This window comes from Balaenoptera acutorostrata, chromosome 2, assembly GCF_949987535.1.
Source record: "Balaenoptera acutorostrata chromosome 2, mBalAcu1.1, whole genome shotgun sequence".
Classification (NCBI taxonomy): domain Eukaryota; kingdom Metazoa; phylum Chordata; class Mammalia; order Artiodactyla; family Balaenopteridae; genus Balaenoptera; species Balaenoptera acutorostrata.
Genome location: NC_080065.1, coordinates 165,795,698 through 166,011,693, shown reverse-complemented (window position 1 = coordinate 166,011,693; position 215,996 = coordinate 165,795,698). Strand labels below are relative to the sequence as shown.

Here is a 215,996-nt window from a genome sequence, read left to right as displayed (position 1 = left end):
GATCTTCTCTGTTGATGTATGAATGGATAAAGAAAATGTGATATAGATGGATAGATATCTGTATATAAAGGAATATATAAATATCTACAATATATATAGGAATATATATGAGGAATATACAAAAAGTATATATATATAAAATATAAATATAAAGGAATATTATTCAGCCTTAAAAAAGAAGGAAATCCTGCCATTTGCAACAACACAGATGAAACTAGAGGACATTTTAAGTGAAACAAGCTAGTCGCAAAAAGATAAATATTGCATGATCTCACTTATATGTGGAATATTAAAAAAAAAAAAAAAAAGGTAAACTCATAATAACAGAGAGTAGAATAGTGGCTACCAGAGGCTGAGGTGTAGGGAAAAGGGGAAGGTTTTTTTAAGTAGAATGGTGGTTGCAAAGGGCTGAAGGGACAGGAGAATGGGGAGTTATTATTTAATGAGTACAGAGTTTCAGTTTTACAAGAAGAAAAGTGTTCTGGAGATAGACGGTGGTGATGGTTGCACAACAATATGAATGTACTTAATACCAATGAACTGTACACTTAGAAATGGTTAAGACAATAAGTTTTATGTTACACAAATTTTACCACAATGAAAATAAATGAATGGGAAAAAAATACCATCTATCCTCTGTTCTGGCCAAACTGAAGAGGTAATGTTGATATAGTGGGAATCACCCTGAATCTTTCAAATCTTTGAAGGTGGCGCTAATCCCTGTAATGAGATGGAAGTATTACTTTTTCATCTGGCAGTTAGGGAGAGCTCCAGGGCCTTCCATTTAGCCCTTCCTCTCAAAATAGTCCTTGCTCCCTTGGGTTGGGCCAATGTCAGAATTCTGCCCTTGTTGATGGGTCAACAGCAACTCTACATATAACCACCATATGGTTTCAGGCCACCACTGGCCCTGGCATGAGACAAGTTGCACTCAAAACTATTTTTAAAAATTTGTACTATACGCATGTCATATATTCAAAAAAGAAAGGGAGGGAAAATATCCCAATTTTAACAATTAAATACATAATCATTACATTTTTTTAATGTTCCTTTGCGTACCACTCAAAATCCTCTCGCGCACATACCACTTTTTTGGAAACACTGACCTAGTACGTGCCCCAGTCATCTCATCTTTATCACACTTGTAATTGTGTATTTAAGTGTCCACTCTCCCCAACAGACTGAGAAGGTGTGTCTCGCTGTCCCAAGCACCAAACGCTGGACTCCCCGTGGACCATACACTGAAAATACGAATCTAGACAATCCCTTTGTCCCTTTCAGCTCAGGCTGTCCACGAGCCCATGAGTTCTGGCTGGCTGATGTTGAGCAACCATTTCGCCTTTTGCAGCCTCGGTTTTCTCCGCTGCAAAATGGGAACTACTGTAGCTGCCACTCAGTGTAGGTACGAGGACTCAGGTCATGGCTGTGAAAGTAGCGTAGCACTATAGAAATTACGAATTCACTCATCCATTTAACAGTTATTAAGCGCCCAGGGCCGTGCAGCACGATTACTACAGCGTACACCCTCCCCTCGCGCAGGTCTCATCCCTTGGATCCTGGGATGGGGAGGGCGTTTCCTCACCAGGTTCACTCTTCCGCGGAACTCCGGGTGGTGACCTTACTCAAAATGGCGCAGGCAGCCTCGGGGGCTAGTGCGGCGGCGCAGACTCCGCATGCCCTCTGACCTGCTGGCAGCGGCGGAGGGGGAGCCGGGCGCCGCCATATTGGCTGTTGTCCTGCAAGGGGAGCGGCGGTGGCGGCGGCGGCGGAGGCGGAGGCGGCGGCGGCGGAAGCGGAGGCAGAGGCGGAGGCGGCGGCGCGAGTGAAGCGAGGGAGCGGCGCGAGCAGCAGCATGACTCGGAGGCGGAGCAGGCCGAGTGGCGGCGCGGGCCGGCGCGAGCGGGCGCGGGCCGCGGGGCCGCAGAAGCCCCAGGCGCCGGAGCCCCCGCCGCCGCCGAGCCTCGAAGCAGGAGCGGGTGCAGGGCCCCCGGTGGCGCTGGCGGAGCCCTACCGCGACGGCCCCAGGGAGGAGGACGACCCCAATCTGGCTCCCGGTCCCCAGGTAGGAGCGAGCGAGGCGAGTCTGGCTGCTCGGGCTCTTTCACCTCCCCAGAGCGGGGCCGGGACGGGTTTGGGGATGGACCATCCTCCCCCGGCTGGGGCCAGAGTCTTACCCCCTGGGCCAGGGCTGAGGCTTTCTCCCCCAAGGCGGGAGTGGAGTCTGGATCCTTTGGTCCAAAGCCGAGGCACGGCACGTCCTGTTCTCCTGAGACCAGGCTTCCTGCCCTCTTCCTCCGCCTCCGGGAAACGTTCTGGTCGCACACCCACACTGGGACCGCGCACCAATCTTGAGGCCACAGCTTAGCTCTGTGCCCTTTACCTCCCCTGGGTCCACCTGCTTCCCCACCCACCCACAGGCCACCTCGGGGCGCTGGGGCCTGGAAGGCTGCAGCCTCTTCCCTCTCCCCCCGGGAGCGGCTCCACCCCTTCCCCTCGCTGCCCCCTCAGCAGCTGTGACCCCAGCATATGTCTCCCGGGGCCTCCCTCCTCTCCTTGCCCAGCAGAGCAGTTGCAGCAGACAGTCAGGCTGCCCAGAAGACTATTTGGTGGGGGCTCCTGCACCGAGGTGGAAACCCAGCAAAACCTGCTCTTTCTCCCCTGTATACCCCCGACCTACAAGGCGGCCCACCCAGACCCTCAGATCCCTGGGTTTGGCGAATCCTGCTGAGAGTGAGCAGTAGGAGGACTCTCCAAAGCTTCCAGTTTGCCACCTGGGAGAAGGTCACTTTGATTTGAGCAAAGGAGATAATAGGAGGTACCCTGCCGGTGTTCACTGCGAAGCTGGGGTGGCATGAGCCACAGTTGCTCTGGGAGGGTTATGGCACCTGGGGCTGGGTGGCTCGCCCTAAGCTTGCTCTGACAAAAGAGTTTTGAGTTGGTTTTTTGGATGAGCCTGCCAAGGAAGGCAGGCTCCTGCAGGAGTCTTGGAGGGTCGGATGCAGCGCCGGATGAGGATGAGGCGTGGCAGAAGATGCGTTTGGCTCTGCAGACACTGCATCGGGCAGCAGGGGACTCTGGGAGGCTGGTGCAGCCAGAAGGCATGGCTCTTGACAGCTTTCTAGTAGAATCTCTGGAATTGTGCATGTGAGTGGGGATGCTGTTTGGGGTACCATTCCCAGAAAGCCTTCCCTGACCTCCCCAGTTGCGTGAGGTGCCCCCTCTGTCCCACAGCCCCGTGTGCTCCCTTCCGGTAGCACTCCCCATTCTACAATGAGATAGTCTGTTGATGTGTCTGTGCCCCGCCCCCGCCCCCCCCCCCCCGAACTTTGAACTCCACTGGGGCACAGATCATGCCATCTAGCCCTGGGCCTTGCTGACACAGAGTAGGAATAATTAGGTGAATGAGAGAGAATGAAATCCGTTGAGAACCTGTACTTACTGTAACCCAGTTTTGATACTGGTCTCTTTTGTGTCTCAGATCACAATCAGATTTTTAATTAATGAAGATGTCACCACTTATTGAGTGTCAGAAGCCCCAACTTCATCCCCACCCCTACCCTGGGCTGAGACTGGTTCCAAAGGATTTGACTCCTCAGGTTGGACCCCACCCTTGCCTGGTCTGACATCCCACCCTGAAGCTGCTTTCCCCTCTAGCCTTCTCTTTCCCTTCTCTGGGCCCCCTGGGAGTGCTGTTCTCCAGATTGGGATAGTGGGGGAGGAGAGAACCAGGGAGTTGTCTTCTCTCTTTCCCATTCAGGGTCCCCTGCCACTTAACCAGCCTATAGTATTCATGGCCAGAAAGTTTGGTTGATGGCTTAACCATTTAGTTTTTATATAGGACACAACTTTAACATGTAGGTTCCTACCTACTCCACTGCTTGACCTGCCAATTTATTCATTTATTCATGCTAGGCACTTTACATACCTTGCCACTACCCCTGTGTTCTCAGCATTTAGCACAAAGTGATGAGTTAGCTATTGGTGTAATTATTGGTCTGCTTTTGCTGTGTAAACTCTGAGAGTGCAGGAACCAAGTCAGTCACCATTGTACCCCTATGCCTGGTGGTTAACAAATTTTAATGAATGAACTGAAGGATATAAATACTATTAACCCCATTTTTCAGATGAAGAAACAGAAACTCAGAGAAGCTAAACATTTGCCCAAATAACTCCTACTATAGGTGCCCCCACTACCACCAAAAACAGGACACTCTGTGTACTGTGGGGTATTTAACAGGGCATTTTTTTACTCTAGCCTCAATAGGTGAAACAAACTGACAAACTCTCCTCTGACTGTGCCCCATTTTTGTTGGGGAAGGGGGTTCTGGGTGCCAGAAGCAGGCCTTTGTGCCTTGGTGAAAAGCACCTGCTGAAAGAATTGGGATCAGTCATTGCTCTACCCACAGGCATACCTTTGGTGAGGATCTCTGGCTCCCACCACCACTTAGAACCCTATCTTAAATACTTAGAATGGGTAAGTAAGGTGAAATTCAGTGTCATATGCCAAACCGAAGCCAAAGATGGCAAATGAGATCACTTTCAGTCCACATACAGGTTTAAATGCCTCAAGTCACATGTAGTTTTGTTTCTGTTTTTGTTTTGATTTGAGCCAGTATTTTTAAAAATCAAAGGTTTCCCGCAAAACTAGATTTGTGCCATCTCTTAAAATAAAATCTGGTGCTCCTGGGCCCACATTTCCAGGAGGCAGTAATCTGCAGTCTCTGAGAAGTGTCTGCCCTCTTTATCATATGAAGGACACCTGATCTGTGCCAGGCCTTGGGCCAGCTGGAAATGCAGAAGTGAATCAGCCGTGGTCCCTCCTCACAAGGGGCTCATTTGGTCTAGAGAACAAGTATATAGTAGTTTGCGGTAAGGCTAGAAGATCATTACTTCCTCTGAGTTAAGGCTCATAGGCCACTCTGGTTGCATCCAGTTTCCTTTGCTCATTTTCATAACCTGTACACATTTAAATGCAGGACTTTGAGCTTAATTGGAATCCCAAAAGTCCTTACTTGTAATTGATTAGGCCACTAAACTACATTGATACATTCACTAAAAACCCAAATCCTCATTTGTTTCACAAGAAGACTAAAACAGTTACAGCCTTCTTAGCAAAGAAAAAAAAACAAACCCAACTTACAAAGCAGTTGGAGGAGGCAGTGAGACGTAGTATTTAATGTTACAGACTTGGGGTGAGCTTCCTGCTCAGTCTCCTAGCTTTGTTGCTGTGGGCATGTTTCTTCCCTTCTTTAAGCCTCTTCCACAGCTTCACCAGAGAATGTGGAGCAACCCACATAGCACCTAGTGCTCCTCACGCCAGAGCTAGAATTGGACGTGGCGTGTGGCAGGGAGCCATTTGGCCATCCAAAGCCTGAGTGTTCTCACCTGCCAGCTCTGCTGGCTGTCTCTAGTTCTCTTGGACCACTCAGCTTGTAGTCCAGGTGCACACTCAGTAAACCCCCAGGAGACTTGCTAGACTGTAAACTGGCATTTATTTGGTGGGGGTTGAGCTCATCCTGCCCTTCCCATTTCTCATCTCTACAGCATCACCTGGGACTTTGCCCAGCCTAGTTTAAAGGAACTGTAGAGACCTGGCTCCCCCACTGCTCAGAGTTAAACCTGCTCCCTCATGGGACTGGAGTAGATGATCAGCCAGTATCTTTATTAAAATCATCTCATTATGTTTAATCCACTCAGCAAGTATTAACGATCTCTGTGCCAAGGCCTTTATTTGGGGCACACAGATGAATGAGATAATCCCTATACCCTGAGACTTCCGCCTTAAAATCACTGCCCACCCAGCCATTTTCATTGCAGTTAGGAAGAAATGGTACTGAGGAGAGATCCTTGTCACCTCTGGTTCTTTGTAAGCCAGTAGAGATTCACTATGTAGAAATGCCAAAAGTCTTTTTAAGATGAAGACTTACCTACTAAGATTTTAAAATTTTAAGTTTCCGGACTTCCCTGGTGGTCCAGTGGTTAAGATTCCGAGCTTCCAATGCAGGGGGCATGGGTTCATTCCTGGTCAGGGAACTAAGATCCCACATACCATGTGGTACAGCGCAAAAAAAAAAAAAAAAGTATTTAAAATTTTAAATTTCCTTAAAATGTCCCAGAGCTATAAGCTAAATAAATGATATCAGATGTACTATTAAGATCCTAACACCTTTACTTACTAAACCTAGAATTTTTGAGAGCATGGGCTATGTTTTAATTTATTTTTGGTGTATTTATTACGCATGGTCCTATGTGTTCAATGAATGGCTGTTAAACTAAATTATAATGAAAGAGGTGTTAGGTTTCTAGCACTTTGTTCTTATCTGCCCGCACTGCTAGGCCAGGCTGGCAGTCACTCATTCATTCAGGCACATTGCACACACACCATGCCCAGCCTTCCTCTCACCTGACCTGGCGTTCATTTATTCTACAAACACTAATGGACACCTGATCTGTGCCAGGCCCTGGGCTAGCTGGGAATGCAGAAGTGAATCAGACATGGTCCCTGCCCACAGGGGCTTATGGTCTAAAAAACATGCATATAATAATTGCAGTTAGGCTAGAAGAGCATCACTTCCTCTGAGTTGAGTCAAATCCTAGATCCTAGTACACGCCTTTAGAAGTATTTCAGCCTTTTGGGTTTTTTTTTTATGTATAAAATGACAGTGATGCTGGGCTCACACTAGGGTTCAGCAAGTACTGCATGTCAAGCACTGAGCACAAGTGGTAGCTGTGATTATTATAGATGCTTTGTTCTGAGGATGCACAGACGTGATAGCCTAGAAAAAGCTTCTCAGAGCTGAGGCTTCAAGGTCAAGTAGAAGGTCCTCCAGAGAAGGTGAGAGAAAGTGTCTAACCAAAGCAAACAGCATAGACAAAGACCCAGAGGCCAGAACTGCCCAGCTCATGGAGAGTGGTGAGAGGTCTGGCTGGAGAGTTTCACAGGTTCTTGAAAACCAAGAGGTTTGGGCTTTATCCTGTAGGCAATGAGGAATCAATGAAAGGTTTTAAGTAGGAAAGTGAATGTGATGTGCTTCATTAAATTCTCTCTGATAGCATGGAAGTAATTCTCAGTGGGAGAGGCAGCTGTGATTGCTTGATTCTACCTCTCCCTCACCCCAGCCTAACTAATAATCAGATCCTTTGTGCTTTGCTGGACCCTATCCCAAACCTAGAGTTTTTAGGTCTGGAGCCCAGGATCTATTGTTATTAAATTGCCCCAGGTGATTCTGATGTGTGGCTGGGTCTGGGAATTGCTGAACTGAGGGTGCCGTGGGGATCTTTGCGGAGGCCTAGGCTATTCTTTAAAGAATGGGGCTTCCTGGGGGAGGAGAGAGCTTTTCCATAAGCAGGAGAAGAAACAGCCTTAGTTTTTTAAAAAACAAACTTTTCCCATTTCTCCAGTTGTTGCCCATATTCTCCAACTGCTAATCTTTCTTCGTGTATCGAAACACATGCTGCCACCCCTACTGAATGATTGGGATGCAGTGATTCATGAGACACAGGCCCTGCCCTTGAAAAGCTGTCTTCTGTGGAGAAGACAGATTTTAATAATCAGGATACACGTGATAAGCTCTCTACAAGAGACATGTAAAAAAGTGTTAGGGCATCCCAGAGCAAAGCACAGTTTATTTTGCCTGTGGACTTAGGAGAATGTAACACCCAAATTGAGCCTAAAAAGGAAGAGGCAGAGGGAACAGTATGAGTGAAGATGTGAGTGCTTATGTATTGGAGAAAGGGAATGGATATTGTGGAAAGGAGTGGTAAATGGTTCTTCGTGGCAGAATATGCAGAGCAGAGAAGGACTGAGGAGAGGCATGCTTGTGTCCCGGGAAAGGCCCAGTGTTTGCACCCTTCAGTTCTGTGCCCATGTTCCCACCCTCATCCTTCAGACTCTAGGTGGATGAACATGGTGCAGTCCTATAGGCCACCTGTCCTTTATTTCCTACCCAAGGCTCTTAGCTATCCAGATCCCTTTGTGGTTTCCCCCTCCATTGTGAAGTGAATAGATATAGGGAAACTAAGGCAGAAAGAAGGGCCCGGAAATATTGAAGGTTCTTACTAGGAAGTTGCAGCAAGAGAATGTGGGCTGAGGGGTGGGGGGGTGGGGGTCAAAGAGACCTTGAAGGTCACCTGTCTAGTCTTCTGTCCTGTGCTTCAAGTAATAACTTTGGATTGGGCAAGTCTCACTTAGTAAGTTTCCCTGTCATTTCTTCTAGGACAGAAGAGGAAAGAAACTAACGGGTATTGAGCACCTACTGTGTGCCAGGCCCAGGCCAGGTACTTTATATAATTTATTTCCTTCTGTCCTCACAACTCTGTGAAGTATGGTTTTATTCTCATTTCATAAATGAGGAAATTGAGGCTCAAAGAAATTCAGTAATAATCCAAGATCATACTGAAAATGGCAGAACTGGGATTTGAACTCACAACAGTCTGTCTCCAAAGTTCATACTCTTCCACCCATGAGAACTCTGTGTTGCCATTACAGAGTAGTCGGTAATAAGGTTTGCCCAAGGTTCCAGGTAAATAAGAAGCAGCTTAGGCCTTCCTGTTGCTGATTGCACCCAGGAGGCAGGTTTGACAGATGAACTAGCCTTGGTGGGTAGAGGGCCCCTGGGGTCAGAAAGACTCACTGCCCTATCCTTGACTCAGCTTGTACAACCAAAGAGAATTCTCCACAAAGTGGCTTTATGTTGTGAAACTACTGTCTTACCTCCTGGAAGGACCTGAGCCAACAGCCTGAGTGGGAGTTTGGGTGAAAGCTCTAGGGCACTGAGGTTGTATCAGCTCCCTAAGAATTAACTACACCTCTGATGGCCAGCAGTAGAATGGTCTGAGATTCTTAGCACTGATGCCCTCCCATTAGTGGCCTGGAGTGACGCAGCCATGTGTTTTCTACATGGTATGTCGGGAAAGGGGCTGTTTGGCTGTGTTTTAGTTTCTATCCTTTGTGTAGAGCAGCTGAGACATGAGCCAGATGGGCTTTAAGGATTCGTTCATTTATTCAATGAATGCCTACTATGTGCCGGGCCCAAGCCAAGCCTAGTTCCTGGACACACTTAAACGGCTGCCGTCTACCCCCTGCCCCCAAAGAGCTCCCATTCTACCAGGACTTGGAGTAGGCAGAGGATATGTCTATGGCACAATGTGGTAGGTGCTATACTGAAATAATTCTACGCAGCCTGGTCCAGCAAAAGCTTCAACGACCTTTGACCAGGATTTTAGGGGATAAGTAGGAATTTCCTGAGGAGTAAAGCTGAAGTGCTGGGGTTTGAAGGGGCAAGGTGTATCTGAGGAACAGTATGAGTAGAACCTATGGCTCGCAGGTGTTAAGCGTGGAAATGCAGTATGGAGAGGTCAGCTGGGGCCGAGTTATAAATGCCAGGGGCCAAAGGGTGCCATGGTAGCGAGCTCCACCGGAAAGGAGCCTAGAGATGAAAGAGAGACCAAGGTAGGAAAGAGGAGGTAAAGGAAAGAGATCCTCAAACTGGACAGGTATGTGAGAAGGCACATAATAAGCTTATGTTAAGTAGAGAAGCCCAGTGTCCTAATCAGGTTTTAATTTATGTATTATTTTGTTTATTAATTATAATTGTATGTTATTTTAATATGTGTTCCTGCCTGATTCTCCAAAATGAATATGAGGCATCCTGGGAGTCTGGGAGCATTGACAGCCCCGTGCATGAACCTGCCTGGTTTATGCATGTGTTCTTAAGGCAGGAGCTCTGGTTCCCAGCACCTAGCACAATGGTTGGCACCAGGTAGGGGCCCTGAGGATGTTTGTTGAATGAGGGAACGAATGGGTGGATGGAAGAGTGAGTGGTAATGACTGAGCTGATAAGTTTTTCTAGGCTGGGGATTAATCATTTTCTCTGCTTCTGGAAGGGAATTTTAACTGTTGTCCTCTGCCTGCCTCAGTGACAAGGAGGCTTTTGGAGTTGGGTGACTTGAGAGTAGAGTGCTCTACTGGGCCACTTCAGAATAGAATTTGGAAACTGTTGCAGGGCTGCTGGCTAGATACAGCATGTGTCTTGGGGGAATCCTCTCAAACATACACAAACTCTTGGGAGTAAAAAGAATCCATGAAAGGAATGAGAGCAGGTTTGGTTCTGGAAATTAGATCCAGCTTCAAGAGCAGTCCTTGACAGCCATCTGGCCTAGTGACACATAATTCCCAAGTTGTGGCCAGAAAGTCTGAAGTGCAAAATTTACTCATGCCCCCAAAAAGCTATCCAGATATGCCATGAACTGCTATATGGTTGTTAATAATTACTATTGCTTATAGTGCACCCACTGGGTGACAGACACTGTTAGATGCTTTACATCAGCAGTTCTCAAAGTGTTTGGTCTTGGGACCCTTTTACATTCCTAAAAAATTTTGAGGACCCGAAAGAGCTTTTGTTGGTTAAACTATTGATATTTACCAAATTAAGTATTAAAGCTGAGAAAGTTTAAAAATATTTAGTTACTAATTCATTGCAGAATAACAATATTAAACCTATCACATTAACATAAATAACAACTTTAAATTAAAAATAACAATTTTCCAAAAAAATTAGTGAGAAAAATGGTCTTGTTTTCACTTTTGCAAATTTATGTCTGCCTTAGCAGAAAGAAGTTAGATTCTCATATATGCTTCTGTATTCAATCTGTTGCAGTACATTATTTTGATTGAAGTATGTTAAAAAAAAAAAAATCCAACCTCACACAGATACGTAGTTGGAAAGAGAAAAGTATTTTGATAGCCTTTCCAGATGATTGTTTGTATTCTTCTTTGCAGTATGGAATCTGAGACCATATCAGTAAAGTCTTTATACTCATTTACATTAAAATCTGTTGGTTCACCTAACACTTTGAGCAGACTTTATACCAGTGCATGATTCTGTAACATTATGCTTTGATCATTTGGAAAGTAGGTTCACTGAGTTATGTATATCTTCCAAATGTTTTCCTGTTTCATTTTATAATATCAAAAGATAACATTTGTTATTATCACCATCAATTTCATCATAAAGTCTTTAAGTATTGGGAAGCTGTCAAGCTCATTGTTGTAGATACAACTTTTCCAAAATTCTAATTTTCTCCTAAAACTTGAATTTTATCATTGACCATAAATACAGAGTTGTTTTCCTTGAAGTGACAGGCTCGTTTTGGTCATTTTTTGAGAAAATGTCTGCCAATAACCCAAGTTTGAATAACCGTAGTTTGTCAGTCAGTCATTCTTTGAAGTAAAAATGGTGTTCCATGAAAAAATTGGCTTCCCCTTTCTTTGATTTTATCTCTTTTTTCACAGGAAAAACTAGAATGTCTTAGCATAATGCTTCTCAGACAAAGACAGAAAAGTCTTGGGCCTGGTCAGGTGAGGGAGCAGGTACTGGTTTTAATGGCTGCACATGTCAGCCTCCTGGGCTGGGAGTGGCCACAGTCTAGGGTTCCCCTGGCTCATTGACTGCTCTGGGGATGTGCGTGCTACAACACCGATCCCCTGTGTGAGTAACCCCACACTGTCCAGAGATTTGGGGTTTGCTCAGAGAATGAAGCAGAATTATCTTGGAGCTTTTCTGAGCAGATCCCAAATCTAGAGAACCACTAGAACCTTTCCTTTCTCTCCTCCATGTTTTACCTAAGGCTAGACTGGAATCTGGAGAGGCTCTGAATTTAAACTGAGGTAAGAAGGAATAATAAGTAGCTGTTGCCCAGGGTTGCTGGATTTAAGAATCAGTTCCATCAGCCTTTGTGATGAAGAAACATGGTTGGAATTTTCATTCATTCGATAAACATTTATTGATTATGTTATTCATGTGGGAATCCTGTGCCAGGTGCTAAAAAGTACAGCTTGAGAACAGCTAGTTGAAAGCCTGAATTGACTACAGGGGATAAGAAGTCATGATTGCCAGGAATTTGGAAAATGGCAGGAGATTGCAGTCAAAGGGAACTGTGAACCAAGAGCTTTTCTCTGCCAAGGCAAAAATTTGAAAAATCTGGTAGTATTAACTGTATATAATATCTCCAGGGATTGGAATTCCCACAACCCTCTGGCAATTAAAGTAGAGATGAAAATGTCAGAGGGAAAAGTCCCCAGGCTCCACTGGGAGTTTTACCCAGGGGCAGGCACCAAAGATTAGAGTTAAGACAGCTTTGAGGGTGGCCCCCAGAACTACCTGGGCCTAGAAAGAAAGAATCTAGTATACCAAACTCAAGACAGTGGATAAGCTAGTTTCCAGTGTAGACTTATTAAGAACAGACCAGCCAAGGGGCCTAGATAATAGATTGAATACCTCCTGCATGGATCCCTTGAGCTAAGTGCTTTGCATCTCTAATGTCACTTAATCCTCTGGGCAACCTTATGCAATGTAGGTGGTATATCCCTGCTTCAGATTGTACTTAATTAGCTTTCCAGGCCCTGTGTTTCTTCCTTTAACTAGAAAGACAGCCTGCCCTGTAAATTCACTTCCATTGATGGCTATTCTTATTTATCATGTGTACCATTTTGGCTCTAGGGAAAGTCATGTTATTTCCATGAATGTGGAATCTCATTGTAATCCCCAAGGAATGCAATCTTCCACTCTTCCACACTTGAGATTGGAACCATTTGGGTGGAGGTCCAGGGTGGGGAGATGGCCTTTTTCTGTGGGAAACAGTAATTTCAAGCAATGTCTCACCAAACTGCCTGCCAGCTGTATTGCCATGGGGACACTTAACAAATCTGATTTAGCCACTATGTGCCCAGCTGAGCCTGTGCCCTGTGCTGTACTGTGAGGGATACAGACAAGAATCAGATCTGGTACTTGCCTTCTAAGAGCACAATCTAGTAGAAGGGACAGATAAATAAGTTAAGTGGAAGGCACAGATGTTGTAACAAAGGCACAATGTGCTGTGGGGATATGGGAAGGAGAGGTGAATTATAAGAGGGAATCTCTAGGAAAGCTTGGGTGAGATTGGACCTAAGCTGGGCCTTATTTAAGCCTTGCCCTTCTACTTATTGGTAAATGTGGGGAGGAAGGGGGTTTTAGGCAGAGGATCCCCTTTAGCAAAGGCATGACATAGGAGAGTACAGGAAGTATTTGGGGGACTTAAGGAATGACTTCATGGAGTGAGGACAGATTAAGATGCCTAAAAATCACCTTCAGTTCATTGCATGTGAGAGACTCTTGCTTTCTCTTAAAATACAGTGATTGTATATTCTATATTTTCAATCGTAATCCTGATTTTAAATACTGTTTCCCATTGCCCCCATCATGTTCATAATTAGTGCCATATGTTGAGCAACATATATGCCTGGCACTAGGTGCTTTATCACAATGCTCACAGCCAACTCTGCAAGTCAGGACTTAATCCCGTTTTATAGTTGGAGAGACATAGAATAAGTAGAACTTGCCCAGCATTATACAGCTGGTAAGTGATGGAGGCCCAGGATTAATGCCAAAGCGAGTGTTGTTTCTACTGCACCCCAGCACCTCCCACAGGTACTCTGGCACTAAGTACAGTCACATTGATTACATATTTAACTTATAAGAATTCTGTTTTCACTTTTAAAAGAAAACAAAAAATCACTTATTACACATTGTCATTTACATTATACATTTGAATTCTTGGTTGTACCTACAAAACCATATATACTGTACTTTACAGGCTATATAAAAAATTTCGAGAATAATTTTACTCATACAAGATTTTCATCTTATGTAATAACTATAGAACCTAACACTGAAATGAAATGAAATTCCATTGTAGTAAAATTACACGTCCTGGTGTTTGCCTTAAAAATATGGTCACTTTTCTATTTCTCACAGGGAAAGGGACTTGGGCATTGACTTCACCTCCTCCTTCTGGAGTTACTGTGGCATTTTGTAGCTATGGAAAGTTTCCTGGGTACACATCTCAGAAAGGCTTCCCTTGCCGTAACTTATCTGAACACCATCCTTCTCCATCAGCCTTCCACCCTTTCCATGAGATACTCATCACCAATGGGTTCTAGAAACCTATATTCTTTTGCAGCTGCCATTAAGCAGCTGACTTGCTCACTGAAATGTCCCCTTGGCACAGACTGTTTAGGCAGCATCTCACATGAGTTCCATATGTAAGATTCCTTTCTTTCTGTCTCTCTCTGGTACTCTTTTCCAAGGTCCTTGTACTTCCGTAAATGTTTCAGTATGCTCCTGGTACTGCTGTTTGATTCCTTTCTTTTTCTAGAAACCAGGGACCCAGGTCAGTGTAATTGTAACATTACAGATTTAAGGATACCCTGATGCCAACTTATTGTGAGAAGGTGATTTTATTCGAAAAAGATGATGCCATTTATTTTATTGGTAGGATGAAAATGATACCCTTATTAATGCCTTTGCTTAGGCTTCTGCAAATATCTGTTACCTAGTGGTGGGTAAGTTTGGAAGGTATATCAGTTAACTACTGCGTGTAACAAACCACCCCAAAACTTAGTGGCTTAAAACAATACTACTTATTATTTGTCATGAGTCTTTGGGTTGACTGGATGTTTCTGCTGATCGGGGCCTTACTTGGCTGATCTCAGCTGTGCTCACTCGTGTATCTGATCTGCTGGCCAATCAGCTGGGAAGACTCAGTTTTCCCCACATGTCTCTCACATCCCTTCAGCAGCTAGCCTGGTCATGCTTACATGGCATGGCAGGGATGCGAGAGCGAGCAAGACCAGCCATGCAAGGAGGCAAGTAGAAATGCATACACACTTTTCAAGCTTATGCTGGCAGCATGTTTGCTAACATCCCGTTGGCTGAAGAAAGTGACATGACTGTCAGAGTGAGAAGGGACTATAGTACAAAGTTGCAGGATATAGGAAAGCCATTAATTGGGGTCATTAGACACAATCAGTCTCCCAGTCAGTACCCCTCAATGTGACAGAAAACCTATAGACTTATATTTCTAGGTGAAGTTTGTCCTAGAAGGGAAAAAAAAATCCAAATAATAATTACTGTGTACTGGGACCATGCTATCGGCACGCACAGGGCTAGGCACTTTCCCTATCTAGGTACCAACCCTCACAACAACTCTGCAAGGTAGGTAGGAAATCAGAGCTCAGGAAGTTCAATAACTTGCTCAAGGTCACCCAGCTAATTTGTGGTCAGGGAAGGATTAGAATGCGTGTCAGTCTGACCCCCAAAGCCCAGGGTTTTTTCACCATACCTCACTGCCTCTCAGAAGCACCAGGGTTTGCCTTACCCTCCAACTCAGTTTTCAGCTGAGTTGATACTCTTTGACTGGCTCCTCCAAAATGCTGCTGTGATCCTAATGGAAGTGTGCAGCTCTTCAGGAAACCTACATGTTCCCCCAAACTGCGTTAACAAACATTTTTTCTTTCAGGTGGGGATTGGTCTATAGACTTCACAGACACCCAAGGATTGTGGCGTCTCCCAGACATGCCAGAGAAGGAAGGGCCATCTTCTCATTAACGTTCAAGATTTGGGGACATCGGGGCATTAGGGCATTTGAGCATGAGCTTTGGAGTCACCCTCACTAGGGTTCAAATCCTAGTTCACTCACTAACTCTATAACCTTGGGCAACTTATTTAACTTCTTGAAATCTGTTTCTTCTTTTAAAAGAGAAGAATGGTAACACCTAGTTTGCAGAGCTGTTACAAGGACTAAAATTAGGTAAATAAAGTGCCTAACCCAGTGCCTGGCACGTAATAAGTGACGTCATTAGTATTGTTAATATTATTTCTAAGCAGAGCCCTTCCCCTTCTGGGAAACCCTGTTTCTGTCTGTTGGACAGGTTCCCCCCACCTCCAGCCAGTCTGTGCAGACTTGCTGCCTGCTGTGTCACCGGGAACGCAAAGGCTGGGAAGAAGGCCCTTCCCAAAATGGACTGGTGTTGCAGGGTGAGAAGCTGCCCCCTGACTTCATGCCAAAGCTCGTCAAGAATCTCCTAGGCGAGATGCCTCTATGGGTCTGCCAGAGTTGCCGAAAGAGCATGGAGGAAGATGAAAGGCAGACAGGTCGAGAACATGCAGTGGCGGTAGGTAACCGCTGAGAAGGGGTCCCTGAATGCAGGAGCGCTGCCTGCCCAAAGAAGTCAGGCTGCTGAGCCATTGCTGCCTTGTCCTCTCAGGTGGCTCTCCTCAGGCAGCACCTACGCCCAGGTGCCAAGAGGCTGCTGGGCTGCATCCACACAGCATTAGCAGCTTGGGTTCACATTTGGGGGAAGAAAAGAGAGGTTTCAGGCAGCCCACCAGCCCCTGAGGACAGTTCACAGTGTGAGGGCCGGCTCAGATGTACTGGTAGATTGAGATCCTGACCCTTCCCTGTGACTGTGCTGCCTTCAGCTCTCTGGCAGCTCAAAAGCCAACCAATATGATATGGAGGGCAAAGGTCAGTTTGAGGGTCTGCTATGTGCCTGCATTAGAAGGCTTCCAAGATGCCTAGGAGCTGTCTAAGTGCCGTCTCCTGAATCACAGAGGTTGGACTTCTCGTTTCTTATTCCCCCCAGCCCCTCTCTCTTACCCAGAATCAGTTCAGCTTCGGGACTCCTGATTTAAAGACTGTTCCTCTCCTTGCCAGCTCTCAGGACTCCCCAAAGGCCCACAGTTGACAGGCAGTCTCTGCCATTACCAGAATCTCTCTCATCATATCCACATACTTCACTGGGAGCACCACAGCCCCTCTTGGCAAAGGCCTGGCCCGCATTTGCCCTTGCACCTTTAGTTGTGGGAATTGTGCTTTGGCCATGGCATGGGGGCCTGGAGGAGGAGGTGTCCCTGGGGAAGCTGAGGCAGCAGAGGGTTAGCTCTGATGTTTCCTCTTTTACCATGAACCTTTTTCTTCCCCCTTCCCCAGATCTCCTTGTCACACACATCCTGCAAATCGCAGTCTTGTGGGGGTGACTCTCATTCCTCTTCGTCCTCCTCTTCATCGTCCTCATCCTCGTCCTCCTCCTGCCATGGGAACTCAGGGGACTGGGATCCCAGCTCGTTCCTGTCAGCACATAAGCTCTCGGGCCTCTGGAACTCCCCGCACTCCAGTGGGGCCGTGCCAGGCAGCTCGCTCGGGAGTCCTCCTTCCATCCCTGGTGAGTCTCCAAGCTCGGAAGACAGCCAGGCCCCATAAGTGGAGAGAGCTCTGTTTTCCTAACCGCTTTGTTCAAACAAATCAGAAGATCGGTTATTAAAATATTGAGCTGGCCGAAGAGTTCGTTTGGGTTTTTCCATAACATCTTGTGGAAAAACCTAAACAAACTCTTTTGGCCAACCCAATAAGTAAAAGTGGAGCTGTTCTGGTGGAAGCCAAGCAGGGAATCTAGCCCTTGACTGTCTTGGTGGGAATCCTTTCCCCAGGACTGGCTCTGATAGCTGTTCCCATTGGATCCAAGAGGGGACCTGGTAAGCACTGGCTGAACAGAAAGTGAAGTCTGGAAGGGCCTTTAGGGAATTAGGAATCAGATCACCTGACTCCTGCAGCAGCACAGAGGGCCTGGGTGCCTCCTTTTCTCCATCTAGGGGAGGGGTGCTTTTATAAAAGCACTGCACTTCCATCCACAAGAGATTGGCAGTGTGAGCTGCCTTGATTATTAGCCAGTTTTGCAGCTGTGTAAGCCTTTTTTAGACCCTGAGATAACGCTTAGTGACCCAAAGAAAAAATCTTGGGTTTTTGATGTACTGTGTAAATATGAATTACTGTCTGCTTCTAAATGGAGGACCTGAATTCTTCAAAGGGGTGCTGCCCCCAGAATTGTGAGTTGAGTAATGCATAATTCCAGTTATTTTGGTGCATAAGCCAGAGAGAGTCATCAAAGCCTTTTCCCACTTGTCCTCTGAAATCTGGGGCCAACCGGGAGTCTGGCATACCCTGGCTGCCTCAGTCCACGTGGCCCAGAGGCAGAGCCTCAACTTGCTGCTCCACTGGCTTCTGTAGATCCTGCCCTGGGCCTGAGGAATGCCTGTTGACAGGCAGGTCCTAAAGAGGCACTGAGAGACAGAACATGTATCCCCTGTTTATGCCAGCAGAGGTGTTGTGGCTTTGCATGGGGCTGGCATTCCTGGTGCCTTCTCTCTCAGGCCTGGGCTTCAGCCTGTCCAGCTGCTGCCTGAAGAGAAATCTCTCCAGCCCAAGGTACTGCTGGGCTTTTCCGAAAGCTCACAAGTCCACCATGCTGAAAGGCTGTGCCCAGGCATGTTCCCTCTGGTCGCAGTAAGCAGGATGCTGCAGCAATGAGCCGTTGGGCTTCCTTCCCAAGATCTGGGCTCCCACTGACACCTCTCTCCCCCATCCGCCCACAGGTGAGGTTTTCCCCATCTCGGAGCACCACCGGCACTCAGACCTCACTGCTCCACCTAACAGCCCCACCGGCCACCACCCCCAACCAGCGCTGCTGATCCCATCTCACCCTGGATCCTTTGGCTCACCACCCCACCCGCACCTGCTGCCCACCACCCCGGCAGCACCTTTCCCTGCCCAGGTTTCAGAATGCCCTATTGCCGTGGCTGCTGCCCCCCACACCCCAGGGCCATGTCAGAGCCCCCACCTTCCCTCCACTAGCATGCCGCTCCTGAAGATGCCTCCACCATTCTCGGGTTGCAGCCACCCCTGTAGTGGGCATTGCAGCGGGCACTGCAGCGGGCCCCTCCTCCCGCCACCCAGCTCTCAGCAGCTCACTAGCACTCACAGGTAAGTGAGTGGCGCAAAGAGCAAACTCCCTGACAGCTTGAACTTAAGAGTTTTGGGAAACTTTGCAAAGGGTACCTTTGAGATAGAAATTAAAGGGTAGACTGTGTTTATGTTTTTTCCATAGTTCAATTATAAAAGAAATATGTGTTTATTATTTAAAAACTTTGAAAAATTTAGAAATGTATAAAAATTTAAAATATATAAAAGAAGAAAATAATTCCTGGCAACCTAAACTTTAACACTGCAGTACATTTTCTTCTTGATGTTCTTTTTTTTTTTTTTTTTTAATATTTATTTATTTATTTGGCTTCGCTGGGTCTTAATTGCAGCATGCGAGATCTTTAGCTGGGGCATGCAGGGTCTTTAGTTGCGACATGCAAACTCTTAGTTGTGGCATGTGGGATCTAGTTCCCTGACCAGGGATCGAACCCAGGCCCCCTGCGTTGGGAGTGCTGAGTCTTAGCTACTGGACCACTAAGGAAGTTCTGTGATGTTTCTATATATAAATAATATATATAAATAACAAAACGAGGTCCACATTCTATATATTTCTGTGTGGTTATTTTTTAACATTATACCATGATCATTTCCCCAGTTAAAATTCTTCAGAAAACTTTTCAGTGGCCACATAATGTCTTATTGTACAGCTCTAGCATAGTTTATCATTCCCCTATTCCTGGATATTTAGGCATTTCTAGTTTTTAACTCTTATAGACTAGGCTGTAATAAGCATCCTTGCACGCAAATCTGTTTGAGTCAGGAGTTCTGTCCTTAAGGTAGATTCCTAGAAGTAACTCTTAAGTACTGAGAAAGTTTATATTAATATAATGAAAGATACAATTTTTTGGAGAAGATAGATTTATCTTTTTATATTGTAAATCACATGTGTGTGATTTTTGGCCACGCCTGGCGGCATGTGGGATCTTAGTTCCCTGACCAGGGATCGAACCCATGCCGCCTGTAGTGGAAGCTCGGGGTCTTAAGCACAGGACTGCCAGGGAAGTCCTCTAAGCACCTTGATAATGATTCCTTCCCCATGGAACCTCCCTCACCTTCTCCCATCTCAGAAGGTAAGAAAGGCACCAGGGTATGGGGGTTGTCAGTTTTTATAGGGGTGGGTAATTTCATAGGCTAATGAGTGGGAGGAGTGTTCCAGCTCTTTTGGGAAGGGGCGGGATTTCCAGGAATTGGGCCACAGCCCACTTTTTGACCCTTTTGGTCCATCTTGGAACTGTTATGGTGCCTGTGGGTGTGTCATTTAGCTTGCTGATGTGTTACAGTGAGCATATACAGAGGCTCAAGGTCTAGTGGAAGTTGACTTGTGTGCCATCTTGGACCCATTTGGTTCTAATCAGTTTATGTCGTGTCCTTGGGCTATGTCATTCTTTCAAAGGCTGCGCCCTGCCCCCTTCCCTCCTGTTTCATTCCCTGCTCAGAGATTTTACTCCCATATTCTTACGGGAAGCAGAAGGGCGGTGGTCTGTCTTCTGTAACTGCTTCAAGGCTGAGTAGGAGTGTTGACCCACCCCTGCTCCTTGCCCCACCCTTCCTCCTGCCTCCCTTGGCCCTAGCCCTGGGGCACTCCTACTGCTGATAGCCAACCCAGGGCTCTGACTCTTCTGGCTCCAATTCTGGGACCTTGCAGGCCTGTCTCTTCCTTACCCGGGGAAAATAGTCTATATTACAGGATGCTTCCGGAAATCCAGAGGCAGAGCAGTGCAGTGAGAGAGCGTGAGCTGTGTACACAGACTGAGTCCTAGCTGATCCTTGGGCAAAGCAGTGAAGCACTCTGAGCCTTGGCCTCCTCCACTGCAATGTGGGGATGGCAGCACCTATTTTGCAGGATTTGGGGAAATATTAGAAATATTATTAGAAATAATATGCTGTATACACTATCTGGCACAAGTAGTAGCTCTTAGAGTCTGTGGCCCACAAGGCACATTTGCTTTCTTAACTTCAAGGCCCCATGGCTAAAGCAGCTCTGTCCAGTGATTCAGACTCAATCATAAGGACCTTAGAGGGAATTCCCTGGTGGTCCAGTGGTTAGGACTCGGCACTTCCACTGCCAGAGTCCCAGGTTCAGTCCCTGGTCAGGGAACTAAGATCCCACAAGCTGCGTGGCATGGCCAAAAACAAACAAAATAGGGAAAAAAGGACCTTAGTAAAAGGACATTGACCTCCTTTGGATGTTCCAGGGAGCCATCAGTCCACTTATCTGTTCAGACACATATTTACTGAGCACCTACTGTGTACAAGGTTGTTATGCTACACACTGGGACCCAAAAAAAGAAGTGGCATAGTCCCTATTCTTGAGGAATACACACTCTGGTCTGAAAGACAGATGGGTAAACAGACCATCGCTATAAAGCATGATAGTAGGATAGAAGTATACCTGGCATCCTCAGAGTCCAGGAGGCTCACATGGTAGGCGTGGGCAGGAGAGGCACAGGGAACCTTTCCAGAATAACGCCATTGAGCTGGGCCCTGAGGGACAGTGAGAGTGTTTGCCCTGTTCTTGTGAGGCTCTGATTTAGTCTGACTGCCTTAGCCTTTGTGGGATGAGGCAGATGAAGGTGATGGTGGGGATGCTTCCTGGGCTCCTCGTGGCCTGCTCCTTCCCTGCCCTTCCTCACCTTTGGGCCTGTCTTTCTCCCCCATCAGCAGGGACCCTGGGTGCAAGGGGCACAAGTTTACCCATAGTGGCCTGACCTGCCAGCTGCCCCAGCCCTGCGAGGCAGACGAGGGGCTGGGCGAGGAAGAGGACAGCAGCTCAGAGCGTAGCTCCTGCACCTCATCCTCCACCCACCAGAGAGATGGGAAGTTCTGTGACTGCTGCTACTGTGAGTTCTTCGGCCACAATGCGGTGAGTGAGCCCTGCCCAGGCCCGAGCGGGCTTGTGGCCAGCCAGGGGGAGCCAGAGGAGCACCCTGCTCTCCCCGAGGCCCCCCTTGCTCACGGGGCTAATAATTGTGCTTGGACCCTGTGAGTCCTCACACCAGCGTCCACTCGCTTGATCCTCACAGCACGTTGGTGAGGTAGAGATTTCTTAACATTTTGCTGCCTTTGCTCTTCTCATGGTTTCTCTTAAGATTCACTTTTTTTCCTTAGGCAAAAAGAAAGGAGGTGGCAGAGGAAAGCTATGATTCTGATGAGTATGTATACGTGTGTAATCACAGAGAAGTGAAGGCTCGTGCATGATGAAGGCAGAGTGGAAGCAAAGGCTCTCAGTCCCCAGTGTGAGAGCCAGCCGAGGGACAGGTAGTGAACACAGATGGTGCCAGGGAGGAGGCCCAGAGCAGAGTACATGGTGTCTCTGGACGGGGAGAGAGCAGCCCAGACGTCTCATAAGGTGAAGAGGAAAGGGCTGCTGGCTAAGGGAGAGCAGTTGAGGACAGAAGAAATGAAAGTAATGACATCGCTGGTCACCTTTGAGCTAGCGGTTGTTATCCTCATTTTAGAGGTGACAAACTTGAGGCGCACAAAGACTCAGTGAACCTGCCCAAGGTCATACAGCTTCTGAGTGACAAAGCCTGGGCTCAAACCTGCTTTCCTGGCTCCCAAGCCAGTGTGCTCCCAACACTGCTGCGTACCTCTCACTCCCTCCACCCACCACTGCCTTGGCTCCGGGCCTGGCTGAGGGTGAAGCCATTTGGTCTTAGTGGCTGTGGTAGAAGGAACAGTTGTCTCGCTTCTCACCACGTGTTTGGTGCCAGCGGGTGGGAGTGCTACAGGCTTCCCAGGCCCAGAGTGTAACGTCAGCACCTCCCCCTCCCCCAGCCACCCGCTGCCCCGACGAGTCGGAATTATACCGAGATCCGAGAGAAGCTCCGCTCAAGGCTGACCAGGCGGAAAGAGGAGCTGCCCATGAAGGGGGGCGCCCTGGGCGGGATCCCTGGGGAGCCCGCCGTGGACCACCGAGATGTGGATGAGCTGCTGGAATTCATCAACAGCACGGAGCCCAAAGTCCCCAACAGCGCCAGGGCCGCCAAGCGGGCCCGGCATAAACTGAAAAAGAAGGTGGGTGTGGTGGGAGCCCAGCTCTACCACCTCTTCTCCCCGAGGAATCCCTCGCCCCCAGGACTTTTGGGGCATGAATGGTGCTGGCGGTTCTCTGCTCTGGGAAGGTCTGAATAAGTTTGGGAGGCATCAGGGTGAGGGAGCCTGGGGGCCAGTGATTGGAGAAAAAACAAGTCATAGCGTCAGAAGCCGCTTGCTGGATTCCTCAAAGTCCAGGATTTGCCTCAGTCAGGTATTCATTCAGCAAACACTTCTGCAAATACTGGGAGCTAAAATATGATGCAGTTAAGTTCTCACCCTGGAGAAACTCAGTCCAGTGGAGAGACTGACACAAAACTGGACAAGCACGTTAGTGTGTGACAAGTGCTGGGATGAGGGAAGCCCCCCGTCCTGCCTGGGCATGCTGGAAATGGCTGTACCACGAGGCTGCCTTGGGAGCTGAGTCGTGGGGAGTGAGTACAGATTCATCAGGAGGGCCCTCCTGGCAGTGGGAATAGCACATCCACAGCACCTTTGTGAAGCCAGAGCTCAAACCTAAGAGAGGCAGGAGAGAGAGTGGAGGTGAGGGAAGGGCCTCTTGGGCCCTGCTTAAGGGCTTTGACTTGATCCTACAGCTGCGGGGGCGGGGGGGGGGGGGTGCGTCGCTGGAAGGCTTTAAACACAGAATGCACTTGCCAGATCTGCATCCCAAGATGACCGTGTGGCAGTATGGAAGGTAGCCTGGAGGGGTGATACTCCAGGCTTGAGAAACAAGAACCAGGGGAGAGATGATTGATAGTGGGCCTGGAGCAAGAGAGATGGGTTTTTCAGAGGAGGCAGGTGATCTGATTGCAGGACAAGGAGATGATGGAGTCAGGGATTATCTCCCAGGTGTTTGCTAGGGTGACTGTCAGGATGGCGTACCTTTAATGAGCAAGGGTGGAATTGGCAGAAGACTGGAAATTCAGTTGGGACACGGTGACTCGGAGATTCTCATGAGACGTCCAAGTGGAGATGGAGGTGTGGGGCTGGGAGTTGCTGGCATGGGGATGTAATTGAAGCCATGGGAATGACCCAGCCTGAGGGCTGAGTGAGCTCCTCCCAGAAGGCTGAGGATAGAACCAGGGGAGCTATTCCTGGGCAGCCCTGCTGCCAGGCGAGCACCAGAGTTTGATGGCTCATCCCCTGCCACCTCATTACCTCTTGGCCTGCCTGCCCTCAGCTTTGTCTGCACAGTGCCACACTCAGGAGCTCAGCCGAAGAGAATGGGTTTGACAGCTAGCTAGCTCCAGGTCCTGGGTGGTCAAACAGCCCGGGTGCTCTGGAAAGCAGCAGTGACTCTCCATCTTTTTCCAAACCAAAGGACAAACCAGGACCCCTTCCCTGCAGCCTGAAGTGGTAAACCAAAGGGTCCCACCACTGCCTTCAGAAAATGGTCAGCATTTTCTGTCTCCTAGCCAGCGTTGCCTGGCCAGAAGTGTGCAGTGGGCAGCAGTGGTCTCTTTGGCCTTTCCTGGCCTCCCAAGGCAGTGGTTCCCAGTTAGGTCCCAGCAAGCACACTTCACATTTCCCAGGCCTGGTGTGCTTTTCATAAATCGCTATGCCTGGATATCCTTTCTCCTTCATGTCTGCCCCCTCCTTTTCCTTCTGAAAACCTCCTCCCAAGCCCAATTCATATGTTTGCTTCTTTGCAGTCTTCCTCAGGTAACATCTTACGCTGTGCTACGGCTGCACCTCGCACATCTCTCTAGTCTGCCTTTTATCATTCTCTACTCACTCGTTCAGAAACTTCCTGCACAGCTACTGTCTGCCCTGCCCAGTCTAGAGACCAAGATACAACACAGAAGCGGGCAGTTCTGATGTCCTGTAACTAGCGATCATGGTCATTATCTGTTTATACATCAACCTCCTCCCCGGTACCCCTCCTCCACCTCCCAGACTTAACTGCAGTCCACCAAAAACACAGCTTCCACAAGAACCATCCACCCACTACCCACCTGGGGAGACAGGTAAAGCTGGGTATTTTTCTGCTCCCTCATCAATTTCCAGACCATGACTCTCTCTCATGTCCTAACCCTTGCTGCTTTGAAACCAACCCCTGGCTGTGTCATCTACAACCTCCCACCACCACTCTTCATCCACTGAAGACTGTCACCTGTCCTTCTTCTCTTACCTTGACCATCATTCATTCACTCTCCTACCAGTCCTTAGTTCCTTGCCCCGTTGCCCTTCCTTTACACCCGCTCAGAAGAACCACCGTCATGGGTTCGACCCAAGCCTGCCTCTCCCCTTCTACACCTTGAGGAAGGCACTGGATCGAATCTATCTGTGGCACCCAGGCCGAGTGGTCTCCCGCGTGCCTGAGCCCCCACTTTGCTGCTCTCTAGTCTTCTGGCTCCTCGTCACTTCCATTCTCCCCGGTCCCTTTATCAGACCTCCATTCTGCTCCAACTGCCAGGCTCTCCCCACCCCCACCTTATTTTTTGGCAGGATAGCCTTACTGTTTCAACAAGGCTTAAAAGCCACGTGGACAGGCACTCTTTCAGTGTCTTACCACCCCACCTGCAGACTTCCTTCTTGTCATGAGGGAAGAGTTAGCCCTTGTCCTGCCGCCTCGGTCTAGCACCAGCTTCCCGCCGTGTGGCTCCAGCCTCTCTGGGCTGCTTCCCGTCAGCAGTTCACCGTGCCCAGTACTTGCTCTCCTTTTTTGAAAGCAGACTGTCCTTTGAGCATACAGCCTCACACCACCCCAGCCTCTTTCCTCATCACAGAAAGACGTCATCTGCATTTACTCTGCAATTGTCAGCTCACCGCTCCACAGAGCCACCAATGAGTTCTTTGTTGCCAAATCATTCTCTCCTGTTCCATCTTCTTTTCCACTAGGCAACATCTCACACTTCGTTTGTTCTCCTTTTCAAACACTGTTTTCTGTGGCTCCTCCAACTCAGCCAAGTGGGGGTGGGGAAAGGGCAATGGGGAGGCCACATTCTCCACATTTCTCACTTTTTCTCTGCCTTCTGTCCTGTCTCCTTTGTGAGTGCCTCTTCCTCTGCCTGGCCCTCCCCCTTGAGGACAGGTCCTTGGGAAACAGCCATCTAGATAGTGTTGCCTCCCAGGTCATTATGTCCACCTATTTCCTCCCTGCGCTTCATGGTGACATCTCCTACTGCTGCTGGGCACCTCCTCACAGATGTCCCGCAGGTACCCAAACTCAGCATATCCCAAACTGAGCTTGTCATCTTTGTCCAAAGAGCCCGCTCTTCCTTCTCCGTCGTCTGTCTAGTTAACGGCACTACCATCCACCCAGTTGCCTGAACCAGAACCCCAGGTGCCATCCTGGGAGGACTACATCATGGTGATGGAGAGCAGCGGGCCTTGGAATTGGACCCCAGTTTGAAACCTGGCTCTGCCATACTTGCTGTATGACCTTGGGCAAATCACTTAACTTCTAAGCCTCAGTTTCTTCCTCCATAAAATGAGAATAACCGTAGAACCTAATTCAAGGCTTTTGCGAGAATAAAATGGAGTGATGCACAGAAAGGTTGGGCAGAGTGAACGCTTCGTCCGTGTAGCTGCTGCAACAGCAGTAGTGGTTGTCGATGTTGATTTCATGACTCATCTCATTCTCTCTCCCCACCCGTAACCAAAAGTCCTGGCTGTGCTACCTCCTAAGGAGCTCACACCCTATTGCCACTGCTTAAAAAGCCTTCAGTGGCTGACCATTGCCCTTAGGGTCAAATCCAGGCTCAAGCATGTCCTGCAGGGCTCTTGAGGATCCAGCCCCTGCTTAGCTTTCCAGCTTCATCTCTCAGTCTGCCCCTCTGGCCTTCCTGCCCACTCCCCCCCACCAGAAGAAATCTGTGCTCCAGCTGTCCCTCTGAATGTTTGCATTCCCTAAATATTTCGCCTGTTCCCATTTCCCAGCCTTTCTATTTCCTTTTGTCTAGAAAGTGCTTGTCTCACACTTCCCAGGATAATCCTGTTCACCCTTCAGTGCTCAGGAGATACTACCTTCTCTGGCAACCACCTCCTGATGGCCCAGTCTGGGTTCCCAGAGCACTCTGTGCTTTTTTGCCTGTACCTCTTGTCACTGGCACTCAGAATTAAACAGCCTGTTTTCATGTCCGTCTCCCCTGGCAGATTCAAGTCAGTGAGCAGAGACTGTCTCACGCATGGCTGAATTCCCAGTGCCTCATAGAGTCACAAGTCAAAAAATGAATGTCAAAGGATATTGAAAAACAACTTCTGAAGATCACCCCTGGGTGTGCTTTCCTGACTCTGCCTCTTAATTAGCATGTAATCTTGGGCCAGTTCCTTATTCTTTCCAAAGTCGAGTTTCCTCATCTGTAAATTGAGGATAACGACACAGCAAGGGCAGTTGTGAGGATTAAGTGAGACAACATGGGGAAGTACCAGGCTCATGGTACATAGCAGAAAATGCGTGGATCTGTGCTTTCTCCTTCTCTCACTACCAAATTATACATGATTCCACGTCACTCCCTCTACACCAGTAGTTTTCAGTCTTTTGTAGAGAGCAAAACTCTTTTCTGCAATTGAAATCTTCCATGGAACCTCAATTCCTAACAAATAAAAGCAAAGCTGTTCTAGTGCAGAGGAGGAGCAGAGTGAAGGGCCTTCCAGTTCTTTGTCCATCCCCATGGCCTCAGAGCTCTGTAGCATTGAACTCCACAGCACACAGCTGCTCTAGACTGTTTCTCTTCCTTACCTGAGTACCACATTGCCAAGGCAAAGCCTTATTAGTGCCCAGGGAAAGGGGCACACACCCACTCAGGTGTCCTCATAGTGACCCTCTGACGTATATGGGTTGGCAGTTTTTCTCCCAAATTTACAAATGGAGATTTTAAGCTTCAGGGAGAGTAAGTGATTTGTCCAAGGTCCCACAGTTGTGGTCATAGTCAGCTGTGGAGCTAGTATTTTAAAAAGATGAGAGAATAAATAAATGTATGCCCACTGGGGCACAGGGTCACCCTCTTTAAGTTGACATTGAGGTGGTCGCAAGACCTCTTTTCTCGCTTTACTCATCCTGTTTCTCCCTCTCCATTCCCAAATCAGCTGGAAATAGGTGAAATGGTGAAATCATCTGGCCCCCTAGCACACCACTACCACCTTGTTCCTGTTGGCTTTTGACAACTGTCTCCCATCTCCCTCTAAAGGCCTCCTTAACCTGCTGGTGCCTTGAGGTTAGGCAGAGGGGTGGGCTGACTCAGAGCCCACAGACTTGTTTTCATTCTCCAGATCTGACTCTGTCAATGCTGAGTGGCAGGGTCCAGCCTTCCTCAGCCTCCTGGTCCTCACCTGGGCAAAGGGGCTGCTTTTACATCTTGCTGTGGGGGCCCCATGTGGCTGTGTCTTGTATGCCACTGGGCATGCTTTAGGCATGGCCTTGATTGCCTGAGGCCAACTAAGCACCGAGTGGCCTTCCTATGGGAACTTGGCCCTCTCCAATAGCCTCCCTTATGGGGCATCAGGAGGGCGCACACATTCCCAGCCACCCAGAGCAGTCTCATCTACCATGGCAGTCTCACAGCCCCACATCTTCCTTCTTGAAAGACCTACCTGATGTCATGGCTTTTTTTTCCCCTACCACCTGCAGAATTGGAGAGAATGCCTCTGTAGCAGCCATCTTCCTTAATGCACCCCCACGTTGGTCTTCACTCCAGAATTATTGTCCCCATTTTGCAGATGAGTCCACTGAGACTCAGCAAGTGAATGAATTGCTTAAGCTTATGCCTGGGAGGCAGATCCTATCCCTTTTGAGTCCTAGTTGCCTTAGCCTTTTTTAGGCCCTAGAACTGATACTGGGGCCCTGGATGAACAAGATGTAAAAACCCTACCCTCTGTGGGTATAACTGCCTCCATCCCCAGGACATGTACCTATCTGATTGCATTTCATCCTCATTACTGCAGGGTGAGCAGGCCAGGATTGCCAGGCCCTGCCTCTAGCCAGTTAGTGGCAAAACTGGGCCAGAGGCAGACGTGTCAGGTGTCGCATTGTGCCTGGCAGCTGCCAAGGCCCTGCGGAAACTGCCTCTTGTATTGGCAGGAAAAGGAGAAGGCCCAGTTGGCAGCAGAAGCTCTAAAGCAGGCAAATCGTAGTGTTTCTGGAAGCCGGGAGCTGAGGCCTGCCAGGGAGAGGCTCTTGGAGTGGCCCGATCGGGAGCTGGATCGGGTCAACAGCTTTCTGAGCAGCCGTCTACAGGAGATCAAGAACACTGTCAAGGACTCCATCCGTGCCAGCTTCAGTGTGTGTGAGCTCAGCATGAACAGCAATGGCTTCACTAAAGAGGGGGCTGCTGAGCCAGAGCCTCAGAGTCTAGCCCCCTCGAACCTCAATGGCTCCTCAGAGCAACGGCCTGACATTAACCTTGACCTGTCCCCTTTGACTTTGGGCTCCCCTCAGAACCATATGTTACACGCTCCAGGCGAGCCAGCCCCACCATGGGCAGAAATGAGAAGTCTCCACCCACCATGGACAGAGGTGAGGGGCCCCCCTCCTGGTATCATCCCTGAGAACGGGCTAGTGAGGAGACTCAACACCGTGCCCAACCTGTCCCGGGTGATCTGGGTCAAGACACCCAAGCCAGGTAACCCTAGCTCTGAGGAGCTAAGTGTAAAGGAGGTCCCTGGTTGCAAGCAGGAGCTGCCTGAGCCTGTGGCCTCAGGTGGCAAGCCACGGAAGGGCAAGAGACAGGGTAGTCAGGCCAAGAAGAGCAAGGTGAGCCCAGCTCCCCAGTCCCCAGCCTGCCTTGAGACTCCCAGTGCCAAGGGCCAGACCCCCAGCCCCAAGCAGCCAAGCAAGGCCCCAGAGCCTCCCAGAGTGGACAGCTGTGCCGAGGCTGGAGAAGGGAGCCAGGGAACCCAACCAGGACCAGGCTGGGCTAGCAGCCCCAAAGCTGACAAGGAGAAGGGCAGCTCCTGGCAAAACTGGCCAGGTGAAGCCAAGGCACGGCCTCTGGAGCAGGAGTCTATGCAGCCCCCAGGCCCAGCAAGGCCACAGAGCTTGCCACAGGGCAAGGCCCGCAGCCGCCGGAGCCGCAACAAGCAGGAGAAGTCAGCCTCCTCCTTGGGTGAGTGCACCAGGAACTGAGTGGCTGACCCCCCCACCCAGCCAGACCATGGGGTGGAGGGCAGTCCTCACATGTGAGCAGCATTGCCCCAAAAGCATGACCCAGACGCCTGGCGGTGAGCACTGAGCCCTCCTGGCTGTGTCTTCCTAGACGATGTGTTCCTGCCCAAGGACATGGATGGGGTGGAGATGGATGAGACTGACCGGGAGGTGGAGTATTTCAAGAGGTAGGTGTGAGGCTGCCTGCTCTCCCGTTCACGGTGGACTCCAGGCCCCCCCCTCCACACACACACTCAAGCCTCTCAGAAAGGCCTCACCCTTAGCCATGTGCCCTTGGAGGGAGAGCTTGTCCAGCCCCTCCAGGCCCTCTCCCACCAGCCTATCTGCTGGGACACAGGTAGCCAGGATGATTTGGCAGGACAGGTCATCTGGGAAGGTGCAAGGGACAGGGAGCAGGAGGCATGTCAGGCCCCAAGAACAAGGGCTTTCTCCAGTTTTATTCACCTGCACTTCCTCTGCTCTGCCTGGGATGAGTTTTGGGGGCAAAGGCAAATCAAACACAGTCCATCTAGGTGGGGAGAGAGAGCCATAAACATACAATCCAGTGATAAGTGCTGTCCGAGGAGTAAGGGCATGGGGCTAGGGCCTAGGAATGGCCAAGCTGAAGGGTGGGGTGGCCAGGGCAGCCCTCCCAAAAAAGGCGGTAACCAGGCTGAAACCTGAGGAATAGGAATGAGTGGGCCAAGTAAAATGAAAAGAGTTTGAGGGCAGAAGAAACACATCATCCTTGAAGGAACAGAAGGCATCTCAGTATAGCTAGAGTAAAATACAGGGTGAGGAGGGAGGCTGTATCCTAAGGCAGTGTTACTCTCTTTACACATTGTCCCCTGGGCCTGTGGGCATCTCATCCAGGAAGCCCCATACTGCTAGACCCCAACACCTGGGAGCCAGAGGGGTTGTGCAGAGCTGACCTGGTTTCTTTAGTGACCATGATACACAGGTCTAGAAGAGGGTCCAGTGGGGAGAGGAGGGAACCTCTGATTGTGCTTCTCTGGCGTCTCCCGAACCTAACAGGTTCTGTTTGGATTCTGCAAAGCAAACGCGTCAGAAAGTTGCCGTGAACTGGACCAACTTCAGCCTCAAGAAAACCACTCCCAGCACAGCTCAGTGAGGTATAGAGACCCCCCTCAAGGGTTGCATGCACCCCCTCATCCCATGCTGTGCCACCTTTTGTGCCCCTGCTAGGCCATTTCATGCTCTGGGGCACAGAGAGTTGGACTAGGTGCTTGGCCGGCCACGTCTCTTCTCCTGAAAGCCCTCCTGCTTGTGTTCCTGAACGGCCCTTCCAGCCCTGCCATCTCCTGGGGTGTCACTGCCAGGCCTCTACTTCCCTCACCAGCTGCCTCCCAAAGTGTCCAGGAGGCCATGGGCCTCAGAGAGCTGCTCCCATGCCTGACATTATCAGCCTGAGGGTTGAATCTCATCTGCCTGGCCTGGCTTCTCCATGCGGGCTACCAAGGTGCTTCCCAGGTGAAGCCATGTGAAAAGGACCCACAGCCCCAAGGGAACAGGGATAGGGCAGCCACGCTAGACCAAGGCCATGGAGATCGTTTAGGCATAGAGGAATAGGTGGGCCCTCTTTCCCAAACAGGACAGATTCCGTGAGGAAATGGGTAGTGAAACTGCCTCCTGGAAGAAGAGCCTGGCCCACAGCTGGGCTCTGGCCTCCTCTCCCAGTCACCTGCAAGGGTCCTTTTGTCTGAAATATTGACATATCAGATGATGTTCCAGGCTGAAAACTGAGAAGGCAGTGGTGGGCTGGGAGCCAAGGGCAAAAGAGATGGCTGGCTGGCAGGCCTTGGTCCTGGACTTGGGGCTTAATGGCTGTGCAGTGCCATAGTTCACCCTAAGATGCGTCCCTGGGGTCAGGCCTTTTCTGGCTGGCAACCACACAGCTGCCTTCAAGGCAACAGGAAGCTGGGGCAAGTGGGCCGAGCTCAGGGACCCCCCAGGAGGATGTCCTCACCTGTCCTCTTCCTCCTCTTTCCAGTGCCAGGGAAACAGACTTCCTGGACCCTGGGCTGAGTCCCCGAGTCCCCTTTTGGGTCAGGATCCCCCCACCCTTGACACTGACCTCAGCTTCCCAGGGGCAGCCTTCAGGGCTGGGCTCCCTGTGGCACCTTTGTACTACCCCAGAGTCAGGACTGTCCTCAGACTCACCTCATCCCCTCTGCTCTGTGGGCCTGGGCATCCTGATCCTTTGCCAGATTGATACATCCATGCCCGCAGGAGCTTCTGCTAGGGCTGGGTTGCCCTCCTGCCTTTCTTCACCACCTGCACAAGAACCAGGAGCTACAAGGACTCCAGGCACCTTCATCTGTTGCCCTTCATGAGAGAAAACGGGTCACACCTCCTCCCACAGCCCAATGCCCCTGTTATCTAGGAAACCTCATCCAGCCATAATCTTCCCCGACTCCCTCTTGGCTGATCTCTTTCTCAAGACAGGGGATGCTCCCCTCCAGTGAATGCTCTCCTCTGACCTTCTCCACCCTCCTCATAGCGTGATTGTGAGCCCCAGGTGCGTAAGAAAGCAGTGCTGGCACAGACCTGGGACCCAGCCCAGGCCATGTACCTGGAGCCTGAGGCAGGAGTTTGAGTGCATAGGTGGCCTCTTCACTGTCAACAGGAGCGCAATGCCAGAGGCTGGGCTCTTATTCCACTCTAGCCTACAGCAGAGCGTTGTGGGCTCCTCGAGTATTGTCCACATTCCTTGAGATTTAGGATGATGTTCACTGGGGCCGGAGCTCTGTCCCCCCGATTGTGACTTAACCTTCATCCCCTGCTGGAGGTGATCGAGAAAGTCTGTTCAATGTTTTCAGCCCAGGGGACAAAAATAGTAGGCAGCTGTTCCTGCCTCCATGGGCACCTGTGGAGACTCAGAGCCAGCATGGGGAGGCTAGGGTGGGGGCCATTGCTCACCATGTGGCCATGCTCTTCTGTTTTCTCAGCCCCTGCCAGATCAAGCTTCTTCAGGGTGTCCTGAGACCCTGACCGCCAGCTGAAGGTCTACACCTTTTTCCTTCACATCGCCACCCACCTGCCCAAGACCCTCCCTGCCATCCCGGACCAACCAAAAGCTGAATAGATGCCGTGTGTGCTGGGGCCCCTCAGGACCTCCGCAGAACCGCTTCCTGGTGCTACGCAGCCTCCACACTCAGAGCCCAGGGGCTGGGCTGGCCTTTGGGCTTGGGGGCTGATGGTACTGCTGGCCCAACACTGCTTTCTTTGTGTTTGGTTTTTTGTTTTTGTTTTACTTGTTTTTTCAATTCTTTTTGATACTGTGAAGATCTTTCCTGCCGAAAGATAAAGCAACATTTGGACACAGAGTTGGTATGTTGGTGGTTCCCTTGTCTGGGTGGGGAGTGAGGGTGAAGGATGTACTCAGAAGCATTGGAGTCCTTCTTAGTCATCAAGCTTCTTGAGCATGTGCTACCTGTCAACAGGTTGGCATCATTTCTGCATAATTCTCGAAGCAATGCTAAGTGGGACTGTTATTCCATTTTACAGATGCGGAAATTAAAGCTCAGACAAGAAGGTGACTCTACTGAGTTCAGTTTGGCCAACTAGGATTAGAGCATAGGCCTGTATGCCAGCAGCATCTGTGCCATTTCCTCCTGTTGGGAGGACTCTGGTATGGAAACCCTGAGCAACCCCTTCCCCACACTGTCTCAGTTTCCCTCCCTCCAAGATGGGTGAGTTGGAGGGGTGTGACTTGATCTCTGTGCAGCTGATGTGAGAAGGTATCAGGGGAAGGCTTGAGGCCTTTGAACTGTGCATCTATAGCCTGGACGATTGGAGTTGTCAGGGGAAGTTGATGGTAAATGGAGTTTTTATAAATTGGACTTGACTTTACAGTGGGAATGGACGTGTAGCCTAAGTACTTGAGAGTTAGGAGAGTAATGAACTATCTCATCCCCCTCCTCCCCACCATGGATCTGGTTTGTGAATTCAGATTTTAATATAATAGTTTGCTAGAAATGCCTCACACACACTTTTGTCCCGAATCCTCACCTCCAATGTCATTTTCCTACCATAACCAGCTCTTAGCTTGAGCTCAATGTGTGGAGCGACAGTGGTAGTGGCCACACAGTCACTAAGAGCCCTTTGTGGAGTGTTGGGAGCAGGATCGGAAACCACTCCCTCCTTCCTCCCAGGTTGAACACCCCCACACACACACACACTGGGTTGGCAGTACAAGCTTCCTCTTCCAAAGAGGTGAAACAGCATTGACCATAGGCTCACAATTCCTGGTCCCTTGGCCAATCCCCAAGGAAGTGTGGACACTTCTGTGAAACTTTTCTCTGTATATTTATTACCTGTGCTCCTCTCTCCCTTCAGCTCTTACACTAGGCTCCTGCCCTACAATTGAATTGTCACAACTATCTAAAATTCTGCTTCATCATTTCAAAGTTGCAGGTCTGATCAAGCAGCCGCTTTACCTACAGAGAAAGACTTTTGAGAATGGCATTGAGGGTCCTTTAAGCCCGGCCCCTGCCTCTGGTACACTCTCTCCACACCTGATGACCTCAGTCTCCAGCTAGGCCTGGCACCCTCGGGGCGTCTGACTTTTGCTCACTTGTTTCCCTCTTCCCAGTTAACACTTTGTTCATGAATTCCACCTTAACTTTCACATCCCTTTCTTTCAACTGAGAAGCCACTTTTACTGTGAAAATCAAGTTTGCCCTGGATTTATGCTAATTCCAAAAGTGGTACCTTTTGTGTCTTAGAGGAGATTTCTTAATCTCAAGACCAGTTATCTATGTTTGTCTCCTCACCTAATCTGAAAGGTCCTCACAAGCCAGGTTTGTGTCTTGTTCATCTTTTACCTGCTTCGACACTACGCACAATGCCCAGCACATACTCATATTTAATATATGAAGGAAGAAAACAGCACTGACCCGTCACTCCTCTTTAAAAGTTCCCAGTGAAGTTGAAATCACCCTGACAGTCTCGGCCCCGCATGCTCTGGGTCTACCTTAAAGCCTTAGCTCTGACTACCCAACCCCACACGGGCCACGTGATCACTTTGTTCCCTGGGAACTCGTACATGGCCAGAACTTCACTCCTGCTAGACCCTCTATCAGGAAGCCTCTCCCTTGCACTCCCAGCTCTGAGATTCCACACTTCCCTGTTACTTCAGATCCAGGTCTCCTCGAAGCCTTCTCTGGTTCCCCAGTCACTCTCTGAGCTCTATTACAGCATTTACATTAATAATCGTTTACACACATATACAGGCCCTCAGTTAAAACCCACCGTCATCATTATTTTATCCCTCACCACTCTGAACATAGGTGTCTCACACAGATGAGAACACCAGTCAGCGGCAGCGTGTGTTGAGTCACTTTTTCTGCAAGCCCCGCCCTGCCCTCCTTGGCCCGCGCCGGTTAATGGGGGCGGGATAGAGAGCGGGGCGGGATCCCAGCTGGCTGGGTCCCACAGCTCCCCGGCCACGAGAGGGCGCAGTGTCCGCCGGCGGGGGCGTGCCGGGTGACGTCACGCCCTGGGCGAGGCTGGGGCCCCAGCACACCGCCGTCTTCGGGATCAGCGGTCCCCACGACTCAACCCGACTCGGTTTGCGCCTTCAGCGCGTGCTCCAAATCCTCCAGCGTCCCACAATGCCTTGCCTGACGCTTTCGCCCTCAGCCCTGGCAACAGCTGCGTAGCCGCCCACAGGGGGCGGAGACACCACGCCGCAAGACAGGGGCACAGGAGAAAGTTTGTCCCTCTGCGCGATCCGGCACTTAGAGGTCGTTGCTAGGCGCCGACGTCCGCTCCTTCACATCTGATTGGATCTCATCATAGGTGAGGCGGGGTTTTATCGTGGTGCGCATGCGTGCAGCAAAGGATGGAGGAATCGGAACCCGAGCGGAAGGTGGGAACCCGGCGGGGATCCGCGCGGGTGGCGAGAGATCGTGAAGGGGGGGGGCGGGGGTCCGGGTCTGACTCGTGTGTATATGCAGCGGGCTCGCACCGACGAGGCGACTGCCACAGGAAGCCGCTCCGAGGCAGAGGATGAGGACGACGAGGACTACGTGCCGTACGTGCCGTTGCGACAGCGCCGGCAACTGCTGGTGAGGGCCCCGGGTCGAGGGAGGAATGAGGGCAGGAGATGGGGGTTTGGCGGTGGGATGGGGGGTGGCCCCCGGTCTAAGGAGTGAGGTGTCAGTACACGGGAGCGTGGTCCCCAGGCAAACGAGGAACTGGCGACCTGATCTGAGGGGTGGGGCAGCTGTGCGCCTCGGGGCACAAGGACCCTCTCCCAAAAGCCAGGATCCTGACGCAGGCGCCTGGGCCCGATGCCCCACTGTGCGTTGGGCTCGGCTCTGAGGGGCGCTGGTGGAACCTCAGCTCCAGAAGCTGCTGCAGCGAAGGCGCAAGGGAGCTGCGGAAGAGGAGCAGCAGGACAGCGGCAGCGAGCCCCGGGGAGATGAGGACGACATCCCGTTGGGCCCTCAGTCCAACGTCAGCCTCTTGGATCAGCACCAGCACCTCAAAGAGAAGGCTGAAGGTGGGCTGGGCAGCAGGCGGGAGGCTCAGCTTGGTGCACTGCTTCGGTTTCTCTCTGACACCTTCTGCTTGTTTGGTCAGCCCGCAAGGAGTCTGCCAAAGAGAAGCAGCTGAAGGAAGAGGAGAAGATCCTGGAGAGTGTGGCTGAGGGTCGAGGTATGGCTGTAGCTAGGGCAGAGAGGAGGTGGACTGAGCCTCCTCCCCCAGTCCTAGGCATCTTATATTTCAAAGGGCCTGGCCTCTGGGAAGCAGGAGCCAGCCCTGAGCCACATCTGTTTCCTCAGCCTTGATGTCAGTGAAGGAGATGGCTAAGGGAATCACGTATGACGATCCAATCAAAACTAGGTATGTCTTTCCGGTCTGGAAAGTCAGTCACTGTTACTTCAGATGGTATGTGGTGGAGACTGGCGGGAACACCCCAAAGCCAGCTGTGCCCAGGAGCTCTCTTGATTCTTGCCACCCACCCACAGTTGGACACCACCCCGTTACGTCCTGAGCATGTCTGAAGAGCGGCATGAGCGTGTACGGAAGAAGTACCACATCTTGGTGGAAGGAGATGGTATCCCGCCGCCCATCAAGAGCTTCAAGGAAATGAAATTTCCTGCAGGTGCCTGGGAGCTGGGAGCAACACCACATTTTGATAGGGAAACATCTGTGAGGTTGCAGCCTAGCCCCCACCAAGCCCAGCAGCTGAAGCATTGGGTCTAGTCAGTGGGGGTGAGGGATTTGAGAAGGAGGGATGTGTCTTTATGCTCCTTTTTCAGTTGTTGCAACTGTTCATATTTACCAACTTCTGCCATTAGGGAGCTTTGGTGGGCAAGTGATGACAGCCTTAAACAGACCTGGGTGTGATTCCTGCCTCTGCTTAACCTAGAGGCCTTGGACAAGTCTGTGTGTTTGTTTTTCTTTCTTTTTTTTTTTACTGGGTTTTAGTTTCATCATTTGTAACCTGAAGGACATAGTGCCAATTTTATAGGCTTTGGGGGCCTGTTGAAATACCTATGAGACACAAGGATGATGCCAGTGTTGTTTTCTGTAGCCATCCTGAGAGGCCTGAAGAAGAAGGGCATCCACCACCCAACACCCATTCAGATCCAGGGAATTCCCACCATGTGAGTGTGAACATGGCGGCGCTGGGGAGGAGTGGTTGCTAGATGAGAAGCAGTCCCTGTATTCCGCTGAACCTGACCCTCAGGCCTCTCTTCTCTCACCAGTCTATCTGGCCGTGACATGATAGGCATAGCCTTCACGGGTTCAGGCAAGACACTGGTGTTCACTTTGCCTGTCATCATGTTCTGCCTGGAGCAAGAGAAGAGGTTACCTTTCTCTAAGCGTGAAGGGCCCTATGGACTCATTATCTGCCCCTCGGTAAGATAGGTTGGCCTGGAGGGCAGGGCACAGATGGGGCCACCTTCTGGTGCCAGCCACTGCCCCTGTACCTGCAGCGGGAGCTGGCCCGGCAGACCCACGGCATCCTGGAGTATTACTGCCGCCTGCTGCAGGAGGACAGCTCGCCACTCCTGCGCTGTGCTCTCTGCATCGGGGGCATGTCCGTCAAAGAGCAGATGGAGACCATCCGACAGTGAGTATAGGCACCCCCGCCCAAACTTCCCCAAAGCCCCTAGACAAGCTAAAGGACGCTTTGCTTTAGACACTCGGCAGATCCTTGCGGAGGCCTCCCGTGGGCCCAGCCCTCAATGAGCCCCCAGTCTAATGGGGAGGTTGGTTGGGGTGGGACAGAGGGATGTGGTGAGGTACTGTGGGAACACAGCAGATGGAATGGGGGCATCTGGGAGGTCAAGGAATCGGGGCATTCCAGGCAGAAGGCACAGAGGTGGGGGCCCCGGGGTGTCCAGGAAGGTCAGGGTTGTTCAGTGTGACCCATCGAGGAGGCTGAGGCTCTGGGGCATGGCTGGCCCTGTGCCCTTTCCACACAGTGCAGTTCCCAACAGACTTCACTAGATGTCCAGGGTTACAGACAGGCCAAACCCAGTTCCTGTTTCATAGGCATTGCTAGTCAGGGAGGATGCAGACATGGAAAAGATGAGTTCATTGTACCACGAAAGTGAGCCTTTGAGGCCTACAAAGGGAGCTGTGGGAGCACAGGCTGAGGCCTATCTGAAGATTCAGGACTGTCCTCCTGGGGGCAAGAGGAGTGACCTGGGGGAAGGGTGTGTGGGGCCGAGGTGACCACATGGCTGGGGTAGAGCAGTGGAACAGAGTCGTGATCGAGAAGGTTGCAGCACTCTCCAGGAGAGCCTTGTGCTGTCCATAGAGCAAGGTGGTGGCAGTGACAAGGAGGGTCAGGTGAGGAGAGATAGGAAAGAGGCCGGAGGGCAGAACAAGGTGGAGTGCCGGTCTCTAGGTAGGGCTTAGCAGGTGGCCCTGCCGTCAGTGTCCCTCCTTGGTCCCCAGTGGTGTGCACATGATGGTGGCCACCCCTGGGCGCCTCATGGATCTGCTGCAGAAGAAGATGGTCAGCCTGGATATCTGTCGTTACCTGGCCCTTGACGAGGCTGACCGCATGATCGACATGGGTTTCGAGGGTGACATCCGTACCATCTTCTCCTACTTCAAGGTGCCCTTCCCCACTTGGCCGGGACACTCCTGCCACCTTCCCCCTACACACCACATTCAACTCTGGAGGGCCCTAAGGCCCTGTGCTGCCCACCCCCTGTCCCAGCCCCTCAGGCTCCCCAGCCCCCACGTGCCCTCAGCCCCAGCCCTCTTCTTCCTCAGGGCCAGCGACAGACCCTACTCTTTAGTGCCACCATGCCTAAGAAGATTCAGAACTTTGCCAAGAGTGCCCTGGTAAAGCCTGTCACGATCAATGTGGGGCGTGCCGGGGCTGCCAGCCTGGATGTCATCCAGGTGGGCAAGCACTCCTGATGGGCGGTCTCACCTGTGAGGGCTGGATCTGGCGAGGCTCCCTTAGCTGATCGGAGCCGGGTGGGGGGCCACCTTATGGGCACTAGGGGTTTCATTCACAGCCACGGCCCTTAGCAGGAAGCCTTCTCATGGTACCCAGCCCTTGGCAAGAGGCTCTCTGGTCACCTCCTAGCCGGGACTGGGGGCCCATCCTCTGTGGCAGGGCCATGGCTGGTGAGCCTGTTCTCAGGACCACCTAACCTGATCCTGTGGTCGCAGGAAGTGGAATATGTGAAGGAGGAAGCCAAGATGGTGTACCTGCTTGAGTGCCTGCAGAAGACACCGCCGCCCGTGAGTGCTGCCAGCCAGGCTAGCCCAGGGGCTGCATGCTGGCGGAAGGTTGCGGGGGCGCCCAGGAGTCAGCCCCTGTGACTGGAGTTGGCTTTCCTGGACAGGTGCTCATCTTTGCGGAGAAGAAAGCAGATGTGGACGCCATCCATGAGTACCTGCTCCTCAAGGGGGTCGAGGCTGTGGCCATCCATGGGGGCAAAGGTTAGGGTGGCACGTGCATAGGCATGGACCCCGCTGCCATAGCAGCCCCTCATCTTATCCCTTCCCCTACCTGGCCGGCCTGCCACTACTCCCCAGACTCCTGCTGTCGCTCTAATAGCTCCTGCCTGACCCTTCCCAGACCAAGAGGAACGGACCAAGGCCATCGAGGCATTCCGGGAGGGCAAGAAGGATGTCCTAGTGGCCACAGACGTAGCCTCCAAGGGCTTGGACTTCCCTGCTATCCAGCACGTCATCAATTATGACATGCCTGAGGAGATCGAGAACTATGGTGGGCTGTTTGGGGGGCTGGGGTTGCGGCCTACGCCCCAGCGCCTGGGCAGTGGGCCAGATGCTCTGTTCCCTCTCTCTGCAGTGCACCGTATCGGCCGCACTGGGCGCTCAGGAAACACAGGCATTGCCACCACCTTCATCAACAAGGCCTGTGGTGAGTCTTCCACCAGGGCCACCTTTGGCTGTCCCCTGGGTCCTCCACCTATGACCAGCCAGGTCCTGGCTACAGGGCCCAGGGCTGGACCTGATGGTTCCCTGCTTCCCCCACAGACGAGTCAGTGCTGATGGATCTCAAAGCCCTGCTGCTGGAGGCCAAGCAGAAGGTTCCACCCGTGCTGCAAGTACTGCATTGTGGGGACGAGTCCATGCTGGACATTGGAGGTGACACGGGGTGGGAGACACTAGTCCAGTGGGGGTGTGACGGGAACACCACGGAACAAGTCCGTTCTGCCCCTCAGCGGTCTGGGGGTCTGATGGGGGCCCAGAGTCTGGGGCACAGAGCCTGGCCCCATCACCATGCTGACCCTCCTCCCCCATCCACCGCTACCCCCATTCCCCCAGGAGAGCGTGGCTGTGCCTTCTGTGGGGGCCTGGGCCATCGGATCACCGACTGCCCCAAACTCGAGGCTATGCAGACGAAGCAGGTTAGCAACATCGGCCGCAAGGACTACCTGGCCCACAGCTCCATGGACTTCTGAGCTGGCTGTCATCCCTCTTTCTCTCCAAGGGGCCTCCGTCCCTGGAGCTCCAGCCACCTCCCACACACCTCTGCCCCGTGGGCAAGAAGCCAGCATCCTCGGCCCAGCTGGCCTGGGTTGGGCCAGGCTGGACCTGGCTGCCTGCTCCCTGTGCCCCCCAGAATTACTATTTTTGCTCCTCTTTACCCCAGCTGCCATTAAAACACCAGCCTTTTTGGTCTCAGTTTCTGTGTTTTGCCTCGTCTGCCCCGTGCTTCCTGGGCAGGCCTCACCCTCTGACCTCCAGAGCCCCTCTCAGGTAGGGCCTTGGCATCTCCCACCACTACTGCCACACCTGCTGGTACTCAGTTGTGGAAGGAGCTGCCCACCCGGGTTCCCCTCTGGGGGCTTTGGGTATTTCCTCTAGTCTACCTGGATTTATGACTCAGAGAAGGACCACACTGATGGACCAAGGGGAAATGGTTGGTTGGGTCTGCTGGTCTTTCTGGTTGGCTGTTAACAATCTCCAGCCCTGCCCCAGCCTCCCTCTTCCTGTCACTGTGTAAAGGTCCTGGGGCTTCTCCTAAGGCCCTTTAGGAGGAGACTTCCTGCCTCAGGCCCCTTGCCCACACAGGCTCCCAGTAGGGAACCCTGTGCTCTGTTTGCCAAGGGGGCAGCAGATGCCACAGGACTACCACTCATGCCACAAGCACCCACTGACCCAGCTCTGTGCCCAGGTATCTGCTGGGCTCAGGACACAAATGAGCCAGGCAGATGCCCTCTGAGAAGTTCACAGGTGAGTGGGACAGACAGATCAGCCATAAATAAATGTGGGCGGCGGTCACGGGACTGCTGGCAAATGGGCCAGGATTTCAACATCTTGCAAGGGGTAGACAGAAAAAGCACTGGTGATAGCTCCTCTGTCCAGGCACTTCACGTGCAAGGCCACATGCTTATCCCAGCAGGACAGCAGTTGCTCAAGCCATGTTTGTCGCTTGGTGTGTGGCCTAGGGCAAGTTACTTAATGTTTCTGAGCCTTGATTTCCTCATCGCTGAAATGGCAGTGAGAATGCAAAGGACATGGTGTCTGAGGCTGCCAGAGCTCAGGGCTGCTGGGGCCACAGTGGGCACAAAGCCAGGTGAATGAGGCCCTTGGAAAAGTTTCCTGCCCGAGAAGCTACACACCCCACATGTGACCCCCAAACAGTATTCAGCCTGTTTACACATTCCTTCCCAGAGGTGGCACTGAATAACTGAAATGAGGCTGTCCCCAGGATTCAGATTCATATGCAGAGCTCCCATACTGGCCTCCAGGAAGACAAGACCGAAACAGGACTCCAGCAAGAAGCAAAGCTTAAAAAGCCTGTGAGCTCTCCAGGGAACCCGCTGGGGGCGTGCCACCCACACTCACGTGGCTGGGGCCTTTGTGCTCTCAGACAGTGTGGGGTGGTCTGGGGAGGCCTCCCAGAGGAAGAAGGCCCAGAGCCCTGAGCAGCACGGTGAGAGGTGCCCTGAAGGGGCCAGGCTGGGGGAGGTGGAGGCCAGAATACCCAGCACCTTGAGTGCTGGGCCAAGGAGTCCAAGCTAGACCTCAGGGCACTGGGAGCCAGGAAGCGTTTAGGGAGGGGAGAGACAGGTTGGTTTGGGGTTAGCAGAGAGGGCCCGGTGGGCCCAGGTGGGGACGTGGTTCAAAGGGGAGATGCCAAAGCTGGCAATGGATAGGGGCTGTGAAGATGGAGAGGAGCAAGTGAATATTAGAACTATTTCCAGAATAAAGACAAGCAGACCAACCAGGACTCCAAGCGGGAAAGCAAGGAATTTGCCAGTCTGGCTAGAGAAAGGTCCTGGGGCAGGGACCAGGCTGTGGGAATGGCAGGCCCCAGGGTACACAACTGCCCCAGGATGGGGGAGGGGTCGGAGCTCCTGATTCGGGAGCCAGCCTGTGGTCAGAGGCTCACACCCAGCCCAGCTGACCCGGGCAGGCACGGGTCATCTGCCCTCAGGCGGTCCAAGGCCGCTGCTTGGCACTAGTGGGTACCTTGGGCCAGCTGGAACCCCAAGGAAGAAATATGTGATGCCCTTCACCCCCATCCTACCCCCTTTTCCGAAGACAGGGCTCCCCTCCCCCAACCCTGCAGCTGCCTCTCTGGACAGAGGGAGGGGGAAGTGGCCAGAAGGGGAAGTGTGAGGAGTTCCCCTCTGGCCCGTCACCAGTCTCCTCAGGCCCTCGGAGCGGCGGCCATGGCCATGGAGCCTCTGGAGACACCCATCAAGGACGGCATCCTCTACCAGCAGCACATCAAGTTTGGCAAGGTGGGGACCCTGGCTGCCAGGCAGCTGCCTAGGACAGGTGGTGGGCCTCTGCCGCAGCCTTGGACAGCCCACCAGAACCTGGGAGAATGGGGGTAGGAGTGCAGGTGGGGAATCCAACCCAGGTGTGGGGAGGTGGAACAGAGCCCCATTCTCAGCCTGAGCGGGTTGGGCTGAGTGGGCCTTTTCGAGACCCTGCCTCATTTACAGATGGGAAGCCAAGAGTGGGGAGCCAAGAACCCTTGGGGCAGGGCAGAGCTGAGAGGCTGGTTAATCCAACAGTTTTCCATCCCATCTACTAGTGGCACTGTGGCCCCTCGAGAGGGCTGGAGGCTGAGCTGGAGGAGCCCCCAGAAGTGGAGCTCCATCCTGCAGAAGAGGGCTCAGCTCCTCCCAGCCCTGTCCTGGGGTAGCAGGCCCGGCACACCCACAGCTCAGCTGCAGCTGCTGCCCAGGCAGATAAACCGTCTGTTTCCTTTGCTCGACGCTATTTGCATGTTTCCTTCCTTGCCATCATGAGACTGAGGCCTCCCTCCCGCCCCAGCCCTTGTCCCGTGGCCCAGTTGACCTTTTCTTTACAGGGGGTGGGTGCACCAACAAAGCAGTAGTGTCAGGTGGTCTGCTCCGGCCACTAGATACTTTACAGACATTGCCCAGTAGAAGCGCCAACCCCGTGTTCTCATAACCTTTTGAGAGACGAGGATCCTAGTGCTTATTGGGGGGGGGTCACAGTTAGGAAAGCGTGGGGTGGATTTGAAGCTAGGGCTGACTGACTCCAAGCACAGACGCTTCCTGCTGCCGGGCTGGCTCTGGCAAGGCATCCTCTGTGGTCTGAAGAGCTGCGAGGCAGAGGCCAGCCTGGGTGGCCAGGAGTGTTTGCTAAGTGGCTTGTGCTAGGCTGAGCTGCAGGGAGAACTGCCACCCGAGGGTCATCTCCCCCATCTTCATCTCCTGCAGAAGTCCTGGCGGAAGGTATGGGGTCTACTGTATGCAGGAGGCCCATCAGGCGTGGCACGGCTAGAGAGCTGGGAGGTCCGGGATGGTGGCCTGGGGCCAGCAGTTGACAGGTCTGTGGGGCCTGGCCGGCGAGGAGAGCGGCGGGTCATCCGCCTGGCTGACTGCGTGTCCGTGCTGCCGGCTGACGGCGAGAGCTGCCCGCGGGACACTGGTGCCTTCCTGCTCACCACCACGGAGCGAAGCCACCTGCTGGCCGCACAACACCGCCAGTCTTGGATGGGCCCCATTTGCCAGCTGGCCTTCCCGGTGAGCACAGGGTGGGTGGGTAAGGCATCCAGGGGCCAGCCAGGGAGACCAGTTCACTCACACCTTGTTCATCTCCATGCTCATTCACATCTCATCACTCAGCAAGCACCTGCCAAGCACCTAGAAGCCTGGGAAACAGCCCAGAAGCCCACAGAACAAATCTCAGATGGCCATGCATGCTATGGAGAAAATGAGAGGCTGGGTGGGACCAGGAGTGAGTAGGGGGATGTTAGACAGGATGGTCCAGGAAGGCTTCTCAGGAGAGGAGAGTGCGCCTGAATCCTCGAGGACAAATAACCCACCAGGCAAAGATCTGAGGAAAGAGTGTCCTAAACACAGGTCTGAGGAGTCCCCTGAACTAATGGAACAGCATGGGCAAGGGCCCTGAGGCAGGGAAAAGCTTGATGTTCAAGCAGCAGAAAGGTCAGTGTGGCTGGAAGGTAAGGAGTGAGAGGGGGCCCAGGAGGAGGCAACAGTGGAGAGTTAAGTGGGAGCCAGCTGAAACTGCGTTGGGCCACGTGTGGAGTCTGGGATTTTATTCTGAGTGGGAGGAGAAGCCTTTGGGGAGTTGGACACAGAAGCTGAGAGTTTTAAAGCTTTACAGGGTCTGTGATGGACCAAAAGGAAATGAGTGGCGGTTCCTCAAAAACTAAACATAGAGTTAACATATGACCCAGCAATTCTCCTCCTAGGCGTATACCCAAGAGAACTGAAACAGGTGTTAAAACAAAACTTGTACGAGAGTCTTTAGAGCAGCATTGTTCACAATAGCCCAAAGATGCAAACAACGCAAATGTCCATCAACTGATGAATGGATAAACCAAATGCACTCTATCCATACAACAGAACATTACTTGGCCATAAAAAGGAATGAAGCACTGATACATGCTACAACATGGATGGACCTTGAAAACATGCTAAGTCAGAGAAGCTGGACACTAAAGGCCACACGTTGTATGATTCCATTAATGTGAAATACAGAATAGACAAATCCATAGTGACAGAAAGCAGCTTAGGGGTTGCCAGGGAATGGGGAGAGGGGGGGAATGGGAAGTGGCAGTTAATGGGTATGGGGCTTCCATTTGGAGTGACGAAAAAGTTCTGAATCGTATACTTTAAAATGGTTAAAATGGTAAATTTTATGTTGTGTATTTTACCACAATTCTTATAACTAAAAAAAGGAAATAAACAGGAGCAAGGAGACCAGTGGAAAGCCATTGCATTTGACCCTGGCCATGGTATCATGGGCCAAGGTGGTCATGATGGAGATGCTCAGGGTCAGAGCCCAAAGGACATGGTGGGAGATGGGGAAAGAGGCCAGAGATGGGAGGAACAAGTGGCCATTCACTCGTGGGTCCCACCTTTGAAGCTCCCACCCCTTTACTGCTCCAAGCTGTCAGGGACACACACAGGCCAGCCCAGTCGCTGGCCAACCTCAAGGGCAATGGAGGACAGCCTCGTTTGTGCCCTCTGCTTTACAGCACTCAACACCCTCAAGGGGGAGCCAGTGGGGAAGTAGGCTCAGAGGGGTGTCCAGGGTCTTGCAGTGTGTCAGGGGCAGAACTGGGACTGGCACTCAGGTATCTGGGTACCCTCGCTTGTCACAAACCCCAGAGAAAGGATGTGGGAAGAGGAGTGGATGGGACACTAACCTCTGACCTTGTCCCATTCCCCAGGGCACAGGGGAGAGCTCCCAAGGATCAGGGGAGGCAGAGGCTCCCAAGAGAGGCCTGGTCCAGATGGAGGAGAACTCCATCTACTCCTCCTGGCAGGAAGGTGAGTCGGGGAGGTACAGGGGCAGCCGCAGCCCTAGCACAAACAGGGCTGGGATCTTTCCGGGACCCCCGGGGGCTGTGCTTGTGGCCCTCACGGCGCCGTGCCTGCAGTGGGCGAGTTTCCAGTGGTGGTACAGAGGACGGAGGCAGCCGCCCGCTGCCAGCTGAAGGGGCCCTACCTCCTGCTGCTGGGCCAGGACTCCATCCAGCTGAACGAGCCCGCCAGCCCCCAGGCGCTCTACACCTGGCCCTACCGCTTCCTGCGCAAGTTCGGCTCCGACAAGGTGAGGTGCTGGGCGGCCGCCCCACTGGTCCCGCAGGGAAGGGTAGGGGTTGGCGGGCGGCCCCTCAGCCGCTGACTCCCCGTGCCGCCCGTGCCCAGGGCGTGTTCTCCTTTGAAGCCGGCCGCCGCTGTGACTCGGGCGAGGGCCTCTTCGCCTTCATCAGCCCCCGCTCCCGCGACCTATGCGGGGCCGTAGCCGCCGCCATCGCCCGCCAGCGGGAGCGGCTCCCGGAGCCGGCGGGGCCCCAGCCCTGCCCCCTGCCGCGGGCCACCTCCCTGCCCTCGCTGGAGCCTCCGGGGGAGCTGCGGGAGGTGCCCCTGGGGCCGGAGGCGCCCGGCTCCCAGAGGGCGCGCACGGCCGAGCCCGGGCCCCAGAGCCTGCCCGCTCTGCTGGGCCCCGTAGCCCCGGACGAGCCGGCGCCCGCGCTCTACGCGTCGGTGTGCAAGCGGGCCAGCCGGCCTCCGGACGCCGCCGAGCACCTGTACGAGAACCTGTGCGTGCTGGACGCCGGCCCCGCGCCCGACGCCGGCTGTCCGGAGCAGGAGGGCCCGGGCGGCCGCAGCCCCCTGGCCAGCCCCATCTACCACAACAGCCAGGACCTGGGCTGGCCCGGCGCGGCCCACGACAGCAGCCTGGAGGCCCAGTACCGGCGACTGCTGGAGCTGGAACTGGCCGACAACGGCGATGAGGCCGGGGGCTCCGCCCGCGCCGGCGCCCACTTGGGCTTCAAGGCCAAGCTGGTGACGCTGCTGAGCCGCGAGCGCAGGAAGGGCCCGGCTCCCTGCGACAGGCCCTGACCGAATATCGTGGTGGCCGGAGGAGAGGAAGGCGCTCTCCCTGGGACAAGAGGGCGGGGGAACAATGGACATCTGCAGACACACCCCCACACTCACTCTAGCCTGGAGGGACAAGGCAGACAGCCTGGGGAGGACCCCTCAGGTACCCTGCCGGCCCCCAGTGTATAGTGTACAGATTTGCTGGTAATAAAGCCTTTTAGTTCTCCTCTCCGTCCCACCTTGTGGCCCACAGTCCATACCTCCTCCCTACGGCTCCTTGCAGTGGCTTGCCCGGGTCCACACAGACCCTCAAACACAGGCATTGCAGCAAACACCAATGCCCTGTGCTGCGTTCCAGGGACACACGTGACCTGGACCTGACCTCTGCCACCAGTAGGCTCAAGTCTCCTGGAGCAGGAGGGTGAGATGCAGATAATTACGGCTCCACGTGGTCCTGTTCAGCAGAAATAACTCCGACAGTAGGGCAGAGGGAGAAATAAGGCTTGCTGATGGGAGAGGTGCCCCCTGAATTGAGTGTGAAGGGCAGGCAGGGCTTCACCAGGCTGGCAGTGAGCCCTGGAGCTTTCCAGGATGAAGGTGGGCACGGTGGGTGCAGAGAGCAAGGGAAGACCATGGACCTGGAGGGCTCCAAGGGGCTGAGGGAGAGTTGGCCGCACATGAGAGGCCTCACCATCCTACAATGAGCTTGGTCTCATCCTCAGTAGAGGGACATAGTCAGCCCGGGAAGCAGTGTGGAGGCTGATTTTGAGGGACCAGAAAGCCTGGGCTGGGGAGGAGTGTGTGTGTGGGGGGGAGACGGGAGGGTGGAAGGGAGTTCAAAGGTGCGCACACCCAAAACACTCCCCACTGAGACTCAAAAATGCGCAGACACTTCTGTGGAACCCCTGGCCTCAGTCTTCCTCAACTGTCAAGGATAAAGATCAAATTACATACCAAGCATACATTCAGTCGAGTTTGATCAGGTGCCTACTCTGTGCCAGGCACTGAGGTCACAGCCATGTTCATTACAGCCACAGTCCTGTTCTCAAGGAGTCCTCATTCCAGAGGAAATAAGGAGTCTCTTGAAGACTTTAGTGCCTGCCTTACTGTCCCCCCCTTATTGCTGTTCCTGTCACCAACGCTGGGCCACCACGCACACAAGGATCGTGCCCCCGAAGATCCGGCCTCCTGGCCCCTTGACCTCAACTCCGCCTCAGCTGCTCACACCCTTGGTACATCCCATTTATGAGAGTGACACTCCACTGTCACTTCACAATGATGCAGTCTTTTTCTTCTTTTTAATAAATTTATTTATTTATTTTATTTTTGGCTGCGTTGGGTCTTCGTTGCTGCACATGCAGGCTTTCTCTAGTTGCGGCGAGCGGGGGCTACTCTTCGTTGCGGTATGCGGGCTTCTCATTGCGGTGACTTCTCTTGTAGCGGAGCACGGGCTCTAGGCACATAGGCTTCAGTAGTTGTGGCACACGGCTCAGTAGTTGTGGCTCTAGGGCTCTAGAGCGCAGGCTCAGTAGTTGTGGTGCACGGGCTTAGCTGCTCCGCGGCATGTGGGATCTTCGCGGACCAGGGCTCGAACCTGTGTCCCCTGCATTGGCAGGCGGATTCTTAACCACTGCGCCACCAGGGAAGCCCATTTATATTCATTTTTAAATTGAAGTATAGCTGATTTACAATGTTTCAGATGTACAGCAAAGTGATTCAGTTACATGTGTACATGTATACATTCTTTTTCAAATTATTTTCCATTATAGGTTATTACAAGATATTGAATGTAGTTTCCTGTTTTATACAGTAGATTCTTGTTGTTTTGGCATACTTTTTTTTATTACAAATCTAAACCTTTTTGTTTCATGGCTATTTTTGTGAAGTTCCAACCAGACTGTGGAAGAGAAAGTCTTTGGAAACATCTAGGGAACTGGCCCTGGAGCTGCAGGTGTCCTGACCACCAGGGGGCACTGTGTCCTAGCCCAAGGCCTGTTTCTACCCAGGGGCTGCCTGTGCAGGGAGCTCTTAGTGGCACCATCTAGGTCTGAGCCGTGCAGGGGCCCAAGGAATGGGATCCCAGGGCCCTCTCTGTTGGAGCACTGCCCGGAGCCCCAGGCTGCCACTTCTTCCTTTGCTCATTTGCTGTTTCACTCTCTCAGTCCTTCCTTCATCTGTTCATTCATATCCACTGTGTGCAGGCACTGGAGAGATGGTGAACAAGACAGACAAGCCCCTGCTCTCATAGGACTGACTTTCTAATGGGGACAGAGGGCAATGAAGAAACAAACACTTAATATAATGTCAAATGGTGGTAAGCGCTATAGGGAAAAATAAAGCAGGATAAGGGACTAGTGCATTATGCAGGTGAGGTGTCAGGGGGCTGCTGTTTTAGATAGGACAATCAAGGAAGGAGGAGGCAACATCTGAGCAGAGACCTGAACACAATGAGACAGGCTGTTGTTTAGATATCTGGGAGAAGGTGTTTCAAGCAGAAGGAGTCACAAGTGCAAAGGCCCTGAGGCAGGAATACATTTGCTGTGTTGGAGGATTAGTGGAGGCCAGAGTGGCTAGAGTGGAGTGAGCGAGGAGAAGAGTGATGGGGGGGTGGACCCAGTTTATCAGTGTCATGTATGTCTGAAAGACTTTAGTTTTAAGCACAACGCCAGCCCACTGGAATGCTAAAAGCTGAGGGTGATGTGGTGTGATTTCTGCTTTAAAAATACCACTTTGGGGACTTCCCTGGTGGTCCAGTGGTAAAGAATCCACCTTACAATGTAGGGGACACGGGTTTGATCCCTGGTCAGGGAACTGGGATCCCACATGCCGCGGAGCAACTAGGCCCGTGTGCCACAACTACTGAGCTCACACGCCTCAACTAGAGAGCCTGTGTGCCACAAACTACAGAGTCCACATGCCCTGGAGCCTGCGCACCACAACTAGAGAGAAGCCCGTGCACTGCAACTAAAGACCCTGCATGCCTCAATGAAGATCCTGTGTGCCGCAACTAAGACCCGATGCAGCCAAAAATAAATAAAATAAATGAATAAAATAATAAATACATCTTTTAAGAAAAATAAAAATAAAAATACCACTTTGGCTGCTTCATGGAGAAGACTCTGGACTGGGTAAGGGTAGAAGCAGGGAGCTCTATCAGGAGACTGTTAAGATGTCCAGGCATGAGACAAGTGTCAGGGACAACCATGGAAGCCAGGTGTGGAACAGATTCTGAAGGTGGAATTTGCAGAATCTGATGTATGACACAGAAGATAAAGGAAGGAAAACCATAATTTTTACTGGACCAGGCAGATGAATAGCACTGCAGGTTTTTTTGTTTTTTTTTTTTGCTTAACTGAGGTGAGGAAGGAGTTAGGGAGCTGGCGAAATTGCAAGTTTAAATTGGGACATGATGATTTGAGATATCTAGTAGACATCCAAGGTTTGACAGGCTGTTGGATACTAGAGTCTGGGGCTCTTGGGGGAAGGCCAGAGCTGGACATATAAGTTGGGAGTCTTTGGCATATAGGTGTTATTGATAGCCACAGAACAGGATGGGGTCCCAGAGAGTGAATGTAGAGAGGAAACATCTGATGGCCACTTTGGGAAGTAAATGAGAAGCTGCCAAAGGAGGTGGAGAAGGAGCAGTCAGTGGGGCAGGAGGAAGGCATGAAGCCATGGGGAAGAGGGAGTGCACCTGGACCAGAGCTGCTCCTAGACAGGGTAAGAGGAAAGCTGAGAAACCACCATTGATTTGATAACCTGGAAGTCATTAGAGACCTTTTGAAGAGGGAATTAATTCAGAGGACTGGTGGGGACAAGAGCCTGACCGGAGTGGGTTCAAGAGAGAACGGGAGGAAAGCAAGGGTGGCAGGGCGATAAACAACTCAGAGGAATTTTACTCTCAAGGGGATAAAAGAATAAAAGAGAGATAGCTGGAGAGGGATGTGGGATCAAGAGAGAACTTATTTAAAGATGAGAACGCTTACACCGATTTCTGGAGTGAGGGGGGTGACGCAGAAGATGATGGTGGAGGGGGGAGAATAGCATGGGCCATGCCCTAGAAGGAGGTGAGAGGTGGACGCCTATTTGTCCACCCACACACTTCGGTCCCTGCTCAATTTCCCCCGCCTCCTGCGCTTAGCCGCCGGGGCTGAGCACTGGGGCAAAGTGGGGACGCTGACACCACCATTGGAGGCGCTCCCCGCTCTGGAGCGGGACACCAGGACACAGCCCATCGCGACAGTCAGCGCTGAGCCGTGGTTGCAGGGCCACAGGCTGCTGACTGCCGGGGGTCAGCGGGTAGGAGTAAGGGCAGGGCCCACAGGTCAGGATCGGGGCGAGCCAAGGGCCCTTCCACCTCCGTCCGCTGCCATTATTTTCTGCCTTCGGTGGAGTGTTCTGCAAACTTAACTTCAAGCTCCCCTGTGTCCTGTCCTCCTCTACTAACCCCACCTCGAGGTACCCCCACCCCGCAACTCTCTACCAAATTCGTCCGATTTAGAAATTCTGGAACCGCCAATGGCTGTGCCTTACGCCAAACTGTGCCTATCTACACGGCGGCCCTGAGAGGCGAGTATCATTGTCCCATTTTTCCGAGTTGGAAACTAAGGTTCAGAGATGACTGAGGTCCAGATCTGTCTGGTTTCTAAGGCGGCTTTCTTTTCATTCCTCCAACGGGAGGCGCAAGGGGCCAGGAGAGCGGCGACTCGGGCTCCGGTTCAAGGAAGGTGTCCAGCAGCCCAGTCTCCGCCCAGGCCCCGTCCAGGCCCCGCCCCACCAAGGGGACCCAGGAGGGCCGTGTCTTACAGCTCAAAGTGAGATGGGACTTCGTGATTGGGCGGAGCGGAAGGATTGGGTGGGGCTTCCCACCGCCCGAGAGGCCGTGACTCTGACAGGGGCGTGGTATCTGGCTCCGCCCCCTTACGCGGGCTCAAAGCGGACGGCGGCCACGGGGGCGGGGTCAGAACTCGGGCGGCGGATCCCAACGCGGCTTTTTGGAGGCCGCTGCTGAGCAGCGCCCCGGCGGGGCAGAGCAGGTACATGCGACAGCGTGGGGCGTCTCGGGCAGGACCAGGCGGGGGGCAGAGGCCTACTGGGGACCACAGGGGGTACTGGGGGTCTTAGCCAGCTCTGCGCTTCCTCCGGTGGGCCGGAGCCCCTACCCCCGCCCCCGCCTTCCTGCGGCAAAGCCGGCTGCGGCGGGGCTGATTGGCGCCTGCGCCGCTCCCTACTCCCCGGATTCGGCCAGTGCATGGGGCCCGGGCGGGAGAAACTGAGTCACGTCGGGATGGTAGCAGGCCTGTGTGGGAGGCACCACCCCCACTGAGCTCCAGGATGAATCTCCTTCCTGGCCACGCTTTGGAGTCCCAGCCCCCACCAGCCTCCGCAGGGGCCGCGCCCCCGCGCAGTCTCCCCCAGCGCCCAGGGGTCCCGCCCTGGCTCCCAGCAGCTTCGACTGGTCCTGGAATGGCTAGGACCCGCTCCAGCTGCCTCCCTCCCCACCCCTCCCCCTCGCATCCCGAGCCCCCGTGTGCTCCCTCCGCTGGCTCTCCGCATAGTGTCAGCTTACACGCCTTATATAGTCCGAGCAGGCTCCAGTCGAGGCCTGCCTGCCGGGACCTGGGGGCGGGGGAGAGGAGCGCCGGCCCCGGACTGGCCTTGCCGTCCAGTCCGAGGCTCAAGGTTGGCTTGGGAGGAGGCCGTGCCAAATTAGCCCTGCGGTCCACTCCTGGATGAGAGGAACCTCAAGACTGGATGCGGGCTCCCCTCACCCTCCCAGTTCCTTAGGGAAGGGGGGTTGCCCCTGTCTTTCCAAAGTGAGGTCTGCCAGCTAGTAGCCCAGCCAGACCTAACAAGGTGCCCGCCTACCCTCCCCCTGGGTGTGCTCAGCGTCTGCCAGTGCCTGCCTGGCACTAGTCCGAGGCTGGTGTCCCGTGATGGGCCTGCTTGTGCACCCACTATGCATCACTCACCTTTTCTCTCCTCTCAGGAGCGGCACCATGGATTCCTTCAAGGTGGTACTAGAGGGGCCAGCACCTTGGGGCTTCCGGCTGCAGGGGGGCAAGGACTTCAATGTGCCCCTCTCCATCTCCCGGGTGAGCCTAGGTTGGGGCAGGGGCTCCCTCAGGAATCTTTGGGTGCTCAGATCTCCAGTGAGTGATGGGAGGAGTCTGAGCAGGAGTGAGCTGAGGCCAGTAGGCCAGGAGGTGTCCAGGTCCAGAGATGTGGGCACCTGCCACAAGGACTCCCAACTAGGCAGATACTAGGAAAGGAGCTCCCACACTTCCACAGCACTGCACTGTACCTGATGCCAGTCCACGAAGCTCCTGGGGCCACCTTCGAGGCTCAGGGAGATGCCATTTCTGGAGGAGGGGAGCCTGAGGTCTCCAGGAAGGGTCTAAGCTGCTTGAGGGAGCAATGCTTGGAGCTGGACCCCGGGCAGGGCACTCTGACTGCAGGATCTCACTTCATCCTCATTGCCACCCAAGGAATAGCAACTCTCAACCTGTTTATCCAGTTGAGATAACTTGGAGAGGTGAAGGGGCTCCTTCAGCGATTCCATGGCAAAGCAGGGATTGGAATTCAGGCACAGGGGTGGCCTGCAGTTTTCGTGGGTGGGTGGGGCGCCTCTCCCCAGGCCTATGTGAGGACCTATATCCCAGCCACTGGTCCCATTCAGGATGCAGTGGCCTTTGACCCCAAGCAGGGGTTGGGACTGGGCTCTAGGGCTGTGACTTCAGCTCCCAAGAGCCTGTTCTGGTGGGGGCGGAGCTGGGGGCTGGCTCCTCCCTATGGCAGGGGGATTGCCTTATAAGCCCAAGAATGCAGCCCCATGCTGGGATGGCCAACTGGTGGCTGGAGTGTGCAGAGCTGGAAAAAAGCTGGCCTAGGCCTGGACCCCTGAACCCCATGAGTGGGCCCCTCAGCTGATCACCACCAGGCTGGCTCCAGCTGTGGGGTCAGTTGTGGGACACAGAACAAACTGCCTGCCCTGAGAGCACGAGGCCAGCCCTTGGGTTGGTGTCTCTGACTGTGGCCTGGGGGTCAGGAGGGGGTGGGGACTTCCTGTCACCATATCCGCTTGTCCAGAGAGGCCCACCCAGGCTCCTGGTGGGCAGGCAGCTATTGGCAGGAAGCCCAGGGCAAGCACAGCCTGGAGGGGGCCAGAGGGCCCAGCTAGAGGGGGCCCCAAGGCAGAGTCTGTCAGAGTTGGGCTTGGTGGCCAGGGCAGGCAGGCAGTCACTGTTCCCAGGGACCCTTCCACAGGGTTCCCTGGAAGCTCCCCTACCAGCAAGGTAGCTAAGGGCAGTGGTGTCCCTACCACATACACCCACCCCATACTCAAGCCTTGCCAGCCCTGGAAACCTACCCTATACTCCCCTCCCTGGGAAAGTGCTGGCCAATGTGGCTGGGGCCTTGGCTGACCTCTGCGCCTCAGTTTCTTCATTGGTGGGGATGGGCAACAAAATAGCCTAAGGGATGGACTTTCAAATGTGGCCTGTTGGGGGCACTCTGAGCCCAGGCTCCCTTGTCAGCAGCCCCAGCATGTGGGTGGGGCCACTAGCTGAGCCCATCCCTGGAGTTGGACCTAGGCCCTGGTGGGTGGGTGTGTGAGGTGGTCTTTTCTGAGCTGGGCTGGCACCCTTTCTCTCCCCTGACCCCAGCATGGAGGGGGGCAGGGAGGGGCTAGGGCTGGCTGTAGGCCCGGGCCTGGGAGATGAGGTAATGTCTGGGACTTGGGGGTTGGGCTGCTCAGTGGAGCCCTCAGGCTGACTCACCCCCTACTCCATGCAGTGTCCAGCCCCCTGGCTTTTCCCTTCCTTGGTCCCTTGGGCCCTCTTGCTTCTCTCTCCAGACACACCCTGCCCCCCCTGCCCCCCCCTTCTGCTTCTGTCTCCCCCTCTCTGATCATTCCCCTATCCCTCCTGTGCTTCCTATCCTCCTCACTCCAGAGAAGGAAGTAGTCCCCAGCTCCCCATCCCCTCTCTGGGAGCCAACTGCTCCTGCTCAACCTGAGACCCCCACCTCAAGCTTAGCCCACACCTCCCAGGAGCCAGCCAGTGTGGGTAGGGAGTGGCCAGACCAGGTTTCCCGTCTACTGACTCACCACGACCTTGAGTAAGTCACTTCCTTGCAAGGGCGTCACTTCCCCATGCCCATTATAAGGGGTTGGATTGGACTAGAGGTAAGATAGGGGATCCAAGCCCTAAACCCAGCTAGGAGGTCAGGGGGTCTTTCCAGCCAGAGGGCTGACCTCTGAGTTGGGCCCCAGCTCTCAGCAGAGATGGCCTGGTAGGGTGGGGCCTTAGGGTCAGGGTCCTGGCCTTGTCTCTTGAGTTGCTAGCTGGGCGACTTGAAGCAAGTTACTTAACCTCTCTGTTTTTCCATGTGTAAAATAGGTATATTCCCAGACTCTACTCCACAGGGTTGTTGAAGGATTCAGTGTGTGGCAGTACTAGGTACTCAATAAATGTAAGCTGCTATTATCCTTTAGCAGGTGAAGAAAGGGCCACCCAGCTGTCTTACCCTTCTAACTTCCCAAGCATGAAATAGAGCCATCAAACTCAGGTCTCCCTTCTTGCCCTAGTGCCATTAGTCTCTGCATATGGTCCCTCTGCCATCTCTCTGGAACCCCTTACCTCCTCTCTCCCTACCTCAACTGAGTCTGAGCATCAGCCTACCTGATGAGCCTCATGGGGCCACAGGCAGCCTGTACCCCTCAAATCTCACCATGTGAATCTGCCTCCCAGCACTTCCCCCCAAGCCTGCTCAATGCCAGGCCCCTTGCCAGATGGCCAGGCAGCCCTGTGGGCTTAGACTTATGAACAGCAGTGCTACTCCTGCCTGTGTTGCTGCCACTAGGCTAGAGGGCTGGGAGGGCCCAGTTGGGTTCTTCAGGGTCACCTCTATCTGGACCCTGGCAAATACCCCACCCCAGGCCTTAAAACTGCTGTTGGTTCCTCCTAATCTCAAGGCCAAATCCTGGTTCCTTCCAGCATTTGAGGCCTTCATAAATAGCTGGACTCTCTCACACCAGAGGCAGCCCATCCCACTCTCCTTTCGCCAAAGCCCACCACTTCCCAGAGGTCATCCTGATAGTTTCAGCTCATACTGGTGGTGACCATTCCTTCCAGCCTACTATTGCTCCTCATTTGCCGTGGGAACCAGGGATTCACAGCTCAGAGCCTGAAGGATTGGGGGGAGAGGGTGATGTGGCAGTTGAGGGCTTGGGGGTGACATCCATATTTATTTACAACCTATGAAGCCCCAGCTGACATTTTGGACCCCATTCAGTCACACTGATCACTGGGAACCTAGAGGTGATGGGGCCTATTCCTGGCGCTCAAAGTGTTCCGGTAGATCCCTGCAGTTGGCCCCAGGACAGGGTGCTAGGAGTGTAAGAGGTCAATGAGAGCACCCAACAGTGCTCAGGGAGGTACTTGCCACACGCACAAGCCAGAGGGCATGTCTGGTGGGTGGAATGGCCTGGGCGAGAGGCCAGCAGGGGCCTCAAAAGGCTGCGGCTGGAGCTGAGAAGCTTGGGTTTTAGCCTGAAGGTGGCTGCTTGTTGATGTCAGCAGTTTCTGGACTGTGGGGAGGGTCCCTGGAGGTGAACGAATAACTAAGCAGGGTGATTGGGGCGATGGTGAAGCTCAGGTGAGCCCCACCCCCTTCCAGATGGCTTCAGTATGCAGCAGCTGCCCAGAAATATGTTGAATGAAGAGGCCTCTGGGTTCTGCAAGTGGAGCAGCTAAGGAAAGGCAGGGTTGGCTGCTGTTGGCCTGAGTTTGGCCTGCAGAGCTTTGGGCCTCCATGATCCTCTGTCTCTCCATAGCTCACTCCTGGAGGTAAAGCTGCGCAGGCCGGCGTGGCCGTGGGCGACTGGGTGCTGAGTATCGATGGCGAGAATGCGGGGGGCCTCACACACATCGAAGCCCAGAACAAGATACGTGCCTGCGGGGAGCACCTCAGCCTGGGTCTCAGCAGGTATGCGGGCGCTGAGCAGGCCTGGCAGGTGGGCACGCCATTGGGGCTGCCCATCAACACCCCTTTCCCTTCTCTTCTAGGGCCCAGCCGCCTCAGAGCAAACCGCAGAAGGTATGTGAGGGGCTAGGGACATCTGGGCGGCAGGCGGGGTGGGATTGGACGTCCGGGCTGACCTGCCCTCCCTGGTGCAGCCTTGGTACCCCCATCCCTGGCCGGGAGTAGAGGGTGGAGGCCAGATGGGGAGTCTGGGGACTGGGAGTTGGGCCGGGGGCTGCCGCACGGTCAGGGTACCACGCGTATCTGCCTGTCTGTCCGTCTGCCTGTCTGCCTCCCGCCGGCCTGTGCTGCAAGCTGCACTAGTCCGCCCTCGCCCTCGGGCCGCGTGGGCGGAGATCATCGCTCCCAAATGGGCCCCTTGAAACCCGAGTCGCCCCTTCCCCGTAGCCTCAGGCCAGATGTGTGGGGGTGGGGCTGGAGCGCCGCAGTCCTCTCCAGTCCTCTCCGCGCCAGGGGGGCACCCCACTCTAGCCAGGTCCCCGCCCCTGCCCTCCCTGCCCGCTCTGTCTCCGCCCAGGCCCTGGCCTCCGCCGCGGACCCCCCGCGGTACACCTTTGCACCCAGCGCCTCCCTCAACAAGACGGCCCGGCCCTTCGGGGCCCCCCAGCCCGCTGACAGCGCCCCGCAGCAGAATGGGTACGTGCACCCTGCCCGCCCACACCCCTCCTGCCCACCCACCGCCCACGCCATCTGTCCACAGCCCCACGCCCGCCCGCTGCCCGCTGCCCGCTGCCCGCTGCCCGCTGCTGCTCAGTCTGCGCTGCGCCCCAGCCCGGGCCGGAACCGTGCGGCAGCGACCCCTGGCGGCCAGGGCGGGGACTGCAGGCACAGGGCCCCTCCGAGGGTGTGGCTCCTGCCTGGGCACTGTCCTTCTGGAGGCTCTGAACGAGGCAGCGCCCCCTCGCTGGTGGCCTGGGGTTGGGGTTTAGTGTCGGGTCGTCTGAGCCCTAGACAGTGCAGCCTTGCCTCAGGCTATTCTGATCCCTTGCCATCTTTCTTCCTCCCCTTGTCTATTTCTGTCCCTTTATCTGTCCATGTGTCTATTTCCTTCACAGGTGCAGACCCCTGACAAGTCAGTGAGCCCCCTCTGCCTGTCCCTCTCTTTCTTCCTTTTGGCACTCTGGGTGGTAGCCCCTCCCCACCCTGGCTGCCCTCCTCTCACCTTGATTGCCCTCCTCCCCTCTCACTTACCTATCCAGCCTCCCACCCAGCAGGGCCCTGGCCTTGCCCTTCCCCACTCTGCCATCACCATAGCCCACATGTACCAAATCTGGGAAGGGGCTGCCCCCGCTGCCCACCCCAGCATGAGGTTCTGAGCCACACCCTCCCCACAGACAGCCGCTCCGACCGCTGGTCCCAGACGCCAGCAAGCAGCGGCTGATGGAGGACACGGAGGACTGGCGGCCGAGGCCTGGGACAGGCCAGTCCCGTTCCTTCCGCATTCTCGCCCACCTCACGGGCACCGAGTTCAGTAAGTGCCATCCCAGGGCAGGGCAGACTCTCTTCCTGGCCCCCAACCCGGGCCTGGGCTTAGCTGGAGCCTGCTCCGGCACCCCGTGACCCTCTGCCAGGGCTCAGGGCTGGGGTGGCCTTCTGTCTGCTCTTGGTCAATTCCTGCCTCTGCCCTCTCAGTGCAAGACCCGGATGAGGAGCATCTGAAGAAATCAAGGTAACAGGACGAGCTCCAGCCCCTCTTTCTCACTTCCTGCCTCTCCCATCCCACCCACCACCCTGTGTCTGCTCCTGGCCGTCCCTAGCCAGGCTTCTCCATTCTTCTTCCTTTCTTCAGTCCTCCCTCCCTTCCTCCCTTCCTCCCTTCCTCCCTTTCATCTCTCCTTCCTTCCACTTTCTCCTCCTTCTCTCTCTGCTCCTCAGGGAAAAGTATGTCCTGGAGCTGCAGAGCCCACGCTACACCCGCCTCCGGGACTGGCACCACCAGCGCTCTGCCCACGTGCTCAACGTGCAGTCGTAGCCTGGCCCTCGCCGGCCGGCTGCCCTCTCTGCCTCTCTCTTTCTGTTCCTCCTCCCAGGGCACCCCCCCTTGGTGCCTCCAGCTTCTGCCTACCTCACCCCTCCCTTTCCTGCCCCTGGACTGAGCCTCCTACTGGCCTGGCCTCGGCTGCCCTCCTGGCACAGGGCCTGACTCCATCTGACACTGTCTTCACTCTTTGCCCTATGGTACTGCTGTCTGCCAGGTCTGTGCTGGCTTAGGCATGAAAATAAACATGCTCGGCCCTGCTTTTTCTGCCTCTGTCTTCTATCTTTGTGGGCTTGGTTTGCATTTGGGGTAAAGGGGTGTTAGATGGATAAGATCCAGTATGGGCCCTGCCAGTCTGGGTCTCAGTGGGTGGGGGTACCCAGCAAAGGGGGCCCTGCCATCAGAAGGAGACCCAAGAGTTGCCCCAGAAGTGAGAGCCCTGCTCCACCTCCCAGCCCTGTGCCACAGACCAGCCAGCTGGAACCTGGCTAGGAGAAGCTGCCCTACCCATCCCTACCCCAGTGGGACCTGGAGTCCAATCCAGCAGCTCTCATGCACCCACGCATCTCCCATGGGGCCAGCAGGACCAAGGTTGGGGGGTGGAGCCATGCCAGGAGCCTCAGCCGTGCAGGGCCTTGAATGGCAGATCTTACAGCCAGGTGCCCAGGACAGAAGCCCCAGCCCCAGCTTCAGCTACACCCCAGGAACCCTGGCCTGGTGAGAGAGAGTGGGCTCGGGCCTGGGGAAGGGTGGGTAGCCTCCAGAGGCATGGGGGTGGGCCCCTCCAAGCTGCCCCGGGGTCTCCCCACTGTCCTGTGGCGTCCCTGGACACCCCCCTGGAGTCACTTTCCTGGCCTTGGCAGGCCCTACCACCCCCAGCCCCACCAGCCGCCCGCCCTGGGCTGTGGACCCTGCGTTCGCTGAGCGCTACGCCCCGGACAAGACCAGCACGGTGCTGACCCGGCACACCCAGCCAGCCACACCCACGCCCATGCAGAACCGCACCTCCATTGTGCAGGCTGCCGCTGGAGGGGGCCCTGGAGGCAGCGGTGGCAGCAATGGCAAGACTCCCGTGTGCCACCAGTGCCACAAGGTCATCCGGTGGGTGGCCCTGTTCCTTTCCTACCATGGTCTTTCCTGATCTCAAGTTCAACCCTGATGTCTTTCTGATCTCTGCTCCCCCATCTATCTCCCCACTCATCTCAACCGCGCCTGGGGGAGGATGAGGATTCGGTTCCCTATTGGAGTGAGGGTAGGGACCTGGGCTGGTTCCTCAGATTCTGAATCCCGCATTCCTTACCCGCAGCCCACCCGTCATTAGCCTCTGTTCAGCATTTGCCCTGGTGAAATGGAGGAAGTGCCAATGACACAGCCAAGCGGCAGCCCTAGATTCGCTGCTCTCTGGGCAAGGAAGGGCCTCCCCTTCCCAGCCCCTCTGCCTCTCTCCTTCCTGCTTGCTTGGTCTCTCTCTGCTAAGCCTCTGAAGTCCCTCCCTCTCTGCGCTGCTCCCCGGCGCCTGGCAGAGTCACACAGCCCCCCAGAATCAGTGTGACAGTGTGCCTTCCTAGTTCTCATCCCAGGCCCTTCACTGCTCTAGATTCCTGTCAGCTCTTAGGCTCTGTGAAGCACCCCTTCCTTCAGACATCCCCATTTATCTGGGACCTGCAGGGCCCTCCCCAGGCCAGATGGAACAGGCAAGCAGGACAGGGTGGGCGCCAGGCTCAGCTCAAGTGCCCACTGGTCTTCAGGGCTCACGGGCACTCCAGGCCTCCTGCCCCCCCAGGGCACCAATTCCTTGGGTTCAACTTATTAGGCCTAAATCAGCAGCTCTCACCCAGTGTAACCTTCCTCCCTTTTCCAACACTGCCCCTCTCCCTCATCTCCTGTCATCAAAACAGTGCAGCTTTGTCTCTCTTGCTGTGTGACTTTGGTCAAGTCACCTCCCAAGCCTGTTTCAACCCTATTTGGAGATGGAGAGAATGAACTTTCCCTGCAAGGCTTTGTAGTAGGTGTTGGGTAAACCCCGTGGGGTTCTGGCCAGGAGCCCCAACTTCGTTTGCATCCATTCCCGCTCACTGCCCTTGCCTCCTGCCAGGGGCCGCTACCTGGTGGCACTGGGCCACGCGTACCACCCCGAGGAGTTTGTGTGCAGTCAGTGTGGGAAGGTCCTGGAAGAGGGTGGCTTCTTCGAGGAAAAGGGCGCCGTCTTCTGCCCGCCCTGCTATGACGTGCGCTATGCACCCAGCTGTGCCAAATGCAAGAAGAAGATCACTGGCGTGAGTGGGGCTGGCGGGTGGCTGGGAAGGCAAGTCTGACCCTTGAGTGTTGAGTGTTGTTGAGCAACTCCTGAGCCTGGGAGCTCTCCCTGCAGGAGCCTATTGGAACCTCACCAGCCTAACAGTCGGGCTGCTATATTGACCTTACTTTTCATTAATCAGGATCCTCTTAACAAATGACCTAAATCCTACTCAAAAGGGCTCAAGCAAGAGAGCGTTGGCGCAAATAATCAGAAAGGCTGAGGGGTGCTAACTTCGGGCCCAGCTGAATGTGTATCCCGAGGTCATCAGGAGTCTTTCTCCTGCTTGCCTCTGGTTTCATCTTTGTTGGCTTCGTTCCCAGCATGCTTTTCCCTAGAAAGCGGCAAAGATGGTGCCACGGTGGCTCCAGGCTTACATCTCCCCAGGTTAGCACCACAGAGTGATGGAGAGCATCTCTGTGCCAGTTGATGTATCAAGAGTCCCCGTGCTGATGCCCATTGGCCTGGCTTGCTTCACATGCCCATCTCCGAACCAAGCGGCGTGACTCTTAATTGGCCAGGCCTGGGTGACACCCCCTCCTGGAGTGGGGTCTGGTGGCCTTGCCTGAACCACAGGACTGGTTCCTTGAAAATAAAACCAGGATGACATTACCCAAAGAAGGGAGGTAAGTGCTAGTCAGGCCAAAACAAGAGATGGCTGCTGTGTGGGGATTGCATTCAGCTTCGGTGATAGAAGACCCCACCACAGAGGCTGAAACAGAAGGAGTAATATTTACTTCAATCACAAGAATTCCAGGGGTGGAATAGCAGCTCAAGGATGCCTTCAGGCTTTTCCTCAAAATTTTTAAGTTCTGAAATCCTTAGCATGTAGATCTTTGTCCTCAAGTGTATTGTATCATGGTTGCCAGATAAATGGTTGGGTCAGATGCTTTCTTTTAATGAGGTTTTGCCTTTTGACTCTGGAAGAAAAACCAGGAACTTGCATCTTTATCTCAGTTGTTGGAATTGTTATCCTGTGAGCACCTGGGCCATGGGGGAAGCTGGCAAATCCAGTATTTTAGCTTCTGTCCTCTGTAAGAGAGAAAGGCAAAAGAGAAGGGGGTTGTGACTGGCTTTGGGGAGGCTAATGCACAGTGTCTGCCGCCCCTAGTACATATGAAAACGGAAACTCTGAAAGATGACATGATGGGCTTGAAGGACACAGGACTATTGATTTGCAAAACCAGAAATTTAGGCTCAAAAACTTGTGATTCAAAATCCTATTCTTCCCGCTGAGGCTAAATATGCAGCATAGCCTGGCCTGGTCTCCTGCAGGGCAACCTAGCTGCCACCCAGAGCTGGGCTTGGGACTTGGGTCAGCACATGTCATGGGTTAAGAGTGATGCACTATCTACCTTCTCCCACTCGTTCTCTTTACTGAGTGTGGGCAGTATGCCCCCACGCTAGGGGCACCTCGTGAAGAGACAGGTGTGGCCCTGCCCCCAGGAGCTCACACAGAGGAAGGGGACTCTGAGGGTGTCAGGGGCTGAGCAGCCTGAGGAAAGGGGAGCATAAGAGGCAGGGTGACAAGTTGAGGGGGTTTCAGTTGTACCTGTATGGAAACTGAAGTCCAGAGAGAGGCAGAAATTGCCCAAGGCTGCAGAGCATGAGGGCCGAACCAGAGCAGCCCCAGGCACTGCTGACTTTCAGCTTGGGCTCTTCTTGCCACTTATGCTTCTCCCCATTTCTGGATTCATAGGCAGAGCTTCCAGATGTGGCTAGAGAGCTCTGTAGTGATGGTCGTGTTAGTGACGATTACCTTGACCGCAAGTGATAGAAAAAATAATGGCGGCTATCACTCACCTAAGAAAGTCCAGAGGTGGGCAATCTGGGACTTGTAGGCAGATCCAGGCTCCTGTATCTTGTTTCTCGGACATTCTCAACATTGGCTTACTTACCACTCATAGTCCAAGATGCCACTTGAGCTTCAGGCAAAATTTTCACGTTCCAACCAGCAGGATGTTGGAATGAGAAGAAGGGGTGGAAGGCTCTTGGGAGCCATCTTTAGAAGATGCTGCCACCCAACCCTTCCACTTCCATCTCATTGCCCAGAACTCAATCACATGACCACACTGAGCTGCAAGGGAGGCCGGGAAATATAGTCTGGTATAGCTATGTGCCCAGCAAAAAATGGGGGTTCTTCCATCAGTAGACTGGAAGGGAAGCAAGGATATTATCACAGTCTTGTGTTGTGGGTCATTTACTACGTGTAGGCGTCCAGCTAATCATACTACGAAGTCAGTTTGATGATTCTCATCTTACAGATGAGGAAATTTTGCCCAAGATCACAGTGATTTCTCCACCAGCCTAGGCCATACCCTGTTGGACTGTTCTAGCAGAACGGGCTGGATCCCAGGACCTTTCCTAAGCTGGCATCTGGGTTTGTTTCCCACAGATCAAGGCCCTTCTGTTCGCTGATGGCCCTGCCTGTGTTGCACGGCACTCTTGTCCCTCCCTGCCACAGTTTTGGGTGGGCAGGGTTATCACCCAGGCCGCAGATGAGGGGGCAAGGCTCACAGAGCCTGGCTGGCTCCTGGGTCCTAGAGTAAGCCCAGAGTAAAGTGGCAAGCCCTGCTCCTGCCCCAGCCCAGGCCAGTGGTTCCACAGTGTGGCCCAGGGGCCCTCAGCTTCCCCTCTTGCAGGGACTCCAGGGCCTGACAGACCCCAGGAAGCTTCTACCTCACCCTCCCATGGGGCAGGAAGCTAACCTTCCCAATTTACCACACGCTTTGGGCTCTGCTTGTGCCTGGTGTTTGGGACTATGCCTGCTCTCGGAGCTCAGAGTGGAGCATGGGGAGAGAAACACAGGACAGTCAGGTTGTTTCAGCAGAGTTGGAGGGGACACATTAGAGGGGACCTGTCCCCTGGTCTGGGGACCCTCTGGAACACTATGCTCTCAAGGCTCACCACTCACCACCAGCCCCCCTCACTCTGTGCTCCAGCCACATGGGCTTCTCCATTTTGCCAGTGTGCTGTTCCCTTCACCACAGGGCCTTTGCACAGGCTGTCCTCTGCTAGGAATACTCTTTAGCACTCTCTTTACCTCATTTCTTCTGATCCGGGACTCAAAAAGCACTTCCTCAGGGGCACTTTCTCTGATACCCACCCTCCCCACCAGCCCAGGCTCCCCACTGTTTGCTCACTACCTTCCAGTCCTGTTGTCCCATCTCTTCCCCAGGGTGAACTTCATGGGTTGGAGCCAGGGCTGTTTTGCTCACGCATTATGCTGTGCCCCATATATAGGAAGTGGTCAATTAAGACTTGAAGGAGTGGATGGAAGTGGCCTCTAAGCTGAACTTAAAACATGAGTAGGAATTAGCATGGAGAAGGATCAGGGGAAAGTGTTCCAAGAGGAGGGAAGAGCTGTGTCACAAGGCAACACCCAGGGCGGAAGAGGGGGGCAGGGGCCGTGTTAGAAGTTCAGAGCTGGGGACTGCTGAGGTCAGGTGTGCCTGGCAAGCTTCCCCAGGGCAGGGGGAGACAGCTAGAGGAGGAGAACTGAGCTGCTGGCCCTGGGTCAGCATGGTGGGATGGGAGAGGCAGATAGATTTAGGAAGCTTTGGGCATAAGATAGGGAAAACTGGCTCACGGGTTCTTCTGGAGACTGGCAGAGACCTGCCTCCCTGCCCACGCTCCCACTGGGCCCAGCTCTGGGCTCCCTATGCTCCTGCCAAGACCCTGTTCTGTGGGCTCACAGCCAAGTTCCTTCCCCCAACCCTTTGTCTTACCCTTGCAAAGAGGCAACACCAGGCAGTGGGAAGAGCCAGCTTTGTAGCGAGCCAGACTTGGGCTCAAAACACATTTCCACCATCTATTGGCTGTATGACCTGGGGCAAGTCACTTTCTCTGGACCTCACTAAAATGGGGGTGGCAGTAACTTCCTGCCCAGGGTGGTTGAGAGGTATATGTGAGATGTGACAATTTTTTTTTTTTTTTTGGTCACTCCACACGGCTTGTGGGATTTTAGTTCCCTGACCAGGGATCGAACCTGGGCCCTCAGCAGTGAGAGCATGGAGTCCTAACCACTGGACAGCCAGGAATTCCCATGACAGATTTTATAGAGGTCACACGGGCCAGCTGAGAGCTAGGTGCTTCCCACACTTATGTCTTACTTGGTCCACACTGTTTCATTTTTAAATTAATGGCCAACATTGAAAAACTGGATTTGACTTTAACACCTAGATTTCCACCTGAGCCTTCCAGGCATTCCTAAATGAAGTGGTCAGCACCACCCCTGCAGGGAGAACAGGTGCTCTCCCACAGCACAGTCCCCACCTGGTCCTGGCAGGCACTGGGTCTGGGACCCCTGGCTTCAGATGTGGGACCATCTTTATAACACCCCTGCAAAGCTGGGATTAGGCTCTCAGTTCAAAAGGGAAGGAGCCAAATGTCAAGAGAAGGTAAAGCTGTTGGGCAAGCCATGCAGCTAAGGTCTGGCTGAACCCAAAGATCTGATCCCCCCTCCGAGCTCCACACTGCCTTCTGCCTGCTCCAGATAGGAATGCTGCTGCCCTGGTTGGCCCGAGGGTCCCAGCCCCAGGGAGAGCTCAGCCCACCAGCAGCCTCTGCTTTGGCAGGCCTCCAGCGGAGCAGGTTAACTCAACTCACGAGCACTTGTGATGCATACCCACGGACCAGGCACTGTTGGGATATACCTGCTAACAGAACAGTTGGTATTTCATGCCCTCCTGGACCTTACACTGGATCAGGAAGAAGGGGGTGGGGAGCAGACAATAAGCATTAGACAAAATAGGTAAATTACCTGGTAGTATGTTAGTGTGGAAAAAAGAAAAGCGCTATTGGTGGTGTCAGAGTGGGCCTCATGGAGAAGGTGACCTTTGAGCAGAAACTTGAAGGAGGTGAGGGGTAAGCCTTGCAGGTATCTGGTGCAGAGCAGTCCAGGTAGAGGGGACAGCTGGTGTGAAGCCCTAAGACGGTGTGTCTGGTGTGTCAGCCATGGATGAGAGGCCGTGTGGGGAGAGCAGAGGGACAGAGGCCAGACTTGCTGGCCTCTGGGCCCTTCCCAGGGCTTTGGCTTTTGCTCAGAGAAATGTGGACTAGGTAGGAATTGGAGCAGAGAAGGATGTGACCTGGCACAGGTTGATATCAGTCTGTAGGGGCAGAGGAAGGAGCACAGAAGCCAGTTTCATGCAGTCATCCAGGTCAGAGGTGCCCAAGGCTCACATCTCACATCACGGAGGCTGTGAGAAGTGGTCAGAATCTGGACGCATCTTGAAGGTGGACCCAGCAGGATTTCCTGGTGGACCTGAAGTGAGGTGTGGGAGAAAGCAGGGAATTTGGCCCATGCGGATGGAGTTGCCATCAACTGACATGGAGACAGCTGTGGGAATGCGAGAGGTTTGGGGTACAGAGATTGGGAGCTGAGCTTTAGACATGGCGTGGTGGACAGCCACGGGGAGACCTCAGGGTTGGAGAGAGAAAGTAGCAGCAATGCGTGTGCAGACGTATCATTTACCCTGAAAGAAAGAGGACCCAAGCCTGCTTTCCTGTGTCCCCGGCTCTGGAGAGGAGGGTGCTGAGCTGCCAAGTGACTGTCGCTTCCTCCCAGGAGATCATGCATGCCCTGAAGATGACCTGGCACGTGCATTGCTTCACCTGTGCGGCCTGCAAGACACCCATTCGGAACAGGGCCTTCTATATGGAGGAAGGGGCCCCCTACTGCGAGCGAGGTATGGGGTGGAACAGGCAAGGAGGCGGGGCTGGGTGAGGGGGCGGGGTGCGGGCAGGGGAGAACCCAGGGTCCCCTTCCTCTCTGTGTGTCTCCAGACTATGAGAAGATGTTTGGCACAAAATGCCGAGGCTGTGACTTCAAGATCGATGCCGGGGACCGCTTCCTGGAGGCGCTGGGCTTCAGCTGGCACGATACGTGCTTCGTGTGCGCGGTGAGTGCCCCTCCTCCGACTCAGGCTCCGCCCCCAGAGCCCTGTGTTCTTCACCACCGTCCCTCCCACCCATGCCTCTGGGATTCCTAAGTGGTTGGGAAGGGGCCTCTCTTGCCACCTCCAACCCCATGTAACTGGACCTTGGCTGTTCCCAGATATGTCAGATCAACCTGGAAGGAAAGACTTTCTACTCCAAGAAGGACAAGCCCCTTTGCAAGAGCCACGCCTTCTCCCACGTGTGAGCCCCTCCCACCCACTGCTGCCCACCCCACCCTGTCCAGCTGGAGGGGTTGCTGGTTCTGGAGTCATCACCCCAGATTTCTGGGTAGGGGCAGCAAAAGTTGCCCAACCCCGACTCTTGGCCTGAGCCTGCGGTTCCCTGAGCCCCTGCCCACCCGCTTCACCTCCCCCCACTCCCTCCACCACCTCTGCACACTGGTGCTGGCCACACCGGCCCCTCTTCACGTACAGTGCCACAATAAACCTGTATCCAGCTGTGTCCGGTGTGCACTTCCCCCTACGCATCAAGAAAGGTGGGATCTGAGGCACGTAGCAGGGTGGAGATTAAGTTTTCCAGGGCTTACCATCCTGGTGGTCCTGTGATGGGGACATGGAGGACTCTCAGTCAGCAGGAGGAGGCAAAGGGGAATCGCATGTGCTGGGCCCAGGACCCGCAGAAGTGGGGGGCGCCTGGGCTGGCCTGGCGTGGAGGTCAGAGAAGAGGAGTTGAGGGGCATCCTCAGGGATGGGACATGGAAAACAGTACGCCAGAGTGAGGGCCTAGAGGGACCGCTGCCATCTGTGTGCTGCAGGCAAAGAAGGTGGGGCTGGAGAGGGCAGCCCTCCAGTCCTGGGAAGCCACAAGTGCCAGGACAAGGAGCCAGGACTGCTTCCTGAGGACAAGGTGGCGGTGGGGAGGTCAGGGCACAGAAGTGTTCAGATCTGTGTTGTAGAAAAAGCCCCGAGAGCCGTGAGTGGGGTGAACAGAAGGAGAGAGACTGGGAGGAGGGGCAGGACTCAGGGGAAGAGAAGAGCAACAAACCAAAAGGCAGAGATGGGATCCAGTGACAGGTCCCAGGGAGCCCAGAGTGGAGACCTGGGATGAGAGGTGAGGAGAGGAAGGAAGGCAGGTCTGCTAGACATCTGGAGTATACCAGTCATTCCTCACATCGTCTTACATGATCCTCCCAGCAACACTGTGAGGTGCCTGCAGTTATTCTCATTTTATAGATGAAAGCTTAGGAGACCTGACCAAAGTCGCACAGCTGCTGAGCCATGAGCCAGACTAGAAGGCAGGCACGAAGCTGGCTGCACTGTCCTGGGACTGGCCGTCACTGAGTGCCACGCTCCAGGGATGCTCCTTCAGAAGCTTACTTCTGCCTGCTACCTCAAAACCTGGAGGCTATGGTGGTGGCCCCATCTTTCCCTGGGGTCTCTTGCTTCCCACTGGTGCCCTCCACTACCCCAGGGGGACTGTCATTTCTCCTGTTCCAAGTTTGGACTGGAGAGGGACTGAGGAAAGGCCCCAAACTAGGCCAAGACAATTCAGTGTGCCCATGGCCACCTGTCCTCCAGGGCTCCCTTGGCATGAGGAACCTCAGCACATCTAAAGTTGTTGGCATTCTCAACAGGTGCTTGGGCCTGTCCTCTTTAAGAGAAGAGACGGGCCTCTCTGTTGTGTTCTCTCGAGGACCCCTGGAGCGTGAGTGCAGGGCTTCCTGTGTTATTGGGTTGGCCAAAAAGTTCGTTCGGGTTTTTCCAATTTCATGTCGTCTTTCCAGAGCCTAGAACAACAGTACCTAGCACATGGTGGATGCCCAGTGAATGTTTGTTGAATGACTGAATGAGGTGCCTATGGGACATTTAGGAGACCAATTCAGGGAGCAGCAGAAGATTCAAGTCTAGATTCACCTTGGATTCAATTTGGGAGTGAGTTTGGGGCAGTTATCATAGATACTTGTCTTTGATGCCCAGAGAGGGGCCCAGGCAGGTCACATCAGGAGCAAGGCAGGTAGGATGTGGTTTTCTTTCAACATAGTTATCCCTGGCTTATTTTTTTTTAAAGAATTTCTTGTTGCCTTTTTAAAAATATTTATTTTATTTATTTATTTAATTTATTTTTTTGGCTGTGTCGGGTCTTTAGTTGAGGCATGCGGGGTCTTCATTGAGGCGTGCGGGATCTTTCATTGCGGCGTGGGCTCTTCGTTGTGGCACGCGGGCTTCTCTCTAGTTGTGGCGTGCAGGTTTTCTCTCTCTAGTTGTGGCACACGGGCTCCAGGGCGCATGGGCGGCACACGGGCTCTCTCGTTGAGGCACGTGAGCTCAGTAGTTGTGGCACTCAGGCTTAGTTGCCCCGTGGCATGTGGGATTTTAGTTCCCTGACCAGGGATTGAACCCACGTCCCCTGCATTGGAAGGCGGATTCTTTACCACTGGACCACCAGGGAAGTCCCTAGACATCCTTGGCATATTAAATGCAGAGTATCTTTCACTTCCACAAAGAAATATACTCTCTCCCACTTCTCTTGAACCATGAAGCTCTCTCAGTCCATCCTTGGTTTCCATGGAGAGGGGTGGATGGTGAGTGCTGCTGGAAGCCGTCTGGGGGGGGCCTTCTGGGGGCAGCCGTGTGGGAATGCTGAGCTGTAGCCAGATCTGCCAGTTTACCAACAGCGTCCAGAGATTCAGACTTCTATGTGAAATTTGGTTTTTCAATGTTGGCAACTAAGTTAAATTTTTAAAAATCCTATTAAAAAAAAATAAACGTGGACCAAATCCAGTGTGAGGATGGCCAGGGCCGCAGCATAGAGAAGACATGAGAGATGGGGGAGTAGCGACATCACAGCACAGGGCAGAGAAAGCAGAAGGAGCCACCAGAAGTGGAGGATCACAGCCTCCGGGTGGGGCAGGAGTGTTTCCAGAAAGAGTGTCAACCAGGCAGGAAGGCTGAGGAGTCCCCATGGCCTTTTGCAACTGGGTGACTTCCGATGCCAGGGTTGGAAGATCAAGGGGGAGGGTGTAGAGAGTGTGTAGATGAGAGTGTAGACGGCTGTCTTAAGAGGCTTGGCTGTGGTGGGCCCAGAGGACCACTAGCCATCGTGGTCAGCTGAGTAGCCAAGAGGGGTGGAGGAGGCAGCTTAGAGGCTCCTGCCAGGGGAAGGTGGTTGAAGAAATTGGAGGGCCGATGTAAAGGGAGAGTAGAGCAAAGAGCAGAGAGCTGGGGACTGAATCTCAGGATAGCAGAGCTGGTCTGGATGGAAGTATAAACAAGCATGGGCACCTGCTCTGAACAGCCACCTCTCTCTCTGCCGGAACCACAGAGCAATCTCTTAGATGTCATTTAATCATCAAAACATGCTTAAGAGAGATGTCATGAAAGGCATGTTTCAGATGAGGGACCTGAGGCTCAGAGAGGGAAAGTGACCTGTCCAGAGCCACCCAGCCTGAATGGCCCGGGTCTGCTGCTCCATGGATCAAAGGCCAAGGTGCTCCCCACTGCACGTCCAAGCACCCGCCCTCCCCAACACAGAACTGCAGGGATCACGGTGTTCTCAAGCTTGGGTGTGAGGCTATGCAGGTGGAGGCCAAGGGTACTGGGAAATGTCTTTGTACTGGGCATGGGAGGCCATTAGCTCCCTTGGAGAGTGCAGTCCCCCCACCCGAGGGGGCAGAGCCGTTGGAGGGGGGCTGAGTGGGCAACTGGAGAGACAGCAGGCCAGGGAGGGGCATTTCCCAGCTCTGAGCAGCTTGAGCTCGTTTGAAGTCAGCAGGGAGACAGGCGGTGGAGTACAGGGTACACAGGCAGGAACTGATGATTCTGGTGCTGCCTTCTTGGTGCTGGGCCCCAGCTGGGCCTTGGAACACTCACAGGGTACACAGGGTCCTGCTATAGGAAGGGAGCTGAGGCTAGGGGCTAAAGGGCCCTGCCCCATGGCACACAGGGGGCAGCAGCCAGGGCTGGGATTCGAACCTGAGTTGGCCTGAGTCCAAAGCCAAACCCGAGAGTGGAGGAAGGGCTCCTCCCCAACTGGGACCTAAAGTGGGGCAGGGTAGGGCGTGCGGGGGTGACCCTAGGGTTCCAGGAGCTATGGTGGGGCAAGAAGAAGCTTGCTGGGAGCCTGCGGAGAACTCAGGAGGCTGGGGTCAGCCCTGGGAGATTGTGCAGTGGGGTCACTACAGAGTGGCCAGGGAGAGTCCCAAGACCAGCCTAGGTTCTCCCGCTCAGGGCCCGGGGGCAGTAGAAGGTTAACTCAGCTTTCACCCATGTCCCTTGCCACTGACAAAAATGACTACTACTTGGAGACTAGGTCAACTAGGAAGGACTCTCAGCCGCATTTCAAACTAGTTTAAGCAAAAACAGGGATAGCCCAATGATTATAAAGACACACGTTATTAAGAGGACTTAATGCTGGAATTATTTACCTTCTTTTTCTCTTTTCTGTACTTCTATGTTTGCCTGTCAAAGAAAAAAAAAAAAAACAGGGATAATCTGTCTCGTTTAACTTAAAAGGTTAATGGCTTCAGACATGGCAGGATCCAGTACCCATGGATGTATATCAGGAGTCTCTGAGCCCCCGGGTGTGCTCTCTGCACCCCCCACCCCCAGATCTCCCCCTATCTCCATTTCTCAGTTCTGCTTTTCTCAGTGCTGGCTTTATCCTCAGGCAACTCTCCCCATTATCAGCAAAGACGCCCCTCAGCCAGCTCCAGGCCCACATCCAGTGGGGCCAGCTCAGGGCTGGCTCCCATTGGACTGACTTGGGTCATGTGTCCATTCCTGAAGCAGTCACTGGTTCTGACCCACTGGCCTGAATCACATGCTCCCCTCTGGAGCCTGCAGTGGAAAATCAACTGGAAGACAGGCAGGGATGCCTGACCATGGACGTCCACTGCACTGGGCAGACATCCTGCCCTCCACGCCTAGGATCCCTGCCCCCTGACTCCTTCCCTAGACCCCACAGCTGTAGCCTCAGGAGCTACTACCAAATTCCAGGCCAGCCCCTGGATGCAAAAATGGGGGTGCTAGAAGGGGAAGCAGGGAGGGTGTGTGCTATGCTGATGTGATACAGGACAGACTGGGGTTCCCATACAGATTTTGCTACTCACCAGCTGTGTGTTACAGGGCGAGTAACTGCCCCTCTATGAACCTCGGTTTTCCCAGCTGTGAAATAGTAATAATGGCCAACGCGTCAATAGCATCTACTATGTGCAGTTGCCATTTTAAGCATTTTCTAGATACTTTTTAAAAATCCTCAAACAGGGTCTTCCCTGGTGGTGCAGTGGTTGAGAATCCGCCTGCCAATGCAGGGGACATGGGTTCGAGCCCTGGTCTGGGAAGATCCCACATGCCGCAGAGCAACTAAGCCCATGCGCCACAACTACTGAGCCTGCGCTCTGGAGCCCGCGAGCCACAGCTACTGAGCCTGTGTGCCGCAACTACTGAAGCTCGCACGCCTAGAGCCCGTGTTCCACAAGGAGAGAAGCCACCGCAATGAGAAGCCCGTGCACTGCAACGAAGAGTAGCCGCCGCCCCCCCCCCTCACCGCAACTAGGGAAAGCCCACGTGCAGCCAAAAATAAATAAATAAAATAAACAAATTTATTTAAAAAAAAAACTCCTCAAACAGACCCTATGAGGTGGGTACCATCATTATCATCCCCATTTTATAGTGAGACAAGAAAGGCCAAGCAGAGTCTAAAGTCACACGGTAGTCTGTGCAGCTCAGGAGCAGAGCTAAGTGATGAAAGTGGCTGGCCCCATGCCAGGGGCAAGACCTGGAAAGTGCTGGGAGCATTGTAATGATGAGGGGGCAAATTTTGAAGGTGTGCTTGGTAGGAACTTGCAGAGGGAGGGTGAGGGCAGAGAAGGCTCCACCAGCTGGTGCTGAAAAAGCCCTGAAACCTACATGTCAGCCTTGAAGCCTTCTCTGAGAGGTGTGGGGGAGCGCAGAGCAGGAAGGTGGGCGTGGAAGGGCGGGGCTGCAAGGAGGAAGGGGAAGGGGTTCTCGCTTCCTAAGCCTTCATCCAGTCACATCTTATCCTCACAACATGTTATCAAAGAGGAAACTCAGAGAGGGAAAGCATTTTACTCAAGGTCACACAGCGAGTGACCAACTTCTGGATCTGAATCCTCCCTCTTTCTTGGCTTTTCCACTCTGGGGACCCAGAAGCCATTGGACTAGGCTCCCAGTGCTGAGGGGGGGAGGGGCAGGAAGGAGCTCGAGATCTAGGAGTGGGAGAGACTTGAAGGGTGATCAGTGCTGGGAGTGGTAGACATGAAAGCCTGGTGGGAGGGCCTCCAAGGAGGCACCCAGCACCCACCCACCAAGGCTGAGCGTGTGGGTTTCAGGGGCAGCAGGTAGCTGATGGGAGGCAGATTTGCAGAAGAGGTAGTGATCATTGGTCACCCTGCTCCCACCGGTTGAGGAAACTGAGGACTACAACAGGGCCACTGAATTTGGCAATTTAGTGGTCTCTGGTGACCCTGGCCAGAGCAGTGCCAGGGAAATGCGGGAAGGAGACAGACTACCGGATGTACAAATTATAGGAAGATAATGATGTGGAGGGGTGAAGGGTAGGCTCCAGGGTGTGTGAGCAGGGAAACTTCTTGCTCCCCTGGAAATAGAGAAAACTGGGCATGGGGCATATGGGGACTCTCTGTACTATCTTTGTAATTTTTCTGTGAATTTCAAACTGTTCTAAAATTAAGTTTGTTTAAAAATATAGATGGCAAAGAGGTAAGAGTGGGTGTGGCTGGAGTTTGTAGGTGTCTGGGGGGAAGCAGGAATTTGAGGAAGGGAGAGCATGCAGGTAGGGATTCTGTTTTTTGGATGTGAAATTGAGTGAGCAGGAGGCTGGGGAGGGGGCTTCGGGATGGGGAGATGAAGGTGTTCTGGGCTGGGAAAAGTCGAAGCAGGAAGGGACTGAGGCCGGCAATCCCCCTACCTACCGCTTCCAGGCACCCCTCAGCCCTGCTGTGGGGTCTTCCTCCCTCCCCAGAATCCTACTGACTCTGCCTGGGACTTGCTCCAAGTGGGGGCCATGGAGAAACTGCCAGGGCCAGGGGTCCATGGGCATAGTGGACGCAGAGAGTTCCCCAGGCGGGGACCCATGAAATGTATTGAGTTTTAAGAGGTTCTTTCTACCCCAAAGCGCTGGGACCCACTGCTGGAGATCAGTGCACACACTGCTCTCCTCCTCTTGGCCCAGCTGGTTACCCAACTCAGAACTCAGAGGCCCAGCCCCACCACCTCCCAGATTGGACCAGGTAAAGTTTGCTCAGGTTCTGTCACCTCCTCTGGGAAGACAGGGGTGGGAGGCTTTGTAGGTGGAGGTAAAAGCTTCTGAGAGCTGCAGAGGGTTTCAGGATTCCAGCTCAGACAGGAGCAGGGATGCTCCAGGGGGCCCTGGCAGTGGTGTCCACTTCCCCTCGAGGGACTCCTCTTAGGCCCCATTGTTTTCTGTGTTCAGAGCTTTGGGAAATTAAGGTGCCAGGAGGCTGGCCGTGGAGTGTCCTTGGAGGAGCCCTGCCCTGAGAGTCTGGGGCTAGATTCCTCTGGGAGGCCTGAGGCTTGGGAGAGAAGGCAAAGGATTTCCTAGTCTGGCCCCACCTGAGAGGACTCAGGGGGCAGCTGGTAAGGGAGGGGTGCTCAGCATAGGGTAGGGCAGGGATGGGGTAGAGGTTGGCAATGTTGGGGTAAGGAGCTGAGAATGGTCTAGGAGGCAGGGATGGAGGGGTGTGGTTGGGAACAGGGATCAGAATGGGAACAGGATAGGTTGGAAAGAGGAAGGTGCAGCTAGGGGTGGGGTCTGATGAATGGGTAGGGGGTGTGTGCTAAGCATGGGGTTGGGAGTGGGGCTGGAGCTGGGAGGGGACAGAAATGGGGGGGGGATTTGGGGATGAAGACAGCAGTGGACAGTGATGGGGATGGACTAGGAATGGGCCTTTCAGAGGTGGGGATGGGCTGCAGATGGGCCAGGGGTGGCTGGCACGGGAATTGGGTTGGGGCTGGAGGTTGGGATGGACCAGGGATAGGGGTGAGGCTGGGTGGAGATAAATTAAGGACGGAGTGGGGCTGGGCCGGATTGGAATGGAGTGGATTTGGGATTGGGACCGGGAGCTGGAAAGGAGAGGGATGAAGCTGGGCCTGGATAGGGATTGGAGAGGCGGGGACGGGGCTAGGTTTGTGGCTGGGGACACCACAGGTGAGAATTTGGGACACGGGAAGAATGGCCCCGCGCAGAAGAGTACACCCGCCCGGGCGCGGGGCGCAGATACTGACGGCGAGGGGCGTGGGGGCGTCCCGGGGCAGGCCGGGAAGGGGGGGCGGGCCTCCCCTGGGCCGGGTCGGGGCGGCGCTAGGACCGAGCGCGCGGAGGGAGCGAGCCGGGCGGAGCCAGCGCCCCCCGCCCCCCGCCGGCCGGCTCCCCTCCCCCGGCCGCTGGCTCGCTCGGCTCGCAACGCTGCAGAGGCTCCGAGGCGGCGGCGGCGGCGCGGCGACTCCCTCTTTCCCTCCCTCCTTCTCCGTCCGTCCGTGCGTCTGTCCGTTCGGCCTCGGTCCGGCCCGCAGCATGGCCGGCGTCAGCTTCAGCGGCCACCGCCTGGAGCTGCTGGCGGCGTACGAGGAGGTGATTCGGGAGGAGAGCGCGGCCGACTGGTGAGCCCCCGCCCCCGCCCCCCAGCCCCTTTGTCCCCGCGCCGCCGCGCCTTTGTTTCCACCCGGCCCCGTCGCCCCGCAGCCGGGAGGGAGGGGGAGACCCCGAAATGGTGCAGCGGCCCGGGAGAGCCAGGGAGGGGCTGCCTTTGTGCGCGCCGGGGGAGGGGCCGGGCCAGGCGGGGCACCGGCGGGCCCCAGGCGCCCGGAGGCGGCCCCAGCCGCGCGGTGGGAACGGTGGCCGGACGCGGGCTGGAGAGACGCAGGGTCCAGATGTGTGGCCCGGGGCCTCCCGGCCTTGTGGAAGCCCATCCCCCGCCCCCTCCCCTTTGCCTCGGGCCGGGCGGACAGGTGTGCACGGGCGGCCAAGGGCACCTTTGCCACCTTTGAGCGGGCGAGGACCGGGCAGGGACCGAGCTAGCAGAGCCAGCGCAGCCTACCCGGCCCAACCCGGCCCCGGCCACAGCACAAAGGAAAGCTAGGGCGGGGGAGGAGCAGAGCGGGCTGGGGGCCGGGGCGCCCCGCCCACCGGGGGGCCTCTCGGAGTTGGGGTGTGATGGAAAGACGTTCATTGCCACAGGGCCACCGCCAAGTGACTCCTGTTCCCCTCAGGGGTCGAGGAGGAGGCAAGGATAAGTGCTCTCCTCGATGCCAAGGGGATTGCAGGGAGTAGGCAGCTGGGCTGGGACATGCCAAAGGAACTGAACTGCCTGCCTAGGGGGCCAGGTGGGGTCCCTGGGAGGAAGCCCCCAGGCGCACCACTCTGCAGGAGTTCCCAGAGAAGGATGAGGGAGTGAGTGGATCCACTGAGCCCCTAGCCCTTTGGCCCAGGGGCAAGGGGCTCTCAGCTCCTCTGTGGGGGAGGAGCTGGGCTGCCCTCTCCTCCCTCCCCAGCTGTTGTCTCCCCCTAGGCTGTGGGAGGGGTTGGACCACCTGCTCTGGGGCTGGAGTCTCCAGGGTGGCAGGAAAGCCAGGGGGTTTCACACTGCCCCATTCAGGAATCATCATCCCCCCAAGATACTCTTCTCCGGGGGCAGATGCCCATTCTGTTCCCTAGGGCTCTTCTCCCCTTGGCAGGCAGGAAACACAAAGTGAAGGCGGGTCTGAGGGACCTCACTTGGGCTGGCCTCACCCGCATGCTGGGAGGACACTGACCTGGGGGCTGGAGGAGGGGACAAGATGGCCAGGCATCCATGCCACAGTACTGCAGCACTGGCGGGCGGCCAGGCCTGGAGGGATGGACGCGGGAGACAAGCAAGCTCTCCTGTCCTGCGGGTCAGTCACAGGAGAGGCCAGCACAGGCTAAGCAGGCAAGCGGCCCATCCGTTGTCCCAGCCCTGCCCCAGGGGGACTGACATCATGGGAGGAGTTCAGGGCAAGTGGCTGGCTTGGCCTGGTGGAGGAGCTGGCCTTGGGATATGGGCCATGCCTGGAGAGAGGCACAGCCCACCTCGGGACCCTTGCCCTCCAGTCTGGGGGTGCTGCCTGCCACCACCCCATTTACCCCTACCTTCCCAAAGGCAAAGCTCCCACAGCCACTGCTGGCCCACATCCTGCTCAGCAGAGGCCTGGGCTCCCAGACCCAGCAGCATCCATGTGGCCAAAGTGAGTTATTCATCACTGGCGTGCCTCACCCCTCCCCCACCCCAATCTGCGTTGTGTGTGGGACACACACAGATGTACACGTGCACCGTCATACATACATACATTTGCTCACTCCCAAGGGCCCAGATAAACATTTGTTAGAAAGGATGTGAGGATCACCCTGCAGAAGGGGACATGAGGTTCCCCAGCACCTAGCACAGAACCAGGGGTACAGTGGGGTCTCAAGATTCAGGGGCAGACCCTGCACTCAGGCTGGAGGAGGGCGTCTTGGATAAAATTGATGTCTGGGCAAACGGGGCTTGGCACTGCCCTCCCTTACCTTACCTCTGAGTGGGGAGTAGGGGTGGGGGAGTTCACGCCTAGGTGGCTCACTCTGAAATGGACTGCTGCCCTGATGCTGGCAGCAAGGGACCCAGGAAGTCAGATTGTGTAGTGAAAAGAACTAGTGTTGTCCTGGATGTGACCCGACTCGCTATGTAACCGCACTAGTCTCTGCTCCTCTCTGGTCCTCTTGAAAAGAGGAAAAGGGGATTGGGCTCAACCATACCTGGGATACCCAAGGCCCTTCCAGTTCTAATATCCTGAGAGTGTGATTGTCCTGAAGAATCCACCTGCCCTGAGCCCCCCATCCTCAGCTGACCCCAGGATCTCCCTGGAGCTGCTACATTCCAGCTTCCACCTCACCCCAGTCCACTTTCTCTGGCCGAGATGGTTTCTCAGAGTTTTGTCTCAATATCGCAAACACCTTCTGGAGCTGCTCTGTGCTCTGTGTTGAAGGACTGAGTTAGATGTCCCACCTTCACGAGGCTTATAGTTCAGGACAGTGTCTGTCTCCAGGGGTTGGAGGTGGTGAGACATGTAGATTCCTGCCCCCCTCCATCCTGATTCCTTGCAGTTTCACCAGCTCCATCCACCCAAGGCTCAGGCCACCTCGAATGTGTTTGAGAGCACTGGTGGTCTAGTGAGATCTGGGGCAGGCTCAGGTGCCTCTTCCCGTCCCTGCTGGAGTGTGGTAAGCGCTTTGGGGAGGTGCAGTGCAGGGCAGGGCTTCATGGGAGCTGGCATTGGGTCCCTGAGAGATTTCAGTCAGGGATGGGCATGGGGTGGAGAAACAGGTCTGGCCTCCCTGTGAAGGGAACCACATATGCAGAGGCTCCAGGGTGGGAAATATCCAGAACTGTGCTGGGAATCAGGGAGCCATCCAATGTGACCGGAGTGTACGGTATGGATACGGAGGTCTGACTGGAAAGGCAGGTGGGCGGAGCTCAGGGTTGAAGGCCTGCTGAAACCTTTGAACTCAGCTATGGTTTCCACCAGGTAAGGGCCAGGGCTGCAGCAGGAAAGGTGGCTGGAGGTGGGTAGGCAAGGAGTAAAGAATGGAAGGGGCAGGGTCCTGGGAGGAGCCAGGGTCCCTCAGAGAGCCTAGGAGAGGCTGACAAGTCACCCCAGGGAGGTGTGATGGCCAGAGCAGTGTCTGGGAGCCAGGGTCTTGGAGTTCTGCCTCAGTTTCTCATCTGTGGAATGGAGAAGGGAAGACCCTGCTTCTCTAAGGGCCTTTTGTTCCCAGTGGTGGGTTAGGGCAGCCAGACAGGTGGTGGGACAGCTGTGTTGAGAAGCAGCTGCCAGGACTGTAGCCTGGGCAACAGTTGGACCAGGAGCTCCTGGCCCCACAGCCCACCTGTGTCCCTTTCAGGAGGGAGGGATCCCGAGAAGCAGGGGGCTGGGGGCCCATTTGGCTCTGGCAGTGACTTGTGCTGACCTCATGGGGCTGGGCCTGGACCAGGCCCTCCCTGCTCCCTCCTTGCTCCGCCCTCCTCCCTCCTCCCTCTCCCCCTTCCTTCCTCTTCCTTCTCTCCCTTCCTCCCTCTTCTCTCCTCCCTCTTTCCTTCCCTCCCATTTCCCTTCCTCTCTCCCCGCTCCTTCATTTTCTCTTCATCCCTTCACTTCCCTCCCTTCTCTTGTCTTCTCTTTCTGCCTCCTGCTCGCTTTCTCTTCTGCATCTCCCTGGTGCTCCTGCCTCCTCTCCTCCTAGCCCCCTACCTTGGCAGTAAGGAAAGGGGAGCTTGGGGGAGGGGCTGAGCCTCCTGCATCTCCGGAACATGACCTTTATTCCTGGCCCCAAGCCTGTCCTCCAGGTGGGTCCTGGGGAGGAGACATCTCTCCCTTCCCTTCTGTGAAATGGATGCTGTGCCACTGCTACCTGTGAAGAAAAAGCTAGGGAGGAGGAGGAAGGAGGAAGGCTGCTAGGTCAGCTTTCTGCCAAAGCTGAGAGGGAAGGAAAGGCCAGCAGTCCCAAGAGGCCAGAGCCTCAGCTAGGGCGGAGGAGGCCTAGGGCTGGAAGGCCAGGAGAGCACATTCACCCAGGGGCCAGAGTCCAGGCAGGAGTGACCACGGTGACCTCATCCCCATTTCAGAGAGACTGAGATTGAGACTGAGGGCGTGTCCCCTTGGGGTCCTTTGTGTTCAGGAGGATGCAGCTGGGGTGGGCCAGTCGCGTGCCAATTGCTGGGTTGCCATAGTTACCAGGGGATGCCCAGAGCTGAACAGCATCAGGTTCTCTCTCCCCATCCCCCTCGATGTGGGGGGAGGGGCAGTGGGTACTGAGGCACGCGCCAGGTAGGTTCCTGGCAACGGCCAATGGGGATGAGGAGCGGTAGCCAGGGAACGGTAACCAAGGAACCGTCGCCTTGGAATCTCCATCTCACACCGTTGGCTGGGTTGCAGGCTGCTAGGGCCAGGGCTCCGAGGACGCAACACACTGGCTCACTGGAAGCAAGCGACTGGGCAGCGATTTCTTCCCCACTGCCTGCTCCCCACCTGACTCAGGCCTCCCTCCATCAGATCCCGGACTGTCCCCCACTGGATTCCAGCCTGAAATGGTGCTTAGCCCTGTTGTCATGGCGACAAGGCTTAAGTGCTGGGCTGGAACCCCCCTCCTGTCCTGCCCCCTCTGTGTCCCTCCTACCCCGGAGAGCCGTCTCCACCCAAAATTGGCTGCCTGGGCCCTGACAGTTCTCCCAGCCACCCCTCCCTCTCCCCAGGGCTCTGTACACATATGAGGATGGCTCAGATGACCTCAAGCTTGCAGCGTCAGGAGGTAAGAATTCCAGCCATTCCTTTGCCTTCCTCTCCGCTCCCTCCTCCGGTTGTTTTCTTCCCCATCCGCCTGGCTCCAGGCCACCTCGCTGCCTGCATCCAGCAGACCCACACTTGTCTGGCCAAGTGTCCTTCCTGTGGTTATCCCTAAGATCCCCAGGGTGGGGAGGGAGGGAGACTTGTTTCCTGTTTGATTATGAGAAGACTGAGCCTCAGAGAGGGAGAGTGACTTGCCCAAAGTCACACAGCTAGGCGGGAACGGGCCTGGCAGGGATGGCGCAGATCACCCCACTTTCTTGAGAGCCCTAAAAGGTTTTATTTTACCTCAGTGGGTGCCAGCCCCGCGTGAGACTTGATGTGTGAAGAACACTTCCTCAGTTCTTCCCCAGGGTCCTGGGGGATTCAGAGGCAAAGCTCACACCTGCCTGCTGCCTCTTTCACACCAACACAGAACTCTGGGACTTCCAGATCTCTGGCGGTGCCTGCAGAGCCCACAAGAGGAGTCTTTGCTTTGGGTTCCAGGCCCTTTGTGGGGGAGGGATTCAGGAGATGGGGCCTGACACCCTCCTGATTCCCCCAGATGGGGGCTTGCAGGAGCTCTCTGGCCACTTTGAGAACCAGAAGGTGATGTATGGCTTCTGCAGCGTCAAGGACTCCCAGGCTGCTCTGCCGAAATACGTGCTCATCAACTGGGTATGCAGCTATGGGCTGGGGAAGGGAGCCGAAGGCCCAAGAACGGTTATCCTCCATCCCACTCCACTCACTGACACTGCTGGAGAGAACCCCACTAGTCCTGGGAAGAGAGCCCTGGGCCTCAGCCTGCCGCCAACTCTTGTCCTTTCCCGACGCCCCCTTTTGCTGGGTACTTTGCAGGTTGGCGAAGATGTGCCTGATGCCCGCAAATGTGCTTGTGCCAGCCACGTGGCTAAGGTGGCCGAGTTCTTCCAGGTGCGAGTGGGGTCAGGGCTCAAGGGGGCGGTGGTGGGAGGGAGCCCTGCTGCCTGAACACGCCTTCCTCCTGCTGCAGGGCGTCGATGTGATCGTGAACGCCAGCAGTGTGGAAGACATAGATGCGGGCGCCATCGGGCAGCGGCTCTCCAACGGGCTGGCACGGCTTTCCAGCCCCGTGCTGCACCGACTGCGGCTACGTGAGGATGAGAACGCCGAGCCGGTGGTCAGTGTGCGCCCCAGGCAGGCTGGCCCTGCCCAGGGCTCCGCCGTCCGGTTCCTCTCAGTCCTCACCCTTTGCGTGTGGGGGCTCCTGAGCACTCGGCCCGTGGGCTTCGCTCACGCCGGGCCGCTTGACTCTGCAGGGCACTACCTATCAGAAGACTGATGCAGCTGTGGAGATGAAGCGGATTAACCGCGAGCAGTTCTGGGAGCAGGCCAAGGTGTGGACCCTGACCCCGGCCTGCAGGCTGAGCTGCCCCTCCCTGTCCTGATCCCATGGGGCAGCTCTGCCTTCTCTCCCTAAGCACCTCCCTTCAGCAGCCTGGCCCGTCCTACGTGCTTCCCCTACTGAGGGAGCAAGCCCCTGAATTCTCAGAACCCTGGGTTGGGGGTGGGCTGGAGGGCTGGGGCGGGCCCCGGGCTCAGGGCCTGCACTGCCTTGGCACGGGGTGCTGCAGAAGGAGGAGGAGCTGCGGAAGGAGGAGGAGCGGAAGAAGGCTCTGGATGAGAGGCTCAGGTTTGAGCAGGAGCGGATGGAGCAGGAGCGGCAGGAGCAGGAGGAGCGGGAGCGGCGCTACCGGGAGCGGGAGCAGCAGATCGAGGAGCACAGGTGCGCCCCGCCCCACCCCCCGGGCCCTGGGCCGCCGGCCCCGCGTGGCCCGTCCTGAAGGGCTCCCTGCGCCTTTCATTCCAGGAGGAAACAACAGACTTTGGAAGCAGAGGAGGCCAAGAGGCGGTTGAAGGAGCAGTCCATCTTTGTAAGTTCTTAGTCGGGGTTCCTGTCTCCTGGTGAGGGAAGTGAGGATGGTCCCTGTGTTCCTGGGCCTCTTGCGGGGGGAGTAAGTGTCTTGGGGACAGTGCTGGGTATTCTGGGTACTGCTGCATGGGCACGGGGTATCATGCAGTGTCAGGCCTGGTACCTGATCGTGTGGGGTTCTGTTCCCTGGCTGTGGAAAGAGACCTCCTTGGAGAAGCTAATACTCTAGACTGAAAGAGAAAATCTACCTTGACCCAGACCCTCACTGGCCAGGCTCCTCCTGCCCCCTCCCAGCAGGGCCTGAGGGGCTCGAGGTGAATTAGACATGCTTCCTGCCCTTATGGGGCTCGAGGCCTGGTGCCCACAGCAAGAGTGCTGCAGAGCCATTGAATGAATCTGGGCTGGTGTTCTGAACATCTATATACAAGTGTGTGTAGTGTCTCTTTGAGAACAGGCGCTTGTTCCAGGGGTGCTGGCTGAACCTCCAAACATTGGCATGGCCCATAGGGTCATCATGAGTGACCCTTTCAAAATCACAGTGGAGTCAAATCTTCATGCTTTGAATTGAATTTTATACTTGAGCAATAGCTAAGGTCATTCAAAGCTGAGCATGGTAGAGTTTAGGACAGGAGGTGGGCAGTAGTCGTCTGGACTGGGACTGTGACGGGTAGCCGTTGGGCCCTGGGGACTCAAACAGGCTCCAAGGTCGCACCCACAGGGGGCTGGCCGGACAGCCCTGCCGGCACTGGCATTAACGGCTGTCATAGGTCATTCCACTCACATTAGCCCCTGGGGGTGGAGAGGACATGCGGTTAGTAAGCTGCAGCCTCATTCATTCAGCAAACCCTTGCCACCTGCCACGTGCTGGTGTGAGAAACATGGTGGAGAACAAGATGAACAAGGCTCTTTTACAATTAATTGATGAATTAGTTTATTTTTAATTGCGGCAAAGTGTACATAACATAAAACGTACCATATTGACCATTTTTCAGTGTACGGTTCCGTGGTGTTAAGTGTATTTATATTGTACAACCATCACCACTGTTTATCTCCGGAATTTTCTTCATCTTCCCATACTGAATCTCTGTACCCATTAAACACTAACTCCCCATTGCCCCCTCCCCCAGCCCCTGGCAACTGCTTTCTGCTCTCTGTGTTTAAGAATGTGACTACTCAAAGTACCTTGTATGGGTGGAATCATGCAGTTATTTTACCTTTTGTGACTGGCTTATTTCATTTAGCATAACATCTTCAAGGTTTATCCATGCGTCAGAATGTCTTTTCTTTTGAAAGCTGTTAATATTCCATTGTATATGTATACCAGATTTTGTTCATCCGTTCAGAGCAAGTTCTTTTTGAAAAAGCTTATTTTTATGGAAAATTTCACATACATACACAGAAGTAGAAAGAATAGTATAGTGAACCCACTGAACTGATTGCTCATCTTCACCAATTACCAGTGTTTCAGGCAAAGGCTTACAGTGTCACACCATTATTTTATAGTCTCATCTGACCCTTCAAGTGTGGCTCATGTGACAGTGACAGTAGGTGTTTTAGCAGGTCACTGTGGTTACCCTGCAACTTCAGGTCCTCTGAGGGAGTTCCCACATGAGAAACTTTGGAATTTAGAACCATGAAGTGCTTTATATTGGCTTAAGGAGCTATTCTGCTTTCTCTCTTCTGATAAGAATTGCATTCCTTATGTGAGTTCCCTTTTTGCCTGGGATGCCAGGGAGCTTCCATTTATCTGAAGATGCTCAGGGATAGCAATGCTATTGACCTTTATGGTTAGTATATTGATGTCTTTCTCCAACCCCAAGCTCTAATTTGTTTCAGTGGTTTTCATAGTGTTATGTAGTTAAGGTTTTTGTGGTAAGCTGCCTCTGGTCCTTTTTTTGAACAAGGCAGAGGAACCTAGCAAGGTTATACTAGGCAGGGGCAGCGTAACAGCAAAGGCTGGTGGGATGTACATTTTTTGGGGAAGGCAAGGAGACTTCCCCAATGACTGGAGCCCGCTGGGAAATTTGGGAGGAGAGAGCAAGGTCAGAGGAGGAGTTTAGACTTCATTCTGGAAGACACAAAGTGGCAGTTGGGATGACAACCCTCTTGAGGCTTTTGGTGTGATGAGTTCAACTGAGGAAACAGGTACGAACTGAACCTTGGGCTGGCCACTCACACACGTACGTGAGTTCTTATCCTGTATCACCCACAAAGGGTGGGGAGATGATCCAGAAACAGGAAATTATGACACAGCGTAATCTGTGGTGTATGCCTGGAACACCTCATGGGGACCCAGGGAAGGAAATGACCTGAATGGGCCAGGGACCCCTTCCCGAGGAGGCAGTGCCCAAGCTGAGGCCGGAAGCAGGAAGAGCTGGACCTGGGGTGGGGGTCGGGCACTTGGGGAGAGAGATTCATCTCCCATGCCAAGGCACGGAGGTGGGAAGTTGTATGCATGTTCCAGGAACTGCAACTACATCATGCTGAGGAATTTATGCCTGCATCTCACAGGGTGTGGGTGAGTCAGGGTGGGAGGGGAGCATTGTGAGAGGTGATGGACTAGATCAGGCAGGGAGAAGGGAACGTGGGCCAAGCAAAGGGGCCCCACCTACCTTTACTCCTGGGGTTGCAATCTCAAAACAGCGAGTGAAGTGGACATGTGAAGGGCAGTAGGGAGTGGTGGGGACTGTGGTGAACTGGACAACACACACCCTATAGGCCGCTACAGTGCAGCTCTAGTCAATGGCTGCTTTGGGACACGCTGGCCTGTGTTGGCAGGGCTTCTGGCGTTTCAAGAGAAACTGGAGACCCTGATCTCAGTAAGAAAACCTGATTTTTAAGTGATGGCGACTAACATTTTGAAAAGATCCTTTCAGGTCTGTAGAGAAGAAATGGGGGGAAAGAGAACAAGGAGGCAGGGGACTAATGAAGAAGCCTCAGTCGTGTTACCAAGATCCAGGCAGCAGTGATGGAGGTGTGGTTGGCTAGGTGCGGTAGGTGTGGTAGGAGGTTGGAGAAAAGTAAGCTGCAAAGCAGGGAGTGCTCCTGGATGGCCCTGGGTGCCCAGGGGCCTGTCTGGACTGGAGATGAGGTGGCTGAGGACCTTGCAGATAGAAGGTGCTGTGTGACTGGGTCGTGAAAATGGTTCCAGATAGTGGAGGAAACATGGGGGCTGTAAGAAAGCCAAGAGCTCCTGTGGGAGTGGGGTGCTCAGAACACCTTCCCTTTTGGTTTCCAGGGTGACCAGCGGGATGAGGAGGAAGAGACCCAGATGAAGAAGTCAGAATCGGAGGTAGAGGTGAGACCCGGGGGGACCAGACATCTGAGTTTGGTAGGGCTGCCTCAGTTGGGCCCCGTCTGGCCTGACCCTTTCCATGTGCCCCCAGGAGGCAGCAGCCATTATTGCCCAGCGACCTGATAACCCACGGGAGTTCTTTAAGCAGCAGGAAAGAGTCGCATCGGCCTCCGCAGGCAGCTGTGATGTGCCCTCACCCTTCAACCACCGACCAGGTAGTCCCAGCTCCCACCCCCACCCAATCCCCACTCCTCAGGTTTTGGCCTTGAGCCTCTTTGGGACCTTTCTTGGAAGGGAAACCTTGCCCAAGGACCCCTTGGAGAAGGCAAGGCCAATCATCAGGTGTGCTTCCACCCACCACCTCCAGGTGGCAGGGCTGAGAAGGGCTCCGGCAGGGTCAGTGTTGGGCCTGGGCTGAGCAATTGGCTGTGCTAGAGCCATCTGGGTATTTCTCACAAGGGCTAAGGCATGCGCCTGGCTGCAAGGAGTAGCCCTGCTGGGGTTGAACTAGGTCTTATCTGAAGGGCTGTGGGTGCATGAGGAGTGGGCTCTTTCCCTGGTCCTGAGTTTGAGCAGCCTGGAGCCTGTACCCAGGGTTCCCTGTTTGGATTCTCCCTGTGCGGCTTCCACCTCTCCTTGAAGCCCCCTTCCGCTCCCTGTCTGCTGGTCTGTTTGCCCCTTCTGTGTGCTTGGCTCTGTGCTAGGGTTCCAGGGGTGGGGCAGGCTGTTCCGAGGCGTGGGCTGCCCTGAGGCTGGTTGCATTGTGGCGTATCAGGCTCTTTGCTGTGTGTGGCTGGTGTGGTGGAGTCATCTGTTGGCTTGAGGCTCTGGCCCAGCTTGGCTGAATGTGTGCCCTGGCTGAAGGCAGCTTAGACATCCAGGGCCAGGCTGGGGGTGGATGAGGCCTCGGGGTGGGGGTGGGGGAGACTGACCCTCTCTTGTCCTCTGTCTCTCTCTCTCTGTCTGTCTCTCTTGGCAGGTCGTCCGTACTGCCCTTTCATAAAGGCATCGGACAGTGGGCCTTCCTCCTCCTCCTCTTCCTCCTCCTCCCCTCCACGGACTCCCTTTCCCTATATCACCTGTCACCGCACCCCAAACCTCTCTTCCTCCCTCCCATGTAGGTAGCAGCCCCAGGCCTCCGTGGGGGGGTAAGGAGGGCCCCCCGCTTCCCAGCAGCCCCCCTGCCCTCACTCCCCCAGCCTGACTGCTGATCTCTGGTGTTTGTCCCCAGAGCAGGTACCGCCCGCCTCTTTCCCTTGGCCCTGAAGGGACACTGGCCCTTAGGGGCCTGGCTTACAGGGTCTGGAGCTGTGGTCTGGCCCCTGGGGGGCCTGGGGAGCTCCCAGCCCGGACCCAGACTCCAGAGAGGAGGGGCTGGTCAGGCCCCAAGGTGGACAATCCTGGTTCCACCTGGCTCCCTGGCCCTTACTGACCAGCCTAGGGGTTTTTGTTCCACAGGCAGCCACCTGGACAGCCACCGGAGGATGGTGCCTACCCCGATCCCTGCCCGGAGCCCATCTGACTCCAGCATGGCCTCTACCCCTGTCACTGAGCAGACCGAGCGGGCCCTGGATGAGGTTATGTCCTCGCAGCCTCCACCACTGCCACCACCCCCCCCAGCAGCCCAAGGTGTGTGAATGGCCCTAGCCCCTGGGCTGGGAACTCCAAATGGCCATGGTAACAACCCCCCAGGGATCTGGGCCAGACTGTACTGCCCTGGAAATGGCTGGGGCAGGGAAGAGCCCTGGTCAGACCTGCCCTCTCTGCACCTCAGTGTCTCCCTGGAGTGGGGATTGTGCCTTCCTCCCAGGGCTGCTGAGCGGTTGAAAGACACTAGGTAAAGGGGCAGTGGGGCCCAGTGGGTGCTAGAAGGCACTCTGCATGGAAGTCTTAGGGGAGGCCTTCTTTCCTGGACTCCTCAGTGGGTGGGCAGGGTACTGTAGGGTGCCTGCCCAGGGCCCACATCCTTTCCTGGGAGCTGATCACATGTCTCCTCCATCTGTGCTTTGACAGAGACCCAGGAGCCCAGCCCCGGCCTGGATAGTGAAGAGACCTGCAAGGAAGCCAGAGCAGCAGACCCTCAGGCCTGGGCCAGCCCCCTGGAGGAGTCCCCTCAGGCACCAGAGCCTCCCCAGGGCCAAGGCAGCCCCACGGAGGACTTGATGTTCATGGCGTCTACAGAGCAGGCAGTCCTGGCTGCCTCTCTAGAGCCTGCCATGGCTGGAGCCTCTGCAGCTGACACCCCAGCAGCTGATGCCGTTGAAACCGACACTGCCGCTGCTGACACCAGTGTTGCCAACACCGTCACCCCTGCCACTGCCAGCCTCATTGACCTATGGCCTGGCAATGGGGAAGGGGCCTCCGTACCCCAGGCTGAGCCTAGGGCCCCCACACCACCCTCAGGTGCCGAAGTCACTCTGGCAGAAGTGCCCCTGCTGGACGAGGTGGCTCAGGAGCCACTGCCGCCGGCAGGTGAAAGCAGTGCCAACCTTCTCAATTTTGATGAGCTGCCTGAGCCACCAGCCACCTTCTGTGACCCAGGGGAGGAAGTAGAAGGGGAGCCCCTGGCTGCTCCCCAGGCTCCAACTCTGCCCTCAGCTCTAGAGGAGCTGGACCAGGAGCCGGAGCCGGAGCCGGAGCTGGAGCCAGAGCCCCACCTGCTGACCAATGGCGAGACCACCCAGAAGGAGGGGACCCAGGTGGGGCTGGGGCTGCCTGATGGGAGGGGAAGTGGTCAGGGCTGGAGCAGGGGGCTGACCCTGCCTTCCTTAGGCTTGCAGCAGTACCCTGCCCCCCTTCTCTGTGATCCACATCGTTGGGGGGGAAGCTGTATTTCATTCCCCCTCCCTGGGCCAGCTCTGCTTTTATTCCCAAGGCAGGCATCTGTGTTTGCCTGGCAACCACTGATACCATCGCTGGTTGCTGGGGAAACGTGCTCAGGCCTGGTAGGTCAGCCCTAGTCCTGCTGGGTGGGACCCAGTGACATGGAGCTTTTCTCGTACAGGCCAGTGAGGGGTATTTCAGCCAATCACAGGAGGAGGAGTTTGCCCAATCGGAAGAGCTGTGTGCAAAGGCTCCGCCTCCTATGTTCTACAACAAGCCTCCAGGTAGTACTGGGATGGGTGATGGAGAAGAATTTGGGTGGCGGTGCTGTGTTCAAGTGTGGACAGGCAGCCCTCCCCCCGCCTGCCGCACAGCTGGCACAGCTCCCCAGGGTTGGGAGGGACACAGGCATGGATCTGCTGGGCCATCTCCTTAACTCCCCTCCCTTCTGCACACCATAGAAATCGACATCACCTGCTGGGATGCAGACCCGGTACCTGAAGAGGAGGAGGGCTTCGAGGGTGGCGACTAGCGGTGATGCTTGCCCTCAGGCTGCCCTCGCCAAGGCCGCCCACCTGCGCCGGCCTCTGGCCAGACGGCCCACAGTGCCTGCACTTGCAGCAGCTCCGCCTGGCACCCACTCTGGATTCCGGCCCTGGCCGGGGACTTGGCCGCTTCCCTACCCACAGGGCCCTACTTTTACAGCTTTTCTCTCTTTTTTAAAGTTGATAGGAGACTTGTACAGTTGACTGGTTTTCCTCCCGTTGGTAGTTGAGATGCTGTTGCAAATTCCACCCCCTTCCCACCTGGTCCAGATTGTAGCTCTTAGTCCTCCCTGCTCACTCAGCTGGCCGGGGTGGAGGCCTCACCCTGCTTGGGGCCTGGCGTGGGGGGAAGTTCTGGTGGGAAAATGTTCCCCCCACCTCTTTTCCTAGTTTTCTGTTTCTTGGAAAAATATCACTTTGTATTCTCTGTCCAGGGCTTCAGATATTTTGCACGAATTTTAAAACATGGCAATAAATGGCTCGTGGGCTCTGGCTCCCTGGGACCCGCCCCCTCCCCCCTTCTCTTGACCCCTCCCCACCTGGCCCGAAGGAAGTAGCAGGCCCAGCTGGGGCCTCTCAGCTTCCTGGCCCTTTCCTGCCCCCTCCCGCTGGGCAGGTCCCAGGCTGGAGGCCCTAGGCGTGATTCAGGTCAGGGCTATGGGTGGCCCCTTTCCACCTCCTCCCTCTTTGCTTGGGTTCCTTTTTCACGTTCAGTAACTGTTTTTTGGAAAGCACAAACTTCTGTAACAGGTCGTGCTCATGTCTGTTAATAAAGAAATCCAGATCCCTTTGGGCCTGCTGCTCCGGGCCTCCAGGGGCTGATCTGGGGTGGACCGCCTGCCACGACCCCGTTCCCAACTCTTCCCACTTCCAAGGCTGCAGGAGGCACCCTCACCAAGACCTCAAGGGCAAGGAAGGTGGGGTATGAGGCTCCCTGGGGAACCGGCCAGTGGTTTGAAGCAGGCAGACCTCAGGTTTAGTTCTACACCCTCAGGCCGGTTTGTAGCTGAAAGGCGCAACAAGGTTCGGTCCCGATAAGGCCAGGCACACCTGGCCGCCAGAACCTTGGGTGCAAGCAGTGGGTGCCCCCTCCGCTTGTACCAAACCAGATCACACACCTTTATTATCCTCAAAATGTAACAAACGGGGTAAGAAATCCCTCCCTCCCGCCCCACCCCCCTCCCACCCACCTCCGCAATCCAAGGGAAGCGTTTAAAAAGCCCCGCAATCAGGCCAGGAGTCCGCGGGTGGGGCCCGGGACGCCGGGCGCCCTCTATACGGCTGTAGTCCTCCCGAACAAGGGGATGGAGACCGGCAGTCGCCAGGCTCCGTGCTCCAGTGGCTCTCGGCTGCTGAGCTCCGAGTCGGTCCAGCTGGGGAAGACCCGACGGCTGCGGTCCGCCTGCAGGCAGAGCGCAGGGCAGGGCGGCGCGGGCCGCGGGGCACTGGGCAGGTGCAGCGCCGACGTGTAGCCCCGGTCCAGGAAGAGCGGCTTGTAGCTGGGCGGCGGCTGCTCCTGTTTCTCCGCGCTGTCGCGGCGGCTCAGAAAGGGCGTGACAATCTTGCGATAGAGGCCGCGTGTGTCCGTGAGCACCTCGCTGTAGGGCGGCGGCGGCTCGGCCATCAGCACCGCCTCTTCGTAGCACGGTGGCTTGGACGTGTCCGATTCCGCTGCGGAGTGGGAAGCGGTCCGAGGCCGTGAGGCTCTCCGTCCTCAGCCACCCGCAGAAGCCTTGGCCAGCCGCCAACCCCAGACCCAACCCGCTCCCTCCTCCTAGGTTCTCAAGGAGGCTCTCCTGTGGAAGCCCCGCGGGTCAGCAGCGAGCCCGCCCCCTGCCAAGGCCTCGCCCACCCTAGTGGCCCAGGCTACCCTCTGGCGGAGGTCGGTACTTACCTTGGCGCGGGTAGCTCCACGGCCGCGGCGGTACTGATAGGTGCGGCGGCGGTGGGTGCGGAAGCGCGTGGTGGTGTGCGTGCGGGTGCGCGTGCGGCTGCGCGGGCCCGTGGTGCAGCAGCGGGTGCACGTGCACGTGCTGGTGGGCGTGCGCCGGCGCCTCGAGACGGCCGCGGTGAGGTGGTGGCGGGGGCGCCAGGCCGGGGGGGCTCCCGGCCAGGCTGCCCTCGAGCTCAAGGGGCTCCAGCTCAAGGGCGCGCAGATTCTGCTCACGCAGCCGCTCCTCCTGGCGCCGTTTGAGGCGGCGGCGCAGGAAGCTGCAGAAGCAGCAGAGTAGGACGATGAGACCCCAGATGAGCCAGAAACCGGCAAAGCACGTGAGGAACGTGTAGGTGCCCTGGGACATAACCATGGCGGCGGCGCGGGCGGCGGGTCCTCGGCTGTTTCACTGGACAATGGGCTCCTCGACGTGGCCCCGGGCCCGCGCCAAGCTCCCAGATGCCGCCAGCGTCACTCGGGGACCCGCGGCCGGGGGCTGCCCGCAGCTGGGTTCAAGTCGTGCGCGCGCAGGCAGGAGGCAGCAGCAGCAGCGGCGCCCGCTCCTTCCCATGGCGCCGGCAGGCACGCTGGCGGGCCTCACCCGGGGCCGCGCGGGACCTGTGGGGCAGACACAGGGCGCAGTGAAGGCGCGCTGTAGCGCCGGACGACTTCCCTGCCCGCGCCGGTGCCCTGCGCAATCCCGGGGAAGCCTCCTCTGCGGAACCTCCGCACTCCGCGGGGCCCCGGTGACGTCACCGGGATGACGTCACGCTCCGAGGTTTCCCCCGTAGGGCTTTCCCGTATCTGAGACCCGGCCGCCGCCGCCTCCCAGCCGAGGTGACTCCAGGCAGGCCAGCAGGGGGCGCGTGAAGGCCAGGTTCGGCCTCAGTGAGAACGGGAGATTTACCATCCGCATCCCCGGGGTGCAGGGTACCCCAGCTCTGAAAGGGCTTGAGAGGCCCATAGGCAGACTCCCAGGGCACTGAAGGGGAGCCATGGCGCGGTTGTTTTGCGGCGGAGAAAAGTGGTCCACATCCTAGGCCCCACAAGCAGCCCGCCGGTGCCCAGGTTCAGCCCTATGCATACACACCTGGCAGCCCCTGGCGCCCTAGGCCTTGTATCCGCTCCCAACCCTGGATGTACAAAGCGTGGAACATTCCGGACCGCACCGCGGCTTCCTGGTTGTCTCAGCTCTTGTAGGGGGGGATCGGGCGGGTGGTTCCCGCGGCTACTGCGTGCTACCAGCCTGTCTTTGTCTGAGCCCAACGCGCCGCCGAGCGTGGGCCGTTCCCTCTTTTCCTTTACTCTAGGCGCCTCCGCTCGCTGAATCCCAGCTCCGTCTCCGCGTCCTCAGCCTCCTACCCATGCGCAGCCCCACTTGGCCCTGCCCTTCTAGCTCCAGGCCGCCATGTCTCTTCCCCCAATTCCTTTCCCTCTCTGCAGAGGGTAGGAAAACTAGCTCAAGTAATCGGTACCACCTGGTTCCACATCACTCCAGATGGGCACCTCTAGTTCCATCTCCTCTCCACAGCCAGGGTTGAGAGGGGAACCTTGCATCCTAAGAGGTATGTAGGAGGGAGCCCTGACTGAGGAGGGACAGGCGACTGTTCACTACCCCCTCAGAACAGGAATGACCCCTTCCTGACTGCCTTATACCCAGGGTCTTTCACATACAACCCTTTGGGGTAACAAATTATTCCTGTTTTACAGATTTTACACAATTAGCTGTGTGGATGGCAGTTGACAGTTCCATAATTTGAACCCAAGCCTGGCCACAAAACCCTAGCCTGGGGTGGGAGAGTGCTGCTGCTTGAGCTACTTTGTGGGTCTCTTCCAGGAGCCCCATGGACCCCCCATCCTCAGCATGCCCAACCAAGGCACACATGCATTCAGCTCTGGGGGCCACAGTGGGCCTGAGCCCCAAGCTGGGGACCCCACGTTAAGTTGACTTAGACTGGTCTGAGAGCAAGCTGGGGGGAAGCCAGGCCACACGGGCCACCCCACACTTCTCCCCCAGATGGCTCCTTTCTGACTCCGTGACTGCTTTGTGCCATGTGCCATTGGTGCCCGTGCCAGTCCCTTTCTCCTGGGCCTGTGTTCCAGAACAGACAATGGCAGGAACAATAGCTCCACCCGCCCCCTCGACAACCCCACCATGAGGCTGCCATGGCGACGCAGCCCAGATAAAAACACGAGGCTGCCAGTCACTGGGAGTTAATTAAATCTGTTATTCTCCTTTTCCTGAGCCCACAGGAATTTTCAGGAGTGCTCTGAGGAAGCTGGCCCTAACTAGGGGGCTCCTTGGCCTGCAAAGTAGGAACAGCTCTGGGTCAGGAAAGCACTTCTGGGGCTGGAGGTGATGGAGTTTAGCTGAATTAGAAATAAAAATACCTGCCAAGGATTGTCTACTGTGTGAAGCCGCATTCTAGGCCCCTTTCATGCAGAGTAATCTAATGCAATCTTCAACACCACCTTCTCACTGGGGGTCGTGTCCATTTGATGGATGAGACAGGCTTAGAGAAGGAAGTGACTTGCCCTGGGTCACACAGCTAATAAGGGGAAGAGCTAGGATTTAGCCTGAGTGTGAATCCAAAGTCTGTGTTGAAACACTTTCCCCTAAGTGATGAGTGAGATGTAAATAAATGCACGTGAGCACTCAGTACAGGAGGTTTGGCAGTCGTGGGGACACTGGCTAGGCTGGCCAGCCTGTAGCCAGAACGCGCCTTCCTACTCCTTCCCACCAAAACTTGATGCTTCTGGCAACCAGCCCTCAGCTCAAGAGTGGGAAAGGCTACAGGGTGAAGGAGAGATGGAATGGCAGCTCTAGGGTTAACAAGGAACAAAGGACAGGGACTGTGCCCTGAGGGGTCCAGCTCAGCTCACTGGGCATTAGGAGGACTGGGACAGGCCACACCCAAGACCCACGGGGTGCCACTGTCGCCTCTCAGCCTGTCTCATCTATCAAATGGGCATGACCCCCAGTGAGAAGGCGGTGTTGAAGATCACATAAGATTCTGTGTGGAAGGCGCCTAGAACAAGGCCTGATACACAGTAGACAGGCCTTGGTGGATATTTTTATTTCTAATTTAGCTAAACTCCAGCTGAGAGGCAGGAACTATTGCTGAATTTTGCAGACTTGGCCACTGTGGGTCTGAGAGAGGAAGTCGGCCTAAGGTCTCACAGCTGAGCTGGCCCTCTGACCCCACACTGGCTCCAATGCCCAGTTTGGCGGTGGGGGGGTGGGGTGGGACAATGCCTCCTGGGCTGCTGCTTCACCCTGGTGCTCCAACAGGCCCAGAGGGCAGGAATCCTGCCTGAACCTCCCTCCTGCCCTGTGTCTGGTCCACAGGAGTTGCTCAGTAACATCTCATCTAATCCACAGTAGTTGCCCAATATATAAATGTCAAGGAATTAATTCAGGCTTTTCCAAGTGCTCTTCCTGACCAAGCTAAGCTTCTCAAAGCCTTTCCAAAGGGCTGTTCCTTTATCCCTTCACACCTGTGCATGCTCCTGTCCGGGTCTGGGGCGCCCTTCAAACTCAGACCCTGCCTCTTGCTCACAGCCACTCACCTTCCCCATCCCCTTCAGACACATGCCTGGTCCCTAGTAAATACCAACTCCAACTGTGTGCTGGGAGCGGAGCCTTTGGCCAGACTCATCCTTAAGTCTGCCGTTTTATGATTTGTTTTCTGTTTGTTTCCTTATTCTCTTTTCTTACCTTTTTGCGGGTTATTTGGACATTTTTCAGGATTCCATCTTGGTTTATTTGTGGAGTTTGTGAGGATATCACTTTGTAGGGTTTTCTTAGGCCACACACTCACTGGGAGCACAGCAGGGGATGGGAGTGAGAGCTGAGGGGTGACATGTTGTCTCAGTTTCCTCATCAGTGGCTGTGGAGAAGAGTGAGCTAATCCATACAAAGGGCTTGGAGATGCCCAACAAACATGAGCACTGCTGTCCACAGTTTCGGAGCTGGGGGTGCAGAGGTGTGTGCCCCCGGGCTGGATGCCACAGAGAGTTCTCTCAGTCACCCTATAAACTAGGTGAGCATTCTGCCCATTTGACAGATGAGAACACTTGGCTCAGAGAGATTAAATGACCCCCAAGGTCACACAGATCTCTTACTCTAGGGCCTGGTGCACTGCTGTGGGCACCTCCCACATTACTCCTCTGTATGGAGAACCCCAGCACCCTAACCTTAGACCCCAAAGATCTGCTGCTGGGTCTTTTATCTCAGCAAAGGGCCCACCGTTTACACCATCTGCCAAATCCTGTTGTTTTTAACCCTCAGTGTAGTGTGTCTTCATCTGTCCACTTCCTTTTGTCCCCCCACTGCAGCTGGCTGGGTCAGGTCACTGTCATCTCTCACCTGGGCCCCCATTACCGTGCTTGCCACCACTCTCTCTACTTCCACGCTGTGCTTCTGCTTGGCCTGCCACTCTCCACACTGTCCATTTCCCCCTGGCCCGCCCCTGAACCCAGCTGCTACACAGCCTCGCTGCTCTCGCCCCAGCGCGTGCTCCTCAGCCTCACCTGTTGGCCTCACCTGTTACCTCCCTGGACATGTCAGCCTCCAGCTACCTCACCCTGCAGGGCTGGATGAGAAGACCAACGATATCAATCACAGTGTTCTGTAGTGGCCTGTGTCCAACACGAGGGCTGCATCTGCCTTGATCATCTGGGATACGGTAGCTCAAAAACCACTTGTTGAAGGAGTAACTGGAGGTGTCCAGTTACCTGTTTGGTCTTTTAGCTGTCTGACAAGGAATACCTCAAGAGCTAGGTCTGCATCTAGTTCATTCCTGGGAAATGTTGGCCATTCACCAAAATGTCACTGAGAAAGTAGCTCTCAGCCTTCACAGGGAGGTTTATAAGCAAGCTGAGGATGCATACGTCTATGTGAATAAAAGGAAAAGTCTACGTGGAGATGTGTACCAGGGGCTCTGGAGTGGAAAGAAGGAATCCCAGGCAACAGGGGCTCTGGGTCACAAGGGGAAGCCCTGGATGTGACACCAGAGTTGCTGGTCAAGTGAAGGAACAGGCATTCAGGCCAGGGGACAGAGGAGAGAAGGAGGAGAGTATGGTGTGTGGAATGAGGGTGGGGTAGGAAAGGTGACCAGTCACCTGTCCTGCGTGCCCTGCACGTGCCAAGCCCCCTGCTAACCTCTCTAGATTCATTACCTCAGCGAGGAGGGAGCTGCTGCCATCCCCACTCTACAGGCAGGGAGCTGGGGCCAGTTCAGGCCCACATCGCCTGCGGGCTTATGAAATCCAGGGGACTGTAAAGCCCACTGTCCTGGCAGGAAGGCCATTTTAGGGAGGCACTGGTGACATTTTTACACTCCTCCCACACCAAGACAAATGAACTGAAGCCAGAGAGAGGTGATGGCAACTGTCCCAGCTGCCACAGTCGGCCAGGTGTGGAGCTGGCCATAACCTCATTTCCAGCGAGGCCAAGGTACTGGCTTGACACCCTCACCAGCAGGCAGCATCTCTGTGATCCAACCTCGGCACAATGCCAGGAACCCAGGGCTTGCAAAACTGCAAACAGGACAACAGAGATTGGGGCCCTAGTGGGTTGGTGTCTATTGTACTCAGATCTGCCCCTCCAAGGGAGTTGGCCACACCTCGGGGGTGTGGGGGTGGAGCGGAGGTGATTGTACCCTCTTTTGAGGGGCAGCCTGGTGAACACGCAGAGCACTGAGCAGGGATCCCTGGGTTCAAATCCTGCTTATGCCCTGCCCGGACTGTGTAATCCCATCCCGGCTATTCCCATGCCTGAGCTGAAGTTTCTTCACCTGTATGATAGAGACGATGAGGCCTGCCTGGCAGTGCCAAGGTAGGAGCAGAACTGATGGGGGATGTGAAAATACACCAGCATATACAGCTGCGCTTGACAAACCAAACGCCAGCACCTTGCAGCCTCAAGAGGCTCAAATGTGGAAACTGGCCCATGGCACTACATCTACACAAGCCTGGAGATGGTCTAGCAAAAACTGCCATCACTTTCCCATGGACTAGAGATCTCAGCCTTGTGACTGTCAGGCTGGACACAGTTCATGGACATGTTTTGTTGGCCCATAATCATTTTTTAAAAATATGATTAGTTGCCAACATTTAAAAACCAGGAGATTTTACATAAATTTCTGGGTCAACTTGAAAACTGGACAACCTCGTCATACCAAGTCCACATTCTCAGATGGTGACATAGACTGCAGCTGATTAGTGCCCTAATCCACCTGGGCCTTGGAGGCATTTGGGTTTCTAACCCCTGAGCTAGACTGAGCACCCATAGGGGCCAGCAGTGCATGGGCCCATCATTGCTAAATTCCTTCTGCTACAGCCAGGGCTGCAAGCTGACCAGGCCACAGAGCCCACAAACCAAGGAATAGGGCCTTGGGGGTTCCCAGGGGACTGAGGTAGCCCTCACTGCTCAGCTTCCCTCAGAGAGAGAAAATGGAAGGAGGGAGGAAAGGAGGCAACCCAGCCATAGCACGGTCCTATAGAGCATCTGGGGGCAAGAATCTGGCTGATTTTGCTGGAAGAAGGAAAGGTGTACCAAGGCCTAAAAGACATAGGGAATTTCCTCACCGGAGGAATGCAGAAGAAGATTAAGAATGCTCCTCTAGAAGGGTCTACAGTTCTTTTCTGCCTGGCTCACAAGAGATAGTATGTAGCAATACCATAGCAGAGAGGGGCCATGCCAGCAGAGAAACCTGCACTGGAAACCTAGCTCCACCACTTATTAGTTGTGCAACCTTGGGCAAGTCACTTTACCTCCCTGAGCCTTGGAGTCATCATCTCTAAAATGGGGATAATAAACTTACCTTGCACAATGTTGTAAGGACTAGGAGATCATGGATGCAGAGTGCTCAACACAGGTCTCACACAGAGCAGGAACAGAATGAAAGGAGCCTGTGAGTAATTCCAAAGGCACTCCTGCCTGTGGGAGACTCAGGCCTGATTTAGGATACCACCCATCTAAGGGCATCTATGTCAAGGCCTCAAATGACCAGGTAATGGTCACCTCTGGTACCCAGGAGACCTCTCTGGATGGGAAAGGAAACCCAAGGGTGGTTGTGGTCACTGGGATGTTGGGTCCAAGGCCTGCGGTTGGGGCTGGCATCTGCTGAGTCAGGCCCGGGAGAGCTGGCAGGAGGGCCATTTCTCTCCCCCAGCACGCTATCCACTGAGGGGAGGTTGGGAGGGGAGCCAGAGGTCATTTCCTCTGACTCAGCGGTCATTCTCCTCTCAGAGGAGCTCCCCTGGAAGACAGGACATCTCCATGTGGCGCTGGCCTGCCTGCCGGCCAACCTGCATACCACCCAGCACAGTCTGGGCTTTGTGCTCAGACAAGAAAGGGACACTTGTGATCCAGACAGGGGGCCGGGTGCTCCTATTTGGCCTGGGCTTCAGCTTCCCTGGGTCAGCAGTGTCCTTTCCTCTGCTACTGCCCACGCTCCTTCCACCCCTTCCCGGAGAATGATGGCTTGAGAAGAGGAGCAGAGACCCACTGCGGGCCCAAGCCACGGTCTGGCACATGCTCTGGCCGTGAGGAGGAGGGATGCGAGAGTCTTTCCTCTCCCCTGGTAGGGACCATCGCCTTTGGGGCACCCAACTCGGGTCAGGCCATTTTGCTGGCGGGGGGTGGTGGTGGGGGGGTTTGGGTTTGGGGTGACGGGCACAGACCCCGGACCCATGCCTCCTCCTCCTGTGGCTGGCCCAGGGGCTGGCCCGCCCCCACGTTTGCTGCCACCCCAGGAGCCCTGCTGCGACGACTGCAGCCACGTGGGAGCCAGCTCCTGCCCACGGGGCCGCTCGCCCCCCACCCCCACCCTCGACGGCTGTGGAGGCAGGCACACCCAGACGGGCCAGAGGGTCGGAGTTCCCCCCACCGCGAGAGGGAGAGTCCCCCGGGGCGTCGGCCCCTCGTGGGGGCGGGGATGGGGGGTCGCCGCCCTGCAGCCGCGTTGCCGGGGAGCGCAACCCGGTTGCTGTGGCAACCGTTTCCAAGCGAACCGGCGGCGGCTTGCGCCCTGCTCCCGCTTCTTGGCTCACTGGCGCCTTCCCTCTCTCTCCCTCCCTCCCTCCCTTCCTCCGGTGTGGGCTGGGGGGAGGGGCTGGCCGGGGCGGGGGTCCGGGGCGGCGACCCGGGGCCAGGGCGCGGAGCCGCCCGCGGGGAGGGGCTCAGCCCCGGGACCATCTTCCGCCCGCGCTCCGGACCCGACCGGCCCGCCGCCGCGGTACTCACGGGCCCAGGCATCCTCCTCGAGCTCGTCCTCCTGGCTCGGGGCGAGCGGCACGGGCCCCGCGGACAGAGCCCGCGACCCAGGGGAGGCGGCGGCGGCCCCAGGGAGCGGACTGTGGCAGCGAAGGCGGCTCCGAGAGCTGGGCTGGAGCCGCGGGGCGCGCGCACGGGCGCGTACACGGCGCGTACCGAGGCCGGCGTGCGCGCGCGCGGCCGCCGGCAGAGGGCCCCCACCCCCAGTCACTCGCCGCCGAGGATGCTGTCCCGGGAGCGAAAGGCTGAGGACCCGGCAGCCACCTGCCGCACCGAGACTCGGCAGGCAGGGCGCCGGGTTCACCCTGCACAGGGAATGCCCACGCCACGCCGCACAGCTCCTGGCAACAGGCTGTCCGGACCCGGCAGACGCTAGCAGACCCGGTGCACACCGTCGTCGGCCGAGCACACAGGATGCTCAGCCAAGGAGCTGAGATGGAGAACGAACACACACACACACACCTACCTACCTACCTACCTCAACCCGGAGAATGCACACATGTCCAGGCCCTGGCCACATCCTGACAGGCACCGCACACACGCAGTAGGCAGGGGCTGGAGCAGGCAGGCACCCCAATGTGGCTCCAACTCACAAATACATAGCCCACTCCCAACTCACGGCCCTTCCCACTGTGTTCCCAGCACACACTACCACATGTCCAGTAAGAAGTAGCACAGGGAAAACCTAGTGCTGGATCCATAGCCCTGGCTTTCGTGGACCCTGCTCATCCCCAGGGAACAGAGGTGAGCTCTAGTGAGGGCCCCGCTACCTAGGCTGAGTCTGAACCTGACTGTCCATCAGCCTCTTAATTGGGTTCTTTGTTTCCAGTCCAAATTCTCCACCATGCTTAGGGTGGTCTTCCAAAAACATCCTCCACCATCATGTTGGCTGGGACATTTTGGGTTCCAAGTGACAGAACCTCAAAACAAATAGGCTTGAGCTCAAAGGCATTTGGCTCATGTAACTGGGAAGTCCAGGGGTAGATTTTAGCTGTGATCACAATTGTGTTCCAGCAATGGAATGAGGCATTTATCTGTTCTCTCCACTCAGTTCTCTTCTGTTTGCATTATTTTCAGGCAAATTTGCCCCCAAATGGTGGTGAGGATGACCCCACAGCTCTAGGCACAAGCCACCCATCCCCAGAGGAACTGAGAACCCCAATTCTTCCCCAAGAGTTCTAGCAACCCCCTAGGCTCTTTTTGGATTCATTTTGGCCAAGTGCCCATAGGTGATCCAATCCAGGTATGGGGGAAGGGATATGTGTTCAGACACCCAGTATCCGTTACCTTTTCTTTGAGCACCCTGATTTCACTGGGGGACTCATTTCACCCCATTAGTTGCCCCCAATGTACAGTGGGCAGGTTCCCAGCCTGGTCATTTGGATTCCTTGGATCTGGAGCTCAGTGGTGCAGAGACATAAACATGGCTGTAGCATTTTTGCTTCTGGAGGTTGTGCCTTGATGAGCTGCCTCAGTTCTGGTTCTTCCTATCTCAGCTCCTCCATATCCTTTTTTTTAAAAAGTTAATTAATTAATTAATTTTTGGCTGCATTGGGTCTTCGTTGCTGCGCGCGGGCTTTTCTCTAGTTGCGGTGAGTGGGGGCTACTCTTCATTGTGGTGCATGAGCTTCTCATTGCGGTGGCTTCTCTTGCTGCAGAGCATGGGCTCTAGGCTCACGGGCTTCAGTAATTGTGGCACGCGGGCTCAGTAGTTGTAGCTTGCAGGCTCTAGAGCACAGGCTCAGTTGCTCCGCGGCATGTGGGATCTTCCCAGACCAGGGCTCGAATCTGTGTCTCCTGTATTGGCAGGCGGATTCTCAACCACTGCGCAACCAGGGAAGCCCCTCCATATCCCTTTAACACTTTCTAAGTTAGCTATAGGACAGCTCTGTCACTTGCAACCAAAGATTCCTAACAGCCCAACCTGGGTCACATGCTCTAGGTATATGTGTATGCAGGGGGTGCAAGCCCAGTCTCATATAAACCAAAAGGACTGAGGGGAGTCTACCCAAAGGAAACATGGGGTGCTTTTGTACATGCTAGGCAGACAGCCTGACACAACCACCTAAAAAACCCTTCAGGACTGCCCCACCTTCCAGATGAGACCCCGCATCCTAACACAGCTTTCAAAGCCCAGGATGGCAGAGTCTCACTGACCTCCGCTCCAGCCACTACCCCAGGTTCAGCCATCCTAAACCACTAGAGGCTCTAGACCATCCGTCTCCTCCCCTGGGAACATCTGATTCTGTATCCTGGAAGGTACCAACTTGACACCTTTGTGGCAAGGGGCCTCCCCTGTTTGGTGTTGGCCCCCAGTCCCAGCATCATCTCTGCTACAGTGCTGATCACACTGGGTCCCACTGTCCCCACATCTGCTTGCCTACCAGACAGAGCTTGAAGTTGGCAGGGGCCTCATCTCCATCTGGGTCCCCCAGCTCTTACCATAGGGCTGGATGGGGAGGAGGTGAACTTGGGCAAGGCTTGTTAAGAAGTGAATTCTGGGAGTGTTCTCTGCCAAGCATCCTCTGTGGTAAGAACTTTAAGGTGGGTTGAACCCTAGCCAAGAAGTTCCTACCTAGCCTAAGGGGAGTCTGGTGGGAGGTCTGGACCCACCCGGCTACCTGGCACTCATTTACCCTCGCACACCTGCCCAGAGCTGGGCTGTGGCCTCTGCACACTAATACCTATCTCTCCCCACCGCCCACAACAGAGCCCGGAGCACCTCAGGCCCCAACCTCTCACCTCCAGGGTCTTCATCTTCAGCTGGCTTCCTCTCCACCCTGCAATGGCCGCTCACCAGCTGGAAGACCTAGGCAAGGCCCTCTCCCTACCCCGTTTCCCTCAAGTCAATAGAAGCAGCGGTGCGCTCTCCACATACCAAGAGCTAGGCCGCCACCAGAGGCCCCTTCGAAGTTGGTACTTGGAACCTTGACTTGTCCTTAAGATAGCCATCAGCCTGACCCCCAGCACCCACATACCCCCAACAGGCAAGAGTCCTGCCAGTGACCCAGGGGCTCAAGGGGGTGACTGGCTACTTAATTGGATTCTCATAGATGCCCGGTGAGGCGATGGGTATCACACCCAGGGTTCCAGACAAGGGAAGGGCCTATGCAAAGGCAGCTTGGCAAGTGGCCAGGCTGGCACTTGAACCCAGAGCTATCCAACTGCAAAGCTCATGTGGCCTCTGTGGCACTGGGTACCCAGCCCAGAGGCAAGGAACAAACACTTATGGTGGTTACAGAGCATCCCTGGGGGGCTGGGGCCACTGGGATGCTACAGACCAGGAACAGATTTGTGAAGTCTGGGACAGACTTGTGGTCAACAGGCTGCCACTCCCAAGTCCCTGCACAGGTGGAATGCTCCCCAACTTCCTCTGTCCCCCAGGTGAATGTCTCCTTCAAGACCTGGCTCAACTGCTACCTTCGGAGAATCCTCCCTGATGGCCACATGGCTGGTCTCCACCCACCTCTGCCACAGCCTAACTTCCAGCATCACCAGTGTCTGTCTCTGCCCAGCCACATTTCCTGCTTCAAAGGCAAAGCAGAGGAATGGCTCTAACACATGTGTACTGGCCCTGGGCAAATCACACAGCAGGTGTCCAGGTTAAGACAGACTGGGCAGGTGTCCAGGTAAGACAGACTGGGCAGGTGTTCCTAACAGCAGCTCCCACCTTACTCCCCAGGCCGCTCCAAACCCACAAACGGCGGCCAGGCCACCTTGGCCTCGGAGGGGATACTGCCAGCTGAGCCCATCTCTCCAGCACAGGCCCACACCCTAGTGGTTCCAGAGCCAGACCCATACCTAGTGGGGACCCAAGGCTTCTTCTCTCAGGCCTCAACCTGTTGAGGAAGCTGCTGGGCCCAAAGGCCACCAAAGCCTGGCTGCCTGGAGAGGCTACCCCAAGATCGGCCCTGGGGGCCCTTGGGCCTTGCTGGAAGGGCAGCCCCCACTATCCTCACTTCCAATCCCTTTCCACTTCCAGCACGGCCAGGGAAGCAGGAAGACCCCTGGACCACCAGGGGCAAGAAAGAGGCAGGCAGGGGCAGCTGGCCAGGTTTGTGCTCGGACTGTATTCACACAGAGACATGTGGCAGCTTATATTGGACAAAATGGGTAATAAAAATTGGCTTTAAATATGGAAAAACTGGGAGCCTGTAATCCCACGCTACCCTGACACTGGGACCAGGGTGGTCATCACAGTCCGGGAAGGGCCAGGGCTGGGGCCTGGGGCGCAGGCCCACAGCCTCGCCTGCCCCCTTCACACACACACACACACACACACACCCCACAGGCACACACAGGGAGGGGTGGATTATTGCTGGGCACATGTGTCTGTTATGAGGGCAGTCTGGAATGTTTGACGGTTGGCCAGGGACACCCCCACCCCTACCCTTCCCCTGGCCTGGGCTGGGGTGTTTCTGCACGAGGTGTCTTCAGGACAGGGCCCAGCACAAGGGACGAGGTGACCTGGGAGCTGGAAGGCAGAGGCAGACCCATCTGGGACAGCCTGGGCAGTGGACTGAGGGGTCCCAGGGTCAGCCCAATCTCTGGTCACACTTTGGCACAGGCCTAGGGGACACAGAGGTCCCAGATCCAGCTCTGACAAGTGCTGAGAAGGGACAGTATTGGGCCCCAGAGGTGGCGGCCTAAGCCCAGGGCGGCAGAGGCAGGCACGAGTCTCACTCGGAGGTCGGCGGTGGCAAGCACAGTGCTGGGGGCCCAGGGGCCTGGCCTGGCCCAACCTCGCCCATCTGAGCTGGGCCTGAGGTGCCTGGAGTGTGGCAGCAGCCCCTGTGCCGGCTCCAGGGTGGGTCTTAAGAACGCTCTGGTTGCTATATACATTCGTACAAAGACATAAATACAGAAAGCCCCGAGCTCCACAGACAAGAGCTGAAGGGATGCACCTTTGTCCCAGGGACAGTCCAGGCCTTGCCAAACTCAGCCAGACCAGGGGCTGAGGGGCAGAGGGCACTGGGGACAGCTCCGGCTGTGTTCCCCAGGCCACAACTTGAGTGGACAATGGGGAAGACCACTGTGCAAAACTGTAAACAGCGCTCGGAGTAGCTGCTACCGCCAACCGCCCAGCGGGGCCTCAGGCTGGGGGCTAGAGGCGGGTGGGGAGCTCGAGGCGGGCGGGAAGCTCTTCCTCACTGTCGCTGCAGTTCCCACAGCAGTCCTGGAGGGCGGGGAAGACACGGAGGGAGAGAGGCAGAGCGGGCGCAGTTAGCCACCAGGGCTGTCACCTGGGCCGGCCCTGCCAGGGCAGACCAGGAGCTCCGTGCTCCAAGGAGGGGGCTCCCCATGAGGGGCCCAGAGCAGCAGCTCAGGCCAGACATGTGTGGACATCAGTGCAGAGGCTGCTGGCAACAGGCTGAAGTAAGGAGGACCAGGTGGATCCCAGGCTCTGCCAGGGCCCTCTCCCCTGGGGCCGGTGGAGGCAGGGCATGGGGAGACAGATGGCTAAGCAAGGCTAGCAGCTTGCAGGTGCTGGGCACGGAAGCAGTGGGGAGGGGGAGGTAGGGAGCGGGCACCAGACTTCTTTCGCCCACATCTCGCCTCTGCCATGGAAGGGCTGTCTGTGGCTCCCCAAGGCCGGGCAGCAAGGCCAACCCATGGGGAGCCCACACTGCTCACCTCTGGAAAGAGAAAAGAGGCCGTGAGCCCAGCCGGGGGTGGGGGACAGGCGGGAATGAGGCCAGAGACCCTGGGCACCGCTGACACGGCTGGAGGATGCCTACTCCCCGTGCACGCAGGCACCGGCTCTGCCTCCCACCCACCGTCCCCTGGAGCCAGGCAGGGGACCCAGGCAGGACACTGCTGGGGGTTACCTGGCGACTGAAGAGCCTCTGCAGCAGTCCCTTCTTTGGGGGTGCAGGCGGCTGGCCCTTCCAGTCCAGGTCTGGGGGAACCGAGCCATCCAGCCCGAAGACATTCAGCTCCTGGAAGCACTCGGTCTCCACCATCTGCCGCAGAACAGGCAGCTGTGAGTACTGCCCCCAAGGGTGCCCCTTTGGAGCCCACCCCATCAGCTGGGCAGGCCCCCACCTCGTTCTGCCAGGGGATGGACACACTGCCCGTGGCAAATTTCTGGTAGAAGTCCTGGTCAGTGGCCTCCAGCTCTACACCCTTAACTGTGGAGAACTGTTCGATGTCCAGAACGTCCTTGCAGTAAATGGCCTGGGGCTGGGGGGACAGAGGCAGTGGTTAGACAGGAACACCACACACACCCCTCCTCGACAGGAGGGCAGCTCAACCCTGAGCTGGGGCTGGGTTTGCCCTGACCCTTGCAGCTTCCTGGTTTGCAGGTGCCCCCAGTGTTCACAGCAGCACTATTTACAATGGCCATGACATGGAAGCAACCTAAGTGTCCATCCACAGATGAATGGGTAAAGAAGATGTGACATATGTATATAAATAATGTACAGTGGAATATTACTCAGCCATAAAAAAGAATGAAATAATGCCATTTGCAGCAACATGGATGGACCCAGAGATTATCATACCAAGTGAAGTAAGTCGTTAAAAGACAAATATATTTAACATGACATCACTTATATGTGGAATCTAAAAAAATGATACAAATGAACTTATTTACAAAACAGAAACAGACTCACAGACATAGAAAACAAACTCATGGTTATCAAAGAGGAAGGGGGGAGGATAAATAAGGAGTTTGGGATTAGCAGATATATTTTACAATATATAAAATAGATAAACATCACGGTCCTACTGTATAGCGCAGGGAACCATATTCAATTCCTTGTAATAAACTACAATGGAAAAGAATCTGAAAAAGAATACACACATATACACACATATATATATACACATATACACACATATATATACACATATATACACCCGTACATATATATATCTGAATCACTTTGCTGTACACCAGAAACTAATACACAACATTGTAAATCTACTGTACTTCCAAAACAAAACAAAACACAAATGCCCCATGCACTTCCTGAGCATGGCAGTCCCTTCTCTCTGAGGCCCAAGTTCCCCTTTAAACTGAGGCTCATTATCCCTCACTGCTCACTGCCTGACAAGGCTGCAGAGCCGACCCACGGTGGCCAACCAGCCCCCACAGTGCCATACGGAATCAGTAACAGGCACCCCCCTCCACCTGTATACAGCTGTCTACGTGCAACTGGTGAGGGCAGCTCAGACTGAATCTCAGCTGGGTACCCCATGCGGGGGCCTGGAGCTGATAGGTCCTCTGTCCTGGGACGTCCAATGGCATATTCCATCCCCTTCTGTTTCACAGCCAACCAAAGGATTAGAACATTCCTCCCACCTCCCTGCACCCCCAGCCCTCTGCCAGGAGCCCACCTCACTCCAGAAGGCCACTTCTTTTTTCATCGTTACATTTTTTTCTAAGTCCTACTGTTAAGGATGTCAAAATATCATCATGTAAAATCATACACCTGCTTTTTGGAAAAGTCTGGCAGTTCCCCAAAAGGTTAAACATAGCGTTACCATATGAGCCAGCATTCAACTTCTAGGTGTATGTCCCAGAGAAATGAAAACATATGTCCCCACAAAAACTTGTATGTGAATGCTCAAAACAGCATTATTCATCATAGCCCCAAAGTGGAAACAACCCTAATGTCAATCAACTGATGAACAAACAAAATGTGGCATATTCATACAATGGAATATTATTCAGTCATAAAAAAGGAATGCAGGACCGATAAATGCTACAACATCGGTGAACCTTGAAAACATTATGCAAAGTGCAAAAAGCCAGTCACAAAGGACCACATATTATATAATCCCATTAATATGAAACGTCCAGAATAGGCAAATATAGAGAGACATAAAACAGATTAGTAGGGGCTTCCCTGGTGGTGCAGCGGTTAAGAATCTGCCTGCCAATGCAGGGGACACGGGTTCGATCCCTGTTCCGGGAAGATCCCACACACTGTGGAGCAACTAAGCCCATGCACCACAACTACTGAGCCTGCACTCTAGAGCCCGCGAGCCACAACTACTGAAGCCCGCATGCCTAGAGCCTGTGCTCCGCAACAAGAGAAGCCACCGCAATGAGAAGCCCGTGCCCCGCATGAAGAGTAGCTCCCGCTCGCCGCAACTAGAGAAAGCCCGCGCACAGCAACGAAGACACAACGCAGACACACACACACACAAAAAGTAGATTAGTGGATGCCAAGGGCCAGGGGAGGGGAGAATGGGGAATGACTGCTAATGAGTATGGGGTACTTTGGGGGGAGGGGTGATGAAAATGTTCTAAAATTGATTGCGGTGATGGTCGCACAACCTGACTATGCTAAAAGCCATTTAATTATATCCTTTAAAGGAGTGAGTTGTATGGTATGTGAACTCAATAAAGCCGTTAAAAACTATATCATCATCAAGCACATTTTTCATCTGCTGCTTCTAAAAAAGTTAAATTCCAGGGCACTGATTTTCAAGGTTGATGTGCAGGGAAGGAGGAGTAAACTTGAGTGGCAGGGCCAGCCCTGAGGCAGGCTGCCGGAAGTCAGGCTCTCAGCTCAACTGCCCACAGCAAGGCTAAAACCGTGGGTCGCTGGTGAGACCCACCTACAAGATGCAGTCCTGCAGAGGCAGCAGCCCGCTAGCTGGCCTCCCACTCCCGCTCCTGCTCCCCTGCTCTATGGCCCACACCCCCACCTCATATTCCTGCTCCACATTCCCTGCACATGCTCACGCCAGCCACACTGGCCTCCACTGCTGTTCCACCTCTCAAGGCTGGTCCCTGCACCAGGATCTCAATGCCTGGCTGCTCCTTCTCCCCGGAATGCTCACGCCCCAAATCCTCGTACAGCTCTGTCCTTCACATATTTTAGGCTTCTACTTAACCATCAGCTCCTCAGAGACCATCCTGTCTAGAAATACTCCCACCCCTCCACCACTCCTTTCTCACTTACTGGTTTGTTTTTCTGTCTTCTCACTAGAACATGAAGGGAGGACTGGGTCCTGTTGACTCTGTTAATTCTGAGGTCTGGCACATATGGGCACTCAGATATTCGTTGAGTGTGTCAACAATTACGTGCATGGTTGACAGCCACCAACCTGGCCTGCCCATCACCTACCTTCCTCCCCCGTGTTCCTGGTGAACTGTCAATCACAGGTCCCAGTTCTCTTACACATGAGAGGGGGGCAAGCACATGACCTAATATTGGCCAATCAGAACCTTCCCTATGACTTTATACAGAGAAGCCTGAATTCAGTGGGAGAACAGTCAACAGGCTGCAGCAGAGCCGAGGGATGGAGTCCTGACAACACGGTATGAAACCCTGACATTGGCCCTACTCTGGGACTTTCTGGCCAAATGAACCAATAAGCTCCATGTTGGGCGTAAGTTTGAGTTGGGCTTCTGCCACTTAGAATTTGATGACTCGAGGATGCTTCTGCCAGGAGGATGCCTGACCCACTGAGATGCTCAGTAAATGAGTGAGACTCTGCAGAGGGGAGTGTCCTGCTCCCAGACGGGAGGTCAGCCTTGCCAGGTGTAGTGGGCAGCAGATGTTTTGCCAGCCCAATGGCCCTTTCCCCTGCTGGCAAGGCATCTTAGTTTTCCTTTGGGAAACCGATCTCCCACCACTGGCAGTGGCTCAAGTGGGTATAGGATCCAGGTGTGGCTGCTGAGGGGCCTCTGGGCAATCAGGCAATGAGCGTCAGCCTCAGGCGTTTTTTTTTCCTTTTAGGACTTCTTTTGAAATTATTGGGCAAGAGGCACTCTGTCTTCCAGGGTGGCTGAGCTGTTAAGATGTAGGCCTGCCACACCCTGGGGACAGCTGCCTGAAAGAGAAGCCTGCACACTGACCAGTAGTGGGGAGAGAGAGGAAGACGGAATTCCTGCAACATTGTTGGAGCCCTGGATCGGGTAGGCCAAAAGCAAGGCCTCTCCCACAGCTTTTCATTTTTCTGAGCCCAGTGAATTCTGTTTTGTTGGTTAACCCACTTGAGTTTTCTAACACTTGCAATGAGGGTGTCCCAACCGATCCTCCAAGAGCTCCCAACCCTTCCCGCCCACCCCTGCCCCCCAGCCAGGGCTTGGCGCTGTCCTCAGCAGGAGTGGGCGGCACTCACATCAGGCTTGAAGGGTGGTTCTAGCATGCCGGCTCCCAACCGCTTGAAGTTCAGCTTCTTGAAGAGGGGGTGCTCCTTCACCTCGCGGGCACCGGCCCCCCCACACCCCAGGCGCTCGGCAGGGTCCTTGCAGAGGAGCTACGGCAAGGCAGGGTGGTCAGGGTAGCCCCGGGAGAGGCGGCCCCAGCCCCAGCCCTGGCCGGCTGGGCCTCCTGCTGCCTGCTGTACCTGGGAACAGAGTGAGCGGGCCTGCGGGGAAAAGTGCTCGGGGTACTCCTCGGGCACCTCCTTTACCAGCCGCTCCACCTCCTCCCGCTTGATCTTCTTTTTTCTCTGCTGGAAGGGTGACTGGCCTGCGATCATCTCGTACAGGAGGCAGCCTAGCGCCCACCAGTCCGGGCTGAATGTGTACCGTTCGTTCTTCACCACCTCTGGGGCTGGGAAGAACAGCACAGGAGTTAAGACGGGGCAGGAGGCGGAATTGAGCCCCGGGGCCCCAGGAATGCCTAGCATGCATGTCAAGGTGGGGTAACCAGCTCAAACACCCACTGGTACCAGCCAGGCAGGCACCATCAGCAGCCCGGTGGGGACTGAGGTGAGTAGGAGAGCACACATCCCATCAAACGGAGGTGCTACGGCCCTGCAGGGGGCCACGTCTTCTGATTTTTCAAGAGAAGTCAGAAATCCGTATTTTTAACATGAAGCTGTCTGGGTTATCAAATGTTGGCCATCAATTCAAATTGTTTGAAAAACAATTTGATTTAAACACAGATGGAGGCCAAATTAGGCCTAGTGTGGCTGCCAGTTTGCAACCTCTAGATTTAATATCAAAGAGAGGAAAGAAGACAGCAACTCATTTGCTGGATACCTACTGCCTGCCAGGACAGGCAGGTAGGGATTTTTGCCTCTACTGCCTCTTTTCATCTTCAAGGCAACCCTGGGGGTAGGTGATGATCACTTTACAGTCAGGGAAAGTGAGGCTGGGAGAAGCAGAATGTCTGGCCCGAGGACACATAACAAGGAAGAGGTGGAGCCCATAGCTGGAGCTCTGTCTACTGTGTCACGTGGTCCCAAGGGGAATTTGGGGCCACATCTTGGCCTCCGCCACAGATGGGCACTCCCACTTCTAGCATGGGCAGGTCTCGGGAGTGGAGGACCGGGGCCGTGGAAACAGGTATGAGGCTCTTGTCTTTCTCTGGTAGCCACCTGTAGGCGCAGCCAGTAGGAGGAGCTCAATGAATATGTAGTGAGTGAACGCTGTGGATTCACAGTGTGTGAGGCCCTGGCTGAGTCCTGGTCTCCTCATCTATAAAAGAAGAACATCAACTCTTTCTATTCCCTGAGGTACAGGAGACTTCCCAACAGAGGTGGTGGGGACTGGGCCCAAGACAGAGAGAGGACCCAGGAGGCTGGTGGGCCAGGGGGAAGGGAGACTCACCCATGTAGCCCACAGTGCCCACACGGCCTTTGATCGTCTGGCCCTCAGGTACATGCACAGCCAGCCCCAGGTCGGAGATGCGTATGTGACCTGAATGTGGGTGGAGAAGCAGGGAGGCCCGTTAGGCAGGTGGGCCAGACCTCCCCCATGCCTCTCCCACCCTTTGTGGCCCCTCACCCACCGTGGTCATCTAGTAGGATGTTCTCTGGCTTTAGGTCCCTGTGGGGAGAGAAGGGCAGGATCAGAGGCTGCTCAGTTTGCCCAGCAGCCAGACAGGGCCACCCCCTCCTAGCTCGCTCACCCCCTGGGATGGGATGTGCAGCAAGGTGTGGGAGCCTTTTGTTGCCAGAGGACTGACAGCCCTGCCTTCCCTGGCAGCAGCCCCAACCTGAGGGAGCAGATGAAGGATCTATGCAGCCAGGACTCCTGGGACTCGCTACGCAAGTGGAAGGCAGTTCCCACTCAGAGGGAAGCCTCCCAGACGTCACCAGCAGATTTGTTCACCCCTAGTGTCAAGGGGCTTCCGCTCTCCCTCCACTCTGGTGGCTGACTCTACCTTTTCCATCTGTCAAACGAGGCTACTCATCCATCTCCTCATGGGGCTGTTGTGAGGCTCAAATGAAATCATCACCAGTAACAGTAGTAAGAGGAGCTCTCCACTACCGAGTTCTATGTACTTTACAGCATTATCTCATTCATTCCCTACAACAACCTGAGAGGCAGGAATTATAGTCTTTGCTTCCCAGGAAAGAAAATGGTGTTGTGAGCAGGGAGCTGAGTGGCCAAGGTCACAGAGTGAGAGAGGGGTGACAATGCCGGGATTCACACATGGTCAACCAGACCCCAGAGCCTGGGTTCTGAGCCTCTCAAGTCTGCCTAGTGTGGGTGAGTGTGGAGCCCCCAGCCAGAGCCCAGACAGACTTGTGCCTGCAGTGACAGCCCCAGCACACCAACATCTCTCTGCAGCCTCCACCCAAGCCCAGTTGCGGTCCCTGGCAAGGAGGGCCACACCCCTGCACCTGTACACGATGCGTTCCCGGTGCAGGTCCTCCAGACCACAGCAGATCTCCGCCGCGTAGAAGACGGCCCGAGCCTCGGGGAAGCCAGCCTGGCCCATGTGGTAGATGTGGAACTTGAGGTCGCCTCCGTTCATCAGCGTCAGCACCAGGCACAGCGCGTCCTTGGTCTCATAGGCGTAGGCCAAGCTCACCTGTGACCAAGAGGGCCCGAGCCCTGAAGCAGGGGCCGTGGGCCACCTGGTGGCGGGGCTGGTGCCAGCCGCCCGAAAAGTCCTTCTTAGTACCACTCCCTGGGGCCCAGCCTGCTCCCTAGGCCAGGTGTCAATTCCCCAAACCCACCCTTCCCAGGCATCTCTGAGGGCAGGGGAGGCAGTCGTGCCTGGAGGGGGCCTGTGGGAGGGAAGAGATCTTAGTCCAGCGAGTGGGGAGAGCAGGCGTGGCCAGGGAAAAGGGAAGGGTCTCCTGTCTGTACTTACTACAAACCTACTGTTCACTTTCTCCAGGATCTGCTTCTCATTGAGGGCCATGGCCTCCCCTTTCCGCTTCTTGATCCGCTTCTTCTCCAGCTTCTTGCAGGCGTACATCTTGCCTGTTGCCCGCACCTGGCAGGCACACACCTGTAGCCAGGGTAGATGGGGCAAATCGGGACCAGCTGTGCCCTTCCTGGGGGTACAGGGGCTCAAAGGGGGAAGGGGCTTGTCAGGGTCCACCCTACCCCACCTCTGCTGGGGCTCTGGCCTGGCCACTCACCTCCCCAAAGCCACCTTTGCCCAGGACTCGGTACTGCCTGAAGGTGTTTTTGGTCACTGGCTGCCTGTGGACAAGGGGTTGGGGAGCAAACACTAGCTGATCAGGGGCCTGACGCCCGTGAGAGCCCCCACAACCTGGCCCAGCCTGGCCCAGCCTTCAAGGAGCTCACCTTTCTAGCCACTTCCACTGCAGGAAACGGTTGAAGTAGATGCTGTCGAGGTAGTCGGCAAAAGGGGCCACACTCAGGTACTCGTGGGTCAGCCTATCGAGAAGACCCAGCCCACTGGTCAGCCCCTGACACCCCAAGTTCTTGGCTTGATGGGCCAGGCCCCCTGTTATGTGTATGCTCAGCCTGAAAGGCAGCATCCTCGGCCAACCCTCTTGCTAACCCACCTAGGTGGGAGACACGCATCCCGGCTGAAGCCCAGGATGCTACAGAGACGGGAGGCAACCTGCCCAAGGTCACAGAGCTGGCGCAAGGCTGGGGTGAGAGGCTGAGCTCCCTCACCACCTGCTGAACTGTTCACAGCCTTCTGGGTCCACAGAAGCCCCCTCGTCAGGACACGATTCTCAGCCTATGGGCAGGGAGAGGCTTACCGGGTGAGCTCCTGGAAGAGGTCTTTGCAGGGCCCCTGCTCCAGCCGCTGGGCACAGTTAGTCACCAGTTGCCGGGGGACCTCAGGGATGAGGTCGGGACCCTAGGGACAAGCCACAGACAGGTCAGTGCAGGGGCTCCCTTGGCCAGCCACCCACTCCCAGGGCAGAGATGGCAGAGACCTCGGGCCTGTGCTGGGGTGGCTATGGGCCGGTGGTGCGCCAGCCTGCCCAGTGGCTGAACTTGGTTTCTCCTGCTCCCCTTGAGGCAGGGTGAAGCAGAGCTGCTGGCAGGCTGCAGGGCCCAGAGCCCCAGCCCACCCTCCTGGGCTCCATGCCCACAGTGCTGCCTGGTGAGCCTGGAGCAGCTCCAGGGCACTCTCTGCCTGAGCTGTGGTCAATCCTCTCCCCATCACTGAGCTCTACCCGCTGCCATCATCCCTCCATCAGTGCTCACTCACCGTGTGGCTCAGAAAATTCTGCATTAGCCGCCGCCCACACTCCTTCCGCTTCTCATCAGGGGTCACTTCATACTCAGCCTGCGGGGTGGGAGGCAGAGAAGCTTGGGGTTTGGGTACAGCAACAGGCGTGGGGAGGTGGGGCACATGTGGCCCGGGACGTCTGCCCACCCTTGGTGTTGGGCTGGGCTGCACTCACCACCCCGTCCAGGAAGGCAATGCAGCGGGTCAGCTCGGGCCTCGTGGTGCAGAACTCTCGGAACAGCAGGCGCCCGATGGGCTGCCGCTCGCACAGGCTGTGGTAGTCACGCTCTGCAGGCAGGGGTGGGAGCTGTTGGATTTCTGGACCTGGAGCCCGCCGGCAGGGCACTCCTGTCCACACCACCAGGCCCGGGGCCCTAACAACAGCTTCCAGCCCTGCAGTATGGCGGCCACTGTCTCCTTTAGAACCCTCACCACAGCACTGAGGTGGCACTACTGTTACTGCCATCATAGCTTGGGACTCCGAGGCCCAGAGAGGATAAGTAAGTAGCCCAAGGTCACACAGCCAGGAGCGTGGCTCCAGAGCCGGGGTCCTCACTTCCGGCCACGGGCTCCTGGTTCACACCACTTGCACACGTCACAGTTGGGGTTGGGTGCGGTCTGTGAGGTTCCGGCCCGGCTTGGGCCCGGCCCACACCTGCTGCCTGCCTGGCGAAAGTGTGGGAGGAAGCTGTGGCTTCCGGCGAGCTCAAGGCTAGGCCTCCTTCCCGGCGGTACAAGCAGCCATGGTGTACGCCTAGCCCACGTGCAGGCCTTCAGAGGGGGCCCGGCCCTTCTTGTCAAGGTTTTGCTGGGCACCCACAGGGCCAGCTGGGTGGGGCTGAGCACAGGCCTGGGGCTCCCCGGGCAGTCAGTGTGAGGGCTGACTCCAGCCCCCGAAGCACCCTCCGCTCCATCCTGCGAGCCCTGCTTGCCCGAGGCTTGGCCCTCCCTTCCGCTGCTTCCCTCAGATCGCCCCCAATCTGACCCCGTCCTCCTCCCCACGCCTACCCCAACCACCCGCTGCTGTCCTGTGTGCTCTCTGTCCTCCACCCAGCCCAAGCCCAGGAACTGAAACTGGGTTGGTGGCGCGGCCTCAATTTCTCTGCTCCCCAAAACCCCCAACCCTGCCGCTCCACCCTGAGGCAAAGTCTCAGGGGAGGCCCCCCTGGCACCAGCGGGACCCTCTCACCTCTCCACCCAACACCCCGTCTCTACCCAGGCCTCACCAAGGCTGAGCCGCAGCTCTTCGCACTGGCTGATATGAGGGAACTGCAGCATCTGACGCCATTTCTTGCTTTTGCCTTTGCGATTCCCGCCACCACCTGTGGAAGCAAACAGGTGCTGGGTCTCGACTCCCGCCACTGCCGTGCCTCCCCTCCACCCTCAGTGCAGTCCAGAGGCCTTCAGGGCCCAGCCTAGGCCCAGTCCACTCTGGGAGGCACCTCGGTCCTTCCTTCCGCATGCTGCAACATGCCCTCACTGGGTTCCAGGACACACATGGGCCCCTAGGCCCTCCTGCTAGGGGTTTCTGGGCTGGAAGAGCCAAGAGGGGCATGAGGCCAGGCCACTGGGGGAGAGTGGGGTTTCCAGGTAGCTTTGGCAGGCCTCAGCTTCTTCCTACTAGGTAGGAGTTTCCCAGGTGAAGAAAGAGAAGGACACGATAGTGGTGGGAACTGTGTAAGTCAAGGCCCAGAAGGAAGATGTTCCAGGACATGTGGGACATGCCTGAGAGATGCCAGAGGCAGAGGGCAGCCTGGGTCACCAGGTAGGCTCCAGGCCCCTATTACGGGGCCCTGCATCAGAGCTGTCAGAGATGCAAACAAAGTGGTGGCAGGAGGGTTGGCACTCAGGATCCCTACTCCTGCTTTCCTGGTCCTGCTACCTGCCTCATTTTACCTAGTTGACCCCTCATCTGTAGCTGCTGCGACCAGGGTAGCAGCTCAAATGCCTACAGAGCCAGACCGGTACAGTAAATGTGGGCCAGATGGTAGACAACAGGGAGTGGTGAGGAGTGTGGGAACTGGACCCGGGGTGCTGCTTCGAACAGGGGCAGCTGCAGCACAACCACGGCTGACTGCTTGATTGTTACTAGGCAGGAATGCTGGCCCAGTGTGGCCAGCTCTTCTGACTTTTCAAAATCAGCTGAGACTCTGGACTGTTACATGAAATACTGGTTCCTATATCTTAAAAAACCCACTGCAGCCCAATAAATAAAACATGTTAGAGATCTAGCTAGATGTGGCCTGTGGGCCATGAGGTTGAAAATGGTGGAAGGAGCCTGAGTCTTGGAATCTTACAGACCTGTGTTTGAATCTCCACTTTACACTTCAGGCCCATCACTTGCTCTCTAGGAACCTCAATTTCTCCATGTGTACTTCAGGTCCAGAGCCATCTCCAGAGGTATTGTGATGGTGACCAGGAGAGTCTGTGTCCAGTACCCAGTAGAGCTGTGGCAAGAGGTGGGTCCCAGCTCCAACAACTCAATGGCAACCTCAGGCCACCACTATCCCTTGCCTAGCCTCAGTTTCCGCTATGGTTTACCCAGCCTTGTTTCCATCTGGCCTGACTGAAGGCAGGTGGTGCAGGAGGAGCCACCGTCTAGGGAGAGGGCAAGGCTGGGTCCTCCAATAGGCTCCCTGACCTAAGCTGCCTGGAAGAGGAAGTGTTGTAGGGTACCCATTGGGAAACCTGCTAGCAGCCCTCCTGCAGCCTGCACCCAGCATACCCCACAGTCATTGCTCCACTGTGAGTGAGCAACAGACCCCCACCCCCCAACCCAGGGCAAGGCCTCCCCAGAAGGGGAACTCCTCCCCCACACCTCCATCCGCCTGCTACCCCCATCACTTACTTCCTCCTCTCCCTCCTCCCAGCCACATCAAGGCAGCAGCAGAGTCACATGCAAATATCCTGTCCTGGAACTGCCACCAGAGTCAGTGGGGCTCCTCCCCACCCCAGCCTGGTCCCCTCCCCGTGCCTCTGGGGGCCTGGGAAAGGAAGCAAGACTAAGTGAGGGTTCACACCCCCAGTGTTGTCCCACTTCATCCTCATAGCAATTCTGCCAGACCTGGCCCAATTTTATGAGAAAACCGAGGCCCTGAAATGAGGAGTCAATTGGTCCAAGATTACGAAGCCTGGAGGTCCCAGAGGCAGGATTCGAACCCAGCTCCCTAGGACCACAACCCAAGCTCTTCTCCCACTCCAAACACGCCTGGCATCAGGTGTCAATTGAATACATGCAATCCCAAATCACTCAGGGCCTCAGATCACTTGGGAAGCTGGCAAAGGCCCAGGGTCCAAGCTGTCAGCCAGCTCATGAAGGGATTCCAATGCACTCAATCTACAGACCAGGGTTCAGAACTCAGTGACAACTGGGATTTCCTTTAGTTTTCAGGTCCCACCCTCAACCATCCCACAAAAAGAGTTACTTAAGTTCAGAGAGAAGAGACTTGTCTAGAGCCACCCAGGTGAGAGGGACAGAGCCAGGCTGGAGTAAGGATTCTCCAGTGAAGGCATTGGTCTCAGTCTGGCCATAACCCCCTATGCCTCACCCATGGCCTGAGGAAGCCTCCCAGAAGGTGCCCACACTCTCTGGTCAGGCAAGGCAGTGTTCTCAGCAGGCCTGAGGCCTGAACTGGCTACAGCCCTAGGGAGGGAGGCCTGGCCAGGCTCTCCCCACCCCTCCTCCCTGGATGGCTGGATGACGAGGCAGAACAGAATCGGCAGATGCCCCCAGAGGCTGGGAGGAAGGCCTCTAGCCCCAGGACTCGATAACGGACAGGAGATAAGGAAGGCTCTGGGCACTGAGGACCCAGACTGCCATGCCCCTTTCCAGGCAGCACTTCCCCAGGGTCAACATGCACTGGGCAGGCAGGGGGCACCAGATGCTGTGCCAGCTGGGGGTTCCTCTGGGTTTCCTACAGACTGCATTGGGGACATCCTGTGTCCTAGGCGTGAGTCAGCCAGTCTCACTGTGTGTCCTGAGGGCTAGTCACTGATCTAAGCCTCAGTTTCCCACCTGTAAAATAGGTCAGAAAGGCAAAGCAGATGTCTTTTTCAGCCTGAAAGCCCAGCAAAGAGCCCTGACCTCCCTGCCCTAGAGTTCCAAAAAGAAGTGCCTTCTTCTCTGCTGGTCCCTGGCACCCTGGACACGACAGGGCACAGAGTAGGTGTTCGGTGATTACGTTACTGAGGTGAACGGTGGCAGGTGAGGGGCAGACTGACCACAAGGCAATGAGGACCAAGTCTGGTCCCTATGCATCCCCAGGACCCTCATAGAGGAGGTGCTTGGTAATGTCTGAGGAGCTCAGCAACACTAGGTTCACAAGACAGGCTCCCTCTGCCAGGCCTTGCACTTAACAGTCCTACCAGCCTGGCATGCCTCCCTTCCTTCAAAACTCAGCTTCCAGTTTTTTCTGTGCCCATATGCCCCACTAGTCCCGAGGGCAAAAACTGTGACCCATTCACCTCTGTCCCCAGTGTCCTGAGGCACCGAGCAAGTGGCAGTCATGCTGGTAGCATATATGACCAGCAGTTTCCCCACCTCGCATAGGCTGTGCTACGGCAGAGCCTCGGTTAATTTATTTTCCAAACCTTTTACCCTGCACCAACTTTGTGCCGGTCCAGGCTGGGCGCCGGAGTCTGGGCCCGGGCACGTGGGGTGTGGGCTGCCCCTTCCCCTTCCTGGGGCATCTTCTTACCTCTCACCTGGGAGAGGGCTCAGAGAGGCTCTCCCAGGGCTGGGGTCCCACCCTTCCCTCTTCCTTCCTCTCTCCTTCTCTCACCCCCTCACCACGACCCCACCCCCCCTCCGCGCGGGCGGCAGCCTGACCCCCACCCCTTGCTGGGCTCCAGCTCCCGGGGGGCAGGTGCGGAGGAAGAGGACCACAGGCCGGAAGGGCTCGTGTCTGCGCGAGGTGCGGGGCACGGAGCGAGCTGCCCTAGGGGATGGGGCGGCTGAAGCGCCCGGTCGAGCTCTGAGGCCGCGCGCCCGCGTTCTCTGCACCCAACAGCCTCACCTTCCCGGGCCTTGAGTAGCACCGTGTTCGCTACGATGTTCTCGAGCTCCATGGGCTGCGGCGCCGCCGGGCCCGCCGGGCCGCGCCACCGGCCGGGATTGCTCGAGGGAGCCGGGGCCGGATGGCGATCGGCGCGGCTCGGCTCGGCTCGCAGTGACCGCGCCGCGGCCTCCCGGGCCTCACCGGCCGCCGCCGCCCGCCGAGCACTCTGCGCCCCCTCCCGGGGGCCACCCCGGCGCCGGCACGCCCCGCCCCGGCCCGCCCTCTGTTTACTTTACTCGGCCAATAACCGGGCGAGCGCTCGCCGCGCCGTCTTCCCATTAGATAGCCTCTTCATCATCCCCCGCCCCCAGAGCCAGGAATTCGTTCAAAGGAACAGGGGGGCGGGACTTAAAACGTCACCTCTTCCTGGTTGGTCTGCGGTGGGGTTCAGCCCCTACGTTCGAATTTCTGGGCCTTCGTAGGATACCAAACTGCCAATTAGGGCCGAGCCCTCCGCTGGGACAAAGGAGGTGGGTCCTCTGGGTCACGCCCCGGATCCCGGGTATTTTATTGGATGAAGGAAGCGTCAGTCATTCTCAGCTTTGCACTCTGATTGGGCCATTAGATGTGGGTGTGGGCCAGGTCCTTTTGGCTCGCCTTGGCTTGTCCAGGGTTTGTAGGGGATGCGTTTGGTATCCTGGGCCTCCTGCAGGCCGGCCTCAAGCAAGTTCGGGCCGTGTATCCGGCCGTATTCCTTTGGGCCGGCCCATCCTGGAGAGCGCACATCGTTAGCAGGGAGAGGCCCACAGGAGGGTGCCGGCTTCCCGAGCTGCTCCCAGGCCTCCAGGCCGGCCACCGCGGACGCCCCAGCCCCGCCCCGCCCCGCCCCCACAGCCGGATGTTGTGATTTCTCTCCACCCACACGGCCTTGTCCGCCCTCGGCCTCTGCTGCCTTATAAGGCAGCGATACCACCCCAAGACGTAGGGAATGAGCTCACACCCATTATACAGGTGGGGAGCTGAGGTCCAGTGGAGGGCTGCAGGCCTAAGACTAGGGAGAAAACAAGGCCGAAATTTTACAGCTAATCAACACCTTCTAGCTCAACATCCTACTCCCTCCACCCTCACTTCACACACCAGGAAACGGAGGCTTGCCCAAACTTGCGGATAAGGCAGAGCCCGATTCAACTAGGCTTCTCTGATTCCTATCCATTCATTCATCCAAAAATACAGAGCGTGCACTTTGTGCCAGGCACTGGGCCAGGTGCTAGGGAATACAGTGGTGCCAGCAAGATTGTCAATCTCTCTGCCTACCTGCTAGAAGGGGGATAAATATGGTAATCCTATGAGTAAACAAATAAATGGGATGGTCTAAGGGAGTGACAAGTGCTATTGAGACATTAAGACAAAATAGGGGAAATGGTCTCAGGGTGTGACATTTGAGCAGATCCAACCACACAAAGATCTAGGGGAACAGAGTTTCAAGCAGAGGCAACAGCAAGTGCAAAGCTTTGAGCCTAGAGGAAGTTTGGTATGTTCAAGGAACAGGAAGAAGGCCTGTGTAGCTTCAGGGCCCAAAAGTCTGAGATGAGTTGAAGGCGCAGGGATTCTAGGTAGATCCTGAAAGGCTTTGTAAACCACGGAGAGGAGTTTGTTTTTCTTAAATGAAATGTGGAGCCTTTGGAAGGATGATTTATACTTTTATTTTATTTTTAGGCCACGTGGCATGTGGGATCTTAGTTCCCTGACCAGGGATTGAACCCGCACCCCCTGCATTGGGAGCACGGAGTCTTAACCACTGGACCACCAGGGAAGTTCCTGACTTACTTTTAAAAGATCACTCTAGCTAGTAGACTTTCAGGGGGCCAAGAGTGGAAGCAGAGTGAGCAGTTGGGAGCCTACTTAATTGCAGGAGAGAGAGGATGGTTGCTTGGACTGAGAAAGTGGCAGTGGAGATGGAGAAAAGTGCATGGATCTAGGATACTTTGGGGAATAAAGAAAAGTACTTTGAAGGAAGGAAACCCAGTGGCCAGTAGGACAAAGGGCAGGTACCTCACCCAGTGAAGGGTGTTGTGTCTAAGTGAGACCTGAGAGTTAAGTGAGAATGTGCAGGTTTCAGAGGTAACTGGAGTGGGAGGGAAAGAGCCTCTGGATAGAGGGCCAACACATGTTCAGAGTTCTGTAGAGGAAGGTGGTTAAGGGCTCATGCATTTGGCACCTGAGGGCAGAGCATTGAACTAGAGTTTCAGGTACACATTGGGGTGTGCATGGGGAGGACTTGAAGAGGCCTGGATCAGGGAGGTCCTTGGAAGCTAGGTAAGGAGTCTGGACTTCATTTTGAGAGTAGTGGGGAGCTGTCCAGGGTGTGCTAAACCAGGGAGTAGTTTGATCATATTTGCTGACTCAGCCACACTGTGCTATGGGTGGGGTGAAGGGTGGGGAGAGAGGGGCTTAGGCTGACTTGTAAACACTGATTGTTTTGACGCCCAGCATCTGAACACCCCTCCCCTTTGGGAGGAAACCTATAAAATGCAGAGGCAGGCCCTGCTTTCCACTAGGGAAATCAGGAGGCAGAATTTCCTCTCTAAGGTCCCTGGTACCTGGAGCGTTTCCAATGTTTGCAAGCAGGTCTTTGAAATCCAAAGCAAATGATTAACATAAGACATCAGAGGACCATTTAGGATTCATTATGGTGGCAGTGGAAGAAGAGGGGGAGGTGGTCGAGCCAGGCCCTTCCTGGGGTAGGGGAATTCAGCAAGCACCCAAGAGCATCCAATCAGTTCCTTGTCTGCCTAAGTTACCCAGAATCGGCTTCATTGTTTAGAGCCAAGTATCCTGAGTAAGACAGGTGGGAGACCCTTTTAAGTGGAATCATTGGAGAGAGGAATGATGCACTGTGCTGGGGCGGTGGCCAGTGGGTGCAGACAAGTGGTCAGGTTGAGAGCTATCATAGAGCTCAAATGAATAAGACTTGATGATTGATATGGGGTGAGGAGGGGATGGTATCACACACATCTCTTGGGTTCTGACTCTTCAACCTGTTCTCTAGCTATGACCAAAGTGATCCTTTTTAAAAGGGAAGTCTGCCACCATTCGTCTGACATATGCACTTCTAGGGTTTATCCTACAAATATAATTGCACTCAAGCAAAATAAGAAATGAATATTCAAGGTTGCTCACTGCAGCATTGTCCAAAAACACCAAATGTACTAATTGTCCTTAATAGGGATTAGTTAAGTAAAATTTGGTCCTTTCCTGTACAGGAATACTATGTAGCTTTAAAAAAAAAAACTGTGGGGGTGCTCTTCATGTACTGATATAAACAATCTCCAAGATATATTGTTAAATAAAAAAAGTGGGACTTCTCTGGTGGTCCAGTGGCTAAGACTCCGTGCTCCCAATGCAGGGGGCCTGGGTTCAATCCCTGGTCAGGGAACTAGATCCCGCATGCCTCAACTAAAAGATCTTGCATGCCACAACTAAGACCTGGCGCAGCCAAATAAATAAATTAAATAAATATTTTAAAAATCTTAAAAAAATTGAAAAAAGCAAAGTGCAGAACAGTGGGTAAGGTTTGCTAGTAGTTGTATACAAGAGGTCAGGATAGGCTAGGTTATGCTGCAGTAACAAACAATCCCCAAATTTCAGTGACTTAAAGCAACAAAAGTTTATTTCTCAGGTACACCCTGTGTCCAGTGCAGGTTGTTGGGAAGTGAGGAGGCTCCACTAGGAGTAGTCACTCAGGGACCCAGGACACTAGGGCCTCCCTGTCAATCTGCACTTCTGCAATGTCAGGCAGTAAAAGGAAATGTGGGGAATCATATGATGGCCCTTAAAGCTTGCATCTGAAAGTGACACAAGTCACTTCTGCTCACATTTCATTGGTTAAGGCAACCACATGGCCACAACTAAGTTAAGAGGGGTGTGGAAGTCCAACACTACTGTGGGAGATTGTATTTTCTGAAGATGAGTGTAGCAATACACTCCCATCCCACAGGCATTTCTGCGGTGTGACCTTGCCACCCACACAGCAAGAGGTGGGCTCTCATTTCCCTGTCCTTACCTCTGGCCTGGCCTTAGTGACTCTTGTCATCAGTAGAATATGGTGGAAGTGATACACATGAGATCTGAGGCCAGGTCACAAAAGGCCATGGAGCCTGGGTTTCTTGCAATGCTTGTTCTCTAGAAGCTTCTCTCAGGATGTTCCTTCAGGCTCATCAGCTGTGCTGTGATGTGATAAGCCCACACTGAATAGATTGGTCACGTGTAGGTAGGTGCTCTGCTATGGTTGACAGTTCCAGCTGAGCCCAGCCTTCCAGTTGTCCCACCTAGAGCACAAGAAGCCCCTGGGTGATTCCAGCTCCCGGGCATTCCCATCAGCCCCAGCTGAGGCCCCTGGCATTGTGGTGCAGACAGCCATCCCTGCTGTGTCCTGCCTGAATTCCCAACCCGCAAAATCCATCAGCCTAATAAGTTGGTGTTTTATGCCACTAAGTTGTGAGTGGTTTGCTACACAGACTGGAATAACGACTATACGCCTGGAAGGAGAATAGAATTGGAAATATTTAGTGAACAACACTAACTCCCACAGATGAATCTGCTTCTGTACGCGTGGACCCCCCTCTGGAAGGCCACACGAGGTACAGGAACATTGGTTGCCTATAAGAAGGGGGAGTTAAGTGGCTGGGGACAGGGCTGGAGGGGGGCTTTTCATCTTATACCCTTTGTTTTTGTTTTTTGTTTTGTTTTTTAAATGATTTGTATTTATTTATTTATTTTTATTTTTATTTTTGGCTGTGTCAGGTCCTTGTTGTAGCATGCGGGATCTTTTTTCTGTTGCGGTGCATGGGCCTCTCTCTAGTTGTGGCGTGCGGGCTCCAGGGCAGGTGGGCTCTGTAGTTGTGGTGCGCGTGCTCTCTAGTTGAGGTGCAAGGGCTCAGTAGCCCCGCGGCATGTAGGATCTTAGTTCCCTGACCAGGGATCGAACCCGCGTCCCCTGCGTTGGCAGACAGATTCTTTACCATTGGACCACCAGGGAAGTCCCCTTATACGCTTTTGGACTTTAATCTTGTATCATGTGACTCTATTGCTTATTTTAGAAACAATCAACCTGGTCCTGTCACTCTCCTGCTCAGGATCCCCTGGTGGCTTCCTGGGGTGGGCAGCCTCTAAGATGACCCCAGTGATCCCCCCTCCTGATATTCACCCCCTGATGTGATCCCCTATCCTCAAGCATGGACTGGACCTAATGACTCACTCCTAGTGAAAAGAATGCAGCCAAAGTGTTGAAATGTCACTTCCAAGATCAGGTTACTAAAAGGCTGTGGCTTCTGTTTTAGGTGCCTTCTCACCCCCTTGCTGGCTCACCCTCAAGGAAGCTGCTCTATGGAGAGGCCTACATGGCCAGAACTGAGGTCTCTGGCCAACAGTCAAGAAGGACCTGAGGCCAACAGCCTTGTGAATGAACTTGGAAGTGGACCCTACCCCAGTCGCACTCTCTTCAAAGTGCAATAAAGTGAGGTATGCCTGTAAATGTTTGTAGTTTAAGCCGCTAAATTTGGGAGCAATTTGTCATCTCTTATTAGCTGCAGTAGATAACTAAGACACCTCCCATTACACTTAAAAATAAAACCCAAACTCTTCCCCTTGGCCTACCAGGGCCCAACTTGATCTGGGCCTGTGTAGCTCTCCAACAGTATTTCATACACCTCTCCCTCTTGTCACACTGTGGAGCTGCACTGTCCAGTACGGTAGCCACTGGCCACGTGTGGCTATTTAAATTAAAATTAAAATTAAATAAAATGAAAATTCAGTTCCTCCATCATACTAGCCACTTTTCAAGTGCTCAATAGCCACATGTGACTAATGGCTACTGTGTTGGAGAACACAGGTAGAGAATATTTCCATCATTGCAGAAGTTCTGACAGGCAGTGCTGGTCTGGAGGAAGGAGTGGCTTCCATTTGTACAAATGTTCCATTATGGTGGCCTGAAAGACTGGGATAAAAATGGTCCCACCGAGTGAGGAGGAATGAAGGATGATGGGCTGGGTACCTTCTGACCCCCTAAACTTGTCTTTGAATAGGCAGTTCTGCCACCTCTTGAAATGTACGCCCCCAAGTCTCTGCTACAGAGGAGTGGGGTCTGTGTGTGTCTGTGGATCCAGGCACCTGTGAGCAGGAACTTGATGGTTTCTCCCTTCTCATCCCATAGACTGACACCCCAGGTATGGAAAGACAGAAACCAGGGTGAGGAGATGGTACCTTTCTGCTCTGATACAAAGCAGTTGATGGAAGGGACCCAGATGTTCAGGGGGAACTGGACACGCGTGTAGAAATTGCTGAGGCGGGGGGTGTCCACATGGGAAAGTTTCTTTGTAAACTCCTATAGACTGAAGGTTTCCTGATTGAAGTTCGTTGCTATTTTTTTCCCTCCAGTCCCTGCTTCTAAGGTCATTGTTTTCCTATTCTTTTTTTTTTTTTTCTCATTAAACTTTTTTAATGGGTCTCAAATTCTGTGACAGATTTTTGGTCAAGTTGTTTCCATTAAAAAGTACTGATTTTAAAAACTAATAACTTAAAACTGCCACACGCAAAACAAATGGTCCACAACACATTCTCCTTTCCTTCTGAAGGTTTTACGATGCATTGTTATCATTAACCAGTCTTTTGCTATTAAACTTAAATGGCCAATTGAGACAAACAGTTCTGAGACCGTTCTTCCACCACTGATTAAGACTGGGGTGGCAGGTACTGGGGATAATATTCATTTAGCCCTCTGAGCTTTCTGGGCAGAATTGGTGACCTTGCCAGCGCCAGCTGCCTTCTTGTCCACTGCTTTGATGACACCCACAGCAACCGTCTGTCTCATGTCACGAACAGCAAAGCGGCCCAGAGGAGGATAGTCAGAGAAGCTCTCAACACACATGGGTTTGCCAGGAACCATATCAACGATGGCAGCATCACCAGATTTCAAGAATTTGGGGCCATCTTCCAGCTTTTTCCCAGAACGATGATCTATCTTCTCCTTCAGCTCAGCAAACTTGCAGGCAATGTGAGCTGTGTGACAATCCAGCACAGGTGTATAGCCGGCACTGATTTGGCCTGGATGGTTCAAGATAATCACCTGAGCTGTGAAGCCAGCTGCTTCCATCGGTGGGTCATTCTTGCTGTCACCAGCCACATTGCCACGATGAACATCTTTGACAGACACGTTCTTGACATTGAAGCCCACGTTGTCCCCAGGAAGGGCTTCACTCAAAGCTTCATGGTGCATTTCAACAGATTTCACTTCAGTTGTCACGTTGACTGGAGCAAAGGTGACCACCATGCCAGGTTTGAGAACACCAGTCTCCACTCGACCCACAGGGACAGTGCCAGTACCACCAATTTTGTAGACGTCCTGAAGGGGCAAACGCAAGGGCTTGTCAGTTGGGCGAGTTGGTGGCAGGATGCAATCCAGAGCTTCAAGCAGTGTGGTCCCACTGGCATTGCCATCTTTACGGGTGACTTTCCATCCCTTGAACCATGGCATGTTAGCACTTGGCTCCAGCATGTTGTCACCATTCCAGCCAGAAATTGGCACAAATGCTACTGTGTCGGGGTTGTAGCCAATTTTCTTAATGTAGGTGCTGACTTCCTTTACAATTTCCTCGTATCTCTTCTGGCTGTAGGGTGGCTCGGTGGAATCCATTTTGTTAACTCCAACAATTAGCTGTTTCACACCCAGAGTGTAGGCCAGAAGGGCATGCTCACGGGTCTGCCCATTCTTGGAAATACCTGCTTCAAATTCACCAACGCCAGCAGCAACAGTCAGGACAGCACAGTCAGCCTGGGATGTGCCTGTAATCATGTTTTTGATGAAGTCTCTGTGTCCTGGGGCATCAATGATGGTCACATAGTACTTGCTGGTCTCGAATTTCCATAGGGAGATATCAATGGTGATACCACGCTCGCGTTCAGCTTTCAGTTTGTCCAAGACCCAGGCATACTTGAAGGAGCCCTTCCCCATCTCGGCAGCCTCCTTCTCGAACTTTTTAATGGTTCTCTTGTCGATCCCACCACATTTGTAGATCAGATGGCCAGTAGTGGTGGACTTCCCCGAATCTACGTGTCCGATGACAACGATGTTGATGTGAGTCTTCTCCTTTCCCATTTTTGCTTAGGTTTAGCGGTGGTTTTCACGACACCTGTGTCCTGGCGACAAACCCGTTGCGAAAAAGCTGTTTTCCTATTCTTTAAGCTACTGACTTACAGTGCTGATCACTAGCGGTTTTGTTTTGTCTTAGGAACTTCCTGGTAACAATGTATGAATTCTTGCTTGCATCAGTTAGGACTTTTGGTTGCAACTAAAACCGGCTTAAGTAAAAAACCGGAATTTATTGGTTTAAGTAACTGAAAAGTGTAGGTGGTGGTTCTGATTTCAAGTGTCATTGCATCCCAGGTCTCAAATGGTGTCACTCAAAATTTGTCTTTCCCATATTCTGACTCGGCTTTTAAAGACGGCTGCCAGCAGCTTCAACCTCACTTCCTACCAACATGGCAACTTTTATAGAAAGAGAAAGCCTCTATCTTGATTCCAGCAAAAATCCCGGGGTTGCCTCTCATTGGTTTGATTTGGGTCAGGTGTTCATTTTGAACCAATCACTGAGAACAGAAAGAGGCAGGGTTTTTTTTCTTCATTGTGAAAAAGTCTCTTTATTTTAAGAAAAAATTTAGTTAACAAAAAATTTAACAAGTTTCATTTAGCAAAATACACCCAAAAGGAAATCACAGTACAAAGAAAGTTTTAAGTCAAGGCCTCACCAATTCCTACAGTATTAGTAATGTGTTTCAATTTCCAAAACTAACTCTTAAAAAGCTTAAACTTAACCTAAAAGATTTTAAATGAAAATAAACTAGAATGAACAAATATGAGAAATGTTCCCCTTTGAATAAGGGATCTAGCACCCTGAGTTTTCCTAAAGAGGCAGTGTTCTAATTGACCAGGTCTGGATCACATGCCCACTCCACCGTCAGCTGAGGGATGGGGTAAGCTTTCTTATATCCACTTGATGGAAGGGGGAATGGGCCCCTCCCCAAAGGAACATTGAGGACTCTTACTAGATAAAGGGAGAATGAATGCTAAAGAAGGGAAAAGACAGATGTCCACCAGAGGTTCTCAAATTATGTTCCGCCACTGTATATACCTTTAATTTTACAGAAGTCAAAGAAAGGAAGTAGGAATGGAGAGAAGTGGAGGGATTTGAGAAATATGTGGGCGGTGTAATGAACAGAACTTGGAGGCTGGTTAGACTTGAGGGATAAGGGAGAGTGAAAGGCCTTGGCTGCAAGCAACAGAACGTGGCTCTAGCTACTTAAACAAAAGGGAATTTACTTTATGGGAATGCCCTCAGCGGTTCATAGCATCAACTAGAAGGAATAGGCTTGGAAATAAGAAGGCATTAAGGGCCACTAGAGGATCTGGAAGCAGGAATTACAGCAGACACTATGGTTGTCTAACTAATATCCAATACCACTCCCCTTCCTCTTTTGCAGAGTCCCAATTCTGTTCCTGTGGCCACTTTACCTCACAGCCTGACTTGGCTCCAGGGTTGATTGGCCTAAGACAGGAGATCCCCTTACCCTTGCCAGAGATTGGTTTAGGAGTGTCAGGTAACCCAGTTGTGGCCATTGAGCCATGAGGGGAGGTCTGCTTGGGATTTTTTTGGGAGGAAGGTTTCCTCATTTCTAAGAAAGATCTACTGGAAGGGAAGGTTCCTCTTCATTGGAGTTTAGACGTGATTCTTGGAGCTGTGGCAGCCATCTTGTGACCATGAGGGAATCAGCCTGAAGGTATACACACTGAGGACCATAGTAAACAAAAAGAAGAAAGAACATGGGTTCTTGATGACATTGTTAAACCACTGAAAACACTGTTCCTGGAGCCCCTCCACTCTAGGTCTCTTATGATACAAAATGATGCATTTGAATTTCCTTGCTACTTAAGCTTAGCTTTTGGAAGGCATCCTGACTTATGCCATGTAGCAGGGACAATCTGGTCGGGGCACAGTTGGTGCAATGGCAGACTTCCAGCCCCAGCTCTTTTCACCATCCTTGGGTGGCCTGTTCAGGATTCAGAGTCCTGGGAGAGAGTGCCCATTGGCCACGTTTAGGCCCCTCTGACTATGTTAATGTAGGGAGAGGATGATCTAGTCCATTAGGCTTCCAGAGTGGGAGGTGATCACTAGAAATTACCCTTCCCCCACACAATGGGAGAGGGGTGACCCCAAATAGAAACTGGGAGACTAGAGGAAGAGGAAGGGGGAATAGATGTTGAACATCCAAATACCCATGAATGTCCATCTCCAGTCCCAACAGACTGGATGCCTCATCTCACATTCCCTACAAAGCACCCTGTGCTCATCACATTCTTCATTTGACATGCTACATTCAGGTTTTTGTGAAGTTGTAGTACTCACACTGCCTGGAAGCTGTTCTCTCCCTTTCCCACCTGCAAAGCCCTATTCGTTGTGAAGACCTGTTTTAAAGGCCCCTTCCAGGCTTCCCTGGTGGCGCAGTGGTTAAGAATCCGCCTGCCAGTGCAGGGGGACATGGGTTCAAGCCCTCGTCCAGGAAGATCCCACATGCCGTGGAGCAAATAAGCCCATGTGCCGCAACTACTGAACCTGTGCTCTAGAGCCCGCGAGCCACAACTACTGAAGCCCATGCGCCTAGAGCCCGTGCTCCACAACAAGTGAAGCCACCACAATGAGAAGCCCGGGCACCGCAACAAAGAGTAGCCCCCGTTCACCACAACTAGAGAAGGCCCACGCGCAGCAATGAAGACCCAACGCGGCCCAAAATAAATATAAATAAAATAAGTTAAAAGGCCCCTTCCATTTGGAGGGAGAGCTGGCTTCTCATCAGGAAGAAGGAGGCAACATGGGACCAGCTCTAGGCCATGGACTGTATTCAAGAACTGCAATCAAGAACTGATGAAACGGGCTTCCCTGGTGGTGCAGTGGTTGAGACTCTGCCTACCAATGCAGGGGACGCGGGTTCAAGCCCTGGTCTGGGAAGATCCCACATGCCGCGGAGAAGTCCCAATAACTGTCACATCAACTTTTGAAAACAATTGTTGAAGTGGTGCCTCTACTCCTGCCGTCCTGTTGTTGTGTTTCTGTTCCAGGAAGTCTTCCATGGCCTGCCTCTCTTCCAGCAGAATTAAGGAATTGCTGCATTCTGTCTTCCCTTCATTTCCCACAAATTACTTTGTATCAGTCAGGACTTCTTTGAAAGCGATGGAAGTCCATTCAAATTGGTTTTAATTGGTGCATGTAACTGAGAATTCTTGAGAGTATCTCTAGTTTTAGGATCCAGGTTCTCAAATAAAATAATCAGTAATCAATTTATCTGTATTAGTTGTCAAATGCTGGGTAACAAATCATCCTAAAATTTATGGCTTAAAACAACAAAAATCAATTAGGATTTTCTCAAATTCAGAGTTTCAAGAATTCAGGAGCAGCTTAGCAGGATGGTCTGGCTTGAGGTCTCTAATGAGGTTGCAGGCCAGATGGTCGGGGCTGCAGTATCCATATCAAAAGTGGTTCATTCACATGGCTGTCCAGTTGGTGCTGGCTGTTGGCAGGAGGCTTTACTTTCTTCCCTCATGGGCCTCTCTGCAGGGCTGCTTAAGTGTCCTCACAGCATGGCAGCTGGCCTCCCCCGGAGTGAGTGATCCATGAGACCAAGGCAAAAATTGCAGTGCCTTTTTTGATCTGGGCTTGGAAGTCAAACACAATCATTTCTTCCATATTCTATTGGACACACAGAACAGCTCTGAATCAGTTTTAGAAGAGACTATTCAAGGTCATGAATCCCAGGAGGTGAGGATCAATGGGGACCATCTAGGAGGTTGCCTCCTACAGCATTCCTCCATCCTTCCTTCCCTGTTTGCTCTGCTATTCCTGTGTGTATGCTTCATTCTCAGGCAGGCCTTCCCCAGGCAGTGACAGAGATGGTCATCAACATCTCCAGGCTTGCATTCTTAGGGACCCCAGGGGGAAGAAATCACCTTTATCATAAAAGTTCTGGTGAAAGTCCCAAGGCTGACTCTGATTGGCCAAACTTGTGTATAGCTTATCCCTGAACCAATCGCTGTGGTCTAGAGATACCATGCTCTGATTGGCCAGACCTAGGCCACACCCCCAGCCCTAGAACTGAGGATAGAGTGGGCAGCACTAGAGACTCATGGAGCGGATGAAGGAGGAGTGGTTCCCAAAGGAAAAAGCAGGGTGTCCTTACTGAACCAAGGTGGATGGTTGTTGGGCAGGAAAAATAATACATGCCCAACCTATCTCCCTCCTTTGTGCTCCAGTTGCATATTTTAGCACCCCTTGGTTTAGTATTTTTAGTATTTTTTCCATGGGATAATTTACTTTCTTTGTAGGTAGAACTCTAAGATGGCCCCCAAGTTCCCTGGTGTAAACATACCTTCTCCCAGTCATTTAATCAAACACTAATCTAGATGCTTCTGTAGAAGAATGCTGCAAATGTAAGTAAGGTCCCAAATCAGCTGACCTTAAGACAGGGAGATTCTCCTTAGTGGGCCTCACCTAATCAGATGAGCCCTTAAAAGTGACAGGGTTCTTCCTGGAAAAAGAAATTCAAAGGGTAAGAGAGTCAACGTGGGGGAGATTCTCTGTTGTTGGCTTGGAAGATCGAAGGGGCTCTTTGGCAAGAAATGCAGGTAGCTTCTAGCAGCTGGGGCAACCCCTGGCTTGCAAAGAAAAAGGGACCTCAGTCCTACAAACACAAGAAACTGAATTCTGCCAATGACCTGAATGAACTTGGAAGGGAATTTTTCCCCAGAGCCTCCAGAAAACTTAGCCTTGATCTCAGTTTTGTGAGACCTTGAGCAGAAAACTGAGTCACGCAGTGCTGGACTTTTGACCCACAGATTTACGAACTAATTAATGGGTATTATTTTAAGCTGCAAAGTTTGTGGTTAATTTTAGGCAGCAATAGAAAATGAATATACTTCTCCATGGACTCTAAGATTCCTAAAGTAGGGAGCTTCTCTTGGATCTCCTTAAACCCCTCATCCCCAATAGGACCCGAAACAAAGATGGTCCCTCTTCCTGCTTCCAGTTCCATTATCTGGGAAAGAGAGGAGGAACCCCACTCCTTATTATGCTACTCCCACCCACCAGCTCCCAACTTTCCCATCCTTGGGGGCCCATCAAGGAAACTCTCTGCTTGGCTTTCCATAAACAGCCCAGGAGGGCAGCTCGACCAATCTCTGCTTCCCAGGCCTTAGGGACCTTTGACCAGTTCTATTGATCTGGACTCCTGGGCAAGTGGTTGGACCAACAGACAGACGCCATGAGGGCTCTGCTGCTCCTGGGGGTCCTGCTGGTGAGCATGGAGTCAGCGGTTTTGGTGAGGGCTGTGGGAACCAGGAGGGTTGTACTGGGATGGCCCTGGGATGGCCCTATCACAGCCTTGGCCTCTGCCCATGACCTTTTTTTTTAAATTTTTTATTTATTATTTATTTATTATGTTTATTTTTGGCTGTGTTGGGTCTTCGTTTCTGTGTGAGGGCTTTCTCCAGTTGCGGCGAGTGGGGGCCACTCTTCATCGCGGTGCGCGGGCCTCTCACTATCGCGGCCTCTCTTGTTGCAGAGCAGAGGCTCCAGACGCTCAGGCTCAGTAGTTGTGGCTCACGGGCCCAGTTGCTCCGCGGCATGTGGGATCTTCCCAGACCAGGGCTCGAACCCGTGTCCCCTGCATTGGCAGGCAGATTCTCAACCACTGCGCCACCAGGGAAGCCCTGCCCATGACCTTTTAGTCTAGGTGATTGGAAGGACTGTTTGGAAAGACTAGGCAAGCCTATAAGGCCAAAGTAGAGGAGAGAGAGACAGACAGTGCTGGTGGATATGAGGACATGGCCTGCATTACTGGGGGAGGGGGACCTTGAGGAGACAATGGGAGGAGGAAGGAGGGGTCCAGGCCTTCTGAGGAAATCTCTGCATTTCTGGACTGTGAAAGGAAGCTGGGGACTAGCATGGGATCGGGGCAGGCAACGACTTTCTGGGAAAATTCCCGGCTTTCTTCTCTCTGCCATAGACTCCACCTTGGAAAGCCCCCAAGCAGCATAAGTTCATAGAGAGTGAGCACACAGTGGGTAAGTAGCCTGGGTCCGCCTCCTGAGAGACCCTTGAACAGGGACGAGTATGGCAGGGAGTGGGCAGATTGTTAGTCTCTGGCCCTTGGGGTGAGGGGAAGGATCCTGGGCGCTCTTCACTCTCATCCCTAGAGTTGTCTGGCTGGCATTCAGACCTGAGTGCCTACTATATGCCAGGTCTTGTGCACATGGGTGCTGGGGATCCAGAGTGATAGTGAACTGAGTGCTCCTTGAGGGCAAGGCTGGGGCTGTATCTGAGTGTCTGGTCCAGTACCTGCCAGTCTTCCTCGGTTTCCCCAGCCTCCCCCTTCCTTTCCTCTCCTCGATACATCTCGCAGGCATCAGTCATGCCACACAGAGGCCAGGGCCCTTGACAGACAAGGAAGTATCAAGAGAAGGGCTCTGGAGCCCAAATGCCTCTGAATCCCAGCTTCATCCCTTATGTGCTGGATGGCTCTGGACCAATGACTTGACTTCTCCAAGCTTAAATCCCCACCTGTAAAATGAGGCTGGTAATGGTAAAACTCTTAGGGCTGTGGAGAAGGAGAAATGAGTCATTAATCCCAGTGAGGCACTCAGCCCACAGTTTGGTGCATGGTAAATGCTTAAAATATATTCGCTTTTATTATCAAGTTCCCTTTTAGATGGTGGATATCTGCCATCTCTCCCCTGCCATAGTTCCCCATTGCCTTTATTCTTCCAGGCACTAAATATTTACCTAGAATTGTAAACTAGATTGAGCCTGCCCTGGCAAGCCTGCCCTGATGGGATCAGGCCCAGCCCCTTAGCATGGCACTGAGGCAATCCTGAGTACCTCACCTCCTCTCCTCAGCACTCCACACCTAGCCAAACTGCTCTCCTCCTTCTAGCCTGACCCAACCTAGCTGCCCTGCCTTTGCCTAATCACCTACTTAGGGTCCTACTCTTCTGTGTCCACTCCATTTGCATCTTAAAGGTCCGTCTCAGACCCCTCTCTCTTCCTTTAATGTCCTGTCCCTGATTTGGCCCTCAGCACAAGTGTCACTGGGCCTCTAATACAAAATAGCAGCTAATGTACTATGTGCCAGACTCTGTGTAAGTGTTTTTTTTTTTTTTTTTTTTTTTTTTAAAGAGCTAGCAGCCCTCAGGTTTTTTTTTTTTTTAATTTTATAGCTACTTTATTTATTTATTTATTTATTTTTGGCTGTGTTGGGTCTTCGGTTCGTGCGAGGGCTTTCTCCAGTTGCGGCAAGTGGGGGCCACTCTTCATCGCGGTGTGGGGACCGCTCTTCATCGCGGTGCGCGGGCCTTTCACTATTGCGGCCCCTCCCGTTGTGGGGCACAGGCTCCAGACGCGCAGGCTCAGTAGTTGTGGCTCACGGGCCCAGCTGCTCCGTGGCATGTGGGATCTTCCCAGACCAGGGCTCGAACCCGTGTCCCCCGCATTAGCAGGCAGATTCTCAACCACTGCGCCACCAGGGAAGCCCTGTGTAAGTGTTTTATAGACACGATCTCATTTAAGTTTCACAACACTCCTCTGAAATAGATAGAGTCAATTCTCATTATTCGTGGTAGTCATGTTCTATAAAGTCACCATGAACACTGAATTAGCAAAAACTGAACCATTGCTCCTAGAGGAAATATAGGGTTAGGTTCCTGTGAGCTCTGGTCACAACATTTTCATCAACATATAACCTTATTTTATGTGTGATTCTGTTTAAAGACACCTTACTTAATATATATTATTGATTCATTGATATTAAATTCATGGCCAGAGGCATTATAGCTCATGCCTGGACGAAGCTTATCTAACCCACAAGTGTTCTCCATAATGTACATCACAGCCCTCTTGCACTTTGGAACACTGGACAGCACTTCAGCACTCTATTTGGGGGCCATTTTCAACAGCAAAATCATGTATCAAAAGCACAAAATTTGAAAAACATGGCACTAAATACAGCATGAAAAGGACACTTGTTGAGAAGCAAGAAGAACTACAATCCTGCAGCCTGTGGAACAAAAAACACATTCACAGAAAGATAAGATGAAAAAGCAGAGGGCTATGTACCAGATGAAGGAACAAGATAAAACCCCAGAAAAACAACTAAGTGAAGTGGAGATAGGCAACCTTCCAGAAAAAGAATTCAGGATAATGATAGTGAAGATGATCCAGGACCTCGGAAAAAGAATGGAGGCAAAGATCAAGAAGATGCAAGAAATGTTTAACAAAGATCTAGAAGAATTAAAGAACAAACAAACAGAGATTAACAATACAATAACTGAAATGAAAAATACACTAGAAAGAATCAATACCAGAATAACTGAGGCAGAAGAACGAATAAGTGACCTGGAAGACAGAATGGTGGAATTCACTGCTGTGGAACAGAATAAAGAAAAAAGAATGAAAAGAAATGAAGACAGCCTGAGAGACCTCTGGGACAACATTACACGCAACAACATTCTCATTATAGGGGTCCCAGAAGGAGAAGAGAGAGAGAAAGGACCCAAGAAAATATTTGAAGAGATTATAGTCAAAAACTTCCCTAACATGGGAAAGGAAATAGCCACCCAAGTGCAGGAAGTGCAGAGAGTCCCATACAGGATAAACCCAAGGAGTAACACACCAAGACACATAGTAATCAACTTGGCAAAAATTAAAGACAAAGAAAAATTATTGAAAGCAGCAAGGGAAAAACGACAAATAACATACAAGGGAACTCCCATAAGCTTAACAGCTGATTTCTCAGCAGAAACTCTACAAGCCAGAAGGGAGTGGCATGACATATTTAAAGTGATGAAAGGGAAGAACCTACAACCATGATTACTCTACCTGGCAAGGATCTCATTCAGATTCGATGGAAAAATCAAAAGCTTTACAGACAAGCAAAAGCTAAGAGAATTCAGCACCACCAAACTAGCTCTACAACAAATGCTAAAGGAGCTTCTCTAAGTGGAAAACAAGAGAAGAAAAGGACCTACGAAAACAAACCCCAAACAATTAAGAAAGAGGTAATAGGAACATACATATCAATAACTACCTTAAACGTGAATGGATTAAATGCTCCAACCAAAAGACACAGGCTCACTGAATGGATACAAAAACAAGACCCATATATATATATGCTGTCTACAAGAGACCCACTTCAGACCTAGGGACACATACAGACTGAAAGTGAGGGGATGGAAAAAGATATTCCATGCAAATGGAAATCAAAAGAAAGCTGGAGTAGCAATTCTCATATCAGATAAAATAGACTTTAAAATAAAGAATGTTACAAGAGACAAGGAAGGACACTACATAATGATCAAGGGATCAATCCAAGAAGAAGATACAACAATTATAAATATATATGCACCCAACATAGGAGCACCTCAATACACAAGGCAACTGCTAACAGCTATAAAAGAGGAAATCGACAGTAACACAACAATAGTGGGGGACTTTAACACCTCACTTACACCAATGGACAGATCATCCAAACAGAAAATTAATAAGGAAACACAAGCTTTAAATGACACTGTAGACCAGATAGATTTAATTGATATTTATAGGACATTCCATCCAAAAACAGCAGATTACACTTTTTTCTCAAGGGCACATGGAACATTCTCCAGGATAGATCACATCTTGGGTCACAAATCAAGCCTCAGTAAATTTAAGAAAATTGAAATCATATCAAGCACCTTTTCTGACCACAACGCTATGAGATTAGAAATCAATTACAAGGAAAAAAATATAAAAAACACAAACACATGGAGGCTAAACAATACGTTACTAAATAACCAAGAGATCACTGAAGAAATCAAAGAGGAAATTAAAAAGTACCTAGAGACAAATGACAATGAAAACACGATGATCCAAAACCTACGGGATGCAGCAAAAGCAGTTCTAAGAGGGAAGTCTATAGCGATACAATCCTACCTCAAGAAACAACAGACATCTCAAATAAACAATCTAACCTTACACCTAAAGGAACTAGAGAAAGAAGAACAAACAAAACCCAAAGTTAGTAGAAGGAAAGAAATCATAAAGATCAGAGCAGAAATAAATGAAATAGAAACAAAGAAAACAATAGCAAAGATCAATAAAACTAAAAGCTGGTTCTTTGTGAAGATAAACAAAATTGATAAACCATTAGCCAGACTCATCAAGAAAAAGAGGCAGAGGACTAAAATCAATAAAATTAGAAATGAAAAGGAGAAGTTACTACAGACACTGCAGAAATACAAAGCATCCTAAGAGACTACTACAAGCAACTCTATGCCAATAAAATGGACAACCTGGAAGAAATGGACAAATTCTTAGAAAGGTATAGCCTTCCAAGACTGAACCAGGAAGAAATAGAAAATATGGACAGACCAATCACAAATAATGAAATTGAAACTGTGATTAAAAATCTTCCAGCAAACAAAAGTCCAGGACCAGATGGCTTCACAGGTGAATTCTATCAAACACTTAGAGAAGAGCTAACACCCATCCTTCTCAAACTCTTCCAAAAAATTGCAGAGGAAGGAACACTCCCAAACTCATTCTATGAGGCCACCATCACCCTGATACCAAAACCAGACAAAGACACTACAAAAAAAGAAAATTACAGACCAATATCACCGATGAATATAGATGCAAAAAACCTCAACAAAATAGTAGCAAACATAACCCAACAACACATTAAAAGGATCATACACCATGATCAAGTGGGATTTATCCCAGGGATGCAAGGATTCTTCAATATACGCAAATCAATCAATGTGATACACCATATTAACAAATTGAAGAAGAAAAACCATATGATCATCTCAATAGATGCAGAAAAAGCTTTTGACAAAATTCACACCCATTTATGATAAAAACTCTCCAGAAAGTGGGCATAGAGGGAACCTACCTTAACATAATAAAGGTCATATATGACAAACCCACAGCAAACATCATTCTCAATGGTGAAAAACTGAAAGCATTTCCTCTAAGATCAGGAACAAGCAAGGGCAAGGATGTCCACTCTCACCACTATTATTCAACATAGCTTTGGAAGTCCTAGCCACGGCAGTCAGAGAAGAAAAAGAAATAAAAGGAATGCAAATTGGAAAAGAAGAAGTAAAACTGTCACTGTTTGCAGATGACATGATACTATACATAGAGAGTCCTAAAGATGCCACCAGAAAACGACTAGAGCTAATCAATGAATTTGGTAAAGTTGCAGGATACAAAATTAATGCACAGAAATCTCTTGCATTCCTATACACTAATGATGAAAAATCTGAAAGAGAAATTAAGGAAACACTCCCATTTACCATTGCAACAAAAAGAATAAAATACCTAGGAATAAACCTACCTAGGGAGACAAAAGACCTGTATGCAGAAAACTATAAGACACTGATGAAAGAAATTAAAGATGATACCAACAGATGGAGAGATATACCGTGTTCTTGGATTGGAAGAATCAGTATTGTGAAAATGACTATACTACCCAAAGTAATGTACAGATTCGATGCAATCCTTATCAAATTACCACTGGCATTTTTTACAGAACTAGAACAAAAAATCTTAAAATTTGTATGGAGACACAAAAGACCCCAAATAGCCAAAGCAATCTTGAGGGAAAAAAACGAAGCTGGAGGAATCAGCCTCCCTGACTTCAGACTATACTACAAAGCTACAGTAATCAAGACAATATGGTACTGGCACAAAAACAGAAATATAGATCAATGGAACAGGATAGAAAGCCCAGAGATAAACCCACGTGCATGTGGTCACTGTATATTTGACAGAGGAGGCAAGGACATACAATGGAGAAAAGACAGTCTCTTCAATAAGTAGTGCTGGGAAAACTGGACAGCTACATGTAAAAGAATGAAATTAGAACACTCCCTAACACCATCACAAAAATAAACTCAGAATGGATTAGCTACCTAAATGTGAGACCGGACACTATAAAACTCTTAGAGGAAAACATAGGAAGAACACTCTTTGACATAAATCACAGCAAGATCTTTTTTGATCCACCTCCTAGAGTAATGGAAATAAAAACAAAAATAAACAAATGGGACCTAATGAAACTTCAAAGCTTTTGCACAGCAAAGGAAACTACAAACAAGATGAAAAGACAATCCTCAGAATGAGAGAAAATATTTGCAAACGAATCAATGGACAAAGGATTAATCTCCAAAATATATAAACAGCTCATGGAGCTCAATATTAAAAAAACAAACAACCAAATCGAAAAATGGGCAGAAGACTTAAATAGACATCTCTCCAAAGAAGACATACAGATGGCCAAGAAGCACATGAAAAGCTGCTCAACATCACTAATTATTAGAGAAATGCAAATCAAAACTACAATGAGGTATCACCTCACACCAGTTAGAATGGGCATCATCAGAAAATCTACAAACAACAAATGCTGGAGAGGGTGTGGCGAAAAGGGAACCCTCTTGCACTGTTGGTGGAATGTAAATTGATACAACCACTACGGAGAACAGTATGTTGGTTCCTTAACAAACTAAAAATAGAATTACCATATGACCCAGAAATCCCACTACTGGGCACATACCCAGAGAAAACCATAATTCAAAAAGACATATGCACCCCAATGTTCATTGCAGCACTATTTACAATAGCCAGGACATGGAAGCAACGTAAATGCCCATCGACAGACAAATGGATAAAGAAGATGTGGTACATATAAACAATGGAATATTACTCAGCCATAAAAGGGAACGAAATTGGGTCATTTGTAGAGACGTGGATGGATCTAGAGACTGTCATACAGAGTGAAGTAAGTCAGAAAGAGAAAAACAAATGTCGTATATTAACGCATATATGTGGAACCTAGAAAAATGGTACAAATCAACCAGTTTGCAGCGCAGAAATTGAGACACAGATGTAGAGAACAAACATATGGAAAACAAGGGGGGAAAGTGGCAGGGGTGGGGTGGTGTGATGAATTGGGAGATTGGGATTGACATATATACACTAATATGTATAAAATGGATAACTTATGAGAACTTGCTGTATAAAAAAAAATAAAATTTAAAAATTAAAAAAAAAAAGACACTTGTTTACAGTAGGAGTTGAAACAAGAAGCAGAGCATCACCTTGTTTGACCTCAGCTGGGAATGTGCACTTGGGGTGACTCAAATTTTTCACCACTCTGTGCATGTCCACAAATGACAGTGAAAGCACCTTGAGTATTGGTTTGGGGTTACAGATAAATTTTAGCAAGAAGTGCAGATAAGCAAATACAGAATCTGAATGAGGCTCAATTGTACTATTTTTAAAAATTACAATAGCAATATTTTTTTTGTAAAAACTTTATAAATTACAGAAATAGAAAAGAAGGAAAAGTCATCCATAATCCACTATCTTCCAAAAACCACTGTTACAAATTTTGGAGATTTCATTCTAGATTTATTTTTTATGCATATGTAAATATGTTTGTACAAAAATAGGACCATACTGACATGCTGGGTTTTTAAAAAATAAATGTATTTATTTATTTACTTTTGTCTGAGTTGGGTCTTTGTTGCTGCGCGCAGGGTTTATCTCTAGTTGCCACGAGTGGGGGCTACTCTTCGTTGCGGTGCACAGGCTTCCCATTGCGGTGGCTTCTCTTATTGCGGAGCACGGGCTCTAGGTGTGTAGACATGCAGGCTTCAGTAGCTGCAGCACGCAGGCTCAGTAGTTGTGGCGCACGGGCTTAGCTGCTCTGCGGCGTGTGGGATCTTTCCGGACCAGGGCTTGAACCCGTGTCCCCTGCATTGGCAGGCGGATTCTTATCCACTGCGCCACCAGGGAATCCCTGTCTCAACCATTTTTAAGTGTACAGTTCAGTGATATTAAGTACACTCATATTGTTGTGCAATCATTACGACCATCTGTCTCCAGAATTCTTTGCATCTTGCAAAACTGAAACCCTTCATCTGTACTATGTATGATTTTTGCCATTTTTAACAGATGAGAAAACTAAGGCTCAGAGTGGTCAAGTGACTTCAACATTCAACAAGTATTTATTAAGTGCCTACTTTGCGGCAAGCACTCTTCTAGGCCTGGAGGCTGCAGACTTGTCTAAAGTCACGCAGTTAGTAGTTGGTGGAGTCAGGAGTCCACCAACTGACTCCAGAAACCCAACTCTTAAGCAGGATGTGGTCTTGAAGGCACAATGATCTTTTCAAAGGTCTATCCTTTTTCCAACCAGACTCTGAGGGGTGGTACCTGGGCAATGGGGCACGGGGAAAGTCATTAAGGAGTGTGTTACCCCTGCAGTTCTCACTGTCACCAGGGAGCCCTGCCACTTCCCCTTCCAGTACCACCGGCAGCTGTATCACAAATGTATCCACAGAGGCTGGCCCGGCCCCGACCCTGGTAAGACTACCCCGGAAGGGTTGGAGCAGGGGTCTGGGGGAGGTGGACTCTGCCCATCCTTCTGTCCAAGGAACCCTGCTTGGAGAGAAGGGGCTGTGATAGGGAAGGGCAGCCCAGCCCCTTGGGCAGAGCTAGGAAGCTTTATCTCTTTCTTTCTTTCTTTTTTTATTTATTGAAGTATAGTTGATTTACAATATTGTGTTGGTTTCAGGTGTACAGCAAAATGATTCAGTTATATATATATATTTTTTCAGATTATTTTCCATTATAAGTTATTACAAGATATTGAATATAGTTCCCTGTATTATACAGTAAATCCTTGTTGCTTATCTATTTTATGTATAGTAGTGTGTATCTGTTAATCTCATATTCCTAATTTATCCCCCCCACCCCCGCTTTCCCCTTTGGTAACTGTAAGTTTGTTTTCTATGTCTGTAAGTCTGTTTCTGTTTTGTATATAGATTCATTTCTGTTACTGTTTAGATTCCACATATAAATGCTATCACATATTATTTGTCTTTCTCCATCTGACTTACTTCACTTAGTATGGTATTCCCTAGGTCCACCCATGTTACTGCAAATGGCAATATTTCATTCTTTTTTAATGGCTGAGTAATATTCCATTGTGTATATACCACGTCTTCTTAAACCAATCATCCGTTGATGGGCACTTGGGTCACTTCCATGTCTTAAGCCTTATCTCTGTCTACAGGTGTGCTACCACCCCCAACTTTGAGAAGGATCAGCGATGTGGGCATACTGCCTGGAGCCAAAGAAAGTGAAAGGTGCCACACAACCTTTGGGGTGGCCCAGGGCCCTCTCCCCGACCCTAGCTACTCTCCTGGGTATCATCAGATCTAAAACATATGGGACTCTGGGCCCACCTATCTCCTTCCCTCCCAGAGGGAGAAGTTCTAAGAGGGGGTAGCCCCATTTTTCCGGTGGGTAAACTAAGGCTTGGAAATTTGGAGGGCCAAGGTCAAAAGACAAGCAGGTTTGGGTAGGGACTTGGCCCCATCTGTTTGATTCAGGCTCCCCACTCTTTCTCCCCCTGTGTTCATCTCTCAGATCACTGCAGCAAACACAACCCCTGCCAGAAAGGAGGGACCTGTGTGAACATGCCAAACGGCCCACACTGCATCTGTTCAGATCACTTCACTGGGAAGCACTGCCAGAGAGGTAAGGAGATGCTGAGGCCAGGGGAGGGGCTGCTGGGGAACAGGGGCAGCCACAGGCCTACTGAAGAGGTCCTGTGGATTCCCAGAGACTTGGCATGGTCCCACACTCTCCTGAGGCTACCCTACCCCTTTGTCCCCAGAGAAGTGCTTTGAGCCCCAGCTTCTTTGGTTCTTCCAGAAGAATGAAGTATGGCATAGGCTTGAGCTGGCAGGTGTAGCCAAGTGCCAGTGCAAGGGTCCGAATGCCCAGTGCAAGCCACTGGCCAGCCAGGGTGAGTAGGTGGGTGGGGAGCTGGCCAGGGAGGAGGGCAGAAGGTGGGAAAGAAAGGCGGGCAGGAGGCCAGGTGGTGTGCCAGCGTAAGAGGGAGCTCTCTGGGTGGGGGGTGGGGGCGGGGGTCTTTGAGCCTAGGGGTGGCTCAGCATGCTCCTTCTCCCAGTCTGCCGTACCAACCCATGTCTCAGTGGGGGCAGCTGCCTACAGGCAGAGGGCCACCGCCTGTGCCGTTGCCCCACGGGCTACGCTGGACGCTTGTGCGAAGTGGGTGAGTTAGGGTGTCTGGGAAGAAGAAGCCCCGCCCCCACGTGGGAAGGGCTTGCCGAGAGGGAGGAGGGAGAGTGGAGAAGTGGGTGAGAGGGCGACAGGAGACCATTCCATACCCTAGCTGTAGGGAGCCTTCTCTCTCCCCAGACTTCAAGGCGAACTGCTACGACGACCGCGACCGCGGGCTCAGCTACCGCGGCGTGGCCCGGACTCAGCTCTCGGGTGCACCCTGTCAGCCGTGGGCCTCCGAGGCCACCTACTGGAATGTGACCGCAGAGCAAGCGCTGAATCGGAGACTGGGCGACCACGCCTTCTGCCGGTGCGCGGGTGGGGCAGGGCTGGGCGTCTCTTTCCGCCCCAGGGCCCTCTAGGGCTTCTCAACCAACCCCACCCCGTGGTTACAGGAACCAGGACAATGACACCCGCCCGTGGTGCTTTGTTTGGAGAGGCGACCGACTGAGCTGGAATTATTGCCGCCTGGCACGATGCCAGGCCCCAGCCCCGGGGGCGCCCCAAATCCCTCCTCCGATCCGGATCTCATCGGGGCACCAGTACTTCCCTTTGCCCTCGCTTTCGGCTTTGCAGAAACCTCAGCCCACGACCCAGACCCCGCTTCGACCCCTGACCTCAGGTAGTTGGGAAAGGTTAAGAATCCGAGCAGAGAAATCACGGGACGAGCTAGCTACATTCCAACTGATCGTGGGTCTCCCGGCCCTCAGCCTGGGCTTCTCCCACAGGCTAGTGCTCGCTGCCCGAGCAGCGGACTCCCCTGCCCAGCGCGGGCCCGGCGGGCTGTGGACAGCGGCTCCACAAACGGCTGTCCTCGCTGAGCCGCGTCGTCAGGGAACTGGTGGCGCTCCCCGGGGCGCATCCCTACATCGCCGCGCTGTAGCAGGGCCAGAATTTCTGCAGCGGCAGCCTCATCGCCCCCTGTTGGGTGCTGACCGCGGCTCACTGCCTGCAGAACCGGCGAGTGCCTGAGCGCTCAGCTCCCGGCCCGGGATCCCTAGCTCCTCTCTCCTCTGTGCCCAGCTTCCGCGCGACACCCGAACACGTGCCCTACCTCTCCGCGTCTCCGCCCACCTTTCCCCCTTCTCCCTTTCAGAGCTCCCCAGGAGGAAGCTGAAACCCAAGAAGGGGCTCGGAAAGAGGGGGCTCCCGCAGGATGCCTGTGGCCGGCTCTGAGCGCGCTTCCTTTTCCCGACCCTGCCTCCAGACCTGCGCCGGAGGAGCTGACAGTGGTGCTCGGCCAGGACCGCCGCTGGTCGTGCGCGCCTACCCCCTGCACGAGGCCTTCTCGCGTATCACCTACCAGCACGACCTGGGTGCGTGGGGGCGCCCCCGCGGGGATCAGGGGAAAGGGTGGGCAGGGCTCGAAGTCCTAGCGTCCCGGTCTCATGCTCCTCCCCGCTTGGGTTAGCTCTGGTGCGCCTGCAGGAGAGCGCTGAAGGCTGCTGCGCGCACCCGTTGTCTTTCGTTCAGCCAGTGTGCCTGCCGAATAGCGCCGCCCGCCCGGCCGAATCCGAACCTGCGCTCTGCGAAGTGGCCGGCTGGGGTCACCAGTTAGAAGATAGGCAGAACGGCTGGGGGCGGGAGGGAGACCTCTGGCCACCGGGGTAGGCAAGAGAGGCCCGCAGGTTTGGTACCGCCAGGGACAGGTGGGGCCGACCTGGTGGGTTGTGAGGACGTGCAGGGCCCTTGTCTCTTCAGTCTGCTTCTCCAAGAGCTTGGTATTCACTGTTGGGGGGCGTCCCCAAATCTGAGGCGTACCGGGAGAATCGCACTTTCTCTTGATTCCCTCTGGGCACAGGGCTGCAAGGGCTACTAGGACGCTGGTCCGCGCTGGAGCAGCAGGTGGGCTGGATGGGGACCAAGGTTTTGAGACACTGGATGGGAAGTGGGGGTGGGGTTCCGAAGCAGTCCTGCTTCCTCCTGGTTCATTCACATCACCGCTCCTCTCTGGCCTCAGTTTTCTCGTCTATGAAATAGTGTTAAAGGCAACTCACTCCCTCTCGGGCTTGCTGCGAGGGAGGCAGGAGATGAGCGGGTTTGAAAGAGCCTGGCGCAGCCAGGTCCATGGCCTGGGCGGAGAGGAGTCGGGAGGGGTGTGAGAAAGGCGCTCTCGATTCGCAGGGTCAGGGGAATATTCCAGCTTCCTGCAGTAGAAGGAAGAAGCGGCACTCAGGTGCCACTCATCCGTCCGGAGCGCTGCTCCGCCCCCGACGTGCACGGAGCCGCCTCCACCCCCCGGCATGCTCCGCGCTGGCTTCCTCCTGACGCGTGCCAGGTGAGCCCTTGGACCCGCTTGGTGCCCTCTTCCAACCCGGTCAAGTGCAGACCCCAAGCCAAGGGCGCTGAGCCGCGTGTCCCCGACCCAGGGTGACTCCAGGGGCCCTCTGGTGTGTGAGGATGAGACCGCAGAGCTCCAGTTCACCCTGCGGGGCATCTTCAGCTGGGGTTCAGGTTGTGGCGACCGCCACAAGCCGGGTGTATACACCGACGTGGCCAACTACCTAGCCTGGATCCGGGAGCACACCGCTTCCTGACCGTCCCGGGACTCGTCTTTCCCTCCTGGGCAATTCTGGAATGGAAGCATGGCTGAGGCATGATCATGGATAGCAAGGAATGTGTTCCATTCCCACCAGCGCTGCCAGCCCGGCGCCAGGCATGGCATAGAACTCAGTAAAGTGCTTTTGAAGATGCTTGAAAGGCCCAGCTCTTCAGGGGTCCCGTCGGGAAATGCCAAGATAGTATACCGGTGCTCAACTTCTCCACACCCCTTCAGAGAACAGAATCTATTGAGATCTGATGCAAGGTTTAGATTCATGTCCAGCTGACATTTACTAAGCCACACTGTGTACCAAACCTGTGCAAGGTGACTCCACAAGTATGAAACTAATATTTTAAGTTTATAGAACAGGAGTTCTCAACCTTGACTGTACATCAGAATCACCACGGGGAGCTTTTTGAACCTATGCCCAACATCCACCTCAGGTCAATTAAATCAATATTTCTAGGGAAGGGGGGTGGGTGGGTAGCCGTTTGTTTTGTTTTGTTACAAACAGAAAAAAGTGAAATGTTTATTTGGCAGAAAACTTTTGAAGTTAATAAAGAAATGACAATAACTGGTACACACATTAATTCAAAATATTTTTACTAAGCACCAAATAGAATAGTTCCTGAACTTTTCGCTAAGAACCTCCCCATTACTGAAAGAATGCCTAAAATGTAATCAATTTAGTTAGGTTTTTAATCAAGAAATCTAAAGCTGCCAATCAGACCCTCTAATTGGCATGAGATGACCAGGTTAACAACCTTGAAATCAGATAATGTGATTAAAAACAACTTTTAAAAGCTTTGTTTAACTATATATTCCGAATGAGGGAATTCGTTGGCCTCCGGCTGTGTACCATACACACACATACACAAACAAAAATAAGTACTAAGTTATTATGTATAAAAGATAATAAATGGTCCCTGTATATTCAGAGGGGAATAATGCCTACTTCTCATGAGGAACAAGGAGACAGATCACTAACTCCAGAGGGAGAACCAAGCAAGGCTGGCAGAAGAGACAAGAAGTCCTGTGTACTGTGGATATGACGAGAGGGCTTTTGGAGGCTGCAGAGACCAGGTGGCGTCCAGGCCAGAGGGGAACTTGAGTGGATGTCAAGGTGGGTGGGGCAGGGCCTTCAAGGCTGGAGAAAAAGCAAGGCAAGACACCGAGTCACAGAATTACTGCCTGTTCAAGAGACAGTGCAGCACTGGGTGAGGGAGAAGGGGTGTAATCTAATGAGGGAATGTGAACAACAGAGAAAGGAAAGCCTCATCCAAGGATACCAGGCACAATGCCGGTCTGTATTTCTCAACAGCAGACCAGACACAGTGCTGGTTTGTATTTCTCAACAACGGTTCAACAGAGAATCTGAGGTGGCCTGTGTGACTGACAGAGGGTAAAATATCTTCCCAAACACCGAGTCTCCCATGCACCCTGCAGCCAACCTCCCACCTCAAGGCCCCAGTCCCTTGGAATCAACACTACCCATTAGCAAGAAATTCATTAATGGAAAAATCTGCTCCAAACAGCAGAACAAACAAAACTCAAAACTCAGAGATGATCACAGCAAACTTTAACCCTCATACTTCACTTATGCCCCTATTGAGAGCAGGGTCCGCTCTGTTACTTAAACTGATTATTGCATAAATGAATATCACTAGCATATCACTGCTCCTACCCCCCCCAAAAGTAAATAAACACTACACAAAATATAAACTTACCCCAAATAAAAGTCAACATTAACTTAAGGATACTACTGGATTCCTATAGCACTAGGTTACTGCAGTACAATAACAGTTACTACACTAACCTACGATATTATAATCCTCTTCCAACCTATTTACAAAATATCCTCTTTCTGAGGTTCTGGAAGTGTTACATTGTTGCATTAGACTCTTCTTCTTGAGGTAGTTCAAAGTCTTGAAAAACAGCAAATTTACATATTTTATATACATATTTTTATATATTTTACATATTTTTATATATAAAATTTACATATTTTTATATATTTTTATTTTTATATACTCTTCTTCTTGAGGTAGTTCAAAGTCTTGAAAAAAACAGCACATTTACATATTTTTATATACTGCCACTGATGGGTAAATTATCATAAAAGGCCTACAACCGAAATCCTCATCCTTTGATATGCAGATCAGATCATACAAGCTTTTCCCCTCAGATCATACAAAATAATCTAAAACTGGAAACAGAGAGATTAACACTCATTCAAAAATAAAAATAATAACAAGCAGCAAAAACCAAAAACATAAAAAGGAATCTGTAAATGGCATCACACTAACAGTCTTAAACTTTGCTAAAGACAATATACTTGGTTTACCAAAGCAATAAGCATTTTATAAAGTACTCCAGAAATAACACTTATAAAAATAGGGGGAAAATTTTAGATGAGAGCACAAAACTAAAATCATATTCTCTGGCAAAGAGTTCTCCCAAAATGTCATGTCTACAAGAAGTGATGTTTGACAAAACTGTGTCTGGGCTGACTCAGCCACCAGCTCATGTTCAGGTGGCTTTTCCTCAGGTTTGCTCCATCGGTGAAGGGATATTTGCAGATGCCTGCTTGAGGTAGGCCAGGGAACCCTGAGGGATGTCGGCTGGCTTTTTGTGCTGCATGTTGATGTCCTCCAGCACCTGCTGCCAATGTCTCAGTTTTGTTAAGTGCTTCTGGACCAGAGCATCCTTCCGCTGTAATTCGTTCCTCAGTTCCGAGACATCCTCTTTGATAACTTGCTCTGGTTTTCTGGACAGATAACTGCAATCTTTTTTGTAGGAAAAAACATTCTGTCTGTCTCACAATATCTAGAAATTTCTGGATACACTGATCAACACCAGTTCGAATTTCTTCCTGATCTGTACCATTGACATAATCCTGACTCACCAGAGAAGCAAAACAAGCCTCGAACAATGACTCCAACTCGTCCACCAAGGTACTGTTAGAAGTTCTCGGAACGCCTGGTATGGCCTGAAGAAGCGAAGCCTAGCCCGAGAGCCCCGGCGGGGGTGGCGGGGGGTCCGGGTGGCTGCCCGGAGAACACGCCTCCCAGCAGAGCCGCCATTTCTTTTTTTTTTTTTTTTAATAAATTTATTTATTTATTTATTTCTTCATCGCGGTGCGCGGGCCTCTCACCATCGCGGCCTCTCCCGTTGCGGAGCACAGGCTCCAGACGCGCAGGCTCAGTAGTTGTGGCACACGGGCTTAGTCGCTCCGTGGCATGTGGGATCTTCCCAGACCAGGGCTCGAACCCGTGTCCCCTGCATTGGCAGGCAGATTCTTAACCACTGCGCCACCAGGGAAGCCCCCCGCCATTTCTAAAACGGCCTAGCCGTTTGTTTTAAAACCTCCCCAGGTGATTCTATCTGCAGCGGAGGTTGAGAACCATGGTTAGAAGTACTTAACATTAAATCAGTGGTGTGGACCCTTAAGGCTGATGGCGTGGAAGACCCTCACCCTTGCCCCAACTGTCACTAGGGCAGTGGGTCTCAAAGTGTGGTTCCTGGACCAGCAGCAGCACCGCCAGGGAACTTGTTAGAAATGCGTGTTCTCTGCCTGCATCCCATACTGCAGAATGAGAAAACTCTGACTTGGGGCCCAGCAATCTGTTTATCAGCTCTCCAGGAGATTCTGATACTCCTAATGTTTGAGAACCACATTCTGGGAGTTGCATGGTTATCAGGCTGAGAGGTCAGGCAGTTTAGACATGGCACCTTTCTTTTCTTTTTTTTTTTTTTTAATGTTTTGTTTTTTTTTTTAATTTTATTTATTTATTTATTTATTTATGGCTGTGTTGGGTCTTCGTTTCTGTGTGAGGGCTTTCTCTAGTTGCGGCAAGTGGGGGCCACTCTTCATCGCGGTGCGCGGGCCTCTCACTATCGTGGCCTCTCCCGTTGCGGAGCACAGGCTCCAGACGCGCAGGCTCAGTAGTTGTGGCTCACGGGCTTAGTCGCTCCACGGCATGTGGGATCTTCCCAGACCAGGGCTCGAACTCGTGTCCCCTGCATTGGCAGGCAGATTCTCAACCACTGCGCCACCAGGGAAGCCCGGCACCTTTCTTTTTGTTCTTAAACTCATGTGTGCTGAGCTTGATGGGCCATTTAAGTGTTCGCTTGTCTGTTTATTTTGAGAGTTATTTTGACTCGTGCGATTCCCTCCTTCAGGCTAACTTTAGAACTTCATCAGGCCTTAGATACGAACGCCGCCCCACCCGCACCCCATTCTCCAGCATGGATAGCCGCTCTGTGACCTAGCGCCACCTCAACGTCACAACCCCGCCCCCCGAATACGTCATAGTGCCCCGGGCGTTCCAGGTGCGCGGCGCAGCAGGACAACCCTCGAAAGTGAGAGGCGAGGGGCTCACTCTGAGCCGGAATGGGCGAGTGGAAAGGCTACATCAGTGCGGTGCTGCGGGACCAGCGCATCGACGACGTGGCCATCGTGGGCCACTCGGACAATCGCTGCGTGTGGGCATCGCGGCCCGGTGGCCTGCTGGCGGCCATCTCACCGCAGGAGGTGGGTGTACTCACGGGGCCGGACCGGCGCACCTTCCTGCAGGCGGGCCTGAGCGTGGCGGGCCGCCGCTGCTGCGTCATCCGAGACCACCTGCTGGCCAAGGGAGACGGAGTGCTGGACGCACGCACTAAGGGGCTGGACGGGCGCGCCATCTGCGTGGGCCACACGCCGCGTGTGCTCCTCGTGCTCATGGGCCGGCGGGGCGTGCATGGGGGCATTCTCAACAAGAAGATGCACGAGCTGATCCACGGGCTGCGCTCGCAGGGCACCTAGCAGGACAGCCAGACAGCGGCAAAATAAAGTCTGACCTGGGCGTGGCAGACTCACCCTCCGGTCGTGAGGGGGATGGGGAGGGTTGCAGATGCGGAAAGTACTTTACTGGAAGATCCTTGCAGAAAATGTATCTGGTGAGGTTGGTATTATGAGTCCAGAGGCTTCCCAGCCTCCTGAGCCCTACACCAGGCCCTCCCATGGGTGCCCTGCCTGTGGCCTAACTCCCTAGGCCAGAGTCCAAGGGCCTTGGTGCCTTCCCAGGGTCCTAAGGACGGCCAACCCTAGGAGGGAGTTCTCAAACCCTCTAACTCAGGCCTGAGCATCCTTTCCCACAAAACTTTCTACAGATCTGTGTGGGACATACGGTAAAGGAAGTCCCCTCCCCACCCTCCCACAACACTCCCTAAGCTGGAGGCCAGGGTACTTCTCACCCCCTCCACATGACAAGAGGAAGCACTAGTGAGGGTTGTGAGTGGGTGATGGTGGGGCTGGTAGCCTGGAGAGCAGCTCTAGGGCTTGCAGGCCCTTGCATCTCCCTGCACATACTTCAAAGGGGACGGAGGTGGGGGTGGGGAGGCACATGTTGCAGACCGTCACAACTAGGTCTGGGGCCCTACAGCGTTCCTGCCTCCTTGGGGTCCAAAGGCCCTGGATATGTCCCTGGACTAGAGGGAGGAACTTTGGCACCCCCCACCCCTTGACCCTCCCTCTGCAAGCCTCAGCTCAGGGGGACCTATGGAGGAGGAGGAATTGAAAAATTTGGGTGGGTTTAAATGAAGGCTGGTTTATTGCCCAAGAGTAGAGGATAAAGGTGAGAGGGAGAGTGGCTAGTTTCTGCGCCCTGTGCACTGGGGTCCAGGGCATGACCTCTCTTGCCCATCTCCACCCTGATTCTCCTTCCCCCAGTGGCCCTGACAGGCCCCCACCTATCACTTGTTTTCTGGAGAACTGATTTTATCCCAGAGAGAGGGAGGGAGGGAGGCAATGAGGTGGGTGAGCAGAGGCAGATAGAGACCAGAGGAGGTCAGCCTGGTGGGGTTAGCAAAGAGTCCTCCTTACACTTGCCTTAAGGTGGCCCTAGCCGGGGCTCCAGGAAGTTTGAATTGTGGATTGGACTCATTAGGCAGGGCCAGGAGGATTGTTGGGGAGAGCTTGTAGGCTGGCTCCTCCAGGGCACAACAGGCTCTCTTTGGGAGGGGAGATAGTGCTGCTGAACCCCAAACCATGGTCTCTCCTCCCCCCTAGACAGAGAGCAAGCAGACTTCCAAGTGCACAATGAGAGTTTCATTTCTTTTTCTTTTTTTTTTAATCAAGCAGTGTTGGGGAAGAGGGTTGTAACAATGATACAGAAAACCTGGGTGAGGATGAGGAGAATGGTATCATGGAGGAAGGAAGGTGGCAGGGAGGGGGCGAGAATTCAGCCAGCGACTCAGGCTCCCACATCTATGCGCGAGCAAACAGCTGTAGGTCATGAACTCAGACTCACCCTTACTCCCACCCAGCCCAGTCAGAGTTGTGTGTGCACAAGGACACAGTGCAGGTCTCCAAACACATGTGCAAAGGACTCAAAATCATACCCAAGTAACCTGCAGTTGGCACGCACCCCCCCACCCCACCCCCAGGTGCCTCAGTACGCATATGCAGGCTGTCACACAGGCTCACCCCAACGTGCCCACGTGTGCGCATAACACTGTCTCTCAATGAGTGACAGGGACAGAGCAGGTCTCTCACAAGCCCAGACCTCTGAGGACCTGCGCAAGGACAGGCGCATGCCCAGAGCACACAGACACACCCCTCTGCCCTTCTACCCCGGGCACCAGGCACAGGCATTTCCTGACTCCAGGCAGCAGTCTGGGCTGGAGCCTAGAGATGGGTGGCATTGTGGTGACTGGGCATCGCAAGGCGGGGGGAGGGTGTGGCAGGGGGCAACTCCTCCAGGAAGACCCTGGCGGGCAGCGGGGGTGAGCGGGGCTCGGGCCTGGCACAGCACAAGGTAGCGCGGGTGATGAGGTGGTCCAGGGGCTGCAGGGAATGCATCCAGCGGGGCAGGAAGTCCCATGTCTGCAGCCACTTGGGCAGGCGCCCGGGGCTGCGACTCTGCAGCATGCTGACAAGTACCACGAAGGCCAGCAGGGCCCCAAAGGGTGTGCCCACACCTACCATGGCCTGCCAGCCTGCCATGGAGATGCCAAACACCAGCGACGGCAGCAGTAGGAAGCACAGTAGGAGGTAGAGGACGGCGAACCAGCGGTACTTGGCGGTGCGTTTGCCCAGCGCCTTGGCCATGCAGATGGGCAGGCGCGTGCAGGGCACTGGGTACCACAGCAGGATGCCTGAGATGTTGAAGAAGAAGTGGCAGAGGGCAATCTGCAGGGGAGAGGGCGGAGGGGTGGAGGTGGGCAGGGGCGCCAGCTCCTGAGTCAAGATAGATAACAGTGGCCCTACAGGGTCTGGGCAGCAGGAAAGTCAGCACTTAGGGCTGACATTCCCCCAGTAAAATACTGAAACACTTCTGGACCAGCAGGTAAATAACTGCTGCCCTGAACTCTCCACATTTCCCCCACTGATCTCCCTCTCAGGAATTCCCCAGCAGATCCTGCCCAGATCCAGTAACTAAAAGATTCACACCAGTTTCTGGCTCAGAAGCTCTGGCCTTCTGAGCGGGCAACATCCTGGCTTATCAGTTACTCCTTTGCTCCTAGAACAGCAACCCCTTTGCTGTCTGCCCCCCCAGTCCTTGATCCCCCAAACTGAGCCAGCACCCCTTCCTCAGAGTACAAATCCCTCTTACTCTTGTTCGATTGGCATGGCTCTCAGTAATGTCTCTCCCCTGTTAGACACTAAGGTCTTGAGGGCAGCACCAGGTATACTTTGCCCGTATGGTTTCCATAGAGTCTGGCATAGTGGGTGGCCCCTAGTAGGCAGTCAAAAACTAATTTGTACGTGTTGTCCTACGTTGGGTCAGGCTCCAGGCACCAGTCCTAGCCCTGTCCTGCCTCTGACAGGGTTACTCTCCCAAGCGCACCTGGAAAGCACTGGACAGCTTCTCCCGGGGGCTGGCCAGTGCAGCCAGGATGGCCGTGGTGGTGGTGCCGATGTTGGCGCCCAGTGTGAGTGGGTAGGCGCGCTCAAGGCTGATCACACCCAGGCCTGGGGATAGAGGAGAGGACATGGTCTCCCCAGCTCCTTCCTTCAGCCCTTTTCCTGTCAACCCTGCCCCACCTGACCCTGACTCGGTGTGGGGACTCACCGATGAGTGGGGTGATGGCCGAGGTGAACACAGAACTGCTCTGGACAACGAAGGTCATGCCAGCGCCCACCACCATGGCAAAGTAGCCTGTGGCCCAGGTGAAGGGGGTGGGAAAGTCTGCGAGCAAACAGTCCCAGTAGGGTCAGTGGGAGGGCATTGGGAGGGGGCGGGGACTTTCCTTGGGGAGGAGGAATCGATGTCAGCTTCCAAGTGGGACCTTGTCAGTCCCCTGCTCAACGGTGGTGGCTTTTCCTGGTCCTCTTTGATCTTGGATTAAAGGCCCTTCTCAGCCTGCTTCTATCATCCTTTTGCTCCCTTGTTCCCTCTGTCTGGGACATCCTCCTCACTCCTAAATATTCATCCTCGGGACGGCGTGGATATCACTGCCACTGGAAAGCCCTCCCTGACCCCAGGCCCTGGGCAGACTTTGCATCTCCCTCCTCTGAGCTCCCATAGATCCATGGATGCCCCTTATTCCAGCGTTTGTCATGCTGCCTTTGCCAGTGCCAGGCAGTGTCCCGAAAGCTCAAAATGAGGCTTAAATGAAAGTCAGATGGTATCACTGCCCTGCCCAAACCCCCAAGTGCCCCCATTACCCTGGATAAAGTCTAGGCTCTGAGCGCAGCCTGGGACCTGCTCTGTCCCTGTTACCTCGCTGACCTCTCCCTATCTCTCTCCACCTCACTCACTGAGCTCCCACCACACTGCTGGCCACCTTTTTGTGCCACAGTCCTGCCCAGCTGAGTCCTGCCTCGGAGCCTTTGCACTTTCAGGTAGGTTCCCTCTACCCGAAAAGCTCTTCAGCCACATCTGACTGCTCCACATTTAGGTCCCTGCTCAAATGTCACCTCTGCACAGAAGCCACTGACCACCCATCAAAAGCAGCCTCTTCCATATCCTATTTGCTGTTTTTTGCTTTCTCCTTGGCAGTTACCGCTCTATCTGAATTTATCCCCCCTCGATCACTTTTTTATTGCTTGTCTCCCCCTGTGGGCCGTGAGCCCCCTGAGGGCAGGAGCCATCTCTGTGTGGCTCACCTCTGTATCCCTGTCACCACGCCGTGCTTGGCACACAGTAGGGGCTCAATGACTATTAATTGAATCAAACAATGGCCTCTGAGAATCTCTTTGGGGCCACCTGCTAGAATGGAAGCACAGCTGGAAGCAGCCACAGATCCCCAGCTGTCAGCACCTCAGGGGCCTCAAAAATCACCTCGTCCAGTCTCTTCTTTGTTCACATGGGGAAACTGAGGCTCAGAGATGGTAGGGCTTTACCCAGACCACACACCAAGGCAGTGGCAGGACTCAGCAAGATCCAGAAGGGCCCATCCTGGGGCCTGCCCACCCACTGCTCGAGGCTCACCAGTGTTGATAACCTTCTGAATGACCTTGGCCACCTGGCCCTTGAGCAGAGAGTGGAGCATCTTGACGAGGAGGATGAGGCAGGTGCACAGGAGCGCCAGGGAGCCAGCCAGCAGGATGAGCCCCACAGCCAGGTCAGGCAGTCCTGTGTCCACGAAAATGTGACCGCCTGCGGGAGGGTGGTGGTAGTGGTATCAAGCTTCCGAGAGCTGACCCACTCAATCCAGCTCCTAGCCCCGACCTTTGCCACCCTCGTGGGCTCAGAGCCAAAGGCCCTGCCTCATGTCTCTTCAACCTCTAGAGCAGGGCCAGACCCAAGCCCAGGAGCTGGGCTGGCTGACAGCTGTCCTCCTGGGGCTGGAAGCAGCAGTGGCCAGGTGGGAGATGGCCCTGCCTCTGCCAGACTCTGCCCTGCCGTGCCAGACATCTCCCGCGCTGCAGGTACTCACATTTCTCCATAGTGGCATTTCCGAGCATCCGGCTGGTGTTGGCCTCTGCCCTGGGCCTGCGGGAGGGAACCTAGATTAAGAGGAGAGTGACTTAGAGAATTCAGGAAAATGCAGCCTGGGATGGGGGCTAAGGTGGGGGTTACGGAGGGATGGAGGGGATACAGATGGTCCTCTTGACTACATGCCCTTGGATGCTTTGCTTGCCCTCTCTGAGTCTGTTTCCTCCAATGATGAAATGGAGTTGAAAATATCTGCCACAGGAGAATCTGGCTGTAGTCGGCCCTCAGAATATTCAGCCCCATCAACCCACTGATCTGGCTCTCACTGGGGCCTGCAGGGGCCTCCTGATCTGATGGTGTCTTGTCCATGTTTTCTTCTACCTCTCCTTGGCATTGGAGGCTGCTGACCATGGCCCACTTCTTCTGAAAACTCTCCCTTCCCCATCTTTTATTATCAATCCCTGTCTCAGGGCCTCCTCTTCTGCAGCATCCTTGCCCTGTCCTCTCCCCTCAGGTACCTAGCCCATGTTCTGTTTTCCTCTTGCTCAATTCCTTATCTGGAGGGGGTGGGGCAGAGGGCCCAGGACCAACATCTCTTCCCTCCCCCACCTACTATCGGTGAAGAGGAGGGGGTTCCTGGAGAGGCCCCTTAACTCAGAGGGCCCAGGGCCAGGCAGGTAGCCTAAGTGAGGGGCTCGGGCTCTGCGTGGAGGTGGTGGGGAGTGTCCTGGGCCTAAAGGGGCAGCAGCTACTCAGCTCCAGGCCACTGTCACTGTCCAGAGATGCAGCCCAGCTTAGTCAAAGGGCCTGATTCTACAAGAGAAACCACAACTCTGAAGGTTTAGATAAAATCTCCCAATCTGTAAATGCTGGCAACCACTTAAAGACATACTTTACAATTCTGTGAAGGCCAGTCTGACCAGTCTGGAACCACTCATCTGTAGCCTTCTTGGGTTAAGGAGTTTTTTTTTTTTTTCCTTGGCACAGCTTGTGGGATCTCAGTTCCCCGACCAGGGATCGAACCCAGGCCCTCAGCAGTGAAAGCGTGGAGTCCTAACCACTGGACTGCCAGGGAATTCCCTAAGGAGTTCTTTTTAAAAATGCAACCTGGGCTCCTTACCTTTCCCCCAGGGTCCCATCAGTGAAAGTAGAAAGTGGGCCAGGCTTGGCTAGGAAGAAGCCATGTTACAAAGGAGGACTTGAGCTGCAGAAAGGGGCCCTTACTCCTTGGGCCCCAGGCAAAATGAAAGAGCCACAGCTTCTCCCTGTCACCACCATCTTCCTCCTCTGGGAGCTGATATGGACCCTGGTCCCATTCCCTGTGGGATCCCCTGGGGAGTCCACAGCCCACACCCCTCTGACCTTCCTGGGTGCTGAGGGTAAGGGCTCAGGTGTGGTACTGGCACTTGGATTTACAGCTCCTTTATGTTTTATTCTAATTTGTGTCATTTAAAAAATGTGTGTTAGAGATAAGAACTATTTATGGCACCTGACTTTAAATCGGGGTTTATTTTAGTGGCATGTACTCCCTTGAGGGGGGCAGCGTGCTCATCTGCGTACGCAGTTGGCCATACCAGGGCCCTGGGGCACCCTCAAGCCTGGGCCAGAATTGCAGGCTGAGAAACCAGGAGAAAATAGTCTCTGATGGGCTTGATTGGAAAAGCCGGCTGGGAAAGTGGTGGTAACTGGGAGATAGCCGGGTGTTTGCTGTCTGGCAGATCTGAGTTCAAATCCTGCTTTTATCTCAGCTACCTTGTGCAAGTCATGCCGCCTCACTGAGCCAGTTTTCTCTAAAGCAGGATAAGAAAAGAGCTGTTGCAAAGGTTACAGGAGGAAATATGTGTGAAGCACTCACAACAGGGCTTAGATCATGACAAGCCTTCGATAAATTGTGCCTCCAAATAAGGATTAGACCCCCTCCCTCCCTGGGCCTATCTAGTATCCCATGGTGTGTGGGTATGGGTTGACTTCCTAGGTCAGGATCAATGGCTCCTGCAGACATGCCTGAAGATCCTGGCCCTGCTGGGAAGGAAATTGGTGGACCATCCTGCACTGCGCTGGGCCTAGGGGTCTCTTGGGGGAGGGGTCTCTGGGACCTGGGGAGGCTGGAGGAGGAGGAGAGGAGCTCCACTGGGGTCCCACTCAGTGCTGACAATGTCGGGGCAGGGCAAGGCTGGGGGCTAGGACTTCTGAGTTTTGGAAACTTGACCTTCCTGCCTGGGGTTATGTGGCCCTGGCTGAGTTCAAAGGGCCGGTCCAGAGACCCTAAAGTGCAAGAGAGGAGTGTGGAGGCAGCAAGAGTGGCAGAGAGAGGGTCAACTGCATTGCCAGGCTGGGTGGGCGGAGACGGGAGGGGAAGGAGCAGGCCCTGGGGCTTCCCTGTCCAGCAGAGGGGAAGGTGGGAGCTCCAGCCTAGGTAAAGAGCTGCCAGGCCCAGGGTCTGGGGCATAGCCTCAGGATATGCCCATCCCTCCTGGGCCTTGGGTAGGTGGGGGTGGAGGAGTGGGAGGGGCATGTGGAGGGGTTGCCTTAGCCCTGGGCTCAACCCCAGCTGAGCACTCCCTGCTGTGTGACACTGGACAAAACACGTAACCTCTCTGAGCCTCAGTTTCCCTGTCTGAAGCATGAGGTCCATAATGCTGCCCACTTCTCCCCAGGGGCTAGTTGTGAGGGATCTGGGAAGAGAGAGCTTGGGATTTATGTGCTTGCAGAGACAACCCAAATTAAGGAGACACCTCTGGGAACTGAAGGATATGATTAAGCTCACAGAGGAATGTGGGCTCCAAGAATCCTTCCCCTGGGGAAAACCGTGCAGGATGTGGGCGTGTGCAGTAGTCTCCCCTCCAGGAGAAGAGGTGTTTTAGGGTCTTTGCTTTTCTGGAAGCAGAGCGTGAGTGCTCTGCTAGCAGCGCCATCTGGTGGCAAAGAGGAGAATTCATTTTTACAGCTGCACCTACCACCCCTGGAGGGTCTCCAAGTGGCTGTGGTCACCTGGTGGCATCACGCCTGATAGGCAAAGTGGGAAATGGACACGTATGGTGGGATATACATCTGGAAGAGACAGCGAAATGGAGAGTCAAGAGTGTGGGCTCCAGATTCCACCAGGATTTTTGTCCTACCTCAATCACATAGACTTGGACAAGCCTGTCTGAACCTGTTTAAAATGGGGTTGTGACAATCCCTGCCTCCCAAGTCCTCAAAAGAAGCTGGTTTAAACCAGGTATGTAGGGTTGACAATCCACACTGTGACCACACAAGAAGGTAATTCCCAGGACGGTGTCAGGACCCTGGAACATCAAGAATTGTTGGGATGCTAACAAACACTGCCTCTGGTTTTTCTTTCACCATCTGGAAAACCCCAGACTGTCATCACATAGGTGCCCTGGAGGCTGGCTTAGGCGAGGTTGGGCCTAGCTTGGTGAAAGCTGGAAGCAATGAGAACAGGTTGGAAGGGGCCACAGGAGACTCGGTGGCCAGAGGAAAAACGTGAGTCTTCAGTGCAGGAGGAGCGGCCAGTGCACGTGGCTGAGTGAGCCACTTTCCAAAGGGGACTGTCCCAGAGAGAGGGCCAGAACAGGGAGCTCACATCCCACCCCCAGCTACTCTCCAAGCCAAGGAAATCCAGTCTGGACCCTGCTCTCAAGGGAAGGTTTCCCGGGAGAGCTGGGACGAGAAAACAGTGCTCAGGCGAGCAGTAGCAGGAGCAGTGGAGGCACCAGTGAGGACAGCCCCGGCCCAGTGAACTTGGGTGGGTTGCTTCCAATCCCTGGGCCTCAGGACCAGCGTCACTGAGGATTCCATTGGGTGAGAGCTACATGTGCTGGTGCATCCTTCAAGGGGAGACCAGGTGAATGCAGCTGCAGGCAGGCAGCAGGGATTTCAGAGGACTCGAGGATCACCACGGCTGAGGAGCTCCCTTCCACAGCTTGCTTTTTGTGAAGTTCAAAGTGTGTGACTTTGGTCTCTTTCAGGTTTTGCTGTGAAGCGGAGGGGATTTTGGCCATTCAGAGAGCTTGGAGAGGGCCCAGAGTGCTCATGAGAAGGGGAGATGTGTTAGAGGGGTCACAAAGCCAGCGTGAAAGCTGTCTGCATGGGCTTTTTGATGTCAAACTGCCTTGAACACTCAGAAGGACTGAGCTGGAGCTGTGTGCCACTCAGATGCAAAGGAACCTCGCAGGGCCAGTTGAAAGAATGTTCTCTGTTCACACTGGGATAAAGTCTGGGAACATCAAGTAGCAAGTGAAGAGGGTGTGCTGGGCTTCTGGTTTCCTTGTCTTTCGTTCTAAATGGTGTTACTTCTTGTATGTTATAATCAAGGGGGAGCAAATACTGTGGATTATGGTTTTGATGAAGCATTTTCCTTTTTATGGCTGAGTGAGAAAGTGTGCTAATTGCTAGCTTCCATGTTAGCCTGGTGTAATGGCTGGTCCACGAGTGTCCAACTGATCCAAACGGAGCCTCATTCCAGGCATTAGAAGCCAGAAAGCAGCAGGAAGAGTGCAGCAGGACAAGGGGACACCGGCCTGTGGGAGTCTCCAGGGGAAGGAGCCCAATATCAGTACAAGTGGCTGTTGTGTCTCCAGTGAGGTCTCCATGGCCCACTTGTCCTGCTCCTGGGCCAGTTTCCTGTTGGTCCTATTTTTCCCAGGCATCCTTATAGCACTCTCTCCCCGCCCACCTCTGCACATTACCTGGGCCCCCAAACACGGCAGAAGTGAGTCATTAATCCCCCTGGCACCTGGGGGAAGAGAGAGCCCTAGATTGCAAGACCTGAGCTTGGGGCCCTGAAGTGGTAGGACAAGCTCTGGAGAGTTTCTTAGCCCCTTGGAGCCAATTTCTCTACCTATGAAACCACAGGTTTGAGCCATATCAGTGGTTCTTCAGCTTGAGCGTGGAACAGCCCCAGAGGGCTTGTTGAAATGTAGGCTGCTGGGCTCTACCTGTTTTTTTTCTGATTTAGTGGGTCTAGGAAATGGCCGGATAGTTTGCATCTCTAATGGGTTCCCAGGTGGTATGTGTGTCACCGGTCCACACTTTGAGAACCAATCTCTGGGCTAGATCGATGACATGCTAACTCTAATTGATTGGCAATGGCTGCCTGAAGCTGGTGTGAGGCTGGGAGGGTGTAGCAACATCTGCCATAGGCACAGTATCACTGCAAAAGTGCCCCATATTTGTCCTCCCAGGGTAAATGATCCCCTAGGTCTACATAGAGCTTTTGAACAGACAATGATACTGGCAGTCAGCTGTCTGAAGAGGGAGTCTTCTCACTGAAGCCAGACCTGGGACTCACCTCCATGGGGTTTGGGTGGCACCAGATCCGGATGAGACTGTGATTTCTCAGGGACTCATCCCCCGTGGCAATGCTGGTAATCACGGACTTGTCCAGCTGTGGGCAAGGTGTGGGAGGGGGGAGTGAGGGTGGGGTCCTACAGTCCCCCAGCCCCCGCCCCACGACAGCCCTGCCTCCACCTGAATGATGAGCTTAGTGAAGGGCTCCGTGATGATCTTGAGCAGGTCAGGGGCGTCGCGGCCGCCACGGATGTTGAAGGAGGCCACCACAAGTCGAGTGATGTGGTGCAGGTACCCGGTGGCAGCCTCCAGGGGCAGCAGGACCAGAACTGACAGCCAGTTAAAGCAATCGTGCACTGTGGCCCCCGCGAAGGCCCTGGGGCAGGGAGGCCACGTTGCAGGGCAGGCCGGAGCCAGGATGCACTCAGATCGGGGGCTCCTGGCGTCTGGGACCACCCTCCCCCGACAAGGACAGGCCCCTCACTGCTCCACCCCCTCACCGCCGGAAGTCAGTCCTGTCCCCCGCCTGCATCAGGGCCACGATGGTGTTGGTGACGGAGGTGCCGATGTTGGAGCCCATGATGATGGGGATGGCAGAGCTTACCTCCAGCACTGGTAGAAGAGGGCGCCTCTTAACTAACTGGATCAGGGCCACCCAGCTCCTGCCCCACAACCTCTCCTGTCAGACCCATTGCCCTCATCCCAGCCCCCAGCAGGCATTCCTGCCATGCTGCTGACTCTGCTCAGCCTCACGTCACAGGTGCATGGGGGCACATGCTTTGTGTTTACATGTGTGCATACATGTGAACTGATGTTCACATACGTGTACCGCACCTGTGTATATGTGAACGAGTGTGTGGGTGCATGTCCATGAGGGCACGGGTCCTAAATTCAAATGTGTCTCTGTGCTTGTGTGTGCACATGTGTACATGAGTGTGACATCACTTTCATGTGTCAGCTTGGCTAATACCCAGTTATTCAGTCCAACACTAATCTAGATGTTGCTGTGAAGGTGTTTTGCCGATGGATTTGCCTCAACCATCAGTTGACCTTGAGAAAAGATTAACCTCAATAATCTGGGTGGGCCTCATCTCATGAGATTAAAGGCCCTAAGAGCAAAACTGAGGCTTCCCTGGGGAACAAGAAATTCCACCTGTGCACTGCAGTATTGGCTTCTGCCCAAGAGGCCCAGCCTGCCTCACAATCACATAAGCCAATTCCTTGCAATAAATCATAGATCTCTATATATCTCCTGCAGGTTCTGTTCCTCTAATTCCTCTGGTTCTGTTCCCCTGATTGAGGGAATGAGTGACTGTGTGGCAACATGGAGGTGAGCCTTCTTGAGGGTGTACTCCCTAGCTGCCACCCTTCCCAGCTCCTGGGGCGCCCCTCCTGGCTGAGACTCCAGGCCATGCTTTGGAGAACAGAGTGGGAGACACCAGAGCTGCCCATTGCCCGCGGCCCCTGCCCCCACTCCTGCTCTTCCCACCCCAGCCGCGGGTCCAGAATCCCAGCCCCCCACTCCTTCCCTGGCCCTCGTGGGCCAACTCACAGCCGGAGGAGACCATGCTGACCACGATGGATGTGGAGGTGCTGGAGCTCTGCACCAGAACGGTCACAAGGATCCCCACCACCAGCGCCGCCACCGGGTTGGACAGGATGGCATTGTCCTTGAAGATGTCGCCAGCCACCTTCCCTAGGGAGCATGAGCCAGCGTTGTCCGAGACGCTTCAAAACCCTTCCCTGGTCCCCTCCCCTCTGCCCTACCTCTCCCCTGAGGCTTCCCTGGGGAAGGAGAAATTCCACCTGTGCACTGCAGTATTGGCTTCTGCCCAAGAGGCCCAGCGTGCTTCACAATCACGTTAAGCCAATTCCTTGCAATAAATCATAGATCTCTATATATCTCCTGCAGGTTCTGTTTCTATAATTCCTCTGGTTCTGTTCCCCTACCTCCGGCCAGCTGGAAGGCTGAGCTGAGCACGTCCAGGGAGCAGACAAAGAGGTAGAGGAAGACGAGCATCAGTGGTACCTTGAGGAGGGTCAAGCCAACCCGGCGCAGCTTCTGGGCCAACCCAGGCTCTGGAGACGGGCCAGTCATGAGCACAGTGGCTGGAGGGCTCTGCCAGTGACTGCCGACACCCCTGCCACCCCGACCCAGGCCCACCTGGCTTCTGCTCATCCTCCTGGGCCAGCTTGGCAGGCAGCGGGTCATGGTGCTCCAGAACCTCCCCGTAGGGGCAGCCTTGCTCGGCGAGGGCCACGGGGCCCAGGCTGGGGAAGGCATAGGCTGAGGTCCCTGGAATCCTGTGCAGGACTGGGGAGCGAGGCTGGTCAGGAGTTCCCTGAGGCCCCACGTCCCGGGGAGGTTGGGAGGGGTGGGCAGAGGGGTGGAGGCCTCCCCACCGGGACAGGACGTAGGCAACTGAGGGCAAGCAGGGTCCAGGGGTGGGAGCAGCACTCACCCTGTGGGCTGGGCACGTAGGCAAAGGCCGCCCCATGCATCATGTGCCCCCCACAGACTGGGAGTGGGGAGACAGCCCGGCCCTCCAACCTCTCTCCGTAGGACATCATCCTGGGTACACACTGTGGGCCCTGCGCATCAGGGGCACAGCAACACTGAGTGAGAACTGCCGTGTCCTGGAAACTCACACACACTCACACACCCATACGCTCACGTGCGCAAACACCCATGGTGTGTGATCCCAAACATACATCCAGCGAAGCACACCCTCCACCGTCCCCCCGCACCAGACCAGGACTTGTTTAGTTAAGGAGGGCCCCCATCCTGTCCCCAAGTCTGGGAAGCCCTTGACTTGCTTTAGCCGCCCCTGAATTGCCGCAGGAGTTCCCGGCTGTCGGGGTGGGAGTGACCCAGTCTGCTTCAGCACCCCACCCTTCACCCCCAACCTTATTCCAAGGGCCCTGGCTGTGGGGTTGGGGGGCATGCAGAGCTGAATTCCAAGCCCTGGAAGAGCATGAGTCCGTTTTACTCTGGGGCAGTGAGCCAGGCTGGGCTGGGACTGAGATGTTATGGGGGACAGGAAACAGAGGCACAGTAAGGACAGAGGTGAGGAGCCTAAGAGTTGGGGATGGGGTGGGGGTGTGGGGACCCTGGACTCACCTTGGTGTTCTGTGTTTCAGCTCCTGCTCGGATGCTCAGGGAAGCCCTAGGGGCCTGAGGAGAAGCTGGGATCCTCTTCTTTATACCCTCGGGTCAGGGGCAAAGTCCCTAGAACCCTAGTTGCCCTCCCTCTGTTCCCCAATTAACCTCACCCCCGAGATTCCTCCTGGTTAATTGCTAATCGTCAGCTCTGCAGGGGGAGTCTGTGGACAGGCTCTCCCCTCCCCCACACAGATACTCAGCCAGAACCATGACCCAGACACAGCAAGGAGGGCACAGATGCATCCCATGCCCCCAGGCAGAGACCCTGATGCCACTCAGGCACCTCGTTCCCAGGGTCCCCAGAGATTCCATGGCTCTGACCCCTTTCCCTCATTCTTGGCCTGACAGTACTCTGCAAGGAGTAACACAAACACCCTTCAGCTTTGCCTTGCATCGGGGTGTCTATGGGTCTCTCTGTGTGTCTTGAGGGGCATTTGGAGAGGGAGTGTGTGATGGAGGAAGCAACAGAAGAAAAACCCAGAGAGGCTATGTAGCGCTGAATTGTGGACGGTCCAAGACCACAGATCCAGGATGTGAGCCTGAGAGAATCTGCCCCTGGCCAGATGGGGCAGGGCCTGGTCCGCATTTTAGAATGGTCCCAGGTGTGGGGGGTTGGGATGTGTCAAAGGGAGTGAGTCTGGAAGCAGAGAGACTGGTTAAAAGGGTGATGAGATGGTCCAGGTGAGAGAGGATGAGGTCTGAATCTAAGTGGGAAGAAGAGGGATGGAGAGAAGATGCATCTCAGGGATACTTGGGCAGGACAATTGGTGTTGGGAGGGTGGGAGGGAGAAGAAATATATCACAGTTGGGCTTCTGGATCAGGAAGCTGATGATGACATGAGGTCTGCTGTAGAGTCCCTGAAACCCAGACAGGGGTCTTAGGGGTCTTTGAGAAGCTTGTTTCTCTTTACAGGACCTTGGAGCCTGAGTTGTGGCCCATATTCACAGAGAGGTGAGAAGGGAGCTTCCCTTCTAAGGGATTAAGATTTTCTCAGATCCAGGAGTGGTGAGTTCCATTCAAGATCTAGCTTGGGCAACTGTCTGAGTGTCCTAACAAACATCCATCGGCCCATTCATCCATCCATCCATCCATCCACCTAGCCAGCCAGCCAGCCAGCCAGCCAGCCTTGTGTCTGTCCATCCATTTCTAAGCACAGTAGTTGAGTTCCTACTCCATGCTGAGCCAAGATTGCAAGGCCAGCTTCTCTCCTGATCCAAGAAATGGTCCAGTCCCTGAGTCGGCCTGGGATTCTAAGTACTCACCTCCCTGAGCCCTAGTCCCTTCCCTTATAAAATGGCAAATGAGCATGAATTTTTCAGTGAGTTGTAGGATTCAATGAGATAAATGACCCATCTCAGTGCCTAGAACAAAGTCCCTCAGCATGTTTGTTCTCTTCACGTTCTCATGCCCTTTTCACTGTCACCAGGATGGCTGAAGTGTCCCGGCCAAAGAAATGGCCCCATCTCCTCTAGATTCTCAGCCCTGTTTCAGGTCAACAACTCTTGGCTCACCAGCTACTCTGTTTGCTCAGGGTCCCCTGAGCTACAAATCTCACTCAACATCTTACACATCTTAGGGCGACACAGTCCCAGCCTTTTCCATCAGGGTGGATGGACATTTCTGCACACTTCCCCCTTTAACATTAGTGCTTAATTTGCAGCACATTGTGGAGTTATCTACTGCATAGAGTTCACAACAGACTCTCTGTCGAAGTGGCTAAGAGCAGAGAACAGGCCAGCCTGGGTTTGGATCCCAGCGCCACCACATTGTGGCCGTGGTAGTTTAGGCCACAGAACCCACAGGGGAGAGAGGGGTTGGGGGGGCGGAGGTGTGGCTGGGATTGGTTTTGAGGAGAGTGACCGGAAGTCCTGGTTTGCCTGGCCAAGTCCGGGTTTATGACTGTTGGCCCAGAGTCCCCTTTCACTCTGCAAAGTGCCCTGGTTTGGACAGTAAGCCATAGAGTCTTATGGCTTGTTCTGGAAGATTCTGGGGAACTAAGGCAGGAAATCAGCCACCCATTGCTTGCTAGAAAGGTCTCCATTCATAGCAAAAAGGAAAATAAAGACAATCCTGCTTCTCAGAAACATCACCATTATGTTTAAAACACTGCCTTTTGTCCTTTTCCCTGTGCCTTTTCTATCTACTTTGGATTTTATTGTCTCTGGAAGACTGCATCTTGCTTTTTTTCATCTAACATTATAACATAAGCCTTTTCCTGTGTCTTTACACTCAGCACAGATGTTGTTTTTAATGGTTGCATCACGTTCTGTCATGAACCCTAATTTACATGGTGAACCCTTGGGTGTCCTAGAACCTCTCCTACATGGAGGGAGTGATTTGGGTAAGACTGGCATTCATGCATGGGTGGGAGGGACGTTGCTGATCCAGGGAAATGCAATTATTACTGAGTTCTTGTGTTGGATTCATCCTTGAGCTGATGGACTCAGAGACTGTCTGGGTACGTGCACCCCCGCCCACAGGCGTGGTCCTCTCCCCTGCCTGCTCCAGTCAGACCCCGGGCAGGAGCAGCGGTATCCAAGGCACTCCTTATGAGCTGGGGGTGTGTCTCCTTTTTCATAAGGTTTGGATCTTTGACAGTTTTGAAGCCTACCTTCCCTGCCCTCGTGGAGCTCAGGGTTTAGCGGGGGAGGCAGTTATTAATCAAATGCATCGCAAGAGAAACAATTACATAATGCTGTGGATCTCCACCACTTGCAAAAATATTTTGTGGGGAGTGGGGCTGCCACAGCCCTAGCAAAAGCATGGAAACTTGGGAGCTGACCAGAGCTGCCTCTGGGACTCTTGAGAGCAGTGGAGAAGGTGGCCACACCCCAGCCCCCAAGCATTTCAGCCCCTCTGCTCATCTCAGCCCACTCCTGCGCATGGCCTGCCTCCTCTCTGTCTGTGACAGACTCTGTGTGTCCCCTGAATGGTGAGTCCTGCCCTGTCTGCTCACCTGCACTCTGGCCACGGCCTCCCCCAGACCTCTGGGCCTGGAGCCTGGGTGGTTGGTGGTGTCTCACACTGAGAAAGGCACCCAGGAGGAGGAGTAGTTTTGGAGGGAAGATGCAAAGATCCGTCTGTACTGAACTGTACCACTGTGTCTGAGGTGTCTCTGGCACGAGCAGTTGGAGCTGCGGGTCTGAAGCACGCAATGTTCTCCTTTCCCCAAATGGGGCCTCTTGCGTGTTCCAACCTCAGTGAGCAGCATGTGGTCCAGACACGGAGCCAGACATGGAGGAGGCATCTTTGACACACGCTTCTCCTCTACCTCCTGGTCTCAAATTCATCCCCCAATTCTCCCAATTTTCCTTTTCTGGGAGCTCCCTAATCCTTTTGCCACCTCCCTGGTCCTGGCCACCATCTCTCAGCTGGGTTATTGTAGTAGCCTTTCTGTCTGATTGCTCCCCTCAATCTAGTCTCCAAAAAAGCAGCCAGCCAGCCTTCCAAAATGCAAATCTCACCATGTCACCCCTCTTCCTTTTAAATCCTACCCCTGCTAGTCCAAAGACCAGCATCCTGTCACAGCCTCAGGGTGCAGTGTGACTTGGCTTCCTGCCTGCGTGACCTCAGGTGAAGGTGCCCCCAGGGAGAGTGTGCACAGTGAGGAGAGATCCAGCCAAGCCCAGAGGAGCACTCACATTTGAGGGAGGACACAGGAAGAGGCACAGCAGGGATAGGGAGGAAGAGCAGAAAAGCAGATGCCCCAGAAGCCAGGGTTGCCCACGTTTTTTCTTTGTTTTGTTTTTTGTTTTGTTTGTTTGTTTTTTATACTGCAGGTTCTTATTAGTCATCAATTTTATACACATTAGTGTATACATATCAATCCCAATCGCCCAATTCAGCACACCACCATCCCCACCCCTGGTTTGCCCACGTTTTGAAAGAGATACCCTAGTCATCAAGATCAAATGCTGCTGTCAGGAAACGTGAGAACAGAGTGGATTTAGTGACCCTTGAGAGCCTAGTCGGGGCAGTGCTGGGGGAGGGGAAGGAAAAGGAGGTGGGAGCAGAGACAGCATGGCTAACGTGCATGGGACAGGCTGACAGACACTGAATTTCGTCACACCAACGACAAGGATTTCTCCAGGAGCGGCATGATTGCTGAACGGAGTAGAGAATGGTCCCAAGAGCAAGTGTGTGGTCCAGAAAGCGAGCAATCTGTGGAAGCTGCCACAACCAGCTCCAGTTATTCTCCCTTTCTGCAATTCTCTGTTAAGATCCATTTGCTCCTTAAATACACACAATTTGCTCTATGTAAGTTTTCTGCAGGACCTAAAGTTTAACGACAATCAAAGGAGGAAAAATTGACATTCCAGACCATCTGTTCATGACCTGGATTTTTTGAGGGGATCTGGTTAATGACAACAGGGTTTCCCATCAGCACAGTTTGAGAAACTTGTGCCTCTTCTCATCAATATGTTTATTTAATATTCAACCAGCATATAAGCCCCACGGAGGCGGCACAGTGCTGTACGTCGGGAATATGGGCATCAACATTCCTGCCCGGCATGCAGCCAGCACAACTGCACACCAACACAGCATGAGTGTGCATAGCACACACGGATGCATCCTCTCTGTATCTGCGGTCAAAGCAGCCACTCTCACCAGCAGGCTGAATGACACGGTAGGGGTCACCTGTCACCTCCCTCTGGGAACAGAGCAGTCCCTCCCCTGGCCCTCTTGACTGCCCTCTCTTAGAGAGCCTGGATTTTGATCTGAGCTGCCCGGCACAGATCAGGCAGGGCCCTGAGACGTTGTCCCATCTGAGGCCCACTCTCCAGAGGGGGAGCCCAAGGCTACATTAGATCCTCTGGGTCCAGGGCAGGGGCGGCTGATCTGAGGATGCCCTGTCCTTGTTTGGGGGATAAGTGCCCCATGTAATGATTAATCCTGGTGGCCCAAGGGCCGGTCACTCATTGACTGACAAGGCCAAAGTCTGTGGCCAAAAGAGCTGAGGCTGCTTTGGGCTTTTCTCAGAAATCACCTCTTCCCCCGCAGTTCCCTTCCTTACATGGCCCCAGTCCTATGCCCTTCCTGCTGGCCTCAGGGACCAGGCCTGAACGGGAGGCTGTGGACTCCCAGTTGGTGGTCCCAGGCTCTGGCTTCTGGGTTCCAGACCTGAAGCTCGGAGGTTGGCTTCAGACTTCAGGTCCTGGCCTTCATGCTCTGGGCCTGGAGCTTGTCTCCAATTTCTGGGGTCCCCACTCTGGTTCTGGCCTCAAGTGGGCTCCAGTATCTGAGTTGCAGTCTCGGGCTCCAGTTTTAGACATCAGATGTCAAGCTCGGGGCTCTGGTTCTTGGCGCTGGGCTCCGGGTTCTGAGCCCTAATCTTCAATTTCAGATTCCAGACACCAGGTTGGGCTTCCGGCTCTTGCCTCCAGGTTCAGGGTCTGTGCTTCAGGCCCCAGATCCAGGCTTTGTGCTCCAGATTCCAAGCTCCAGTTCCACACTCCAAGCTTCAGGTTTTGGGTCTGGGTTCTGGGTTCCCTCAGTGCTTCCTGGCAATGGGGCAGGAAGATGGGGGCCTCCTCGGCTTGTAGGGTCACCCCGGTCCACCAATCTTAGCTGGCCACTTCGTCCTGGCAGCTGGCACTCTGGGCTGGCCTGCAGGTAGGATGCTCATTCACCTCCTTGGCTTTCTGCCTCCGCTCTACCCCCAAGCCAGTTCTCTGGAGACAGGAGCTGAGATGGTCACAGAGCACCACTCACTCAGTCCCTCCCTGCAGGAGTCACAGGACACATACACATGTTCATGTCCCTAGCTCTTCTTGGACACCCCCAGGACCATGGTGGACATGAATGGCGCCCCCTGTGGTTGTACAGTGGTACGGGCCTGTGCCCAGCTCTGGCTGCATTTGACACACTGTAACCAACCATGTGTGTTCCTCCCCATCTGGGCCTTCATTTCCCTGTGGAAGCTGAATTCCAGCCTCTAATCCCCCATAAGTCTGAGTCACCTGATCACCAGACCAGGCCCCCTACCGGGTGCACTCTGTGCTCGCCCTTGGGGGTGGGGGTGGCTGTCCCCAGAGAACAGTGCATCAGCACTTGCAGCCCGGCTCCAGGTGAGCAGCCAATGCCTCTACCTGCTCCCACGCTGGCCCAGAGCCAAGGTCACTGTGTGCCCTGTTCTCACCCTGTGCCCATCCCGTACCCCAAGGCTATTAAGGTGGGTGGGGGGACAAGAGACAGATTCTCTCTTAGAGGCTTGGAGCCACGTGGGGTTGGGCCCCACGGGTGTCCTTGAGGAAGTCACGCCTCCTCTGTCAGCCTGTGAACTCTGTAGGATGGGGGTGTTGGAGGCTGCAGAGTGGTCAGCAGATGTGTGGTCTCTCCCTTCCTTCACACTGGATGCTGGGTGAACAGGCCGACTCCTCTCCGGGCTTCCCACCTGGTGGGATGAGGGGAAGCAGCTCTGCTACCTTTCCCCACCACCCAGGAGTCCACCTCTGTGCAGTGACTTTGAAACATGGCCCCAGGGGTTAACCAGCTGGTGCCCCTGACCCCCTTCCTTGTAGCTGGGGCCTGGCCAGGCTGGGACAGTGAGGGCTCAGGGCTGCTTCAGGGGGCAGGGTGGGGAGGAGATCACAAGGGGATTGTGGCAGAGGGACACACCCAGCCAGTCAAAATGGGCTGAGGGGGCAGTGGGCTGAAGCCCCTAATGGAAGATCTGGGTGCCACTTATGGAGAAAGGGATGGCAGGCCAGCAGTGACAAAGAAGTGGCTTTGCGGAGTTCTTTGTGTTATTATAATTATTTTTAATTGCATCCTTTAAAAAAAAAATTAAAGCAAAGGTGAAAGTCTCCTTTGACCACTACCCCTTCCTGGTCTGCTTCCCATCTCCCTGTCAGTTTGGTATGTATCCTTCTAGAACATTCTCTCTCTCTTTTCCGTACACTTATAAGTGCCTGTGTGTTTGTGGTTTATATAAAGGTATCATGCCATGTTCATTGCTCTGCATTCTTTTACCAAACTGTCTTGGAGAAACTTCCATGGCAGGACATGCTGTACCCAATTCTTTATCTGCTGTGTGGTATCGCAGAGCATGTGTTGTGTTACCCTACCCCCCACCCCTATACACTTTTGCCAGTTTTCAGGCAATAGACAACCCTGCAGCAATGGGCCTCCACGTGCCCAGAAGTGAGTGATTCTCTAGTGGCACTGCTGGAGTCACACGCTGTGTGTTTTTAATTTTTAGGAGAAATTCCCAAACTCCGCCCCCCCCCCAGGGTAGCCACATCAACGTGCCCTCCTCTGAGAGGACCCTGGCTCCCCAGTGGGGGTTTCTACAGCATCCAGGCCCTGCTTGGTGTGTGTCCCTGAGTCAGACAGCCTGAGTGCTGGTGACACCCCAGCAGCAATCCCCTGCATGATCCTGGACTAGTCACTTGCCCCCCTGCAGCCTTGATTTCATCCCCACCAGGCTGTTTTGCTGTGAGGACAAAATGCGATAAAGGATGGAGCATGCTTAACTTGGGGACCTCGGGAGATGTGAATTCCTCCTCCTGTAGGGGCCGACCTCTGTGGAGGCTCTTCTACCTGGCCTTCAGCCCTCTGCCCCCTCAGCCCATTTTGTTTGGCTGGCTTGGCCCAGCCCTCTGGCTGTTAAGGTCATCTCATGAGCCAGGCTTGGCTACTCAGTGTGCTTCAGGAATGATCCTCTGACCCCAGTCAGAATCCCAATCCTGGTCATTTTCTACCGTCCTTTGGGGATTTGCAGAAAGGACATGCAGGGAGAGAACACGCGTGCAAATGAAGCCAACACAAGAAATCAGGACTGAGATGGACGGAGATTCCTGACTAAAATGATCTAAACTCCTAAATTTACCCAGCCACTCCTAGACTTCTTCATTAGACAAGCCAATGCATTCTTTCAGTGTGTGTGTGCTTGTGACTCTGAGTGGGATTTCTAAGACTTACAAACACCAAAGTCCCGCTTCATTGAAGGTCTCAGCTTACACACCTCAGTAGAGCTTTCCTGGTCACCTGGTGCTATGGTCTAAATATCTGTGTCCCCTTGAATTCACATGTTGAAATCCCAAGGCCCAAGGTGATGGTACGTGGAGGTGGGCCTTTGGGAGGTGATTAGGTCATGAGGATGTAGTGAGATTAGTGCCCTTACAAAGAGACACCAGAGAGCTCCCTGACCCCTTCCACCATATGAGGACACAGAAGTTGGCTGTCTACAACCTGGAAGAAGGTCCTCACTAGAACCCCACCATATTTGCACCTGATCTTAGACTTTTGACCTCTAGAACTGTGAGAAATAAATTTTTCTTGTTTACAAGCCATGAAGGCCCCCTCAGGAAGGCTTGCGCTCCACTTCTAGAGAAAGGCCTGCAAATCGCACTGATCTCTCCCAGGAACTTCACGGGTGAGGAGCCAGTTACAAGATAGGGGGCAGGTATGGGGAGCCCCTGGCAGAGGGGACAGCAAGTACAAAGAGCTGGAGTGGGGAAGAGAGCTCAATCTGCTGGAGGTGGTCAAGAGGGCCCCTCACTCCCCCAGTGCCTTCTCAAGGCTCCTGCGTCCCCTTGTTTCCTCTGTCACAGCAGCACCGGGACTGAGTCTAGCTTCTCTGCCCCCAGGCTGGGGCTCTCCTTCTGGGGTTCTCCCTGCTCCTCCTCCCTGTGTGGGCTGTGGGCTTCTCTGGCTGCCGGGGGACAGAGAAGACCACCCAGCCAAAGCAGGCAGGGGGCAGAACCTGCTCCCACCACAAAAACCAGTGTCCTCCTCGAGGCCTTCGATGAATCCAAAAGAGCCCACCGCCATGTCTACAGAGACACTTTCAGTCCCCAGTAGAAACAGGACAGTGACCAGACACTGTACTCAGATTCAGAGACTGAGGAACAGCACAATGACACCAGCAGAGGCACAGCTCCCCAGAGGGGTCCACCCCTCCCTCCCCTTCCTCCCTCCCTCCCCTGCTTCCTCCTTCCCTCCCTCATTCTCTCTGACTGTCTCTGTCTCTCTCTCACACTCACACCCCATACTCTGTGCAGTCAGGAAGAGAGGTTCTGACAACAGGAAGTCAGGGGGTACATCCTGAGGTCCCCAAGGGCTTCCTGGCATGACCCTGGTGACAGAGGCAACGCAGTTTGGGGGTGGGGGCGGCACACAGGGTAGACTGGCACACAAGGAACACACCCCATGGCAGAATAATAATAATTATTATAATAACAATATCATACATCCAGGACAAACCCAGCTGCCCCAAGCCAACTGCAAAATCCAAAAGTCCAGTAGCGTCTCTGTGGGTAGCGGGAGGGGCTGCCTGCCTGCCTGCACCCCCAGGCCTTACTCATACCAGCTCCCCGAGGAAGAGCCGGCCCTTCTTCCTACTCCCTGCTGAGGCCTGGCACATGGTGGGGAGGCTGGCACTGCCAACGCCGCCCCTCTGTGTTGGGCACACCTGCACTGGGGGCTAGGCCCACTTCCCCCTGGTGGCCTGGCAGCAAGGGATGGACGAGCAAGCCTGTAAGGGACCAAGTGGTGGCAGCTGTGGAGTGTCACTCCTCTGAGTCCCCTCTCCATCCCCTCCCAGCTCTTCCTGCGGGCCTGCCCGTGGCAGGAAGGGGCCAGGGACACTCATGGCACAGACAGGGCATGCAGAGCGGGCCCATGGCATGCTTGGCCCGCCAGGTGCCATGCAGCCGGCCTGGACGGTTGGGCAGCTGTCAGAGGACCGAGTGCGCAGTGGAGTCTGAGGGGCTCCCCTTGGGCTGGGCCGCTGATTCAGTCTGTGGTGGGGCCTCCTGGGAGTTGGGTCCCTGGGCAGGCAGCTGCAGAAATTCTGGAAGCACCAGGTCCTCTTTGCGCAGAAGGCCCCTCTGGTCATGGGCTCCACTGCTCTGCACCCGGTTCAGCAGCTCCACCAGGCCTGGGGATGGCCGCAGAGTCAAGGGGCCCATGGGTGCAGACCCACCTATGCTAGCCCACCACAGTCCTGCTGCCCTTACTATGGCCACAGCCTCCTTGACCCCAGCACCAATGCCCCCATCCCACCCCCTGTCCCAGCCTTTCTGATCCCTCAACCCCAGTGGACCCTGTTTCAGCCCCAGTGACATCCAGGCCCCTGCCTCAGCTCAAGGCTCTCTAAGGCCACCCACCCTCAACGGTCCCCAACCCTTCTGGTCCCTAGCCGCCATCATCCCCAATGTACCTTCAATGTCACAGGTCTGCCGCTTCCCAGTGATACTACTGGGTGCCTGGGCCAGTGAGTTCAGGGACAGTGGAGGGAGGTGGGCGGCCTTGTCCTGGATTGTAGGCTGGCCACCCTGTGAGAATGTGGGGTTAGAGCCACAACCGGGAGGGGAGGCTGGCGGGCAAAAGAGGGTGCCCAGTCCCTCGCTCACCTGGCTGCAGCAGGGGGATATGTCGCCAGCTTCAGGGATCTTCACACCTGCGGCAGAGAGGGCCACCGTTCCTGTCTGCCTCTCGCTTGGACCCCCTTCCTCTTGGGCCAGAGCTGTCCCTTACAAGCCCCTGGGCCAACGTCCCTTACCTGGGAGAGTGTCCAAAACCAATCTCTCGGCCGCCACCGAACTCACTAGCTTCCTCAGATCTAGCGGCTGCTTCTCGCCTGGCTGAGGGGACAGGTCAGCAGCCCGCGGGACAGGCAGCCCGCCCCGCTCCGCCCCTGCCCCTCGGCCACACGGCTCACCCGACGCAGCGCCACCTGTTGCGGGCTCAGGCCGTGCTTCGCCAGGATGGGCTGCAGCGCCTCCTGCAGCCGCTTGGTGGGCTTGGCGGAGATCCGCACCACGCGCTCCAGCGCCGTCAACTCGAGCCTGCGCGGGACCCTGGCGCTGTGGAAGGTCGGAGAGCCCGCCGCGCCTCTCCCCCAACCCACCTGGGACTGGCCGGAGAGAGGGTGGAGCCTGAACTGGGGAGGTGGGACCTCTTGGGGGTGGGGCCTTAGCCTAAGGGGCGGGGTTAGCACCAGGGGCAGGACTTGGAGGGAGAACAGCAGCCAGAACTGGGGCCCAAGCGAGTGCTGGGACCCCCGGACCCTAGACTGGAGCGACAGACACTTACTCGAAAGTGATTCTGTTCTCCAGCCGCACTTCCTGGTCCGCCAGCACGGTGCAGTCCTGATCCAGGACCAGGGCCTTCTGCAGGAGCCAGGCAGGGTCTCAAAATTCCTTCTCCTTCCCTCCTCCCCCATCCCCAGGGTCTGAGGGAACAATCATCACTTCCTCCCAGGGCCGCCACTGAGGCTCCCTAAGGGCCAGAGGGAGGGGCCGGTGGTCGGGTGAGCCATAGAGATGCTGACAGAGTAGGAGACCAGGCTGGATCAGAGCCTAGTGGCAAGAATGCTGGACAGGCTTGGAAAAGGAACAGAGTTATGAGAAACATGGAGGTGGGGTGGGCACGAAATGGTAATGGGGCTGCTTGGTTAAGGGGCCGGCTTAAGTCCTGGATCATGGGGCCACCTCTTCCTGAGCCAGGTCAGGATCTGCCTCCTGGACAGCTGCCCCTTGTCCCTCAGGCATGGGAAAACCAACTGGACCAGCTGGACGCATTTCCTCCCTCACCACCTACCCTTGGTCAGCCACCCAGGCCTTGTCCCTTTTTTTTACACTTGTCCACTTCTCTCCATTCCCACCTACTAAGGACACTTCTTGTCTCCTCACTGCAAAAAGGGCTCTTCCCCGCAACACAGCTGTGAGGCCAGAAGGATGCGAAGTATCTGGCACAGAGCCTGGCACACAGTAGGTACATAAAAGTAGCTGTAGTAATTACCACCCCTGGAGGCCCTGCTGCCTGCACAAGCCCAGGGCTGGGAGGCAGCCCTCCCAGGCAATAGGCCTGTGCTGTGCTGCAGGGACAGGTGGAGTGTGGGTGGTGAAGTTATATTTAGCAGACATGAAAACCCATCAGGGCTGCAGAGGCTGCCTGGGTGGCCCAAGAAAGTGGGCAGAGCTTCTCTTACTGTGGCCCTTATACTCCCATACTCCAGGCCCCTGAACCTGCCCTGCACTTCTTACCCACCTGTGCCTGGAATGTCCTCCCCCCACAGCTCTGCCAGGCAAACTTGTCCTCATCCTCATCAACGGCCACCTCTTCCATGAAGCCTCCTGGGACCAACCAGAAATGCCTTCCTTGACCCAGAAACTCTCTGGAGCTTCAACTCCTCCTCCTGATCACATCCTGCCTGGCTCACCTCCAGCCTTTGGACCTGGAGGACAGAACTCAGCCTGGCTCCCTCTGCCCCCACCTGGCAGGGGCTTAGGACTGTTTATTGGGTGAATGAAATCCTGACGGGTCTCCCTGGGATACAGCATCCTTCCTTTAGATTCCCCCTTATTGGATGGTTTAGTTTAAGTGAATTTTGCCCTAGCCTCCTCTTTAAAGCTATGTTAGTTTGTACCTAAAGGAAAGTTTTTCATAGGTTGGGTGCAGTTGTGTGCCCCTGGTGGCAGAGGAAGTAAGGGATCCCCAAATGGCCATTTCAGGGATGGGCAGTCTGAACTCTGGGAGTGACAGGGAAAAACTCAGCTCCAGCAGTGGTTTTCCCCTACTCTTCCTCCCAGAGACTATCACAGTGAGGATGATGGATGAAGCTGGAAACCAGGATGGGAATGGGGTGGGGACAGGATTTTCATGGGATGAGAGTGGATATCTGAGTTTGAGTGAGGAGGTGGTACTGGGTTGATTTGGAGTTGGGCATGGGGCAGGGGGGCTGTGGTGGGGGCTGGAGTTAGGAAGGGGGTGGGGATAGGGGATGGGGTTGGATTTAGAAGTGGAATTGGTGTTGGGGTCATGGCTGAGCAGAGACAGGAATGGGGGTGGGTTCAGGATCAGGAAGGGAGTTAGAGTTGGGGAACAGGGCAGGTTCGCACCTGCTCGTTGCCCACCAGGTAGACCTTGATGTCAGGTAGAGAGAGGCCTCGTTTCTCACAGATGCCTGCCAGCATGTCACGGATGGTGAGGCCAGGTCGGGCCAGGGCCAAGGAGGCTGTGCCATCAGGCAGGTACACGCAGCAATACTTCCCTGGTCGGCTTTCACTGTCACCTTCTGAGCTCCCAAGGCTCTTCCGATGGCTCTGATTCAGAGCAGGTGTCAAGGGAGGTGATGTGTACACATGCAAGGACACACAGACAGGTACACAGACACGTAAGCTCACTGGGGCACACACAGGCATACACATGCCCAAGAGCACACTTGTAGGCAGGCAGGATACATCCTCCTACAGGAATACATGTATGCTCACCCAAGCGTATGGGCACCCAGAGACAGGTCCACCCACTGACTGCTACACACGTGCTGTACACACCTGGGCACCCACACGTGCACACACATCGGCTGAAGAGGATGTGCACCCATAACATGCATGGGGCCCAATGTGGTGAGGACAGGAAGAAGGTGAGGAGGCTGAGTGGTTGGCCATTTGGATCAAGTGGAGGATGAAGTGGGGCTGGTGACTTGGAATGACGGTGGCCCACAAAGGGGCCGGAGTAGTGGCCCGAGCCCACACCTCATCTCCCCCAGCAGTGGGCTCACCTCAGATTTGCTGCTGACAAAGGCAAGAAAGCCGAGGTCCAGACTGGCGGAGGAGTTGAGGGACCCCTGGGACTCTCGGCGCAAGGCTGAGTTTGACGCACCGCCCCCTAGTTCTAGGGGAGAGGGAGAATGAGCAGGACAGCCCCTCCCCCAACCCCTCTGCCAGAGGCCTCTCCCAGCCAGGCGGACCCTGTTGGAGCCCTTTTGCAGGGGTCTAACGTGGTTTGGGTTCCCGGAAGCTTCGCTGCTGAGAGGGGCTTCCCAAACTTCTGGGGTCTAGCGTGGGAACCGAACCACCAGGGGAACATGGGGGTCACACGGACCTGCATTTCGATTTTCACAGTCTTAGAGACTGCGGGACCAGTAGGAGGAAGGGGGTGTTCTCCAGGCTTGCCCAGACTCCCGACCCCGCTCATCTCTGCGGCCCGCTCCTGCCCTCACCCCTGCGGAAGGACATGCGGAGCGGGCGGCCCCCAGGGCCCTCAGCAGGGGGCAGCTGCCCCAACTCCTCCACGCCCAGCGGCAGCGACTTTCCGGGCTTCAGCTTCGGCTTCTGCAAGATACAGGGAAGCCACTGGCACTGGGCCGGGCCGCACCCGCAGGCAGACCGTGGGCACACCCTCGCAGATCTGCACCCAGCCGCCTGCCCCCACAGGCCGTCGTCCGCACCTTTCTCGTGGCGTCAGGGCTGCCAAGGCGCGAGGAGCTAGGTTCCCGCAGGGGGCGACCCTCGGCCTCCGCAAGGAGGCACTCGCGGTACAGCGGGGATTTGACGAAGCGTGCATAGCTGTCGAACTTCATCAAGTTGAAGATCTGCGGAGCCGGTTCCCGGGGCGGTGAGCTGGAGAGGGCGCTCTGCGAGCCGCCGGAGTCCCAGACTCGGCCCTGGGGCTTGGCGGCGTCCCCAACCTAGGGAGCGAGCCCCTAGCCCTTCCTTGCTCCAGGTCCCGCCCCTAGCCCCTCCTTCACTGTCGCCTCTTTTCTTACCTCTGACCCGCACCCTGCCCAACGTTTAGCTGGGTCCCAGCATCCAGATTTGCTCTCTTCCCCACCCCATCCCCACCATCTCTGCCGCTCAGGCTCCGCCGTTGGATCTGGCCCTGCCTCTGCTCCACCGAGCTGCCTTCCAAGGCGCCGCCCCTTATCCCAGGCCGCGCCTCCGGGACCGCTCACCTGAAGCTGCTGTGCCCGGAACATGTCCGGTCGGGGCTCCGCCAGCACCTCCTCGCCAAGCCAGGCCTGCCTGTCGATGTTCACAGGGCTCAGTGCCTGGCTGGACAGGAACTCCTGGTAGATGTTCCGGGCCTCCTGAGCTAACTGGGGCAGGACGGACAGGAGAAGGTCAGGGGCATGGCTCAGGCCCTGGTCTCATCTCGCCGCCTCAGTTCCCCCTTCTCCCCACCTGCTGGGTGTCGCTGGCCGGGATCTGCTGGAAGCGCTCGCAGGCCTTCCAGAAAGTCACGTTCTCAGCACTGAACTCCTTCTTCAGGAACTCCTAGGGGTGGGGAGAAGGAGGTACAGACACAGAGGTGAGACACAGAGACCCAGTCAGGGGATGTGGTCCAAGAGATTGGTATAGAGAGAGGGCCAAGAGGCCAAGCCAGACAGATAGGGTCAGACAGACAGATGGGATGAGATCCGGAGGCACAGAGAGAAAATAAGAGGCAGAGAGAAGGAAACTTCCCAGCTGGGAGAAGAGTAAGAGAGTGCCAGAGAAAGGCCAGATGAGGCAGCTGACAGAGGAGTCCCACTCTGGCCAGCCTGAAACTCCATCCATGCCCTCTCCCATGCCCTCCACCCTTCCCCCCTTGGTGGCCACTGCCATCCGCCCTCCCTATCCCACCCCAGGGCTTACAGTGAAGTAAGCCAGGCCCAGCGGGTCCTGCAGCAGCCGCTCGAAGGACAGGCCCCAGCTGGCCACAGGCTGCTCCTCGGTGGGGAAGGGGCTGCTGGGGCCACTGGGAAGGCTGTGGATGCTGAGGGAGCTGCCTCGGCCCTCGCCCTGGCCCTGGGGTCCCGCCGTGCTGCTCAGCTCTGCAGGGGGATGGACAAGTGCAGCTGAGCCTTGCAGCCTTCCCCAGCCCCTGGCCCAATCCCATCTCAGGTACTTTTCCTGGAAAGACAGCAAATGGCAGGGGTATCCCCACGCTGTTTCCACATACACCCCCCTCAGCCCCCACCCCCACCCCAGCCAGGCTTCCTCCACATACTCTGTCACTTACCTCCATCTGAGACAGCCAGAACCTACAAGAAACCCGAGGTAGAAAGTCAGAGTAGAGCCCAGGGTGGATTCTCAAGGGATAGTTCTAGGCCCAGCCCCCAGGATTGGAGCTGTGTTCTTCTCTGCCTGGAGGGCCACACTGGGCATTCTCAGCCAGGTCACTGCTTGCTCAGGGTTTTGCTCAGGCTGCCCCTGGCTCCCCTTCCATCATGTGCCAACCACTATGTGCACTGGGACTTATACCAGGTACACCCCAGTCACCCCTGTTGACCCCCAGCACCCACTGGGTGAGCCTGGGTGTAGAGCATGGTGGGTAGGAACACAAACTTTTAATCTTGTCTCTGCCACTTACTAGTTGTATGACTTTGGGCAAGTAACTTGTTTGTCTCCATCTGTAAGTGAGGGATGATGATAATAATAGTTAACTTACTTCCTGGGCCTGCTGTGAGGATCAAATCAGTTTAATATATTTCCAGCATCTAGAATAGTGGCCAGCATGTGGCAGGTGTTATATCAATGTTTGCTGTTGTCTTTGAGGAAGGAGAGGTGTCTCTGTAACTGATGATCTCCTTATTGCAACTGCCTCCTCTTGGAAACACCCCACCATGGGCAGGGCACAGGATGCTATTTTACAGTAGAGAGCAGTGGTTCTCAAACTTTAGTGTGCATTAGAATGATGGCGGGGGGAACCTCCAGAGATTCAGGTTCAGGAGAGCCTAAGACTCTCCATTTCTGACAAGATCCCAAGCACTGATGCTGCTGGTTATGGACTACCCTGTGAGTAGCTGTAGAGGCCAATCCCTTCCTCTGCACATCCCCCCTTCCCCCACATGCACAACTCTGACTTCTCTGGGAATCCCAACCATTAGTGAAACAGAAAAACCCTCCTTTCAAAATGAATCTTGCAGTGGTTTCCCTCGGTCTTCCTACCTTCCTAGCAAATCCTCCAGCTTCCTCATCATCTATACATACAAGGTGGCCTCTACCCCTCTCTGACTCTGTTCTGGGCCCTTTCTCCCTCCCACATCTCCCCAGCTTCAAACACACATAGCCAACTTCCTGCTGACATCTCCACCCAAATGCCCCACAAGCCCTTCCAACTGAGCCAGTCCCAAATGGAAGCCACCTCTGCCACCACCAAAGCAGGGCACGGAACCAACTTCCCTGAATCTGGTTTTCCTCCCATCACCTGGGCTCCTAACACCAGGGCTTGACTGATCCCCAGTTCCTTCCTCCCTCTCACCTCCTACATTTTCACTAGGTCCTGTCACAGGAGCTTCCGCCACCTGTCCCTTCGTTCCATCCCTACTGGAAACAAGTCTGCAAACATCTCCTCCCCAGGAAGACTCTCCCTGCCCTCCCGGCTGGAATCTCCCTCTCTGTTCCCCAACCTGGGAGCACCCGGGTCACACATCTGTGGGCCAGAGCTGGCCTGCAAATAAGTAGGACATTATTAATATCAGAATGTTTTTGTTTTTTTTAACTTTAAAGGGGTTTCCCATATTTGAAAGTCAGGAGTTTTACATGAAACCCCAGCTTTCTGCCCCAGCTACCTTGAGCTTCTTCCCAGAATGGCAACCTTGGCTGGCCCTGAGCAGCAACCACTTTCCCTAGAAGGGGTTCGCACTCTCCTCAGAGGTCTCTGGGGCCAGTTTGATGCATTTATGTTATTTGTGGAGGCAGGCCCCAGACTACCTGAGTTCACATTTGTGCTGTGTGACCTTGGGCAGAGTACTTTACCTCCCTGTGCCTTAGTTTCTCCCTCTATACAGATGGGGCAAATAATGGTCAGGACTTCAAAGGCTTGCTGTGATTAAATAAGTTAAATATACATAGAAAGAGAACTCAGAACACTATCTGGCATGTGGTAAATATTCAAGGAACATTACTATTATTGTTGTCGCATTAGTATTGGTGTCTGGCCCTGCTTCAGCTTTCAATTTTGCCAAGCCCTGCGGTGGAGGGAAGAACACAGGGATCGGGTCTGTCAGACACAGATTCAAATCCTAGCCCTGTCCTTTTCTAGTTTTACAACCTTGGGCCCCTCCCTGAGCCTGTCTCCAAGCTGGAGCACGGGGATAAGACGTTATGGAGGAGGAGGGAAAGCTTGTGCAGAGGGAGGCTGGACGTGGAACCACCCTGCACGCCCTCCCCTGCTGCCCCAGCCTTTGCCCTGCTGCCTTTGCACTCGCCCATCTGACAGCTTCATGGGAATTCTCTCCCGGGGCTGCAGGACAAAGTCTCAACTCCTGGGGTGTGTGAAGGGGACAAGTTGAAGCCCAAGGTCCCTTCCAACTGTTCTTTCCCTTTCCTGTCAGCTGCCCTCATGCCTGCACCTGCCTGTCCCACGTTCTTCCTCCCCAGGCTGCTCTGTGGCTGTTCCCAGCTTTGGTTACCTCCCTCTGTCCAGGTTTCCGGGAACCATCCTGACTTTCCCCTCCCACTCCACGGTGGCCACCTGGCCCTCCCGCCTCCCGCACCCAGCACACACCGGCCTCTCTCTGGCCTGCCCTCCAACCCAGGACTCAGCCTCTCCCTTGCTCAGGGCTCTCCACTGCACTTTTCCGTGTGTGGGGGGGTGGGGCACGGGATGCTTGTGGGCAGCCCAGGACCCCAGGGAAGGCAGAGGGGCCTGGGCTTGGCTTCACTCCTATTTTGTTTTGTTCTTTACATCACGTTGAATGGATTGTGTCTTTATGTGGGGCTGGCTCCCAGGCCCTCTTCTGGCCCCACTCCTCACTCTGGGAGGCAGAGCAGTTGCTGGGTTACTGCTGAAGCTCTGCCTGAGCCTGACTAATGAACCCCTTCAGCCTCCCCCATTGCCCTCCCCCTCACCTCCACCCTACACTTCATCAAACTTCTATTTTCCCCACACCTCTTCACATTCCTGCTTCCTGCTTTACTGTTTCCTCTGCCTGGTATCTGCTCCTGCAGATATCTGCTCCTGCTCCCCCCACCCTACGGCTCTCCAGTCTCTGCCTGTTGACATCAGTCTTCCCTAAACACCAGTTGCCCCGAATCACCACCACACTGGTGCCCACCTATGTCTGGGCCTCTCCCCTAGCAGCCTGTAGCTCCTGGAGGGCAGGCCTATATCGTAGGAGGGAATCAGCCTGAACTCCCTCCTCAAGGAGCACCCTCTTTGCCCAGGTGCTCCCAAGCAGCCACAAGGGCCCAAGTTGCCCTCCGCTGCCCTCACAGGAGGCGCTGGCACCCCCTTTGCCAGGGATGCTCTGACTCCGAACGCCCCATGCAGTTAGTTCTTCCTGGGCCCCTCTTGCCCCACTAGATATTAATAACCCATATAGCTGGGTCTGAGACAGGATGGAGATCCAGAGGTGGCAGGGAGCAGGGATGGGGTCCAATTCCAGAGTGACCCTTCTGAGGCAAGTAACTTCCCTTCTCTGGGCCTCAGGTACCCCCTGGGTAGCACAGGGCTCAGCATTCCCAACCTCCTGGAGCTGCCAGGAAGGATGAGTCAGCGAGGCCCCATTTGTGAATGTGGCAGGCGTGCAGCAGGGAGAGTGGCACGCTGCTGCTGCCGCTGGCTGGGGCTCTGACCTGCCCAGGCTCCTGGGTCTGGGGAAGTTGTGCTGAGCAGGGCTGGCCTTGCCCCACCCTGGCCTGCCTGAGGAGAAGTGGTGAGTGAATGGGAGAAAAGGGGAAGAAAGGATGAGGAAGGGTGTGGTGGCCAAGCGGCAACCCCAACCCACGGTCTGGCCTCAGTTTGCCAAACATTTTTCCTTGGAAATGGGCCCTGGGGGGAGCCGCTGGTATCTGAGAATACAAAGGTGAGGGTGACCCGACTTCTCCTGAGCTCTCCGGCAGAGAGAGAACATGGATGGCACACATCCTCCCTCCATCCTCACATCCTTATCCTGTGAGGCAGGTATTATTACGCCCATTTTACAGATATGGAAACCTTGGCCCAAAGAAATCACACAGCTGGGAAGTGCCTGAGCTGAAATTAGGGCCCAAGTGTGCCTGACTCTGGAAACCTAAGGTCCCCCCTCCACTGAGCTGCCTTCCTGGGTCAACAGGAGACGTACCGGGGAGCTGGGAGGCCCAGGGCCTCAGCTCTCGGGGCATAGCTGGTCAAGGTTGATTGGGGTAAAGGGCCCAGGGGCTACCTGGATGAATTCTGCCCCCTGGAGGGGTGACTTCGAAGGGAGGGCTGATTTACTGAGCATCTTCTGGGCTCGGCCCTCTATATCATCATCTTATTTCATCCTGGCTTGGGGTGACTGAGGCCCAGAGATCCTCTCTGGGTAGACCCACTGAGCACCCTGGCTGCCTGGCTCTTCAGCCTGAGTCAGCTTTGTGGAGCTGACCTATGGCCCTGAGCTGGACTCCAGGAATGTAGGCCAAGGTACGGTGGGCTCTGCCTTGCAGGTCTTCCTGTGCAGGAAGACTAACTGGGCACCTGAGAGTGACAGGATGCAATAACTGCTCCTCTCCAGGCTTTAGGCTCGCCAGCCCTTGGGCCTTGTCCCTGTACACACACCCTGGTTCCCTGCGTGTAGGCCTTTCCCCATGTTGTTGCCCCCTCCAGCTGGTACATCCTTTCAGGACATCTTCCACGCCAGCAACGTACGAAGTGAGTGGAGAAGTTTGTTCTCTCTCCCAGGTCCTCCTCAAGCTTTCTCTATTCCTGACCTACCGCTTCTACCCAAACCTTAATTTTATTCTGGTATTTGCGCTCGTGCCTTTTGTGCCTTGCCAGACCAGGAGCTGTTTGAGGGCAGGGCCTAGGGTGATGGGCCTTGGTCTTGATGCCTGGGACAGGGCCAGCACTGAGCAGGCCCTAAGGAGGGATTGTTGAATGAATGCATGAGTGAACAAGTGAAGTGGCAGTTGGGACTGTGTGAAGGCATCTCTGGGAGGGAGGCTGGGAGCCATCTGTAAGTGACAGGTTTCATTGCAACCCCCTGACAAGCTGAGTGACAGAAATACGAGGCTGACAAATGAAGTTGCCTCAGCAGGGAACGACGGTGGTGGTGGGTGGGGTTGGTGGCAGGAGGAGGTGGGGGAGGACGGAGCCAGGCAGTTCTGGGAGGTGGAGGAGACCTGGCATCGAGTCAGATTGGCCTGGTTCAAATGCCGGTCCCTCTCTTGCCAGCTGCCCTCAGCATGTCATGTACTCCTTTGAACCTCCCTCAGGAGGTAACTCATGGAAGGAGGCTGACAGCTGGCCTACATCTATGCACATCTGATGCCGGTCTGTTCCTCCTCTCAGCTGAGCGTGGCCTCGGAAGGCTGCCCGATGGCCAGCAAGTGGCCAATCTGTGACCCTCGGGATTCCAAGAGGTGGCACAGAGTTCAGAATGGGCCCGGAAAGGGCAAAGATAAACCTGTGTGTGAAAGTCGCTGAGAAAAGCCAGGGTGTCCGTGGGCTTGCAGGGCTGGGGGTAGAGCTTGGGGGTCTTCCCTGCTCTGAATGACTCTTGAGTAGAGAAGTTATAGGTTGATGTGGGATGGGCAGAGGCTGGGTCTGTCTCTGGGCCCCCTCAGCTGCCCTGCAGTTCTGGGCACTGCCCAGAAGCAGCAACCCAGTTGCCCTCTGGGGTGGGAGTGGGCGTGTTCCTCCTTGGCCTGGATGCCCTGGGAGGGGTGAGCCAAGCATCATGCCTCCAGGGAGCGCGAGGCCCATGGATGCTCGAACTTCCAAAGTTGGTTTGATGGTAGAGATAGTGAGGTGGGGGACACGGCCAGCTTGGAGGGATTTGCCTCTCTCCTGCCCAATAAAGAGATGCTGGAGGAAGAGGTATGGAGACAGGTCTTGGGAATTAGGAGGAGGAGTAGGGGTGGGGAGTGGCTCAGCTTCTTGGTGAGGCAGGGCATCCTTGAAAAGGGGCTGAGAATGAAGGGGGGCATTGGGCTGACATTTATGGAACCCCCACGGTGGGTCAGGGGGCTCATATTCATTATTCCACTTAATCGTCTCAGCAAGCCTTTGAAATCCATTTCAAACTCCTCCTTTTATAGATGAAGAAACTGAGGGTCAGAGAGGACCCTCTAGTAAGGGACAACAGAGCTGAGATTAGAACCCAGGTCTCTCTGGACCCATTGGCTTTGTCCCACAGTACTAGGCTGGGGCTGGGTAGGCGACTAGGACACTGGACTTTCCGGAGTTTATAGGAGGGGCTGGGACTCTGCCAAGTGGGCTGGTGTCCTAGGGAGAGAAGAGAAGCCCGACACAGCCAGTTCCATCTGCTGAAGCGGGTCTCTTCCAGGGCAGCTCTCACCTGGATGCCAAGCAGCCAGGGAGAGGATTTAGCAGCAGCCAGGGGCACCCTAGTGCTCAGGTCCCCCCACCCGTCCTAGTAGTCCAGGAATAGAACAGACAGAAGCTGTGCCAACTGGGCCTGACCCTGCTGACCCATCCCAGGCTGCCCAAGGACTGCTAGTTCTGGCAGGAAGCCTCTGGAGTAGGTCTAGGTGGGGGGCAATGACCCATTAAGGGCTGCCCCTTACCTGACCTTGGGCATCAGGACACCGGGTGAGGGAGGGGGCTGAGGCTAAGTGAGGTATGGGGGCTTGGGTCCCCGTAGGGGTATGCAGGGGGCAAAGGGCATGCCGGGACTCCCTGCTACCCTAGGACGCAGGCAGCACCAGATGGTGCCAACGTAGTAGGTAAGAGAGCAGTGGGGACTGGGCCAGAAGCCTATGCCTGCTCTCCTCTGGCCTCATCCCTGGGGTGGCCCCAGGTCCCCATCAGAACCATCTGGAAGGTCCTGGGATGAGGGTACCAGGTTCTACCACCTGCTGCTGCCTCTCCCCAACTTCTCCCGCCCGCTGGCAGCATGCAGGCTCTAGCCCAGCCCTGCCGGGTGTGCCTGTTGGGCTCCACCCTGGGTGTGCCCACCCCCTCCCTGTGGGCCTGGCCTGGAGCCCGCACTCACCATGCGTCCGTTGGGGACGCCCAGGTGCTTGGGCTTCCCTGGCATGCCGCTGCTGTTCACGGGTCCCCGCTGCGGGGGGCGCCCACCATGGGGACTGTGGGCAGCTCTGGCCAGAGCTTGCACGACGAAGGGCAGGCAGCAGAGAGAGAGCCCAGCTCCGCTCCTGTGGGCCCTCACATCCTGAAACACCAGCTCACTACCTCTTTTCTCTTCCACAGGAAGTGTCTCTATAGAAACGGAACCACAGAAAGAAGCAAGGTCTAAGAGAGCGAATGCTTCTTCCTACACACACACACACACACACACATGCGCGCGTGCGCACGCGCACACACACATTCACACGCACATACACATGCCGCCAAGGCACCCTTAGCAGTGCCCCATGCAGGCACCAACACACAGCAGAGGCCTCCGTGTGCCCAACAAGGAGCCCAGCCTGGTCTGGCCCAGCCTGGGCAGTTCCAAGAGCACATCTGGGCACACAGAAGTACACATTCACACACCTAGGCAACTTCATACACCCTGCAGGGGCTACCATAGACACAGGGACATGTGTACTGTGATCTGAGTGTCCACTTGTGTACTTTACTCAGCACATACCTATCCCACACCTGCTGTGTGCTGGGCATGTGCACACTCAGCACCCCTCCCCCTGGCAGTTGTGCACGTGCGGTTACTACCTCTGTCCTGAGACATCTCCAGGCTGTCCTTTGCAGGCCTGTTCCTGGGTGTGGACAAACAGATACATTGCACGCATGGTCATGCACACACAGACCCTTCAGGTGTACAGGTTAGAAACACACAGGTTCTCCCTCGTCAGGAACACCTGAGTGTTCGGTCATATGTATGCACAGCCCTTCAGACATGTGCATGTGACAGGCACACTTGCCTGTCACATATGAACACAGGCACATATGAACTCAGACACCCCAGTGACATGTGCAACCAAGTATGCACACTCTCGCCCACCTGGGCAGGGAACAGATCAGGCGCACCTGTGCCCAAAGACACGTGTGCGTTTATAGTCATTCACATAAAAGTCCCACCTTGGTGTAGTACCATCGACTGAAGAGGGACACCCTGCTTCCTCAGCCTGGCCCAGTCCCCGATGAACTCAGGCTCTTCAGAGTCCTCAGTTGGCCTCTTTCTTACATGTGCATGTACCCACTATGGGACTTGTATTTTTTTTAAAATTTATTTATTTATTTATTTATTTTTGGCTGTGTTGGGTCTTCGTTTCTGTGCGAGGGCTTTCTCTAGTTGTGGCGAGCGGGGTCCACTCTTCATCGCGGTGCGCGGGCCTCTCACTGTCCTGGCCTCTCTTGTTGTGGAGCACAGGCTCCAGACGCTCAGGCTCAGTAGTTGTGGCTCACGGGCCTAGTTGCTCCGCGGCATGTGGGATCTTCCCAGACCAGGGCTCGAACCCGTGTCCCTTGCATTAGCAGGCAGATTCTCAACCACTGCACCACCAGGGAAGCCCCGGGACTTGTATTTTACACAAGTATGGGCTTACTTAGAGCCCTCAAGTCACCCACCACTCCAGTTTGGACCCCTCTTTCTACAAGGATAAGGTGACACCCCTCTTCCATATTCTACCCTCTACTCCACTGCCCCCTTCTAGGGCCATGACCCGAAACCTTCGGAGGCGGAAACTGAGTGATTCTTCACCACAAATTCATGTCCTAGTCCTCCTGGGCACACAGCTAAACTTTAATTTCCCAGGCTCTCTCACAGTCAGGTGTGGCCATGTGCTAACTAGTTCCCGCCAACTGAATGTGAGTGGAGTGGTGTGTGCCAAGGCTTTTCAGCCCTATGTGTCCTCCACATTCTCTCCTTCCCCTTTAGCTGACTGGATACAGACGATGATGAAGCCCTAAGGGCTTGTGGAGCCACAAAAAGGAAGGAGCCTAGGTCTCCACATTAGTGTAAGAAGGCAAGCCACCCATCAACCAGGAACACCAGCTTTGGACTGTTAAGGGAGAGAGAAATCAACTTCTTCTAGCTGTTTTACACATTAGGGTCTATTTGTTACAGCAGTTAGCATTATCCTAGTTAATATACCTCTTCACCCAGTCCTAATTCACTTCTTTCCAGACACCTTGCTCCAGGCCACCCAGACAGAGGGATTCAATAAAGTCAGACTTGGTGTGTGTATTGGGAGTTGCATTTGGGCCTGGAGCATTGCCAGTGGTGGTCTTAATAAGGTGCATGATGGTGTCAATATACCTGTGATGGGGGGTGGCAGGGTGTGTGCTATGAGTGGAGACCACCTGCCTGGCAGCTGTGCCACGGATCTGGGCCTAGCCTCGTAGGGGGTTTTAAAGTTTACAAGGTCTCCCCCCTAATATGACCTCTAGACCAAACATTCATTCTTTCACCAATTACTTATTAATCAACTTCTATGTGCCAAGCACTTTTCTAGATGCTGGGGATTAAGTAGTGACTATAGCTGATAAAAATCTGAGCCCTCATGGAGGTCTAGTGGAATGCACATGTCCTTGTTTGCACAGATATAGATAAATCTGTGAAATATACATATATATATCGCTAATTTTAAAAAGATGTCTCAGCACTTAATCCTGAAGAAGTTCATTCATTCACCAGGACAGCTTCTTAAAGGAGCAGGAAACCAACTATCCCACCCTGTGATCTATAACAGGGGTCATTAATTCAAGTGTCTAGAAGGGCCAGGCAGGTGCTGTAAATCAGTGGCCAGAGTGGAGACTAGCTTAGAAAAGTAAGGCATTTTTAGCAGGGCAGCCCCATGAGCCTAGTGTGGTTGGGTCTTCCAATTTTTCCTGAGAAGCTGGAAATTTGGATTTTTAATGTGAATTTGTCTCCTGATTTAAAATATTGGTAGTCAAGTCATTTATTGAAATAGCATCAGCAAGAGCTCTATTTGGCTGTGGGCCACCAGTTTTCCACCTTTGCTCCACGGCCAGCTTTCCCTGACCTTCCCTGGACGCTTCCTGCTGCGCCAGGCAGGCACTACAATCGTTTGGATACGAATGGGCCCCAGCTATCACTGGGACAGGATTCGAGTCTGCTCCTTCTGCTGAAACCCAACTGGGCCTGAGGAACTGGGAAGGTAAGTTCCTGCCTCTGGCAAAGCGAGTCCTGGCCTGGCCTTCCCATCAAGTAAGGGAATTCTGTTTCCAAAGGCGTGGAGCCAGAAACGGCTAAAAAGTCTCGCCCTAGTGAGTTCTAGGCGGCGCGGGAGTTGGAATTCTGGTCTCCGCCTTCAATTTAGAACTCCCTTCTCCTTGGACTGGGAAATGTTACTCCAGGGACGCCACCAGTGACCAGAGGCCAAGAGCGTTCTAGGCTTCGTCTTCCCAGCCCGCGCGAGCGTCCCATGAAAACTACAAATTCCAGCATGCCCCACTTCACAGACGACCCTCGCGCTGCTCTCCGACACAAATCATCCCTCTGCTCCCCGTTGGCCCACAAGCCGAACGTGCTGTTCCATGATTGGTTGCTGCTCTTGTCGCTCATAAGAACCCATTGCTGAGGCTGGCTGACAGGTGCCTCGCAGCCGCCGAGGCACTCGACCAGGATGGGAGACTGCTCAGCAAATACAGCCGCCGTCTCCACGGCAGCGAGGCTTTGCTTTTGCTGGCAGTTCCCAGGTGACACTAGGGTTGGAGGGCTTCCGGCCGGAGGCTATTAGATGGAACACCCGGAAGGCGGAAGTCCTAAGACGGAAGTGGTCGAGAGGAACGGAGAATGGCGACGGCGACGGCGGCGGCGGCGGCGGCGGCAGGCTGGGTTTGGCGCTGGGGCTGGGGCCGGCGATGCCCGGGGAGGCCTGGGCTTCCCGGCCCCGGCCCTGGCCCCGCTACACTTCTACTTTTTCTCCTGTTTCTGGGGCCGGTGGCTGCCGACATAACTGACGGCAACAGTGAACACCTCAAACGGGAGCATTCGCTTATCAAGCCCTACCACGGTGAGGCCTGGGGCGGGAATGAGTTCAGGGTGAGGGCGAGGCTGGATGGGGTTGGGGAAGGGGTGCCCTTTCTTCTGGTCAGAGCAGTTCTGTGGGTTCCCTGCCTCTGGCAAAGCGAGTCCTGGCCTGGTCTTTTACGCACCTGTCTGCCCGTGTCTCTGCCCACAGGGGTCGGTTCCAGCTCCACGCTCCTCTGGGACTTCCAAGGCAGCACAATGCTCACGAGCCAGTACGTGCGTCTGACCCCTGACGAGCGCAGCAAAGAGGGCTCTATCTGGAACCACCTGGTGAGTGGTTCCCAAGAAGCTAGGCAGAGCATTAAGTAAGCCACTGCAGTCAGCAGCCTAGGCCTGAGCTTAGTTTGAAGGCCGCCCTTCCTTCCTCCGCCCCCTTCCCCATCTTGGTCACACCCGCCAGTAATAACAGGTAATGACAATTGAAGTAACCATGTGTCGTCAGGAGCTGTGCTTGACATTTCGTACACTCTTCTTACTTCATTCCTTCAAAAGCCATGTGAAGTAACTGATGTTATCTCTATTTCACTGACTAAGAAGCTAAGACTCAGAGTTGAAAGTGCCTTCCCCAAAATCACATAGCCAGTAAGTAGTGGGGCTGTCGTCTGCCTGAACTGAACCCTCTCATTAGTGGGATAAATGGAACGAGTGGGGTCTTCATTGGGTATTTTTTGTGTGTTAGGCACTGACTTTAACGTGCCTTATTGCACTTAATTCTCAAACAGACTGATGTAGATGGCTATCCTGAGTTTTTGCAGAGCTAACAGACAGCAAATGGCATAAACAGCGTTTAAACTCTGATCTGTCTCATCTCCAAGCCCAGCAATTCATTTGCTACACTTGACCCAGCCTGGACAGTGGAGGAACCCCTTAGAAATACTTGCAGACTCAGTCCCCTTCCTCAGTGCTTGACTGAGGGTCTAGTCATCAGTGGACTCACGGGCAGTTTAGTTTCTGTGACCTTTGCTGCAGAGGTTAGGGAGTCTCAGGTGACACTGGTGTGTCATATATAAGCAGTGGCCAAGATCAGCTGCTGCACAGACTCCACACCAAGGAAGGTCAGGAAAGAGGTGAAAGGGGAATAATTGGGGGCAGAATGTACTCCTTCCTCAGCCTGCCTGATCCCTACTGTTCCCATGGCCTAAGCTGTTGGCTAGTGTCCTAGTTTTCTTTGTCACCCTGCTCTTTGGTCCCTTCTGGATGATGTCCCCATTTAGTTCTGAGAGCCCACACTGTCCTTGTGTTGCCTCATCTGCCTGTTACCTCAGCTCCACCTCTCCTTCCAGCTAGGGGCATCTGAGGATACTTTGTTCAGCTTTCACTCTGATCGTCAGAGCCTGGGGTCTCTTGTGAAGGGATAAACATGCATTATGTCTGCACAGTCCGGCCCCTAGTGCCTGGCATTTCCAGTCATTCGCTCTGTTAATTTTGTTCCAGCCTCTCTGGCTGCCTTCTTGCCTCAGGACCTTTGCACTCGTTCCCTCTGTCTGGGACACTGTCTCCAGGCTCTTCATGCTTGCTTGGTTTCTTCTCATCTGTTAAGTTTCAGCTCGTGTGCCACCCACTCAGAGAGTACTTCATTAACTACTTTATTTCCCCCGGAGTCACATTCTGTCACATTATTCTGTCATATAAATTTTTTAAAAAATTTTATTTTATATTAGAGTATAGTTGATTTACAATGTTGTGTTTTAGGTGTACAGCAAAGTGATTCATTTATACATATACATATATCCATTCTTTTTTCAGATTCTTTTCCCATATAGGTTTACAGAATATTGAGTAGAGTCCCCTGTGCTATACAGTAGGTCCTTGTTGTTTATTTTATATACAGTAGTGTGTATTTGTTAATCCCAAACTCCTAATTTATCCCTCCCCCATGTTTCCCCTTTGGTAACCATAAGTTTGTTTTCAAAGTCTATGAGTCTGTTTCTGTTTCGTAAATAAGTTCATTTGTATCTTTTTTTTTTTTTTTTTTACATTTCACATAGAAGTGATATCATATGATGTTTGTCTTTCTCTGTCTGACTTACTTCACTTAGTATGATAATCTCTAGGTCTATCCATGTTGCTGCAAATGGCATTATTTCATTCTTTTTTATGGCTGAGTAATAGTCCATTGTATATATGTACCACATTTTCTTTATCCATGTCAGTGGACATCTAGATTGCTTCCATGTCTTCGCTATTTTAAACAGTGCTTCAGTGAACATTGGGGTGCATGTATCTTTTCAAATTAGAGTTTTGTCTGGGTATATGCCCAGTAGTGGGATTGCTGGATCATATGGTAGTTCTATTTTTAGTTTTTTAAGGAACCTCCATACTGTTCTCCATAGTGGTTGTACCAGTTTACATTCCCACCAACAGTGTAGGAGAGTTCCCTTTTCTCCACACCCTCTCCAGCAATTATTGATTATAGACTTCTTTTTTTAATAGTTATTTATTTGGTTGCGCTGGGTCTTTTAGTTGTGGCATGAGAACTCTTAGTTGCGGCGTGCATGTGGGATCTAGTTCCCCTGACCAGTGATTGAATCCGGGCCCCCTGCATTGGGAGCACAGAGTCTTAACCACTGCGCCACCAGGGAAGTCCCTGTAGACTTTCTGATGATGGCCATTCTGACTGGTGTGAGGTGATACCTCATTGTAGTTTTTTTTTTATCCTTAGGTAGCTTTTTATTATATCATTCAAAGGAGCATATGATAAGAGAACAGTGGTATAAAGTGCTAAAGAAGATCAAGAGAGAGTTGACTTGTTGACTTCAGGCTGGGGTGAACATGGCTTCACGAAAGAGGTAGCCCATGAGCAGAAGTAGGTTCCTTCTTTCTCAAGAAACCAGAACCCTTTTGCTTTCTCCCACAAAACATCCATTCAGAATACTATTCTTTGCCAAAAGATAAAATTTTGAAGTCATCTGAGGCCATCAAGGAATTACACAGCAAAAATCATGATAGGTTTCCAACTTTCTTCAACATGCAGGGTTATCTGCTCCTTCATGGAAGCTAGAATAGTGGTGGCTGTGGTCTCAGGTTCCATGCCTGGGCCAGTGGAGGCAGCTTCCTGATGGGTCTGTGGTTGCCTCTCCTCCACCAATGAGGCCTGCTCAGGAGCTGGCATTCCTCTTTCCAGGTTAGGCAGCAGCCATTGTCACCCTGGGGATCAGGAACATCAGCAGGGGTTGCCTCTGCGGCACCCAAAAAAATTTAAAGAGTGCCGCAGCCGAGCGGCTTCCCGCCTTTCCTTCTCCCACCCGCTCCCTACCTGGAAGTGGCTCTCCTCCCCCCCGCCCCCCTGCCAGCAGCGGTGGCGGCCAACTTGCCCCTCTACCCTTGCCTGTGGTGCCACCCCAGAGCCCCCTCTACTGCCCAGAGGCCGCTGCCACCCACCTAGCCGCCTGCCTGCCTGCCTGCCCAGCCACCTCTCATTGTAGTGTTGATGTGCACTTCTCTAACGATCAGCGATGTTGAGCAGCTTTTCATGTGCTTCTTGGCCATCTGTCTGTCTTCTTTGGAGAATTGTCTATTTAGATCTTCTGCCCATTTTTTGATTGTGTTGTTTGTTTTTGATATTGAGCTGCCTGATCTGTTTGTATACTTTGGAGATTAATCCCTTGTCGGTTGCTTTGTTTGCAAATGTTTTCTCCCATTCTGTGGATTGTCTTTTTGTTTTGTTTATGGTTTCCTTTGCTGTGCAAAAGCTTTTAAGTTTAATTAGGTCCCATGTGTTTTTAGATAACTTTTTTTTTTGGCCTCACTGTGCAGCATGCAGGACGTTAGTTCCCCAACCGGGGATCGAACCCGGGTCCTCTGCAGTGGAAGCGTGATGTCCCAGCCACTGGACCGCCAGGGAAGTCCCCATGTTTTCTGATAACTTTTAAGAATTACAATGTAGCCTTATATTTTTCAAGGAAGTGAGTTCAGCATAACATTAAAAAAAAATTTTTTTTTAAAGTGAGGTACAAATAGTGCTGGAACTGCTAGAAATTGGTTCAGTCACAAGTAACTTAATTATGGTTGGAGGTAGTTGGTGGTTGGCAGTGTCACAGGCTGAGAGAATTCTGCACTTGCCTTCATCAGATTTTTCAGTCTGGAATATAATTGTGCTGTCTTTCTTCCCCCGCCTCCTATTCAGTGGAATCTAAATATTGCAATTTGAGATCCACTCTTTTATTTATTTGTTTTTTGTATCTTTATTGGAGTATAATTGCTTTACAGTGTTGTTAGTTGCTGCTGTATAAGAAAGTGAATCAGCTGTACGTATACATATATCCCCATATCCCCTCCCTCTTGAGCCTCCCTCCCACCCTCCCTAACCCACCCCTCTAGGTTGTCACAAAGCACCGAGCTGGTCTCCCTGTGCTGTTCAGCAGCTTTCCACTAGCCATCCATTTTACATTTGGTAGTGTATATATGTCAATGCTACTCTCTCACTTCCTCCCAGCTTTCCCTTCCCGCCCTGTGTCCTCAAGTCCATTCTCTACATCTGTGTCTTTATTCCTGCCCTGCCACTAGGTTCATCAGTACTGTTTTTTTAGATTCCGTATATGTGTGTTAGCATACAGTATTTGTTTTTCTCTTTGTGACTTATTTCACTCTGTATGACAGACTCTAGGTCCATCCACCTCATTACAAATAACTCAATTTCGTTCCTTTTTATGGCTGAGTAATATTCCATTGTATATATGTGCCACATCTTTATCCATTCATCTGTCGATGGACACTTAGGTTGCTTCCATGTCCTGGCTATTGTAAATAGTGCTGCAGTGAACATTGTGGTACATGTATCTTTTTGAATTACGGTTTTCTCAGGGTATATGTCCAGTAGTGGGATTGCTGGGTCATAATGGTAGTTCTATTTTGAGTTTTTTAATGAACCTCCATACTGTTCTCCATAGTGGCTGTATCAATTTACATTCCCACCAACAGTGCAGGAGGGTTCCCTTTTGAGATCCACTCTTTTAAAGACTATGAATAAGCCCAAATTGTACATCATTTTAAAAAATTGAACTTGTATTTTCATTTCATTTCCCACACAGAATTTTATCTTTTTTTTTTTTTTAAAACAACCCTGCAGAGTAGGTACTTTATTTCTTTATTTCTTTCTTTCTTTATTTAGTTTTATTTATGGCTGTGTTGGGTCTTTGTTTCCGTGCGAGCACTTTCTCCAGTTGCGGCAAGTGGGGGCCATTCTTCATCGTGGTGCACGGGCCTTTCACTGTCACGGCCTCTCTGGTTGCGGAGCACAGGCTTCAGACGTGCAGGCTCAGTAATTGTGGCTCACGGGCCTAGTTGCTCTGCGGCATGTGGGATCTTCCCAGACCAGGGCTTGAACCCGTGTCCCCTGCATTGGCAGGCAGACTCTCAACCACTGTGCCACCAAGGAAGCCCCCCAGAATTTTATCTTAATGCAGTATATTTAATGCTTGAAAATTTTACTGATTAGACTATCATGTTCCTCTGCAAATAAAATAAGTGTAATAATTTAAGCTTTTAACCTTGTTGGGACCTTGAAATTAAGTTTTAATATTTTCTTTGGGATTATTATAATTATCATTGGTATACAGTTGAGCAAAAGAAATGCCTTACACATTACACAATTTTTGAATAATTATTACACAAAGTAAACATTTATTGAAATGCATCTCGTCCAACTGTCATCTCCCCACCCCCATTTGGATGGATGTCATTGTCAGAATGAGAAGCTTTAGCATGACTTCTGTTTTTTGTTTTTATCTGTGTGAATGCTGAGAACTTGTGTTTGCTTAAATAGTAGATGGAGATGCAGAGAGTTTTGTTATAGCAGGGTCACTCAATGTTTTGAACTTCTTTGGTTTATAAACCCTAAATCATGTAGTGATTTTTCATCAAAAATTTTAACAATGTATCAGCTGACTGTAGATTAGCTCTGCCTTGATGTGGATAGACCTAGAGACTGTCATACAGAGTGAAGTAGGTCAGAAAGAGAAAAACGAATATCGTATAATATTGTTTATATGTGGAATCTAGAAAAATGGTACAGATGAACTTATTTGCAAAGCAGAAATAGAGTCACAGATGTAGAGAACAAACTTACAGGAGATTGGGGTTGACATATATGCACTACTATAGACAATATAAAATAGATAACTAATGAGAACTACTGTATAGCACAGGGAACTCTACTCAGTGGTCTGTGGTGACCTAAATGGGAAGGAAATCCAAAAAAAGAGTGGATATATGTATACATATAACTGATTCACTTTGCTATACAGCAGAAACTAACACAACATTGTAAAGCAACTATACTCCAATTAAAAAAAAAAAAAAGGATTAGGTCTGCCTTTCACTTTGTTGCAAGCCAAGACACAGAAACTACCTAACTGTAAAATGGTCTGTGACCGCCAATGATTGATTCTGAGTTAGTTGGCCTGGAGGAGGGCCAGGGCATTAAGATTTCTGAGCTCCCCATGTGGCTCAACTGTGCAGCCAGGATGGAGGACCATGGCCATGTCATGTTCTGCCCTCAAAATCAGCTTCTACATCAGTTCTAGCCCGTACCTCATCTGCTTAAAATCCTTCTTTATATTGTCTGTATCACAGTATTCTGTCTGATGATCTGCAGTCTTACCTGCAGTACACAGAGACTTTCTAAGGCTGGGATAGTCTTGGAGGTATTGGTTTCTAGGTCCTCAACTTCCATGGGTACTCTTTCCTGAAACTGATCTCCCTGCAAACATGCCAGGGACAGGAGGGGAGGTTTTCCTTTCCCACCTTCCAGTGCATCATTGCCCTTCTCAGAGGCACAACTCCCACCAGCTGGGGTCTTATCTCAGTGCATTGTTCCCAGGCATAGAAAACTCCTGGGCACCAAAGAGCCCATTTGAAATCTTGGTTTCTGGGCTGACTTCTGTGTACGTGAGATATGTTTTTAAGTTTTTTCAAATACATGAGGGCTTTTCTAGTTATCTTTATTTTTTAAGTTATTGATATCTAGTTTAATTTCATCATGGTCAGGGAACAGGTTCTATGATTTCAATCCTTGGAGGTCTGTTGAGACTTGCAAATGGTCCTTCGAATGATCAGGATTTTGGGGAAACATTCCGTGTGTGCTTGTGAAGGAGGTGGATTCTTACTGCTTGAATGAAGTGTGCCATTTAGGTCCTTAGGTCATGTTTGCTGATTGGGGTCAAATCTCTGTATCTTTCTGACATTTTTGCTTGTTTTTATCAGTTATTAGGAGAGGTGTATTAAAATGCCTGTGTATGGATTTGTCTTTATCTTTGTAGTCTGTCAGTTTCTGCTTTATATATTATTATTATTTTTTTAAATTTATTTATTTTATTTATTTATTTTTGACTGCATTGGGTCTTCGTTGCTGCGCACGGGCTTTCTCTAGTTGCGGTGAGTGGGGGCTACTCTTCGTTGCGGTACAGGGACTTCTCATTGCAGTGGCTTCTCTTGTTGCAGAGCACGGGCTCTAGGCGCACGGGCTTCAGTAGTTGTGGCACGTGGCTCAGTAGTTGTGGCTCGGGGGCTCTAGAGCGCAGGCTCAGTAGTTGTGGCACACGGGCTTAGATGCTCCGCGGCATGTGGGATCTTCCCGGACCAGGGCTTGAACCCGTGTCCCCTGCATTGGCAGGCGGATTCTTAACCACTGCACCACCAGGGAAGCCCCTGCTTTATATATTTTGAGACCAAAATTTTCCTGAAAAATGGAGTCCTTTGCTCTTAAGAAGAGTCCCCTTCTAAACTTTGTTATTGGCATAGCTGCACGAGCTTGCTTTTGCTTAGTTTTTGCATGCAATATCTTTTTCTATCCTTTTCTTTTTCCCACTTCTTTATGTTTTAGAGTTGTCTCCTGTAAACAGCATAAAATTAGGCTTTTGGGCGGTTATTCGTTTATTTTTATTGTGATAAAATACAATAACATAAAATTTACCATTTAACCTTTTATTGTTTTTTACTTTTAAATACTTTAATTTTTGAAACCATTGTCTTCAGTACAATACTCAATGGCATTGGGACAGTTTTTTAAAATGTAATGGTCACCACGAAGGACGCAAGAATATACAATGCGGAAAAGACAGTCTCTTCAGCAAGTGGTGTTGGGAAAGTTGGACAGCTGCATGTAAATCAGTGAAGTTAGAGCACACCCTCACACCATGTACAAAAATAAACTCAAAATGGCTTAAAGACTTAAATATAAGACATGACACCATAAAACTCCTAGAAGAGAACATAGGCAAAACATTCTCTGACATAAATCCTACCAATATTTCCTTAGGTCAGTCTCCCAAGGCAATAGAAATAACAACAAAAATAAACAAATGGGACCTGATCAAACTTATAAGCTTTTGCACAGCAAAGGAAACCATAAACAAAATGAAAAGAAACCTATGGACTGGGAGAAAGTATTTGCAAATGATGCGACCGACAAGAGCTTAATTTCCAAAATATACAAACAGCTCATACAATTCAATAACAAAAAAAAACCCAATCCAATCAAAAAATGAGCAGAAAACCTAAATAGACATTTCTCCAAAGAAGACATACAGATGGTCAGTAGGCACATGAAAAGATACTCATCGTCTCTGATTATTAGAGAAATGCATATCAAAACTGCAATGAGGTACCACCTCACACCGGTCAGAATGGCCATCATTAAAAAGTCTACAAATAGTAAATGCTGGAGAGGGTGTGGAGAAAAGGGAACCCTCTTACACTGTTGGTGGGAATGTAAATTGGTGCAGCCAGTATAGAGATTCCTCAAAAAACTAAAAACAGATTTTCCATATGATCCAGCAATCCCACTCCTGGGCATATATCCAGACAGAACTCTAATTTGAAAAGATACATGCACTCCAGTGTTCATTGCAGTACTATTTACAATAGCCAAGACATGGAAACAACCTAAATGTCCATCGATAGATGAATGGATAAGGATGTGGATATACAGTGGAATATTACTCAGCTACAAAAAAGAATGAAGTAATGCCATTTGCAGCAACATGGATGGACCTAGAGAAGATCATACTAAGTGAAGCAAGTCAGACAGAGAAAAACAAATATATCAATTATATGTAGAATCTAAAATATGACACAAATGAACATGTCTATGAAACAGAAACAGGCTCACCGATACAGAGAACAGACTTGTGATTGCCAAGGGGGAAGGGGGTGGGGGAGGGAAGGATTGGGAGTTTGGGATTAGCAGATGCAAACTATTATATATAGGATGGATAAACGACAAGGTCCCACTGTACAGCACAGGGAACTATATTCAATATCCTATGATAATCCATAATGGAAAATAATATGAAAAAGAGTATATGTATCTGTATAACTGAGTCAGTTTGCTGTACAGCAGAAATTAACATTGTAAATCAATCTTCAATATTTAAAAAAATGTAAATACTGTAAAAAAGTAAATACTTTGATTACTGTAAATATGTATCTGCATGAAAAAGAAAATAAAATTTCTCAAAAAAATTTTTATTGTGGTAAAATATACATGACATAAAATGTACTATCTTAACCACTTTTCTTTTTATAATTTAAAAAAATAAATTTATTTATTTATTTTTGGCTGCATTGGGCCTTTGTTGCTGCGCATGGGCTTTCTCTAGTTGCGGCGAGCGGGGGCTACTCTCCATTGTGGTGCGCGGGCTTCTCACTGCCGTGGCTTCTCTTTTTGCGGTGCGCAGGCTCTAGGCATGTGGGCTTCAGTAGTTGTAGCGCTCAGGCTTCAGTAGTTATAGCTCACGGGCTTCAGTATTTGTGGCATGCAGCCTCAGTAGTTGTGGCTCACGGGCTCTAGAGCGCAGGCTCAGTAGTTGTGGTGCACGGGCTTAGTTGATCCACAGCATGTGGGATCTTCCCGGACCAGGGCTTGCACCCGTGTTCGCTGCAGTGGCAGGCGGATTCTTAACCACAGCGCCACCAGGGAAGTCCCTTAACCACTTTCAAGTGTACAGTTTAGTGGCATTAAGTACATTCACCTTGTGCAACCATCACCACCATCTATCTCCAGAACTTTTTCATCATCCCAAGCTGAAACTGTACTCATTAATAACACTAACTCCCCGCTCCCTGCCTCCCCACAGCCCCTGGTAACCACTATTCTGCTTTCTCTTTCTGAATTTGACTTTTCTAGGTACCTCACATAAATGGAATCATAGAATATTTGTCTATATCTGGCTTATTTCACTTAGCATAATATCTGCAAGGTTCATCCATGTTGTAGCATGTTTTAGTACTTCATTCCTTTTTATGGCCAAATAACATTCCTCTGTGTGTGTGTGTGCACGTGCGTGCGCACACACCACATTTTGTTTATCCATTCATCTGTTGGTGGACACTGGGTGGTTTCCACCTTTTGGCTATTGTGAACAGCGCTGCTATGTACGTGGGTGGACATAGGTGGCTGTTGTAGTGCCTGTTTTCACTTTTTTTTGGTAAATACCTAGGAAGTGGAATTGCTGGGTCATATGGTAACTCTTTGTTTAACTTTTTGAGGACCACCAAACTGTTTTCCATAGCAACCACACCATTTTACATTCTCACCAGCAATGCATCAGGGTTCCAATTTCTCCGCATCTTTGCAGTACTTATTTTTCATTTTTTTGATGATAGCCATCCAAATGGGTGTGGAGTGGTATCTTGTGGTTTTGATTTGCATTTCTCTAATGACTAATGATGTTGAGCATCTTTTCATGTGATTAGCCATTTGTATATATTCTTCTATGAAAAAATGTGTATCCAAGTCGTTTGCGCATTTTTGAATTGGGTTTTTTGTTCAGTTTTAGGAGTTTTCTGTATCTTCTGGACATTATCAATATACGATTTGGAAATATTTTCTCTCAGTCTGTGGGTTGTCTTTTCATTCTCTTCATGTTCTTTGATGTGTAAAAGGTTTTAATTTTGATGAAGTCCAATTTGATTTTTTTGTTGTCTATGCTTTGGTGTAATATCTAGGAAATTATTGCTAAATCCGGTGTTGTGAAGATTTTCCCCCGTTTTTTTTTCTAAAGAGTTTTATAGTTTTAGCTCTTAAGTTTAAGTCTTTGATCTGTTATTTATTTTTAAAATTAAACTTTTTATTTTGAGATAGTTGTAGATTCACATGCAGTTGTAAGAAAAAATACAGAGATTAAGAGGTACAGACTTTCAGTTATAAAATAAATAAGTCATGGGGATGTAATGTACAGCATAGGGAATGTGGTCAATAATATTACAATAACTTTCTATGGTGACAGATAGTTACTAGACTTATTGTGGTGATCAATTCGTAATGTATGTAAATATCAATCCCTATGTGGTGCACCTGAAACTAATATTGTATGTGAACTGTACTTCATTTAAAAAAAGAAGAAGAAGAAAAGAAAATAATACAGGGAGATCATGTGTACCCTTACCAGCATTTAGTCTATCTACATTTAGTAAAATTACTGATACGTTTATTTGGGTTTAATCTGCCATCTTACTGTTTACTTTCTGTTTGTACTGACCTCTGTTCATTCTTCTCTTGGGTCTTGGCTTCTTTGGGGTTGGCTAATTTTTATTCCACTTTTACTCTTCTATTAGCTTTAAAGTTCTGTGCTTATTTCCCAGTATTTTGTTTCTCTGGAGTTTAAAGCACACATCATGTTTTACCAAAGTCTAATGATAACACATACTTCTAACTCCTTCCAGGACGATGCAAGGCTTTTAGAACACTTTAACTCTTTTTACCCCGTTGTTATTAATCTTTCTGTTTTAAATCACGCAAAGCATTATTGTTTTATGCAGTCAAATATTTATTTAGATTTTTAGTCTCATATCTACTTTAGTCATTGTTCTTCATTCCTTCGTGAATCTCTGACTTTACATCTGGATCCGGATCACTTTTCTTCTCCCTGAAGAATGAAAGATAGCTTTTTTCTTTTTTTTAATGAATTTATTTATTTTTATTTTTGGTTGCGTTGGGTCTTTGTTGCTGTGTGCGGGCTTTCTTTAGTTACGGCGAGCGGGGGCTACTCTTTGTTGCAGTGCGCAGGCTTCTCATTGCGGTGGCTTCTCTTGTTGCGGAGCACGGGCTCTAGGCGCGTGGGCTTCAGTAGTTGTGGCTCACAGGCTTAGTGGTTGTGGCTGTGGGCTCTAGAGCACAGGCTCAGTAGTTGTGGCGCACAGGCTTAGTTGCTCCCTGACATGTGGGATCTTCCCGGACCAGGGCTCAAACCCGTGTCCCCTGCATTGGCAGGCGGATTCTTAACCACTGCGCCACCAGGGACGCCCCTGTGTTTGCAAGATTTTTTTGCTGAAATGTGAGGCTTGGGTGAGTCTGTTTAGTCTAATTTCAGGGATTGTGAGGACTCATAGCTGAGCTACAATCCCTGGGAAGCCTTTCTCATTCATTCTTACTTTTCAGTTGCAGTTTTTGTCGTCTCAGTCCAAAGCAAGACTGGTTCACCAGGCCTTCCATCCGCTCATCAGGTCTTGGACTTAGATTCCGTGCCCATATGTCCTTGAGACCTGGTTCTTATCACCTCACAGTTGCCCCCTCCAGAATCTGCAGGGTCTCCCAGAGCCAATGAACTGTCAAGAACTTGAAGGGCTGACTTCACACTGTGTCAGGCTGTAGTGCAGGTGCCTGCTAACCCTGTGTTCTCAGGGGCCGGGTCTCCTCACCTGGGCTCCTGGTGCCCAGGCCCAGAACAGTGAATCTGGTAAATCAGTGGTGCACAAGCCAGATCACCCACAGTGGGACGTAGGGTTTTTATTTTTCATTTGAATTTTTTCTAATTACAGAAGTAATATGTTCAATACAGAAGATTCAGACATAGAAAGTAGACATTCCCCTCCCAGAGTTAGCTTTCATTAATGTTGGTTCATATTTCTTTCATTTCCTTCTTTCTCTATACATATCCTAACTTCTTTCTTTTTCAAAAATGAGCACATAGTGCTGATACTGTTTTGCAACTTATCTTTCCTCTCTTAGTATCTTTAATATCTTGATCTTGAACTGTAAGTGCTTATGGATCTCCCTCGTTCTGTTAAAAAGCTGCCTCAGCAGCCTTGGGATACTCTGTGGCCTCCCACTCCCGACCTGGGAGGCCCAGCAGCCCCTCCCTCCCTGCTGAGAACGCTGGGGGGTCAGTTGGTCAGTGACACTCGTGACCCTGCTGCCTGGCCCTGTTCTGAGTGTCATCTCGGTGCAGGGTCTGTGCCGGGTCACCTCCATCTGGCAGACAAGCCTGGGGAGCTCTGAGCAGCCCTCTGCTCTCCCTCTAGCCTTGCTTCCTCAAGGACTGGGAGATGCACGTTCACTTCAAAGTCCATGGCGCAGGGAAGAAGAATCTCCATGGTGACGGCATTGCCTTGTGGTATACCCGGGACCGCCTGGTGCCAGGTAGGGTGGCACTCGCACAGGTGGGACCTGTGCGTCTGTGGCCAAGGATCCTCCACTCTGCACCCCGTTGTTAGGGTGCTGCTGCTCCTCTTGGAGGAAACCTGGGACCTGGGGGCAACTGGAGGGAGCGTCCTTTTAGAAGATGACCCTGTGGCCCAACTCTGTGCCCCATTGTGGCCTGGTGTTCTACACCAGCTAAGAATGGTTTTACCATTCTACCATTTTATTTTATTTTATTTATTTAGGCTGCGCCGGGTCTTAGTTGCAGCACGTGGGATCTTTAGTTGCAGCATGTGGGCTTCTTAGTTGTGGCATGCATGCGGGTTCTAGTTCCCCAACCAGGGATCGAACCTGGGCCCCCTGCATTGGGAACACGGAGTCTTACCCACTGGACCGCCAGGGAAGTCCCTCTACCATTTTTAAAAGGATAAAACAGGGAAGACTGTGTGATAGAGACCATCTGTGGCCGACAAAGCCTAAAATGTTTGCTGTCTGGCCTTGGACAGAAGGGTTAAGGGATGGTTCTTACTGCAATGGCCACCTGGTTTTCACAGGTTGGGTACCCCCTTGTCACCTGACACCTCAGAGCACATAGGCAGGTGCTGTTCCTTCACAGTTCAGGCTTCAAACTTGAGTCCTCTCTGCCACACCCCTGAGACCACCCTCCAGTCCCCCACCCGACCCCCACTTAGAGATCCCTTCTCTTTCCTGGGAGAATGACCACAGATTAACCCACCCATGCTGGCGTTACTTTGTCCTTCAGGTATCCATGGGACAACTCCAGTTTCTCCCGTTACAGGAGCATCTCCTTCTAATTCCAGGGCCTGTGTTTGGAAGCAAAGACAACTTCCATGGCTTAGCCATCTTCCTGGACACGTATCCCAATGATGAGACCACAGAGGTAGGCCCCTGCTCTCCTGCAGAGCAGGACGGGACTTCTCCCTGGTCCCTGCATGAGAGGAGCCTCCAGGGATCAGGGTGGTGGGTGCCCTGAGGCCTCCCACGGGCTGGGCTGGCCTCAGAGTAACCTGCGTCTTGTTTCAGCGTGTGTTCCCGTACATCTCCGTGATGGTGAACAATGGCTCCCTGTCCTACGACCACAGCAAGGATGGCCGCTGGACCGAGCTGGCAGGCTGCACGGCTGACTTCCGCAACCGCGATCACGACACCTTTCTGGCCGTGCGCTACTCCCGGGGTCGCCTGACGGTGAGTGGGCGGGAGGGGTGGCTCTGGGGGGGCTCGGGAAGGTGGGCGGGCCGGCCCCAGGCTACCCTTGACCTGGTGGTCGGCTGCAGGTGATGACTGACCTGGAGGACAAGAACGAGTGGAAGAACTGCATTGACATCACGGGCGTGCGCCTGCCCACTGGCTACTACTTCGGAGCCTCGGCCGGCACCGGCGACCTGTCTGGTGAGTGTGTGGGCTGAGCGAGGCGTCAAGTCTCAGTCTGACCTTCCCTGGTCTTTTGGGAGCTTGTGACACAGCCAGTCCCTTTCCTCCTTGATCTTCCTTCGTTTGATTCCACGCTTGCCTGGTTTTCTTCCTCCTCTTCCCATATCCATGAGCAGTCCCTCAGCCGCCATCTCTCTCTGTCCTCTAGGGGCTGGGGGGCTTTGAATCTGGATGCAGTGGACCCCCAGATTTCTATCTCCAGACCTGTGTCACCAGCGTCCTGCTCAGCATCTCCGCCTGGTGCCAAGCAGGCCTCTCAGCCTTCACACACCCACAGCCAGAGATAGAAACGAACCTCTGTCCTTGTAGTTGCTCAGGTCAAACACCTTGGTATCATTCTGGTCTCTGCTTTTTCTCTCACACGCCGCCTCCCATCCATTGGCTGGTCCTGCTGGCTTTGTCTTCTCCCTGCCTCAGACCACTTTTCTCCCTTCCTTTACTGCCGGCAGGTCCGGGCCACCATTCCTCCCTCACTCGGACAACCACAGGAGCCTCCCGAGGGTCCCTCCTCCCACGCCAGCCCCAACAGTTTCTCCCAGCACAGCAGCAGAGCTGCTCCTCCCACCCCCCTTCCAGCGGTGATCTGCCAGGCCTGTGTGCCGCCTTCCCACCCCCTTCCCTCTGGCTCATCCTCCCTGCTCCCTGGTGACACTGCCCCTAGCCGCTCTTCAGACCCACCCCTGCCCTCCTGCCTTGGGCCTTTGTGCTTGCATCTCTCCCTTGGCTTCTCCAGGTCTCGCCCAGATGTCACTCCCTCAGTGAGACTGTCCCTGATTCCCTCATTTAAAGTCGCATACACACATCCCAGTCCCCTGCACACTTCCCATCACCTTTCCTAGCTTTATTTTTCTTCATAGCACTTAACCATCCTGGAATTTGCCATGTAATTTATTTCATTATCTGTGTCCCCCTCACTGAATTGTAAGCTTCACAGAGTCAGGGCTCTGTCTTGTTTGCCTACGGTGAGTGCTATAAGCATTGGGTTGCTGCCTGCCTGCACAGGCCTCTTGGGGCCACCAGGCCTGGGTGGCACTTGATGGTGGCCTTTGGCCTTGGTCCTTAGTCCCTTCTCAGGGCCCTTGGGAGGCACCAAGCCTGGGGCTGGCTCCTGCCTACCAGAGCTAGGAAGCAGTGTGGAGAACCAGTCAGAGGCTTGTTTATTGTCAGGATAGATGTTTCCAGGGCCTGTGAGCCAGCACCGTTCAGGAGCCTGCCCCTCACCATGCAAACGTCTGGGTCCACCCTGTCCCAGTGTCTATTTTGGGGGGGGGGGTTTGTTTTAAAGTTTTTAATGTGGAAATTCCGATTGTATACCCATAAGAGGGGAGGTGTTCTAATAAGCCCCTTGTTGCTGTTAACCAGCTTCAGTAATTACCAGCTCATGGCCCGTCTTGTTCCATCTGTGGATTCACTACAGCCCTCCTCTGGGTTACTTGGAATTCCATCTGACAGTGTTTCAGCAGGTGTCATGAGAAGGTTCTGGGAACAGAGCCAGATCTGTGGCAGGTGGATATTCTCTAAGGCTGTTTAGAGAGGCCCCGGGAAGGGCAATGGAGGGAGCCATGCACACAGTAGTGTCTGACCGTTAGTTGGAGGGTTGTGCACACCAGCCTCCCATCAGGCATCGCATGCGTAAAGGCACGTGGTGTGTTCTTAGATAAGTAGCGGTCTCTTTCCCCTTTTGTACAACTGGGACCATCGGGCATTTGGGAGTTGAAGGGATCTTGTCAAGTTCATGCACCCAGGGAACGGCAGAGCTCAGGTGGGACCTGCTGCCTGACTCCAGAGTCCGTGCTTGTCCCTGGGCTTCCAGGGGCTGCACGTACTGGTGTCAGGTATGGCTGGGCTCTGCCCAATCCAGCCGCGGGGGTCCTTGCTCTTTAGGCTCTCCCTTTTCTGGACCTTTCCTCAGATTCTAGTCAGTTAGCTGAGCTGATAGCTGGAGTCAGGCTGACCGGGACCCTTGTCTTGGTTCTGAGCCTCACCCTCCCCATCTCAAAAATGGGGTGGTCAGTTATTGTCAGTGTCATTTAGAGGTTCTCTCCTGCCCATACTAGTTGGACCCAGGCCTTTCTCAAGTCTCCTCAGGTACAGTCGCTTGACTGTGTGTCTGGCCGAGCTTTCAGCTGGCTGCCAAGTCGTTTGTCTGCATCCTGTATTTGGGTCTCTGTGACAGGAACGTTGGGGGGCTGCCTGCCCTTGGGAGGATCAGGCTTCTCAACCAGTCATAGAACAATGTGTGGGTCCTTATCTGGTTCTGTTTTCAAAGACATACTATCTGCAAGCAATACGCCTGTGCCTTGTCTGTACTTTCTCATTTATATGCCTTGATAATCATGCAAGATGGAGATTACCACCTGCATTTACAAATGAGGAAACTGAGCCTCAAAGAGGACAGCAGAGCCAGGATTAGACCCAATGATTTTGATTGTAAAACTCCTACTTTTTCCTGTCCGCTCTGCCTCCTTCCAGGTTTCTTGTTGCTGAGTTCTGGAGGTGTTCCAGCCCCTGGAATGCTGCCTGCTGGGGGCTGCTGGGCTCTCCCCAGGGAACCTGGCTACTTTATGTGGTGGGGGGGGGCGGCCGTTGGGCCACGTGCGCCGAAGCGGCTCCAGGCCCCTTAGAAGCTAACTCTCATCCTTCAGACAATCATGACATCATCTCCATGAAGCTGTTCCAGCTGATGGTGGAGCACACGCCTGACGAGGAGAACATTGACTGGACCAAGATCGAGCCCAGCGTCAACTTGCTCAAGTCGCCCAAAGGTATGCACTTGCAGCCCCTCCCGGTGGGGCCTGGGCCGGCTCGGGCAAGTGCCCGGGGTCCATCTGCCCTTCCCTGGTCCAGCCAGGCCCTTGGATCAGCAAATAGTGCTCATTAGCAGGTGTGTGAGCACCTGGTGTCTGCATCCTCCTGCACTCAGTGCTGGGATAATGGCCAGTGAAGCCAAAGGGGCTGTTTGTTGGTGTGTGTGGTGCATTGGGCACTCTGATACCTCAGTGCGCGGCCTCAGTGAACGGCCTGGAAGTAGGTCCTGTGACTGCTGGGAGAGGTGATCTTAAGGCTTCCTCAGCTAGAAAGAGATAAAAAGGCAAGATGTGAACTTGAGTTTTGGCAAAACCCCAAGCCTGAGTTCTTCCCAGAGTACTAGTCAGCCACCACTTCGTCCTCACAGAGCAAGGGTTCTCGTGGGGGAAGTGAGGCCCCTGTGTGTGTGTGTGTGTGTGTGTGTGTGGCAAAATCTATCCCAGGAGCCCCAGAGTTGTGCATGTGGGCCCAGCGGGTGACAGAGCACCAGTGGAACCCAACATTTTATGTGACATCTCACTTTTTTAAGATTCAAGTTGCTTTTAAATGTTTTGGGGGCCAAACACATCCTGCCCATAGACCAGTTTTTTTTTTTTTTTTTTTTTTAAGGATTTTCTTTTATTTATTTATTTATTTATTTGTTTATTATTTTTGTCTGTATTGGGTCTTCGGTTCGTGCGAGGGCTTTCTCCAGTTGCGGCAAGCGGGGGCCACTCTTCATCGCGGTGCGGGGACCGCTCTTCATCGCGGTGCGGGGACCGCTCTTCATCGCGGTGCGCGGGCCTTTCTCTATCGCGGCCCCTCCCGTTGCGGGGCACAGGCTCCAGACGCGCAGGCTCAGCAATTGTGGCTCACGGGCCCAGTTGCTCCGCGGCATGTGGGATCTTCCCAGACCAGGGCTCGAACCCGTGTCCCCTGCATTAGCAGGCAGATTCTCAACCACTGCGCCACCAGGGAAGCCCCATAGACCAGTTTTGTGACCTTTGGTTGAAGGCTTTCTGCTGCCAAGGGTTTTCGGACACATCATCTGCTCCAGCCCACCCAGCAACCCCATGCAGTTGGCCAAGCAGGGGTTAACTCATTTTCAGACGGGTGGACCCATTGGGATAGAGGGTCAAAGCAGAAGGATGGGGGTTGAGGGTCGGGGCCCTGGGAGACCCCCTAGGAGACAACGACCGAACGCATCCAGATGTAAATGAGGGCAGCCTGTGGCCAGGGCTGTGTTTCTTCAGATGGGGACCTCAGACCACTGCATTGGGCTGGGGGTGGGCTTGTGAAAGCAGGTCCTGGGCCTGCCTCAGGCTGTCAAGGAGACCCCAGGAGTCCAGTGTTCACCAGTTTCTTGTAGCAGAAAGCACCCCACCCTGGATCCCTGGGAGCCTTGATCCCTGGGAACCTTGGTCCCAGTGAGGTTGGACAATCTCTGTGCATGCCCCTGCCCCTCACTGGTGCGGTGTGAGCAGGCCACAGCTGACGCCTCTAGGGTGGGTGTGGGGACCTAAATGGGCTGTCACCCTGCTCCCCTGTCTCCTGGGAGCCCGTCCGACCTCTCATTCCCCCCTCTCTCCTCCCTCAGACAACGTGGACGACCCGACGGGGAACTTCCGCAGCGGGCCCCTGACGGGGTGGCGGGTGTTCCTGCTGCTGCTCTGCGCCCTCCTGGGCATCATCGTGTGTGCTGTGGTGGGGGCCGTGGTGTTTCAGAAGCGGCAGGAGCGGAACAAGCGTTTCTACTGAGCAACGGGCGCTCGGCTTGGGGAAGGGCCCTGGCGCTAATGTGAACTTTTTTTTTAAACTAGGATCATAAAAGAAAAATAAGATGATCTTATTTCTTAACCATTTCAAAGAAATAATTAAAGAAGTATTTTCGTACATTTTGCTTCTTGCCCAGTGGGGACAGGCTTCAGGGCTGGGGAAAAAGGGTTTGACATCCCCACAGCTGGGGGCAGAGGCCCTTGCCCTATGCTAGCCTTCAGGAGCAGGGGGTCTGTGCCTGGTGCTGGGCTGAGACGCCCGCAGGTGGCTGTTGAACACCGGAGGCCCCCAGACCACACTGGGGTGGGCACCTGAGGACATGACCAGTGATCTTGTTCTGTGCTGTGTGGTGTGTGTGACAGAAGAGGAGGCCAGCTGGGGGGCCTGGGCCTTCCTGTTCGCCCTCTGAGCTTCTTTCCAAGGCAGACCCTCGGGGGAGGCTGGAGGAGCAGTTTGGTGGGGCCCAGAGTGTGACGGTTTGCTAAATAAAGTGAAATAACCAACCTCAGCTGTGTGGCTGTCCTAAGAGACTTGCTTTTCTTTTCTTCAAATGACTTGCAGCTGGCCACGCTTTATAGCTCCTAGCCTCGTCCCCTCAGGCCTGCGGCACAGCCCCAGGAGGCAGGTGCTGTGGTCCCCATTTCCCAGGTAGGGAATCACAGCTCTTGCAGGTCAAGCAAAATGTGCCCAGTGTCCCACAGCTGGTGGCGTCATGGGGGCGGGGCCTGCGCCATCTCCACGTTCCCTGGGCCTCTGTGTGAAAGGATCCAGTGAGGTGAAGATGTGGTTCCCGTGTGGTGGGTGTGACCTCCACCCAAGGGAACTCTAGGGGCTCTGGATGATCTGGAAGGGATTGTGGGGGCAGGAGGGCAGGTTGGGGTCAGCAGTGGTGTTCCCACTGGTGCCCTGAAGGGTCAAAGGCGGTTCAGGGAGTGAGGAAAGCCCACAGTGGCAAGTGCCATGTGTGGTAGCCTCTGAGGCTCTCCCCCCGGTGCAGCTGGCTGCTGCGTCTGGTCCTCCCCTGACCCCCTGCCCGCCATGGGACAGGGCCTCCATCCAGTCCAGCGTCTTCCCACTCACAGTTAAACAACATTTCAGCCATCACTAACTTCTTGATCATGTTCCTTCTCCACAAAAAGAGTCATGGGATGGCCAATAAATTGAGAGTTTCCTTTTTTTTTGGCTGTGCCCCGAGGCATTGTAGGCATGTAGGATCTTAGTTGCCTGACCAGGGATCGAACCTGCGCACCCTACAGTGGATGTGTGGAGTCTTAACCACTGGACCACCAGGGAAGTCCCTGAGAGTGTTTCTTCACGATCTCCTTTATTCTTGTTTCCTCCAAGGACTCAGTTTGGTCTTCTTTCAGATACAGAATAACCTTTCTTCTACAACCCATAGGTTTGCCTGTGTCAGTCCTAACCGGATAATCCTTCTACAGAAGGCTCTAGGCATACTGCTCAATGTGTTAGGAGATAACGACCACTTTCAGCAACCAAATAGGCAGAATAAAACTTGACACCAAACTGGTCAGTCACAGAGAGATCTGCACCAGCCTGCAAGGCCTCCATGAATGCTTTGGTCCCAGACTTGGTGATAGCACCAAGGGTATTGATCAAATCATCCTTGGTCATCCCTATTTTGGTACCCACAATAGTGAGGGTTCGATCTTACTTGTCTGGAATGAGATTAATGTGCAGCTGTTTCCCAGAGTCTAGTTTACTGGGATCTGTCAAGCTTTCATATCATGATTTTGTCCAGAGCATCTGATGAATTTGAAATAAGCTCTCTCAGAAAGAGCTCTCTATTCGAGTAGAAAGTATTGATACTCAGTAACATCAACTGGGCAATTCCTGCCTGAAAGGCAAACGTCTCAACCTCCTCCTCCATCGGCTGGTCTTGGGTCTGGGTTTTCTTAAGCGTCTTGGCTGAAGAACCACACGGGCTCTGCATCGACACAGCGTCAGGACACAAAAGCAACTGACCCTCCATCTTTTTTTTTTTTAATTAATTAATTAATTAATTTTTGGCTGTGTTGGGTCTTCGTTTCTGTGTGAGGGCTTTCTCTAGTTGCGGCAAGCGGGGGCCATTCTTCATTGCGGTGCGCGGGCCTCACTGTCGCGGCCTCTCTTGTTGCGGAGCACAAGCTCCAGACGCGCAGGCTCAGTAGTTGTGGCTCACGGGCCCAGTTGCTCCGCGGCATGTGGGATCTTCCCAGACCAGGGCTGGAACCCGTGTCCCCTGCACTGGCAGGCAGATTCTCAACCACTGCACCACCAGGGAAGCCCGAGCCTCCATTTTAAAGCAAGTGCAAACCCTTGCTCCCTGCTGCGGCCAGGCTTTTTGTAATTGACATTATCAGGTAGATTTTCGTTGTGAAATAGATAATGTAGAAGTAGATGAGGTGAAGGGTGAGAACTTATTTTCTCCTCCGTTTTTCAGGCTCACTCCCAGAGCTCTTCTTTGATCTCTTAACTGTCTCCTGTCCCTCTCGATGTTTCCTGCGCATACACAGGTTAGGTGTTGAGAGATTGTTCACACGCTTGACCAGGAGGTCTGAGCTGCCTTTCCTTTCCCTCACATGGGTCTGGGAGCTTGCTCATGAAGCCATAAGAGTAAACATGATCCTCATTAAAATATTTTATTGAGCACTTTCCTCAAAACAGTTTATTTACTTGAAAAGTAGCTAACGTGGAGTGCTTACTATGTGCCAAGTGTGGTTCTAAGCGGTTGTTGTGGATTAACTCACTTCACTCCATGCCATTTACCCACGTGGAGGCGGAGAATCCACTAGGGAGGGTGGCTCCGCCTCACTGAGCATCTCCCTCCTGGAGGGGAGTGCCGTGTCCACACTGACACACGTGGCCGAGACCTGGAGCTTGGAACCCTCCGTGGCCTCAGCAGCCATGTCATCAGGACCATACTCGCCATACTTGATCTCCCCTGAATTTCTGAAATAGGCAAGTTGGCATCTGGTACTATATGGTTCTCACCCTTGACTGCGTGTTAAAGTCACCTGCAGAATGAAAGCGAGCCTGCCTCATTCTCCAGCTCTGGTTTAAGAAGTTGGTGGCCCGGGCAAAGGCAGTTTTACAGTTTTAAAAGCACCCCCACTCCCGCCCGAGGGTTCTCATGAGTATCCAGGCTTGAGAACCAGCAGGTGTTAAGGTACGGATTTGAAGGCAGAGCTTAAAGTGATGGTGCTGGTCTGTGCTTGGCTCTCAGGGTCTTGTTTGCATCCCTTTCAAAGTTCACACCCAGAGGTGCTTCCTCAGAAGATTAGATGGTTAGATGTGTGTTCTTAATCTGTCTTTTCACACACGTGGGATCATGATGCTGTAACCTACATTTTTGCCAAGTGTGTTTAAAAATTGAGGTATTTGATCATCTGAAAGTTACATATTAATTTATATCCCTGGAGCTGCTGTGCAGTATGGGACAAAACATTGCCGACATGCTTGCATACCTCTTTGTCCCCTGCCTTAAACCTGTGTCCTTCCCCCCAGAGGTGACTGCCCCTGGTTCTGACTTTTTATGTGCTTCTGAAAATTTTTACCATGGAAGTATGTATCCCTAAGTACATAGTATTGTTTTTCATTTTTTAAAACTATAAATGTCACACAGATGTATTCCTCAACGTTTATTTATTTATTTAGTTTTGGCCGCACAGCACGGCTTGTGGGATCTTAGTTCCCCGACCAGGGATTGAACCCTCGCCCTCAACAGTGAAAGCGCAGGGTCCTAACCACTGGACCGCCAGGGAATTCCCTTCCTCAATGTTTAAAATTCAGCATTGTTTGTGAGCCTTTGGACCTCATGTAGCTCAAGATGTGGCCTGAGCAGACTCTAGTTCTCCATTCTGCACTTTTGGACATTTAGGCAGTTTCCAGGTTTTGCCCTTAGAGCGCTGCTCTAAACATTTGTGAGCAGTCTTCACGCACAAGTGTGCAGGAGCTACTGTTGTAACCCATGTGCGTTTCAGTTTTACTACAGGTCAGGGTGCTCTCCAAAGGGGGTTGCATCCATTCTGCACCCATCTTGGCTGCCAGCCACTTGCCACTTTTTAGCATTTGATGTCATCAGAGTGCTTAAGTTTTGATAGTCTGCTGGGTGCAAAAGTTTTTTTGTTTTTTTTTTTTTAAACATCTTTATTGGAGTATAATTGCTTTACAGGGTGCAAAAGTTTTCATTTGGGTTTCTTTACTAGTCAGTGGAGGATCTTTGTATCCTCAAAGAGGCATCAAGAGCTTGGAGTGCCCTATGGTTGGTGCTCAGGCCTCTGAGAAGGTGGGAACTAGCAGATACTTGGACTCCAAAGGAGGCACAGCCCCATCGGGGAGGAAGTGCAGTACAGACACTGATGGACAGGGCAAGGTCTGTGCCGCTGAAGAGGCTGGAGCTAGCTGGCTACTGCTGCTGGCCCTGGAGAAAAGGAAATCAGCCCCTTCTGCCTTCTTCTTCCAATCTGCATCTAGTACTTTCCAACAGCAGAACCCAGCAGGAGGCTGGCAGGCTAAGGAGCCTGTGAAACGTAATTTACAGAGTTCCAGACCCAGAGTCACACAACAGTATAGAAAAGTGGGCTTGTGGCTTAGAGGCGATGATGAATAACCCGCAGGCAGCAGGCTGCTGGGCGCGAGGCTGCCTGGAGGGTGGCACGCCAGGGTCCCTGGACCTGCCACTGCTGAAGCGGGCGTTCACAGGGAGAGAAATCAACTTCCATGCATGCGTTGTTTCCTTTTACTCATGGTTGAACCTAATTCTAACTCATGCAAGTGTAATCAGAGGGAGAATCTAATATGTAGAAGGAGGAAAGACATTAAACGGCTAAGTTGGTAAATTTAGGAGAAATTTCACCGGTCGTTGAGAATGTGGGAGGGAGTGGATCTCATGGAGAGGGAAGCTTAGGAGGGAAAGGGGCAAACCCTACACTGCCTTGCCTGAAGCCTTGCAGGGGAGATGGTGATTCATAATAAACTGGGTGGCTTGGGGCAGACCCTCCCAGTCTCAGCTTTACCTGAACCGGAGTCCTCTAGGGATCCCGTGGTAATAATCTTGCCCTCACCGCCATCCTGGGAGAGGCGGAACAGGAAACCAATAGAAATTATTTGGGATTTTGGTTTTAAACTGCTACTTTAAAAATATGCACTGACTTGCCTTCCTTGTCTCTTTGCTCTCCAATTCTTGTGCCCCAGGTCCTCCTTTTGCGTTTTTGGGTTTTGTTTTGTGGCACATGCCCTTTAGAAACTCTCTTAGAGACGGTTCAGGGGAGGTTATCATTCTGAACTCTCCTCTGTCTGAAAATAGGTTTATTTTGATCTTATACTTGTGTTTAGTGTTGCCAAGTAGAAGTCTGATGTGATCTTCTGATTCTTGTTCCTCTTGAGTAGGTTCTTCTTTCTGGAAGTTTTTAGGAGTAGTTATCTTCGGTGATTTGAAACATTGCCAGGATGTGTCCAGATTTGAGTCTTTTTTTTTCTCCTCCTTGGCACTAGGGAATCCTCTTTCGATTTGAAACTTGTGTCTTTTTTCAGCTCTGGGAAATTTTCTTCTGTTATTATCGTTTATTATTTACTCTTCTGATGACCTACTATGTTGGTTTTACAACACTGCCCCAAGTTCTTTGATGTTTCTCCCCTCAAGAGGTAGGTTCCATGTCCTCCTTCCCCCTCCTTGAGTCTGGTGGGTTTGTGATTGCTTCCATTAGTGGAGTATGGCAGAGGTGACACGCTGTGACTTCCAATGCCGGGCCATAAAGGCCAGGCAGCTTCACCTGGTTACCTGGGACACTGGCCCTTGGAGCCACCTTGGAAGCAGGCCTACCTCCTGAAGTCCCAGACCGGGGAGCCCTGGGCAGGCCTCCAGGTGACAGTCCCAGCTGGTCCCGTTCCTTAGCCATCTGAGCCCAGATGTGTGAGGGAAGAAGCCATCTGGGCTCCCACATCAGCTGTTCAGGTCATCCCAGCAGAAGCCCCAGACGTTGTGGAGTGGATGAGGAGCAATCCGTGCTCTTTTCATATCCCTGACCCACAGAATCCATGAGCATAAAAAAGAATTGCTGGGAAATCCCTGATGGTCCAGTGGTTAGGGCTCCGTGCTTTCCCTGCATG

General features: G+C 53.3%; 13 protein-coding genes, 1 non-coding gene and 2 pseudogenes across 39 annotated transcripts; 9 read left to right on the top strand and 7 right to left on the bottom strand.

Moving 5' to 3' along the window:
* The first annotated feature begins 1,713 nt into the window (after window positions 1-1,713).
* Window positions 1,714-33,105, top strand: FAM193B (family with sequence similarity 193 member B). Of its 14 annotated transcripts, none has more exons than XM_057539417.1 (13): window positions 1,929-2,062; window positions 2,565-2,815; window positions 2,962-3,144; window positions 8,217-8,277; window positions 15,749-15,991; window positions 16,810-17,041; window positions 18,249-18,636; window positions 21,298-21,499; window positions 22,414-22,653; window positions 28,697-29,720; window positions 29,871-29,946; window positions 30,794-30,891; window positions 32,728-33,105. In XM_057539417.1, the coding sequence occupies exons 5-12, from the start codon at window positions 15,878-15,880 to the stop codon at window positions 30,888-30,890; spliced, it is 2,373 nt and encodes a 790-aa protein (XP_057395400.1). In that variant the 5' UTR covers window positions 1,929-2,062; window positions 2,565-2,815; window positions 2,962-3,144; window positions 8,217-8,277; window positions 15,749-15,877; the 3' UTR covers window position 30,891; window positions 32,728-33,105. The 14 variants fall into 14 exon arrangements, with proteins under 14 accessions (XP_057395370.1, XP_028019242.2, XP_028019239.2 ...); XM_057539404.1 differs by having other exon boundaries at window positions 2,953-3,144; XM_057539412.1 differs by adding an exon at window positions 3,479-3,596 and having other exon boundaries at window positions 2,565-3,144.
* Window positions 33,106-35,565: 2,460 nt separating this feature from the next.
* Window positions 35,566-41,116, top strand: DDX41 (DEAD-box helicase 41). 2 transcript variants are annotated; one of them, XM_057539431.1, is made up of 17 exons: window positions 35,566-35,651; window positions 35,740-35,850; window positions 36,128-36,287; window positions 36,368-36,442; window positions 36,571-36,631; window positions 36,757-36,893; window positions 37,326-37,398; window positions 37,501-37,654; window positions 37,732-37,868; window positions 38,702-38,864; window positions 39,026-39,157; window positions 39,434-39,505; window positions 39,610-39,706; window positions 39,846-39,995; window positions 40,080-40,151; window positions 40,268-40,338; window positions 40,559-41,116. In XM_057539431.1, exons 1-17 carry the CDS (start codon window positions 35,625-35,627, stop codon window positions 41,099-41,101), a joined length of 2,235 nt encoding a protein of 744 aa, XP_057395414.1. In that variant the 5' UTR covers window positions 35,566-35,624; the 3' UTR covers window positions 41,102-41,116. The 2 variants fall into 2 exon arrangements, with proteins under 2 accessions (XP_057395414.1, XP_057395415.1); XM_057539432.1 differs by having other exon boundaries at window positions 35,567-35,651; window positions 40,268-40,378; window positions 40,559-40,918.
* A 489-nt stretch (window positions 41,117-41,605) lies between these two features.
* DOK3 (docking protein 3) lies at window positions 41,606-47,278 on the top strand. Of its 3 annotated transcripts, none has more exons than XM_057540926.1 (5): window positions 41,606-42,987; window positions 43,942-44,247; window positions 45,924-46,023; window positions 46,134-46,306; window positions 46,405-47,278. In XM_057540926.1, the coding sequence occupies exons 1-5, from the start codon at window positions 42,916-42,918 to the stop codon at window positions 47,101-47,103; spliced, it is 1,350 nt and encodes a 449-aa protein (XP_057396909.1). In that variant the 5' UTR covers window positions 41,606-42,915; the 3' UTR covers window positions 47,104-47,278. The 3 variants fall into 3 exon arrangements, with proteins under 3 accessions (XP_057396909.1, XP_057396910.1, XP_057396911.1); XM_057540927.1 differs by having other exon boundaries at window positions 42,866-42,987; window positions 46,220-46,306; XM_057540928.1 differs by lacking the exon at window positions 41,606-42,987 and adding an exon at window positions 43,005-43,450 and having other exon boundaries at window positions 46,220-46,306.
* Window positions 47,279-52,030: 4,752 nt separating this feature from the next.
* PDLIM7 (PDZ and LIM domain 7) lies at window positions 52,031-67,802 on the top strand. 6 transcript variants are annotated; one of them, XM_057540329.1, is made up of 14 exons: window positions 52,031-52,118; window positions 53,072-53,177; window positions 56,918-57,069; window positions 57,150-57,180; window positions 57,644-57,762; window positions 58,182-58,202; window positions 58,461-58,597; window positions 58,759-58,795; window positions 59,760-59,821; window positions 59,968-60,205; window positions 61,200-61,380; window positions 66,970-67,090; window positions 67,188-67,303; window positions 67,459-67,802. In XM_057540329.1, exons 2-14 carry the CDS (start codon window positions 53,082-53,084, stop codon window positions 67,543-67,545), a joined length of 1,398 nt encoding a protein of 465 aa, XP_057396312.1. In that variant the 5' UTR covers window positions 52,031-52,118; window positions 53,072-53,081; the 3' UTR covers window positions 67,546-67,802. The 6 variants fall into 6 exon arrangements, with proteins under 6 accessions (XP_057396312.1, XP_007169846.1, XP_007169845.1 ...); XM_007169784.2 differs by lacking the exon at window positions 57,644-57,762 and having other exon boundaries at window positions 58,182-58,198; XM_007169783.2 differs by lacking the exon at window positions 58,182-58,202.
* Window positions 67,803-71,665: 3,863 nt separating this feature from the next.
* LOC114236273 (small nucleolar RNA SNORD97) lies at window positions 71,666-71,789 on the top strand. The gene has a single exon (XR_003622244.2). It is a non-coding gene; the product is annotated as a small nucleolar RNA SNORD97 (small nucleolar RNA).
* A 3,941-nt stretch (window positions 71,790-75,730) lies between these two features.
* Window positions 75,731-90,038, top strand: DBN1 (drebrin 1). Its single transcript, XM_057541168.1, has 14 exons — window positions 75,731-75,958; window positions 80,602-80,657; window positions 81,237-81,349; window positions 81,530-81,604; window positions 81,684-81,830; window positions 81,970-82,047; window positions 82,285-82,436; window positions 82,521-82,584; window positions 85,822-85,881; window positions 85,970-86,093; window positions 87,337-87,507; window positions 87,892-88,577; window positions 88,883-88,985; window positions 89,163-90,038. Exons 1-14 carry the CDS (start codon window positions 75,873-75,875, stop codon window positions 89,231-89,233), a joined length of 1,986 nt encoding a protein of 661 aa, XP_057397151.1. The 5' UTR covers window positions 75,731-75,872; the 3' UTR covers window positions 89,234-90,038.
* Window positions 90,039-90,441: 403 nt separating this feature from the next.
* Window positions 90,442-99,599, bottom strand: PRR7 (proline rich 7, synaptic). 2 transcript variants are annotated; one of them, XM_057541842.1, is made up of 4 exons: window positions 99,431-99,599; window positions 94,898-95,069; window positions 91,141-91,797; window positions 90,442-90,917 (listed from the first exon to the last, which is right to left on the bottom strand). In XM_057541842.1, the coding sequence occupies exons 3-4, from the start codon at window positions 91,550-91,552 to the stop codon at window positions 90,520-90,522; spliced, it is 810 nt and encodes a 269-aa protein (XP_057397825.1). In that variant the 5' UTR covers window positions 91,553-91,797; window positions 94,898-95,069; window positions 99,431-99,599; the 3' UTR covers window positions 90,442-90,519. The 2 variants fall into 2 exon arrangements, with proteins under 2 accessions (XP_057397825.1, XP_057397826.1); XM_057541843.1 differs by lacking the exon at window positions 94,898-95,069.
* Window positions 99,600-103,511: 3,912 nt separating this feature from the next.
* Window positions 103,512-119,067, bottom strand: GRK6 (G protein-coupled receptor kinase 6). Of its 4 annotated transcripts, none has more exons than XM_007169778.2 (16): window positions 118,842-119,067; window positions 115,053-115,148; window positions 114,002-114,114; window positions 113,806-113,883; window positions 113,348-113,448; window positions 112,920-113,012; window positions 112,751-112,814; window positions 112,477-112,617; window positions 112,001-112,191; window positions 111,163-111,200; window positions 110,982-111,071; window positions 109,772-109,980; window positions 109,544-109,681; window positions 105,506-105,643; window positions 105,289-105,423; window positions 103,512-104,636 (listed from the first exon to the last, which is right to left on the bottom strand). In XM_007169778.2, exons 1-16 carry the CDS (start codon window positions 118,891-118,893, stop codon window positions 104,565-104,567), a joined length of 1,749 nt encoding a protein of 582 aa, XP_007169840.1. In that variant the 5' UTR covers window positions 118,894-119,067; the 3' UTR covers window positions 103,512-104,564. The 4 variants fall into 4 exon arrangements, with proteins under 4 accessions (XP_007169840.1, XP_057397532.1, XP_057397533.1 ...); XM_057541549.1 differs by having other exon boundaries at window positions 112,001-112,249; window positions 112,484-112,617; XM_057541550.1 differs by lacking the exon at window positions 118,842-119,067 and adding an exon at window positions 116,128-116,199 and having other exon boundaries at window positions 103,512-104,638; window positions 112,001-112,249; window positions 112,484-112,617.
* A 6,220-nt stretch (window positions 119,068-125,287) lies between these two features.
* LOC103017593 (elongation factor 1-alpha 1-like) lies at window positions 125,288-127,037 on the bottom strand. The gene has a single exon (XM_007169777.2). The coding sequence runs from the start codon at window positions 126,973-126,975 to the stop codon at window positions 125,587-125,589; it is 1,389 nt and encodes a 462-aa protein (XP_007169839.2). The 5' UTR covers window positions 126,976-127,037; the 3' UTR covers window positions 125,288-125,586.
* Window positions 127,038-132,185: 5,148 nt separating this feature from the next.
* Window positions 132,186-145,590, top strand: F12 (coagulation factor XII). Its single transcript, XM_028163412.2, is given in 17 exon segments — window positions 132,186-132,242; window positions 132,930-132,987; window positions 141,227-141,344; window positions 142,038-142,074; window positions 142,077-142,110; window positions 142,394-142,504; window positions 142,644-142,775; window positions 142,941-143,045; window positions 143,192-143,363; window positions 143,449-143,678; window positions 143,782-144,013; window positions 144,261-144,304; window positions 144,307-144,369; window positions 144,465-144,606; window positions 145,161-145,224; window positions 145,227-145,331; window positions 145,423-145,590. Coding segments are annotated over 17 exon segments (1,872 nt in total).
* A 2,301-nt stretch (window positions 145,591-147,891) lies between these two features.
* LOC103017318 (mediator of RNA polymerase II transcription subunit 28-like) lies at window positions 147,892-148,678 on the bottom strand (annotated as a pseudogene).
* Window positions 148,679-149,988: 1,310 nt separating this feature from the next.
* Window positions 149,989-150,402, top strand: PFN3 (profilin 3). The gene has a single exon (XM_007169776.2). The coding sequence runs from the start codon at window positions 149,989-149,991 to the stop codon at window positions 150,400-150,402; it is 414 nt and encodes a 137-aa protein (XP_007169838.1).
* Window positions 150,403-151,685: 1,283 nt separating this feature from the next.
* SLC34A1 (solute carrier family 34 member 1) lies at window positions 151,686-163,945 on the bottom strand. The gene is made up of 13 exons (XM_007169775.3): window positions 163,875-163,945; window positions 163,216-163,345; window positions 162,918-163,067; window positions 162,704-162,832; window positions 162,306-162,449; window positions 161,254-161,365; window positions 160,934-161,129; window positions 160,755-160,850; window positions 155,463-155,532; window positions 155,015-155,182; window positions 153,653-153,769; window positions 153,428-153,552; window positions 151,686-152,769 (listed from the first exon to the last, which is right to left on the bottom strand). The coding sequence occupies exons 2-13, from the start codon at window positions 163,322-163,324 to the stop codon at window positions 152,266-152,268; spliced, it is 1,920 nt and encodes a 639-aa protein (XP_007169837.2). The 5' UTR covers window positions 163,325-163,345; window positions 163,875-163,945; the 3' UTR covers window positions 151,686-152,265.
* A 9,177-nt stretch (window positions 163,946-173,122) lies between these two features.
* On the bottom strand, window positions 173,123-186,699 carry RGS14 (regulator of G protein signaling 14). Its single transcript, XM_057541052.1, has 15 exons — window positions 186,551-186,699; window positions 179,650-179,671; window positions 179,283-179,461; window positions 178,830-178,922; window positions 178,601-178,744; window positions 178,097-178,240; window positions 177,869-177,980; window positions 177,428-177,540; window positions 176,766-176,969; window positions 174,958-175,034; window positions 174,584-174,710; window positions 174,425-174,506; window positions 174,276-174,322; window positions 174,083-174,197; window positions 173,123-173,800 (listed from the first exon to the last, which is right to left on the bottom strand). Exons 1-15 carry the CDS (start codon window positions 186,593-186,595, stop codon window positions 173,598-173,600), a joined length of 1,707 nt encoding a protein of 568 aa, XP_057397035.1. The 5' UTR covers window positions 186,596-186,699; the 3' UTR covers window positions 173,123-173,597.
* Window positions 186,700-190,091: 3,392 nt separating this feature from the next.
* On the top strand, window positions 190,092-210,396 carry LMAN2 (lectin, mannose binding 2). Its single transcript, XM_007169929.2, has 8 exons — window positions 190,092-190,496; window positions 190,665-190,783; window positions 203,756-203,873; window positions 204,695-204,774; window positions 204,918-205,079; window positions 205,169-205,283; window positions 207,971-208,090; window positions 209,710-210,396. Exons 1-8 carry the CDS (start codon window positions 190,277-190,279, stop codon window positions 209,868-209,870), a joined length of 1,095 nt encoding a protein of 364 aa, XP_007169991.2. The 5' UTR covers window positions 190,092-190,276; the 3' UTR covers window positions 209,871-210,396.
* A 586-nt stretch (window positions 210,397-210,982) lies between these two features.
* Window positions 210,983-211,839, bottom strand: LOC130707201 (heat shock protein HSP 90-alpha A2-like; annotated as a pseudogene).
* Window positions 211,840-215,996: the final 4,157 nt, after the last annotated feature.

What these genes read in the sequence shown, in the direction of transcription:
- PFN3 (XM_007169776.2), top strand. Translation starts at nt 149,989, where the DNA reads ATGGGCGAGTGGAAAGGCTACATCAGTGCGGTGCTGCGGGACCAGCGC.
- DBN1 (XM_057541168.1), top strand. Translation starts at nt 75,873, where the DNA reads ATGGCCGGCGTCAGCTTCAGCGGCCACCGCCTGGAGCTGCTGGCGGCG. An exon ending in AGTTCTGGGAGCAGGCCAAG is followed by an intron (nt 82,048 to 82,284) that starts GTGTGGACCCTG and finishes GGGGTGCTGCAG; the next exon opens with AAGGAGGAGGAGCTGCGGAA. An exon ending in ACCCCCCCCAGCAGCCCAAG is followed by an intron (nt 87,508 to 87,891) that starts GTGTGTGAATGG and finishes GTGCTTTGACAG; the next exon opens with AGACCCAGGAGCCCAGCCCC.
- RGS14 (XM_057541052.1), bottom strand. Translation starts at nt 186,595, where the DNA reads ATGCCAGGGAAGCCCAAGCACCTGGGCGTCCCCAACGGACGCATG. An exon ending in TCCGGGCACAGCAGCTTCAG is followed by an intron (nt 178,241 to 178,600) that starts GTGAGCGGTCCC and finishes CCGGCTCCGCAG; the next exon opens with ATCTTCAACTTGATGAAGTT. An exon ending in AACAGGTGGCGCTGCGTCGG is followed by an intron (nt 174,507 to 174,583) that starts GTGAGCCGTGTG and finishes CTGTCCCCTCAG; the next exon opens with CCAGGCGAGAAGCAGCCGCT.
- PRR7 (XM_057541842.1), bottom strand. Translation starts at nt 91,552, where the DNA reads ATGGTTATGTCCCAGGGCACCTACACGTTCCTCACGTGCTTTGCCGGT. An exon ending in GTGGAGCTACCCGCGCCAAG is followed by an intron (nt 90,918 to 91,140) that starts GTAAGTACCGAC and finishes CCCACTCCGCAG; the next exon opens with CGGAATCGGACACGTCCAAG.
- PDLIM7 (XM_057540329.1), top strand. Translation starts at nt 53,082, where the DNA reads ATGGATTCCTTCAAGGTGGTACTAGAGGGGCCAGCACCTTGGGGCTTC. An exon ending in TGCCCCTCTCCATCTCCCGG is followed by an intron (nt 53,178 to 56,917) that starts GTGAGCCTAGGT and finishes GTCTCTCCATAG; the next exon opens with CTCACTCCTGGAGGTAAAGC. An exon ending in CAGTGCCACAAGGTCATCCG is followed by an intron (nt 60,206 to 61,199) that starts GTGGGTGGCCCT and finishes GCCTCCTGCCAG; the next exon opens with GGGCCGCTACCTGGTGGCAC.
- FAM193B (XM_028163438.2), top strand. Translation starts at nt 1,853, where the DNA reads ATGACTCGGAGGCGGAGCAGGCCGAGTGGCGGCGCGGGCCGGCGCGAG. An exon ending in GTCGAGAACATGCAGTGGCG is followed by an intron (nt 15,992 to 16,809) that starts GTAGGTAACCGC and finishes CCCCTTCCCCAG; the next exon opens with ATCTCCTTGTCACACACATC. An exon ending in GAAGTCAGCCTCCTCCTTGG is followed by an intron (nt 29,721 to 29,870) that starts GTGAGTGCACCA and finishes GTGTCTTCCTAG; the next exon opens with ACGATGTGTTCCTGCCCAAG.
- SLC34A1 (XM_007169775.3), bottom strand. Translation starts at nt 163,324, where the DNA reads ATGATGTCCTACGGAGAGAGGTTGGAGGGCCGGGCTGTCTCCCCACTC. An exon ending in GGCCATCACCCCACTCATCG is followed by an intron (nt 153,553 to 153,652) that starts GTGAGTCCCCAC and finishes CTCTATCCCCAG; the next exon opens with GCCTGGGTGTGATCAGCCTT. An exon ending in AGCTGTCCAGTGCTTTCCAG is followed by an intron (nt 152,770 to 153,427) that starts GTGCGCTTGGGA and finishes TCTCCCCTGCAG; the next exon opens with ATTGCCCTCTGCCACTTCTT.
- LMAN2 (XM_007169929.2), top strand. Translation starts at nt 190,277, where the DNA reads ATGGCGACGGCGACGGCGGCGGCGGCGGCGGCGGCAGGCTGGGTTTGG. An exon ending in ACTCCCGGGGTCGCCTGACG is followed by an intron (nt 205,080 to 205,168) that starts GTGAGTGGGCGG and finishes GGTCGGCTGCAG; the next exon opens with GTGATGACTGACCTGGAGGA. An exon ending in CGGCACCGGCGACCTGTCTG is followed by an intron (nt 205,284 to 207,970) that starts GTGAGTGTGTGG and finishes CTCATCCTTCAG; the next exon opens with ACAATCATGACATCATCTCC.
- LOC103017593 (XM_007169777.2), bottom strand. Translation starts at nt 126,975, where the DNA reads ATGGGAAAGGAGAAGACTCACATCAACATCGTTGTCATCGGACACGTA.
- GRK6 (XM_057541549.1), bottom strand. Translation starts at nt 118,893, where the DNA reads ATGGAGCTCGAGAACATCGTAGCGAACACGGTGCTACTCAAGGCCCGG. An exon ending in TTGCCTTCCTGGACGGGGTG is followed by an intron (nt 113,884 to 114,001) that starts GTGAGTGCAGCC and finishes CCCACCCCGCAG; the next exon opens with GCTGAGTATGAAGTGACCCC. An exon ending in CATCCTACTAGATGACCACG is followed by an intron (nt 111,072 to 111,162) that starts GTGGGTGAGGGG and finishes ACCCACATTCAG; the next exon opens with GTCACATACGCATCTCCGAC.
- DOK3 (XM_057540926.1), top strand. Translation starts at nt 42,916, where the DNA reads ATGGCCATGGAGCCTCTGGAGACACCCATCAAGGACGGCATCCTCTAC. An exon ending in AGCACATCAAGTTTGGCAAG is followed by an intron (nt 42,988 to 43,941) that starts GTGGGGACCCTG and finishes CATCTCCTGCAG; the next exon opens with AAGTCCTGGCGGAAGGTATG. An exon ending in TTTGCCAGCTGGCCTTCCCG is followed by an intron (nt 44,248 to 45,923) that starts GTGAGCACAGGG and finishes CCCATTCCCCAG; the next exon opens with GGCACAGGGGAGAGCTCCCA.
- DDX41 (XM_057539431.1), top strand. Translation starts at nt 35,625, where the DNA reads ATGGAGGAATCGGAACCCGAGCGGAAG. An exon ending in AATCGGAACCCGAGCGGAAG is followed by an intron (nt 35,652 to 35,739) that starts GTGGGAACCCGG and finishes GTGTATATGCAG; the next exon opens with CGGGCTCGCACCGACGAGGC. An exon ending in GGCCATCCATGGGGGCAAAG is followed by an intron (nt 39,707 to 39,845) that starts GTTAGGGTGGCA and finishes GACCCTTCCCAG; the next exon opens with ACCAAGAGGAACGGACCAAG.